This window comes from Rattus rattus, chromosome 6 (assembly GCF_011064425.1).
Source record: "Rattus rattus isolate New Zealand chromosome 6, Rrattus_CSIRO_v1, whole genome shotgun sequence".
Lineage (NCBI taxonomy): Eukaryota > Metazoa > Chordata > Mammalia > Rodentia > Muridae > Rattus > Rattus rattus.
The window spans coordinates 73417606-73666060 of NC_046159.1; the positions used below are offsets into that span (position 1 = coordinate 73417606).

Here is a 248455-nt window from a genome sequence, read left to right on the forward strand (position 1 = left end):
AGGCTCAGTGGGCGAAGTGATTGTGGAGGGTCTTAGTTGGGTTTTCTAATGCTGTGGTAAAGCTTTATAGAGCACCATGGGGGAGGAAAGGGTTTGTTTTATTTTATAGCATGTGGTCCATCACAGGAACATCAGGGCAAAAACCTGGTAGGAACTGATACAGGGGCCATGGAGGTTTGTTCCTCCTGATTTGTTCATCCTGCTTTTCTATACAACCCAGGACCACCAGCCCAGGGACGGTACCACCCACAGTGAACTGGGCCCTTGCACGTCAATCATCAATCAAGACAGAAATCTAAAGACTTACCTCAGTTCAATTTATTGGGGGCATTTTCTCAACCGAAGTTCCTTCTTTCTGAATGATTCTAGCTTGTGTCAAGTTGACAAAAAACAACAAAAGATAACGAGCTTGCACATGGTGTAGGCTTGAGGACTTGCGTTCAGATCTCTAGAATCCACATAAAAAAGTTAGGTGTGGTGGTGGGCACCGGTAACCTCCATGAAGGGAGGGGATGGCAGGGTCCGGAGAGCTTGCTGACTGGTCAGTCTTGCTAAATTGTCAAGCTTCGGGATCAATAGGAGAACTTGTCCAAGCAAGCAAGCAAGCAAACAAACAAACGAATGGATGAATGGATGAGCCAGACAGCAGTGGGCTAAGGACTAGCTGCCAATCTTGGTGACCCAAGTTTGTTCCCTAGGACTCATATAGTGGAAGGGGAGAACTGATTTCTAAAAGTTGTCTTCTGACCTCCACAATTACACAGTGTGTGTGTGTGTGTGTGTGTGTGTGTGTGTGTGTGTGTGTGTGTGTGTGTGTGTGTGGAGTGGGGTAGGAAGAGGAAAGAGAGAGAGATGAAGGGAGAAGGACAGACAGAGAGACAGACAGACAGAGAGAGAAAGGAGAGGAGGTAGAGACAGAGGGAGAGATACACACACACACACACACACACACACACAGAGAGAGAGAGAGAGAGAGAGAGAGAGAGAGAGAGAGAGAGAGAGAGAGAGAGAGAGAGAGAGATTGGATCTGGATCTGACTCTGGCAAGTTTGATATCTCCTCCAGACATATAGAATTTACAAGCCTTAGTCACTTGTCACATGCGTCTATCCTGGGTGATTTAATATAAAGTGGTTGAGGGAGGATTACAGCCTAAACATGGGGTTCTCCAGATGTGGGACGCTGACTCAGGCTCCTTGAAGTTAGGGCCTATGTATGGCACACTGGATTTTCCAGACAGATTAAAAGTATGTTTATCCAGGACTCCCCTGCCTCCTGAAAGAAGAAGGAAGCAGAATGGGGTAGAAAGATGCCCAAGTGTGATGCCAACTCCTGTTTAATGACAGCCTCTGTTCCTCTGACACCCCATGGGGCTGTGGCACTGGAATCCTATCTAGATGGGCTGCAATGGCTCTGGGAAGGGCCAGGCAAGTTCTGTCTGGATCGTGACTCTGCCCACAGGGTCCGTCCCAGAGGACCCTGGAGACTGTCTGAGAGTGGAACTGGACTCTGGCCAGAGTTTTACCCAGCCTCCCCGGCCCATCTGCCCTTCAGCTTGTGTGTACAGGCACCTTCATGCCTGTGTTTCTCTATGTCAAGGCTGGAAGACAGCTTCCTGTCATCCCTCAGGTGCCATCTATTTCCTTTGAGACACCATCTCTCATCGGCCTGCCGCTCGCTGAACTGGCTACACTGACCAGCTAGGGAGCCACAGAGATCCTTCTGCCTCTGCCTCCCCAGTGCTGGGATTTTGGAATGGGCTACCGTGCCAGCTCTTTATGTGGGTTCTGGAGATCTACTTAAGTCCAGTACTTGTGCTGACAAGCACTTTACCAACTGAACTAGCTCTATAGACTCCTGCTCCTTCTTTCTCCTTCCCCCCTTTTAGATTTTAAATTTCCTGTGTAAGAGTATTTTACTTGCATGTAGATATGTGCACCACATGTGTGCCCAGTGCCTGAGGAGGTCAAAGGAGGGCATTGGTTCTTCTGGAACTGGAGTTAAAGATGGTTGTGAGCCACCACGTAAGTGCTGGGAATCGAACCCTGGATCCTCTTCAGGATCAACAAACGCTCGTAGCTGTCTCTCCAACCTACTACCCTCTCTCTCTGAGTCTGCTTTCTGTGTGAGTCCATTCTGCTCTACATTGGGCACAACCTGCATGGGCCTTGCCCTATGTCCTAATTTCACTTTTGATACTGTGATGAAATACCCTGATCAGAAGACAGAACAAAACAAGAATTTAGGGAGGAAAGGATTTACTTTAGCTCACGGTTTCCGGTTAAAGACCATCCAGGCAGGGAAGTCACAGAGGCAGGAACGTGAAACATCTGGGCACAGCAAGTGCACTGTTGGGAGCAGAGAGTGACAGGTTCGTGCGTGCTAATGGTCAGCTTTGTGTCTCCTCCTTGACAGTCTGGGTCCCCAACCAAGGAACGGTTTTGCCGACTTTCATGCTGGGTCTGCTGGCACCAGTTAATGTAATTAAGAAAACCTTTCCCCCGGGGAATGGACACAGGCTCCCACCTCTAACCCAGTTATGTGCAATAGATACCTGCTGCAGAGGTTGAAGATCAGGTTTTTCTTAATCAGTGTAGTCTCACTGGGTGTATCAACCGTATTCCAGGGAAGCCCCCAAATGGCCAACGCAAAATGAACGCAATGGTGTTTTTCAGACTCTGTTTCATATGATGTTGTTTTGGCTTTTTTTTTTTTTTTTATTGGGTGAAAGGTGAATTATAGAAAAGGCTCCAGTAGACTGAGAGGCTGTGGATAGGAAGGTTAATTTAATGGAGGACACCTATGGCAGCTTCTGTGAGAAGACCCATGCACCAGGCTGGCTGGTGTCTCTTGCTCCTGACTGCAGGGGAGCTGACCGCAGATGGACTTGTCCATCCCCAAATCGCTCCCCTTTCCGCCCTCTAACACCTCAAGAACACTGTGCCTTGTGCAGAGTCTCACGTCACAGAGAGGCTGTGGTCCTTCAGTTCTGCTTCCCTCTGCTTCCATAGCGCCTCCAGCAACCTCTGTTTAACACCGGGCTTTTGCCTGATCATTTTGATTTTCATTTTTTGTAAGCTTTTGTTTCTTGGGTTCTCAACCTATTGGTTGTGACCCCTTTCACCAGGGTCTTTTAAGAGCATCAGAAAGCACAGATATTTAAAGTATAATTCATAACAGAAGCAAAATTACAGTTACGAAGTAGGAATGAAAATAATTTTATGGTGTGTGTGTGTGTGTGTGTGTGTGTGTGTGTGTGTGTTTGTGTGTGTGTGTGTGTGAGACCACAACATGAGGAACTGTATTAAAGGGCCACAGAGTTAAGAAGGCTGAGCTAGACAAAGCCCATTGAGACTCTCTCAAAGTAATTGTAGATTGAAATTAAAACAAACACCACACCATGTTTTGTGTTTATATCATTTGTTAATGATCTGAGTATGTGATTCTCAAACTATGGATCTGGTAAGCATGGCCTTCAAAAGGTGGGTGACACACCCAGCTTTTGGTGTGTCCTGTATCCCTTTAAAGATAATGCAAGTTGATAGTAAGAAGAGGGAAGTAGGGGGATCTAAGTTTGGGGCCAGCCTGGTCTACATAGTGAGTTCTAGAATAGCCAGGGCTATTGACAGAAACCCTGTCTCAAAAGAAAAGAAGGTGTGTGGGGAAGCAACTGAACAAAAGGTATCAGGAAGATAAGGTGTGTTTATGTATCCTCTGTGGGTCAACTTGAAAAAGCAGAGTGGTTTTCTTGACCTCTCATTTCTGGGAGGCAATAGGTGATTTGCTTTGTAGAGATGGTGCTTTTCCTGGAGTCCATCTTGGAGGGAGGCCTCCTCTTGGGCTGGAATTATGGGACACAAGAAGATTCCTCAGAGGCCATAGCAAGAAGGAAAGCATGTGAATGACAGAGCATCTTTTGACTCCCAGACCGACATAAGGGTTCTGGGCTGTGTCTGGGCTAAGGCTATGTATGGTCTATGGGATCAGGCCCCATCAGAGCATTATTCATGAAACAGACAAAAGGGATCCACTACTCAAGAAAGGACTTCAGACAAGGAAGGAGGAAAATGAGAAGCTGAGAAGGTCTCTTTCCCCCTACTGGCCCAGACATAACTGTATCAGCTGCAAGATGCCAGGGCGCTGTTCCAAAGGCTGGTGGGTCTCAGAGGCCAGGTGGTGGCCACAGGCATCCAGCCAGCGCAACGCACCGCATACTTCACGGGATTCCAGACTGGGGAGCAGCTGCAGCGCTGACAAACAGGCAATAGAACCGTAATCCTCAGGCTTTCCGCCAAGCCCAGTGACGTCACTTCCTCATTCCGGGAGGTGTTCTTTGTGACCCTCTAGGATGTAGGATGTGGGACCCACCTGCTGCTGCTCTCCTCTGTTGCAGTCACTGAGCCTAACTTGCAACTGTCTCCCCTCCCCTTTCTCCTTTCCTTTTTTCTTCTCTATTCTTCTCCCTCTCTCTTTTGTCTCCACTTTCTTTCCTTTCCCCTTTCCTATCTCTTTCTCCTCCCCACCCCACCCCAGCCCCCTCACCACATATCTGTACACAGGAGTCAATATTTCCTTAGGCCATGTTGCTATTGTGCAATTTGGAGGTCAAAAGGCACACACACTCTTTAAATAGTGCAAAGTGCCATACGAAAGATCTTGATGTTCCTATTGGTTGTTGACAAGCTTTTGTTTTCACTAGTTTGAGAGGTGAAATGCATCCAGTGGTTTTTAGTTTACTTTTAAGTGTTCATAGTTGGACATGGAGGTACATGGTGGTGGTCCTAGGTCTTGGGAATTTGAGGGAAGATTACGACTGTGAGGTTAGCCGGGCCCCACAATGAGTTATGGGCCAGTCTGTGCTACATAGTCAAACCCTGTCTGAAAATAATATTTACAGAGAGAGAGAAAGAAAGAAAGAGAGAGGGAGAGGTGGACGGGGAAGGGGGGCGGGGGAGGGAAAGGTGGAAGAGGAGGGAGAAGGAGAGAAAAACAAAATCTTCTGTAGTCTAGTCTAGTCATGTCCTAAAACTGGCCATGTAGCAGAGTGTGGGTTCTGATCCTCTTGACTACCTCCCATGTGCCTGGCTTTTTGTTTTGGAGATAATAATTCTCTATGTAGACCATGCTGGCCTTGAACTCACAGAGACTCACCTGCCTCTGCCTCCTGAGTGTTGGGATTAAGGGCACGTACCACCAGGCCTGGCTTTAATTTTAATTTTTTTTTTCAGTTAGGGTTTCATGTAGTCCTAACTGGCTTTTATTAACTTATTATTTAAAAATGTATTTATGCTGTGTATATGTGCGTGTGTGTGTGTGGGGCAAGTTCATACCATCATATGTGTGTGTGTCTGTGTGTCTCTGTGTGTGTCTGTGTGTCTCTGTGTGTGTGTCAGAGTGGGATCAGACTCAGGTTATCATCTTTGGTGGCAAGTGCTGTGATTTTACCAAGGAGCCATCTCACTGGCCCTAGCTTTTATCTTTCAATTGCGTAAATATCTATAACAAAAACTGGAGTGTTTTGGTCACTGTTATGTATACTGTCCAATTTGGGCACGTTAAGCACACCTGCATTTGAAATCACACATGAAATCACACACACACACACACACACACACAGACAGACACACACACACACACACACACACACACACACACACACACACACACACCACACCTTTTGTTTGGGTCAGCCTCACTCCTGCAGCCCAGGCTGGCCCGGATTGCTATCCTGCTCGCTCAGCCTCCTGAGTGCTGTGCGTGGGCAGGTGTGCACCACCACAGTCTGCTATCTCTGAGCTTTATGACATCCTGACATCCCCATTCCTGCACTGGGGGCGAATGCTCTGCTGCTCATTTTGCAGATGACCAAGGCAAAGTTCAGAGCGTTACGTGACTTGCCTGAGGCTGCAGGGCTAAAGAGACGAGAGGGGACCAGTTCTGACCCTTCTTAGACTAGAGTTCTTTTTTGTCACGCACAGGCTAAAGGGGAAACTGCCTGAGATAGGACACTCTGCAGGGCAGGGCTGGAAAAGCCCAAAGATCAAAAAGTTTCCGGAATCAGGGAAAAGTTTGTAGGGAGAAGATCTGGAAGTTAGTGCTTTTGTTTGTTTTTGATTTACTTATTTAGAGACAGGATCTCTGTATGTAGCTCTGGCTGCCCTGGAACTCACGATGTAGACCTGACTGGCCTCCGACTCACAGATCTGCCTACCTTAGCCTCCCAAGGGCTTGGATTAAAGCGTTCACCTTCACAGCCAGGCTATTTTGTTTTTAAATTATCATTTTATTCCATTGACAGTTTCCCACATTGTGTTGCATCCCCGAAAGCCTTGTTTTCCTGCTCTCATTCTTTATTTTTATTGGCTATTTTATTTATTTGCCTTTCTTTTTTTTTTTTTTTAAAGATTTATTTATTCATTTATTTATATAAGTTGTAGCTTTCAGACACACCAGAAGAGGGCATCAGATCTCTTTACAGATGGTTGTGAGCCACCATGTGGTTGCTGGGAATCCCCTCTGAAGAGCAGTCGGTTTAACCCTGAGCCATCTCTCCAGCAAAAATGCCCCCTGACCGGTCCCCACCAAACCCCCTATCCCATTCCCCCCTCCTCCTGCTTATATGAGGATGCTTCCCTACCCACCCACCCATTCCCTCCTGCCTCCCCACCCTGGCATTCCCTTACACTGGGGCATTGAGCCTCCACCGGACCAAGGACCTCTGCTCCCATTGATACCGTCCTCTGCTACATAAGCGGCTGGAGCCATGGGTCCCCTCCATGTGTACTCTTTGGCTGGTGGTTTAGTCCCTGGGAGCTCTGGGAGGGGGGTCTGGTTGGTTGATGTTGTTGTTCTTCCTATGGGGTTGCAAACCCCTTCAGCTCCTTCAGTCCTTTCTCTAACTCCTCATTGGGTCCCTGCGCTCAGTCTGATGGTTGACTGTGAGCATCTGCCTCTGTATTGGTCGGACTCTGGCACCTGTTCTCTTCCTCTTCCCAGCCACTGCCCCCTTTCCTCTTTCAGTCTTTGGGCAGGTCTTGTGCTAGTGACCATGTCTATTGCGTGTCTGTGATTGACACAGCCGTGCCATTGCTAGGGAACAGCTTTTCAGAACACTGCCCTCCATTCTTCAGCTCTATGATCTTCCCACCCCATCTCTCTCCACATGCCCCGGGTGTTAGAGGTGGGCACAGAGATGTGCTGGTCAGGGCGTGTGCTCTGCAGTCATTTATTCTCAGCACTTTGACAGGAGTCTGCATTAGCAGTAGCCCTCTGCACAAAGAGCTTCTCCAAGCCAGGCTGGGCACAGCACTAAGCTATGGGAGAAATGTAAATGCTTTGGAGGGCAGTCATTGCTCGGAGCATGGGGAAACGGAAGGACCTTTGAGATGCTTGTGCAACTGGAGACTTACGTGTTTTCACATCTTAATCACTGTGACTGCAGCGTGGTGGCCAGAGGGTGTGATCGGCAGATCTGTCTGTCTGGGAGCTAGTTCCCGGAAGTTTCTACTTCGTTCTCTCCCCCAGTGTTCAGTCAACCATGGAATAGGATGGGTGTGGCTTCTGCAATGTGTCATCGTTTCTCCTCTACCTCTGCCAGAGCCTCACCAGGTCCCCCAAGTCTCGCTTAATTCATGTCACCACTTCCACTTTCGACTTTTCCTCCCTCTGACTTCCTCTCTGGCCTGCAGTCCAGTGAGCTGAGCAAAGCATGCATTGGCTGTACAAACCTCTCCTGGGCTCTGCAGGACCTTTGTTTGCTTCCTTACTGCTGCAGCTCTGGAGCCCTCCCCTCTGGCTTCAATGTCTCTCTGTCTCTCTGTTTCTCTGTCTCTCTGTCTGCCTCTCTGTCTGTCTGTGTTTCTGTTTCTTCGTCTCTGTCTCTCTGTCTCTCTGTCTTTCTCTCTGTCTGTCTCTGTCTCTGTCTCTCTGTCTCTCATCCTTATGGCCTTGATTCAGTTCTGTGACCACACTCCTTCTCTCAGACCTCCAGGTCTTTGCTAAGCTGCTCTTAAGTAAACTCTTCTGAAGTTTAGTTTTGTTTGGACAGTTCCAGCGGAGTTGGACTAGAAGGATGGACTTGGCACACTCATTATTTATCTGTTAGCCTCTGGATCCCAATTGCTTGGTTGAGCTCTAAAATGACCAGGAAAGGTTTAATTTAATATAGTTTATTATTAATTCATTAAGTGTGTATGTATGTATGTGTGTGTTCTAATGTCAGAGTAGAGGCACACATGTGTCATAGAACACATGTGGAGGTTGGAGGACAACTTTAGGTGCTGGTCCTTACCTTCCATGCGTTTGAAGTATGGTCTTGTGTTTTCTGCCATGGACACGGGGCTAGCTAATCCAAGAGCTTCCTGGCATTCTTCTGTCTCTACCTCACATCTTGTTGTAGGAGAATTGGGATTATAGATACACGCTACTGTGTCCAGCTTTATGTGGGTCCTGGGGACTTGAACTCAGATCCTTACCCTTATACAGCAAGCATTTTACCCACGGTGCTAACGCCTCAACCCTAATGTGGATTTCAGATTGTTAGGGTTTGGTCACATTTTCCAGAGATTCTGAGTTAACTAACCAGGGAAAGGGGGTTTTGAGAGCTCCCCCCCTAGGTATGTTCAGAAATAGTGAGATGACCAGGAAGCTCTCTGGAGCCAAGAGATATACCTGATACAGAAGCACCCAGGTATTTAGCAAGAGTGACAAAGAAATGAGTGGAGAAGCTTCTAGTACCCAAAGGACAAAACAACAACAACAACAACACCAACAACAACACCAACAAACAACAAAACCAAAAAAAAAAAAAAAAAAAACCAACAAAACCTAGTATATATTAAGCATGCATGGAATACTAAGATAAACACTCTCTTTTTTTAAATTGGATATTTTTTATTTACATTTCAAATGTTATTCCCTTTCCCAATTTCCTGATCATAAGTCCCCTATCCTATTCCCCTCCCCCTTCTTCCATAAGGCTGGTCCCCCTGCCAAACCACCCTAAGGTAAGCATTCTTAGATGGGCAATAAGATAGTCACGGATAGTAAAACTCATCCATTAGTGTTGAAGAGATGACTTAATGGTAAGAGTGAACTTCTATTCCAGAGGACCTGGGTTCAGTTCCAGCCCCCACCCTGGTCGGCTCACACCTACCTACAACTCCAGCTCCGAAGGAACCTTCTCTGGTACTTTCTCACTCAAGTACTTCTCCTTCATCTTGCGTCCACCTTTCCCCTGGAACAGTGGTTCTCAGCCTTCCTAATGCTGTGACCCTTTAACAAAGTTCCTCATGTCATGGTGACCCCAGCCAGAAAATTATTTTCATTGGTACTTCATAACTGTAACTTTACCACCACCACCATGGATTGTATTGTATGTGCTTTCTGATGGTCTTGGGTCACCCCGTGAGTATCACTACTCTGGGGACAAATAACAAGGGGTTGGCACTCTTGTCCTGCTAACCCAAGGACATTACGAGTCTTTTTTAAAGCATTGATTGTGTGTGGGATGGGGTAGGGTGACGGGCGAGAGGTGTACTTGCCACTTTGAACCTGCGGAGGTCAGAGAACAGCTTGTTGGAGTTGGGTCTCTCTGCTGTGTGGATTCCTGGGATTAAACTCAGGTCGTCAGGTTTGGTAATAAGGCCCTTGGCCCACTGCTGAGAAGGCTCTCTCAACAGGTCTGAGAACGGTCTTTGTTTATCGGCTTTGGTGTTTGAGACAGTGTCTTACTGTGTAGTCTAGGCTGGCCTGGATCTAACTCCCCATACAGTCCAGGGTAATCTCCAAGTCACTGTCCTCTTCCCTCAGTCTCTAGAGTGCACAGCCGTGCTTAGCTTATGAAAATAATTTTGACTTTACTGCTTTCCCGGAACAGGTTTGGGGAATCCTGGCAGGTCCCAGGGCCGTACACTGAGAATGACTATGATGTTCTGTGTGTCTACCTCCTCTTAGTTCCTGAAGAGGGCAGAGGGTGAGTCTGAAAACTGGGCTACATGCTTTACTTGCACGTTGGAGAGGAAGATCGTGAGTAGGTTATGGGGAAGGGGAGAGCGTGTTGAGACCCAGAATGAAAGTTCTGGACTCTGGTCTCCGGTTCGGTGCAGTGATAAGGATCCAATTCTGCAGGCCCACATGCCTGTGAGCTTGTTTGGGTCAGTCGTTAGAGAGCCCCGTCCTGCTTCAGGCATTACAGGATCCCCCTGAGCATTTGGTCGGTTGTATCTACCTTTTCATTATCAATATTCAAACAGGGGCTGGGGATGTAGCTCAGTTGATAGAGCGCTTGCTTAGCATGCATGAAGCCTTGGGTTCTCCCCAGCAAGTCATAAAATGGAAGTGGTGGCACAGGCTTGTAATCTAAGCACTTTAGGGATACAGAAGGGAGAGTCAGGTTTCGGGTCACCCTCAGCTGAATGTTTGAGGCTATTCTAGGATTACAGAGATGAAGTCATAAACAGCAAACGACCCCAACACCCCTACAAGGACAGACCCCTTGACTACTCTTTGCTTTTCCAGCCTGCTAGCTTTTCTTTTAATCTTTCTTCTTTCTGGAAAGTTCTTCCCCATTTATCCACATGCATGGTCCCTTACTTCCATCCAGTCTTGACTCAGATGTCTCTTGATGTGCCCATTGCTGATCAAATTCATCCTTCTTGTCTATTTTTCTTGTTTTCTCTGCAGCACTTAATCTGATCTGCTCAAAACTATTTTTTTTTTTTTTTGGTTCTTTTTTTCGGAGCTGGGGACCGAACCCAGTGCCTTGCGCTTCCTAGGCAAGCGCTCTACCACTGTGCTAAATCCCCAACCCCTCAAAACTATTCTTGCTGCCTTCCCATCCCATTCATGTGATCTCGAATGGGTTCCTGTCCATTGCATTTGCAGCTGTATTCTCAGTGTCTGGCAGTGATGGGTGCTCAATGAACATTGATGGAATGAAAAGGGCAACCCGAGGCAAGTTTGCTCGGTATAACTGTGGCTGGACTGCTGAAGTGTCATTTCGGAAAAGCATGGATGCCATAGTTTCTGGGATGCAAGGAGCCAAGGGCTACATATGCCCCAGTGGAACTTAGTTTTTGTTTTGTGCACTATACAGGTATCTTACAAATCTAAGATTCGAGGGTATGGTTTCCTGTGTCTCAGTCAGCCATAGGCTGGTCTTTCTCCTTTGAGGCTGTTGCAACAAGGTTTAGAAGGGAAATGTTTTCAGTTTTGTTCTCTTTTAACTCATAATACTGAGGTTCACAGCTTTTGTTCATAACACGTGGGGACTGGAGTTACGTGAAGTGGGCTAGTGGAGTGTTTTCCTGGAGCCAGACTGTACTGCAGCTGAGGATCCCGGTCTGACGGCAGCAGAGGCAGACACACCTGTTCAGTCAGTGTTCTGGTCTGGGCTGGGGCTTGGCACCAGGCAGAGGCCAGATAAGAACTGCAGATTGGAGGCCCAGAGGCTCCTGGCTGCGTGGCTGAGGCTGTGCCTGGTAGAGCAGTATCTCTAGCCCTCGGGGATGGCGGCTGTGCTCAGGGAGTGAGGCAGGTGTTCTGCATGTCAGAACAGAGCTGCGGGTGTTGAAGGAGCCTGTTCCGTAATGCTCTTTCCTTTATTCTTCTCCTCCTCTTCGTCCTTGACGCCCCCTTCCCCAGTCTCAGGGATCACAGGTTGGCTTCAAACTCACTGACTATCAGAGAATGACTAAGAATGTTTGGTCCTCTGGTCACAGCCTCCCCTGCACGGGCATTACAGCAGTGTGCCACCCCACCCTGTTTTCTGCATTGGAGGGTGTGGGGTATAAAATCAGGGCTTTGTGCACACCAGGCACTCTACCAGCCCCTTCCAATGTTTTTGAGACAGTGTCTCTTGTAGCCTAGACTGGCTACAAACTTGCTATGTACCTGAGGTTGGCTAATCTTGAGATTGTCACTATGCTTGGCAATAAAGTTTATTTACTAAAATGTAACTTCTGAACTTTTATGCACATAGCAACTTTTTATTTCCTCCCCTAGACAGGGTCTTTCTGTGTAACAGCCCTGGCTGTCCTGGAAATGCACTATGTAGACCAGGCTAGTCTCAAAGTCACAGAGATCTGCCATCTTGGCATAGATAATTTTAACATATGAATACAGAAATGAGTAAGATATAACTTTAGGTGGCTTGGAGACACGGGTCAGCAGTTACAAGTCACTGCCTGTAACTCCAAGTCCACGGGTTCTGATACCCTCCTTCTTCTGACCTCTGTGGGCACTGAAATCACTCACTCACACATACATTTATATATATATGTATATATTTTACATAATTACATGCATATATAACACACACACATATATTCTAGGTGCAACAATCAGAAAAGCTTGTGTCCTTTGTAAACCTAGGCTGGGGACAGCTGGTACCCCAAGGCTTCACTGATGTCAGTGTGGTGTTCCTTGGGAGATCTCCTGGGTCAGGAAGGGTTGCTGAGTCTTGTTAGATCCAGGCTCAGCTACAGCTCTTGCTTCATTACCCAGGAAGGCCCTGAATTTCTGGGCTTGAGTGATCCACCTGCCTCTGCTTCCTGACTAGCTGAGACTACAGATGTGTGTCACGTGGCTTGACTTAATAGGACATTAATTGCAAGGAGACAATGAATTTTGAGCGTAGACTCATGCATGGTAAGGCCTTATGGTGGTTCTTTAAAACCTGTGGTGAGGTAGTTCAATGGGCAGAGGTTCCCGATGCCAAACCTGACAGCCTCACTTCCATCTCGGGGATCCACAGGGAGGAATGAGAGATTTGACCCTGGAAAGTTGTTTTCTGACCTCCATACATGTTCCTTGCCCCCAGCATCATAACAAACAAACAAACAGGCAAATAAGTAAGTAAAATGTAATAGACCCAGGTCTTGGGCCACTTAATGGCAACTTTAGAGAGAGGCCTGTGGGTCTTTGAAAGCCTCAGTTTGTCCCCTGCACACAGCCATTGTTGCTGAGTCCCTTGTCCTCTCTGCTGCTCCTTGAGTGGGAGGAGGACAGCTTTTATTCCAGGATGTTGTCCAGTTGGTCTCGTCTGGACTTGACTGTGTCTCCTTCCTCCGCTCTGACTTCCAGCCACACTTAGACCACTTGTTTATTCCCTCAGAAGGCCCTTTCTCCAGCTGGCTTCTACACATCTGATTTCCCAACAACCCCCTGCCACCATTTCTCCTTATCCCCGTCTGATGGTTCTTCTTCGGTCTTCTGGTATGTCAGTCAGATGACCTTGGGACCAAGGCTAGATCTCTTCCCTCCCATTTGGCATTGATTCAGTCCTGGGGACAGCTCAGCCTTATGACTTTAAATAACATCTAAATAGTAGCAATCCTGCTTTTAATCTCCGGCCCTGGCCTCTCCCAAACTCCGGGCTTTTTTTTTTTTTTTAAATTGATACAGTGTTTCTCTGTGTAGCCCTGACTGTCCTGGAACTTGCTCTTTAGTCCAGGCTAACCTCAAACTGAGAGATCTGCCTACTTCTGCCTCCCTAGTGTTGGGATCAACGGTGTGCATCCTCACCTCCCAGCTCAGGCTCTGGTTTTAAAAAGATTTATTTTTATTAACTCTGTCTCTGTCTGTCTGTCTGTCTGTCTGTCTGTCTGTCTGTCTCTCTCTCTGTGTGTGTGTGTGTGTGTGTGTGTGTGTGTGTGTGTGTGTGTTATCTGTAGAGGCAGTGGCGGGTATGAGACCCCTGGGTTGTAGCTGCTGTGAGATGCTCCACACATGTCCTAGGACCTGCACTAGGGGCTTCTGGAAGAGCAGCGCGCTCTCCTAATGCTAAACTCTGGCTTCGCAAACCACAGGCTCTTCTTGTAGCTCCTATGGCTGGACCTCGCCACTGGGCCATCTTCTTTACGTCTGGGCTTCTCAGGCAACCACAGACTTCTGACCCTCCCCTCTGCTCATGTTTATCCGCTTCTCTGTTGAAAGTAAGCTCATCTGTTTGACATCGGAGCTTGCTTTCCTCTACCAGAATTCATTCAGTGTCTGACCGCTCCTCAGTCATGTGATTTTTGCCTCTGTTCTGTTAATCAGATTATCCTGGTAATGTCCTAACAGGCCTTCTTGTCTTTGCCCTCCTTCCTCAGGAATCTGCTCTGCGTATTTCCAGATGATCCTTTCTGCTTATTTATTTTTTTTAAATCATTTTTTATTACTTATTTTGTGTTTTTGTGTGTACCATGGCATAAGAGTGGAAATCAGAGACCAGTTGTTTGCAATGGTTCTGGGGAGAGAATGCAGATCATTCGTCTCAACAGTACTTTGACTCTCTAGGCCATCTTACTAGCCAGGGTGTCCTCAAAACACTGAAAGACAGCTTACATCACTCCTTCCTAACCTAGCTCTACCACCTTAAAAGCCTGAGCCTCGCTCTCACTCTACCACCTTAAGAGCTCTACTGTATACTTTGGCTTTTTGAAGGCCCCCACCCCCCGACCCCCAACACCTTCTCCCCCACCAAGTAAATGGGCAGAAACGTTCCTTTCCTCTCTCTGACAAGCTGGCCTCCTTGCCATCCAGCCAACACATCAAGGGCTATACTGCTTCAGGGATTTACCCTGCTGTTCTCACCTCCTGACTACCTCCAGGATGAGGAATGCCCTTCTCTCAGGGAGAGCCACTGGGCCCTCACCATTCACGGATATTCTACACTTGATCTTAGCCAAAAGGCCGAGAAGTGATATTCACGGATATTCTAAACATGTGCTGTTTTCCTGGTCCTTCTGTTTAAAATCCAAGCTCAGCTTCCAGCATCCATAGGGGGGTGGGGTGGGGCTCACAATTACCTGGAACTCCAGCTCCAAGGGATCTGATGCCATCTTTGAGCACCTGAACACACACACACACACACACACACACACACGATTAAAAGCAAAAATTAAGTCTTTCAAAAAGTAATAGGTTTTAAACATTGTTTAAAAAGTATATTTGTTTTCTCGTCTCTTAAATTCCTGAGCAGCGACCCGCTCGGTTTGCTCAGGGTCGTGGTTTAGTGTGGGCTAGTCCAATCTTTACAGATGGATGAGGGCTACTGGGGTGCCTTGATGAAGTGCTTGAAGATGGAGACTAGCTGGAGGCAGAATGTAGACTAAGTGTGCCCTGTTGTATCCTTAGAAAGTCCCTGTGTAGGTGGAAGTGTAGCTTAAATGATTTAGACTCTCAAGGATGTAGGCTGAAGCCCTGTGGGCCGTGTGTTTCCTTTGAAATGTGTGAAGCTTAAGAAGTTGAGTCTGTGCATAAATGGGAAAATTTCCTGTGAAGTCAGGTGTCAGTGAAGCACTTGTTCTGGAGCTCCAGGTTCCTGTTTCCTTGTGACTGACCGGAGCTTGGGTTGCTGAACCAATGTCTCTCACAGAGTGGGAGGCTCCTTTGCCACTGACCGTTTGTCCCTCATAGTTGTCTCCATCACACTGTTCTCTGTGAGCATGGGTGACCTGTCTGCCTTCCTCAGCACTGGTCTTCTTACCGCATTGCTACATCCCCTGGGGGTTTCCATGGGCGCTGAAGATCTGAACTCAGGCCTTTAGGTTTGTATAGCAAGCACCTTATGGGCCGAGCCCTCTCTCCACCCCATGTCTGGAGACCCTGTCCAGCATGGACATGGGATGGCTGTCACTGAGCACATCTTAATACAAAGGCCGTGTATCGCTACTTCAGGATTTTGTATTTTTAGGTCTATGCGTTGGCTAAAGTTTATTGGTAACCTGCAAGTCTGTATTCCTGGTGTTCTGGTTGCCATCTGCAGATGTATGCAAAATGGAAAATTTCAAATTGCCAGTGTGCGTTTTCCTCACTGAGGCCAAGGTTTGACTCTGCCTTTTCCGCCTGCACACATCTGTCCACAAGTGTCCCTCCCATGGTGTGTTTATTGTGTTGCGTTTTTTGTTTTGTTTTGTTTGTTTTGTTCTCATGTCAACTTGATACAAGCTGGGGTCTTCTGGGAATAAGGAAGTTCAGCTGAGAAAATGCCTGCATCACATTGGCTGGTAGATACATCTGCGGGGACATTTTCTTGATTAATAGTTGATGTGGGATGACTCAGTTCACTGTGGGTGGTGCTATCTATCCCTGGTCACAGTGTCCTGAGTTGTATAACAACAAAACGAAACAGCAAAAAGCAAAACAAAAAATGAAACCTAAGCCGAAGAAGCCCTGGGGGGGGTGGGGGGGGGGTGGGGGTGGGGGGTGGGGGGGGGGAGGGGGGGGGGGGGTGTGTGGGGGGGTGGGGTGGTGGGGGGTGGTGAGGGCAATCTAGTAAGCAGCACTCCTCCATAGGTCTCTGTTTCAGTTCCTGTCTCCAAATTCCTGCCTTGAGTTCCTGTTCTGAGTTCCCTTCATGATGGACTTTAAGCTGTAAGCTGAAATAACCCTTTTCCTCTTCAGTTCGGTTGATGTATTATTACAGCAACAGAAAAAGTTGTGTGTATGCATGCATGCATGCTTGTATGTATGTATGTATGTATACATGCATGCATGTATGAGACAGAGTCTCCTGTAGTCCAAGCTGGTCTCACACTTGCTGTGTAGCCAAAGATGACCTTGAACTCCCCCTGCCTTCTAGACTCTGGGATCACAGGTGCACCCCACTAAGCATGTATTTCCCCCATAGAGCAATGGTTCAAAATTCAGCATTTGCACCAACTTTATGCAACACGCCATACACAATGAGATCTTCTTGTACGTGGACACGCACAACCCAGGTAAGCACTTTAAAGAGAAGGTTCCAGAAGTCAGTGCCTTCTGTAAGGGGCACATATTTTTGTTCCTTCCTTTAATCCTGAAATCTTGCATTTCTAAATGGTGTGGTCTGTGGTTCACCCCTCTTGTACGTCTGACCTTTACACTTGAGCTCTGAGAGCAGTCCTGAGTACCTCTTTAAGTAGGGCCTGTACCGGCTGGCTTTACGTGTCAACTTGGTACAAGCTAGAGTCATCAGCGAGGAAGGAGCTCAGTTGAGGAAATGCTTCCGTGAGATCCATCCTCTATGAGAAAATGAGAGGCATTTTCTCGATGACTGATCAATGGGGGGAGGGCCCAGCCAATGGTGGGTCATGCCCCCTCTGAGCTGGTAGCCCTTCATTCTATAAGAAAGCAGGCTGAGCAAGCCGTAGGAAACAAGGTACCCAGGCATGGCCTCTGCATCAGCTCCCACTTCAGGTTCCTGTCCTGTTTTCCTTTGGCGAGAACAGCAATGTGGAAGTGTAAGCTGAATAAACCCTTTCTCCTCAACCTGCTTTTTGGTCACAGTGTTTCATTGCAGCAATAGAAACCCTAACTAGGCAGCACTTTTTCATAATTGGACACTTAATGTCTGCTGAGAGATCTCCAAGGCAAAGAGTAAAATGGCCTGGCCTTCCATGCACGCACACACTGTTCAGCTTCTGAGCCTGCTGGGGGAATCCAGTTTGCTGCCGTTGAATCAGGAGGCTTTGTACAAAAGAAGTGCAGCTGACAGTCGATGTCCTACAGAGACAGGAACAAGCTGTGAGGTCGGGGCTCACTGGGATCATGGTTTCAACCACAGGGGTACTGGAAGCTTTAATGTTCTAGCTCTGTCCCAGATATCCTGATTGGTGTGTGGCAGGACTCAGGTGCTGTGCTTCAAAGCTTCGCAAGTGACTCCAACGCAGAGGCAGAGCTGAGAGCCTCTGCGACTGGGAACTCTGAAGGCACAGGCCAAGTCTACCTGGGAACTAGTTCTTCAGCTTCCGGTACCCAGTGTGCTCTTGGCCTCCTCTGGACTCCCCTTCTATTTCTGGTCAGTTCATCACTAGGACATGCATGGGGCAAGCTCAGAGCTGGTGACTGATACTGCTTTGTTGTTGTTGTTGTTGTTGTTGTTGTTGTTTTATGAATTGATGTTTGAATAGAAAAGAATGCTGACATGGCTGGAAAACTGGATTCTGTTTTGGGAAGGCAGCTCTCCCTGGATGCAGAAGTCTAAATCTTACTTTGAGCATTTTTAGCCTATGATGCAGTTTGTGTCTTCCAGTTCCGTTTTCTTCTCAGGCTCCTGACCCACCCTACTCTCCTGTACTATTTTATTTCGAGCAAAGCGAGCTGAAATTTTTCTGGTGGGTCATCAGGCAAGACCTACTACCACTCTTTGGCATCATCTATGTGCCATACACGAGGATTTGGGGTGCCATCTTTGGTAGTTCTAGGGAAGCACTCCAGAGCAACACCACGCACCTCCACATCACCTAGGCCCTCACCAACGGTCAGATGTTGCCCCAGGGAGGGCAGCTTCAACGTGTGCTTTCTAAGACCATCTCCTGCTACCTCAGAAGCTTTGGAGTGCATCAAGTATGATGTCCCCTTGAAGATACCCAAACAGGTGTGGCAAGCAAGGGGCTCTGTGAAGACCACCTGCTTGTTTTTAAAAATTTGTGGTTTTCTTTCAGCTTATGTAAAGGACACATAACAGTTGGTTTCATTATGACGTCGCCATACAGGTACGTAATGTGCTTTGATCACCGTTACCCCTCTTTGCCCTCCACTCACCCCTGCTTGTTCCCTTTCTCTTCCCATCCAGTCTTTTCTTTCATGTCTTTTTTTAAAAGGATTTAAAAAAAAATATTTATTTATTATGTATACAGTGTTGTGCCTGCATGTCTGCCTGCAGGCCAGAAGAGGGCACCAGATCCCATTACAGATGGTTGTGAGCCACCATGTGGTTGCTGGGATTTGAACTCAGGACCTCTGGAAGAGCAGTCAGTGCTCTTAACCCCTGAGCCATCTCTCCAGCACTCATGTCTTTTTTTAATGTGTGTGTGTGTGCATACGCATGTGCATACGTGTGTGTGTGTGTGTGTGAGAGAGAGAGAGAGAGAGAGAGAGAGAAAGAGAGTCAAATGAGTTGCCCTAGTAAGACAGCCTACTAAGAGCCACCACATCCTTGAAGGGCCATCTCCCTCCCCCAGGAGCCACCCACTGTCTGCATCTCCTGAGCTGCTAGTGGGATCTCATGGGCCCCTTCCCCACTCACGCTAACGCGTTTGCTTTCAGGGTCCGGTGAAGCTCTTGTGCAGGCATCTGCAGCTCCTGTCAATTCTCGAGTGCTTCGGATCCCTCTTGCCTGGAAGACTCTGTTTCTCAGCGTTGGTCTCTGTGGGTGTTTCTTAGTCCAATCAGAATTGGCCATCGCACTTTTCAGGGACACGCCCCCCATGACCTAATTCCTCTCACTAGGCCCCACCTCCTCAAGTCTCTCTTACTGTTAGTAGCACATGGGCTTGGGGAACAAAGATTTGACTCATGGGCTTTTGGGGGCATTCAAGATCCAAACCATCGCAGCTTCCCAGGGACAAAGATGCCTCCCAAAGAGGCTGAAAGAGCAGAGCTGGAAACAGGAGGCCCAGCAGGAGTTGCCCAGGGAGGCTGAGGGCTGGACCTGCTCCCAGTTGTTTCAGGTGGGTGGTTTAGGATATATAGAGTTTCAGTTGGCGATGATTAAGAACTAAGAAATAATATGGGGTATGGGTGGGGAGGGGTGGGGGGGTGGGGGGGTGGGGAGGGGTGGGTGGGCTAAATTTGTTGCTCCACCAGAGGACTTGGGGTCCTGGATTAGCAATCACACACCGGGCAGCAGCTGGCTGAACTGAGTACTGACTTTTCCACAGTTAATTTCGAGGTTGAGGATGAAGCCCAGGGCCTCGTGCATGCCAGGTAAACTCTCTGCTATTGAACTACAGCCCTAGCTTGACTGTCCCTTTGGATGGTGACAGTACTACCTCTCCGTTTGTCCACAGTCTCCACCACTCCCTGTTGCCTCACAGCTACCCCTTAACTCCTTTAAACTCTGTCTGGCTCTTGTGGGTTTCATGCCTTTGGTTTTTGGAATGCAGGTCTCTTTCTCCTCGTCTTTCTCTCTTTTTAAAAGTTGTTAAGTAAAAACCTGACTTATCCCAGATTGGCCCCAAACTTTCTATATAGGATGACCCTAAATTTCTGATCCTCCTGCCTTTACCTCCTGAGAGCTGAAATTACAGGAAGCTACCACCTACCACCACTTACATTCCTGTGTGACCACAGTGCCCCTCCCTACAGGTGTCATGGTGGGTTGTGGTAGCATTTGGGACAGCCCTGGTCTCTTCAGCATTGGTCTTTCATCTTGAGACCCAGACATGTCTACATCTGGGCTTGGAATCCCGGATATTTAAGCCAATATGAGTGCAGTCAACAGTCCTAGGGCTGCCCTCTGTGTTCCATTGGGCAAGGCCTGCAACTTGACACCCAATGGCTTTTAAAGATCTTTTACACACCCATATTACCCTTTCAAGGATGTCTAAGTGGTCCTGTTTGAAATGATGTAGTGTGAAGAACAATTTCTTTGTAGCTGTTTCCTCTTGACACTAGATGGTGCTAACTATTGCACATTCCTTCCAGATGTGGCCCCCCTCCAGTACTGCCCCACTTCCTCCAGTACTGCCCCACTCCCTCCAGTACTGCCCCACCCTCTCCAGTGCTGCCCCCCTCTCCCAGTACCTTACCCACCTCTCCAGTACTCCCCACCCCCTCCAGTACTGCCCCACCCCTCCAGTACTCCCCACCCTCTCCAGTACTCCCCACCCCCTCCAATGCTGTCCCACCCTCCAGTACTGCCCCACCCCTCCAGTACTGTCCCACCCCTCCAGTACTGCCCCCCCCTCCAGTACTGCCCCACCCCCAGTACTCCCCATCCCTGCAGTACTCTCCACCCTCTCCAGTACTCCCCCACTCCCCAATGCCCCACCCCCTCCAATACTGCCCCACTTCCTCCAGTGCCCCACTCCCTCCAGTACTGCCCCACCCCCAGTACTGCCCCACCCTCCAGTACTCCCCACCCCTCCAGTACTGCCCCACCCCTCCAGTACTCCCCACCCCCTCCAGTACTCCCCCCCCCCTCCAGTACTCCCCACCCTCCAGTACTCCCCCCCTCCAGTACTGCCCCACCCCCTCCAGTACTGCCCCACCCCCTCCAGTACTGTCCCACCCCCTCCAGTACTGCCCCACCCCCTCCAGTACTGCCCCACCCCTCCAGTACTCCCCACCCCCTGCAGTACTCCCCACCCTCTCCAGTACTCCCCACTCCCTCAACTGCCCCACCCCTCCAATACTGCCCCACCCCCTCCAGTACTGTCCCACCCCCTCCAGTGCTGCCCCACCTCCTCCAGTACTGCCCCACCCCTCCAGTACTGCCCCACCCTCCAGTACTCCCCATCCCCTGCAGTACTCCCTACCCTCTCAGTACTCCCACCCCCTCCAATACTGTCTCACCCCTCCAGTACTGCCCCAACCCTCTCTCTGGTTCAGGTCTCTGTGGTTCTTGCCAAGTTTATCTCTAGAACCCTAAAAGTTCATTCTCTTGGTGGAAAAGTACACTTACTTTTTTTAACCTTTAAAATCTGATTTTATAATATTTATCATTTTCATCAGCTAAGGATGACCTTGAACTCCTGATTTTCTGGTCTCCACCTGGTAAGTGCTGGTGTCCCGTGTCACCATGCAGGCTTTATGCAGTACTGGGGATGGAGCCTGAGACTTGGTGAACTCCCAGCACCACCCTGACCACTGAATGCACCACACACAGCTCCTAGCCCACCATTTATTTATTTATTTATTTATTTATTTATTTATTTATTTATTTATTTATTTATTTATTTATTATATGTGAGTACACTGTAGCTGTAATCACACACACCAGAAAAGGGCATCAGATCCCATTACAGATGGTTGTGAGCCATCATGTGGTTACCAGGAATTGAACTTAGGACCTCTGGAAGAGCAGTCAGCATTCTTAACCCCTGAGCCATCTCTCCAGCCCTTTGCCCACTTCTTATCTCCATAAAATGAAACCTTAAGCAGTGGTTTAGATCCAGGAAACACACCTTCCCAGGTCCCATGCAACGGTGTACTCCTTAGCCTGCAGGCTGGGGCTACCATGAATGGATGTTTACTAGAATTCTCTAGAAAGTTCCAGGACAGGACAGCATGGTGGGGACAGCTCTTGTCCCAGGAGTCTGTGGTCTGGCTGGAGAGGCAGGGCGAATGCTGAGGAAGAAGCCAGCTCTTGACGTCCGTCGCAGGTGTCTAGTTAGTGAGGCTTAGAGCAGGTAACGGGGAGTGGAACCGGAGCTGTTGGGTCTGGGCCTGCGCAGTCTTCGGAGGTGGGAGGGAAGGCATTCAGGCTCTGGGAGGATTTGGTCAGTCCAGAAGAGGGCCTCCTGTGGATTCCTGTGGAGCCTCCTGCTGCTTTTTGCTGGTCTCCATCTTTTCTCATCAGTGTGTGGTGGGGCAGAAGCATGGAGTTCAGTGAGCAGAGAGGCCTCACTTGAGTCACACTGAGTTAGCACCAGGTAGTCCTGGCTTCCCAGGCCTCTTGTTTTAAAGCTAACTCTGCTTCTGGGAGCTGCTACTTGCCAGATATAGAAGTGCGACTTATTAGACGCTCCTGTGGCCTCATCATAAATTCCAGTCTGAAGCAGGTTGTCTCAAGTCTGAAACTGACCAGGATTGAAGGGCGTGGTGTTCCCGCCTTTTTCTATGATGGGTTTGGAAGGTCCTTGAACGGGAGATCCTGATCGCTGCAGGTTTGATTTGTAACAAAGGGTAAGGAAAAGATTCATCACCTCCCTCCACAGGGCACTGACCCCACAACACACACACACACACACACACACCTTGTTCATCCACTGTCAGTGATTCTCACCATTCTCACCGGTGACTGAGAGGCTAGTGAGCTGTGTGTAGACATATGGTGTTCTCTCAGCTCGTGACCTTGTCCTGTGATATCCTAGGGCTGGGGTGGATTCGGTTTACACATGACTTCCTTTAAGATAACCTTCCAAGATGAGAGTTAACCCTCTGTGGTCCTGTGGTCCTCCCATCTGTCATCCCTGTGGAGCATTTACTTAGAGCCATGATTACTGGTCTGGGGCAAGTGCTCACAAGTGACTGTTGACTAGTGAGTCACTGCTGGGAACTGGACCCCGGTCCTCTGTAAGAGCAAGCGCCTTAACCACTGAGCCATCTCTCCAGCCCGCACTTCTTTTCTTCCTCTTCCTTTTGTTCCTCCTTTTCCTCATCTTAAGAGGTTTTATTTTATGAGATGTTTATTATTTAGGTGTGTCTGTCTGTCTGTCTGTCTGTCTGTCTGTCTTCCTTTCCCTTTCTCTCTTGCTCATGAAGAGTTAGGCAATTCTGACCCTCTTGCCTGGTCAACAGTGAGCCCTTGAGCCAGAGAGGAAAGAGCCAAGTAACTAAGCTTTTTTTTTTTTTTTTCCTTTTCTTAATCTCCTGCCGCTGTCAGCAGGAGTTAAAATGCCAGAAGTCAGCAGCTTTTGGCAAAGAGTTAAAGAGTTAAATTGCTAAAAGTAAGCAGCTTTGGCCCTGCAATTACTTACTTTATTCCCCCTTTGCTGCCTTCCTTGGGGAACTGGATGATGTCCGGATAGCCCCTGGCAGGCCCTGTCCCTAATCTCTTGGATACAGGTGCCTGACAGGAATGAGAACTAGGATTAAAACCGGGGAGATGAGGGGTGCTATGGTCTCAACATTCAGCTCCAGAATTCAGGTGCTGGAGTGTGGGCCTTTTAAGGGGGGGATCCAGACATGATGTCTCCTTTCTTAGGTGTGGAACTGAGGCCCTCAGGAAAGGCTCACTCACTTGCTTAGCATATGTGAAGCCCTGGACTCCATCCTTGGCGCTGCACCAATGGTTGATGGTACAGGCCTAAGATCCCAGCACTCAAGACGCAAAGGCTGAGGGAAAACTCAGGGCTGTCTTCATCCGAATAGCAAGTTCGAGGCCAGCCTGAGCTGGGTGAGATTATCTCAAAACAAAACAAAACAAAACAAAACAAAACAAAAAGCCCAAAAAAACCCCCCAAAAAACACAAAACAACAACAACAACAACAACCCAAAAAAAACCCTAAAAAACCCCAAAAAACCAAAAAAAACCCCCAAAACAAAACAAACAAAACAAAACAAAAAAACCAACCAACAAAACAACAACAACAACAACAACAACAGCAACAAAAAAAAAAAAAAAAAACAAGGCAGGAGATGGGGCACACACAGCACTGGTTCAGTAGCTCTTCTGCTTTTGGTCACATGAAAGACCCCAAAGACTTATCTGATTTTAAACTGTATTTCAATTCTCTTTGGATAACCAATCTATGTAAATTTCCGTGAATGCACACTAACCTAGAACCACTTACCTGTAGGTGGGAAGACTGACACACTGTTGGCAAACCTCCTCTGCTCTCGGGTGGAGGCTAGGGGTGGGGGGGATATGGCCTAGGAGCTGACGAGAGTCTTTCACTGATTTGAGACTGTAAATTCACAGTCTCTACAGAGTTGAAAATGTCTTGCTGAAGACTTCAGCCAGTGTCTCCATAGTCCAATTGTACTTTTCAGCAAAGGAGAGAAGAGTCCAGTACCTGAAGCTTCCTGTGCCCAGGCATCTGAGGAGCAGATGGGAGGTAGCTGTGAGAGTATATATCGCTGTACACCTGGGAGTGGGGCAGGGGGAATGCCGGAGGACCTTCAGTGCCAGGGGCTTGGTAGAGTCTGGTCAGCCCCAATTCCAGCTGATGTCAGGATTTCCTGTTCCCTTCCAGGTCTCCAAAACTTGTAGCTGAGCAAAATTCCTTGAATCTGGCTGAATCCACCGATTTCCAGTGAGCCTTGATCTCGTGATGTGGTCTCAGTGAGTTTGAAGAACTTGGTACACGTTCTTCACCTCAAGGAGAATCGTGTCACGTCGTGTATCAGAGTTGACGTTCTGGGATTGGCAAAGGGTCTGCTGTGCAAGTCTGAGGAGTTGAGTTCGGATCCCCAGTACTCACTTCAAAAGCCGGGTGTAGTGGCACACTGACATCAGCTCTGGACGCTGGCAGAGCCTCGCTGTGATGGTGGCCTCTGACTCAGTGTGAGGGCCTGCCTCAAGAAATAAGATAGAGTCTGACAGTTAACCTCTGCCCCATGCAAACACCTATCTGCACACATGCATGTGCACACACACTTAAAAAAAAGAAGAAATACTTCTAATTAACGAAATCAACAGAGGCTGGAGAGATGGCTCAGTGCTTATTGAATGGTTGCCACGCTTGCAGAGGACCCAAGTTTGGTTCCCAGTACCCACAGTAGATGGCTCATAACTGCCTGTAACTACTGCTCCATGGGGATCGGGCTCTATCAGGATCGCTCCCAGGTGAGAGGCCCGCGCCTTCTGTAGAGCTGGAGAACAACTATCTGTGGATACTGGGGTGTCCCGGCTGCAAAGGCTTGAAACCACATGGAGCACTGAATATTAAAAGGGCAGGTTTAGATATCACCAAATAATCGGTCACAGCTATCGCAGCTAATGAGGCATCGTCACGAACCTTTCAAAAACAGACAGGCATCAGTGAAGGTAACTCCAGGAGGCCACCTACAGGCAGCAGAGAGATGGGAACCACAGGAGTGATTAATGAACGGTGTCTTGGTGCATCTTAGAGCTGGGAAAATGTGTGACCATCAGAGGAGAGGAAGGAGTGGCGGGGCTGAGGAGTATGCTGCAGGCTGAACTCTGTATCACCCAGGCAGGCGGAATGCCACCGACAGCAGAGAGGTTCAAATGACAGAGAGGCTTTCTGAAAGTCGAACCCGGGGCTTCTTAAATCTTTCTCCACGAGTGGCTCCTTTTGCCCAATAAGTTTTTATGTGACCGCGGGTTTGTGAGTACATAAAATAGGGATACTAATGAGACATTCACTGGCAGTAAATCACAAAGAAATTTGAACAATTCCTTCATGACCGTAGAGATAGTTCAGAGGTTAAGAGACTTTCTGCTCCTTCAGAGGACTCTAGTTTGGTCCCTGCACCCATGCTGGGTGGTTCATAAGAGCCTGTAACTCTAGTTCCAGGGCTCCAACACCTTCTTCTGTAGTCCCAGTGGGCAACCGAAAATAGCGCGCGCGCGCACACACACACACACACACACACACACACACACACACACACACACTAAATTCTAAGTTCTTTTGTATCTGTATTATTTTACAATTCACTAAAGACGAAAGCAAGCTCAGCACTAATGAGATAGATATGTTTATTTTTACATAAAGGATTGACTTGGCTGAATTTTTAAAAATGTGCATATTCATGTGTGTGTGTGTCTCAGATTCAGAGTGTGGCCATTTCTCTTTATTTGCCCTGTAAGGAATTTCCTGAAAAAAAAAATTTTTCTTTGAGGGGGCGGCTGGTTGAGTTTTTTTTTCCTTTTTGGCTTTTTTTTTCTTCTGTCTTTCCCCCTTCCTTCCACAGAGCTGTTAGTTCCTGCCCTGCCAAATTCTGCTACCTTGTAGCTCGAAGCTGAGGTCGGCCTCTGGCTACAGATGGTTCAAAAGTTCAGACTTTTCAAGCGCTGGTTTGTGAGGGAGAGCCGCACTCCAGGCAGATGGGCTCCACAGCTGCTCTGGGAGACTGCCCTCTAGTGGTTGGAATTCTCCTAGCGGCCTGGCATTCTCCTTGGCTAAGTTCTCTCGCCAGAGGAAACTCCATCCTTTTAAATTTTATCTTAGACAATGGTGGTCAGAGGTCCTTCTAATGGCTCATGTTTTCACTGCAAGAAGTGTTTAGGGGCCTGCAGGATGTCTCATCGTGTAAAGGCACTTGCTGACAACCTGGCTTATCTGAGTTCAATCCTGAGACCCAGAACCAACTGTATCGTTTTCCTCTGACCTTCACACGTGCAGCATGACATGCCTTCCCTCCCTATAAATAAAAGCAATAAAAACTTTAAAAAGGATGTCTGTGGACTGGAGTCATCTTTAGAGGAAAGCCTGAAGCAAGGTTGAGTTTCCTATCAGCTGTGAAAGTATCTGTTCCCTTTGGGAGAGGCTGTTCAGGTGTGAGTGCAGGCCGGGATGAGGGGGCTGGTGGCCATCTCCTGAGCACTTCACCTGGTGATAGGCTGTCTATCAACCACCAGAGAACAATTTTATGAATAAAACCTTAAAGAAGATACAGGCTTGGAGGCTGGAGAGAAGGCTCGGTAGTTAAGAGCACATGCTACTCTTGAAGAAGACCAGAGTTCAGTTCCTAGCTACTATATGGCTGTCTTGGTTAGGGTTTTACTGCTATATGAACAGACACCATGACTAAGGCCACTCTTATAAGGGCATTTAATTGGGGCTGGCTTATAGGTCCTGAGGTTCAGCCCATCATCATCAAGACAGGAACATAATGGCATCCAGGCAGGCACAGTGCAGGAGGAGCTGAGAGTTCTACATCTTCATCTGAAGGCTGCTAGCAGAATACTGGCTTCCAGGCAGCTAGGGTGAGGGTCTTAAGCCCATGTCCACCATAACGCATGTACTCCATCAAAGCCACACCTCCTAATAGTGTCACTCCCTGAGCCAAGCATATACAAACCATCATAACGGGGTACCTCACAAACATCTATAACTACAACTCCAGAGGTCTGCTACCCTCTTATGGACACACACACACACATACACACACACACACACACACACTAACATAGTCTTTAAAAGACAGGACAAACAGGGTTTGGGGACCACTTCTTTTTTTAATAAAAGGCAAATGGCATCTGAACACTTTCCATTCCTCTTTAACTGGATCTGCCCTTTATGATCTACCTTTCTAGACACACTGTGGATCTGCGTGTTATTGGGGAAGTGCCATATAAAAATCTCACCTTAGGGCTGGGAGACTAGGAGAGTCGACTAGGAGGATATATGGGGAAAGCCAAAGGTATCAGTGCAATGGATTCATGGGTGGCTTTGGGAACGAGGTAACAACTGCTGTCCTTAGTGGACTTGAACTTTAGGCTGCCTGCTCCTTGTGCTGTCCTGAGCCACAAGTGTCAGGGAGGGAACATGCCATAGGGATGACTCTTGGCTTTCAGAGAAAGGAGTGACAGCTTCTCTCCCATTGGCTACCTTTGCTCTTGTAGTACTGGTTCCTGAAGCCTTGGTGTGTGGTGTCTGTGTGTGTGTGTGTGTGTGTGTGTGTGTGTGTATGTGTGTGTGTGTGTGTGTGGTATGTGTGTGTGTGTGTGTGTGTGTGTGTATGTATGTGTGTGTGTGTGTGTGTGTGTATGTGTATGGTGGTGTGTGTGTGTGTGTATGTGTGTATGGTATGTGTGTGTGTGTGTGTGTGTGTGTATGTGTGGTGTGTGTGTGTTATGTGTGTGTGTGTGTGTGTGTGTGTGTGTGTGTGTATGTGTATGGTGTGTGTGTGTTTGTGTGTGTGTGTGTGTGTGTGTGTGTGTATGTGTGTGTGTGTTGTGTGTATGGTGTGTTGTGTGTGTCTAATGTGTATGTGTGTGTGTGTGTGTGTGTGTGTGTGTGTGTGTGTGTGTGTCTAATGTGTGTGTGTGTGTGTGTGTGTGTGTGTGTGTGTATGTGTGTGTGTGTGTGTGTGTGTGTGTGTGTGTGTGTGTGGTATGTGTGTGTGTGTTTTTGTGTGTATGTTTTATGTGTGTGTGTGTGTGTGTGTGTGTGTGTATGTATGGTGTGTGTGTGTGTGTGTGTGTGTTCTATTACTGTCACCCCAGCTGTTCCTGTCTAGAGATTCAGGCCTTCCAGGAAAGGAGGAACATAAGTTCCAATAGATGATGTTCCTAGTTCCCTGGATCCACTCCATTCTGTGAGTTGAGAGTGTATCTGGAGAGGAGGTGAGGGTGGTGAGCAGAGCACATCTGCATCCATGTTTCCCTGGGAATAGTGTGTCACATAGACACAGGAATGTCCTTCACACTGGGATAGGTGGGAGGCCTCTCATGGGAGGTAACCTTCCCCACCAGCCTGTTCCCTCATTTAAGGTAGTTGCTTCAAGCGTGGGCTTAAACTACGTGTGTATATGGATGTGTGGATGGGCCCATTACAACCTGAATGTAGTGAGAACAAGGTCATGAAGAACTCAGTTTTCACGCCCGTTTCCATCGAAGTTCTGGGACCGTATTGTTACTATTCAGAGCTGGCAGCTTAGAGCATCCTTGCTAGAGCTAGTGATAAAAGAAAGCACATTCTTAGAGCGGCGAGACTGGGGGTCAACAGTGGTTAGAAGAGTCTAAATCAGGAAGCCTCCGGAAGAACTACACCAGAGATGCTGGAATCCAGGGTCCCTTAAACTAAGGCCAGGCTGAGTTCCTCTGGCGTGTTTGTAGGTGTGTGCATGCTATGTATGTTGCGTGAGCTGGAAAGACATTGATCTTCATTGTACTTCATGAAGTCCACAGTCTGGTGACGAAGCCAGAGCCTGAATCAGTAAGTTTTAAAGGAAAGCACAGGTATCATGGTGTGTGTGTGTGTGTGTGTGTGTGTGTGTGTGTGTGTGTGTGTGTGTGTGTGTGTATGTGTGTTTGCGTGTGTGTAAGTTTGTGTGTATGTTTGTGTGTATGCGTGTTGGAGGGTACTAGTTATGGTCTGGGTTTAGGAGGAGCCTCTTCAAGGAAATTTTCTTCTGGCTGATATCAAATGAAAACCAGACAGAATGGCTTCTGATAAGCTGAGATCCTGTCACAAACGTCAGGGTGGAGGATCTGGGGCATAGGGAACTGAGTGAAGGTCTGTTCTGGAGGGAGGGATCCTATTAGTGATAGCAAGATGAAGGCATTCTATCTGGAGCCATAGAAGAAAAAAATTAGTGGCAGGGAGATGGTCCAGAGGTGAAAACAAGGGGAAGAGAGAGAGAGAGAGAGAGAGAGAGAGAGAGAGAGAGAGAGAGAGAGAGAGAGAGAGAGAGAGAGAGAGAGAGAGATGGCATTCCATGCCTCAACAGGGAGTTTCTGAAAGGACCGAGGGGCCTCTGGTGTCTTGTGTATGCACCCGGTTCTGTGTATACTGCATACGTACCATGTGAGTTCAGGCACTCGTGGAGGCGAGGAGACAGCCTTGGCTCCTCTGGAACTGGATTTTATAAAAGGTTGTGAGCTGCCAACATAGGCACTGGGGATTGAACCTAGGTCCTCTATAACAACAAGTGCTTTTGCACTGAGCTCAGCCCCAAATTTCATCTTTAAATGCATAAGAGCTGGCAGCCTGGAGACAGCTAGGTAGAAGGCTTAGCAACTGCTGGCAGCCACGAAGGCTCTTTAATCCTCTTCACTGATGAAATATTACACTGCCCTGTGTGGTATTTGCAGCTTGGGCCACCTCTCAAGGTGTCCATGGATTTAGGTGTTTTTTTCCTCAGCTGAGCTAAAAGGCAGGTGAACTTGAGGTCATGGGCACCTCACCTGTCCTGTTTTGGCTTGGCATGCCAAGGAATGTATTCACACAGGCCCAGACTAGGGTGGTGAGAGGGGCTAAGACCCAGGGAGGAATCCTCAAGACCTGGCTGTGCTCAGTGGGGGTCAGAGAGTTAGATCTGTGCCCAAGATTGCCAGAGGCTAATGATGGGTGGACTCTGAGTTGGGCTTTCCCTTATCAAGCAAGGCCTTTTGCATTCACTGAACTGTTGGAGTTCGCTATTCTCCTAATGTTCTGCCATTTGGTTTCTGGTGGAAATGGCCCCAAACAACAAATTAGTGTACTAATACACATGTCTCTCTTTGCAGAGGGGAGATAAAAAGCCACTGGGTGGACATTGATGTGTGGGTGACTTGGAAATCTCAGCGGTTTCTACTGTCTCCCAGTCTGCCTTTCTCTTTGCCTCTCAGTGTCTTCAACTCCAGGTCCCTGTCATGGACATGCCCATCCCCCTGTCCCCAACTGCAGCTTCTTAACATGTGAATTCTCACGACAGCCAGATGGTGGCCACTGGGGCTTGTCTGTCCCTCTGGACTCCTGTGGTCTGGGTGCTAGTGCTGACTTTCAAAACAGAGGCACTGCTCATTCAGGAACTATGGGATCCAGGCCAAGACTTTGTTTGATTTCTTGGAATTTAAATATGGTCATCTTTATAATTCACAGTCTGTCCTGATCTTGATAGACCCAATTGAGAAGAATTTTGGTTTTCTCTGAGACAGGATTTCATTATGTAGCCCAGGCTGCTCTTGAACTTGCAAAACCCCTGCCTTAGCCTCCTGAGTGTTAGAATTATGATTTCTGGCAGGGTGAGGTGCTGACAAAGGAAAAACACACATTGGAAATGTTTCTCTCTTCAAGGACTGATGTACAGCTATGCGGCAGGGTTGGGGGAGGGTAAAGTCGAGTGACACGATAGGATGTGTCTTAGTTAGAGTTTTACTGCTGTGAACAGACAACATGACCAAGGCAACTCTTATAAGGACAGCATTTAATTGGGGCCGCCTAACAGGTTCAGAGGTTCAGTCCAGTATCATCAAGGTGGGAGCATGGCAGCATCCAGGCATCCGGTGCAGGAGGAGCTGAGTTCTATATCTTCATTTGGCATGGTGCAGGAAGCTGGATGAGTTCTTAAAACCCATCCCATTCATCTAAAAGCTGCTAATAGTGCTGGCTCCCATCACAGTGGTTAGGAGGAGGTTTAAAGTCCCTAAAATGACCCAGCAGTGTTTTCATGACATGCTATGTAAGTCAATAGGCCACAACCTCCAAATAGTGGGCCCCACTCCTGTGGCCAAGGATATTCAAACTACCATGCTGTCCTTTTACATGTCTGTCCTCTTGGGCCTGGCATGTTTTTACAATCTACTACCTGTGTTCACACGCTTTGTGGGTCTCATAGGAGGATCTGAGTAAAATGGTAAGTGTGGAGCTAACTGCCTTGGTTGTGCCTGGAACAGGAACGTTGAGTCCTGTCCAGCTGTCATCCCCTGGCCAACTCAGCATCTCTCACGTGATGGTCCCTGTCATAGTTAATTGCTTATCCTGCTGTGAAAACAATATGATTCAAAGATTCAGCAGAGGGGATGGTTCATCTAAAGGCTGGGACTGGCTCCCCATGTGGTTAGGAGGAGGGTCTTAAAGCCCATGCCCACAGTGTCACACTTCCTCCAATAAGGCCACACCTCCAAATAGTGCCACTCCCTGAGCCAAGGATATTCAAACTACCACTGTCCTTTTTTGTCCTCTTGGGCCTGGCATGTTCAATCTGTGGCCTGCGTACTGCATGTGGCTGAGGACAGCTCAGTTTTTCCAACCAAAATCATAAACTTAAAAAGCCAGACATACCTCCAGAACCCATATTAAAAGGACATAGTGGTGCTACTCTATCTAGGACATGGAAAGCAAGATAGGAGAATTGGCAGAAGCTCATGGGTCAGCTATGTTGGCATATGCAGCAGTGAACAAGAGAGAGACCCTTTTCAAAGTGGAGGGTGAAGATTGCTCTACATGTGCACCGGGATAGCATGCATATGTCCACATTCACACACATATACATGAACACAAACACACCATGCACACTTGCATACTAATAAGTTTTTTCCCCACGTTTTTGTGATGTTTCAATTGCACAGTTCTCAAGGATGAACTTTGTGACAATGTCATGTTATGATATCAAAAGGCTGGGCACACATGGTGGTTGTTGCTGTTGCCCCGGTGTTAGATTTTTGAGATCCTTAATTAGGTCTAGAAACAGAAGTATCGGGGCCATGTGGCTAACGTGGACCGTGGGCCGTGAGCCTCTCCTACGAGCGTGACGAGGAAGGGAGGCTCGTAGGATGGGCTAACTCTGACTCTTCCCAGGCCTTCAGTGACACACTGAAGAGAAGCAGCCTAGCCCGGCTTTCCCATGGAGTTGGGAGTGGGTTTAATAGGGATGTGTGAATCGGTCGCCTCCACACCACAGCTGGGATTCCCAACAGAAATAACTCAAAATGGCTTTATTTTAGGCTATGGGAGAAATACCAGTCATAGCTGCTATCTTTAAGCGGGGTCAGAGGTCACGTCCTCCTCATCAGGGAAGGTCTCTGGGTCATCGAGGCCCCTAGTCACTCACTCAGCTGGCAGAGCAATGCTGACCCCTTGGCGATCCAGTAATCACTGGGCCTCTTGGAGGGTAAGAGGACAGTCACCACGAAGTTGGTTGAATGACCTAATAAACGATACAAGGGGGGTGGGAGTGGGGAAGAAGAACTGTTATTTCAATAGTAACCTCTGGATTCACAGAGACGAGATACTGAGAGCCAAGAGGCTTTAGCTCCGACCTGGCTGAACCTGAAGACGCCGGGCTCAGTCCTCTGAAAGTTCCAGTTTCACGCCATTCAAAAGGAGATTTCAGAATACGTGGTGCTTTGAGGCCTGTCTGTCTCAGATCTTACATCTTGGTGAGTATGTTTCAGGTTTTCTGCAGTCTGAATCCTGGAGCACTGGGCTGGGAGTCGGGCCTGACACTTCAATAGGACTCAGGGGTTTCTAACGGTAGGTAGGGCTTCTATACGTGTAGTCGTCTGTCTATCTGTCCGTCCTTCCTTCTTTCCATCCTACACTGGAAGACTCTTGGGCTCCTGGAATGAGCAGGCACAGTGACAGGCGTTGTCTTCAGTGCTTAGCCATTCTACACACGCTCGTAAGAGCGAGTCCCTCTTACGGAGTTCTTTCCCTTCCGTGGCTGTCTAAGGAGGGAGACAGTGACCTCAGATGGCGACCGCTCCTTCTGGTGCTGCTTTTCTCAGATTCCGTGGGTGTGAATGGACATCAGGGAAAGTGGCCTGAGACCCAGCAGGGGGAGCCTTTACCTTTTCACCTTTCTGGTCCCCTGGATACCAGGTTTTCCAGTGCAACAGCCCAAGTTCAATGGCAAGCCCATCTAGACTCCTCTCCTGTGCATTTACTGGTTTTACGCAGTCCAGAAATTTGCCCCCACGCTTTTTTGGGTGCCAGCCCGATGTATACTTCTCTGCAGGCCATGGGTGCCTGGAGCACGTGAGGCCTTCTCTAGGTCTGGAGGAAGACTTAGGGCACAGCTAAACCCCTGCAGCTGCTGACTCAGTTTAAGCAGAATCCATTCTCTGTTGGCCAGAAACGAGTGTAGCTGCCTTCCAAAATGCCCCCTCTTTCTCACTCTCACGGCGTCTCCTAAGGGCTTCGCTGTCTACTCTGATGACTCACAGTTGGACAGAAAGTACCTCTGAGGGGTAGATGATTGGGATAGCCGTGTGTGTGGCTCCTGTCACATATCCACTTATGCTGAAATCCTGAAGGGCTGATGTCAGAGGCCTTGTGCTTCTGACAAACAGGATGGCTACAACACGGATGCTGTATAGCGGACTGTGGTTAAAGTTAAGGTCGGCTGCGTACCGCAGAGGGACGCAGGGTGACTAGAGCATTAAGAACAGCTGAGTGTGTGTAAGAAAAGGGTGGAGGAGGGCCGGAGAGATGGCTAAATGGCTACGAGTGTCTATTTCAGTTTAGTTCCCACATCAGTGTTGGGCAGCTTACAGCACCAGTAACTCTGGCTCCAGGGGATCTGGTGCCCTCTTCTGGCCCCTGTGGGTATGTGCATTCAGGTGTACATGCCATTCTTTACCCTGCTCCCCCCATACATAAATAAAAATAAATCACAGGCTGGGTGTGGTAGTTCACCCTGTTCCCGGCACTGGGCAGGCATAGACAAGTGGATCTCTGTGAGCTGGAGGCCCAGCTCGCACTACATAGCAAGTTCTAAACTGCCAGGGCTACAGAGTGAGACCTGCTCAAAAGGAATGGATGGATGACTGAGGAAGAAAAGGATGTGGAAATAAAGGCTGTCTTCCCGGCGTGTCAGGGTGCTTGAACAGAAGGGATTAAATGGGCTTTAGAACTACAGAGCCTGCTCGCAAAAGCTGCTGTCTGCAGGGGCTGAGCTGAACTTACTCTGAGGTGGGTGGGGACCCCTTAGTGAAGAAACACGTTTTGTGTCTGAGAATAACTCAGGTCTTCATCACAACGGGGACCTGCCTGCTTTCGTCCTTCCTCATGCTCCCACAGCTAACAAGCGACTCGGACAGCCATTCCTTCAGCTTCGTTTAAAGATGGGGGATTGAACTCGGGGCCACAAACATGTTGAACGAGTGTTCTCTGTCAAGAATTCTGCTGACTGTTACATAGTGGTGGTTCTCTGCTGTCTATCTTTTGTAGCAGACCCTTTTTCCTGTAGATTACTTTGGGTTTTTCCCTGCAATCAGTTATTTAGCCAAATTACATTTTTGTTTCTTATTTTCAAACCCAAGTTCTCAATTCACGTTCCTGTTGAGTCAGCTGAGGCTTTCTGTGTGGCGCGGAGCTGCAGCGAGCAGCCAGGTGTCGACCGTTCCTTCATTCATTAAGTTAATGACTAGGGCTGCGCCTCAATCATCGCTGCAGCCATTGACTCCAGCTGGGGGGTGAGCTAGCAGGCAGAGACCACTGACACTTTTGTTATGAGGTCAGCTTGGCGTTCTACGCTGAGAGGCTTCTAACAGCCTCCCCGAGCCCACACTGAGGTGCACAGTGACTGCTTAAAGTTTATTTCATATCTGAGGCTAACACTGTAGTATGTCTGGACTCTTTTATTATGATGCTTTACATTACTGTCTGGAGAAGATTTCAGTAAGTGGCTCCTTGGTCCTGGTTAGTCTTCATCTTGAATTTGACACGGCCTGCAGATGGCTGAGAGGACAGTCTCCATTGGGGAATTGTCTAAGTAGGATTTGCCTGCTGGCATAGCAGGGAGAATCGCCTTGATTATTAAACGAAGTAAGAGGGTCCACCCTCTTACTGCCACCCTGGGCAGTGCTGGCCCTAGACTCTCGATCCTCAGCCGCAGAAGGAAGCTAAGTAAACACGACCCTGTGTCAACCTAGCAAGCAGCATTCCTCCACGACTCCTGCCTCCGGGTCTCCCCGTCATTCCCACCCTGACTTCCCTCCATGATGGAAGTATAAGGCCACAGCCTTTCCTCTAAGTTGCTTTTGGTTAGAGTGTTTGATCTAAGCAACACAAAGGAACCCAGCTCATCATTCAAAAGCAGAGCAGTTCACAATTCTTGACTCCAAACTTGTCCTCCATAATTCATATTCCTATCCCGGGGGGAAGCAGTGCCATTTTTCAGGCGCCCTAACAGGTTTCTAGCAACCGTCATTAGGATACAGGATCCCCAGACCTGTCCAGTAATCTCAGAGTTCTCATCACCAAATGCTGCTGAACGGTTTGCTCAGACAGTATCCGCTGTGCGCCGGGCACTCCCCTGGGCACCCCGCAAGTATCCATGTAACCCTTCCCGGGTACCATTTTAAAAAGCATCCCTCCCTCCCAGCGACGAGATTTCTGAGTCTGAGGACACAGCATTTCTTTAGTGTTAGAGAACCACCAGCTTTTATTCTTTGTAAATATTGCCTCTTCCCCATTCTTACTTTCTCTTACATTGCCTAACGAATTAACTAATTAATTAACAGGGGACTACAGCTTTTTCTACCATGTTAGACTTTCCAACTACTATTGCAAGTGGCTTTCTCCACCTACTCTTTAGCAGTCTCTTTTTGGAAAATCCATTGCTCTTATAAAGAAATTGCATTTACTTATTATGCACGTGTGTGCTCCTGCACGTGACATGGCACATATGTGGGAGTTAGAGGACAACTTGTGGGACTTAGCTCTCTCTTAACATCATCTGGGTCTCGGGGATCAGACTCAGGTTGCTAGGCTTGGTGACAGAGCCTTTAGTGCTGAGCCCTCTCCCTGGGTCACATCTTTTTTTTTAAACATTTCTTATGTACATTTGGGTTATTCCTTTCCCGGTTCCCTGGGAAACATCCCCTCCCCCTCCCTTCCTTAGGGTGTTCCCCTCCCCACCCTCCCCCATTGCCACCCTCCCCCAACAGTCTGTTCACTGGGGTTCAGTCTTAGGGATCAGGGCTTCCCTTCCACTGGTGCTCTTTAGGATATTCATTGCTGAGGTCAGAGTCCCTCAGTCCATGTATAGTCTTTAGGTAGTGGCTTAGTCCTGGGTCACATCTTATGTGATCTCTTTTCCTTCTCTCTGCTTCCAGTTTGTAGGACTGCATCTCAGGTCCACTGGGAGTTTTGGAACCCAGTTATCCACTTAGTTCATTTTAAAACCTCTTTTCTATGATAGACCAGGCGACTGGCCTTGAATTTATGGAGATCTGCCTGCCTCTGCTGGGGTTAAAGGTTTGTGCCACCTTGACCAGCAGCATTTGAGTTTTGACTGAAGTTTTTATTTAGTTATTACGTGTACAATGAAAAAATATGCATTTATTTTCATATATGTGGGTGCTTTGTCTGCTTGTCTGCCTGTGCATTGGATCCTCTGGAACTGGAGTTACAGATGGTTGTGAGCCACAGTGTGGGTGCTGAGAATCAAACCTGGGTCCTGTGTAAGAGCCTTAAACAGTGCTCTTAACTGTTGGGCTGTCTCTCCAGCCCCGTGGACAGATCTTAAGAACACGCTCACCTGTGGTTGAAAGCGTTCCTGCCCGGGCTCCTGTTTTGTAGAGCGGGGAGTGGTAGAGTGTTTGGATTGGCTCATAATTTTGTTGCGGTTCAAAGTGGACTACAGGCAGCATGGGGTTCATCTGTCCTGGCAATGCGTCTTCTATGATCATGTCCTTGTCATCCCACCGAGAAGCATCCATGAACATCCCGTGAACGAGAACCCCATCCTCTGGAGTGGGCAACTGAAAGAAACTCAGAAGTTTAGGAGTGAGTAGAGGAGAAGGGATTAACACAGTCATTGCCTGTGTCCCACCTTTTCAACAAGTACCTCTAAAACCAGTGCCTTATACTACTGCAGTTTAGAGAAGGGTACCCTAAAGATGTGAGGGATGGGCCACCCCGGTTCTCAGTTTGGTACTAAATTTGAGACTGTTCACATCCCACCAGGACAGAGTTGGAGAGGCCCCTGGGAACCCCAATCATGGCTACTTTAGACCATCTAACCTCATGAGTAATGGCTTTTCTCTTCCTCCCGGGAAGCAGAGTGAAGCAAGGGCTGGGATTACCACCTGTTTTTCTCAGAATCTGGGCACCCTTCTAGAAGACAGATTATATCTGCCATACTATTTGAAGAGTGCAAAGCCATCGCGACGGCCTCTATAGCACACACTTATCAGTTATTCTGTGGTTACAGGAGGAAGAGGTGTGCAGCCAGCGTTTCAGTTCTGCCAGAGGGGGCTGTGTGACTGCTGTAGGCAAGTTTGGTCTATACTACTGCAGTGGGTTATTGTGAGTGGACTCCAGGTTGGCTCTATGGCATGTGCCACTCCCTTCTTAGACTCCTGTCATTTGCCCACTTTATAGATGAGAACATCCAAGTTCAGCTTAGTGAGCAATTGTTTCGGCACACGTGGCTGGTGAAGGGGAGGACCAGGATTCAGACTCAAGGTTATTTTATACGGAAACTCTTGTCCTCAGTGTCTTGTTCTATGTCTGTAAGATGGAGATCATTGCTGTCTGAGCCTAAATCATGTGGCTCTATGCAGAAAAATATCTGTGAATTGGACTGTGTTTGAGGAGTTCCTGTCCAGTTGTTGCAGAGGAGATGGCCTTGGGGAGTGAGTGCCACTCTCTCCTCCTACTCTTGCAATGACAGTGGCAGGGCAGGGGAGACGGGCTGAACGCTGCACTGACAGTGGGATGTAGTCAGGTAGACAATACCTCCTTGTCCATGGGCAGTTCTGTTCCAAACTGAATGTCCTTGGCTGCTTCTATCACCAAGGCTTGGTCTCGGTAGACTGGGATCATGTTATATTTGAAACTCAGCTCGTCTATAGGCAAATTATATTTTCGAGCATGGTTCTGGAGAGTTCCTGAAAGTACGAAAAGGTGGGTCCTTCAAGGCACATTGCTGTTCCACATGTACTGTGTCCCTCCTGTCAACCCAGGCTGTGCTAGCATTGGAGATCCTCCTCTCCACAGAAACCAGTCAGGGCAGGGGAAGGCACGCTCTGCCAAGCCTGACCACCTCCATTTGATCCCTGGAACCTACATCGTGGAAGGAGGGAGCAAGTTGTCTTCTGACCTCCACAGCTGCTGTGTATGCCTTCCCTCCAGACAGACAGACAGACGATCAGTAAGTAAGTAAATAAATGTAAGGAAAAAATTACAAAGAAACCCAAGCTATTAGCATTCTGCATGGAATAGAGCATAGAAGCCTGAATCATGTTGGGGGCAGCAGTGGCTAGGGATCCAGGGATGAATGAGTTCGTGTCATGGTTAAGGAGCGAGGAAAGGAGGCTGCAGAGATGGCTCAGTGGTCAAGAGCACTTGTTACTCTTGTACAGATCCAAGTTCAGCTTCCAGAATCCACACCAAGCAGCTCATAACCACTTGTAAATCCAGCACTAGGGGAATTCAGCACCCTCTTCTGGCCTCCACAGGCGTCTGCACACACACACAAACACACACACACACACACACACACACACAAATACTTGCTCAAGTGTACAAATGCATGTGTGCACATACCCAAACCCGCGCCCACACCTACACCCACACATCTATTAAACAAACAAGCTGGGCGTGGTGGCACACACTTTTCAACCCAGCACTTGGGAGATAGAGGCAGGCAGATCTCTGTAAGTTCAAGGCCAGCCTGAACTACATAGTGAGTTTCAGGCTAGCCAGGGCTACATATTGAGCGCCTGTTTTAAAAAAAAACAAGACAAATTTGGGAGAAAAAAAAATCCATTTTTGAAGTAACAACACACCCCAGACAATATAAGTAGGTATCACTTGCAAAGCTTCCCTTTGACCATTTGAGGTTTTTTAAAAATTGGATATTTTTTTATTTACATTTCAAATGTTATTTCCTTTCCCTGTTTCCCGTCCATAAACCCACTATTCCGTCACCCCTCCCCCTTCTTCTATGAGGGTGTTCCCCCTCCCCAAACACCCACCCCTTCCCACCCTGAGATTCCCTTACACTGGGGGGCCATCACAATATATCAATAGTATAAATCAAGTTATTTAAATAATTCATAATGTTAAAATGACCTTGTCATTTAAGAAGTTATAGAGATCTGGGGAACCTCTGTTTAAGAAGCAATATTTAAAGCCTTTTGAAATAGATAGCCGTTTCCTTTTTCTCTAAAATAAACATACTATTCTGCATTTCACTAAAGTTAAAACTTGGGATCTAATATGTAATGTAAATAAATTTAACAAATGCTAAAAACAAAAACAAAACAAAACAAACAAAACAAAAAACAAATTAAAAAAATCTGCCGACCAACTAACCAGCAAACGAACCAGCCATCCAAACCCCAAACCAGAACCAAAAACTCAAACTAAAGCACCCACAAATCCCAAACTGAAACAAACAAACAAACAAACAACAAAGGACGGGAGAGGCTAAGTTTGCATCTTGTTGCCATGCCATGAGAGAGACAAACTAGTGGGAGTTTTAGGGAAAGTCTCCCTGACTTCAGGAGTTTGTCCAGCTTGCTTTTATGGGCTGTTTGCTAGGGATTAGGAATGAGGCAAACTGAGGATTGGGTACCCAGACGTCCCAAGGTCTGGATCCCTCTGGGACTCTCCAGCCAAATCCCCTAGGACTGATGAAGGGACATCGAGAGTTTTTAGGTTGGGACTGTTGCTTGCCTAGAATGCATAGAGCTCTGGGTTCAATTCCCAGCACTGGCTGAAACTGGGGCATGATGGTTTACGCATGCAATCCCAGAACTGGGGAGGTCAAGGTGGTCTGGCCTACAAGAGACTCTGCCTCAAAATAGGAAATATTCTTTAGAGAGAGGAGGCTGTTAGAGCTGAAGCCTGTGTAGGGGAGTGGGGATGCGGTGGGAGGGGAGCACGAAGACAGGAGGGTTGTGCTGCATGGAGAATTGTATCAATAGCTATCCATTCATGGATTTAGCCTAAATCAAACTCGTGCATAGTAATCTAGGAAGGGCAAGGATCAGGCTATCAGGGAGCGTCTGTTTCTGCCCTCCCCCTCATCTCTCCCCAGTGATGGAGGAACAGCAATCCTAGATTGTCCTAGATCAGCAGGGCCAGTCAGGTCCTCGGCAGCCACACTACTTCCCCAGCTCCTACAAACCACAACTTCTCCTGTGAGACTTTCCGAGGGGAAGGCACCCATACCTGTGAGAAATCCTTGAGGAAAGAAGAACCCGGAGATCAGAAGGATTTGGGCTGTCCTCTTTTGAGCCACAGCTGGGGGAGAGACATGATTTCATGAGGCACTTTCTTTCTGAGGTGGAGTCTGCCATCTAAGTCAGAGCTGTGTTGGGAGGGGAGTGGTGTCTAATGGAATCCTGAATTACTCTCTGTCTTCTTACTGCTTACTTCTCATCTCCCAACCTGGAATGTAAGCCTGGAGCCATGAGGGACAAGAAGCTTGGGCAGCTAAGGCACATCTGGCTGTGTGGAGACATGTGGTTTGCCCTTTACAGTGGGGCCACACACTTCAGCTAAAACCTCACGAATGGCCTGGAGTTGAAAACCAATATATAGATAAGAGCCCAGGGAAAATGGCATTATAATATGCTTAAGACTTTCGAAGTGAAGCCATTCTGGAAGGTTCTGTTTCTTTGGAATCAGATGATTCCCAATTATTGCTACTCAGAGCTCCCTTGGGAGTTTAGGGACAGCCACATTGTCAAATCCATCAAACCCCAAGCAAATGAAGTTTCCCGTACGTCCACGAATGCAGTCCTCAGAATAAGGTCTTTGACCCATGATCCCAGTGGCTTCAGGGATGGGTAGGCTGTGTTAGACCAAAGAGAGGGAACCTGGTTGTTGAGGAAACTCTGATACACTTTTTCCATTTCTTCAGACATCACCACGAGTCCTGCAATGGCTTTGTTGAGTGTTTCTAGAGAAATCTGAGAGGACGAAAGAGATCAGAGCACATTTCAGGAGTAGTTATCAGGTGGAGAGGACTTTCACAGTCCACATGTATGTGCTTGAGCATGCGTGTGTGCACACCTGTGGCGAAGACAACCTTGGACACCATTCCTCAGGCATTGTCTTCACCTTTAAAAAACCTAAATTTATCTATTTTAGTATTTTCTTTGGTTAAGTGTTTTGCATGTGTATATATCTGTGTACCACATGTGTGCCTGGTGCCCATGGAGGCCAGAAGAGGGCATCTGATTCTGTGTGACTGGATTTACAGATGGTTCTGAGCTGCCATGTTGGTGCTGAGAATTGAACCAGGTCCTCTGGAAGAGCAAAAAAAAAAAAAAAAAAATGCTCTAAATTGCTGAGCTGTCTCTTAGGCTAAGCTGGCTGGCCAATGATTTCCCAAGGATCCACCTTTCTCTCTGTTTCCCAGAGCTGGGATTACAAATGCATGCTACCGCCTGAGTCTTTTTTTTCCCTCCCACATGAGTTCTGGGGCTCACATTTTGGCCATTGTGCTTACAAGGTAGACATTTTACTGACTGAACTATTTCCTCAGCCCCAACTCACTCTTAACTGAGTGCTGAGGTCCCTGAAAATTTCAAGTGAGTTGACAGAACTTTAAAAATATAAAGTAGGCCGCTGAGGGGCTTGGGGGTTTGTAATGTCACACATTCATGCAGTCACTATTAGAACAAGAGAATACAGACTCAACCACATACAGCCCAGGTCTGAGGAATAGTTAGGACAGCCAAATGGATGACGGGATGTTGACTTCTAAGCCCACTCATGTTCTTACAGCGTTTTCTACAAGGCTCAGCGACCCAGTAACAGTGACGGAGGTAAACTTTCATACGTGTATTAACTTCAGAAGATTGTTGAACCGGTCCACTTCTTGGCCAAGGACGGTGGTCAGAGAGTTCAGGCGTCCTTGCGGGTCCTTGACAAAAAGGGTTTCGGAAGCGCCCTCCATTTGCAGGGATTCTGTAACACACACAGTTGGCTTGTCAGATCATAGGACATGTGAGTGCAGGTGTGTGCATGCCATGCTATGCCTGTGGGGGTCAAAGGACAGCTTTGAGGAGTCCGTTCTCACCTTCCACCTTCACGTGGGTTCTGTGGATTGAACACGAGTGCATTACAGGTGAGCCAGACTTGTCAGATGAGCTCTATCCACCGAGCCATCTCACTGGGCCTAGATTATTTTTCTTTTACATTCGCCCCTCGGGGGACCCTGCCGCCCAAGCTAATTTCTTTCATCATTAAAGCAGAGCTTAAAAGTGACATTTTTTATTATTTATGTCTTTGCTGATCCACATGTGTTTACATAGAAGCAGTCACAAGGCTTCAATTAATGGCAATCAGGGAAAGTGTGTGTGTGTGTGTGTGTGTGTGTGTGTGTGTGTGTGTGTGAGAGAGAGAGAGAGAGAGAGAGAGAGAGAGAGAGAGAGAGAGAGAGAGAGAGAGAGAGAGAGAGAGAGAGATTGGGATTAAATCAGTATTCTGCTTGTTATTGTCATGGTTCTTTTCATCCTCTGTGCCTGTTTGAACTTTGGCTTGGATGCGGGTAGGTAGATTGAAGGAGACACTGGCTGGGATGCTATGGAAGAAAAGCATGCATGTACCAGACAAAGTAAAGAACAGCCTGCTCCCCATCTGTCTGGTTAATCATGGGAGGAGCTGAGAGGAAGTGGGTAAGGCAGAAGTCAGAGTGACTGGAATGAGGTCTGGGTGAGGGGCTCCCGTGAGTCCGGTGGGTGTGGAGGTGTGATGGTAGGGGCCTTGAGAAAACACTCTTGGAGCTGGGGGGATGGATCAGTGGGTAATGGTGCCTGCTGATGAGCCTCCTGACCTGAGTTCAATCCCTGAGACTCACATGACAAGGGGGAGACCCGACTCCCACAAGTCATCCTCTGACTCCACACAAGATGCACTGTCTTTGGTAGAATGAGAGGCAGAGCTCTGAATACCTCGGTAGCAAACATTACTCAGAAAGAGCAGTCATTGAGTGACGTTCCAGGGACCAGAAGGTGGGTACCCAGTTACTCCACCCCAGCCCTACAGGAATATGAGTGCGTAAGTCTTGGTCTTCCCTGTAGACCTGCACTGCTTCCTGGAGAGGAGAGGGTTGGAGTGGGAGAGGAGGCTGAGAGAGGCATAAGAGTTTATCCCAAGTTACTGAACATCACTCATAGACAACGGGAGGGAGAACTGATGTCCTTCCTATCCCAGTCCTACAGAACGGAGGCCCAGACGAGCCACATGGGCTAGAACGAGGGAAGGAATTGCGTTTTCCTCACACGTGTGTGGAAGGTGAGAGAGCAAAAGAGGCTCTAAGATGCACTTTACGCAGGCTGGATTCCTTCCTCAGCATTCACAGTTTGGCTGCTGGAGGGACTTCACTCAGCAGGGCGTCCTCAGCCTGATTTCTCTGGGTCACAGAGCTGTGGTTACAGGAACCCTATCCTTTCCCTCGGGGGACATTTCAAATCCAAGTCCTCCTGTAGAGCCGACCAGACCCTGTCCCCTCAGACTCGGCAGATGGCCTTCTCATTTCACAGGAAAAGCTCCGTGAAGAGTGGAGAAGCCTGCTTCCTATTTCGCACTTCGAGTGTGAGCTTTGTGAAGCACAGGGAGAAAATCTCAGCATCGACAGGGCTCTGGAGAAGCCCACGGCCTCCACTGCCCCTCATCTCGGCTCCATTTCTATTCCCCCGTACTTATTGAGAAGAAACTGCTCCCTAAGTTAAGTGGCAGTCTTCTTCAACATTAACAGAACTCCCTGCCCGGTGGACATTCTGTTTTGGGGGCCTGGCCCTTGTGTTTTGGGGGATGATGGGATTATTCTTGGGTCACATGGCTTCTTTTGGTCTGGCAGCCTTTGGAGAATCGGCTGGACTCTGTCATGGTCCTTTTCTCTACCCCATTCTACTTTCTCTTGTCATGGCTTCACTGCCAACCATGAACAAATGCCCTGGGGACTTAAGCAGATTGTCATCCTCAGGGAAGTGAGAGAGTTGCTCTTTTGTGATTACTCGGAAAAAATCTCTAAGGTAAAGTAACTCAGTCATTTGTCCTGAATGAAGAAAAATACTGAGGTGGAGTCTAGAATGGGATTCTGATAAAACCTTAAACAATGTCAGGAATGCACTGTCCAAGACTCAAGCACTTAAAATGCTCAGAGAGCTCAGTGTGGGATTCATTTACACATGGCCAGCAGCTACTGTCTTGGATGACACAGGCCCAGGGACTTTAGTTCAGAGCAAAGCCTGGCTAGAGTGGTGTGGGCTGTAAGCCGGGTGGCTTCTCCTGGTCCCTGCTGGTGGGATGTCAGGGTGCAGTCAATCTCTAGACATAAATGGAGAACCCCATGTGAGGCGAGCTCTCTAGGGAAAGAAAAACTTATGAAAAAAATTAAGCCTCAACACCTGCTTACGATTTAGTTCTCTGAGTTTATTCCTCAAGCTCCCATTCCGGGCAGATGCCAGCAAGTATTTATTACCTGGAACTCTGGTCCGGATTGAAGCAACAAGCTCCTGGACAATTTCATCATTGCTTTTGCCCTCTCCGCCAGAGGAGGATCTTGGCTGAACCTCAAGGATGGTGGTGATTAGAGTGTTGGTCTCTTTGTACTGCAAAGGTGGTAGGAGAGCAGACAGGGAAGAGGGAGTCAAGATGATGTTTGCCAAGCATATCGTATGCATACAGGAGTAAGGGAAGTTTCCAAAAACAGAGGCGTTATTCCAACTGTGATGTGAATACAATGTGAGAGCACTCTAACCAAACTAAAAACAGATTACACTAAAAGGTGGTGTGTGTGTGTGTGTGTGTGTGTGTGTGTGTGTGTGTGTGTGTGTACAGGTGTACATGTATGCAGTGACGTGTGAGTGGAGGTCAGAAGGACCACTTGCAGGGGTCAGTTCTCTCCTTCCACCTTGTGGGTCTTAGGGATTGGACTCATGTCATCAGGCTTGGTGGCAGCAACCTTTATCTATCTACTAAGTCATCTCTCCAGCTCTCTCTCAATCAAAATTTAAGTGTACGGTACTGTTGACTGCATACACAATGCTGTTCAGCAGATCTCCAGACCTATTCATCTTTCCTGACCCAAGGTTTATGCCCATTGATTAGAAAGGAAGGCCAAAGCTGCTTCACCACCAATAATCATCTAATTGACTTTGCCCAGCATATAGTCCGTTAGTGGGCTTGGCCTGCATCTCTAGCATGGGATCACTAAGCTTAGCAGAGTATTTCAGCTCTGTCTTTCCCAGCCTCTGTGCCAGAATGACACACGGTCTCCCACGGAGCTCTGGATGCAACATGGACGTGGGCATCCCTGACCTTGAACCGGAAGTCCAACAAGTTTCCTCTTCAATTGGCTTGGCTCAACTGTGTCTTTTAGGGCGTCTTCCTCCTTTCTTTCTTCCTCTACAGTAGGGTGAACACAGGGCTGCTGCTTCTACTTCCAGTCCACGTGGTTGCTCGGGAGAGCATCTCTCAGCAGTGAATGGCTCTAAGGAGTGCTTGTCAGGCATGAGAAGGGACCTCATCGGGCTGACCAAGTGGCTCACCAGAGCACTCACTGTCTGAGCAGAATTTGATTCCTGGTTGGTTGTCATCTGGTTGTTCTTCACAGAAACATTAAAGTCTGTTCTCAGAACAGCTCACTTCTTCCTCATATCCATCTCAGTTTTAGAAACTGACATTTTGGCAATGCACTGGGGTGACAGAAACAGGCTCAGAGAGCAGAGGAGGCTGATGTCACATGCCTGCAGATTTGTCCCCTTCCTGTCCCAATCAGTCCTTTACTGGTTTTTACTAAGCATTTATTTAAATATAACTAAGTGTAGGAAGAAATCTTTTGTGTTAAGACCACAGTGGTGGTTTAAATATGCTTGACCCAGGGAGTGGCACTATTAGAAAGTGTGACCCTGTTGAAGTAGGTGTGGCCTTGTTGGAGTAGCTGTGTCACTATGGGCATGGTATTTAAGACTTTCCTTGCTACCTAGAAGCCAGTATTCTGCTAGCAGCCTTCAGGTGAAGATGTAGAACTCTCAGCTCCTCCTGCACCATGCCTGCCTGGATGCTGCCATGCTCCTGCCTTGATGATAATGGACCGAACCTCTGAACCTGTTAGGCAGCCCCAATTAAATGCTGTCCTTGTAAGAGCTGCCTTGGTCATGGTGTCTGTTCACAGCAGTAAAACCACATTGATTAAAAGGGGCAGTTACTCAACCTGAGCAGATCATGCTACTTCCTAATGATCCGCTTTGATATAAACATTTTTCTCTCGCTAAAGGCAACTTGCAAACAAATGGAAGACCGATTGCAAACTTCTTTCCTGAAAACAGGAGTTAAAAAACTCACATGAAAGAAAACCTTCTGTTATCAGGAGAAACGAACCATTGTTCCAGGGGGATCTGGTAGAAAGAGACCTTGTTAAAATACAATAGTCTTGCCGGGCATGGTGGTGCATGCCTCTCATCCCAGCACTTGGGAGGCAGAGGCAGTCGGATCTCTGTGAGTTCAAGGCCAGCCAGGTCTACACAGTGAGTTCCAGGACAGCCAGGGATACGAAGAGAGACACTGTCTCAGGAAGAAAAAAAAATCCAAGTCTTCCCAGGGAAGAACACACATCTACCAAATGCTCAGCCCTGAAAACATATTACCAGTAACATAATACGGACTGAGCTGGGCAGATTGCGTTTATGTATTTAGGAACATACATACATGCACACGCACACAACTCCACCACCACAACCACCACCACCACCACCACCACCACCACCACCACCACCACCACCACCACCACCACCACCACCACCACCACCAATTAAAGAAAAGAGGCCATGGATTTGGAAGAGAGTAAGGGGATGGTACAGGAGAGGGCTTGAGAGATAACGTTATTCTCTCATAATCTACGATAATAACAACAACAGACACAGCGCCACATTCTGCTCTGGCCTGTCACATCCTGTAGTCGCTTCTCTTCCTGCTGACTCCCTGTGTGTAACCGGGCGACTAAGTGTGTGCACTTTCTTTGGGCTTCATTTGTCACTGGTGTCACACAAAGCTTATATTAAATCTGTAAATTTTCCCCTGTGACTCTGTACCAAGAATGCCAGCCCAGTTCTGTGGCTCAGCTGGGACCCTGAGAGGGTGAACACAGCGCTGTGCTTTCCCTGTGCAGGCACACGTGGTGCGTGGAAGGGATCTTGTCTCTCCTGCGTATGCGCAGCTGTTTCTCTCTCCTTGCTCTTAGTGCGTCCGTGGCAGATGAGCTATATGGTGGTTTGGGAGGGGTTGGGAGTCTCAGGGGGAAAGAAAGATAACTGCAGATATGACATCCCTGATGCCAGTGATTCCAGAGGACCCTCCCCGAAACTCAGGGTTTGCATATAATGTGCTGTGCCCCTTGCAGAGGAAGGAGGAGCAGCCTTTGGTTAAACTCGGGTCACATGCCCACCTCTGAGCATTATATTATGGGCATCAGTGGTTTGCTTGCACGTTTGTGCACTGTGTGCATGCGTGTCTGTGGAGGCCAGCAGAGGGCATTGAATCCCCTGGAACTGGAGTTACAGATGGTTACGAGCTGCCATGCTGGTGCTGGGAATTGAACCCAAGTCCTCTGGAAGAACAGTCAGTGCTTTTAACTGCTGAGATATCGTTTCAATTTCCATCTTATCAGACTTCTATGGAAGAAAATGGGACAATTGCTCAAAGGGAAGTGGCTTCATTGCTAATCCAGAACTGTTGAAGGAGAAGAGGTGTAGAGAAGACCAGGCCCTGGACTTATCACACATCTGCTCTCCTAGCCATTCTGAGACCAACGGGAAAATGCAAACGTCTCCATGTCTGGTTTACAATGCTGCACGAGGGGTGGGAGGGCAGCTTTATCCCTCCTGAAGCTGTCCTCAAGAGAGGCTGCAGCCCTCCTGTGCTCTTTCCCGTGTCCTCTCCCCCTCTCCTGCCTTCTCCCTCCACCTTTCAGACAAGCGGTCGGAGGTCAGAGAGGAGTAACCAGAAGGTTTAGTCGCACATGTATTCTCCTGAGAGCAGAATGGGAGGATCAGGACACGTCATGCCCCACTGAAGGAGCTGTATCACTGTTGGCAAACATGAAATGAGCTTTCCAGAGATTCCAGTGTTGTTAGATTCCTTGATACTGAGGTAGACTTCACTGAAAAGAAAGACAATCTCCCTGCCCAGATATATTCAGGGAGAATCTAATCCTTGACCATTAGAGGTGCCTGGAACCCTCAGAGCCATAGCTCTGCTCTCTAAAGATGCCTGAGATGGCAATGACGAAAGTGAGCCAGGTGAGCTGTGTCCAGGGTCGGAGGGGCTCTCAAATGCTCGAGTTCAGATTACTCTCAGGTAAGACTCGTCGTCAGGAGATCTAGACAGAGGAGTAAAATAATCCACTGTGCTTTAGAGCACTGGTTCTCAACCTGCCTAATGCTGTGACCCTTTAACACACTTCCTCGTGTTGTGATGACCCCCCAACCATAAAAGTATTTTCATTGTTACTTCATATACATGATTTTACTACTGCTATAAATCCATATATAAATATCTGTGTTTCCTGATGCTCTTATGTGACCCCTGTGAAAGTGTCATTTGACCTCAAAAGGGTCAACCCACTGCTGCTTTGAAGCCAGTGCTGTGGTCTGCTATGTCAACTACTTTGAGAGAGCAAGGTTAGTTATCCTCCTTGGATATGTTCACACAGCATCTGAATCCAAGGGCTGAGAAGACACACTTCGAGCATTTATAACGGTACTGCTCTGATCTAAGCATGCATATCCATAACTGTTGTGTAACATGAGCCAAATGTGTCCAGTGTGGGGGAGAAGAGAATGTACACACGCACACACATACACACACAGACACGCACACGCACACTCACACACACTCACACACACACGCGTGCACACACACACACACTCACACATACACACACACACGCACACACATACACACACACACAGACACGCACACGCACACACACACATCCTTAGGCTTCTGTGAAGGCTGTGTCTAGCTTTATTAATTTTTCTTGAGCATCAGCAGGTACCATCTTCATCTTGCAGAGTATGGCGTCCAGAATGATTCTGGACACTGCTGGAAGATGAGTCTCATTAATGACTTTAAAGGCACCAGGCTGAATTGACACCATTGCTGAAAAAAATGGTTAGCCAGTCTTTTACTTGTTTCCAAAAGGCATTATAGCTCACAGAGCTGTGCGAGCAGAAAGACTGTTTTGAGTTTATATACATCATATAAATATGTATTTTAAGCAGAAAGAACACTTACCTGAAACACTAGGTTAGCATTTTCATGCATTCCAAAGATTTCTGGATCATCTATCAAAGGTAGATCTTCAATGTAGTCCTTAAACTCTTGGAGGCTGTCAGCCAAGGGGGCAAAATAGATGCCTGTCATTAAAAAAATTACAAAAGACAAATGTGTATGAAATGGACCAGCACTGCCTGACTTGATTTTTATTTTAATTTAAAAATTGTCTGTATATGTGTTCGTCTTCTGAGTTCATGTGCCTTCGGAGCCAGAAAGAACATTGGGTTTCTTAGAGTTACAGGTGTTTGCTGCCACCCAACATGGGCGCTGGGAACAGAACACATGCCCTCTCCAAGGACAGTGTGTGCTCTTACCCGCTCAGCCATTGTTCCAGCCCCATAGTTTCACTGAGTTCTCTTGAGGCTGTGAGCATCAGAGATTAGTATTGCGCCCAAAGGATCATGGGCACTGTTGGAAGTGAGTCTCACTAAAGGGTCCAGATCTCTGCTCGTGTTAGAAACTGTCTTTGCGTTGCTTTCATAAATAGATTCTAATTTCTTAAATCAAAGGCCACATTTGCAAAGTGTTGAAATATAGGGCCACTGCCCTTTTCCTAATGATGACAAGACACACAGTTGACTTGAAGCAGTGTCTAGCAACTCGACAATAGGAGCGTTTGTGAGCTGTCGTAATAGGAGTCCTTCCTCTAAGGGACTGACACCCACGGCCATCGATCTACCTACTGTCTGACTCAGAATGAGTCACCTTCAATTCATACATCTTCAGTACTCAATATTCGGTAATGGAAGTGTTCTCTAATTATATTAAAAGTACATTAGGCCAGAGCTCTGAGGGTGCGGTTAGATGGAATACAATCAAGCTTAATACAGAGCTAATTTACAGTGTTGTGTTCTTTCCATCAAATCAGCTTTGAAAGTCAAACACGGGGATGGGGTGAAGCTGTGAAGATGGACCTAGAGCCTTGGAAAAACTGAAAGATGCTGTCTGAGGCTTCTGGGGAAGGGATTTCCCCCGTGAAAGCCATTTACCTGATTCAGAGTACGTATACTCATCTTCCAATGTTTCGGGAGAGAAAAATCTTTTCAGGACAGTTCGAAGGCATCTCTGATCCCACGTGTCTGTCACTCTCCCGCCATAGGTGATCTCACCTGAAACGGAGCTTGCATTTTAAAACATATTACTACTTATCTTTTACACTAATAGATGCACCCAAATCTTCATAGGTTTACATTTATATTCACAATTAGTTGGTGTCACAAGTAGTTGCTATGTCCCTTTAAGATCATAAATCAAGTTTTAAAAAAATGAAATATCTAATATGTGTGCTACCCTAATCATTTTATTTTATTTTATTTTTCTGGAGTGATTTTACCTTTATGTCGTTCACTTTAAGGCAATCATTACATTTCACAGTGATTTCTGGGGCCATTCAGAGTGATGGAGGCCATGGCCTGGTTGGCCTCACTGGGGAAGCTGCCCTGTTGGCTGGTGGGTGATGTTCCAAGAGCAGGAGAGCTGGTAAGCAATGTCCTCAGCAGCTTTCCAGCTCAATCAGGCTGTCACCTGCTGTGGCCAGCGCACAGCAGTCCACTCAGCTGCCTTGGCTGCCATCTTGTGCTGCTCAGCCTTTCCCACCACAAATCTGGCTCTCTCTGCTTCCTGTTTGGCTTCTACCGCCTCTGTGAGAGACTTGAGGATCTCTGTGGTGATAGACGGCAGCACCCGCTCGTCAGAGTGCTCGCCAATGCTGGTATAGATATGAGGAAGCTGGCTGGCCACCGGTCGGAAGAGGATGCGTAGTGTGATGTTGACATTCTGCAAGACTTTGCTGCCAGTGATGACCGGCACATTCCGAGGTCGAGAGTGGCAGTCAAAGATGATTGGTTCCTGTACCCAAGGGAGGAGAAAGTGAGTCCCTTCCTCTACCACAATGCCCTGCACGCCATGGAATTGGCCAAAGATGGCAGCTCTGTGTTCAGCATCCACGTTGTATAAAGCAGAGTTCACCACGCCTCCTGCAACTGCTAATGCTAGGCCCAATTTTCCGATGGACTCAAACGCTTTGGCAGCCATGACTCCTGTTGCTTCCACTCACGCCTGCTTTCACTCTGCATGCAGGATCCCACAGGAGCCAGAAAAGGCCGTCAGATCACTCGGAAGTGAAGCAGTCCTGAGTGCCTATGTCAGTGCTGGGACTTGAACCTGGATCCTTTGTAGGAGCAGTTCTTAGCTGCTGAGCCACCTCTTCAGTCCTAGAATTCTACTTTATTTTTTTCAATAACAAAAACTAAAGCCATTGGGCTTTACTTCCCCCTTCCTTTGTTTCAGAATGTTCCTGATGTTGACCTCCCCCAGTGACTGTCATTTTAAAATGTTCTCACTTTCCGTGAGATGTTGCTTCTGTGTGGGTTCACTGAGTAAAACAGAACCTTGCATTTGTAGGAAGACAAATCTGTACACACCTCATAAATGATTGCTACCAAGCCAGGAAATTGAAAAGATGGATCCCAAGTGAAAGAGAGAGCTTGCCTGTCAGAGATCATGTCAGAGGGAATTCAAAGTTATGGCTGCACTGTCTCTCTCTCCAGAGATGCTTCAGTGTTGTTCCAAAATACATGAGTGGGGAGGGAGCATGGCAAATAACTTTTGATGTTGGTAGAGTGCCTTGGGAAGAGTCTAGACGCATTGACACACTTTTCTATTTATCACCGTAGTGTTCCCAGTAGGATTCCATGTATGGAAATTGTCAAGGTTGATGTAAGGCTTTAACATATTTAATCATGTTAAATATTTAAGGTATGCCAGGGGCTGAGGTGTCAGTAAAGTGCCTGCTGTACCTGGACGAGAGGCTGAGTTTGGATCCCCAGCATCTACATAAAAGCCAGACCGATGGCTTGTGTCTATACTCCCAGAACTTGGGGGAGGACAGAGACAGCTGGGTCCCTGGGGCGCACTGGTCAGTCAGCTTGGCCAAATAGGCCAGCTCCACGTTCAGTGAGAGACCCTGCCTCAAAAAGGTGAAAACCTGCCAGTGGCCACACACATCCCAAGGAAAAATGGCTCCCTGCTTTGCATAGGGGGAGTAGGAGGGAGAAGAAGAAGGTATATGTGACTGAGATGCACTTGATATGTATAGGAAATTTTCAAATAATAATAAAAAATGAGGTGAGGAGTGATTGAGCAATGAATGCTCTTTATGCTTCTAGGCTTCACATGTACATACATGTTCAATCACACACTTGGGTATGTACACATACCACACACACACACACACACACACACACACACATTATGTCTGGAATTATTGTTTTTGGTGATAAATGTCTCCCCGATTTTCTATGTGCAGATATTTACATGATGTGCTTATCATTATTGTATGTTCCTAGTGGGGACATCAGTTGTCACTGGAAACATTAAACGCTGGGGGTGAACACAGTCTTGACAGGGTCCAGGGAGGTGTAAGCCAACAGCTCTGCTCCATGGCCTGATGCCCTGGCCACAGGCACATACTGACCAGTGATGTAAATTAGCGCGTCCCAGGGGATCTTCCCTTCGTGACAGTAGAGGTTGAGGTTCAGTAAGGCGCATTCTCTGTCACTGTCATTAAACTCATAGCAGATATTCCAGCCCAGGGGGCCAAACTTCTTCCTCTCCTAGAAAGGATGAAAATATCCTGAGATAAAATTGATGAACTTGATTTTGTTTAATGACAAAGAAGTTAATTTTCAGTATTGAAAGATACAAGTTTTCATTAATGGTGGGCATCTCCATACAGCAACCAGTTAAAAACATTTGGTTAGGTTTCAGCCAGGCCTTTACCAAGGAGGCCAAACACATCTTCATTTAGTGGTCCCCGTGTTTCTAGAAGAGAATCTGTTTTTCTTTGAGATTTGGCAGACTTACCAAAGGAAAAGATCTGTTCTACAGGGTAAAATCAAACATTTCAAATTAGGGGAAAAATTCCACCCAGAGTTTGGCATAAAAATATACTTTAATTATAAAACAGAAAGGGAAAATGGGGTGGGGACGGAGAATCCTTGTCCTAGTTTTATTTCTATCACCCTGATAAAGTGTTCTGACAGAAAGCAACTTAAGGGAGAAAGGATTTATTTGTATTTTCAACTCCAGGTGACAGCCCATTCCGATGGGGAGACCGTGGCAGCAGGAACTTGAAGTGACTGGTCTCATCGCACGTGTGGGGCATGCGGCAGATGTGTAATACATGGAACAGATGGGAGGAAACTGGTGCTGGTTTGAAAGTTATTGTCACAGGGTTTAGGGCTCTGGTCATAGGTAAGGAGGAGTCTCTTAAAGGAGGTAGAACTCATCCAAAGGAGCAGGTAGGAGGAGACGACCACAAGGAAAGTAAATCAACCAAACTGTATGGCGACATGCGCCTACCATCCCAGCAGCGGGGAGGCTAGGACAGGAAGGCTGCAAATTCGAGCAAAGTCCAGGCTGTGTGGTAAGTGTGAGTGTGGAGATTGTGTCGAGACGACAACCAACCAACCAACCAAAAACCCCCAAACAAACAAAAAACAAAACAAAACAAAAACCCAAAACAAAAAAACAGGTGAACTTGAAGATTGGAAAAATATATGTGGGTGAAAAAAAGAATAAAAATGTTCTTGGAGTTTTCATCGTAGGTTATTGAGTGAAAGGGACCACCAATTTTGGGACTAGATTCTGGACAGGAAGCAGGTTAGGGTGTGTGGAGCACAGTTCAGCTGTTGAACTGGACCTCGTGTGTTCACCTGGGCGATGGTATTCCCCAGGTAGTTCAGGAAAGAGGCAAGAGCTGCGAGCCGCTGAGGCACGGAAGCACAGACTGGTGGCTGAACTAAATGAACTTTGGCTCCAACACAGAAAGGGCCCTTAGGGTTTTAAGACACCATTTTAAAATTTTCACCTGCGTCTTAACTACTTATGCACGTCTGTCATGCACCATATCCTTACTGCTGCCGAGGGGCAGAATCGAAGTCTGGAGACACGCCCAGAGGCTTAAGACCCATGTCAGGTAGCCCTCAACTGTCGCTAACTCCAGCACCGGAGGATCCAGCTCCCTCTTCTGGTAGTCCCTGAGCGCCCATGCACATGTGATTACACACAGCAGACACATACACATAAGTAAGTGAAAATAAGCGAACCTAAAGAAGGCAGAGGAGAGGGTGTACCTGAATAATTGCGTGGAAGAAACAAATGCCGAATATTAGTTTTCTCCATTTCATTCCAAGTATATTTTCTTCAAAAAACGAAGGTGTCATTTCAGTAAAGGCTCGCCTGATATTTGCACGCAGGCCTTTTGGAGGCTCATTGGTTACCTGGATATAGAAACAGCATACATGGCAGAGAGGGTGATTTTTGTGGAGTTGCTTTCTCTCTCTCTCTCTCTCTCCCTCCCTCCCTCCCTCCCTCCCTCTCTCTCTCTCTCTCTCTTCCTTTATTTTGCATTATTTCTAGATAGCACACATAGACTGAAGTCATTGAGATATGGGTAACTGGGTGGATGTTCAGAGATGAACTCTCTCATATTCTAGTTATGGTCATATATTACCTTGACAGAATTCTGAAGGACTGTCACAGGAAATGTGGAACAAGGCATGGAGCTTAGAAAGAGCCGGAAAGTGTCCTTGATTGACTGATCTGTTTAAAACAGAACCAAAACAGCAGGGAGGAAAGTTATAGCTTGCAGGAATATTGTGGGTTTTTTTTTTTAAACAAGTAGTAGTTATTCTAGGGAAGGAAAACAATGCTGTTACAGCCACTGAAAGACTCAGTTTATAAATTTCAAGTATATACTAAAGTGCTTGAGGACAATGGTGTGAGTAGTCCCTCTTGAAACTTCCTGTCAGCTGGGCTGTGTATTCTGGAAGCGGCACATTTCAATAAAGAACCTAGACATATCAACGAAAACATTTCCCTTTGTTTATTATATATATATATATATATATATATATATGTGTGTGTGTGTGTGTGTGTGTGTGTGTGTGTGTGTGTGCGCGCACGCGCACACGTGTGTTGTGTGTTCTTCGATAATTTTATGTGCATTTCAGCCCCTCCCCTAACTCCTCTCGGAACCCTTTGAATCTGTTGTTTGTTTGTTTGTTTGTTGTTGTTGTTGTTTTGAGACAGGGTTTCTCCGAGTAGCTCTGACTGTCCTGGAAATCACTCTGTAGACCAGGCTGGTCTTGAACTCACAGAGGTCCTCCTGCCTCTGCCTCCCTAGTACTGGGGTCAAAGATGTGTGTTCTGCTGATCTAAGCTCTATGTACTGAGCAGTGAGTACTGCACTTTCATTTTATAGGGAAGACGTAACATCTTTTCTTGATGCAAGACTGTTTTCTGTTCCTTTTTATCACAGCTCTAAGACGCACTTCAAGGTCAAATGTCTTCCCACAGGATGCTATGTGAAGCAAATGATTCAGTGGGCCATTCCCTTACTGGGAGTCCAAAGGCCTGTTTCTGAATCCTAACCATGGGGCTCCCCACAACCTCCCCATTGTCCAAGTTTTCCTTTTCATGAGGAGAGAGCACGAGGTCTAGAATGGAGATTTGCCATTAGACTGTCTGGACAAGAAAGGCTATGTGAGGATGGTGCCATGCTGTGGAAAGTATGTGCACAGCTTACTTGGGTCTGTGAAGGTTTTGATCAGCTCTTCCATTGCCAGCATCCAAGAAACGGCAAGATGGCAGTTCTGCAGAAATACCCAGTTTCCGGATTTTGTGGCATCCTTGATCATCTTCTCAGCAATGGGGCCCTGCCCTTGTCCCAGTGAAATTGACTGCACTCTGGATGGAACAACAGTGGAAGACTTTCTTGCAATATGGATATTTTAGTTAATTTAAATTTACATGTATTTACACACTCTGTAGGTATGTGGTACACATACATGTGACACATGCATGGGCACATGTGCTTAGGTTTCATGGCGTACATATGGAAGTCAGGGGACAATCACAGAAGCTGACTCTCTCTTTCTACCATTTGGGACTCAGGGACTGAATTTAGGTCATCAAGTTTGGTTGAATTGGGTTGGCCATGAATTTGAAATTCTCTTTCTTCACCACATTAGTGGTAGGATTACAGAATGAGACCTAGCTTGTCAAATCTTTTAAATGATCTCTCCTTTTCACTTAAGAGACATTTCCATATCAGATGATGATACCTAGATTAATCCTCTATTTTATGACTTTGCCTACTATGGAACATAAAAAAGTTGATTTTAAAGACCCATAGAATAGGATCCTGACTCAAGCTGACCCTGGGGAGGGGGCTGGGTGAGGATAAAGGACAGGCAACAGGTGCAGGTGGACAGGAAGATTATGATATCAGGCTGACAATATTTCATTGTATATTAAAAAATGCTTGTAGAAAGGATTTTGATGGAGTTGTTAGTCACACAGATTTGATCATAACACACAGTGGACAAGTATGATGACTATGTACAGTTGTGAGTCATTTAGAATGTATTTAAAAGTTTTACTGAGTTAAGTTCAATGGCTTGCATTCTTCAAGGTAAGTTGCTAATCAATTATTTCCCTTGTGAATGAACCATACTCTCCCACCATTCTTGTTTCTTTGGATGTGTTGTAATTTATTTGAAATGTAGACATTTTGAATATATAATGTGGCATCTGTGGAAACCAGGTTGTCCCCTCTCTTTGATGCTTACTACTGCTGCTTGTGTGGTTGCTATTTTTATTTAATGACTTTTATAATACCTGCATTCTTTTTTCTTCCTTTTTCTGAGACAGAGTTTCTCTGTCTGTGTACACATGGCGGTCCTGGAACTCTTTTTGTAGACCAGGCTGGCCTCAAACTCAGAGAACTCCCTGCCTCTGCCTCCTGAGTGCTGGCATTAAAGGTGTGGGCCACCACTGCTCAGCTAATGCCTGTGTTCTTTGCAGTGTGTATGCTGATCTCTCTGGTTGGTTGGCTTAGCGGTCATATGGTAGTGAAGCTGAACTTTCACTCAGTGTCTGCACCGACAACAAATTGCTCGACTTGCCCACAGGCTCTGTAGGTCTGCCTGCTTCTCAGGGGTAAAGAAAACTCAGCCTGCCTGCCTGTCAAACTGGGCATGGAGCAGACCAAAGCAATGGTTCCTCTTAGGTCTTGTCTGTTGACCTGGCTGGAGCTCATACTATCCCCTGTCTCCGATTTCTGCCTCTCAGACTTAGACTGGAGCTGTACACCATCTGCCCTTCAGAGCACCCAGGGTGCTGACTGCAGAATTTGGGACCTCTCAGACTTTGTAATTGCACGATCTAATTCCTTATAATAAATTTCTATACATAAACCACACACACACACACACACACACACACACACACACACCCATGTGCCACCCACATCAGTAGTCTATGATACTTTGCAGAAGCTCAGTGTATATAAATCATGAAACCTAAATAAAGAGAGAGATCCATCACCTCTCTGTAACTCTCAGACCAGGGAGTAAGCCATACTAACAACGTGGATCCCATTGAGTTGGAGGTCATCTTGAGAAAGATGAAATTATAAGAACATAAAGAGTCCTGTTCTTAAATGTGTTTGAACATAAGGAGCAAGGTTCACTCTTTGTATGATTATGTGATTATTAATTATGTATTAAATGCTATGCAGGTTCTAGTAGATTTCCACTAGGTTGTATTTTAATTCTGGGCAATCTCTCTTTGGCTCAGATGGAATTCACACCAGCACTTACCCTTCTTTAGGAATATGCATGGCCGAGGACTAACGCAGTTTAGTTTATTTATTGAGTAAAGATTACTTGAATGGAAAGCTCTGTTCCACAGGGAGGAGCACTTTACTATAAGTGCTCTATAAAGACCATAGCCATATCGTATATACACATACATATTACATAAATGTATGCACACATATATAAAAATCATAAATAGGTATAACCTTGTGGTATGATCTTACCGTTCTGCATACCCGCTCTCCCTGGCAAACCTCTGAAAGGCACCCATGGGATCAGAGCCTGTGCTCAAGATAAACACCAGTGGGGTGCTGCTTGACATGTCCTGATACAGAGTGGCCAGGTCCACTGGAGGTGTCTCAATAAATTGTTTGCCAAGATTCTCTATCACAAAGTCAGTGAGAGCAAAAACCACCTGAAAGTTGGAAGGAGGGAAAAGGTTAAAGTAGTAATCTACGTTGAGGACGCTGTGTGTTCCTATCTCAGTTTTCTCTCTCTTAAGAGGAGGGTGCTCTGCACTTTGGTATTTTAAGAAATAACTTGTTTACAAATGTATGTTTTAATTATGTGTATGTCTGCATGCGGCATGGGCCTGCGAGAGGACAGCAGGGGGCATTAGATCCCCTGGTGCTGCGTATGCCATGTGCATGCAAGGGACCAGTGTTAGCTGTCTGAGCTGGGTGCTGAAACTCAGGACCTCCGAGTGTGTGAGTGAGTGTGTTTGTGGGCACGCATAGCGTGCATGTGAAGACATACGTGGATGCACATCAGAAGACAACTTTAGAAGCTGCGGTCTCTCTCTTCCCATCCTGGGATCAGGGCACTGAACTTAGGTCTTTGGGTTTGCACAGCAAGTGCTTTTACCACGGCTCACTAAGGATTTTTAAAGAAAGGAATTTCATCTTTGAGTCTAAGCACGCTGCTTCTGAAGGAGGCTGAATTTGTGTCCCAAAGGACAGCACCAGTGTTGGAATGTCCTGAAGCAGCATTTGACTCCAAGCAGGTATGGAGGTCATAGAGATCCACTTGCCTCTACCTCCAAAGTGCTGTGACTACAGCCATGTGTCACCATGTCTGCCCCGAATCCCATTTACTTAGCAAGTCATTCTCTGGAGCCAAGACAGGGGCAATGCTCCTGAACGGTTCGATGCGGGTGTCCAGGTGGCAGGGAGGTGCCTGGCACATTGTCATTTTCGAGCCTCCTTTTCAGTGTGGTCTTGTCCGTGGTTTTGGCTGATTTGGGTTTTTTAAGTCCTTGACTTATTCTCATTTTTAAAACACAACCTGATTCTAGACCCTTCATGTTAACTTGGGAAGCAAGTTTTATTTGGTAGCATGAGCTTTATAAGGCATTTGGCGGAATGTGTGGGTGAGAATTTTCATAAGTCCTCTGTGTATTGGCAGAGGTGCCTACCGTTTGTAGCTTTTATCATATTTTAAAGACAATTTATTTTCATTTTGAATTATGCATATATGTGTGTGGGTATGTGCTTGTGAGTTCAGTGCCCATAGCCTTCAGACGAGGGAACCAGAGCCCCTGAGGCTGGAATTACAGGCAGTTGTGAGCTGCTTGACGTGGGTGTCGGGAACTGAATTCATTTCCTCTGTGAGAGCAGTGTGTTCCCTGACCTGCTCGCTGTCTCTCCAGCTCCACGTCATCACATTTAGAGAACCTGGTCATCTGGAAGGGTAAGACTAGGATCACAGCGAAGGCCTTTTTGTTTAGGCATAAAAGCGAAAGATTCAAAGGCTTATTCCACTCCACTCCGGTGTTAATTAAGACAAGACCGGATCTTGCTCTGTGAGGCCTCCACCCACTCCCTCAGTCCCTGGGGTTATTTCAAGGCCTCATGAATCACATCATTTTAAGTAATTTGTACGTTTCCGTATGACAGAGTTCCTAATTCTAACTTGTTAACTTCTAACATATAGCTGGTGTTCACCTTTCTCCAACTGAGTTATAAGTGTGTGTGGATACGTGGTTAAATGGCAAGAGTTTTAACTTAACATCTAAATGAAACATAAAGATTTAAAGATTAGTGATTTCTTTCATATGTCTATCCCTATTAAAAACTCTTTCTCTTGGGGGGTGGGGGTGGGGGACTTCCAGGGATTAGAAGCACTGCTGTTCTTGCAGATGACCTGGACCGGTTCTGAGCACCTGCAGGGTGGCTGGCCACTCTAGAGTCGAGGATGCAGTGACCTCTTCTGACCTTGCCAGGCACCAGGCATGAAAAAGGTACACACAGTACCTGTGGGCAAAACACTAATACATAAAAGAACTCTACTTTTAAAACCAAACCAAACCAAACTAAACTAAACCAAGCCTCCTTTCCCCTTGAAAAACAAACATGTGGTTGTATAAGGCGGAGACTAATATCTTGCAACATTTCTCACGATCGAGAATGTTCCAGCCACAGTGGCACAATCACAAAGCTTGTCATTCTTTGCGACTCTTACTCTCTAATCACCCCTCACATTTGTCAGCATCCTACTGTCCCAGTTTCCTTGAAGACTCGCTGTGTTTCAGAGCCTTCCTTCCAAAGTGTCTTCGATTTATCAGCCATGCCCCGGACACCACCTCTGCCCTGTCCAAGGTGACAAGCTCAGTGCGTGTGCACATTCCGTGCTGGAGTTCCTTGTCCTGTAACTCTAGGGCATCTCATCGCATCTCAGAGAGCTGTGGAGATGGCCGACCTGAGACAACGACCATTGTCTGTTTACAGTGAAGTCCCCCTTTGTGTCTATGAACCCCTTCTCACACTTCATCCACTTCCTAGGAAACTCTTGGCCACACTTTAAGTGACATTGTGGCTGTTCTGCTCTTACTGCAGCCATCGACCCCATGCCAATCCCAAACCCATTTTCCTAAAAAGACAGGGCAATACCACATTAGTAGGAATGCTCTGACCTTTTCTGGCTAATTCCTGTTAGTTCTCCCCACTGTGTCCTTCTCCTACCTCCAACTATTCTCCAAAGAACAGCTTCTGTTTCTCTTTAGTGCCTCCTGAAACTCACTGTGTGGGTTCTTAGCAGGTGACGTTAGTCCTTTATTATTAGTAAAACTAGATCACATCTGCACATGTGCAAACGAACCATCTGCATCGGTTGTTACCACAGCGACCACTTGCATCCATAGTTACACTGCCACAGTGACCACTCACATCCATTGTTACCCTGTGATAGTGAAAATGCCAGCCTTGCCGTTTTCTAGAACGCTTCTCCCACATGCTTTGTTTGGTTTGTGTCTGTGTTTTTGTTTTTCTGGGTCAGGGTTTCTGTGTGTAGTCCTGGCTGTCCTGAAACTCATGCTGTAGATCAGGATGACCTTGAACCCAGAGATCTGCCTGCCTCTACTTCCCAGCGCTGGGATTAAAGGCTTGCACCACCACTGCCCAGCTCTCCCAGTCTTCTTCCTGCCTCTGTGACTATTCGTTTTCCTCTCCGAAAAGGGGAACTCATCGGAGGACCACCATCCTTTGCCCAGTGACCTCTCATGGTACTCAATATTATTCTCCCAGGGTTGCAATAGATTCTGTGGCTTCACTTTCCAGCTGAAGTGATGATTCCTTCATCTGTATTCTAACACACACTTCTCTCTGGAGATGGCCGTCCACCCTGACAGCCGGTGGGCGCTGACAGCTCACAGACATCTTCCTCTCTGACACATGCATCCTTTCACGCTGGCTTGGTTTTGGGTGCAGCTATCCCCACTGCACCCAAGCAGAACCTGGGAGTTGCAGCGGTTCCAGGTCACATCCCTGTTCTCTTGACAATCTGCTACTTCTGTCTTAACTCGGGCGTCCATGATGACTCTCACAGACTACTTTAGTAGTTTGCAAACAGGTCTGGAGACTATTTTTCCCCCACTAAATGTCTCCTCTCATTTTTAATTCCCTGACAAAATCTTCCAGCACACCCTGGTCCAGGTGAGAAATGGCAACCATTTTCTGATGGTGTGCAGCCGACAGGAGGTGACCAGGTTCCCGCTGGCCATTTTCTTATCCTGGAGGGAGAACACATGGTGCTAAAACCATCGCCTTTATTTTTAAAGCTGCTTCCTAAACTGGACTGCTGTTAGCCATAGGCAGACCCACCACTCACAAGCAGCTGATAATCTTTGGCGGCAATGTCATGACATTGACCTTTGACTGAAAAGGACTACCCACCTTTTCTTCTTTACAGCATTTAACAAGAATTAACTTATGGAAAGAGCTGAAGTTCGAGCCCCAAACGTGTTCCCTTTCCTCTTCGTGTCTCTGCTTAGGGTATCCTTCCCAGCTCTGTGGGTTAATGTAGGTCTCAAAAGATCCTGGAAAGACAATTTGAAAAGATGCTTTAATCCAAGCTGTCTTGACTCTGAAGTTAAATGAACACACATTGCTAGCTAAAAGAAGACAGCTTCTTTAACCTTACTGTCAGGTTTTTAAGACACAAGTGTGAAAGCATTAACCTTTCCCATACTCAAACTAGTTAGAAAGGAGATCACAAAACAGCATCCAACAGCAAAGCCCTTACAAACAAACAAACAGAGATGTTAAAAATAAAGGAATGTATAGCAATATTACATTAAGCAAAAGGGAAATCGGAAGTGATTAGAGTAACCCTGGGTAAGACAGAACTCAGAATAATCATGATTAAATGAGGCAATAGGTCAAGTTCTACTAATTAAAATATAAATTACATAATAAAAGTACAATAAAATAAACACATATATTAGACAATAACATGAAGTCTATCAAGCATCTCCTGTTGAAGGCAGAAGGAAAAGCAGAAAAGAACACAATAATGTTAAGAAATAGCGCACAGAGATCCTGGAGAGGTGGCTCAGAGGTTAAGAGCTCCAACTGATCTTTCAGAGGACACAAGTTCAATTCTCAGCCCCAGCAGGGCAGCCCACAATCATCCATAAGTCCTCTTCCAGGGAAGCCAGTGCCCTCTTCTGACCTCTCTAGGCACCACACATGCATGTGGTGTGCAGACATAAAGCACTCGATAAACTAGATAAATAGATGTAAAAATAGATAAATCTAAAAAGAAAATTAAAGAAACAGCATACAACTACAGCCTTCCACAGAAGTATTGGACCTGGCATATGCAATTTGATTGAGATAAATAATAGATGAATAAATTAACATATAGACAACCCTATGTCTGATATGCACAGTGCATCATTCCTCCCATGTCACCTGCAGCAACTCAATGTTCCCAAGAAATGAGGTGGCATCCCACTTGAGGGTTAAAATGCTAGTTAGTTCTTTAAAAAGGATTCATTTTTATTATCTACGTACCTATCTTACTCCTATCTGTCTGTCTGTCTGTCTGTCTATCTATCTATCTATCTATCTATCTATCTATCTATGGGGGGAGGCTATCTGCATACTTATGTACAGGTATCCACAGAGGTCAGAGAGGGCGTTGGATCCCCTGGAGCTGGATGGCTGAGCATATCTTCTGAGGGCCTAATAGTAGCAAAGAGCCAATGACACTTAAGAATTGAGTGACACTGTTTAGGGTTAGGGTTAGGGTTAGGGTTAGGGTTTAGGGTTAGGGTTAGGGTTAGGGTTAGTGGTCAGTGTCACCTCTGCAGAACTGCTGACTCTTATAGGGGGTGGAGTCTATCACAGGGTATGAGCACAGGGTGTTAGCACAGGGTGTGAATCAGAGTGGTTCTCATCAGCTGAAGTTGGCTGTATCCCTATGAGCAGCACAGGGGAGGTAACCTGTTACTTTGGAGCCAATCCAATCAATCAATCAATCAATCCAATCCAATCAAACCCAACCCAACCCAACCCAATCCAATCAATCCAATCCAATCCAATCCAATCCAATCCAATCCAATCCAATCCAATCCTTTTTCTTTCTTTCTTTCTTTTCTTTCTTTTTCTTTCTTTCTTTCTTTCTTTCTTTTCTTTCTTTCTTTCTTTCCTCCTCTCTCTCTCTCTCTCTCTCTTTCTTTTTTCTTTTTCTGGAGCTGAGGACTGAACCCAGGGCCTAGCGCCTCTACCACTGAGCTAAATCCCCAACCCCTCCAATCCGTTTTCTAGTGCTGTGCTATGCTTAGATGTTGTACATTTAGTTGGAAGTAGAGGCAGAGCCAGGCAGATCTTTATGAATTTTAGGGCAGACTGTTTTACAAATTGAGTTCCAGGACAGCCAGAGCTACAGAGAGAAAATCTGTCTTAAACACACAGACACACACACACACACATGCACACACGCACACACACATATGTGTGCACACTCATATTTTAATATGATATGTTTATTAGTTGGTAAATTTATATATGCATACAGTATATTTTGAACATGACTGACTCCCCACCATAATTCTTCCCGGATCCATCCCCACTCGTCCATTCATTTTTAACTTTTATTTATGTGTAGTGGATTTCTGTGTGAGTGAGTGCCATATGTGTGGGGGTGCCTAGGGGAGTCAGTAGAGGGCCTCTGGTCTCTGGAGCTGCAGTTATGCATGGCTCTGAGCTGCCTGCCGTGGGTACTGGGAAATGAACCCCTGGCCCTTTGGAAGATCAGGAAGCACTCCAGCATGGAGCCATCTCTCCAGCCCCTGCATATTCTAAATAATTACTCTCAACTAATAGAATCTGAGCTTCTTGAAAACCATAGCGGACAATAGGTTAAGACAACCCAGAGGGTAATGTTACAGTTTAGAGTTTTGTTGCCTGTGGCCAAAGGGGAGAGTATCATGAAGAGGTGGGAGGGATTCTGAGACGTTGGTACTGTCCCATTTCTCAAGGAGTGGTGTTTTATAAATGTGTAAGTGTATGAGGTCAAGTTGCACTTCTGACTTTTTAGTGTATGTTAAATTCTTTAAAAAAAGCTTAAAGGCTCATGGAATGAAGCTACAGTTGGCTTAAAAATGGATGAGATGGGCTCGGGAGACGGCTCAGTGGTCAAAGTGCCTTCTGTGCTGGCATGAAGACCAGGGGTCAGATCCATGGTGCCCAGGCATTCTTGTTCTTGCCTGTAACTCCAGTGGTGGATGGTAGAGCGAGGTGGACCTCAAGGGCTCTCTGACCAACCAGTCTAAAGGCAATGTTAACTCTAGGTTCAGTGAGAGACCCTGTCTCAAAAAATAAGGCTGAGTAGCGATGGAAGAAAGACATCTGACGCCAGTTTCTGAATAAGAAAGTGCACCTTCCCATATAATATATAAACACACGCATAACACACACACACACACACACACACACACACACACACACACACACACACACACACACACAATGTAAAGTAGCCATGAAATATTCAAAATTCATGGGCCAAGCATTCAAGATACTGTAAAAGCAGTTCACCTATGATTTCTTAAAAAGAAAGGGATTTAAAAAAAAAAACCGTGAAAAGTACAGACGTTGGCGAAAGGATGAGTTCATGAATTGAAGTCAGAGCTCAGGAGCCTGTTTGCCCCTCCCCCTCAGCAGTGCTCTTTGTCTTCTTACCTAAGGATATAGAGATGGGATGCAACAGTATGTGTCTTGTAAGTCCTTCGAAAATTGGAAACCATTCTTCTAGGTCACAGCAGGCGAACCACATCTGAATGGGCAGCCAGGGAGCTTCTGGCTTAGGAGGGCGCTCCTACAGGGGGCAGAGAGAACACAGGCAGCCATTTACTGAGACAACCCCAGTAGAGTGCTCTTCCACCTTGCCTTGGGGGTAGGGGGAGAAACTGTAAAACGCGTTAGAAACGCCATTCTCGGGCCTGGGAGATGCTTTGTGGGTAGGAGCACCAGCTGTGAGGGAGTGAGGACCTGTGTTCCCCAGCATCCATGGAACGACTGGAGCGAGGCTGTGTGCATCTTTCAGCATTAGGAGGAGGGTTGGAGCTTGCTGGCCAGAAGCCTAACTGGAACCGGTGAGCTCTAGGCCAGTGAGAGAGCCAATCTCAAGGGAAGAAAAGGAATAGAAGAGGGTACCCAGCATTCTATGCTGGCCTCCGTTCATGTGTTCACCCCGACATACAACCATTTTCTTAACACAAATAGTAAGATATGGTAAAATAGACATGAGTGGGAAAAATGAGTGTGGTACTGTGGTAGTAGCATTGGAGGTTGAGACAGGAGCATCATGAGTTCAAAGCCAGCCTAGGCTACCTTGTCTTAAAAGCACGGAAATGCGCAAGCTAGCAAAAGGCAGAATGCTGTGCCAACCCCAGTTCTCAGGGGATGGTTCTGAGCATGAGGACAAGCTGAGACTTTCAAGTTGACACTGCAGATCGCAGAGTTGACCTGGTGAAGGAGTAGAGTCATGCTTATACTGGGCTCTCCCGAAACACCCTGCACCCACCTTCTCAACTTCAAAATACTTTTATGGTTAATGACATTTTTTTTATCACTCAAACTATAGTCCAAAGAGTCCGAGATGGTCTCAACCTGCAAGGGTGAGGAAAGCTGAACAGAGGAGTAATATCAGTGCCAAGACAAGTAAAAATTTAAGTCTACAGGGATGGAAAGAAGCTAAGAACATTTTCTTGTCTTGCAGAGAACCTGAGTTCAGATTCCAGCGGCCATGTTAGGAGGCTCACAGCCATCTGTGACTTCAGTTCCAGAGGATCTGACACCCTCTTCTGGACTTGGCAGGCACTCACGTGCACTCCCTTAACATACATATAATTAAAAAAAAACCAAAAACCTGTTAAGAGCACACAAGCACGCACACACATGCACAACTCAAAAACAATTTAGCTGTGATAAATGCATACGAAGTTATTTCAGATATTCCTAGAAATCTCCGTTGTGATGCCTGGCAATATTCCTTGAAGCACTTACATAAGGCTGAAGAGTTTGTTAAAAATGAGAGATAACTATGACGAGAGGCTAAAACTAGCTCTCTGACATTCCCCTAAACAGATGCCCGGGATTTCAGACTGTGTTTTCAAACACCCTGCTGTATCCAAACCATTTATCACCCAATCCAAGCATCTAAGGCATACAGCTCAATGATGTTTGACTGTTAACAGGTAAGTTCGACCATTCCCCAGCTACTGGGGACCATTAATTAAAAAATTAATCCCTTCAATGTCAGACTATACAGAAACACGCCAGGAGACATCTCAGGCTCAATTCCAGGTCGCCACAACAAGATGGCTAATGCAATGAAATGTCATTCAAGCACAGGGAATTGCTTTATACTGTACTGTAGTCGGTTACATAAGCAGCAGGTAGCATTATGCCTAAAGACGCGCATCCCTTAGTTCCAAGCATCGTTGCTAAAAGTTGCTAGCGGTCATCTGAGTCTGTTGAGTTGTGAGGTCTTCACCGGCGCAGGGTCCTGGTGTTGGTGGCTGCTGACTCAGGGTGAAGGCCGTAGAAACACAGTTCAATACAAATCTTGGCTCTTTCTTTTACAACAGATTTCTCTGCAGCTTGAGGTCCTGCTTGCAGCATCTCACCCACAGCAGAACATCTTTAAAACTGGAGTCAGTTTTCGCAAATCTTTCTCATTCAAGTAAGTTCGTGTGATAGTTTATTTTATTTAAAAAGATTTATTTTATTTGCTTCTGTCTCTGTCTCTGTGTCTCTGTGTCTGTCTGTGTCTGTCTGTGTCTCTCTGTCTCTGTCTCTCTCTCTGTCTCTCTCTGTCTCTGTCTCTCTCTGTCTCTGTCTCTGTCTCTGTCTCTCTCTCTCTCTCTCTCTCTCTCTCTCTCTCTCTCGTGTGTGACATGTGTACAGGGCCCCTTCAGAGGTTTTATAAGAGCAGCAAATGCTCTTATCCATTGAGACAGCTCTCCAGTTACTTGGTTAAGATTTTAATCCCCTTCCACCATCTTCAAAGTATCTTCACCAGAAGTAGTTTCCATCTCAAAAACTCACACCCTTTGGGCTATAAGAAGCATTTCGGGTTTTATCATGAGACTGTAGTAAATCAGTTACTCTCTCCCACTCCCCAGGCAGTTCTAACTCTAGTTCTCTAACTCCATCTCTTTTCCTTCCTGTACAGATGTCTAAATCTTCTCAAAGTCATCTACGAGGGTCGAAATCAACTTTTTCTACCTTCCTGTTAACCCCCTCTTTTAAATCACCCATACTCATGGGATGTTGAGCCCTTTACAGAGGTTTTCGGTGTTCGTTGCCCAGATGTCTAGAGGAGTCACATTCTATGGCAGCTGTATGTGCTCCCTAAGTGGTGAGATGGGAATCAGTCACCCTTTGCTCCACGGACTGTAGAGGAGATAGTGTTCCTGAAAGCATGGAGACACCATTCACCTCATACATCTCGGCAAGAGCTCTTGCATGTCCACGAGCACTGTCCACCAGAGTGAAATCCTTCTCCCTCCTGAGCTGCAGCTCCTTACTGTGGGCTTGAGATGTTTAGTGACCGCGCTGTATACAGATATGCTCTCTAAAGAGTTTTGGTTTTATTTTTATTTATGCGTGCATTTGTGTGTATGTGTTCTTGCATGTGGGTGCACACAGATGTCATTAGAGGGTGTTGGATCCTCTGGAGCCAGAGTTATAGGCCATTGTGAGCCACTAATGTGTGTGCTGAGAACCAGACTCAGGTCCTCTGCATGTCCCCATTTTTAACTGGCCAGCCTTTTTCCAACCCCTACATGTACTTCTTGGTGGGCTGTACAGCTACATTTAGCACTCTTAGTGGAAGAGTTTTATTATCATTCACATTTTTCAATTAAAAAAATTTTTTTGAATAATTTGTTTATTTTGTATCACGTGCATGAATACTTTGACTGCATATATGTATGTGCACCACATGCATGCAGTGCTCAGATAGGCCAGAAGAGGGCATCATCTCCCCTGGAACTGGAGTTTGACAGTTGTGAGCAGGTATGTGGATGCTGGGAACTGAACCTAAGTGTTTTGCAAGAGGCACTTAAGGTCTGGTCCAGCTTTCTATCCTTCAGTATCATTCTTAATGCTCTGGGATACAGGAGCCAGCCTGCCTTCCAAAGCTTGAGCTAGCCATTGGCTTCCCCTTTCTAGCCATGGAGATTCTAGATGGCCTCTTCTTCCAAAGGAGGTTGTTCCATCTGGGCTGGGAATCTGTTGCCCAGCTGGGCTACCTTCCTCAGTGTCCTCAGCTCCACAGACTAGATGGCTTGTTGCGGCTTCTGCAACAGCTCCTGCTGCTTCACCATGCTCTTACAGTGACAGAGAAAGTTTCTTTCCTTTAGTCTTTTCTGGTCTCAAACTTTACTTCTGTATGTTCTCTACCTTCCTCTGCCTTCACAGACTTGGAGAGCTGACGCCTTGTGTTTGAGGGGATGTGGGGCCGGTCGACCTTCTTTTCTTCTCTTCTTATCATGTCCATGCTCTGTACTGCTGCCTTTAATTTTCTTCGGGAGGCCAGGTGTAGCAACTCATGAGGCAAAGGCAGGAGGATGTTTGTGAGTTTGAGGTCAGCCTGCTCTAGGTAGTGAGTTCCTGGAGAGCCAGAGCTACATAACAGAAAGACCCTGCCTCAAAACAAAACAAAACAAAACAAAACAAAACAAAACCCCATCAAAATCCAAAATCCAATTAAACAACAAAACAAAACAAAACAAAACAAAACAAAACACACACACACAAAAACCAAACCCATACCCTCCAATAACAAGGAAAACAATTTTCTTCAGGAGCTCTCCCTGTGTTCTTAGAGCTCTGAGTTATGCAGGAAGCCTGACTTCATCAACCTTAATGCTTTGGCTTTACATCCCAAATGAGAACTTCACGAGGCTTCCTCTCATTCGAACATCTAGAGGTCAATCCAGGGTCATTAGTTGGCTTAATTTCTTTCTTTTAAAAAATACTGGGGTTGGGGATTTGGCTCAGTGGTAGAGCGCTTGCCTAGCAAGCTCAAGGCCCTGGGTTCGGTCCCCAGCTCTGAAAAAAAAAATAGAAAAAAAAATAAATAAAATAGGGTTGGGGATTTAGCTCAGTGGTAGAGCGCTTGCCTAGGAAGCGCAAGGCCCTGGGATCGGTCCCCAGCTCCGAAAAAAAGAAAAAAAAAAAAAAAAAAAAAAATAAAAAAAAAAAAAAAAAAAAAAAAAAAAAAAAAAAATTTTTGGGTTGGGGATTTAGCTCAGTGGTAGAGCACTTGCCTAGCAAGCGCAAGGCCCTGGGTTCGGTCCCCAGTTCCGAAAAAAAAGAAAAGAAAAAAAATACTAACTAAGGGGCACAGAGAGTGTATCCAAATTAACAAAATCAGAAATGAAAAGGGAGACATAACAACAGAAACTGAGGAAATTCAAAAAATCATCAGATCTTACTACAAAAACCTATACTCAACAAAACTGGAAAATCTAGATGAAATGGATGGTTTTCTAGACAGATACCACATACCAAATTAAATCAAGAGCAGGTGAACTTTGTAAACAGGCTCATATCCCATAAGGAAATAGAAGAAGTCATTAAAAACCTCCCAACCAAAAAAAGCCCAGGGCCAGATGGATTTAGTTCAGAATTCTACCAGACCTTCAAGAAGACCTGATACCAATATTCCTCAAACTATTCCATAAAATATAGAGAAACACTACCTAATTCATTCTATGAAGCCACAATTACTCTAATACCCAACCACACAAGGACCCTACCAAAAGTGAGAATGTCAGACCAATCTCGCTTATGAGTATCGATGCAAAAATACTCAAAATTTTTTTCGCAAACTGAATCCAAGAACACATCAAAACCATCATTTATCATAATCAAGTAGGCTTCATCCCAAGGATGCGAGGTTGGTTCACTACACAAAAGTTCATTAATGCAATCCACCATATAAACAAAACCAAAGGAGAAAAATCACATGACCATTTCCTTAGATGCAGAAAAAGCATTTGACAAATCCACGGGAATGGAATTATAGATGGTTGTGAACTGCTGTGTGGGTGCTGGGAACAGAACCTGGGTCCTCAGCACGAGCAGCCAGTGCCCTTAACAATGGGGTTGTCTGTCCAGTTGCTAATTTTTTTAAATTTGCAATTACAATTTAAGGTCATTGCTTCATTGGGTGTGATCTGTGGCACCCCAAAATGTCATAGTAGCAGCATTGCTTATCTCTGAGCACAGATAATGACACTGAGAGACCGACTAATCTGTAACCCAGGTCATAAGTGAGCCCCTGCTGCTGGAGAATGGCCTAGAGATGATTTGGATGCAAAGTTGTCATTAATTTTGACTTTGTAAAAAGTGTGGCCGCGGAGCCCAGTAGTGCTCCCAGTGCTGGGAGATAAGGCATGTGTAGACCCTCCTCTCCTGCCCTAGGAAACACCAAACCGCCCTTGATCGGTGCACATATTTCCACGATAATGTTTTATACACGGCAATTAATTTTTTTAATATCATTCCAGAAAAACCTAATGTACCTGGTAAGGTAGTCCATGTGAAACAAGATAAAAATGGAAATGACTGGAATTCAAATACACAGCCAAATAGGTAACAGGGTAAAATATATCTCCAACCATTTAAAAAATTAAATTGCATTTATTTATTTATTTATTTATTTATTTATTTATTGGGTGTACACCTGTGGGTACACACATGCCGTGATGCACATGTGGAGGTCAGAGGGAAGTTTGTGTGGCTTAGTTTTTTTTCCTTCTGTCATGTGGGTCTTGAGGACTGAACTCAGGGCATCAGACTTGACAGCGAGTGCCTTAAACCTATGAGCCATTTTGTTGTTCCAAACATTAAAAACAAACAAACAAACAAACAAAACCAACCCCCCCCCGCTTACCTTTCATTTTAAATTTTTTTTTATGAGAGAAGGAAAACCTTAATTTTAAAAACTTCTGAGAAATTTCTAAATAGGGTTTCTGTGTGGTTTTTGCTTGTTCATTTTTGAGGGGGTCATATGATGCAGCTCTGGCTATCCTGGAACTTGCTATGTAGACCAAGTTGGCCTTTAACTTACAGAGATCTACATACCTCTGCACATATGCCCCACATTTTGGGATTAAAAGTGTGTGCCCCCAAGCCTGGCCTTTGATTGATTATTATTTCTTTTATTTCTGGTTATTTTTAGAGTTTTCAATTTCGTGGATTTTAAACTTCTTTTAAATACGCTACTCATGAGGAAGGCAGTAAGCAATGGAATAGATATGGTCTATGGAGGCTTTGAATAGGTCTCTCCCATGCGTTTATGTGTTCTGGAAAGTTCTTTAGTTTCTCTGAACCTCCATCTGAGAAAACTCTTCACGTTTGTAAGACAGTTAAGTTTTTAAAAGGAAGATCGCCTTTCTTTTTGCTTTTGAAATTGTGTGTTTGTGTGTGTACGTGCATCCTGTGCAGGCACCCATGGAGGCCAGAAGAGGGTGTTGGGTCCTTTGGAGTTGGAATGACAAGGTCGTGACAGCTATCAAATGTGAGTACTGGGAACTCAATCTGGTCCTCTGAAGTAATAGCAAACACTTTGAACACCAAGCCAACTCTTCCTTTCATAGATAATTAATTTTCTGGTTCGCTGGCTATTCCTGATTCAACCCACACAGATGTTATCACCTGTAGCCACGCGTTGCTTTTAACCTTTAAGCCCGCCCACTTCTAGTTTTAGCTCTGCTTCCTGACTATGGCCACAGCGTGATCACGTTACCACGTGACCACGTGCTTCCTTCTCTGCTACCAGGCCACTCCCTCCTGAACTCCCCCTCCCTCGAGACAGACTGTGTGCCCTCTGATGACTTCTAGTGAATACTTCCTCAAGTCGCTTCCTGTCAAGTATCTGGTCACTCTCTGGTCACAACAGTAAGAGAAGTAACACACGGGTGTGTCACAGGTACCTTCTCCATCCCTGCAGAACCTCGGAGGAAGAAATTCCACTCGGCCTCAGTTAGCTGCTCTTGCTGGCGCATGATGTCGACGCAGAGCATGAAGCTGTAGATGAGCTTGTGCTGCTCGAAGAGTCCCCGGGAAACATTGGTGTACGCAGTGAGGAGGGTCTGCTGCAGGAGGATTGCCAGGCGCTCCTGCAGGCTGTCACTCTTCTCAGACGTTTCGATTGTTGTGTTGAACAACTGAGGAAGGAAGAAGGATTTGACTAATTTACTGTGAGGCGAGAACTCCCGGTTCCTCCCCTCTTTCCCATTTTGACATTCACTGGGCAATGTGGCAGGCAAACACTGTGGAAAAAAAAGTCTAAATTTCAACTTAGTAGGTGTGGTTCATCCTTTGTACCAACCCTACCTTGCTTTTCAGAAATGGACCAACGACAGACTCTTAATGATGTTCAGAGCAGGTAATTGGGTGAGCGACAGGATGAACCGTAGAAGGCAGCCTGGCAGCCATCGCTCCCTTCACATCAATTCACACTGTAAACTATCCGCTCAGTCAGCCTGCTGGTCCGAGAAGCTGACTTTAAAGGAGACTTCCAGCCTATTTCCTGTCTGGAGATGTTGAAAGTAGACCCCACACTCAAAGATGTCCCATTTTACTGGGAAGGCAGTAGAGACGATGGCACTGCCACTGCAGGATCAGGGAAGGGAGGTTGGAGATGGCCCTATGCATTTCCAGCAACATCTGAGCCAGGTCCATGATCTCCGATGAGCAGAGCTTAGGGGAAGAACATAATTATTGTAGACAACTGTGATAGGCCCTTGTGATTTGCTTGGTGAATTACTAGCATGGTTAATTTGATGCCCTCACGAGGAAAGAGGACGCCATTTTGAGTTAGTGTTCTTTCAGTGCTGGGGATAGAACCTTGGCATGTGGGCAAGAGCTTCTAAGCTCTCTTCAGTCCCAGACTTCCTGAGACAGGCTCTCACTAACACAGTCCAGGCTGGCCTTGAACTTACGAGGTAGTACGAGCTGCTCTTAAGCTCCGAATTCTTTTGTCTCAGCCTCTCCCAAGTGCTATGATTATAGTGTGCTCCACCATGCCAGCAGTAATGGGAGATGGGGCTTTTATTGTTGGTGTGGGGGGGTACTGAACCCCAGGTCTCACACATGGCTAGGTAAGTACTCTTTCCACTGAGCCTTGTGCCCCAGACTGAGTGTTCTTTAAAAGCCTGGGAAGGTGTTGAGATGGGTGAGAGCTCAGAGGAATGCAGTATCTTTGGTGCCAAAAATAAAACATTAAATTGTAGAGCGCCCTAAAGAATTTTATTGTGAAATGAATTTATGGCTGGTTAACGGGAAGGATTAGGAGGCATGGAGGTTTCAAAATCCCTTTCCTAGATGATTCTTTCTCTGCCTTGTCCTTGTGGATGAGATGTAAGCTCTCAGCCACTTCTCCAGTGCCGTGTCTGACTGCCTGCTGCCGCGACGGTCATGAACTCTTGCTCTGACACTGTAAGTCACCATTAAATCCTTTCTTTTATAAGATGCCTTGGTCATAGTGTTTTGCCACAGGGATAGAAAAGTAACTAAGACAGGGGACAGTGTCCTCTCTTGGGCTGTTATCTGGTCTCTCTCTCTCTCTCTCTCTCTCTCTCTCTCTCTCTCTCTCTCTCTCAGCTGAGGTATTTTCAGAGCACCCTCACATCCCTTTCTTTCTTTATGTGTATCTTATGCTCTAAGTGGGTGGGTGCCCACAGAGGTCGGAAGGTGTCAGATGCTACGAAGCTAGAGAAACAGGTGTGGGTTCTGGGTGCTGAACTTGGGTCCTCTAGAAGAGCAGGTGTTCTTAACCACCGAGCCCTCTCTCCAGCTCCACATCTGCACCTATGTATATATGTATGCATTTTTAATTTATGTATGCCTGCATGTTCTATGTGCACCACAAACACGCCTGGTGCCTGTGGAGGCCAAGGGCGGGCCCTGTGTCCATGGAGCTGGAGTTATGGACAGCTGTGAGCTGCGTGGTGGATGCCAGCACAGCTGGCTGCTGACTCCTGACCGATGAAGCGTCTCTTTCCAGCCGTCACACACTTATTCCTGGAAGGAGATTTTAAGCCTTTGAAAAGCGCGAATTTCCCAAAGAGAAGAAGGTATTGTCTGAGTCATTTGGGTGGTGTTAAAGGTGTTCCATCTGGAATCAGGGTGGCACCCTCTTCCCTCAAGTCTGGACTTTGTCAAGCAACTTGGTTGACCTCAGAGTGAGTACTGTGCGTGCCACTCGGGGCTGGCCCACCTGGGTTCTCTGTACCTTTGCTTTGGGGGAGATACCCTCTTGGTACCCACCCTATTTTCTTGTAGCTAGATGACCACCGTCTGCTAGAGCAGTAAGAGACTTCCCACATCTCACCGTGTGTCCCTGATGAATGCCGTAAGCCAGAAAAGCTAGACAATGATGACTTGAAGAAAATAAAAATGTATTGCAAAAAGGGAAGGGGACAAACAAAATATACTGCTTTTTTCTACTAAAGAATTAAATAAAACTCCATTAAAAACCAAACTAAAACAAAACAACGAAAAGTCCTTGTAAAGAAGCTTCCCGGAAGAAATTTAAATTCCTCCAGAGTCAGCCCTTATTGAAATCGAAATATGTGCTCAAGGCTGCACTTTCTGTTCCAAACTGCATTCTGCTTTTCACTGGTGACATTTTAAGTTAGCCAGTGGACTGAGAACATGACAACTTGGAGTGAGGCACAGGACCCCTTTGAGTTAGAAAATAAATCCCAGCAGGAATCCTGCTTGCCTGCTTGGCTGGGCCCAGCACTCTTCGATGTAAACCTTTGCCCAGCTCAGACCTTTTGGATTGTGTGCTTGCTTCCTTGAGACACTAGACCCAACCGTGTGAGTAGTCATCACAATCACAGCCTGCAGAGGTGTGAGGCAGACCTTCCTGGAGGGGGTGTCGTTGAGGGCTCTAGATACTGGAGAGAGTGCTCTCAGCACAAAGGAATCAGTGAGTCTAGGCGACCGGAGTGGACCAGTTTTGCTAGCGTGTCCTGAGGAACCAGGCATATTTGTAGTTCTCTGCTGTGAGCCACAGAGGAGGCCGAGGAGGCCTTTGTTGTTATGTCACGGGTAGGAACATGGTGGATTAGAAAAGTGGCATGAAGCTAAATTGTTCTGCATAGAAAGGGGACAGCACACTCTGAGAATTGGTGAAGGATGGGGGCGGGGAGAAACGGAGAGAGGTGGATTGGAGAGCACAGAGTAGGAGACAGGTAGGATGACCAAGTCCGTCTAAGACAATCCCTGAAGACTGTAAATAACAAAATTGTACGCTTCTGTTGGATTCCTGCTTAATTAAATGAACAGTGTTTAACTGCTTTGGCTGTAAAATCAAAACACAGGTAACTGTGAGACTACAGAGATGCTAAGTTGCTTCTCTATAGTAATCTCTTTACTATCTATATGAATCCCTTACCTTGTTATAGACCTTAAATATGCATAATGATATTCATTTTAAAAAATTTATGTATTCACGGTACATCCTGATTGCTGCCTCCTCCTGCTGGTCCCCCTCACACAGTCCCTCTCCTATCCCCCACTTCTCTTCTGCTCTGAGAGGATGGCACCCTCACCCCCAGTATCACCCGAACATGACACATCAAGTCTCTGCAGGGTGGGCACGTCCTCTCCTCGAGGCCAGACAAGGCAGCCTGGTTAGGGAACGTATCCCACAGACAGGCAACAGCTTTAGGGACGGCCCCTGCTCCAGTTGTTGGGGAACCCACATGAGGATCGAGCTGCACATCTGCTACATGTGAAGGGGACCTAGGTGCATAATAAAATTTCTTTTTTTGATGTTCTTTGCCTTTCCTCTTCAAGCTTTTGTACATCTATGGATTATAGATTGCAACATTTCACCTAATACTTTAAAAAATTTAGCTGAAATAAAAATTTTCCACCCTTTTAACCATTTAGTTTTTAGACACAGCATAGACATGACAGGAGCAGGGAGGAAGAATTTTGGGCTAGTGAGGCACCCGTAGGGTGAGCATTCTGTCCCCCTGAAGTCTTCAGTGAATCCCAACACAGCTTGCTGAAGCTTCGTGACTCAGAATAGCTACTCTGAGCTCTTGGTGGATACTGAACATGGCTGTAAAGATGGTGAGACATCGAGTCTTCTTCAGGAGAACACGAGGCAAGAGAGACTGAGATAAAACTGGATGTCTCACAGTTAGACAGTGAAACAAAAAAGGAGAGACAGAAGAGAGGCCTCGGAGCCACAGGGAAGATGGTGTGGACTTGTGCAGGAGACGTTCTGGGGCAGACATAGGAACCAGCTCTGCAGAGTAGAAACAGCCAGCACAAAGTAAGAGAGTGCTCTCTCTCTCTCTCCCTCCCTCTCTCTCTATATATATGATGTCTATGCATAACGGTATTTATGCATGCTTTGCATATGTGTAAACATGTGCACATATGTGAACACGGATGTGGAGACCTGAGGTTGGTGTTGGGAATCGTTTTCACTCTTCTGCCTTACTTCTTAAGAAGGGTCTCTCCATCAGACCGAGTGCTCACCGATGTGTCTAATGCTGCTAGCCAGATTGCTCTGGGGGAGCCCCTAGTTCTGCCCACCTGGCATTTGCTCTAGTCTTCACTCTTGAGCAGAAAACACTTTAACTGTTGCCCCATCTCCCTAACCCCTAAAGGGGCGGGCTTCAACCTTCCCAATGCTGTGACCCTTTAATACAGTTCCTCATGTTGTGGTCACCTGCCAATCATCAAATTATTTTCGTTGCTACTTTGCAAAAGTTGTAGTTCTGCTATTGTTATGAAATATAATGCAAAGATCTGATATTCAGAAAGTCTGATGTGTGAAATCTATGAAAAAGCTAGCTAGTCCCTGGAGGGGTCGAGACCCATAGGTTGAGAACCACTGCCTCAAATAACAAAAGGCAGGTAGGCCAGAGGGAAAGCCAGAAAGCTAGTTAGATGAGGAAGCAGAGAGAAAATGAGCCTTGCCAAGCTCAGCCCTGCTCTTCATCTATAGACTTTGCACACACTGAACACTGGACTCCTTAGGTGATCTGGTAGGTAGGACCACATCCAAAGTTCCGGAGGGTTTCTACCCCCAAACTCAGTTCATGGTTTGTCAAAGGCACGAAATAACTCAGCAGGGATCAGAGGGAAGTCACAAAAAGGCAGTTACCTGTTTAAAGTACTTCAGTGAATACTGATACATGGGATCAATTTCCGAGAGGCTGGCGATCACAAAGTACATCACGGAGCCCTGTGTGGCCACCGGGCGGTACTTCTCTCGAGCTATGTTGATCATCAACTCGGTGGACTCTGCTTCCTTCAGCCTGGTTTTAATGGCACCCGAAGTGATCTGAATAAACACACAAGTTCTTAGGGATCTGCCTCTGAAAACCAGTGGAGATTTGGGACGCATCTAATCCAGTCTAGGAAAGAAATATGGGTGGAGTGAGTTTGTGATTGTGGTGAGGGGCATCGAGGTAAAGGAGCGGTGACAGAGGCTCTGGACCCGGTGACCTTCTTCTGACTGAGCCGATCCTGGCTCCTCGAAGTTAGGAAACCGGAAGGACGGTGGACAGTGTCAGAAGTGGAGAGGGCGGCCTGGGATGGAGCTCAGAGGTGGAGTGTTCGGAGGGCAGAGACTCAGTTCTCAGATCCTTCCAGGCGAGTGCTCACCATAGGGCTACATCCTCAGGCCAGTATGCAATTTTTAATATCAACCAAGTAGAAAGGCCATGACATGGACTCTTAGCTAGTCGAAGGCTCAAAGGTCATTTTTTTTTTTTGTTTTGTTTTGTTTTGTTTTTCTTTTTCCCTTCTGGAAAAGCACTCTGCCTGTCTTGAATCAACGAGAATCACGTTATGGGCTGTGCTTTAAATTTATGAGATAAATCACTCCAGGATCACACGCTTACTGTGACACCTCATGGTGCCAGCCACAGGTTTCTGTTGACACCACTGGTGTGTGACCACCCTAATGCTTAGAGAGGGAAGAGAAGGATGAGCTACTCACAGATCCCCAGTGCACTGAATGCACCTACCTAATGAAGGGTAAGACGTGAGCCCTCCGGCTCGGACCTGAGGTGAGCAGTAACAGGGGCTGTGAGAGAGGCTTGGGAGAAAAAGGAGGAGGAGGAGGAGGAGATTAATTCCAGTTGGAACCTCCAGGAAGACTTCCTGGAGGAGGTGGCAGTAGCTTTCCACTTGTATCTTGTCCTGATTCTTCACAGTCTTTGTTTTTAAATGTTTAATAGACAAGGGGTCAGTGGTGCACAGCTTCTGGGCTCGTCTTTTGTTGGTGAGGAGGCCTGATAGTCTACGTGTGTCCCTGGTAACTTACAGGTGGTCTGCTTTTGCTCTGAAGCCCAGATAGAACCCTCAGTTCCTGAAGCTACGACTTATTAAATTTCTTACTTTACTTTTATTTTATGTATATGTATTTTATGTAATTTTGCCTGCGTGTATGTCTGTGCACGACCTATGTGCATTCTGGCGATGCTAGAAGAGGGTGCTGGATCTCCTGGAACAGTGGTTACACAGGGTTATTAGTCACAATGTGGGTCCTTCGGAAGCGCAGCCAGCGCTTTTAACCACAGAGCCATCGGGGGTGGGGCAGCCAGCCCTAAAACTATGACTTTTGAAGCAGCACACGTTTGTTGTTTTGAGGCTGAGTTTCTTTACATAACCTATGCTCCTTTGTAACTCACTACAGTCTGGGTTAGCATGCATTATGCATTTTTTTTAATCCTCCTGCCTCAGCTTCTTGAGTTCTGGGACAGGCCTATACTGTCATGGATTGATTAACACGCCCTCTGTCAAGACTGTGACTATGCCACTTGCCTTTGAGTCCTGGAGTGTATCAATAAGTTCTTCGTTATCCAGAATATTCCCTTCAGATGTAAAGAGCAGTTTCAGGATTTTGTCTTCAATGGACTTCAGCTGGTTTTTATCACTATTGATCCTCACGATGAGCTGAACTCTCTGTCCCTCCAACTCAGGTTTTTCAAGTCGCACTACGTCGCTAGAACCCAAGTGGAAAGACCTGGATTACAACTTCTCAGTTCCCCTAAGTCGCTGTTCTTTCCTGCCCTGTGTGTGACTGCTTCCCCGTCTTGCCTCCCCCCTCCCCGAGTATTCTGTCAGCCGCCATTGTGGGTGAATCTGTGCAGCTGAATCTGAAGGCACAGTCGCTCTGGTACGGCTGTCCAGAGGACAGCATCATCGTTTATTTACTTTTATATGTACTTACTTATTTGGACTGTGTGTGTGCCGTGTCTGTGAGTGTGTGTCTGTGTGTGTGTCCGTGTCTGTGAGTGTGTGTCTGTGTGTGCCCATGTCTGCGAGTGTGTGTCTGTGAGTGTGTGTCTGTGTGTGTGCCTGTGTCTGCTAGTGTGTGTCTGTGTGTGTGTGTCTGTGAGTGTGTGTCTGTGTGTGTGTGTCTGTGAGTGTGTGTGTGTGTCTGTGTGTCCGTGTCTGTGTGTGTGTCCATGTCTGTGTCTGTGAGTGTGTGTGTCTGTGAGTGTGTGTCTGTGTGTGTGTCCGTGTCTGTGAGTGTGTGTCTGTGTGTGTGTGTGTGTGTGTGTGTGTGTGTGTGTGTGTGTGTGTGTGTGTGTGTGTGTGTATCTGTGTGTGTGTCCGTGTCTGTGTGTGTCTGTGAGCGTGTGTCTGTGTGTGTCCGTGTCTGTGAGTGTGTGTCTGTGTGTGTGTAGTGTGTGTGTAGTGAGTGTGTGTGTGTCTGTGTGTGTGTGTCTGTCTGTGTGTGTCTGTGTCTGTGGTGTGTGTCTGGTGTGTGTCTGTGCATGTGTGTCTGTGTGTGTGTCCATGTCTGTGTGTGTGTGTGTCTGTGTGTGTCCGTGTCTGTGTGTGTGTGTCTGTGTCTGGGAGTGTGTGTCTGTGTGTGTGTGTCGTGTGTGTGTCTGTGTGTGTCTGTGTGTGTGTGTGTGTGTGTCTGTGTGTGTGTGTGTGTGTGTGTGTCTGTGTGTGTGTCTGTCTGTGTGTGTGTGTGTGTGTGTGTGTGTGTGTGTGTGTGTATATATGTGTGTGTGTGTGTGTGTGTGTGTGTTTGTGTGTGTGTCTGTATGTGTGTGTCTGTGGTGTCTGTATGTGTGCCCATGTCCTGTGTGTGTCTGTGGTGTGTGTCTGTGTGTGTGTGTGTGTGTGTGTCTGTGGTGTGTGTCTGTATGTGTCCCATGTCTGTGAGTGTGTGTCTCATGGTGTGTGTGTGTGTGTGTGCAGAAAGTGTGGACTTGTGAGTGGTGTGAGTGTGTGTGCAGATGGAGGTCAGGTGGTGACTTCTGGTGGCATTCCTCAGCAACGCTACCCAACTTATTTTGAGGCTGGCTTCGTTGGTCTGGAGCTCAGCTGCTAGGCTGGGCTGGCTGACTGGAGACCTCCGGGCCTACCTCTACCTTCCCAGCACACATGGCTTTTTATGTGAGTTCTGTGAATTGAACTCAGGTCTCAGGGACCTCAGAGATGGCTCGGCAGGTAAAACTACTTGGCACCAGAGCTGATGACTTGAGTTCAGCTCCTAGATTCCATACAGGGAAAAGAGATTACTAACTCTGACAGGTGGTGCTCAGACTTCTACACACGCTCCATGGCCCGCAGATAAGACACTCCCCACTATATAATAAATAAATATAAAAGCTGAGCTCAGGTCCCTCTGCTTGCCCTAGGGCTTTAAGGACTGTGTCTCCCCAGCTGGTAAAGCAGCTCTGATTCCCAATCTTGTGTGTCCAAGGTCTGGTCTCTATCATTGTTTTCATGGCACCGACTTGTTTGGAGGGAGCCATTTTACCAGTCTAATCACTCAATGCCATTCGATAATGCTTCCCTATGCTGGGCTGGAAATAGGAACATTCCACACAGGATCAAAAAAAAAAAAACATGGGAGATTATGAAAACTTAACACCTCAAAGAAATAATTCTTCTCTATAAATGATCTGTGAATGTATTCTTATAACACAGCAAAAGAGGAAAATATATAAACTCTTTTGTTCACTTCATCTGCACATCTAGTGCCCTCCTTAGAGGCAGGCATGCTCTGAGAAGCTCCTTCTGAGGTTCTCCCTGTGCATGGGCCGTTGCGATGGCTCAGTGGTCAGTGCTTGCTGCCGAACCTGGAGACTTGAGTTCAGTCCCCGAGACCCAGGAGGTGGAGGGAAAGCACCAACTCCTGTGCTTGTCCTCCGAGTGCTGAAGTTCAGGTGCTCACAACACACGGGTACACGCAGTGAATAGAATGGAATAAAATAGCAAGGCATGGCATATGATAATGTGAATGTATGACCTGATACACGTAAAGGTTAATGATAACATCTTCAGAGGCATGTTTATGTGTGCATAGACATGGAATGTGTTCAATGATACGTTGTTAAAATAACACTATGGGTAGTGTTTAGAGTTCGATACCACATTTAAAAAAAGACCTGCTTAGCTGTGAATTGATAAGATCTGATATGTTTTTTGAGATTTCTTTTATTATTTGTTTTTCTTTGTCCACATTTCTAAACAATGGCTAGAACGATCATTCACAGGCTAAGAGTGCATGCTACTCTTGCAGAAGCCCCAAGTTTCTTTCCCAGAGCCCTCGGTGGGTGGCTTATAACCTCCTGTAACTCCAGCTCCAAGGGATCTGAAGGTACTTGCACTCTGATACACAGAGACAAACATGTCCGCACAGGGTTAAATACAAAAAATAAATATAAAAAACCCCTTCTAAATAAGATATTAGGAAACCCATAGCCATCACCCAGCTTCCCATCCATACTCTCTAGTCCCGTTACCTTAGCAACTGGTCCTCCAGACCCGACTTAGTTACAGTGAAGTTGATGATGGTGACTTTAATGCACACCTGGAAGAGGAGCATGAAGCACATGATTGCCTAAGTGTCAGCTGGCATAAAACAATGTTTTGTTTTTGTTTTTGTCTTTTAGATGTAAACAGGATTCCCTATTATCTGGGAATGCATCCCTAGTCTGGTTTGCATTCATAGGCCTATGCCCTATGCACACATGCCAAGCGTAGCACGGCTTTCGAAATTCAAACATGATTTTACCAGTAGGAGTGGTCATCTCCTCCCACTCTTCCTCCACCCAGGTTCCTACATGATAGTTGAAGGACTGAAGAGTCAGAGAAAGCTTGGCAGCAGCACTTCCGTATCCAGAACTCAGGTTTGAATTCCAGCAGTGCCCTTCAGGGCTTTCATGTTGGGCAAGCCTTTTCATCTCTGTCAAGCTTTAGTTTCTGATAGTTATTAAAGAATTAATAGGGTATCTGTGGGGGCCAATCAAGGTAATAAAATTTCTCGGTTATCTATAGTGACTTGCACATAATGGCTTTGTTAAAAAGCTTTATTTGTAATAAAATGAGCTTTACCTCTTTCATTTCGTCGTATTAGTATACTCTCAGAATAGTCAGACTTCTCTTGTAGATCAATGACAAAGAGAAGAAAGATAGTACCTTCTGCCATGTCTAACAACACTTACAGGGGCTTTAGCCAACAGTCCTGTAAGTTCACTCAGTCACTAAGTCCTTCCAAAGGGCGACACTTTTATTTGGGAGTACAGGACAGGGACATTTTTGAACAAGGCTGTGAGATAGGTCACGCTCTGGGATCTGTCTGGGTGGGGCACTTGTGTCCTATGACAGGAAGGGAGGGTGGCAGAGGGAGAAAGGGAGTGTAGGAGAGGTCCTTAGCCGATCCCTGCAGGTGGGAGTCCACCAAGCCTTAGAGACTTATCCCACATAATTCAGCTGGGCGGAAAGTTCCAGACTAGCAGCTCATATGCACCTCAGGCAGGTAGTGGGGATTCGGCATTTTGGTGGTCATGTAGAACCTGAAACTCTTGTCGTAATCGATGTCTGAATCTCCGAGGCGGATGAGCAGTCTTCCGCCACTTATGAAAGTCTGCTTTAGAAGGATGGGCTCCAGGGCTGGATCCAAGACTTCCCTGAGCTGTAAAAGAAAAATGGAAAGGTGCGAAGAAGCAAGGAGTTGAAAGTGAATGTCACCAACTTGTCACTTAAGGGCCTCAGAATTTACTTTGAATAAGTACTTTCCCCCGTGATCATGTGTTTCCTAACACAAAGGCAGGGTGTTAATTTAGAATAATCTCACATGCTGCCTACGAGAACTAAGGCAGTCGAGCAAAGGTCGGTGATGGGATCTGACTGCTGGGTGACCCACTCCTCAGCTGTCTGTGTGGCAACTCATTTTTCTGAAAGTCCTTCTTGATCTCAAAAAACTAAACTTGCCCTTGTGGCCACGTTAATACTCTGCCTTGAGATCACTTAAGACTGTATGCTTCATTGGTGAGCTCCTGGCTCAGTGAGAGACCCTGTTTCCAAAAACAAGGTGGAAATTGAAAGAAGATGAAACCTGAAGTCAACTTCTGACCTCCACATGCATATACGACCCCATGAACCACCTCCTCCCTGGCCTCCACATCAAGAGCTGAGATAACAAGATCAGTTTCACAGTCATTAATGGGTAGGCAAAGGGTCCGACAGAACCATTGTAGCAGATGCAGAGGGAATCTAAGAATGGGTACCATGGTAATGACCCAATGCCCTGGAGAGCAGGAAAGTTGCAGTATCCTCTCCTGGCTGGGGGCCCGACTCCCAAGTGTGTTTTGCTCTTGCACAGGGGCACAACGCTAAGGAAGGAACTTTGTCCTCTGCTGTGAATGAGGTAAGTCCCCGGGACCTCTTGAGATTCAAGGTAAACACAAGTTGAGAACACAGTTGAAGCTAACGTAACGGTGCTAACGTCTTCTGGAGATGTCCTTCTGCAACATGACACAAGGCAGGGTATGGGATTCATTCTAGCACCTTCTCTGTGCTGGCCACAGCTTGGCTGCAATGAGGTCCTGGTGCTCAGTGTGGCTTGAATGGGGAGTATTGTTAATCATTTTGGATTTTCTAAGCAGTCAAGACTGCACAGATAGTTCAACTTCTTAATGCCTCAGTTTCTCCACTGGAGGAATGGAATAATAATGGTAGCTATCTGTTAATAATCAATCCATCTAATTGTAAGGTTGAAGTGAGGATTAATGAGTTAGGATATTGAGAACCAAAGCGTGACAAACCAAACCACAAACCACAAACCAAATGGGATGACATCATATTAATTATTGGTCCTTGTTATCATGAAAGGGCTGCAGCTAAGTTACCACAGGTCAGCGCCCTTTCTGTTCATTCTTTGTGCTGAATCAGAGATACTTCAACATAGGATTTCCGTAGTCACAGCTCATGCTTTTATTTATCCCTTACTCCCTTATAAACATTCATGGTGCCTGAGTCCTGTGGCCCAAGAGACCTTCTTCCTGGATCGAGCTGAGACAGAAATCACAGCTTAAATCCCACCCTCTCCAAAAAGATCTGTGCTGGTTAGTTTTTATTGTTAACTTGAGAAAACCTAGATTCATTTGAGACGTTGGAGCCTCAGCAGAGGGCTTGCCTAGATCCAACTGGCCTATGCGCATATTTGAGGGCCCAGCCACCCCTGGGTGGGTGATTATGGGCTGTATTAACAAAACTAAGTAGGAGTCAGTGAAGGAGCCAGCAAGCAACATGGCCTTCCTCAGTGATGGACTGTGACTTGGAAATGTAAGTCAAACATTTAATCTTTCATCCCCAAGATGCTTTTTGTGAGAGCGTATTACCCTAGCAATAGGACGAAACTAGACTGGAACGGTGTCCCTGTTCTTACTGCCATCTCTGTACCCTGCTTGCTCTTTAAAGCTTTTGCTTGAAAGATCTCTTCCTCCCCATCACTTCCGTCTTTACTATCTTTGTTCCCAATGAGTCTGTGGGCTTTTGAGGGCAGGGGACCCTGTCTGTATTCCTTGCAACTTGTTCTGAAATGTTTTTGGGATGAGTGAATGATGTAAGGACATTAGTCTTGGAGTGATAAATCTCACAGTAGAACATCTTAACTCAGTGAGCCACTCCTCTGGGGGTGTGAATGCACTCGGTTGGTAGAGTGTTTGCCCAGCGCCCAAAGACCCAACTCCTAGCACAGCACTGCAAACCCCAGCTTTGGTGACACATATCTGTAATCCCAGCATTTAGGAGGTAGAAGGATGTGGATTAAGAGTTCAAATTAATTTTTGGCTACATAGTAAGTTTGAGACCAGCCTATATACATGAGACCTGTCTAAAAAACAAGGGTTCATCTTTATTATTGATCCCTTTAATCTGACCATATGCCCAAGTAGAAATAATGATTACATTTACCAGAACAGTGCGTGTTTCATCATTAGTGTATGACATGTATGTAGACAAGGGTTCCTGCTGTCTTTACCGCTTTGAATTTTTGGTCCTTTAAGAACTACAGCAAGGTTTGGGAATGAGCAGCACGGTAAGAAGGGATTCTTAGACACAAAATAGTGGGGTGGAAAATTCTTTCAGCCCACAGATCTCAGCTCATCTGAGAATTTACTACTCAAGTAGCAACCGGTTTGACGCATTTGATAATGGACTTGACTGGTGTCCTTCGCATGTGCAGATGCGATCTCTTGACCTGAACAGCATTGCAGACATCTGACAGTTAGGAATTAACATGAGAGGGCAAAGTAATAATCGAACCTCTTCCAGTAAGACAGGTAAACCCAGTCGGATGGAATTTTCCAGTATTCGTAAGAAATTGGTGTCTGTAAGCTTAATGACCTTTAACCCACTCTTGCTTTCTTTGTTTCTTATCCAGCGATTGGCCTGGTGTGAGAAAGCACAGAGAAGATCAAATGCCAGTCTAGAATTAAATTGGAGATACGAAAAACAATCCCCATCCCAAACAAAAGGAACAAAAAATTCCTCTCCCCAATAAAACCCTATTAAATCCAATGTTTGAGTTTCCTCTTTGTGTTCAAATTTAAAACAAAGGAAGAAAAGAGCCACCCAGGAAAGCCCAGGCTCTTGGTGGTGTGGTAATTTAAATATGCTTGGCCCTTGGGAAGCATCACCATTAGGAGGTGTGGCCTTGTTGGAGGAAATAAGTCACCAAAAGGGTGGGCTTTGAGGTCCTGTGCTCAAGCTCCACCCAGGGTTCCTGCAAAAGACTGTCTTCTGGTTGCCTTAGGAACAGGACGTGGAACTCTTAGCTCCTCCAGCACCATGTCTGCTTTCAAGCTGCCATGCTTCCTACCATGATGACAATGGACCAAACCTCTGAAACTGTAAGCCAGCTCCAAGTAAATGTCGTCCTTTCTAAGGGTTGCCTTGGTTGTGGTGTCTCTTGACAGCAATGAAACCGTCGCTTACACAGGCAATCGGCATCCTTTCTGTGAGTTTCTCAGGGGCTTCCTGTTCTACTCCTCACTATGCATTTAGGAAGCCAGATAGCAGGCGGCTGTAAATTGAAGGCAGGTTTGCCTGCAACTCCATTTATTCTGACTTCGCCCCGATTCCTCAGACTTTTAGGATGCATCATCATGCATTTCTGCCGATTTGTATGCTCCCCAGTTGAAAATGGAAAGCCAGTAGCCAACTTTTTAATCAAAGTCAGTCAAAAGGAAGAGTGGAGGGCTCTCCTGCAGGTCCCTTCTGATTTTTCACAAAACTGAATACTTCTGTAAGACGAGGGACTCCGAGGAGAAGCCTTCTCAACTCCCTAGATCTAAGTCTCCTGTGGTCTTTCAACCGTGTTAAAAATCCTCTCTTACATGTTATACCCAGCAGAGGGCCACTCGCTAATAAGCGTTTGTTACTCACTTGATCTTGGGGATCAATCATCAAAGGCCACCTTCTCCCCTGAGTTACCAAAATGCCATTTTCAGTGGATATCAAGTCTCTGGGCAGCCCATCTGCGTTCCACTGCCGGATTTCGTAGGGATCGCCAAGAGTGTTAATGAGGCTGAAGGAGGGGTCAATGGGGATATCCAGGGCCAGGCAGGAGTCAATCCAGCACTCTATAAGCTGTAAGGAGAAACATTTACTATGTGATGGAGAGCAGTAGGAAGCTGCAGCCGGGATGGCCACACCATGTCATTGCTATAACTTCAGGCATGCTCTTTTCCTGTGTGGACTTCAGATGTCTCTTGGGAGAGTCTGGAACCATGTGGAGAAGAATGGAGTTCTCACAATAGCTGTGAGTACTACTGCCTGATACAGAATCATCTTTCCCCTCCTCCCAACCGGGGACCAACACCGAACCAGAGGATCCCTGAGTGCTTTCCGAGTCTGGGTGACTCTAAGACTATGTTCCACTGCTCATGAAGGTGAACATTTTTAGGAAGTTATTTAATGAAAAATGACTATGTAATTCTTCCTGTTAATTTGGTACTTTGGAAATTGCATATAGACAGAATATGAATGTGATGTATATGATGTATATGTATATACTCTCAAATACTTATTGATCTTGCAAAGGACTTGCGTGAGGTTCCTAACACCCATGTTAGATGTTTCACAACTGTCTGTAACTCTGAACACACACACACACACACGCACACACACACGCACACACACTATATCTATATCTATATCTGTATCTATATGACAAAAATTCCAGAAAACACAGATTCATCCAGTGTTCTGCTTCTTCCTGTTTCCTGTCTCCTTCCTCAAGTGCTCTGTGCCTGTCTTACCTCTTCACACACACTGAGTTTAGATGCCATTTCTGACATGATGGTAGGGACCTCACTGTATCCCTCCTGTCCCCAAGGTTACCGTGTTGAATGATGGATAGCTTTACAATGTAGAAGCCGGAAAGGGAGAAATATGTTATTGGAAACTCAGGTGTAGATGGTCACCAGAGCCAATGGGAGAGGTGAAGGTCCGTGTGTGTGCGTGTGTGTGCGTGTGTGTATGTGTGTGTGTGTGTGTGCACCCTGTGTGTGTATATAAATATATACTTCTGCCCTGGTGAAGTGTCATAGTGGAGAACTTCCATTTAAACCTAGGAAAATGACCTTCCATACTCCACCCGGTTCCCCTTGCTTCTGCCACTCTCCACATGGCAGTCTTACTCACCAACTGCCTATACTGGGCTGTGAAGGCCCCGTAATAAGCCACGCACGCGGCTGCTATAAACACGTTTCCAACGATGTTTGCGATCTCCTCCTGGAATTTCTCAATGCTTTCTTCCCACCGGACCTGCTCATCTCCCAATGCAGCCGTCAGCTTTCCAGCCCGTACCAGGCGCGCTTTGGTCAGGGCCATGGTTTTTGCTGCGAGATTTTGAAAACACCTGGTCAGGTTAGCCAATATTTTCCAAATTACTAAGAGCTGATTGGCTTGCTTTGGTTTCCAAATGAGCTATTGTTATGTAGGTAATGTTGTCAATTCATCTGTACAGAAGCTCACACCAACTCCCTATGTGTGTACGTTTCAGAGCCAAGTCTGGCCTCTTTTGTGTTAAGAACTTCCTGTGCATGCCTTACTTTTGCTAGAGGTAGTGTTCTCCGTAGCCCTGCTGTATTTATTGTCTAGACCAAAGCCATGTGTTCTTTTGAGTTATAATGTGAATGTTCCAACAAGCCATTTTGTGTGTAAGATGGTGAATTAATACAGTATCTTCATTCTTCCCATCTGGAACTAGAAGGCTCATGAAAGAATGGCAGTGAAAGTACATCCTGCAAGTCAGATTAAAGCTGAGATCTGGGAGCCGGAGGGATGGCTCAGCAGGTGCGAGCGCTTACTACTTCTGAAAAGGACTTGAGTGTGGTTCCCAGCGCACATTAGATGGTTCACAACTGACTGTAACTCTGGCTTTGGGGGATCTGATGCCCTCTACCGGCTCCTACAGGCACTGCACTTGTGTGCTTTCCCCACACACGGTTAGACATAATTAAACATAAAATAAGGTCTTTTAAAATGCTATGATCTGACTCTGAAAACTCTTCCTCTTTTTGGAAATCAGACCTTTCCTGCCTGGAATGAGCTATGAGCCTCTTACCCAGACTTTCTTTCTCATTCACGCCTTTGTCGTACTCCTCTTGCAAAGCCCTTATTTGCTCTTCCACTTGCTTCAGCAATTTCTGCTTTTCTTTCAGAGTAGTTATTGTAGCATCAAGTTCAGCCTGACAAAAGCAAGGGAGCAAATCAGTCCCACAGAGATTGATTTGCCTATGCATTAAGTTTGTTAAGAATATGGTTTATGTTCATTTTAACTTGTTCCCAAAGACTTTCGTCTTGCACAGATCGGGCTAGGATGTAGCTTGGTTGGTAGGATACTTGTTAGCGTGTATGGAGCCCTAGGTTTGATCCCTAGTGCTTCATAGAACCAGGCACAGTGGCGTACACCCACAGCTGTAATCCCAACAACTGTAGTTAGAAGCAAGAGCTATCACTGATTGCATAGCACGTTTAAGGTTAGCCTGGGCTACATGAACCCCCCCCTCCATAAAGAAAAATATAAGATCAGAAACAAGCAAACAAAGTAACAACAAGACAATGCTGTGGTGATTTGAATGTGCTTGGCCTAGGGAATGATACTATTAGGAGGTGTGGCCTTGTTAGAGTAAGTGTGTTACTGTAGGGGTGGGCTTTGAGACCTTCCTCCTAGCTTCCTGGAAGACAGAATCTCCTGTAGAACTCTCAGCTCCTTCAGCACCATGGCTGCCTGGACACTGCCATGCTTCCAATCATAATGATAACAGACTGAACCTCTGAACATGTAAGCCATCCCCAATTAAATATTGTCCTTTATAAGAATAGCCTTGGGCATGGTGTCTCTTCATAGCAGTAAAACCCTAAGTAAGAAAAAAGTTGGTACCAGGAATGGGGTATGCTGTTATAAGCCTGAGCATGCTTTTGTTTGGAGAAATGTGGATCTTGGGATATTGGAAAGCAGTGGAATGCTTTAAGTGGGTCTTAATGGATCATCCTAGTAGGAATATGGAAGACATTAATGGATCATCCTAGTAGGAATATGGAAGACATTGGTGCTGAGGGTGAGTTGAACTATGCAGCCCTGGCCTAAGAAGTTTCAGTGGAGAAGGATTTCAGTGGGTAGCCTAGAGACTCTTCTTGAGATATTTTGGTGAAGAATGTGGCCACTTTTTGCCATTTTCTGAAGAGTCTACCTGAGGCTAAGGTAAAGAGATTTATATTAATTGCATTGACAAAAAACAAAACAAAACAAAAGTCCAGCAGAGACTGTTTTCTGATTTAGTCTCATGAAGAGGGTTTTGATCAAGGATAGCCAAGTTTAGAAAGGAAAAATATAAAATGTATGGTTCAAGTAATAAAGGACACTAGAAAGTGTAATGGAGCTGAACCCTGTGTTCAAGGAGATAAACAGATTAAGGAAGTGGGGATATCAGAGCAAGCTCCCAGCCAGCTAAACTTATCGTTTGTGTTTGCATTTGAACAAGGAATGGTTATGTTAGGTGTTATCACCTGGTTATTGTTTTCATTTGGACTTTTAATCTGGAATGAGTTACAATCCATAAATGGAGGGCACACTTGTGATCCAGATCCTGAGGCTAGAAGACACAGGCTTTTGATCCTGATTTTGAGGAATAGTGGCCATGGAAAAGCTTTGGCTCAGGCATGTTGGTACACACTTTTAATCATAGGAGACGAAAGCAAACAGATCTCTGAGTTCAAGGCTAGCCTGGGACAGAACAAGTTCTAGATGAAGAAAAGCTTAAGTCCAGGCACAATGATACATGCCTTTAATCCCAGCATTCAGGAGACAGAATCATGCATATCTTTGAATTCAAGGTCAATCTACATAGCAAGTTCCAGGACAGCAAAGCTTAGTGAAGGAGTTAGAAAATAGAAAGCTGGTGATGATGTAATAGGACAAGGGGGCCATATTCCAGCCCCAGCAAGGAGCAGAACTTGGCAATTTCAGCCACGTGGCTCTGACTTTAGAGTCAAAAAGAGAGGGGATACTGGCACAATTGATGCTGGTAAGGTGGAGTTAAGAAATTAGCAGTGATTAGCAGGGAAGAACCAGCATCCCCGAGGTGAAATCTTCTGGGAAGTGTTTTCTGAGAGTACAAAAAAAAAGCTGTGTTCCAAAGATAACCAAGGTTCCACCTTGTGTTGCGGCTGGACTTGGTAATGTGTAAGAATCACCCAGGTGGTATTAGTTTTGAAGGCATGAAGGGGTTGTGGAGAGCGGCTGAGAGGCTTGGCACTGTGAGAAGCCAGGAGAGGCCATTGATGAAGGTGCAGCCTCAGTTGCAGTTGCTGGTCCAGGACTGAAGTGGTCGAGCAAAGACGTTGAGGCTTGACACCATATAGGGAGCCTATAGCAGGCTTTTGGTGAAGCCCAGTTGGAGTGGAAGACCCCAGCATACTGGAGATGCCAGTACCATGAAATGAGCAGCAAGAATAGCAGCAGCAGTAAAGCAGGGTCAACCAGACTGCTACAGAGGGCAAAGCTGGAGAAGTGACCCAAAGCCTTTGGAGAAGCTCAGAAGACCATGTGTGGATTCCAGACACTGGAACAAGAAGCTGTGAAGTTGAAGTTGCCTTGGAGACCCCAAGATGTTAGAGAGTCAGAGCCATGGGTACCTGCCAAGGAAAGCTGCTGACAGGGAGTGGGACCAGCCCGGGAGAATGTCAGATCTGCCAACAGAAGTCAAGGAGGATGAAAGGAGTCGGAGATCTGAAGAGCACTTTGATGTCAGACATGGAGACTCAGAGTTTGGAGTCTGCCTAGGTGGTTTTCTGTCTTGTTTTGGTTCAGTATTTTCTCGCCATGGTATTTTGGAATGGTAATGCATATCATGCATAATGATGGAGGTATGCGATCTGCTTTTTAATTTTGATTTCTTAAGGGATTACAGTTATGGGATTGATGAATCTCAGAAGAGTCTTGGAACTTTGGATTTTTTACATTGGTGAGACTATTATAGACTATGGGACTTTTTAAGTTAGACTAAATATATTTTGCATTATGCTATGCCTAGGTATGGTCCCCATAACCTCATGTGTTTGAACAAGCCTATGGGGGCCAGGGAGTGGAATGTGGTGGCTTGAATATGCTTGGCTCGGGGAGTGGCACATTTAGGAAGTGTAGCCTTGTTGGAGGAAGTCTGTCACTGTAGAGTTGGTCTTTGAGACTCTCCTCCTAGATGCTTGAAAGGCAGTCTCTCTTGTTTGCTTTCAGAGCAAGATCTAGAACTCTCAGCTCCTGTAGCCATGCCTGTGTGGATACTGCATGCTTCCTGCCATGGTAACGGACTTAACCTCTGACCCTGAAAGCCAGCTCCAATGAAATGTTCTCCTTTATAAGAGGTGCCTTGGTTATGGTATCTCTTCACAGAAATAGAAAACCCAAACAAGACAATGGCCAACAAAACAAATCATGAAATGAATAGAGAAACAGATATAGTAGTTACCACAATGGATTTTGATTTTAAATAATAAAACAAATTGAATATTCATGTATAATGGGTTTCATTATGATATTTCCATTCATGTATGTAATATATATTTATCACATTCACTTTCCATTACTCTCTTGTGCTCTTCCTATTCTCTCCAATTCTCCTCCATTTCTAGCTAGCCTCCCTTCCACTTTTATGCCTTTTGTTTTATGAGTTTCATTAGGGTTTCTTACAGGAACATGGGCACCATGCTAGAGGGAAAGTGTTTTTTCCTCCCCCGTGATGGTGAACTACTGCTTGTTTCTTTCAGGCTGTGAACCAGACCAGGACTACTTCTTTCTCCTCTGCCTCCACCCGCTGCGTCTTGGTTCTCTTTCTTCACTATGCTGAGCACTTAACTGGCTGGCTCTGTAGGGTAACCACAGAGCTAGAGCAATATTTACTCTCTGGGTGTGAGTAGAAAAGTTTCGCTCATCCCTGCTCACTACCCTTGGCTTTGGTAACCTGCTCCACTTAGAGTTCATTTTTTGTTCTTCTTGAGAAGACTGAGGACCTCATGTCTGATCCGGGGTTCATTGGTTCTGATACCTGAGATGACACCAACAGGTGTGGGAACGCAGACCCGCAAGAGACTATGAGAAACTTCACAAGCACCGCAGTCATATGTCCCTTTCTCCCCTGATACAAAGGACATGAATCTACTCAAGGGTCACTTTCTTCTTATGCTACAAAAGACTGACTCTAGAGAACATTTCTGTGGGAAAATCATCTCTGCCTGCCATTTCTAAAACTGAGAGACTATTCAGGATTGCAATTACTCTCCACAGTGGCCTCCTACAGAGAGCGTGAGTGACTGTTATTTATGACCTTCCATTCTACAAAATGTCATGATATAAATAAGGTACCTGGGCAGCACGGAGTTTCTGTCTCTTTGGTTCGACTTCCTTGACCACCCGAGAGTACAGATCCATGGCTCTCACCCACATGCACATGGATTTACAGGCCTTGGACACCTTTTCCACCTTTTCAGGCACGAAGTCAGGGTTGTTGATGTACCTTTGAAGCTTTGCCAGAATCTGAGGTTTTATGTTTTCCTTATCATATTCTAAAAGCCTTCTTAGAAAGTTAGAGTCACCAAGAAGTTGCTTTGCTGTTGGCCAGTCCGGCCTGAAAGACAGACCACAGTGAGTTAACAGCATTGCCATCAACAATGGGATAAACACCAAGATGAACTCCTGTAAGAGCATTATAATATTACGTAGTAGGTGGGGAATCTTAACCTTGGCACTGTAATTTTGATAATGGCCAAACTAATTCATGGGGAGAGAGGGAATTGGATGATTAATATCTACAGCTTAGATTTTCTAGAGAATAAAATATAAAATAAGAGAGTTTTAGAAATGTAAGACATTACGGAAACAGTAATTTTAATTTTATCTATCTATCTATCTATCTATCTATCTATCTATCTATCTATCTATCTATCTATCTATCTATCTATCTACCTACCTACCTACCTATCTATACCATCATCTTTCCAAGATAGGGTTTCTCTGTGTAAGACTGACTGTCCAGGAATTCACTCTGTGGACCAGGCTGGCTTTTAAGTTACAGAGATCAACTTGCCCTGCCCCCTGAGTGCTCGGATTGAAGGCGTGCACCACCATGACCTGGCTAGAAACCGTAGGTTCGATGAAGCATCATCTTATTGTTAATGATGTGCTGGGTCTGTGTGTGGGAATGTACATGTGGGAGTGAAGTTGCTGTGAAGATCAAAAGAGACATGGGATCCCCTGGACCGGGTTACAAAAGGGTGTGAACCAGCTGATGTGTGTGCTGGGAACTGGTCTGAGGTCCCCCGCAAGAGCAGAGCAGCAGGTCCTCTTAACTGTTGAACCATCTCTCTAGCCTTCAGAGATTTTAAAAAAATAATACGGCAATTCCTACATTTTATCCTTGGCTTCAACTTTGACCTTTTAATTCTCTTGCTAGGATGTCTTTAAAAATGCCTTCTAGATGTGCCTAGTCTTATTGCAACTTGATAGGCCAAGGCTGGTGGAAGCCTCCCCTTTTCTGAAGAGATGATGTGGATGAGGGAGGAGAGGGGGAAGGACTTGGAGGAAAGGAGGAAGAGGAAAACTGTTGATCAAACAATAGAACATATATGTTAAACATATAATTATATATTATATACATGAACATACATCTATATGAAATATATATGTATATGGAATTTAAAAAAGGGTTGTATTGTTGAAGAAAATCTGAAAACTAAGTGTTATCAAGAGGAAATCTGCTTGGCATAATATACACTCGATGATCTATTATGACGAAGTCACTGCCTGTCTGCCTGGCCCCCTCTCATTCCATGAAAATTGTGGTTCTCCAAACTTTTTCCAAGGTTCAGATTTCTAACTGAGCATCTTCTCTGTCTCCCCCCACCCCAATTGCCTGCATTCTATAGACAGTAGTTTTATATTTTCCACTATCTGTCATAAAATAGACACTGGATAAGACACTTGTTGGGTAATTTTTTTGAGTGACCTATCAAACCAAAGAGAGTGGTTGGAGAACAGAATGAATATACATATAGGAAAAACATGAGAAAGGGGAACATTGATGAAAGGGAACTCTCACCAGACATCCAGTGACTTACTTGGCATTTAAGAGGATGGAGATGGCTTCCATCACAGTCATGACCAAGTCAGGGGGCTTTGTGAAGACTCGGATTTCAGAGATATCTGCTTTGTCTAAGGAATCCAGTGCTTTATTGGCAGCCTCAAGGGCAGGGAGTGCCTCTTCCAGGTCTCTCTGGGCATCATCAGCAATCGCTTGAGTCTCTTCAGCTTTCACCTTTGCTATTGCTTCATCTTCTTGCACAACATTACGGACCTAGCCACAGAATCAAGGTTGCTGAAGAGGTCTCATTAAGGCTGAGCCTCCTTGTCTACCATCTAAGTACTAACCAGGCCCAACCCTGCCTTGCTTCTGAGATCAGATAAGATTGGGCACATTCAGCATGGTGTGGTTGAAGACCTGAGCATCCTTAGTTAGGAAAATCTGAATCTGAAATATTTAGAGCCCCAAACACTTCCATAAACAGAGAATTTCACATGTGACCTCATGTGACCACCACAGTCAAATGCAGGCAGCTAAAACCGATTGTACCAAGTTACTATAAGATGTTTATAAAGGTTATATGAATGGACTTGTGCTTAGTCTGGTATTGTATATCTCCTATGTGTGCAAACATTCAAAAATCTACAAAAATTCAAAACACTCCAAAAATTCAAGACATCTGACTTGCGTTTGAAAAGTCAGGATAATGAAGTGTATTTGTCCTTTGTGTTAGATCAATGGTGAGCAGGAATTCCATTCCTGTTGCTTTTTGTCTATCTTATGTCTTGTGATAAACTCAACAGTTTCTTCTTAGGTGGAGGAACAATTTTATAATTTCAGATATTGCTTTTCTCATGACCCTCAGTACTGGTCACTGAGTGGTACCAATTCTGTGATGGAGAACCATCCCAATTTGGTTAAGTGATATTGTTTACAACTTCAAACATTACTGAATTTCTAGGAAAAATAGCATTACTGATTCTGGTATCTATTTTAATGACACACATAACAAAATGATCTGATCACTTACTGTGGATTAATCTCGATTGTCAACTTGACAGAATTTACAATTGACACGGAATCACAACTCTTGGGTGTGTTTATAAAGTTGTTTCCAAAGAGGTTTGACTGAGCAGGGAAAGACCGACCCTGAATGTGGGTTGCACCATCCTATGGGCTGTGGGGGTCTTAAGGTCTTAAGACTGAAGAAAATGGAGAAAGCACACAGAACGTTGGTGTTCATCTATCTCTGCTTCTTGATTGTGAATACACTGTGACCAACTGCCTCACATTCCTGAAGCCACGGTGAACTGTACCCCTTCAGCCTGTTAGTGCAAACAAACCCTTCCTCCCTTAAGTTGCTTCCTGTCAGGTATTTGGTCATAGCAATGAGAAAATCGATAAACTTACTCTGTGCAATCCTTGAGGTTCCAACTGAAGCCTTCTTGCCCATATGACCATCCCATCCCACTAGATACCTGATCAGCACTTTCTTGGTCCACCACTAGTTTTTCCATCAGGGCTTCGACGTCTTGTGATTTCTGGAATAGCACAGGTTCTAAAGCCGAAAGGTCTAATTTCATTTTATCTACTAATATATTTGTTTCTAATAGCTTGGTGAGACCATTCTTTACACGATCTCGTGCCTAAATGACAACAAAAAATTCACAAGTGTTATAAGCTGTAGATTGCCACTCATTATTTATACATTAAATTTTATACCTACAGAATCATCATAGCAATCTGTAACACTTCGAGTTGTGAACCTACTACAAATAGGGAAACCTTTGTAGGTAGCACAGTGCTAGGAACTGGCCTCCTTATTTACTGGGTGTTTGCAGCTGAGCCCTCTGGCTATAACTGTGGGATGTCCCTGAACCATTGGGCACACTGAAGGAAGGGACCAAATATGTCCGAGGGGTGAAAACCCTAATCTAGGACTGCAGAGGTGGTACACAGTACAGGGACTCCTCTTGAGGGAAGAGGAGACACTGCTTTGAAGGTGTGTCAGAAAGATCATTTCAAATAGGCAGAAGTCAAAGGTGACTGTTGGGCTCCCAACAAGTCATGCATTTACAAAGCTAGGAAAGGTGTTTTAAATATCTAAGCAGCAAAGCCTTCTACTTGGGCTGGGTCTAAGATGTTGCAATTTTGGATCCTGTTAATTGGCTCTATTTCTGGGCCAAAGTTTAAATATGTCATGAGCACCGTGCCTTACGTATTTATTTTTCCCTTCACAGAATCTTATCTAAATTTTACAACAACCCAAGTAGGAACTGTAAGTATTTCTAAAGCTTATTTTCTAAATCGAAAAATTTATGAATTTTTGTTCTTATGAGATCTCATGTAGTATGGGTTAGCCTTTAAGTGCACTGTGTAGCTGAGGATGGCCTGAACTTCTGGTCTGCATCGTCCACAGTTCAAGTGCTGGAACTGAAGACATGTATCTCTCCCAGTTTAGGGTTATCTTCTTACAGATGAAAGCTTACAGACCTTCATCACAGGCTCAAGATTGTGACGTAAGAGGCAGAGCTCGGGTGGCATGGAGAGTGACAGTGAAGCCCTTGGTCATGGTGCTGGCCATCAGCACATGTTAGAGCATTCAGAACCCATCTCTGTGGCTCATCAGAGAGCTTTCGTCCATGTTAAACCGTACAGAGACAGTGAGGTCTCTGCTCAACGTCTGTGCTACTATGTTGGTTCTATTGGACCAACAACACATAAATAAAAGAAGGAAAATATAAACATTCAGGACCGGAGACATCCTAGCAGCACACAACAACCCCACCCCCAGCCCCCTTTTTGGTGTCATTATAGGTTGTGAGTTTGGTTCGGAGATGGCTCTTTAGAGAGAGATGAAGCTCCATGGTAGAGTGAAAGCTTAGCATTTGGGGCGAGATGGGTGTGTAGATCTTTTATTCACCCTCCAAAGTTTTGGCTTTAAGCACACACACACAAAAGGTGGGGTTCGACAAAACTAAACATACTGAAACTAGCTGCTTCCTCTTCTCAGTGAGCATGGTCAGGTAGAGATTGATGAGCTCCAGGTAGGAGGTGGGCGTGGTGTAGTAGCGCCTGCGCAGCTCGCTGTAGTAGCGATCTGCCATGTGGGAGACACTCAGGTGCACGTTCACACACATGAGGGAAAGTTTTTCTTTTAGTTCTTCGTTTCCAGTGTCGACAACTGAGAAAAATGACTTCGATACGGACAGAAGCGCTTCTCTGGGCCACTGTAAATGAAAAACATCCTGCCGGTCACCTTTACAACACACGGTTCAACAATTAAGAAACAGTGTTTGTCTGGGACTTCTTGGTCTAGCTCTTCCTTTCGCCTAGTTAACTCCTACTCCTGCTTTTGGGGTTTCGTGAACTGAACCTTATTCCAGGGGACCCAGGTCTGCATTTGCTCACCAATTTGCCCCCAGAACAGTGTCAAGCACGTAGAAGTTGCTGATAGACATCGGCTGATTAGAAGCAATGGGAGGTTATCTTTGGAATTCCATGCAGAGAATGGCAAAAGTCCCAAGGACCTTTAAATTTCCCTGTGCTACAGTAGCGAGGTCCGGTCTGTCAGTGGAATCGCTATCCCATAGTAAACCTTGACCTTCCCACTTCTCTTGTTTGAAGCTCCCCTGAGCCTTGGTCACATGTGACCCTTAGTTACTCTGTGCTCTTGCTGGGCAGCTGAGCACAGCTGGAGAGAAACCCTCTCCTCCCTCTCATCTTCCTGAGAGTTGCTTGTTTTCTGAGCCAGGGTCTTTCGCTCTGGGGCCCAGGTTGGTCTTGAATGAGGAGCAATCCTTCTGCTTTTAGCCTCCTGGGTGCTGATTATAAGCACCATGCTTGGCTCGCTCCCCCTTCCTTCATGAAGACAAGCCCCGAGAGCGTCTCTGACAAGCTCCTTTCTTAGCTCAGCAGTGTTGTGCTTTGTATGCGGGTCTCTCCACTTCTGTTTCCCCATTGAGTTACTTCCGGTGGGTGCTTTTGCTTGCTACATGAATGAAAAGATCAGAAGCAAAGGAGACGCCCCTGAGCTCTTCACCCAACCCCGGTATCTTCCCTTCTGCACTGGTACCTCTCAGACCTCCCCTCCTGTCACCCAGGGCCCTGCTCCTTCAGGGACGGCTGCACCCCACGCTTCCCTGCTAGTCAGTGTCATCGGTTCCACGAGGCTTAATGTTGTGTTGATTCTCCCCCTGGATCATTTTTATCAACACACCCAGAGTTTAAAATTGCTGTTCAAAAGTAGTTCTTTCTGGACTGGCCAGGTGGCTCGGCAGGTTAAAGGCTTTGCTGCAGAGCCTGACAACCTGAGTTTGACTGCCGGACTCACGTGGTGGAAGGAGAGAACTGACGCCAACAAGGTGACATCTGACCTGCGTGTAAGTGTTGTGGTGTGCCCCCTCCCCCTAATAAATGATGTAATTAAAGATTAAAGATAGGGCTTTCTTGACTCCACTTTCTTTCTCCAGCCCTTTCTCCTGTCTTTCTGTTTGCCCAAGAAAACGTCGTGAGATCGTTGCTTACACTCGCTGGCTCTGATACCCTCCTTTGGTGGGGTTTATTTATTTCTATTTTATGTGTATTGGTATTATGCATACACATATGTCTGTGCACCACACGTGTGCGATGCCCTTGGGGGCCAGAAGAGGTAGTTAGATCTTCTGGAACTGGTATTCCTGACAACCTGTAGCAACCACGTAGGTGCTGGGAGTCAGACCCGGCCATCTGGAAGGACAGTCTTAACTCTCAACTGCCGGGCCGTCTCTGGCTCTGCCTCCTCCCAGTTCTCTCCCTGGCCACGCACTGTGACAGCTCTTGTTGGGATCACAATGTGCCAGTGGCCTCCCCTCCCTTTACCAATCGTGTTTTCTCTTCGTTCCGTGACCATCACTATCATCCTGTGTCTTGAGTAATTTCCCAGAAGCCTTTACAACTAACATAAGGATCATGAGATGTGCTCAGTGTGGCAATCCCCTAAAACAAGCAAATCTGTCTTCTCACAGAGGATATCCTGGGCTGTCACCCACCTGGACAAACCAGTCAATGGTGCAGCAGTTCACCAGGGATGGAAACATCCGGCATCGGGACCTGAAGGCCTCGCCAACCGGGCTCATGCACAGAACTATGTGCAGCTTCTGTCGTACTCTGCTGATGAAATATTGAAACACCTGGCAACGAAGATCAGTTTTCAGTTGAAAATAAGGGGGAGAGAACAAGGGACACAGTGAGGATGTTACCTGAGCATAGCTAGGTGAACTGTAAACACCTACACTCAGTGTGGTTGACAAAATCTAGACTCACATTGGTCTTGGTCACGTGACTTGACGTGGGAAGACCTGTCTTAACTCCGGGTGGGACTGCGTCCTAGGCAGGTAAGTCTGGACTTTATAAAGTGGAGAAAGGAGCTGGGCTTCGACATGCACACATTCATTTCCCTGCTTTCTAACTGTGCATGTGTTGCATGCAATTGCTTCAAGCTCTTGTTACCTGTTACCATGTACCCATAATGAACTATGATCTGGAATAAACCCTTTCATCTTTGAGCTGCTTGTGTTAGGTAATTTTTATTATAGCAACAGGAAAACAATGAAGACACTCATGCACTCTGAAAGTACTAAAAAGGACAGCTAGAGACAAAGTGGGTGGTGGTACAGTTCTCTAATTCTAGTTACTCAGGAGGCGGAGGCAGGGGGATTGAAGGTTCAAGGCCATCCTGAACTGCAGCGTAAGTTCAAGGTCATGCTGGGGGATTTAGTGAGACCTTGTCTCAAACAATTAAAATGGAGTACTGGAGTTCAATGGTGGATGGCTTATTTCCCATGTGTGAGACCCTGGAGTCAATGGTGGATGGCTTATTTCCCATGTGTGAGACCCTGGAGTCAGTCCCAAAGAAAGACAGGGACATTGTGCAGCTTCCACTGCAATCTGAGCACTGCGTATGACCTCTTGACTGAAGTGGAGAGACACCTCATGGGTTTTGTTTTAGGACAGACAGCAGTCAGGAGGAAGGGGCAGGGTCCTGGCATTTATCTTTGTAGCTGGAAAGCCTGAAAGAAGTGGTGTGGCCCTGGAGGGATTATTTTCAGACATCACACCTCCCGTCAGCTGTTCCTGCCCAGGGGGAGGATACATTGCTTTGTGGCTGGTGGCTGTTAGCAGGGGCACAGTGATTGGTCATCCGCTCACTGCTAGAGCAGGGATGGTACTGTAGAGGCTTGGGCTTCCTTGGCTGTTTATTCCCACAATGTATGTGATGGTTGGTTTTAGTCACCTACTTGACATAACCTGGGAGAACCTGGAAAAGAGCCTCGGTGAGGGAATAGCCACATCAGGCGTGCTGTGGGCGTGACTGTGGGCGTGACTATGGGCGTGGCTGTGGGCGTGGCTGTGGGGGATTGGCTTGATTATTCATTGGTGAAGGAAAACACAGCCCGTGGTGAGAGGCACCATTATACTATAGATTGGACACTAAACTCTATGTGAGAGAAGAGCAGATGCTTGCAGGCAGCCGGGTTGTTTTTGGTTTTCGTCTGCTCTTGGCTGCGATGTGAGATGGCCTTCTCTAATTCCTGGTCTGACTGCCCGGCTATCAGGGACTGTAAACTGGAATTGTCGACCAAATAAATCCTATCCTTTCTAAAATTACTTCTGGTCAGATTGTTTTCACACAACAGGAATGGAATGAGGTCACTGGCATTGCACATTCACTCTGAGAGGTCGGCTGTTTCTCTTTCTTTGGCCTCTTGAGGTTCCACACCTCCCTAATGAGTCCCTTCTGGCATAAGGTAGCCAAAGTAGACTTGCTGACTATACTTATCATTATCTCTGGCCCAGGGCAGTTCTCACAGGGGACACATTAACTATCCAGTGACAATAGCCTCAAAGTGGAAGGAGGTGCAGAGAGAAGGAAAGGGGCTGGTGTGCCTGACATCATGGTGCCGGAGAAATGGAGGTGGGTATCAGCTATGTGTGTGTGTGTGTGTGTGTGTGTGTGTGTGTGTGTGTGTGTGTGTGTGTGAGAGAGAGAGAGAGAGAGAGAGAGAGAGAGAGAGAGAGAGAGAACATTTCTGTTTTCATTGTGCAGGACCTTGCTGCCAGACAAGAGGATGGCAAACATTAGGCTGGCGCCTGCAGCCTTCCTCAGGAGAGACACTGCAGGCGTATCTAACAAGTACAGGCTCAAAGAAGAAGGGGCTCTCTGACTGTAATCTCTGTGTGGGCAATGGGACTTCTGATTTCTGCATCTGTGAACATTTCTGAAAGTATAGTGAGCAAACACTTTAAACACAGAAAACAAATAGAATTACAAAGAAAATCACATAAAAATAATCTGCCCATGTACTCTTCAGGAGTACTGTGTCTACCGAACAAAAGGGCCAAGGCCATCTTTGCTTGGAGAGCTGCATAATAATTCTGGAATGTGCTACCTCATCTCTGTTCCCCTCAGAGATTCCAACTTCCTTGGCTTTCGGTCGGGTGGCTGCTAAAACCTGCTCCAGCTCATCCTTCTCAAATAAATTGGGCACTTCACCCGAATTGAGGATGTTGTTTATGTCTTCAAGGAACTCTTCAACGACGATCTACAGGAAAAGCAAAGTGCTACAGTTGTTACATGAAGTTATCGAGCATTCATTCCAAAACTGACAGGTACCATTGCCACCTTTAAAAGGTACTTAAACCCTATATAGATAGCATCCTAAGTCCTAGCAGTGATTTTATTGAGTTTCCATCTTCCTCTCTTGTTTTGTCTCTTGAAGGGCATTTGTGTCTGTTCTCCCCTTTCACGGCTCATGGTGTGATTAAAACACCCTGGACCAAAGATGACATTGGAACAAAAGGGCTTATTTGAAGTACAATTCCAGGTTGCAGTCAAGGCAGGAGCTCAAAGCAGCTAGTTACATAATATCTGCAGTCAGAAGCAGAGAGAAGTAAACTTATCTTTGCTGCTTGTTTGCTCATGCTCAGATGGCTTCCTCAATCTCACCTACTGTTTGAGACCCTCTGCCTAGGGAATGGTGCTGCCCACAGTGGGCTGGGTTCTTTCACATTAATTAACAATCAAGATAGTCCCTCACAGACATGCTCACAGGACAATCTGTTCTAGAGAATTGCTTGACTGAAACTCTTTTTCCAGGTTATTCTTGATTGTGTCAATTTGACAGTTAAAACTTAATAGCACAACATCTTACCCACCAAACTCATATGTACAAGTATTCTGCTCCATTCAGCTATGGTTTTATTGTAAATATTAAACCACACTTCTGTATTCATCTCATGGGAAAACAACATACCATGGAGACAAAGTGCCTTGCATTTCCATGGGTGTAAATAGTTGGCAATATAGTTTATATTACCAATTCATCTTTGTGCCTAAAGCTTTGTTTCTCAGCTGGGAGCAAATTATTTTCATGGACGAAATCCCCAAGAGTGAGATTAGCATTTAAAGTACATGAATATCAACTACTTCTCATTTAGGTCAAGCATGACTTTAGTAATGTTTAACATTTCCTTTTGTTAGTTTTGGTTCTTTAAGTGCTTCCTATTGGAGAATTCAGTTGTCCTGTCTTTGCTTTTTTGAAGCAAGGGCAAATTTAATCACATTGACTTCTGTCTTAGGGTGGGAGGGGGCTACCATAAAACAGCGTCTTCCAGACATGATGTAGCCATGAACTCATGGCCCACGCAGCAGCTGTGGTTATCTGCACAAGTCCTATACTCGCTCAGGCCTGTCAGTGTTCCAGCATGGATGGGGAGGGGGACCACGAGGCCACTCTCTGGCTGTGAAGCTACTAATCTTTGATGGCCCATGAGATTGGGTGAGTCAGTTCTTTCTAAGGGGATAGCCCCTAGTAGATTGCCCTACACCCGTGCATACGTAGGTGATAAGAGAAAAAAGGGAGGGCATGAAGTTGGGAGGAACACATGTGACAGAGGTCCTGGGGGAGTTGGAGGACAGTGTAAATGTATGTAATTCTCAAAGGATACAGTAAATTATTTCTGGTAAAAGAGTCTGTTTAGACTTTGCAACCACCTATACCTTGAGATTTTCTTTTAAATTTGAATAGGTAATTGTACATTCTGAAATGGGCCTCTTCTCATAATTAGTGAGAAAGCATTAGAAACATGGATTGTCTTGGTTCTGTTAAGTCTTTTGCTATTCATAACGCTGTGGATTTTCCCTCAGAACAAATGCTGACTTTGTCTTTTGTTGTTTTCTACTTAATTCTCATTGCTTCTCTTCTCACTTACCCTTCTTCCTAAACTTTTAGCTAAACTAGTTTTGTTTTTTTCCTAAGGTTTTTAAATTCTAATTTGTATTTATACTTATCTTATTATTCCTAAACAGAGATTTAACATTTTATTAAATTTGAATTTATTCATTAGTGTGTGTGTGTGTGTGTGTGTGTGTGTGTGTATGGACAACTTTCAGGATGCCAGTCTCTCCTACCATATTAGGCCTGGGGATCAATCCCTGGTTCCTTTTACCTGTTGAGTAGCAGCCTGAGTTTCTCCACACTCTGCCAATGGCATATCATGATTTAAGAACGTTTTTAAATGATGTGTGTGTGTGTGTGTGTGTGTGTGTGTGTGTGTATGTGTTACATGCATGTGAACACACACATGCATGCATATGTATGTAATGTATGTATGAAAGCCTTCTGCTACAGAATTTAAAAACTCTCATATTGGCCACTGAATACTACTGAGTTCTAGAGTTAATTTGACCTGAAACTCAGTCTTGAGTGCAGTAGTTTTACATAGAGTTTCTATAAATACTTCCAAATAAAGAGTTTATTACTGTGGTGCTCAGCCTTAACTGTCAATTTGACACAACCTAGAATCACCTGCGAAGAGAGTCCAGGTGAGAGATTGCTCCCGTGGCTTGGCTTGTGAGCATGTTGGGAATTGTAATAAGTTAATTAATTGATGTGGGTGGCCCAGCCCAATGTAGGCAACACCATTCCCTAGCAGTGAGTCCTGAACCGTGTAAGAGTGGAGAAATGATCAGAGTTCCAGAAAGAAAGTGAGCATGCTCGGATTCACTTCTTTTTGTTGTTCACTGTGGGTGTGGTGTGTCCAGCTCTTTCAAGGTCCTGCCAGTGTGACTTCTGTGCTACGACTAACGGTAACCAGAAACTGGGAGCTAAAGTAAGCTGTCTCCCCTAAGCTGCATTTCCCCAGGCAGTTTGATTACAGCAACAGAACTGAAACTAGGACAATAACCTTCCACTGTCTATGACTTTCCCCAAAGAATAGCGCTTTTTAAATTCTGGCCACAAATACTTTGAATTTAAAGGGAAAAACCTTGTTTAAAAAAACTCAAAATAAACAAGACACTGGGCCATAAAGGTCTTTTATAAGGTGTAGGGAATCTGTTAGCAGAGACAGTGATCCTCTATAATCTACTCACCCTCAAAACACAGTGGATTTTAACCCCAAGTGCTCACAGTGGATTGTAACCCCATGTGCTCACTTTTTGAATATGTACCTGGGTGTCTGTGAAAAGGAAAACCATGTTTTTGTCTTCCACACCGGCCATCTTGTACAACTTCCTCAGGTCTTCGTGGAAACTGTCATAATTATACCCCCGGCTAAGTTCGATCTGCAAACACTTGTAACCACATATATGAGCGGCGAGTCTCGTGAGGGACTGCTTTCCCGTGCCTCCTACACCAACCAGCAGTGCATTGCCCCTTTCCTGGCGGATCATCCGTGCGATTCTGCAGGAAGCAAAGCGAGGAAGGTTGAGTTCATGTTCACAGGCATGGCTTCTGCTGAGAGGACCTGCTACAGTGGGGATGGCTGTGGCCAGCAGAGCGGAATACTGCAAGGGAGAATCAGTCTATCTCAGGCAAATCATGGCTGGGCGAATGCTATTGTTGGCTCCTTTCTCCTTCTCTCCTGTGCTTCGCCATGGGCTGGTGGCTCTCTGCCTCAGGTATGCAAGTGCCCGAAGCCATGGAGGCCGGCCTTTCTTGTTTCTCCTTCTGTAGTTGCTGTCATGTGCCCTCTAAAATTGTATTTACTCCCCATAGCTTATCCTCCCTTTGCTTCTGTGTTCTCTCTCTCTCTCTCTCTCTCTCTCTCTCTCTTTTTCAGCATTCATGTCTTCTACCTCACCTGCTTCAATTCCCATGATACCCTATATCACACACACACACACACACGCACACACACGCACACACACACACACATGCACACACGCACACACACACAAGGGTTGGAATCACATCTACTTCTACTCCTGAGATCAACATTTTTGACACAACTTAAACATTTTTCGAGCATCTAAAACAGGAATAAGAGATTTCCCTTATAGAAATGAGTCAACATGAGATGGCCACACAACAGGCCTCAAGGTGTGGTTTTACAAGACAACGGTGAGAGACTGAGGGAGGGGAAAATGTCATTGTGGGTCAGAGACAATCTCTACACCTATCCTAAGTGAGTAAGAGGATATACAGAAGAAGAAAGAGGAAAATTTAAATTAGAAAACAATCCGAGAAGGCGGGAGGAGTGTGAGAGGGAGTAATACCCTTGCAGTTCACATCTCAATATCGATGACGCTAGACCTCCCCAGGGAGTGATGGTGTCAACAAACTCTTAAAAACAAAATAGAAAATGTAAAAATAACTTCTTTAAAAACTACCATCAGTGTTTTAAATGAGGTTTCTCTATGGGAATGAAAGTTGTTCAGATATAGCATGTGGGTATGTTGGTAAGAAAACAGATGGGAACCAAGTAGTATCTTGACAACCCAGTGTCAGACAAATAGTCATAATGCAAGCTGTGACAAACATGACTTTTTGAATTTAAGAGTAGAGATGTAGGACACATGGGAGACTTTATTTATGTGAAAAAAATCCTTGAGGTTGTCAGTTTGAACAAGGACCAGCACTAAAATGTGGCCAACATGAATATGAACCCTCAAAGCTGCTAAATTTTTGCTATAATTGTAGATCAAGGGACATCCCACTCACACTAATATTTCAAACTGATTGTCACTGTATATGGGTGCCGCTTTTAAAGTGCAATATTAGAAATGTATGAAGCTAAGCATAGGGAAGGCTGGAAATTCCCTTTTAATAAGGAACACCATAGATCCAGGATAAATTTTTAGAGAAGGATTTGAGACAAGTCTTGGTATAATGGCCCAGGCTAGTCTCAAACTTGTAGCAATCCTGCCTCACTCTTCCAAGTGCTGGGGTTACAACCTTTGTACTGTTGGCATGATCCAGGATAGCTATGCCTGGTAAGGATGAAGCTAGGAGTAGCACGAGAATAATTCTAAAGTACTTCTGGAGCTTTTAGGAAAAATTGGGCCTGTTCTGGTTTGGGAGACCTGCAGTGGAGTTAGAGACAAAGGTTTGAATAGGATTCCTAAGCCTGCCATTATGAGCAAGACTTGGGAGAATGTGCCTAAGTTTTCCATGGCATCATCTGTAAGTCGGCTGCAATATTATTTCTGGTCCAATTTGTTCTGTGATCCCATCAAGGGCTAGAGCACTGTTCTCTTTGTATGAGCCTGGGTGTGCCCGTGGGGCTGCTTTGACAGAAAGAGTAGATATGATGGAATAGCTAGGTTATAAGGCCATTTGACTTCTGTTCTTGTTGTTGGTGCCAGGGCCATCATTTGGTGAAGCCCAAACACCCTTAGTGCTGTCACAGAGAGGCATGTGGAGAGAGATTCTGACGACAGAGATGTGCCAGGCACTCCAGGTACTGTCTGACGAAACCACAAGGAGCGCCCAAGAGAGCAGCCTACAACCAGGAGAGACAATGATTAAATGAAGCCAATCGGTGTGTGTCTAAAAGGCCCGTTGGAACATTCTCTGAGCCATATTCACCAAGAGACTGGGACACAGAGCTGAGAGTGGACCGTGACGATTACATGACGCCACGTATCATGGCTTTACATGCTCGCTGAGTACCATTATTGTTCCTGATTCATAGGAGGGACCTGACACCAGAAGTCACAGGAAACAAATGCTGGCTCACTTGGAAAGGTCACTTAAACCCTTGCAAAGGTCTAAAAGGACATCAACTACTCTATAAAGTGGTGTGGATCTCGAGTACTGAAGAGATTCAGGCTCAGTGCCCACATGAGAGGAATGTCCCTCTAAGAGAGCTGAAAGTGGGAGGAGTCACACTTCTGAGCAGATCGATCTGTCATCCGGGTTCAACGATGTTCATTTTAACCTTGAGCTCTCTTTGTAGGCACATGTGTAATTAGCCCAATATATCTTTTAAGCCACTTTAGATACTATTTGTAACAAGACAAGAATAAAAACAAAGAAATAAAATTGATTCATGCTCTGCAATCACAGGATCTAGAGAAACAGCTTAGTGGTTAAGAACATTTGTTGCTCTCGCAGAGAACTCGGGGTCTGCTCCCAGAACCCTCGTGGTGGTTTATAACCACCTGTACATCCAATTCGGGGCCTCCAACACCCTCTTTTCACCACCCGTGGTGTCAGACACGCATACAGTGCACATAGATACATGTAGACAACACCCCATACACATCAATAAGTCTAATTTTTAGCAATAAGGACCTATGGGATTCCATAGGAAATTCGTTCTGTATTTATTTTGGGCATATAGAAATATATTTTGGGGCTAGAGATGGCTCAGTAATTATGAGTGTACCACTCTCCCAGAGGACCTGGGACCCACATCAGGCAGTTCAGAACTGCTTGTATCTCTGGCTCCAAGGAATTCAACATCCTTTTCTGGCTACCTCAGGCAACACACACACACACACACACACACACACACACACACACACACACACACACACACAAGTAAATGAATAAAATTTTTTAAAAGCCTTATGAAATATCTTTTAGTCCAGCATCGTGTATTTCTATGGGCCTTTAACTCATCTCCTAATGCATCTAAAGTTATATCTTTTATGATAAACAGATTTGATCAAGTATGCCGGGAGCCTGCGGCACTCTACCTTGACACGTGCTCTATGGCATCCTGGAAGAACACCAGCTTCACTTCCTTGGGGTTTGTGAGGTTATAGTCGTCGAGATAGTCCTGAAGAACATTCTCGATTTTCTCTATGTCAGGTAAATCATCGTAGATGCGGTCAGCCTTATCTGCTCCAAACTGTAAGGTGATTTGTGGGAACACACCAAGTTAGGTCAATTACTGTATTTAGACATATGACACACACAGATAATCTGGAAAATTATTTCACTCCACCTTTTCAGTGGTAGGCTGTAATGTCAATGATCTCTGCAATAAAATACATGCAGAAAGGAGCTCGAAATCATTTAATTTGTGTGTGTGTGTGTGTGTGTGTGTGTGTGTGTGTGTGTGTGTGTGTTTGAAGTTGCAGATATTCTATTGTGGATGATGTCTGTCCTTGGAAGCCTTCTAGTGTCTGTCTTACTGGCCAAACTTTGCAAAGTAGGCCAGTATAGCTGGTGTATAGTTTCCAGGGATCCCCCAGTCTCTGTCTCTCATATTGCTACTGCTAGGTATGTGCTAGCTATGTGTACACTATTGGACACATGCTACATATATTGTACGCATACACATACTGCTTTTTACATGGAGATCTGGGGACTTGGACTTCTGTTGTTGTGGTAGTTTGAATATGCTTGGCCCAGGGAATGGCACTATTTGGAGGTATGGCCTTGTTGGAGTAAATGTGTTACTGTGGGCATGGGCTTTAAGTCCCTCATCCTAACCACGTGGGAGTCAGTCGTCTCCTAGTGGCCTATAGATGAAGATGTAGACCTCTCAGCTCCTCCTGCATTATGCCTGCCTAGATGCTGCCATACTCCCACCTTGATGATACTGGACCAAACCTTTGAACCTGTAAGCCAGCCCCAATTAAATATTGTCCTTATAAGAGTTGCCTTGGTCATGTTGTGTGTTCGTAGCAGTAAAACTAAGACCTATGTCTTCATACTTGTTGGGCAAGCATTTTACTGACTAAGCCATATCTCCAGGCTTTCTTTATTCTTTTATTTGATTATACTATCACTAAAATTACATATCAAATGTAATTTGTGAAAACAAACCCTCAGGCTTTATTATTTATTTTTTACTTACTTTGTTGTGTTTGACCTAGTCTTTCCTTTTAAAAATTGTTGATAATTTATATATTTAGATTATATCCATCTTCCCCTCAACTCCTCTAAGACCTCCCTCTGTACCCCCTTCTAATTCATGTTGTCTGATTTTTTTAAAAGAATTAATTAGTTGATTCAATTTTACAACCACGGAGTCCAATCAGTACTGCCTGTATGACTGTGAGCATAGGGGCAATCAACCTTCAGGGCCACATCCTTGAATAAAACTGACTCTCCCTCCCCCATTGGCCACCAGTTGCCAGTCGCTCCTCAGGCAGGCGTGTAGCTCCTGAGCTCCTCTCCCACCTGTTGGGGGGGAGGGGATACTGACAGCTTTAACCTGTACAGGACTTACATAGGCACCTGTGGCTGCTGGGCCTTCATTTTTGATGATACTTTAAATAGTCATATTTCACATAAATAAACTATCCTTTCCCCCATGTCAGGTGGTAATACTCATCTGGAGTGAGGCCCTGCATGTAGCTTATAGAACAACCAGTTAATTTATTATCGGATCATTAGCTTTGGTAGGCAGGCAGCTATGCACCTTGATCTGTGTGTGAAGTTGGGACCTTGGTGAACAAATGGGTGTGGCTTTTGGCCTGTGACACCTAGAACATATTCCCCAAGTGAGGGTCAGTTTGGTGGAGGCAGATGGCAATTTGCTGTATAGGTGGGGTTGGGTGGGGGCGGGGAGGGGTGGAAGATTTGTTCCAGGAAGGTTCAGAGGGAATGGCTAAAACTAGGCCCACGTGTTGATGAGGAACTTTTGTTGGATGAATGGAAGATTCTGAAATCTTACACTGATATAAAAATAGGATCCAGCTATCCCTCCTTTGTTAAATATAAGAATGTTTTGTTAATCTGATTAATTTTGCCCTTGAAATGAAGAGAAAATGGCATATCCTTTGACGCTATTAAAAACAACTTTGTAGGCCAAAATAACTGGGAGAATTTGAAAGACATCAGGACTTGATAAGGGTAGGCCTGAATATAGATGCATGAAACTCAAGAACTTGGTCCCAAAAGTAAAAGAGAGAGGCAAAGATTAAAACAGAGACTCTTGGAACTCCATTCAGAGCCTGCCCCACATGTGGCCCATACATACAGCCACCCACTTAGACTGATGATGCAGAAGTGATGATTCTGGTTTGCAGCAAACCACTGAACTCCCCCAAAAATAAGAGCTGTAATGTACAACAATGCCAAGCCACCAGAGCTTCCAGGACTAAGCCACTACCTAAAGACTATACATGGACTGACCCTCGGACTGAAAAACCAGAAGAGCAAATGGGTCCCTAAGACTTTGGTGGGAGGGGCGGCAGAGTGCCCAGTCTCTGCCTCTGTATATAAGAAATATTCAAGTTACTATAACAAACCACTCTGCTATCATTGGGCACAAAAAGAATTTGATCAGCTGTGCTGGGTCCCATAAACCATGATTTTTGCACGATAAAAATATGAACCAGAGGCAGATATTTGTGTTGCAGAGTGCCCAGTCTCTGCCTCTGCTACTGTACTCTGCTATCATTGGGCACAAAAGAGTGAGCTGTGCTGGGATAAACCATATTTATAAGAACGAGGCAGCCGGCAGATTTGGCCCATGGGACTGGAGCTTGTCCACGCTTGGCTTAGATGTTTAATCTTCACAAATGCAAAAATCCTTGCGTAGATGAATCTGATTTGGAAAACAGCAAATACCTTTAAGTGCAGTCAGGCAACGGACCACTCACCTTAATGAAATCACCAAATATGATGGGCTTGCTTAGGAAGTATTCCAGGTCAATCGCAATCCCAAAGTGCTTGTCTGTTTGTAAAGTAAAGTAAAGCAACTTTACTGTGGGGATCAGCTTGAGTGCAGCCTTCTAATGAGATCTATACATTCTCATCTGTTGATATGAAAACTGAGGGCGAGCCATGTCCACAACATACCATCTTAGTTGGGTGGGTGATTTCCCAGATTTCATTGCTTAGTAAGTATTAAACATTTTGGTTAAATAGTAAATATTGAATCATTACTAAATAAAAAGAAACATTTTAGAATTATCATTATTTCTTTTTATCTTTTTTAAAAAAATAAATGCATATTTTTTTGAGACGTAGTCTCATGCTGTAGCCAAGTTGACCTCAAATTTAATGCAATCGTCTTGCTGGAGCCTTCCGGGTACTGGGATTACAGAAATGAAATACTACACCCAGATAAAAATATGTTTTTTTTAGTTAGCACATAAAATAATGGGTTTCTTTATGCCATTTTGATACATGCAGAGCATTATTTTTGTTTGTATTTTAATCCTTTGTCTCTCTTCTCCCTTTCCTTCTAATCCTCTGCTCCCTAACTAAACCTAGCTGTGTTCATGTCATATATATGCAACATATGTGTACAACCATGGGTCTGTATATATACCTAGATTCCCCATGACGCCACACATGTGTGACATGCACATGCACACATAAACACACCACACGGGTCTGTATATAACTATAAGTACATATATTTACCCCTAGATTCTCCATTATGTCATATACATGTGACATATGTATTACATGGGTGTGCTTATAACCACACACACACACACACACACACACACCCACACACACACACACCCACACACACAGATCCCTTATGAAGGAAGGCATGTGATATTTGTTTTTCTGTTCACCCATAAACTTCTCTTGCTCCCTTCTGTATCATTTCAGACTGCCTCCTTTCTATACTTCTCTCTGCTGTCATATTCATCAATACTCTGTCTCTATTCCTTGTAAAAGAGGAAAATGTTATCCTCACTTCTTATTAGACAAAATTTTATTTGTCCACTTTCTTGTTTCTACTTCTAATTTATACTTGATTAAGACTATCAAACCTTTACTTTAGCAATTCATCATATATATGTATATATATGTACATATGTATATATGTATATATATATTGCTTTTCTGATTTCTAAAAATTAAAAAAAACACAACTAAAAAAAGTTATTTACTGGCCATTTCTGTCAAAATGACATGGAAGTAGTGCTTGTCTTCGTTATTGATCAGGCGGTCATGGAACACTCTCTGACATTCGTGGCAAAATAGTCTAAATATCTGCATTTCTTCTCTTATTGTTCCCGGGTCACATTGGAGAATACCTGTGTATTTTTTAAAAAAGGGGGGGGAAGAAAAAATTGCATTTATGGAATTCTTATAACAGTTTAATAAAGTAGAAAACACCAAAGTCCAGCTTGGGATGGAAAGAAGTGGTTAGATGAGATGTATTTTGAAGGGGAAGTTGTTCATGGAGTGGGTGGGGGTCATCAAGGCTCACGACCAGAGGAGTTAATGATGGTCCCTTCTAAGGCGAGGATACCTACCTGTGGCCAGTGGTAGAGGGATGAAGCAAGAATCTTTTTTTTTTCTTTTGAGACAGGGTCTCACTATGTAGCTCTGGCTATCCTAGAACACTATGAAGACCACTGTGGCCTAGAACTCACAGAGACCTGCTTGCCTCTGCCTCCTGGGTGCTGGACTTAAAGGCGTGCATCCTTGCAGCTGGCTAAAAACCTACGTTCAGTCTGCAAGTTTAAGAAGTCCAGTTGAACACCTGAGTGAGGACATGGAGAACGTAGAATGTGGGAAGCATGCTCAGAGGAGAGGGTGCTATCTGGAACAGATGACTGACTGAGGTTGAACAAAAAGTTGTCTGAGTACAGAGCCCAGGTCTAAGGCAGGGAGGAGAAACAGTTGTCAATGACAGTGGAGTGACAACAGCCAGGGAAACAGTAGGGAACAGGAGAGCTTGCAGTCTGGGCTGCTGGGATGGGGCAATGGGCAGGGCCAAGCACTGAACTCTGGCCTATGGGAAACAGGGTTGGGTCCAGTGTTAGGTATAAGCTTTGATTGACACATAGAAAAGTTAGAACTGGAGAGGCTGGTTTTTTTTTTTTTTTTTAGAAGTCTTTCTAGAAAAAAAGAGGAATTAATTTTTAAAAGTGGGATGTATTACTGGATTTGCAAAAATGATGCTGGGGATGATCTAATAGAAGAGAATAGTATAAAAGCAATGTGGGGATTGTAAGAACCAAATCTCAGATGAACTTTGAAAGTGGGCAGTTCAGGTCAGGATAGGAAAAGGCAGGGCGTCTGGGAGCTTTGGGGGATGCAGCATCTCTGGTCTGTTTGCTTCTGTTTTTCAGCTTTCTACTCCTCACCCTTAGCTGGAAGGGACAAGTGGGATGGAGTTGGAGATTTGACAAGGTTTTGGAGTTCAGCGTGAGGTAGGGGTGTAAGGAGACTTGAATAAATTATATTCTGTGAACCAGTTACTTTTCTGTTACTGTGATAAAACACCCTGACAAAAGCAACTTAGGAAGAAGGAGGGCTTTTCTCCAAGATTTTTACTCACAGTTCCAGTCCATCTCTCCAGGGAAGTCATATGAGCAGAAGCATGGGTGAGGTGGCTGTGCATAGTATATCCACAGCCAGGCAACAGGGACAGCAAAGTAGAGAAACAGAATATGCTCAGATCACTTCCTCCTTCTTACATAGTCTGGATCTCAAGCATAGGGAATAGTGACGCCCACAGTGTGCAGGTCTTCCCATCTCAATTAATCATGCCAAGAAGGTCCTCTCCTGGGTGATTCTAGATCTCATCATGTGAACAACTGAGATTAACCATCATGCTAGGAGTTGTCCAATTGAGTCATAGACACCTTGGTGCCCAAGATTTTGAGAGATTTGGTGGAGGGCAATGACAATGCAGTAGCAAAAATGAGAACACTACCTTGCACACACTTGGATAAGTCTCTCAGGTTAAAGACGTAATGGGACTTGGCTGGGGTTGGCAGGAGATCGACACTCATCCTGTTATAAATCTCAACTGCGGCCTCTACAATGTTTGATGAAGTTTGCTTTACTGCTTCTGTAAAATCAGCCAGGAAGCCATTCAAGATGGCCTAGAATCAGAAACATAAATGGAGAGAGATTTTTTTTTTAACCCGATGTACTTCAGTTTTGATACTGTTTTCCATGGCAACTCTAGGCTAAATTCTAAGGTAAAGGCACCTGTGCATTGAACACTTGTTCATCTCAGAATGTGCTCTCAAGCTCTTCCTTGTGATGTGTGGTTGTTTGGGTTGGAATTCATAGCTGGTCTGTGACTTCCCATGAACTTCCCATTTTCTGTCTCCATGACTGTGTTCACTCAAGAACTCTCTTGTTCCTGGGTTCTCTTCCCTCTCTGTCAATTTATAGCCTCCTCCAAGACCCTCACCTTGGGTGACTGGAGATGGCATGACCCACTGACCCGTGTCCTGCCATCATTCTTTTCAGAGTAACGTTTCCCATCACAGGATGCTCTGATGAGTGCTTCCAGGTTAAGGCAACAATGTGTTTCCTGTTTAGAAGATGAGGAATTGGTTCCTCAGGGAGGTTAGTTCAGGTAGGAGAAAGACGGCTCATTGTTCACAGTGATGGTGGGAGAGTCAACGAAGTCTGTCTGCAGAGTGTTGAACTGGAGCTGCCTGGAGTGTTGTGTGGTTTAAGCAGGGGATCCAGACCTGGGGGTCATGTCTGAAATCTGTGCAGAGGTAAGGGCTGGACGGTGGAAGAGATTTGCCTGCTTTAGGAGTAAATGCCATATAAAATCTGTCTGCATGCCTAAATGGTCTGCCTGTGAGACCACAGGTACAGACGTCAATAATGCATGCACCACCCAGCTGCTGTCTGGGTGTCCAGGTCACATGCTTCCTGCTTAGAAAAGAGATGAAAGGGGTCCTTAGAAATCCAGTGGACTATTTTGATATTTTGACCATGAGATCCCTAGTCCATGTTTTCTTTGCCCCGTCTTATTTAAATTAGAATCTGCACTCACCTGAAAAATCTGCTTCAGACTGTGCTCCGAGGGCATGGGGAGGCACAGCATGCTGAAGTGTCGGATGAAGCGGGGTGTCACAGGATTGCGACCCCCTCCTGGAGGTGCGCATGCTGATACAATTGTTACATCCTGTGTGGAGAGAAAGCAACTTGGGTCACCCTGCAGAGGAAAAGATAAGGTCTGCCCTCCCTAATATCAGGACTCAGAAACACTCTTTTGAGGACCTATTATGAGTCAGCATTGCAATCCCAGGACTCTGAGGTCACTATTCACACCCTTATTTCAGTTGGCAATATCAGGGCTGTATCTTTAAGAATACCACTTTGGGGGCTGGCAAGATGGCTCAGTGTTTAAGAACATATCTGCTCTTGCAGGAGACTGTTTCCTTCTCAGCACCTCCATCAGGTAACAACTTCCTGTAGCTCCAGGGGACCAGACACCTTCTTCTGGACTCCGTGAGGACATGTGATCCCCCAGAATAGGCACACGATTAAAAATAAGTGTTTAAAAACAAGCAATAGAGATTAAAAGGCCACTCATGCTGTATGCAGGTCAGGGAACAGGCCCAGTGTGTCTGGAGATCAGTTAAATGTGTTAGTTTAATCTGACTGATAACCATGTAAGGTATAGAATCTTGGCTTCCGGAGTCTGAGAGAGAGAGAGAGAGAGAGAGAGAGAGAGAGAGAGAGAGAGAGAGAGAGAGAGAGAGAGAGCAAGCAAGCCTGGCTTCAAATAATGGCTGTGGAAATTAAAAGAAATAAGTAAGCAGAAAAGTATTTAGAATGGGTGGCCCATACAGTCAAAAGGAATTCTAGCATTTGGTCTGTGTCTATTTGTCTTGAGCCAATAACACTGTTTGCTTTGCAGGGATGCTGGGAGAGTTAAATGATGTAACAGTGCTTGGTGCAATTTGACTCTATGGGCGAGATGACTAACTGCAGACACACCCCCTTTGAGAACAGAATCAGAGCAGGTGGTCGATGCAGGGTCCCCATCTTGAGTCCTGCTGATGGCTTGTAGGTTGTACATGTCACCACAATGAGGTTCTGACTCTTATCTTTTCTCCTCTTCAGGGCCGCAGAGTTTCTGTTCCTGCCTCCTCTCTAGTCCATTCCTTTCCTACAGCCAAGTAGATCTTTCTAGAACTCTTGCTTCGGAGATTCCCCATCACTGAGAGGATAAACCCACAGCCCTCTGAGATGTGAGTTCTGTTCCTCTTGCTGTTCCAGAGTCACATTTTACAGGACTAGGGTGTTTCGGACTCCTTGTTTATGAGGCATAAAGTGTTCACTCCCTCTGCTCTGTCTTTATAGTCTAGTCTCCCAAACACTGGCTTTTCTCAGACTTAACCCCATCTCAATCTTGACTTATCTCTGTTTTTCCTACTCTTTCACTACAAACATATATCTACTATCTATCTATCTATCTATCTATCTATCTATCTATCTATCTATCTATCTATCTATCTATCATCTATCTGTTTATCTATCTGTCTCTCTGTCTGTCTATTATCTATCTATCTATCTATCTATCTATCTATCTATCTATCTATCTATCTATCTATCTATCTACCTCCTCTCCAGAGCTCCCTGGGAGGCAAGGACTATCTCGTTGGCCACCTGTCTCCTGAAACAGCTTATCAAGAACTCAATGCAGATGGAATGAACTGAATTACAGGAAAGAAACACTGACATGCTTTATAGATTGAATTTATCCAGAAATAGTGTGTCAAAGTCCTAATTTGTGATAAAAACTGGTTGCTTTTGGGAGACAGGGAATTTTGAGAGGTGATTTATGTAAAACGATATCCTTAGGGTGACTCCTAATATAATACAAATGGTACCTCAATAAGAAGAAAACCAATTTTTGTGGTTTGAGTATGGTTTGTCTCCTCTATAACTTATGTTGGGCTTAAACCCTGCTATGGGACATGTAGAGGGGAGAAGCTTAATCCAACCATGTTGTTTTGAGATAGTAACTTTAGGAAGTGATTAAGACTAGCTCGGGTCGTCAGAGTGGTACTCCTCATATTTCTCCAGCCTTACTGTTGGGTAGCATTTCTCTCTGCTTCTTAAAAAGTTGTAAAAGGAAGCTTGCTCATATCAGGATATAAACAACTCACAAGTTCCAGGAAGTCTCAGGAATTTACTAGATTCACAAAGTTCCTGCTCCCCAAGATTATATAGGTAGTAAGGACTGCCGAGGAGAGGAGAATCTCTGAACGTGATTTGTCTGCAAGTTGTACAACAAACTCCTGGTCCAGTTTTTGTGAGTTGTTACCTTTGCCGAGTTTGGGGGTGGGGCTTTTGGGCTTTTGGGAGACATATGCTCCTTTTTTTCCCCTTCTAAGACAGGGTTTCACTCTGTGACCCTGGCTGCTCTAGAACTCATGATATAGACCAGGCTGGCCTGGCACAGATATCTACTTGTTTCTGCCTCCCAAGTGTTGTGATTAAAAGTATGTACCACCAATATCCAGTGTTGCAGCTGCCATGTTCCTGTAAGTAACCTTTTATTCACACCTATAAGTGTGACTAAGTCCAATAAACTCATTGGTTTTCTAGGTTGGATTTTGATGGATTTGATTTTGGCCTACCGTTGGTTCCCTATCTGGGTTGAAGAGACGTTTGTTTACATCTTTCCATTGTCACCTATCACTTGATTGTCCCAATGATGAAGCAGGCAAATCTGGCACCACATGTGGTCTCTTGCCCTTGGATCAAAACCACAATCCACAATAAATCTCTTTATGACTTACCCATCCTTGTGTAACTGTTACTAACAATAGAAAACAGAGTGAGAAACCCGTGTGGGGACATGAGGAGAAGAAGGCCATCTACAAATCAAGGAGGGAAGTCCTAGAGGAGTGGATGCTGCTCACCCCTTGACCTTGAACTTCTAGCCTCTAGAATTATGAGAAAAGAGGTGAAGCTACCCAGTCTGTAGTATTTGTAGTTTTTCCAATGATGGGAATAATCTCCCATCTTTGAACACAACGATTAATGTGAAATCTAAAATTAACCTGTATTTCTTTCCAAAAGAGTTTGTTTCTATCATAGAATCCACCAAAGTCTTGATACTGCCGAAGCAGTTCAATCGGTGGTTGGGAGCCATAGCGGTCCAGCCGGGGCATATTCAGATCATCAACAAAAATCACCACTTGTTTATTTCCTGGTGCTCCTAGAGGGAGAGAAGGAATTTTAAAAGAATCACACTTTGTCCTTAGAAAACATTAGACCCTTTGTTGTTGTGGCTTAAAAATGATTTGTCCTCACAAAAGTTCACATTGAAGCTTAGTCCTTGGTATAATGGTACTGGGGGTGGGGTCATGAGGGATCTGCCCATCCACACTCTGCCGGGAGATAAACAGACCTGACCGAGGCTTTCACATTGTCGTCTCATCTGGTCCCTCACCCTTACGCTCAGAAACACTTGATGATGCTAGTTCTCCAGTGGGGTCTGGGCCTTGCTGGGTCTCAGCCTCACCCTCCACCCTGCTCAGATGGGTGGCCTGAGTACCTGAGGAGGAGGAGGGTTACCTTTCCACAGAAGTGGAAGGATATCAAAGGTTTCAATTAATGAACCTCATTCCCTCCACAAGGGAAACAGGCTTTGAGATTTGAAACCATTCCAGTCCCATCAATGGAAAATCCCAGACCCTAGGAAGAAAGCACAGGAGGTGGCTGCCCCACTTTGGCTTCCAGAAAACTGTCATAGCCCTGCGGTTCAGATGGATGTTAGGTGGGGATTCCAAGGCAACCAAAGCTAATTCAGAACTCCACTGCATCTTCTGCCCCAGAGACGCCATACAACAAGATCCTGGCTCATGCCCAAAAAAAACAAAACAAAACAAAACAAAACAAAACAACCAGGCTGGCATCTGCTGCCCTGTGTTTGACTGAGCAAGGGAAGCCAAGGGAGACAGTGAGGCAGTGGGTAATCCCTCTCTGTTAGCACAGGGAGGTCAGCACATGGTGGACAATGTGGAAAACAGCTGAGCTCTGTCAGGCACCCACCTGGAGGACTTCAGGCTCTGCTAAGTGAAGCCCAGTGCATAGGCAGAACTTAAACTGCTGGAGGGTGGGAAGAAGTGAATTCTGGGACCTAGAGATTAACATCAGGCAGCCGAAACCTGACCAGTGAGCTACCTTTTAGGGATGCTCACAAGAGCTTGCTCATGCAAGCCTGCCTCCCAGAGAACATAGATAGTAATGCAGTGCCAGAGGAACAGGGGCCGTGCACAGAGACAATCTAAATGCCAGCGAGGGACGAAACATTAATCTATTCTATCTTCTCCTGCCCCTATACATCAGGACCTCTACAGGACAGAAGGGCTAGTAAAAATCAGCCCATGCTACCCTCCGTGTCAGTACTGGAGCTGACAATCTGACTTACAAGAGACAGGGACTGACTTTTAATTAGGCTTGGGGTTGATGTTTTTACATTGGCCTATATTTAAAATATCTAAAGGTGACAGGAAAATTACACTTATGGCAAAAACAATGATACCAATGAAACAACTAGCTAATAAGGGAAAGAGAAGGAGATGCTAAAACTTGTTTGGAAACACCAACTAAAGACAAACCTAACCTCATGTTACTTTCAACTGAACCCAGAAACTCCATGTGCCAGATATGAAGACATTTGTCAGTGTAAACAAATGGAAATCAATTGAGGTTTGAGAGTCGTGGGTGGAGAGGAGCCGTGAAGTCTCGGAGACTGCAAATGATCTGGGCTGAAGGTGGATGTCATGGTTAGTCTTCACCTTGACTCCGCTTGGAGTCCACGTGTGTCTGTGAGAATGTTTCCAGAGAAACAGTGGGGAAGGGAAGATTAACCCTGAATGAGACTGGCACGATCCCATGGGATCCCAGAATGAATAAAAAAGAAAAATTAAATAAAAAGGAGAAAGCAAGGTGAGTATCAGCATTCATCCGAGTCCTGACAGCAGATGTGCAGACCTGCTTGTTCCTGCCGCCATGCTTTCCCCGCTATGATCAGCCTTCCCCCTTAAGCCATGAGCCAAGACAAATTCCTCCTTTATATTGCCTTTCTCAGGTATTGTCACAGCAATGAGAAGAGCAGTTGACATTGTGGTGGGAGAGATAAAAGGCTTGTAAGTGCACAGTGAGATATCTAGATGAGAAAAATGACCGCTAGTAAGTAAAATCCCCTTGACTCTGCACAAACTTGTGCTGAGGCATGGCCCTCGGCGTGATGCTTAGGACCCATAGGGGAGATCAGTGCTTCCCTCAGAGGACCAGGCTGCTTGCCACAAGAACAGGCTGCTGCAAGGCAAGGTGGTTTCCTCAGCTTGCTCTCTCTGCGTGCGACTTACTGGCTTAATGAGTGTACGGAACGAAACCGTGACGAGGGCACTCACCTAAAATATTTTTTCTCTTTCGTTCCAGTTTTGACTCAATGATCTCTTGTGTCCTTGCGGATGAGGTTTGGGCAGAGAAATTTAGATAAACAGGGACATAGCCAGCCGATTCTTGAATCCTATTCAGCAATCCTTTTGCAATAACAGACTTTGAACAAAAGAAGAATGTTAATTGATTTCATACTCAGTGTGATAGCTTTTCTGTTGCCTTGGTCACCACCCAGCACCGTGAACAGAAGAAGCACACAGTATAGAAGAAGCAATGATTGATCTATTAGAAACTGTTATTGTTTCACTGGGGACATTGATTTCTAGGTACATTCATCAGAATTAAAGAAATATTCGAATGAGATCTAACTCAGCAAAAAGTCTTAGTGTCACACCAGATTTATCTGTTAGCATCCAGTCTGATTAAAGGTAAACCCACATTTTTTTCTCCTTGAAAATTTAAAAATTTCTCTCTCTCTCTCTCTCTCTCTCTCTCTCTCTCTCTCTCTCTCTCTCTCTGTGTGTGTGTGTGTGTGTGTGTGTGTGTGTGTGTGTGTGTGTGTGTGTGTATGGGTGCCTGTGTGTCATGATGCACATGTGTGGAGGTCAGAAGACACTTACAGAAACTGGTTCTCTCCTTCCACCTTATGAGCCCTGAGGACTGAACTCATGGAGCCCAGCTTGGCTGCAAGCCTCTTTACTTGCTGAGCCATCTCGGTGGCCCATATTTCTTAGAGATGATATAGAAGGGAAACAGTGAATCCTGGTTCGTGAGGATTCCTCTAAATATTTTCTTCTCCACTTCCCCCCAAAATGACTCTAAAGTTGTGGCTGTTCCTGGGCAGTTTCTGTCCAGACGACATGCGGCAACTGAAGAAGTACACAAACACCCCTAAACTCAAAGCTTGGTCTATAAGACCAACCTGAGGATACCTTTAGAAACTGATAAACTTTGGGGAAATCCCAGTATGGATTCTGCAGAGTTAAATTCTTCTGAAAAAAGTGATACAGTCTGAAAAAACAAAAAACAGAAACTTCCCCCAGTCTGGCAAATAATGTGCTATTTCTGACGCTGAGGACCCTAACTCCACAGCGCCCCCATTTGGCAGCACTTCTGATGCACCTACCTTGCCAACTCCAGTTGTTCCAGTAAACAACACTGAGTGCCTGACCGCCAGCAGCTTTTCCATTAGATAGCCGAACCGCACCGTGTCTGCTGTTGGGACAAGCATCTCAAAGAACGGGACCTCCCTGCTGTACTTGAAGGTGGGTATGATTCGTTCCCAGGGGTCCAGGCGTTTGGTGTCAAAGTCTACATGAATGCTCCACAGATCTCCAGAGCTGGGAAGCTGAAGTACAAAATCCAATGTCAGTGGGTAGCATTGACTCACAGGAATTGATATATTCTTAAAAACAAATGCAGAGTACATGAACAGAGTTCAGTTTCATGATTTTTCTTTTTAAGAAGAATTCGTTCAAATATCAGAGGCTAATTGTTTAAAAACAAACGCAGAGTACATGAACACAGTTCAGTTTCATGATTTTTCTTTTTAAGAAGAATTCGTTCAAATATCAGAGGCTAATTGTTTACTTTTTTATTTAACTGCAGTGGGATGCATCTCTCTCTCTCTCTCTCTCTCTCTCTCTCTCTCTCTCTCTGTGTGTGTGTGTGTGTGTGTGTGTGTGTGTACCTACACGATACAAGTATTGCCTTTTACCATATTTTAGTGTCAGGTCTGTTGTTAAATCATTAGTCCTGTCCAAGGCACCAGTCCAAGCCTCCTGGAATCTGGGACATTTAAATCTGACATGTGCAGAAAGAAGATGGTACCCAGCAGGGTGGGTACTAGGCCTAAAGTGTAGCCACACTGCAGGCTGAGAAACTCCAAGAAGAGATGACCCCTGTCACCCCTGCTCAACAGGGAAGGGAGACTGGTCAGTCTAACTGACTTGAATCCTGCAGAGACACTCCTTGATCTGTTTTTACTTAAGACACAAGCACATCTTCATGAGACAATCCAGGGGATGGGAGCTTCTGGTTAGGAAGAAATAGTGACAGGAGGTTTTAAAACTTTAACTTCACTTGTCTTCATTTTCTCAATTTTCATTTTCTTTCCTTCCTTTTTGCTTTTCTCTTTCCTCCCCTCCCTCCTCCCCTCCCTCCCTTTTCCTCCCTTTCCCCCTCCCTCCCTCCCCCTCCCCCTCCCTCCCTCCTTCCTTCCTTCCTTCCTTACTTCTTGCTTTTTCTCTCTCTTCTAGGTAAGTGCTCTACCTCTGAGCTTTTTCCCTAGCCCTGTAACAGACTTCTTAATTACTTTCTTTTAATTTTTATTTTGCTTAATTGGATTTTGTGGTTTTTGTCTTTCTCCATTTTCTTATGATTTCCCCCGTTACTTATTCGTTATAACTTTCTTTAGCTTCAATAACCCTCACACCCCATCTATCACAATATCCTAACACCTGTTTGTCCTGTGCCTCATGAGGGGGTGAGATTGAAAGACAGTATTGCTTTTTACCGTATTTTAGTGTCAGACTTGTTGTTAAATCATTAGCCCTGTTACTGTTACCTAACTCTCCTCTTTAAATAGTAGCAGGGTTCCCGAGTCCAAGTGAAGACTGGACACTAAAGAGAGCCATGTAAAATAAAACAGACCAGGGCTGGAGAGACAGCTCAGAAGTTAAGCACTGGCTGCTCTTGTAGAGAATCCAGATTCAGTTTCCAGCACCCACATAGTGGCTCACAAAGAACTGTAACTCCAGTTCCCAGGTATCCATCTCCTTCCTTCAGCCTCTGTGGGCACTGCACATATGTGGTGGGCATACATATATTCAGACAGAACACTCATGCACATAAATAAAAAAATCTTTAAAATAAAATAAAAGATGATAAAAGAAAAAAAGGTTTTTTTTGCAACCCAAAGACATGCAAATTACAGCTCAAAATACAAAATGACCAACACAAATCTTGTAGAAGGCGAAGATTATGGAGTTACAGAAATGATATGAAAAGAATTCTCTATTGGCCGGAGGTGGCACATACCTTTAAACCCATCTCCTGGAGGCGGAAGCAGGTGGATCCCTGTGAGTTTTAGGCCAGCCTGGTCTATACGGTGAATTCAAGGCCAGGGCTACATAGTGAGACCCTACCTTGAAAAAAAAAAGAATTCCACAACCTACATTTAAAACAATTATTGAATTTCAAGGAGGATTTGAACAGGGGAAGTAAATCAAGGAAATTATTTCAGTTCCTAGATTAAAATCACCACTATGAGTGAGAAAATTAGCAAAATGGATGAGAATTTTGACAACATGGGTGAAAAAATTTACCAAGGCGACTCAGAGTCTGGAAAAGAACCAAAGACAAAGATCAGAAATGAAAGTCAATCAATGAAGTAAGCCCTCGAAATAGCAGTTCACAAACGTGTTTGTGCTGGATGTGCTGCATTATATTGGGTACTACAAGTACTTAGTGTTGGTTAGAGTGTGCGGGAGGACGTGTGTGGGAAATTAGAGTATGCAGGAGGACATGTGTAAGGTGTTTGCCAACAATGTCCCATTTGATAGAAGGAACTTGAGCATCCACAGACTTTGGAGTTTTGTGGGGAGCACTGGCACCGGTTTCTCTGAGGACAATTTTATGGATATCAATTTTCATACAATTGTATCCATATACATTAATATTTTGAAAACCCACAGGTACCGGTATTTCCAGTCTCAGTCTAATAACACCAGGTAGATTTAAATCTTTTTTTTTCTATATTTACAAGTCTTTCTGTGATGGTGTGGAATCTAGTTGCTATAACACATTTGCTCAAGGTTGGGATGCATAAAACGTAGTTCCCAAGTCAATTCTGTTCAACTGTGGAAATATGCCTGCTAATTAGGACTCAGTAGTCATTGAGGTGCAGACTATTTACCTGATTAACATTAAATATCTCGGAAAGCACACCGAAAGATTGCTTGTTTGATTTTTATTTTTAATGGGGTAGATGTTATCAGTGACTGAAAGAGGAGAGTAACTTTTAAAAATCCTCAAAATGAATAAGATCGTAAACTTGTTGCTTTTCCCGTTCATGTATTTCCTTTTATTCTATTCATTCAAATCTTTGAGCTTATAACTACGTTTTTCTGGAGTGTTTGTTTAATGGCATGAGCAATACTCCTCTGTTTACAAAACATAAAGACCTTAAAGTTGTACTTGGACATTTTAAGGACTTAAAGTGGTGATGTCACCTCCATTCGTTCCTTACCCTGGCATCAGGATTATCATCAAATTGTGTTCTAATAAACGTATCAAAAGAATCCCAGTGATTTTCAGTTAAGTTTCCACCCAAAGACCACAAATAACAGAACACGAAGGTCTGGCACAACACAGTGTTCAGCTTCGTCTGTTCCTGAAAGCGGAAAGAGAAACGGTGTGAACATCTTACTTCCTGGTGGAAGGCGACCCCAAACCCCTAAACTGTGAAGTCTGGGACTTATGAGTTTAACTGGGCACTGAGAGTGTTTTATTTGGTGATTCGCAAAGCGGTGCTTCCTTATTTGATGGAAAATGATGAAAAACGAGGGACTGGCATGAGTAGGAAACACAGCCCGAGGCTGACCTTCGGCAGTGCAGCCTGGCTCACCTTATACCTGCACAAGTGACTGAGAACAGATGGAGCAGACCCCATCCTAGAATATGCTGTAGACCACAGGGCTAGTAGAGGTTCAGTCGAAGGATAAGCCACAGGTTCTCTGGTGTTCCTTCTAGCTTTGAGTCTAATTGAAGTCATTAGTCTTGCAAATTAAATTAAAATCAAATTAAATTAAAAATCAAATGGTCAAATTTCAGAAAATTTATTTTTATTGGCAAAGAATCTCATAGAACAATGGTGTTTTTGTAGCTTTAGACTAATAAGAAGCCTTTGTGCAGGGCTGATGTGAGGGTTCAATGGGTGAGAGAACTTAGGCTTAGCAAACTGATCTTGATCTCTGAACTCTTGGTAGGAAGAGAACTAATTCCCAAAAGTTGTCCTCTGATCTTCACATGTGCACTATAGCATTTACACAGCAACACACACACACACACACACACACACACACACACACACACACAATTTAAAAGCAAAATGAAACTTCATACCAGTGACAAGATATTTCCATCTTTGCTGAGCAGCAAAGACTCCAGTAGGCAGCAGAGTGTGGTCACTTTGCTGATGTCCACCTGTGGGATAGCTTGGGTGCACTTTTTGTTTACAAAACGTAACCCATCTTCGACATAACGATTGAAAAGATTCAATAAATATTCTCGGACTTCTTCACTCAGCTGAAAACGAAACAAATGAATAATGTTCTAGTAAATTCTTACTGAAGGTAGAACATACAATTAAATTTAGAGTTTTTAAAATCCATGTATCCAGTGTATTCAGTAGCTTTTAGAGCAAAGGATTTCAGCACCACACAGCCTAAAAACGAAGTCCCTGAAAACCCACCGCTCGGCAGGGATGCGCAGGGGCATGCCAGGCAGTGGAGAAGGCCCTGTACTTCTTGGTTTGCCAATGAGTTCAGAGATTTCATTTTATAACTAATTCTTAAAAAGTACCAGTGCATCCACTCCAGTTTGCTCATAATCTTCAGCAGCTAAGAACGATGAAAGAGAGCAAGCAGAGAAGGCAACATTTCATCATCTCAGCAAGGCAGAAGGGATAAAAAAGTGAGTTCAACCCTTATTGTTCAGTATAGTGTTGGAGTTCAAGCTACTGTGATAGGACAATAAAACCAAAGATTTCCAGGTCAGAATGGGGGATGGGCCAGGGGTTAGAAGCACATGTCTCTTTTGAGGAGGACAAGAGTTTGGTTCTAGCATGTTGGGAGACTTATAACTGCCTATAACTCTAGCTCCAGGGCATCTGATGTCTCCCTCTGGCTGCACATGTGCATGTGTGTGCGTGTGTGCACACACACACACATATTCGCACACATAAATACATACCTACTTACATACATATATACAGAAAATACCAAACCACTCCAAAACCCCTAAACTTAAACAAACACTTTTTAAAGGAAAGGAAAAAGTAAAAAAATAAAACTATATTCAAAGATGTTAAGATTATCTATGTATAATGTCTCTCTAAACTGACAAAATAAGACTAGAACTAAGAAGCAATTACATAGAAAAGTTTAAGGTCACTGTAGGTCACACACTAATAAATAATGTAAGGAAGACAATTACTTCTTTATATATTGTCATGAATAATCAGAATCTGCACAACACAATTCTATTATATTAACAAGAATCAATAACCATAAGTCAACCAAAACATGTGCTATATCTTTAGGAGAAATGTGATAATGTTCTGACAAAGAAAACAAAAACCCTAAATAGTGAGGTATACCATGTTCATAAATATAAGGCGTAAATAAAATCAAGAGGTCAACTCCACTAAATTTCATCTATAAATTAGCTCTACACAGTCTCAATCAAAGTTCCAGAAAGTTTCTTTGTAGATAACATCAAACTGATTTTAAGTTTGTATGAAGAGACAAAAAGTCCACGAATAGGCAAAGGGACAGTGAAGATAGCAAATCTGGAGAACTGATTCCATTTGTGGTGGTTTGAATGAGAACGTCGCCAACAGACTCCTGGGTTTCCATAGGTGGTTCCTAGTTGGAGGAAGCGATAGAGACATGACCTTGTGGGAGGAGGTGTGTCACTGGGGATGGGCTTGGAGGTTTCAGCAGCCCACATACGTTCCTTGTCTTTCTCCCTCTCTGCCTCATGCCTATAGTCTGGGATATAAGCTCCATCACCAGGCCTGCCTGCCCACTGCCATGCTTTCCGCCATGATGGTCATGGGCTCGCCCTCTGAAATGGTAAGGAACTCCCCTGTAAACTGTTTCTTCAAGTTGCCTTGGTCATGTCTCTTCACAGTAATAGGAAAGTGATAAAGATACTACCCTACTTCAAGATTTAGGAAAAAGTAAAGGTAATTTGAAAATATATACTACCTTTGGAGTTATAACAATTGTTTTTAGAGTCTAATTTTCAGCAATATGTACTGGCACAACTGAATATCTACAACATGAAAAAATAAAACAAAATTAAAAATAACATAAAACCAAATGAATAGAGACACTGACCTTAGACCCTTTACGCAGATGAACTCGAAATGAGTCATTGACTTCGATATAAAACACTAAACAAAATGTATAGAAATAATATAAGAGAAACCGAGACAACTTTGGGTTTGAACATGGGGTTCTAGATACAACATTAATACCATATGTGAAAAATTTGATGTTAGTCCTCATTGAAATCAAAAGCTTCTGGAAGTTGGAGAGCAGGCTCAGGAGTGAAGGGCACTATTTGCTCTTGAAGAAGACCTAGGCTCCATTCTCAGAACCTACATGGTGGTTCACAGCCACCCGTAATTCCAGTTCTGGGGAACCTGACAACCTCTTCTGACCTCTGTGGACACCAGACCTGCATGTGCTACCCAGACATATGTGCAGGCAAAACACTCACACATATAAAATAAGTAAATCTTTAAAAAAAAAAAGAAGCCACTTGCTCTGTAAAAACCACCGTTAGGGGGATGAAAACTGAAAGACAATATTGTCTAAAGAGAACCAGAGTACTGTTTAGATAAGAAGAAGCCATGACCTAGGAGAAAACAGTTCCAAAAGATATAATTTCATCAAGGACTTGTAAAGGAGTTGTACCAAAATGTACCAAACTCTCTCCCTCTAACCCCCCACCTCATAGGCCCATGTATAGTCTAGTCTAGGCTGGCCTCAAACTAACTTGATATGCAGCTGCTCTACTCTTGATATCAGCAATAAAACAAACAAACAAACAAACAAAAAACCCAACCAATGCCAGCTAAGTAATGGGTAACACTATGCCCTATTACATAGCTTAGCAAAGGTGGCACGGATACAAATCAGCCATGAAAGCAAGCTTGAGAATCTGCAGATTGAAACAAGAACCCGCGGTGCCTGTGCACCAAGCTGAACAAAGCCCGAAGCACAGAGATTCCAAATGGTGGTCAGTATTTAAGCATCAGGGGCTCTCATCCACTACTGGCGTGAATATGAGATGGCGCAGCCACTGTGGAAGACAGTCTGGCGATTTCTCACAAAGCCGAGTGTACGCATTTGATCTAGAAACGGTATTTCTATATATTTATCCAAACAAATCAAAATTTCAAGGAAAAACCTGCACACCAGTGCCTGTAGTGGTTTTATTGATAATTCCTCAAACTCCAGGCAACCAAAATGTCTTTTAGGAGGTAAATGGGTACGTGAACTGCGGTATGCCCATATGATGAAATATTATTACTCAATATTAAAAAGGAAATAAGATGTCAATGCATGAAAGACATGAGGTTCCTTAAATGCACTTTGCTAAGTTTTTGTTGTTGTTGTTGTTTTTAAAAAGGTGCTAGCTCCAGAAAGTTATGTCCTATAGTCTCAACTATGGCCTCTGGGGAAGGTGGACCTGTATGGGCTGCAGAGAACGTTGATTTCTAGGTAAAGGTAAAGGCATGGAAACATGAAGCAGCAGAGCACCGAGGAGCTTTCTGACAGGGAAGTGAAACGCAGTAATGGTGGACACACGACTTTATGTGTTTAAAAAAGACCCATGCACTGTACAACCCAGAGTGAACCCTGCTGTAGGCCTCATATTCCAACTAATAACAAGGCCTTGCTATCGGTACAGTGACTGTAACAGGCCTATCACATCACTGTAAGATGTTAGATACCATCTTGTGAGGTGACAATGTGTCCTGCACCCATGATCAGGACAGGAGGTAAACAGGCTCTCCCTCTGGCTCCCAGAGGTGTTAGAGGCTCCTAAACCCTAGAGTCCAAACAGGGTCTGAATTTAAGTATTCTTTCTTTACTGTGATGTCCTCTGGTCACCTATCAGGCTGCCTTCAAAGTCTCATTCTTAACCTGTGAACCAGGTTCACTGTATCAACCTGTTCTCTCTCTTTTTTTTTTTTTGGCGGGGGGAGGCAGTGAGGCTAGAGGGAGCACTTCATGTTGGTCCTTAGGAGGAGCTAGTTTGCAGAGAGGCTGGGTAGAGAAGTCAGGAGGCAGAGGGACAGCACTGGCAGGTGAGGTAGTATAGAACAGACTCATGGGTGTGTTACTGGACAATTCAGGGTTTTGCAGACAAGCCAAAAGAATGGAAATCCTCCAATCATGTGCACACTAGAGTGAGTCACATTTGTGCACCGCAGGGCAGTGGGAGCCCCAACAGATGCAGGGAGATGTGGGAGGACATTCGCTGCACTTGCCTTTTTAGAGAGGGTGCTCATCCATGTTTTAACGTAAGGCATCCACTTGAGTTCTTCAGGATCCACAAACACCATTCCACATCGGCTGACTGTGGCCGGAGAGGCCACCTTCAGATCTTGTACCTAAAGTTGAATTAGCTAATAGGTTATTTTCATATCCTTTCAGTTTAGCACTGATGAATCACACTCTTAAAGTGTAAGCTAATGTGGGAAGGGAATGTGTAGCAAAGAGTGGAAGAGCAGTATGCAATTTGAAAGGGAACGGGGGCAAGTTAGGGGAAGGTTTAAAGCAGAGTACATTCTTTGCCTCTGTCTGTCTCTGTCTGTCTCTGTCTCTCTGTCTCTCTGTCTGTCTGTCTGTCTGTCTCTCTCTCTCTCTCTCTCTCTCTCTCTCTCTCTCTCTCTCTCTCTCTCTCTCTGTGTGTGTGTGTGTGTGTTTCAATCTCTTTCAACGGGGTCTACCTACACAGCCCTGATTGGTTTAGTCTGAAATTCGTGAGACCAACTTGCCTCTCTGCTTTCTGATCGTTGGAATTACAGGTGTGCCCCACCACGCCAGCATATTATCTAATTCTTTTCATTTTAATTTTTATTGCTCTTTTTTATTCCTAAGAGTACATGATAGGCATCACCTTTCCTCCTTGCGTTTGTCACTCCTGCATCCTAACATCTAGCCACAGACATGGTGCATAGCAGATACTCTACGGATTGGCTGGGCAGCGAGATTGCTGTTGGTATTTTCTGGGGATTTTTGAAGCTGTGACTCTCACTCTTCCTACAGAGAGAAGGTAGTGTCCAGTCCTGGCATGGTGGGATAATGTGCTCACAGAACGGCTAATAATATTTTTACCTAGAAATTAAAATTATGCAGGCCACATATCTCCCAAACAAAGCAAGTGGAGCTAGAAACAATTTTACTTCTATTTTAAAGAGAAATGGGAACACAGGACAGGTCTTGTCAACTTATTACAAAGGATAATTTAATAAGTACTCAGCAAGTAAATAAAATACCTCCACAGATAAATGATAAAAACAATGTATCACTGTGACGTGCTGGGCTTTCAACCTTGATGTGTCAACTCAATGATTATTTCACTTCTAGCAAGGCATGCATTTACCTCAAAAAGCATGTGGATCTGCGGGGTGAGCTTGATCCTTTCACTGTTGGCCAGGCACAGCATCTTGTTGTCATCCAACACGGTATTCAAATTTTCAATCCAGAGAGCATCCACTGGCCCATCACTGATTATCCACTTATGATCTTCTGAAGTGTCATTCACAGCCGCTCGGACACTTAGTGCCATCAAACCGTCCTTCCATTCCAAGGTCACGTTATTGACTTCCCCATATAATTCTCCCATGGTGATTGATTTGGGATTAAGAACAAAGGTTTTTACCGGCTGATAAAAAGGATTGCCTGTGTTGAGTTTTTCCAGATTCCCCAAGGTTTCTGCTAATACTTGATAAACTGTGGTCTTGCCACCTCCCGTTGGTCCTACTAACATAACGCCGTGTCTTACCAGCATGGTTTCGTACAACTGTATCACCTTTTTGACCATACATATCTCAGGCTGAAGGTTCTGGCTAATCATGACATCCACAATCGTCGAATGCAAAATACCATAGTCGTGTTCTGGGATTTGGACTCCAGGAAAAAGATCAGAGATGATACCGCTGACAAAACAGAAATGACGTGTTAGTAGCCACAAGCCATCCCTGTTTCCCCGTGCTTGTCATAAGTAACCAAACGGTCTTGTTTGTCCACAGCACAAGCCTGTCCTGGGCGGTGACAGGATCCACCCTTTTTTCTGAACTCTTGTGTGTTCTCATTTTCTGTGTCTCAAACCAGTGCTTTTTTCTGCACAGCAGGACTTCCTTCAGGATGAATAATAGAACTTATTTCTTCTATCTGGCCCACACTACATGATAGTATAGTACCCAACTAATAAATTTATCAATAGACTAACACTTTCATTTCAGTGTTTCCTTGAAGCAGTAAGTGTACTCATAACTATATGTAGATATTGGGAAAATTAAGATGGAAGCTAAAATAAAAAATTAATAGGAGCTTTGGCAGACAGTTATAGGGTAATTCCATTCAAACTCTTTTTATACATGGGTGTGTATATAGTTTAGGAAGCTTCTAGAGTAGTAGGTTTAATAAGGCTTTTCCAAAAGGTCTTTAGTGTTATCTATCCCTCCAGACCTCCTCCTCTACCCCGCTCTCACTCCTACCTCATTAACCCTTCCTGAACCACTGTTCTACTTACCTTTCTACCACTGTGTCCTCCCTCTCCTCGCTTGAAAGCCCCCACACTATGGCTGTTTATTAACTTTGCCATGGACCACACTCCAGTGGAGGGCCAACACCCAAGAGTATATATTGGCAGCACAAATGAGACTAGAGGCTTTTAAGGAAAGATATAAAATCTAGTTGGGCAGCATGAGGGAGGGAATCTGGGAAGAGTTGGGGAGGAGAGTGAATGTGATCAAAACCCAATGGTGAAAACTTCAAAAGACAAAATCTTGCAAAGAAAATAGAAAATTAGTAGTAGCTTAAAAGGAAGGAAGGAAGGAAGGAAGGAGGAGGAGGAGGAAAGAGCTGTGGAAATTCTGAAAAATAGTTGAAAAGAGCTATTCATGTGAGAAGAAAGAGGCAGAGTCACCATTGCACAACAGAGACACAGATGTATTGGAGATACACACATATGTATGGATGACATAAAAACCTAAGTAATCTGTTGGGAGTGATTCTCAACCTGTGGGTTACAACTTTTTTTAAGGGGGGTTACATAATATCAGATATTCTGCATATCAGATATTTACATTCTGATTCACAGTGGCAGCAAAATTACAGTCATAAATTAATAAGTGGCAACAAAAATAATTGTATGGTTGGGGGGTCACCACAACGTGAGGAACTGTCTTAAAGGGTCACGGCATAAAGAAAGTTGAGAATGGCTTGTTGAGAGTAATGAAGGAGACTACAAGAGGGAGAAGGGAGATCAATAGGGCAGAATTCTATGGGAGACTTGCACAGTGCATAATATAGACTAGGATGAAAATGTCCCTGTGTAACGCAGTACCATGGACAATGTGGACTTCGAAGAAGAAATGTTTAAAGTTACAATAAAAGATGTATTTCTATTTCCCCAAATGAAGACACAAAATGGCAAAAGCACCAGAGGGAAGTAAAAGGGATAAGCTTTGCACATTGTGGTAAGGGGGTCTTTCTCAGGAAGACAGAGAGTTTACAACTATAAAAAGTTGACAAGGTAAACAGTAAATCTAAACAGACAAAAAGCAAACTTCAGTGGGACAGAAGGCTTCATCCATACTGTATTGAACAAATGACAGCCCATTCCTATAATCCTAGAGCTCAGGAAGCTGTGGCAGGAGACTCATAAGTTTAAGGCCAGCCTGAGCTACATAGTGAGATCCTGTCTCAACATCCTCCTCTTCAAAAAAGAATGGATGGGAGACTTAAAAAGATCGCTCTATTGCTTATATCAGGTCAAGGGTTTGAGTTCCTGTAAACATAAGGAAAGGAGCATCATGGGAAAATGATCTAAGAATAACAAAATGCTAACAGACATGGGAAATGGCACTTGAAGATGCACAATTGAGTACTTGCATATGCAAGCCTTCTTCTCTCTTTGGCCACTCTTTACATTTGAGGAGAAATCAGTATTTTCCTAAAACCATTGGGGGTAACTATAAAAGGCTAAAGCTTCTTTGGAGTCAACATGATGGAGTCCATTTAAATTAAATATTTTCAGGACCGGGGAAATGGTTCAGTTAGTAATGTCCCTGTTTGGATATCTGGGACCAATGTCAAAGACCTATGTATCAATGCACACCTGTAACCAGTACAAGGAAAGAGTAAGTGGGTGGAGACAGACAGAGTCCCGACGTTCATTGGCTATTGAACCTAGCCAAATCAATGAGCTTCAGGTTCAATGAGAGATTGTGCCTCAAAAAACATAGGTGGAAAACAATTGAGGAACACAGCACACACACAGATATACACACAGAGACACACACGGATGTACACAGATCCAGGTACGCACATGCACACTCGCGTGTGCACGCGCGCGCACACACACACACACACACACACACACACACAGAGTCATACACAGTCTATGACACTGAGAACCTGCTTCAAGAGTTCTCTCTAACAGAAACATAGTAACTTCGTAAAGATATATGCAAGGAAAATAATATTCAAATATCAAAACCAAGACAATGAAATTAACAACAAAACATTAATTCATTCAGTTACACTACAGACTGGATATCTTGGCTCAAGTGTAATGTTATATAACCGTACAGAGGGGATGAGTGGAGAGGAGAGGATGGGCTGTATGTTCCCATCACCATAGTTATGTAATATCACAAGCCCACAAACCGGGAAATGGCACAAGCATGATGTCAAGTTGGAGGGGATAGCAAAATAAACAGAAGAACTGAAAAGGATGGCCTTTGGTGAAAGGCAAGGAAGTGTTGAATTCTAGGAGGCTAATTTATATATTATTTTATTTTTAAATTATATATATATAAACTTGGAGAAACTTAATATTAAATGAATTTTTAAAAGAACTATTAAGAAAAAAGGGCTGGGTCTCCATCTGCACCCTGGAGCTAAGGCTGTCTGACAGTCCTCCATACCCAAGTCCTGCCTGCCAGGAGAGAGCTGGTCTCCCAGGAATGCTGTCACTCTTGAGATCACAGATGAAACCACCACTTTTGCTCTAATACCTGGCCAAAGAGGCACCCACCAGGAGTGCACAGGGTACAGGAACTGTGAAACAGCCAGGGACAGTATCCCTCTGGTTTCCATCAGCACCCCAGAGCTAACCCTGTGCACAGCTCTCCACACCCAAATCCTGCCCAGAGAGAACTTGTCTCCCAGGAGTGCTAACACACCTAAGATCACAGCTCTCTGAACCCCATAACCACCCACGGAGAGTTGATCTCCCAGGAGTGCTCTCACTCCTAAGATCATAGACTCATAGGCCCACAGGAGGGACAAACTCCAGTCAAAGACAGCAAGACCAACTAACACCAGAGATAACCAGATGGTGAGAGGCAAGCACAAGAAGCGAGGCAACAGAAATCAAGGACACTTGACATCATCAGAACCCAGATCTCCCACCACAGCAAGCCCTGGGTACCCAAACACAAGGGAAAAGCAAGATTTGGATTTAAAAATCACATCTCATGATGTTGATAGAGGACTTTAAGGAGGAAGAAATAACTTCTTTAAGGAAACACAAAATCCCTTAAAGAATTACAGGAAAACACAAATAAACACATGAAGGAATTGAACAAAACCATCTAGGATCTAAAAATGGAAATAGAAACAATAAAGAAATCACAAAGGGAGACAACCCCAGAAATAGAAACCTAGGAAAGAGATCAGGAGTCATAGACACAAGCTTCTAACAGAATACAAGAGATAGAAGAGAGAATCTCAGGGGCAGAAGATACCATAGAAAACATTGACACAACTGTCAAAGAAAATGCAAAATGCAAAAAACTCCTAACCCAAAATACCCAGGAAATCCAGGGCACAATAAGAAGACCAAACCTAAGGATAATAGGTATAGATCCCCAACTTAAAGGGCCAGTAAATATCTTTAATAAAATTATAGAAGAAAAATTCCCTAACCTAAAGAAAGAGATGCCCATGAACATACAAGAAGCTTACAGAACTCTAAATAGATAAGACCAGAAAAGAAACTCCTCCCATCACATAATAATCAAAACACCAAATGCACAAAACAAAGAATATTAAAAGCAGTAAGGGAAAAAAGTCAAGTAGGATATAAAGAGACCTATCAGAATTATATCAGATTTTTCAACACAGACTATGAAAACCAGAAGATCCTGGGCAGATGTCATACAGACCTAAGAGAACACAAATGCCAGCCCAGGCTACTATACCTAGCAAAACTCTCAATTAACATAGATGAAAAAACCAGGATATTCCATGACAAAAGCAAATTTACACAATATCTTTCCACAAATCCAGCCCTGCAATGGATAATGGATGGAACACTCCAACAGAAGGAGGGAAACTACACCCTAGAAAAAGCAAGAAAGTAATCTTCCTGCAACAAATCCAAAAGAAGAAAGTCACACAAATATAATTATACCTATAACAACAAAAATAACAGGAAGCAACAATCACTATTCCTTAATATCTCTTAACATCAATGGGCTCAATTCTCCAGTGAAAAGTCATAGACTAACAGACTGGATACATAAACAAGATCCAGCATTTTGCTGCATACAGGAAACATACTCCAGTGACAAGACAGACACATTCTTAAGAGTAAAAGGCTGGAAAAAATTTTCCAAGCAAATGGTCCCAAGAAATAAGCTGGAGTAGCATTCTAATATCAAATAAAATTGACTTTCAACCAAAAGTTATCAAAAAAGACAAAGAAGGACACTTCATATTCATCAAAGGAAAAATCTACCAAGATGAACTCTCAATCCTAAATATCTATGCTCCAAATACAAGGGTACCTACATTCATAAAAGAAACTTTAGTAAAGCTCAAAGCACACATTGTACCCTACACAATAATAATGGGAGAATTCAACAACCCACTCTCATCAATGGACAGATCATGGAAACAGAAACTAAACAGAAATATAGTGAAATTAACAGAGGTTATGAACAGAATGGATACAACAGCTATCTATAGAACATTTCATCGTAAAACAAAAGAATATACCTTCTTCTCACAACCTCAGGGAACCTTCTCCAAAATTGGCCATATAATCAGTCCCAAAACAGGCCTCAACAGATATAAGAAGATCGAAATAATCCCATGCATCCTATCAGATCACCATGGACTAAGGCAGATCTTCAATAACAACAAAAACAACAGAAAGCCCACATCCACATGAAGGCTGAACAGTAGATAACTTGGCTAAGGAAAAAATAAAGACTTTAGAATTTAATGAAAATAAAGGCATAACGTACCGATACTTATGGGATACAATGAAAGCAGTGCTAAGAGGAAAACTCATAGCTCTGAATGTCTCTAAAAAGAAAACTGGAGAGAGCATACACTAACAGCTTAACAGCTTACCTGAAAGCTATAGAACAAAAAGAAGCAAATACACCCAAGAGGAGTAGACAGCAGAAAATAATCAAACTCAGGGCTGAAAACAACCAAGTAGAAACAAAAAGAACCAACAAAACCGGGAACTGGTTCTTTGAGAAAATCAACAAGATAGATAAATCCGTAGCCAGACCAGAGGGCACATCCCTCTGGAGACAGCATCCAAATTGACAAAATCAGAAATTAAAAGGGAGACATAACAACAGAAACTGAGGAAATTCAAAAAAATTATCAGATCCTGTTACAAAGGCCTATATTCAATAAAACTGGAAAATCTGGAGTAAATGGACAATTTTCTAGACAGATACCAGGTCTCAAAGTTAAATTGGGATCAGATGAATCATCTAAAGAGTCCTATAACCTCAAAAGAAATAGAAGCAATCATTAAAATTCCCCCAAACAAACAAAGCCCAGGACCCGATGGGTTTAGTGCACCATTCTATTAGACAGATGTTCATAACATATACCTAATAACAATACTCTTCAAACTATTCCACAAAATAGAAAGAGGGAACACTACCCAATTTGTTCTATGAAGCCACAATTATGCTTATACCTAAATCATACAGAGACCCAACAACTTAAGAGAACTTCAGATCAATTTTTCTTGTGAATATCGATGCAAAATACTCAATAAAATTCTTCCAAACTGAACTCAAGAACACATCAAAATGATTATCTATCATGATCAAGTAGGCTTCATCTCAGAGATGCAGGGATGGTTTGATATATGGAAATGTATCAACATAATCCACTATATAAACAACCTCAAAGGGGGGGAAAACCCACATGATCATCTCATTAGATGCTGAGAAAGCATTTGACAAAAGTCAACACTCCTTTATGCTAAAAGTCTTGAAAGTTCAGGAATTCAAGGCCTATACCTGAACATAGTAAAAGCAATATGCAGCAAGCCAACATCAAACTAAATTGAGAGAAACTTGAAGTAATCTCACTAAAACCAGGGACTAGAGAACTCTGCCTACTCTCTCCCTACCTATTCACTATAGTACTGGAAGTCCTAGCCAGAAGCAATTAGACAACAAAAGGAGGTCAAATAGATACAAATTGGAAAGGAAGAAGTCAAAATATCACTATTTGCAAATGATATGATAGTATACTCGTGACCCCAAAATTGCATCAGAGAACACCTACAGCTGATAAACAACTTCAGCAAAGTGGCTGGATATAAAATTAACTCAATCAGTAGCCTTCCTCTACTCAAAGAATAAACCGGCAGAGAAAGAAACTAGGAAAATAACACCCTTAACAATAGTCACAAATTATATAAAACACCTTGGTGTGACTCTAACCAAGCAAGTGAAAGATCTGCATGACAAGAACTTCAAGTCCCTGAAGAAAGACAATGAAGAAAGTCTCAGTAGATGGAAAGATCTCCCATGTTCATAGATTGGCAGGATCAATATAGTAAAATGGCCAACTTGACTAAAACAATCTACAGATTGAACGTAATCCCCATCAAAATTCCCACTCAATTCTTCACAGAGAGAGAGCAAAGTGAAAATTCATTCAGAATAATGAAAAACCCAGGATAGTGAGAACTATTCTCAACAATAAAAGAACCTCTGGGGGAATCACCATCCCTGACCTCAAGCTGTATTACAGAGCAGTAGTGATTAAAAACTGTATGGTACAGAGACCGGTAGGTAGATCAATGGAATAGAATTGAAGACTCAGAAATGAACCCACACACCTATGGTCACTTGATCTTTGACAAAGGAGCTAAAACCATCCAATGGAAAAAAGACAGCATTTTCAGCAAATGGTGCTGGTTCAACTGGAGGTCAGCCTGTAGAAGAATGCAGATCGATCCATGCTTATCATCCTGTACAAAGCTCAAGTCCAAGTGTATCAAGGACCTCCACATAAAATCAGATACATTGAAACTAATAGAAGAGAAAGTGGTGAAGATCCTCAAAGACATGGGCACTGGGGAAATTTTCTTGAACAGAACACCAGTGGCTTATGCTCTAAGATCAAGAATCGACAAATGGGATCTCATAAAGTTGCAAAGCTTCTGTAAGGCAAAGGACACTGTCATTAGGACAAAACGGCAACCAACAGATTGGGAAAATATCTTTACCAATCCTACGACCCATAGAGGGCTAATATCTAATACATACAAAGAACTCAAGATGTTAGACTCCAGAGAACCAAATAACCCTATTAAAAATGGGGTACAAGGGGTTGGGGATTTAGCTCAGTGGTAGAGCACTTGCCTAGCAAGTGCAAGGCTGGGTTCAGTCCCCAGCTCCTAAAAAAAGAAAAGAAAAAAAATGGGGTACAGAGCTAAACAAAACATTCTCAGCTGAGGATTATCGAAATGTTCAACATCCTTAGTCATCAGGAAAATGCAAGTCAAAACAACCCTGGGATTCCACCTCACTCCATTCAGAATGGCTAAGATCAAAAACTCAGGTGACAACATATGCTGGTGAGGATGTGGAGAAAGAGGAACACTCCTCCATTGTTGGTGGGATTGCAACCTGATACAACCACTCTGGAAAACAGTCTGGCAGTTCCTTAGAAAATCTGACTTAGTACTGTCTGAGGACCCAGCTATACCACTCCTGGGCATATACCAAAAGATGCTCCAACATATAACAATGACATATGCTCCACTATGTTCATAGCAGCCTTATTTATAATAGCCAGAAGCTGGAAACAACCCAGATGTCCTTCAACAGAGGAATGGATACAGAAAATGTGGTATATTTACACAATGGAATACTACTCAGCTATTAAAATCAATGACTTCATGAAATTCTTAGGCAAATGGATGGAGCTAGAAAATATCATTCTAAGTCATACCCCCAAAGCTCGGAATACCCAAGGTACAATTCACAGAGCTTATGAAGCTCAAGAAAAAGGAAGACCAAAGTGTGGGTGCTTCAGTCCTTCTTAGAAGGAAAACAAAATACTCAAGTGAGGTAGGGGTGGGAGGGACTTGGGAGGAAGAAAGAAGGGTGAGGGGGAAAGGGAGGGCAGGATCAGGTGTGGGAGGAGACAGGGATGATATACACAGGGTCAGGAATTTTAACAGAGGTGTGTAGCAGTGGGGGATGGGGAACTGGTAGTAGCAACCAAAAAGTCCCAGATGCCAGGAAAACAAGAGTCTCCCAGGACCAAACAGGGATGAGATTAGCTGCAATGCCCAACAAAGGGGAGAGAGAACCTGTAGAGACCATATCCAGAGGTTAGGCAAGGCCCCTGATTGGGGAATGGGGCCACCTACTCATCTCCAAATTTTTAACCCAGAATGGCTCCTGTCTAAAGGAAATAAGGGGACAAAATGTGGAGTAGAGACTAAAGGGAAGGTCATCCAGAGACTGCCCCACCTGGGGATCTATCCCATACCCAGACACCAAACCCAGACATGATTGCAGATACCAAGATGTGGTTGCTGACAGGAGCCTGTTACAGCTGTCTCCTGAGATGTCCTGCCAGAGCCTGACAAATACAGAGGCAGATGCTCACATCCAATCATTGGACTGAGCATGGGGGACCACAATGGAGAAGTTAGAGAAAGGACTGAAGGAGCTGAAGGGATTTGCAACCCTATCATAGGAAGAACAAAAATATCAACCAACCAGAGCCCCCAGAGCTCCCAGGGACTAAACCACCAACCAGAGTACACGTGGAGGGACCCATGCCTCCAACTGCATATGTAGCAGAGGATGGTATTGTCTGGCATCAATATGAGGAGAGATCCTTGGTCCTGTGAAGGCTGGATGTGCCAGTATAGGGGAATGTCAGGGTGTTGAGGTGGGAGTGGGTGGGTGGGTGAGGGAGCACCCTCAAAGAAGCAAGTAGATGGGGATGGGATAGGGAGTTTCAGGAGGGGAAATTGGGAAAGGGGCTAACATTTGAAATGTAAATACATAAAATATTCAATTAAAAAAAGAACTATTAAAGTAATCATGTTTGTGTTAAATTCCATGCCTGACATGTTTTTCAGACTAGAAATGTCTCTTGGATCAGGAATTTGTTACCCAATGCTGATCTGTCGAACAACACAATTTGGTGATGAATATTTTGAAAATAAAAAGGTGATGAGAATAGCATTGTGTTTAGTTCATACTTTTGCTTTTTTGAGTTAAGGTTTCATATTACCCAGTCTGGCTTTCAATCCCTGTGCTTCCAGCCCCATCCCAAGTATGTTCCCCTGCTGTTTCTTAAAGGGATGCACACATCTCCAGAGGGGCTGTGTTTGCTTCTTAGGGAAGTGTACCCCTTGGGCACAGGGCTAGACTAGAGGGAGGGAAGCTCAGCAGGGGACAGATGGGCACAGGCAGGATCTTGGCTAACTGTTGAGTACTAGAGCAAAGAACACACATCTGGGAACAGCTTTAGAGAACACGTTCAGTTTAATAGTGAGAAAGGGGGTATATATGCCCCTAGGGGAGGTGGCCATAGTCCCTGGATCAAGGCTTGTGTGGCAGTGTCAACTGGGCAGGACGTTCATCTACATACTCAGGGGCATAGGGTGTGTGTGTGTGGTGAGGACCTTATGAGGTCAAACAAGGAGTGAAGCCTGATAACTGTCAGGATAATAAATTCTTACTAAGGTTGATGGTGGAGGGGCTAACTTTATGGTGCCAGGTTGGGAGGGTGGAGAGAGCCAACTCCTACCATCCTCATGGGAAGTATATGGAGTTGAAGCTCTCCTCGACCGTTCCTCTGTAACCGTGGGCCTTCATAGTCCCACAAAATGCATTGGCTTTAATGAGATTAAAATCCCCTGAGCAGTATCCTTTCCCTCTCTATGGGTTCTAATGCTTGACACCGTGGGCTGTGGGAATTTACCTGAACAGGAGAGCATCGTCTGTTAAGAATTTGGGCAAGTTGGAGTCTCGCAACGCTCTTATCAGGACCACGTCTTCGCTGAGGTCTGGGTTCTCTCTTTTTAGAGATCTAAATCAAGAGAGTCGTTAAGTAGACACTGACAGGATGCAAGACAGGATGGAGTGTTATAGACTTGTAGTTTAGGGACCACACTGAGGTTTCTGCTAAGGATTGACCTGTGTGTTGATTGCCTCTATCACAGTGCAGGGACAAGCCCTTCATTTGATATAAATCCTAGAGAAGAGTGACAGGGACATTTTCTCAAATACCCTTCCCCATGGATCTAGACTCTGTTCTGTCTGAATTTAGAGCCTTGTGAGTGTATCACAATGGCTCATACTCCTGTCACTTTCTGTCCCTTTTGTCTAGAGTGTTCTGTATTTCTCTTTTACCTGCTCTTTTAAAAAATACTTTATTTTTATTTATGAGTGTATTTATGTACCAATTAAGGCCAAAAGGGGGTTGTGAAACCCATTGGAACTGGAGTTACAGACAGTAGTGAGCCACCCATTATGTATGGGTGGTGGGCCTAATGTGGGTGCTGAGAATCATATCTGGAAGAGCAGAAAGTGCTCTTTACTGCTGAGCCATCTCTCCAATCCCCTGTCTGCTCTTATGCTCTGTTCAAAAGAGTGACCCTCTTCTCTCGAAAGCTGCTATAGGCTAGTTTGTCTTTCTCTGCAGTAGCTTTCAGGCACAGCCCTGTGGTGGCCTCGGCACATCATGTAGATTGATGACTGTGCGTTTGTCAGTCTTACTGACAAATAGGGAAGCAGTTGTGTTCTCTGAATGCATATGGATCTGAGCATGTTGGATCTCTGCTTGTTACCCAGGATGCTGTACAGAAGAGATGCGCTGGATTTAGTGGTCTAAAGTAAAAGACAGAGAGTGGGGATGGCAGTGAGATTTGGGCTAAGCTTCAAGAGCCAGGGACCCTGGATATACTCATGAGCTGGGCTCAATGAGTTCTGGTCTGACAGGAAGAGCTTAAAAGAGAACAGATTCCATTTTAGGGTCCGGGCAAGTCAGGGACTGAGGATGTGCAACTTCAGGTAGTCATGAAGGGAAAAGCTGGAGCCCGAAATGAGAGGCCCCTTCGCTAGTGACTAGGTATCACCCTAGTTTTGAATTGAACTCTTGCTGTGAGGACAGGGAATCTGGTACAATCATGGACTGAGAAAAACAACCAAGTCCCTTTTAAGCTTTGAGGCTGTTTCAGGCAACATGGGGTTCACCTTCCAGCATGGAAGTAGCAAAATGTTAGCCTCTGAGTCAGCCTGACGGCAACCAAGGCTTTTTTGAAAATAGAGTTTTAGTTGTTGCACATGGAATATATGGGGGTATCTGTGAGTGAGTGCAGTGCCCATGGAAGTCAGAAGAGGGAATAAGATGAGTGTAAGCCTTCCCACAGAGCTGTTGGGCGCTAAACTCGGGTCCCTCAGGAGCAGCAAATGTTCTTAACGACTGAGTCATTTCTCCAGCTGTAGTAGTGGCATTCGTTCTCTGGAACCCAATGAACTCCGGGAGCTCTGGAGAAGTACAAGTTAGTTAGATAGAGCCCAGTTGGGCTCACAGTGAAGATTTATCCTTGGGTCACACAAGTGACAAAGGAGGGATTCTCGCAAGAGCATAGCCTGTGTTTATCACTCTCAATTTTCAACAGACATTGCTTTCAAAGCCTATGGGAGTCACTCATTTACATTTGATTACAATGGTTAGTGTTTCACTCCTCTCTCTCTCTCTCTCTCTCTCTCTCTCTCTCTCTCATCTCTCTGTCCATCTATCTTGCTTTGTCTGTGTCTGTCTGTGTCTGTGTCTGTCTGTCTGAGTCTGTGTGTCTATGTGTCTCTTTCTGGGTGACCACATGTACATGGTGACCAGAGGACAACCTCGGATGTCATTACTCAGGCACCACCCACCTTGTTTGTTAAGGTGAGGTCTCCCACTGGCCTGAAGATTACCAGTACAGGAGCAGTGGCTGGTCAGTGGGCCCCAGGGGTTTGCCTGTTTCTGCCTGCTCAGCACTGTGACTCCTTTGCAAGCATGCACAGCCATTCTTGACTTTCTTACATGGCCTCTGGTGATGGATCTCATATTCACATGGCCATGCCCTTCACTGACTAAGCTATTTCCCCTTGCGTTTCTTACCCAGCCATGACCAGTACAGACTTGACGGCCCTCATGCCAAAGTCGTAGTGATCCTGCTGGGACAGCTGCTCACTGCAGAGCTTGTACATTTGTGTCATCTTCCTCGCCAGTATTTTACTCGACTCAAATCCTTCAGAATACAGAATCACCTAGGAGAGAAAATCTGATGTTTTGCATTGTCTCGTCTGCGAAATATTAGTTGGATATGGATGTCCGTGACAGCTACCCAGGCATCACACCTGTACACTGCTTAGTGAGGGGACAAAGATTCGAGAGTGCGGTAGTGATGTGAGCAGCTACCTAACACTCCTGCATCCATGCTACCCTCAAACTGTGCACCAAAGTAAGCCCTTCTTACTTGAGTTGCTTTTGTCAGATGTGCTGTAATGGCAGTGGGAGAAAGTGAGAGATAAAATGAAGAGTGTTCTGTGTCCCAGGGAGAGCGACAAACATGGTTCAGGGATGCTTGAGTGCGATTCCGCTGCCTCTACAGACGGTGGTGGAGCCTCGGTGACACTTTGGCTTGAGGGGCAACTTTGTACATAAAAAAAAATGTGTAAAAATGGTGGTGTAAACTCTGAACACAAAAGCAAGAATCAGGCTTTTCCGGGCTGAGGAGAGCTACTTTGCCGGGATGGAACTACTGCTTTGGCCCTTTTACCAAGGCAACCTAAACAAAGGTTTTTTAGCCCCTCTCCATCCCAGAGAGCTATGGCCTTTATTTACATTTATTTTGTGTGTGTGCGTGAGAGAGAGAGAGAGGGGAGAGAGAGAGAGGGAGAGAGAGAGAGAAAGAGAGACAGAGACAGAGACAGAGACAGAGACAGAGAGAGAGACAGAGTGGGTATTGCATGCATATGGAAATCTGAAGGAATTGAATTCAGGTTTTCAGGGTGGCACGAGCCTTTACCTGCTGAGCCATCTTGCAGCCTGAATCTTAGTGTCTTCCACAGCAGAGGGAGGAGTGGGGTCTTCCATGATCTTATAATCATTGCACCCATAATGGGCGAGCTCCGGAGCAGGGTTTGAACTGTATAGCCCACTCACTGCTTTCTGCTTTCTCTGTGGCCCTTCCACTGCTGATTTCACAGCGCTCTACACACTGTAAGTGTCTCCAGACAGTTTCAGTCCAGACACAAGAGCCCTGCTAAAGTCTGCTAAGCTACATACCCCAAGCTCCAGGTTTAGAATGGAAAATTATTGACAGCTAATCTTGCCTAATGACTTGCAGATGTGACAGGCAACAAGGTCACACACCCCATACATGGGCTTAAAGGGTAGGATGAAGATACACTCCAACATGACTTTTGTTCACAGTGAGACAAATGTAAGCAGCGGAAGGAAGACACGGCCTAGACGGTGTGTGAGACCAATTTCTCCTGATTCCTCCTCCACAGAGGAAAAGGAGGGAGGGGCTGTGTTGGGTTTGAGCCAGTGTCCTGCCATGGTAGGCTGCTCCCCAGCTTTCCAAGGCTTGAAAGAAAAGCTGCCTTGCTTTCCCTACCCAGAGTCTCCAGTGCTCTTACTATGAAGTGAGGATATTTGTCACAATTAAAGGTGTTTGTTGAAGCCCTGACCATTCATCTGTGACAACCACAGGAAGCATGCTTTGAAAGTCCTCCGGTCAAGGGCTGAGCAACACGACAACAGGGAGACGTGGGAGTTGTGAGCACAGTGTTGAACAGGTCATAGAGGGAAAAGAGAGCAAAGGCGTGGAACTGTCTTCCATTCTAGTAGGTCCACAGGAGATACAGAATACTTTGGAACGAACTAATCAAGTGTTATGCTAATTCAAGTAGAAATTCCTCTAGAGTTGGTCTCATCTAGCCTTAATCAATTCCATTTACTTCAGGTAAAAGATTCTTTAATAATTCAAAGGAATGTATTAGCCGCAGGAGTAATGGATTCTTTCCGAGAAATTCCATTCTAAATGGGGAAGTGCCCATCACTATAAAACACAACACAGAGCTCAAGGGAGCTTTTGGAGTTCTGAAAAGAAGCCCGGGATTTTGATCTTGGCGCCAGACAGATGAATCTCTGTGCAAACATTTGCTCATGTCCTTACGAGCCGTGTGTACTTTCTTGTACATAAAGCATACCTCAATTAAAAGTGCTTTGAGAAACACATGTAAAGTTTGTACCCATGGATTCTTAGCTAGAAGGAAAGAACAAGAACATTGGAACAAAAGGATTCCTTGATAGACATGGAAACAATAAACCATAATTAATTTCTTAATGACAACTGGTTTTTCCTTAAACGGCTACAGACTATTATTAATATATAATAAAGCTTTGACCCAACACTACTTCTTCCTATTTTATTCCTTTTTTTTTTTTTTTTGAGATGATGTCTCACTCTGTTACCCAAGCTGATTTTGAACTCGCAGTAATCCTTCTGTCTCAGCCTTCTGAGTACTGGGATTATAAGCACGAGGCACCAGATTAGGCTCCAATACTTCTTGACTCTAATTAAATTCATATCCAAAGAGAAATGAGGATAACGCCGTCCTTTCAGAACTAATCCAGACATTTTTAACTCCTAGAGATGAACTGATTAAACCCCAGTAGATGGGTTAATTAGATTCATTGGTTCATTCCATTTTTAGGAATCGGTTCTATTCTATAAAGCACCTGAGGCATTCTGGATATTGGCAGTAAGACTGAAAACTAACTACGAATGCAGATTCAAACAGTCTCTGTTTACTCTGGGTGAGTAATGATTGCTTGGGTGCCTAGAAAGAAAGATGGTGACAATTGTCCACTTGTCACACTCTTAGGATCACCTGGGAAGACAATCTCAATGAGGGATTGTCTACATCAGGTTGGCCTGTGGTTATGTCTAAGGGGAATCGTGTTGATTGCTGAGGGGCAAGATCTGTCCACTGTGGGCAGTACCATTCCCTGCGTTTGGTTCCTGGACTGAATATGTGTGTGAGCTGAGTATACGTAAGCAAGCATTATATTCATTTCTCTCTGCTCTTGCCTGTGGATGTGACTCATGGGTTTAAGTTTCTGCCCCCTTATCAGGTTTGATGGACTGCAGTCTGGAATTACGAGCCAAAATAAATCCTTCCTCTCCTAAGCTGCTTTTGGTTGAGGCATTTCATCACAGTAACAAAAATGAAACTAAGAAGTAAAAGGAGTTTCTGTGTTGAGAGAATTAGAAGGCAAATAAAACAAACTGCATAAAACCTTGCTTCGTTAGAGTCGGAGGCTCACCTCTGCAATCAGTGCGTAATTGGGAACCATCATAGCCATTGGTCTGAACAGGGCCTTCAAGTTATCTGGAAGTTCCGTTCTGCCTGCATAGCCGGGATTCATGGTGATGAAAGCTGCACAGGTCATAACGAGCTTGATTTCCCGTCCCTCAAACATGAATCTGGAGAGCTATTAAAGGGAGGAGGAAGGTAAATAAACACCTCTGCTGTGGGGCTGAGGAAGCCTTCTTGTGATCCGCCTATGTCCAGTCTCCTCTGGGCTCAGTGTTCACTGCTCTCTGCCCCGGCCTTGCCTTGCCCAGGTTCTGTGTTCCTTCCTGGCCCTGCCCTGAACGCCTCCAGTCTCACCATCTGCTGGGACTCTTCAGTTTACCTTCTCCCCCCCTACTTTCTAGGATTCCTCAAAGAAGTTCCAGTCTAGTTGTCGTCTTTGAATGCGGAGGGCCTCTCGCTTTCATTTAACAGCGGATGATTATTGAACACCTGTTTGTTGCAGGTTGTTAAAGCCCTGGGTCACTCAGGGAGTTACAGAGTTGAAGGATGTTCATGCTTGCGCCCTGCTGTGTGCTGTCAGACCTGAACACTCTGGCCACTTCACGCAGCAGATGAAACCGTGTGTGTGTGTGTGTGTGTGTGTGTGTGTGTGTGTGTGTGTGTGTGTGTGTGTGTGTACAAACTCATTCAGGGAGACCTGAAGCATGAGGAGGGGCATTTTGAATTGTAATTGGACAGTTTTTCAGGCAAGAAGAGCAAGCACAATAAAGAACACTGTACCTTTGGGGAATAAGCAGAAACCCACTTTGCTAAAGGATAACAACAAAGTTCAGAGTCTGGCGCTGTGGAGTGAATGGGAAATGCCCCTCCCCCATATGCTCTTTGTTGGAACAATCCCTTCCTAACCGGTGGTGCTGTTTCAGAAAGCTGTAGAACTTGGAGGGGGCAGCTCCTCATTGGAAGAAATGACTCTGAGCTTCTGTAGTCTGTCCTATTTCCTGTCTGCTTTCTATTTCCGGACTGACCAGTTACCTCAAGCTCCTAACCACTGTGCCTTCATTACCTCATCTTAGCCTCCAAGCCTTTACTTCCATCCCTTCCCCATTATGCTGGACTGTATCATCCTTAACTGTACGTCACTAAAGCCCTTTTAAGTTGTTCCTGGTTAGGCATTTCTCATGGACATGGAGAAAATTATGAGTACACTGGGCTTTGAGCACCAGAGGTCTTGCACTGTAAGCTAAAGAATTTCCCTTGCCCCATTGCTTGTGGGAAGAAAGGACTTGAGAGTGATGGAGTAATGAGTAATTGAGGTGGCAATGGACAGTTTTGGTAAACTACAGACATGTGTGTGTGTTAAGACAAACTACAGATGTATGTGAGAGTTGTCATGGGGGAGACAGGAGCCAGAATCTGAGAATGAAGGACACCCGGCAGATTCAACTCATACCATCCAGTTTAGATTCTGGGCTGATGCTAAAGAGACAAGACAGAGATGGAGCTAAGGTTCTGAGTTGAGCTACTGGCTGAAGGTGCTGTGCTAGGTCTGAGACTACAGGGCACATGGGATCACACTACCAGATGGGCATACGAATTGGTGAAGCGGAGTATGCTCAAACCCAGGGAATCTCAGACATTTGAGACAGTAAGAGTCGAACTGCCCTCTCCCAGCCTCGAATGCCTGCTCTGGACGACTTAATCATGACACCACCTGAGAGGACCATGGGCACTCGGTCACATAGCATAGCACCTGGAGTTCTTCTCAATGAGGTATCTAGATAGCCTATCCTTCAGCCAATGACCTTCCCTTCTTGGATATTATCATGCCCTTCCCCGTAAAAGTATATAATCCCCAGTTCACCCCAAATAACATGTATGCATCCACATCCACTCCCAATATAGCAATAAGAACAAACAAGGATCCTCTCAGAGAGCCGCTTCATTAAAGATTGCCCTGTGACACTAAGACTCCCAAAGAAGGCCTTTCTCTTCTCTTGCTCCTTTAGCACTCAGCACTTGACCCCAACAGACCAGAACCTGCCTTACTAGGCATCCACTTTCCCCCTCCTGCCTGGTGTGCAGACTCCCCATGGGGAAACATGAACTGAAGACCCCCGTTCTTGATCTCCTCTCTGAGCTGGTGGATTGGTGGTGCCCAGACACTGCTGGTTAAGAGTGGCAGAACCAGTGACCCACAATGAACTTGCAATACCACATGAGACTATAGGGGAAGTCCCGGTAGAGTTGAGCCCTGTGCTGTTGCCTTGGAAGAAAATGATGGGTGTTCTGGCTGTTGGTTCTAGAGGTTGTAACCAACTTTGACTCCAGGGCTGCACTCCAGCTGGGAACGTATAGGCAGCAGCTATTCCCTCTGGTCCCTGCCTCCTTTGATCTCCAGATTTGCTCTCTGTGGGCTATTCAGCAAGATGGTAGTGATTTGTGAAATCTGTCTGGAAATCTTTGCATTTAATCCACATCTTCACAAAGTAGATGGAAAGCAGGACAGAATGCAGACGAGAGGAGTCACTTGGAATCAGGCATGTATCTGTGATGTCTGTAGAAAGAATTTTCTACTTCTTTGACTCATCTTCACCTGCATCCGTCTCCTTCAGGAAAGGTTAATGCAAATACGAATGCAGCACAGAGTTGCCTTTGCTCCCTCGGCCACGCACTGAATGTCCAGCCACAACTTCCTTTTCCTATAATTCGCTACGTTACAGGTCATAAAAAACAAAACAAAACAATAACAAAATCCTTAACTTTTTTCTATTTTTTTAATCAAAATATTTTGGATTGTTCCCTGCATGGCTGTCTCCTCAGTCCTCCTCCACAGGGCTCTGGGAGGTCACGGGATGCATAGGAGCAGAATTCAGCTTCATGGACAGGGAGTGGAAAGGGACCGAGTCCACACTCCCCTATGCCACCAGGACAGAGCCTAGGAGAGTGGCCTTCTGGAGTTTCCACATTGGACTTAATAACTTTACCAGGGACCCCCAGCTTTGCAATATGAACCTTATGGATGAAGCCTTAGGAAGTCGGGTGTCTTCTGGAAGGGGCTGAGGGAGAAATTAAGGGACTCGTGGCAGTTAGTTCTCTTGATGGGATGAGGAGGATCTGGTTTGTGTAGGCTAAATTGTGCTGTTGGTGACTAAGCCAAAATAGCATCCTTCATAGCCATCACCTCCCAAATGCAAACCCCCTTCTTCAGGAACCGGGGTGTGTTAAGTAGCAAGGTCACTCGGAATCTATATTTGACCCTCAGATTTTCCAGTAGCAAGCTCTGAGGAGCTGGCCTGAAGACATATGGGCTCCTTGGACTTCTCTGGTCCTCTCCTCTGTTTTCCCACCAACACTTTGTTGACCCTGGAAGCCACAAAGAAAGTGGTGTGGCCCAGCAAAGAGGGCATTAAAGAAACAGCAGGTATGTAAATTTCAAAAGCAGGAGAAGAAAAGTGAGGAGGAAAGTGTGTGTGTACATTGTGTGTATGTTTGTGCGTGTGTGTGTGTGTGTGTGTGTGTGTGTGTGTGTGTATTTTGAGGGTGGGAAGAAGGGTTTCCTGCACTCAGACACTAAGGTCTCATGGTCTCAGTATCCCCAGGGTCCAGCACAGCATGCACTTCTTCATTTTGCTTCATATACCCAAGGAAGTGCTGTTACTGTGGCATTCACCGATTACCCTGAAACTATATCCTTGCAAAGGTCCTGCTTGCTGAATTCATGACCAATCTGAGAAAGCTACATTGACAGACTTCTCACCTTTGCAGCTTTGGCATTCCTAATGGTGATGAGTTGCTGGGCAATGACCGACAGGACTTCTATATCGATCCGATTGAATTCGTCAAAGCAGCACCAGGCCCCCGACTGTGCCAAACCACTGAAGAAGCGGCCCATCATCTGTAAGGCAAGCAAAGCTGATCAACTTCAGGCTGCCTTGTTGGTCATCTCTAACATTCATAATCTGGAGTTAAGACGCTAGCGAAGGCTGCTGTCTGGAATGTTGTTGTCAATGGTTTTCTAGCTATGGTGAGCATTGCTCGCCAGCCTCAAGTACATTTCTACAAGAGGACATATCCTTTTGCTCCCCATTAAGTGGCTTAAATCTGATTTTTCTCAAATAAAATGATAACCTGAAACATGTCTTCTTGGGGAATCTTCATTCATAACCTCCACTTAACTCTGGAAAATATTTACAGGTTCTCAAAAAAAAAAAAAAAGTAACACATGGAAGAGACAAACTTGACTGTTTGAAAAGGCCTTGAAAAGGGGAATTTCACTAGCGGGAACTTCTGTTGCCTCTAAACCACTGTGGCAGGCATGCACGAGAATGCTGAGCACAAGGACTGCTGCCCTGAGAGTGGGTCTTGATTCATTCCTTTTCTTTTTTAAAAAGAAAATTTATTTTTATGTTATGTTTGAGAATTTTGTCTGCATTATGAGTGTGCACCATGGTGGGGTACAGTGTCCATTGAAGCCAGAAGAGGGAGCTGGATCCCCTGGAACTGAAGTTACAACTGTGAGTCACCACGTGAGTGCTGGGAACTGAACCTGAAACTTGCAAGAGCTTCTCTTAACTGTGGGGCTGAGCCACCTTTCCAGCCCCTGTTGATGTATTTTGTAGAGCCCTAATGGTGAATGAGAATGACTTACGCCATCTAACGTGTATAATGCCTTTGAAGACTGGAATTTTTAGTTGATACTCTTTTACAGGATACATGTACTCAGTAATAGTAAAATATGGTTCTATTCAGGAGTGAAAACAACAGAAATGTGAACACATAGAAGGAAAATCCTCTGCTGTCACTCAGTAAGGTCTGCTGCTTGCTCCATGTCCTGCCTTCTGTGGGGAAGACTCCTTTCTATGCATGCTATGACCTCAGAGAGCCAGCTCACGGGGAGACAAGCTACCCACAAAGACAGCTTAGTCCTCTCTCCATATGTATGAGCCAAGAAGTCAACCAAATGGTATTCATGTGAAGACCAACACATAGAAAAAGAAGGAATGAAATAAATGAGCAACCCTGGAGGAAATGAAAATCATTTAGGAAATGGGCAAACACTTGAAATAATTCCAGAGGAATCCTCAGAGAGATTTGGGAGAAACTTGCATTATTTTGTTACAATAAAAGGCTGGCAGAGATGAGTCTTTGAAAATTAATAATACTGCGGCCAACATTAGAAAAATTAAACATTTGCTGAACATCAGAATGGATGAAGTAGAGCTGGCATCATGGAGCCCTAAGGCACTTTCTCCTCAGGACACCTGTCTTCTGGGGTACATGAAGGTTTCCAAGCAAGACTCATGTGTGGGCAATTTAACAGGAGAAAGAAGGAAGGACCTGGTCTTGATGTTTGATGTAAGTTGTTTGCTAAAATATATCTCAAGGACATGCCTATACAAATGACCTCTCACTCTGACACTCTTGACTGAGGACTGTAGGAGTTTGAATCCAGCCTTCTTCACATGTGCCATCTGTAACAAATCCCAGTGGGTGTTAAGAGCATCCTGGCCTCATCCAAACCATATCTCAGTATGATACATTGGCCCAAGATGCAAACTTTAAGCCTGCTTAACAGAGGGATGGTCCTAATTAGTGATTTTAAGAATGATGTTCTAGTGACCAACTGATTAACAAATGCTGCTGCAAGTCAAGTGGTTTCCATTCCTTTCTTTTTTTCTTTAAGATCTGTTTTTAATTTATAGGTGTGTGTGTGTAAATATGCACCTGTGTGTACCTCTGACTGTGTGTATGCACGCGAGTGCGTGTGCGCGCATGCGTGTGTGTGTGCGCATGTGCACACGTGTGCAACGTGTACAACGTGTACAGGTGCCCAAAGAGGCCATAAGAGGGCATAGGATTTCCTGGCATTGGATTTACATGTTATTATGAGCTTCCCAACATGGATTCTTGGAATTAAACCTAGGTTCTCTGCAAGAGTAGCACACTTAACTACTAAGCCATTTTTCCAGCTTGTGAGGGCCAGAAAGGGGCTCTGGGCCCCTAGAGCTAGAGTAACAAATGGCTGTGTCCAAGATGAGTGCTGTGAGTTGAACTCAGGTTCTCTGCAAGAGCAGCAAGCACTCTTAACTGCTGAGCCATCTCTCTTGCCTCTGTTCTGTAGATGCACAAATTACCATAAACTGGCTGGCTTCAAACAACAAATATATATTATGTTACAGTTTTAGAAGCTAAAAATCAGAAATCAGTGTGTTGCTAAACCATGCTTACCCAGGCAAAATACCTTTCTTGCCTCCAGATTTTAGTATTTGCAGGCAATCCTTATCATTTCTTAGCTTGCACTGTATCACTCCAGTCTCTGCTTCTCGTGTGTTTTTTCACATGGCTTTTTCCTTCTATTTATGTGACTGTACTCACAGTTGTTTCTTAGAAGGGCACTGGTCACTGGATTAGGTGCATTCAGCGTTAGCATTGTCTCATACACTGGTTAAGATTCTATCCCTAGACCAGGTAGCCAGATGCCAGGACTTGCCTATCTTTTGGAGAATAAGCCCACAACGTGCAGAAGGAGGTGCTGGTAGACAGTAGTGGTAATTCTGTGATGCTAGGTGGCAGGTCAAAGGACAGCATTGCTGAAGATGCAGCAGTGGCTGGGTTAGCTGGGGGCAGGGAACTTTCAGTCATGCTGTGGTTTAGATGGAGTGCTATGTCTCTTCTCATAGACAATATGGTATACTTCCTTTACCTTACTCATCGTGGGCATCCAGTGACTCAGTCTGATGGTTATTTTTTGTAAAATTGCAGTCAACTGGAGAAGCAAATAGAATCGAATATCTCATCTAGTTTAATAGAACCCCGAGTGCTTCATAAACACAAAAGTTTGAAAGCACCGTTCTAGAGAAGGTAAAGAAAGAGACTATGATCCATAGAAATTCTTTCCTTTGGAGGGCAATGAGTATATTTTTCCATTAATTCTTGTCTAGGGGTCTAATACATCCTCAAATCCTGCAAAGAGCAATTTTAGCGTGAGTACTGTGTAAGACACTGACATTTTGTATTTAATTTCCATACAAAACAGAGATAAGCATTGAATAATGGGCAGATATCATAAACTGGGGACAGGAACTGGAAGGCAGAAAGTTGGAAGACAGCATCTAAAAGAGTCTACTCCATAAATCGAGTGGTCAAAGTTTCTAACAATGAAGAAATACACACACACACACACACACACACACACACACATTTGTGATATTAAGAGCAGCCATCAGAATCAGAAGAACTGAAGATCTGGCTGGGATCTTCGCAAGCCCCCAACTGTTCTTCAGGGTGTCCGCAGGGCCAGAGTGTCTTCATGATTGTACTAACCTGTCATCTGCTTTTTACACTCAACTACCTGAGAAAAACTATTAGAATATGAAGGCTGACGTGTAGCTCACTGCCCAAACACTTGCCTAGTGAATCTGATTTTCCACATCACCAAACATGCAAGCAGCCTTCAACAACTTGAAGCGCATGGAAGGAGGGCGAGTTAATAGTAAGCGTTTGGTACCTTTGTTCACGAGTCCCTTTATACTCTCTTCAGAGTACATGTCTATGAGAGACTAGCTCTCCAGGGAATCCAGCCAAAGCAACAAAGCTCAACGGATTACAGAGGAAAATAGAGAATGGACTTGTCATCATTTTGCCAGCCACCAAAGATGTAAAAAGACACGTAAGTCACCAGTAAGCTTTTTGCCTGTGAAGCTCTTTTTCATAAAATGGGTGTTTATGTTAATATCATTATGGCTGGTATTTTAAGTCAAATAAATGTATAAAATAAACAATCGTAATTTCTACCATGTGACATATTAATGGTTATCATCTGGGCTGATAAGTTTTAGAGTATAAAGGGACTCGTGAACAAAGGTACCAAAACTCTTACTATTAACTCTCCCTCCTTCCACGCGCTTCAAGTTCTTGAAGGCTGCTTGCATGTTTGGTGATGTGGAAAATCAGATTCACTAGGCAAGTATTTCGGCAGTGAGCTACACGTCAGCCTTCATACTTCACAGTAGATATCGGAGTCTCTCAACTGCCCATCTTCTCCTGTTAAGTTAGATTTTGTTTCTGAGTCCTCCCTGTGCAGTCTAGCCTATTTCGCCTTTTATTTCCCTTACTTATGCATAGATTTTAAGATATTATTTTATTATTTGTGTGTGTGCTTCTGTGTGTATGTGCATAGGCATGCAGTGTCCGTGGAGGCCAGAAGAGGGTGCCAGACACCCTGGAGCTAGAGTTATGGAAGGTTGGGCGTCAACTGATGTGGGAGCCGGGAAAGGGACTCAGGTTTTCTGGAGGACCAGCAAGCACTCTTAACTGCCTAGCCGGTTCACTCTTCGACAAATCTCCCCTGAGTTGGTTTTTACCCTGATGACCTGGTCCACTGCTCAGTTTGTTCATCCTATTAATACCACTCCCTATTCAACATCACCTCCGTTCCTCCTCATTTTAAGGCATGCTGCGAACAAAGAGAGCTGATGAGAGCATTTAAGGTTAAAAAGCATCTTCGGATTAAAAACTACAACTGCACCTTGTAGTCCAAACCGTCAGAGCAGTTGAAGACCACACACTGGATGGCGAGCGCTTTTGCTAGGTCTTTAGTGGTCTCTGTTTTCCCAGTGCCAGCAGGGCCAGCTGGTGCGCCTCCGAGGTCAAGCTGCAAAGCCCCCATGAGGCAAAGATAGCAGCGATCCTAAAGAAACCAATCAATTGTCATTATCGAAGAGAACTGGCTTTAAATACAAATTCGTAGGTCTAATTCATTTGATAGAAGTGTGTGTGTATGTGTGTGTGTGTGCGCGTTAGTGTGTGTTAGTGGTCAACACTAGGTGCCTTCCTCAATCACTTTCCCTTTTCTTTTTTTAAGCCAGGGTCTCTCACTGATTTGTTAGACTGACTGGCGGGTTCTTCCTGTTTCTCCTTCCCTAACACTGTGATTGCCGCCCAGGCCTGGTTGCCTATCTTCTTATATGGGGTGCTAGGGATCTGAACTCAACTCGTCATGCCTGCGCGGCAAGCGCTTTCCAGAACGAGACATCTCCCTGGCCCTGAAAAATTCTAGCTGAAATGAACTCGCAGACCCAGGTGCACAAATCAAACAATGCAAATCTTTGCTTTGTAAAGGTGTGGTGATGGTGAAGACGTTCATGGTTGCTCTGGGCCAGCGTGAAGCTCGGTGCTCAATTACGTACTGTGAGCGGAGTGATGACCAGTCTCGGGCAGGCTCCCAAGTACTCGTAGGCATAGGTGTACTGAGATAGCGCCATTCTAGCCACACAGTTATCCAGGTCTACGTCCCAGTAGTAGCGCAGCTGCCGCTGCCAGTCAAAGGACTCCGCTGAGTCTACCTACACCGGATAGAAACGATGGATGGTGAGACATACGGGCTTCGCATCTTGCTATGCCATTTTCCTTCAGTGAAACATTTACCTTGGTTTGAACCAATTCAGAAACTATATCTCTTGCATGCACATCAATGGTGATCAATGCAGTTATGATGTTTCTGTGTAATTTAGGAAGACTGCCTCGAACTATTGCGGCCAGGGCATTTAATCTCTACAAATGAAAGAATATCAGCAGTGAATTTGAACCTCATCTTGAAGTATTTTCATTATTAGATTTAAAGTAGATATATGGTTAAAAAACCCATCTAAGTGGAAAACTTTATAATTCTGTGACCACATAATACAATGTTTTAATTCCCATAAGACTTCTATGAAGCATAGATTATTTTTTTTCTTTTTTTTTTTTTTTTTTTTTTTTTTTTTTGTTTTTAAGATTTAGACACCATCTTTGTATTGAAGCGAACTGATAATCAGAGGGTAAATAACTGGATGGTTGTCACGTAGCTGTGAAATAGCAAAATTATACCTGAATGGACATTTGCTTCAGGAAAGTCTCTGGTACATAGTGAAGACTTTGGGGGTAGGCTCCTCTACCTAGAAATTTACCAGACATGGTGGCACATGCCTTTAATCCCATCACTCAAAGGCAAAGGCATGTGGATTTCTGTAAGTTTGGGGCTAGCCTGGTCCACACAGAGTTCCAGGCCAGCTTGGTGATACTTCTGATTCATAGGAGTCGTTTTCTACTATTGTTAATAAAAATTTGCAGAGCATTTAAGCAGGCCAATGACTAAATAAATATTCTAGCTCCCAATTCATCTTAAATTATCATTTCTTTATAAAGTAGAATGGTGCTTCTGGGGGTCTTGCACATCTGGGCTGGATTTTCACTGTCATGCCCAGATGGGGGCCACATCTGCAGAGGACTATAGGGCTTTTTCTGGGGACTCACTTCTCCATTCTGGGGCTCTGGAGGAAGAACCACATTAACAATCTCCCTGTGGTGTTTCTGTTTCTCTCTGGGCAGCTGATCCCTTTCCCTGTTCTATTTCAAGGGTGAATCTTTAGAAATGCAGTGGCGACTGAAGTGTAATTAAATTTGGAACTGAAGATGGGGCCTAGGACCTTGTTGGACATACCGCGGGCAGATAGTATTTCTTTGTTGTCTAGATTGTGTTTCTGCTCTGTTGATTGTTTCCTTTGCTGGAAAAAGCTTTTTAATTTGGTATAGACCCATTGCCTGTTTTTGGTTTTGCTGTCATGGCCAGGAAATCAATGTGAACAAAAATTTCATGGAACTTGACAACTTTAGGTCATGTGTTTAAATCCTTCCTGAAGCTACTTTGAATTGCTCTTTATATGTGGCATAAGATAACAGCAAGGAAATAGCAAATAACCCAATTAAAAGGCAGGGAAAAGGACTTTAATATCATTTTCCTAAAGAAGATATATCAATGTTCAATGTCTATATATCTACATTTATATCTGTAGTCATCAGGCATGGTGCTATCAAAACTGAAATGTAAAAAATTAAATACCAAAATTCTAAACAATGTTATCCTCATCCTTTATCTGAGTTTCTCTTTTCAGTGAACTGTGATGGCCAACGGTTGTGCAAGAGGCTCCCGGTGTCCACTGCTTGCTCACTTTGCTTCCTTGTACACCCTGGACGACTTGCCCAGGGACTGTACCACCTACAATGGACTGATCCCTCCAACATTAATCATCAGTCAAGGAAATTTTCTCATAGACATACTCACAGGGAAATCTTACAGAGGCAACTTCTCAACTGATGCTTCCTTTTCTGAGATGACTCTAGCTCTCTAGTGTATGTCAAGTTGACGACCGACCGACCAACCAACCAACCAACCAACCAACCAACCAACCAACAGCGAGTGATTGAATACTAAGCCTTAAATGGGACATTGATAGAGCCCTCTCTAAGGCACAAGGGACACAATAGAAGAGAGAGCAGAAGCCTGTAAGAGTCAGAAGATGGATAAGGGCTATGATTATCATCTTCAGGATGTAGTACAGCCATTACATGATGTCATAGCAGCAACTGTTGTCTGAGCTGGGAGTACACTAGGCTGGGCCTGTCAATAGGCATACCCCTCCTTCCTGAACTATTAGTTGGTTACTCATGGGACCTGAGAGGAAGGTCAGTTGTTGCCTTCACTGTGTAACCAGTAGTGAGTCCACCAGGTTCCACAGATAGTTCCAAACCTCTGGCTTCACAAGTGGTCCTAGTTAAAATCCATGGGTCATACAACAACACAGAAAGACGTGGATGTGCAAAAAGGACTTCTAAAGAGTGTGATGGGAATTAGAGGTGTAGGAGACACATAAGAGAAGGTAGAGGCAAGAATAAATTGATTGCACTATGTACATTATTAAATTGTCAAGGAACAAATAGTAAAACAAAACAAAACAAAACATCAACAAAACAAAACAAAACAAAAAGACAAAAAAAGAAACCCAACTCACAATGTGATGTCACCTCAAACTCATTATCAAAATTAAAAGATCAATTATCCCAATAGTCCCTTCTAATCTGGACTCTAAAGCCAGAGCCACGAGTTCAAAACTGCTGAGTTTTGCTGCTTGCTGGGGTGGAACATGGCCCCCCTTCTTGTATTATATTATCACCAGCTTTCTGTTTTCCAACTCCTTCACTGCCTAAGCTTGGCTGCCCTGGAACTTGCTCTGTATACTGACTTTGAACTCAGAGATCTGCATGGCTGGCTCCTAAGCGCTGGGATTAAAGGTGTGGTTTACCAAGCCTGGATTTAAGTTCACCTAGAACTTACTCTGTTCTAAACTGGCCTTGAACTCAAGAGATTTGCTTGTCTTTGCCTCCTGGGATTAAAGGCTTGTTCTACAATGCCTGGACCTAAATTTAGCTGGGCGAAATCTTGCCCCAAAGTCATCACTCCCTTAATCCAATTTAATATCCTTGAACACAGGATTCAGCTCTATTTCATTTCCTGGTGTCTCTTTAATACTCAGACTATATATTTTTTTAATTTTCCTTTCTTAGCTTGCTATGTTTGTTCAAAATGCTTTTCGTCAGACTTAACCAGAGAACCAAGTCTTTGTTGGGCTTTTCTGAGACTTCCTTTATCAATGCGATTATTATAAATCTCTTTACCTTAGTCTCAGATAGTCTCTTCAGACAATGATAAAAAGCAGCCACATTCTTCACCAAAACATCACAAAACAGTCTCTCGGCCAAATATTAAAATTCTTCTCCACTGAAACCTCTTGGGCTAGCAGTCCTACATAGTTCAGATGACCCTCAGCACCACTGGCTTCCATATTCCTATTAGGATGGCCCATTAAGCCTCACTTAAAGCATTCCATGGCTTTCCAAATCCAAAGTCCCCAAATCCATATTCTTCTGAACAAAAGCAAGCTCAGGCCTATCACAGCAATTCCCCATTCCTGGCACCAACTTCTGTCTTAGTTAGGGTTTTACTGCTGTGAACGGATGCCATGCCCAAGACAGCTCTTATAAGGACAACATTTAATTAGGGCTGGCTTACAGGTTCAGGGGTTCAGTCCATCATCATCAAGGCGGGAAATTGGCAGCATCCAGGCAGGCCTGGTGCAGGAGGAACTGAGAGTTCTACATCTTCATCTGAAGGCTGCTAGCCGAATACTGGCTGTCTTACAAGCCCATACCCACAGTGACACATCTTCCCCAACAAGGCCATAGCTACTCCAACAGGGCCACACCTAATTGTGCTACTCACTGAACTGAACATATACAAACCATCACAGTCTTGTACACACAATCGAATAGCATTCAGCCAGAAGTGGAAAAAGTCCTGTCACAGGTGACAACATGGATGAATTGGGTGGATATTCAGTTAAATAAAATAAGTCAGTCACAGGAGTGAGGTATCTACAGTCATCGAACTCATACAGACAATTGCTGGGGTTGCCAGGGCTGCAAGGATGGGGCAGGGCTGGTGGCTGTTCAGTAGACTTGAAGCTGTAGAGTAGGTAAGATGAATGGGCTCTACAGATCTGGTGGACAACACTATGCCTAGATATACTGTACTGTGCATTAACAATATTTTTTAAAAGTGTGTGTGTGTGTGTGTATGTACACGTGAATGAGTATGAAGTCTCACATGCATGCAGAAGTCAGAAGGGGACACAGAGTGTTTTCCTCCATTGCTTTTTGTTTTATTGCCTAGAGACTGTGTCTCACTGAAACTAAAGTTTGTTCTTTGTGGTAGTCTGGCTAGCTAATGAGTCAGTTCCTAGGATCCACCTGTCTCTGCCCCACAACGTTGTGTTTTGAGGCATGCATGACAATGCTGGCTTCACTTAACAATTTTTAATGAAAATATACATTTCTGTGAGAAGAATCCTAGTTGTAATAGTTACCTTTCAATTGCTGTGATAAAACACCATTATTGAGGCAACTTACAGAAGGAAGTATTCGTTTGGGCTTACAGTTTCAGAGGCTAGGAGTCCATGATGGCAGAGTGGAGATAGAGTCACTAACATGGGAAGCTGAGCGCTCTCATCTTCAACCCCAAGCATGAAATGGAGAGCTCACGCCTGGAATAGCATGAGGTTTTGAAACCTCAAAGCCCAGCCCCAGTGACATACTTCCTTTTAAAAGGCCACCCCTCCTAAGCCTTCCCAAATAGTGCCACCAACTGGGGACCGGCACTCAAATACTGAAACTATGGGGGAACATCTTGTCTGAACTACCACATTGATTCTAGTAAACACAGTTTTGTCTAAATATTTGCAAATCATTGTAAATAACCCTTAATTTTTCCTCTTAAGTTCCTTTCTCCACTAGTTTATAGTCATTCATACAAACATTACATAAGCATCCAGGGAGTATGCTAAGAAAAACAGAATACAATGGCTTCGGTGAGAACGCCATATCAGCACATTAGAACTTCTGGAATAAAGTGAATTTGCATTAATCACAATTAAAAACTCATGGGGATCATCTTGCATGACAACATGTCCGGCACCTCTCTGGTAAAGAACTTACCTCAAAATTCACTTGTTCAAATTTTTCTAGGGCTTCCAAATGATTATCTTCACATTCTAGACTCTCAGTCAAATCCCGGCACCACATGATCTGAGAAATGGTCAGGATCACCTGCAATAACACGCCCCCTCATACATGTGCAGGGTCACCTGCAATAGCATATCCCCCTCATACATGTGCAGGATCACCTGCAAGACACACCCCCTTCATACATGTGCAGGATCACTTGCAATGACACATCCCCCTCATACATGTGCATGATCACCTGCAATGACACACCCACCTCATACATGTGCAGGATCACCTGCAATGACACACCCCCCTCATACATGTGCATGATCACTTGCAATGACACACCCCCCTCATACATGTGCTACATGCACCCGACTAGGCTCCCAAAGAGAAATTTAAGAAGAGCATTACTTGAGAAGGGTGGCCAGCGGTCACCCACTCTGTCCTGAGTTTCCCCTGGTAATCAGCGATGGCAGCTTTGCACAGGCGGCGGAGAGATGAGAACATGGCTTCCTCCACCTTACCAAGCCATTCTTCCACATTGCCTCTCGCCTTGAGGCCTTTCCCCAGGCCAACCTACGAGGCAATTAGGATGATGAGGGAGTGTCCTGTGTGGGGCTTTTAAGCCATCTACCTGTTGTACTTCTACAACAAAATGCTGAGCTTTGTAAACGGGGAGGCCTTTGACATCACATCACATAACCCAGTCCTTCACGGCTTTCTAGTAAAGGCATGCTCTTAGGGCTAGCTCCTTGAAAGAGGTTTCCCCACAGATGTCATGGATTTCTCTAACCATTTCCCTTTCCTTCACAGTGCTGTAGACTGAAGTTGACCCAAGTTCTCACCAGTCACCCATGTCTCCACGACTGAAAGGTCCAGTGAACATCTTCACACTTCTCATGCCTCCTCCTCCAATTTCCAATAACGTGAGTATCTGCTCGTTTGGGGTTCCCTTAACCATTTTTACCTGTCTTTGAATTTTCATGTTTTCCCAATGTCCTATCCTTAATCCTCACATTTTCGCCCTTCTGCACCAGCAGTGATGCACACGTGAATGTGTTTATATGTATGTGTGTCTCTATGTATGTGTGTGCCTCTGTATGTCTGTGTGTATGTGTGTGTGTTCTTTGTGCAGTTACCCTGTTCTTCAGTCTGCTGATACTGTGATTGTCTCGGTGGGTGTTCTCCGTACGCTGGTGCTACACAGCGCTGGAGGAGCTAAAGTAGCAAACTCACACAGAGCTCATTGCGTGCAGCATTAAGTCATTTACATACAACTGAAGGTCCCTGTCACCTACTAGTGGTGCTATCTTGTGGAGACCATTAGAGGGTGATAAGTCTTGATATAGGTGTCCTGGCAAAGGCCCAGCACTCTTGGCCAGCCACTGTTCCTCTTTGCGGAGCTGGCTAATCCGTGATCGCTTGTGGCCACTTCATTCCCCAAACAGACCACTGCAATTATCGCGGTGAGTTCTAATTGCTGGGCGATTTCCCCATTAGATTTCCAGCTCCCTGAGGGTAAGAGTTTGATCTCAGCTTTTCTCAAAAGTGCTGGGCTAGCGGAGTCTCTGGCAAGCCTAGGGTGGGAAGAAGGGGCCTGCACCCCAGTCCCAGACATGCGATCCCGTTCATCCACAGGGAACTATTAATCTAAGGCACCTTACCCGTTCTCCCTCAGGTGAGAGCATTGCCAGAATGTCATTGGTGAAGACCTTTTCTGGTTCAGTGTCAATGCCTGGTATTTTCCCTTCTGTGGGAGGCATGAGAGCAAACTCGAGCTTTGAAATGGAGTCGAAGCATTTCCTTAGATGAGGCTGCACAGCCTGTGGATTTCGGGTCTGGGCCAAAATCTCCAGGAGCTCGTCATTTGACAAGAAGTAAAACCTGTCAAGATGAGGGCACTTAATGTGAGTGTGACTGGACAGATGCTCAGCCTTGGGTCGTTGTAAGAGACAAGATGCTGCTGGGCTGATGCCCGGGGCCTCTAATCACATTTGTTTTGGGCTCGGGGGTAGGCTGAGTGTCTCTAAAGAAGTTCTTGTAAAGGTAATGATGATATATCTCAAATACTCAGGCCCAATAGCTAGAATAGAAAGGATTTTTCTAAGAATCATTAATAACATGAGGTCCTGTTACAATGCTGACCTCTTTGCCTGTTGGCCTTCCTTGTCCTTGAGCCACATTAACTATTGAAGAGGCCATAGGCAGATGGGTGGTTGCCGGGCCCTTAAAAGTGACAGAGCATGATGCTGCCAACATTCAGTTTCCGACCTTACCATGGCCATACTTATGTAGAAATAAGACATCTTTTATGTGTTTCCATATCATTAGAAGCAAAATGGGTAAACAATAAGCTTGTCCATTCCTGACCAAACTTAGGGCCAAGTAACGCAAGTGTGCATGACAAATGCAACTGTTTCGGTCTTGGGTTTATCTGAAGCTCTAGACTTCCAGATCATGCTAACCCTGCAAAGTGAGCTGCCAGGCTTTGCAGGGACGCATGGTGAGAGGGGTGAAGACTCTAGGATCCCCACTAACTGCAGGGAACAGAAGCGTTAAGGCTGGAGGGGCTGCAGAGCTAAGGATGGGGCGATGGGGGGAGTGGTGTTCTGTGGGTTCCCTGTACTCTCCAGCAGAGAGTGAGCTTTGCCCTCCTCCACCACTGAGACAGCTCAGTGCTTGCCCAGCACCAAGTCTGAAGCACGAAGCACGTCTGCAGGTAGCGTGGGCATCGCCCTCTCCTCTCCAGGTCTCTGCTGTCGGAGGGTGTTATCGCCATCCTCAATGGGTCTACTCCCCAACAAGACATCCCAAGCTGTTTTTGTGAACTTACCTTGGGAAGATAACTCTCTTTGACTCTAAATATGCCTCCAGACATTTCTGAATTTGGTCAAGTAGTGCATTATTGTTTTGAAAAGTCTCCAGAAGCCCTATTAGAAAAAGTTGGCCAAATTGTATTAAAATTGAGAATATAATTTTAAATGAAAGCAAAAGATATTAACATTTTAAAAGTCTTTGTTTTGTTTAGTAGAATACTGAATAATAAAATGGGGGTATTGTTAAAGAAGCTTAGTTCTTTAAAAAATTCCCCTTTTCATGGATGCGATGTGTATGTGGTATGTAGACATGTTTGCAGGAACACACACACGTACACATGTGTCTGTGCATGCATGTGTGACCATGTGTGTCTGTGTGTAGGCAATCATGTACATGTCTGTGTATTCAAGACTTGACATTGATTTTAAGACTTCCTTGATGGTTCCTTTACCTTCTTCTCAGGGTCTCTCAGCCAAACCCAGAGTTTTAAGAGAGTCCTGTTCAGCTCATTCTGAGTATTCCCTATCTCTGCCTTTGGGTTTTACAGTACTTTCCAAGGTTGGATGACATGTGAGCTACAACTATCATCCTGTATCTGTGCAGGTTCTGAGGATCTGAACTCGTTTTCTTCCTTGTGTGGCCATTGCTTTAAATGCTAAACCATCTCCCAGCCCAAGAACTATTACTCTTGGGGTTGGGGATTTAGCTCAGTGGTAGAGCGCTTGCCTAGCAAGCACAAGGCCCTGGGTTCGGTCCCCAGCTCCGAAAAAAAGAAAAGAAAAGAAAAAAAAAAGAATTATTACTCTTCAAGTTAACTGTAATATTGACCTCACTAGAACAGTACTTTTAATTTAATAATTTATAAGGTATCCTCTGCTTTTAGGGGGCTGTAAGCCAGTGTCTAGAACCTTCTTGTTCTTTTTCAGTTTCCTTTTATAAAATGTTAATTTATTTTTTCATTTCTGTGCATTAGTGCTTTGCCTGTGCGTGTGTCTGTGTGAGGGCATCAGATCTTGAAGTTACAGACAGTTGTGAGCTGTCATGCGGGTGCTGGGATTTGAACCTCATTCTTCTGGAAGAACAGTTAGTGCTTTTGACACTAACCTGTTTCTCCAGTCCTCCTTGTCGGTTTCTTACATGCGTCTTTTCTGTCATGGTTAAATGCTAGGTGTGGTGATGGGCATTACTCTTCATTATTGAGCTGTAACTCCCTAGGTAGCAGCCTCTATGCCTTTTCATCTTTGTATCTTTGATACTGGTCACATTTCCCTTTCCTACTGCCCAAGAATCAAATCCCAGAGCTGTACCACGTTTTCCGAGACTCTATGTAGTCAACAGCTCCATCTAGTGGCCAGTCACCCACTTACGCCCACTGGTCTTGGCCTCCTGTCTCAAGCAAGACTCAATCTCCAAGCACTCCATTCCAGCCCAGATGGGACTCCATCTGGCAACATTTTCAGCACCGTCTTACTTACCTCAGGAGCCTCGCATCATTCTTCCTTCTTCCCTCTGCTGTCAACAGTTCTCCTTCTGGGCCACATACACTTTACTCACTCTTTCCTGAAAGTTTCTGCTCAAAAGCTATTTCATTGAAAAGTCCAATAGCACATACAGACACACATATACACATACTCAAACACACACACATGCAAATACACATTCAAACACACATAATGCACATACATATACACATAAATATACACATTCATACACATGTACACACATACATACACAATACATATTCATACATATGCACAAACATATAAACACACGTGTGTATACATACATACACACATACCCACATGTACACACATGCACACATACATATACACATACACACATAAATACACATATACACATATATACACATGTACACAGATACACATACACACATACATACACATGTGTTTACTCACATGCACAGATATACATATACACACATTTACACAACATGCGCATACACACATACATACATATACATATATATACACATGGACACATACATTCATATTCGTATGTATGCAAACACACACACACACACATACAAACATACACTAACCCATAGCCACTCCCTTATCTACTTTAAAATTTCTCATGGCTTTATCATCACCTTGAATCAGATTTATTACAGGCATATACTTCTTTATTTGAAGTTTTTAAGGCTTCAAATCAAAGAATATGACTTAGGAATTATATTCTTTATTATTTCAAAAGACCTGTTTTCCATTCATCAGTTGATAGATGATACCTTCAGATATGGGCAGCACTAAATAGGAGATTGAAGAAGGAGGAGGAGGAGGAGGAGGAGGAGGAGGAGAAGGGAGGAGGAGGAGGAGGGGAAGGAGGAGGGGGGGAAGGGGAAGGGGGGAAGGAGGAAGGGGGGAAGGAGGAAGGGGGGAAGGAGGAGGAGGGGAAGGGGAAGGAAGAGGAAAGGAAGGGAGGAGGAGGGGGGAGGAGGAGAGGAAGGAAGAGGAGGGGGAGGAGGAAGAGGAGGAAGAGGAGAGGAAGGGGGAGGAAGAGGAGGAGGGGAGGAGGAAGAGGAGGAAGAGGAGAGGAAGGGGGAGGAAGAGGGGAAGAAGGAGGAGGAGGGGGAGGAGGAGGAGGAAATGACGACGAAGAAGAAGGAAGTAGTGGAGAAGGTACGACTAGAAAGTGGGAAAGAAGAAAGGAAAGGGAAGGATATGAAGTTGGGGAATTGGTGGGTTTGGGATGGAGTTGAAGAGAATGGGGAGAAGATACAATCTAAATACATTATATTCATATATGAAATTATCAAAATAATTTTATAACAAGTCTTCTGGGGACTGGGACGTCACTCTGTAATCAAATGCCACTCTGTTTGTGCATGTAAAAAGGTTTGAATATGACAATGGAGGGGCCGTGGCAGGCAGCATAATGGTCCCAGAGATGCTGATGTCCTAATTCCCCACACTTATGGATCTGTCGGGTTTGTATGGAAATAAGAACATGGGTGTGATTAAATTAAGGATCATAGTAAGGGAGGTTACTCTAGATCATAGCATGGGTCTATAGCATTATAAGAACGCTTACATGAGAGGAAACAAACAGGTACAATGAGGAAAAAAGGAACAACGGGGCAGAGGCTAAGGAAGTGTTTTCGCCAGCTGGAAGGTAGCTGTGGCCCACAAGGGTGAGCACATTCTATAAGACCTAAGGCCTTTGTGGGTGTTTGGTTTTAATCATTCAGTAGTTTTCCTTTCCACTCTTTTATGTAAGAATCTGCAGCAAGGAGCATAGCCTGCAAAGTTGCCTTGCTAGGCAGGGACGGTGTCTGAGACTGTGGCCCATCATCGTCACACGCTGCCATTAAGTTATAGGACAAGCAGGCTGTCTGAGGTATAGAGTGTAAACTTCAGTGAGTTTATATCTGCTCCAGAAACTGACTGTGGACAGAAACAGAGCTTTTTAAAACATTTCAACCCTGATGCTGGGGGAGGATGGTGTGGCCAAGGTGGCCATGATCCTGTAAATAACACTGAACTCACTGGTTCACACGCACAAAAAGACACAGGAGTGGGGGGGGGCTAGAGGGAGATCAACAGGAGTGGGATGAGGACAAGAGACTGTAATGGGGCTGAATATGATTAAAATACATGACACACATGCATAAAATGTCATACTGTAACTCATTATTATGCATAATTAGTATGTGCTAGGAAAAACCTTCAATTTCAATCTGTTACTTGAATTGCAACAAGTGTGTGTGTGTGTGTGTGTGTGTGTGTGTATTGCTGGATGTACCGCAGGCCAGTTAGAATTTTAGAGGTGATCACGTGTCAGATGAGCAGGGAACCCCCTTGTTCTGCTTGTTTGTTTTGGAGTTTCTACCTGGCTGAGTTGCAGCCCGGAGCGCATTAGGCAGCCGGTTGACCTTCCTCATGATTTCCTTCCATGACTTATCCACCTGAAGGAACATCTTGGCTTCTGCAGGCAGCTGCCTCTGGATATCTGGGGCATTAAAGATACTTTCTAGGTAGAGCCAGTTTCTCTGACAGTTCAGCCACTCTTCCTGGAGAAAAACATGGGACTATCAACATGGAGTTTCCAACCGGATATCCACTGGTTACACTGGAGATTGTGGCTTCGGGAACTACTACATCTTTCCCTTAGGAGCCGCTCACATCTCCCTATAGGTCCTTTGAAATAAAATTTCCTAAAGGAGCCCACTATTCTGTCCAGCCTGATTCCACCCTCTCTTTCCACTGAAGACTATTCTGAGTTGGCTGTATGGAAAGCCAGAGGGGTCACATGAAACATGCTTAAAGCGTGTAGAGGAAACATTCTGTTGGGAGGCAAGATGTTTCCCGGCAGAAGTCTGAAGGGTGGTCAGGCAACAAGTTCATGATGACTCCCAAACATATACAAGCACAGCCTAGAACCACCCAGGGAAAGCATCGTAATGAGGAGTTACCTAGATTGTCCTATCTTTGGAATATCACAGCTATGGGATTCCCTGAGCAGAGGGATCCAGTAGAAGCCAGGATCACTTCCTGACCAACACAGCTATGAGACTCCAGATGTATTGTACTTAACTGATAATTACGCTGCTAACAAATGTATAACTCCAGTTCCGTGGTATTTAATTTAACTCTGTAAACGTGACAGTAGGCTGCATAATGATAAAAACGGGCCAAGTGCCTGTGTGCTTTCTTCTCATTCTGAACACAACAAAATGTCAACAATTGAATCCTACACTTCTGAATTATATAATGGTAAAACAACAGTGTGTGTGTGTGTGTGTGTGTGTGTGTGTGTGTGTGTGTGTGTGTGTGTGTGACAAACCCAGGGCTTTGTACAGTTGGTCAATCCTTCTACCACTGAGCTGCGTTCTAGCCCCACAGAATCACTATTTCCAAAGGCTTTGTAGCCCTCCAGATCAAAGTCCAGGAGCTGAAATTTCCCCGACTTACCAGTGTTTGATTAAACAAGGAAAGTTGTTTCTGCCATTCATCCACTCGAGTCTTCAGGGGACCCACATATCGTGATGAGGCGATGGTTGCAACGTTGATGGTGCTATCGTCAAGAAGGACCTTCGGGGAGCAGAGGCCAGAACACGGGCAGAAGCATGAGTCTGTGAGCTCAAGGTATTTCAAATTCCAAGGGTCCATTTAAGGATAACTCATTTGAACAAATAATGTAGCCCCACCTACAGCTTCCTACACAGACACTGCCAAGCTTGTTCCTTTTCCTTGTGCTTACAACCCTGTATGTTCTCTCAAAGGTCACTGGGGGACACTTAACTAAGAGACCTGTGGAGGGTGTGTGTGTGTGTGTGTGTGTGTGTGTGTGTGTGTGTGTGTGTGTGCATGTGAACACACTCCTGTGCATAGGGGTGTGCATGCTCATGAATGCACATGCATGTGGAGCCCAGAGGTCAACCTAGGGTGATGTTCCTCAGGAACTTTGATTTTGAGACAGGATCCCTCAGTGGAATCCAGGACTCCCTGCTTAGACTTGACTGGATGGTCTGTGGGACTCAGAGATCCACATGCCTCTGACTCTTTAGTGCTAGGATAGTAAGCACACATCACCTCCTTGCTCCCTTGCTCCATTCCAGCTTTTTTTTTCTTTGAGTGAGTGAGTCAGATCTTAATGCTGGTATAGCAAATGTTACTGACCGAACCATTTCTGAGCCTCGCATCCTGCAGTCATTAATGGCACAAGTGTTTGCTTAGTTTAATGTTCTTCTCTTGCCCTCAACATTAGGCAACTGGCATCCCCTTTACAGTTTAGTTACTCTGGTAGGCTTTCATCTCTCAAAATGCCCTGTGCTTGCAACGATTGCAATCAATGAATAATTATTTTCCCTTATGTCATCTGCAGGAAGATGAAGCTGAATCCTCTAGAGGAAGTATTCACATCGCCCCCCTCCCTACTGCTCCCCACAAACAACAGCATCCCTCATAAAACATGTGGATTAAAAAAAAATGTGTTGGGGTTGGGGATTTAGCTCAGTGGTAGAGCGCTTGCCTAGGAAGCGCAAGGCCCTGGGTTTGGTCCCCAGCTCCGAAAAAAAGAACAACAAAAAAAAAAGTGTTGATCTGAAAAATTGAGTTGTTTAACTGGCACTGCTTGGCTCCTGGCTCCTGCACATAACTTGGCTTGCCCACCTGCACGCATAGCGTGATGTCTGATTTTGCCCTCTACTAACAATTTCATTTCTACCTCTGCCTTTTGTCCATTCTTACGACATGGCTATACCTTTAAGTTGGGCTGTAGGACTCCTTCCCTTTGCCTTTAGATTTTAAATGACTTAATGCTCTGAGCACATGGCTTAGATTTTATCTACCTAAATAGATAAAAGTGAGTTTAACTTCCCATCCAGCTGTGCACGTAAAATGCTCATGCATGTTATTTTGCAGTGCACGTGAAATGCTCATGCATGTTATTTTGCAGTGCACGTGAAATGCTCGTGCATGCTATTTTGCAGTGCACGTGAAATGCTCGTGCATGCTATTTTGCAGTGCACGTGAAATGCTCGTGCATGCTATTTTGCAGTGCTTTAAGTTCCACCTACTCCCTTCTCCATCTTCCATCTTTAATGTCGGTTGTCCTGGCAGCAAGAGTCTAGGAAGGACTCTTCTATCACTTCACACATAACTGACCACTTAATTCCTCAACTATAGGCCTGGAACTCCTGTGTGCTCATGTGCGCGCGTGCGCGCGCGCGCACACACACACACACACACACACACACACACACACCCCATTTTATTACTTTGGTCAATATTTGTGACTAAGTATTTGTGTCAGTTATTTACATCTTGTTTTCCAAATTAGCTTTTCCTTAGTGGCTCGTAGTTCATTTCCTCACCTTAATCTGTCACAGAAGCTGCAGGAGGCATGGTCAGGACTTCTATCACAAAACTGCTCTCCTCTGTCCTTCCTCCTCCCTCTCCTCCTCCTTCTTTCCTTCTTTATTTTGAGGCAGTCTTATTGTCTATCCCTGGCTCATTTAGAATTTGTTATGTAGCTCAGGCTGGCCTTGAACCTATAGTAATCCTCCTGCCGTTGATTCTCAGACACGGAGATTACAGGCAGGAGCCACCATGCCTGACTTACCACAAATATCCCGTAACCCAATTACGTACCTGTATGTCATCTGTGCCACCCAGGATAAATACGTCCTTCGAGTCACGGTGAGGAAGAATGACAAATTCTGTCGTTTTCCAAGAGTCTTCCACCTTGGAGATAGTTTAAGCATTGGGATATCTAATTCATGAGTGTCCAGATGCACAATAAAGGCTCGCGGAATGAAATAAGAGGGAACTGTAACTACCCTACTCCCCTCCTTATGACCCTTGACATTCTCAAGACCCTTTTCTTAGTCAGAAGCCACTAATGTTCTTGGTTTCCTCTGACTGTTCTTAATACAGATGAGATGCCGCTGATAATGTGTGCCTTACGCTTGTAAGCGGAGGGAAATGTTCATTTTACTTAGACACCCGGCAGGTAGGCATGCATGGTTAGGATAAGGATTTAGCATTATAAGTAGGAAAGTCTTCTCAATCTATTTTAAGGCAATTAGCCCAGCCTAACCTTCTCTGGGAGTTCAGAAAATAATATATTTTTTGTTAAAAAAATCTCTAACATGCAGTTCTTCATAAAAGCCAGCAGTAGCCAACCTTGTTGCTGTGAGTTCTGGCTGGGCTGTAGACTGAATATATCATACCAAATGGCGCATGCAAGAGGACAGCAAAGGCTGTTGCTTGTGATGCTGAAAATCCCACCCAGATAACACAGATCTTAGGAATCTTCATGTTTTAACCAGAAACCTTTACATTTCACATTTTGTGTGTGGATACTACATGTGTGTTTATGTGGGTATGTGTATGTGGGCACATATACACACATGTGCATGCAGAGGCCATTTCTTATTTATTTGTTTGTTTATTGCCATGGCCTCTGATTGGGCTGGAACTTTCTAAGTCGGCTAGGTTGACTGTCCCATGAGCCCCAGGGACCCATCATCCTGGCTCCATTTCCCTGGTGTTAAAATGGGACATGAAAAAGCCACACCACTGTGCCTGGCTTTTCCTTGACTTACCTTCTTAAGAATTATCTCTAAGGCAGCTTCCCCAGAAGCCTGTCCAGATATGTCCTGGATTTCTTGAGCAAAATCAAAGACGTGTAGTTCGGACAGCCTCTCTAAGGTCAGCGGAATTTCAATGTCCACTAGGAGGGCATCAACGGTTTGTTCAATGGCTGACCAATGCCGAGGTTTCAGTGTTGGGTTCCTCAAATCATTGATCACAGGAAGCTGGAAGACAGACATTTTCAGAGGCGCTGCCTCTGTAAAGAGTACAGCATGTGCAGGACTGACCTATGGTCATGCCTGCAAACACTCCAGCATGGATGGGGGAGGGGCTCAGGGTACCCCAGCTCTACCAGAGGAGCCGTTGGTAGCTGCTGGCTTCTGAGAGTGGGGATGTGGTCCTGCACAGGTCACCCATGATACACCGAGTGGTCCTTGACCCATGAACATACGGGTGGCATTTATCAGACTCAATGTCTGAAAAAGAGTGCGTAAGGTTGGGGAGGCAATGCGGTGGGAATCTGAGAGACGTTGGAGGGGAGGAATGATGGGTGGAATTGGTCAAAACGCATTTCAACCTATAGCATTTCAACCTATAGAGAGTTGAAAACAGCACCCTCATTTCTATAGAAAAGGAAATTCAGGAGAAGGATGCAAATGAAGGGATTTTAGTAAGACTGTGAGAACATTGAGTTTCAGGGCACTTAACTAATTCAAAAACTTGGAGAAAGTGGTAGTCACATGTTTCTCTGAAGACTAGAGCAGAGGCCAGAACAGAGCACCTCACTGGGTGGAGCCAATCTTGAGGACAGAGCCTCTCCCACAGGCTATCATTTGCCACATGTGGAGTGGAAAGCTGCAGGAAACGATTCTCAGTTGGGCACAAGAAAATAGGAAGGCGTAGGTCCAGGAGAAAGAAGCTGAAGGCAGCCTCTGGGACCCAGCTCACTCGAGAAACAGTAGGTATCGCTAGAAAATACAGGCCCAAGGTGCAGTGAGGCAGACTAGAGCACAGTCAAATCTCAAGCCAGCTGAACTCCTAACTGGGACTGATACAACCCAGCACACAAAGAGGTAAACAGAGGAAAATGCTCATCTCCAAGATTGCAGACCACAAGCCTCGGCGATCACTTGCTGCTGCAGAAGATGTCTGCATTTCAACAACAACCAAATAAAACAAACAAAAAACAAAAAGGCACACAGCAGAGCAAAATGACCAGAAGGAAATACGCCCGAGAGTCAACAGTGATCGGAATCAAACTCAGAAGTGGTGCACATGTTGGGAATAGCGCTTTTAAATTAACTACAGTGAATTTGTTAGAGGTCTCAGTGGAAGAGGGGGATGGCTGGCAAGGTCAGTATGGGGAGGTCAACTGGCTGCAAGCGCCTCGGACCAGCTGAGCGGGCTCACCCAATCCCTTTCTCCCCTTTAAGGACTGGCTTGGTTGCAACGCCAAGTTTCCAAACCATCCCTTTACGTGCACTGCCTGGCTTCCAGGACTTTTTCCACATGGAATGCATCTGGATGATGCCTCGCTGTGAGGAACAATAGTGCAAATGGACCAGGCTGTGTGCACCAGGCGTATTTGCTGCCTATGTGCTGAGGGGATCCTGACTTTGCCTGTCATGTACCAGACCCCGAGTGTCTCTTGTAATCATTATACTCCATTGCACAATTTACCACACTGGACTGTTATTTCTTTTTCCTGCAAACAAATCCCCAGGGCGTCTGAGTTTGGTTCTGAAATGATTCCCCTCGCCCTGCCTTACCTTTTCTTTCATTCTTTCCACCTTCTGTTTGAGCTGGGGCACCACACTGTTAGGTGGCAAGCCCTTTTCCAGCTGGGTCACAAATTTAGCGTATTTAGTGACTTGACCGTTTAGGACCTCTGGGTCCAAGCAGTCAAATTTGGACTGTGGGATTAAAAAAAAAAAAAACAAAACAAAACAGATAAAGCACACAATAAATGTCAAGCTTAAGTAGTATAAAAGTTTACTTTCATTTGAATTTTCCTGGCACTCCAAATTTTAAACCAAAGCAAATCTGTAGGTTTAGAAACAGCCATTCATAATGCCAACTGCTAATTCCTTTCCTAGCATTGTCTTCTTTGCTGTCAATACTGTGATCCTCAAATTACCAATAAAGACCAGAGCTGTCCCCATAGTCCCCAAGGCTGCCTAGACCATGTGGATGTCCAGGGGCTGTGCAGAACTAGCCCCACCCCTCAACAGCTGTGCCACTCAGGAGAGTGAGGTCCTGTACCTCCCCAGGCAGCACAGTGAGGCTGGGTATGAGGGAAAGAGCTGGGGAGAGCTGGTGGATTGTGAGGTTGAGTGGGCATAGGGATGGTGCCCTCCCTAGCTTGCCCCTTCCACCTGCAATAGTCAGGAGAGCTGTCCCAGAGGTCATGGGAGTGGGAGAGCTATCCCTGCCCCTCCTGTCTATAGCACTTGGGAGAGTGGGCCCTGAGCGTTGTGTTGCCTGGCAACACTGTGGAGATGGCCCTGCTGATGAGGCACGGATGAGACAGCCCTGAGGGTGTGAGTGTAGGAGAGCTCTCCCAGGCCCTTGCCACTTGCAGCACTTGGGAGAGTGAGCCCTGAGCCTCAACCTGGCAGCATGGTGTAGCTGGGTCTGGAGGCATAGATGGGGGTGAGCCAGTCCTGAGAACATAGCAGCAAGAGAGCTGTCTCTGCCTCTTGCCTATGGTGGCACTGAGTGGCCAGACGGAGCAGTGCTGGAGAGCTCCCCCTGGTGGTATGGCTAAGGAGAGCCAGTGGGCTGACCACTCAGCTGTCACCTAGGCCCAGATCCAGGGCTTTGAGTTGGTCCACGCCTAAATCTACATCATCTGTGAACTAACTGTTGGGGCAGGATCTCCATGACACAGGGTGACAACAGGATGACTGGGAGGAGACCCAGTGAGGATCCAATATAGATGGTGTCACAGAAGGAAGAGACCTCAAACCAGTTCATTGCAATGAACATTTGCAAATGACGATGTGTGGACAGAGGGGTACACTGTGGGACACACTGTGATACACTACAGCTTTCATGATGAGATGTTTTCTATGTTTTGTTTTGCTTATTGTTTGTTTGTGTGGTTTTTTGTGGGGGAGGGTGGGGAGGTTGCAAGGACAGAGGTGGATATGAGAGTATGGGGAGAGGAGTAGGACTGGGGTACATGATGTGAAACTCACAGAGAATCAATAAAATGTTTTTTTTTGTTAAATGCCCCTCTGGCTCTTCCATCATCTGGAATACATTTCCTGTGTCATTTGGTTTTTGATTTAGACATATGGCCTCTGGTTATAAGCATTACCTAGGTAGGAAGATTGAGGAGTGCAAAGTGTTTGTGAAACAGAAGGTATTTTCCACACATCCCTGCCATATTTGAGAGAGTGATACTTGAAAGCTGATCACACTGGAAGGTGCTCACATCTTCTGCTTCCTTTTCAAGTTTTGAATACAGGCAGATCCTTGAAACAGAGTCATAGTGGCTGTCATACTAGACTCCACGGATGAGTTCACTACCGAGAGTACTCCTCTCATTCTATCCTAGCAGTATGAACAAAATGGCGTCCTTCCATCAAGGACACTAAGAACAGAAGCCTAAGCTAACAGATCTCTAAAGTGAGTACATCACAAGTAAAATCCTCCAGAACCCTGGGATGTTTCATGGTAACACTGTGTTTAGAAGTGACATTGCAGTTAGATATCGTATCCCATGGCCCTTGGACACTTGCACCACGAAGCCCTCTTAAACAAAGGTGTCAGGAACTCTGCTTTGTAAGAAGAGTTTTTGCCTCGTATCATTTAACAACAAAGGGCCTCTTATATTTAATCAGAAGACTGATTGGTTTCCATAAAATCATACTTTGCATTATGCATAGCAATGCAATTGACACATTAAGTGACACTGTAATGGAAATAGTTTATAGTCTTAAACAGAAGAGAAAATGGAAAATTTCAGGTTCCAAAACCTCTTCCCCACTTTCTCTAAGTGGGTCAACATGACAGAGGCATCCAGTGACTAGTCGTGCCTCGATCCTACTGACAATGGCCAATGAAACTGAAGCGAAAGCCCAGGTTTCGTGACCACTGCTCCAAAGGAATCGCGTATGTTGAGTTCCTCTGGAATGTAAAAATGGACACATGAAATACGAACACGGATATAAAGCTATTTTTTCTTATTTGCTAGTTTCAACACCATCATAGCTATATTTTTCCCATGTCAGGTATGTAAATTCAACTTTCTGAATATTGAAGTACATATTTCATTGATTATCAGAAGACACTAGATAATTGAAATATATTTCATATTTTTAATATTTAGGAATTAATAAAAAAATACAACTACCGAGAGCTGTTTCCCCCTACCTTTAGCCACTCCTGCTGGAGTTTATCCCATTCAGACAAGGAATCCCAGAGCAGTTGTTTGAGCCTCAGTTCAGCACAGACTTCTTCCAATGCATCAAACTTGGACACTTCCACCTTTAAAATACAAGAACCAAGATGCGGGACTTAGATTTCAGACAGAACAACTTGTCCTCCAGGCAACTTTTGATGCTGTGATTTCCTGGAGGAATGTGGTTCCTAAATGAGGAAAGAAAAGGTAAGGGTGTGGCCACCAAAAGCTAAAAGCCCTATGAAATACTGCATACAGTATAGCTTTTCATTAGAGAAAGTATCACATGGCATTTTCTTACACCTTACATATCCTGAACAGGACCACTGTTGGAGAGCATTGGAGTATTCCGTTTTGGATGCTTGGTCTTTGGTGGGGATGGTGGTGGGGAAACAGATGAATCTTCATATTGGCTGCTTCGCCTCTGGGCTCCTAAGCTCTGGTGATGGAAGAGGAACCTATGTATGTGGTGGCTGCTGGAGGGAAGGTGGGAGGTTTAAGATCACAGAACAACCTCTCGGTTTCTAAGCACATGGAGTGTGGAGCCACCTTGTGGGAAGGAAGAATGAAGACATCCTGAAGGCCTTTTAGTTTTTATTACCTTGTTTGTTGATTTGTGTATATGGGTGGGGAGGTGTGGGTGATCTTGAAGACCAGAAAAGGTCATCTGATTCCCTGGAGTTATAGGTCATCCATTGTGCGTGCTGAGAATTGAAGACCTATCCTCTGGAAGAGCAGTGGGTGCTTTTAACCGTGGAGCCATCTCTCCAACTCCTGAAGGTGTTTTCATGAAAAATCATGTAAACACTGCTTTGGATTGGATGTGAGGAAGCTTCCATTGAACTGACTGAACAGAGACGGTTGGATTCTGTGATTAAACTAGAGCATTGGTATTGGGGATGTGGTGGTTTCAATGAAAATGGCCCCCATAGGGAGTGATACTATTAGGAGGTGTGGCCTTGTTGGATGAAATGTGTCACTGGGTGTGGGCTTAGAGGTTTCAGATGCTCAAGCCAGGCTCATCTCATATTCTCTCTCTCTCTCTCTCTCTCTCTCTCTCTCTCTCTCTCTCTCTCTCTCTCCTGATGCCTGCTGATCCAGATGTAGAACTCTCAGCTCTGTAGGTATGAGGGGGACATGAGCACGTGATTGCTTTTGAGTGCGTGTGTCATAAACTGGTGGCGTGTGTGGAGATTAAAGGACAGAGTGTGGTGTTGATCCTACCTTCCGCCTTGTTTGAAAAGGGATCTGTTGTTCTGTTGTTTGCCACTGCATACACCAGGCTACTTGCCCCGGGAGCCTCCGGGGATTATCCTGTCTTGGCTTCCTATCTTGTTGGAGGGGCCTTGGGATTGCGTTGGCTTCCCATGGATTTGTGGAATCTGAACTCAGTCCTCATACTTGTCCCCACTGAGCAATTGCTCATTCCATTGTTTTTCTTTAGATACCCCCCCCAATATTATGGTAAAAACATGTAACATGAGATCTACTTTTTGAGGAGATCTTTATGCATATAGTACTGTTAACTATGCTGTGTTAAAAACATTAGTAGCAGACTTCCAGTGCTTTTAGACTCCATGTTTATGAAAAATTATACTTTCTGAGCAAGCAACTTTCCGTTCCCCAGCCTATAGTGATCACGGTGGTAATTTCCACGTTGGTAAGAGTGCTTTACATATTTCACACACTACTTGATCTTCTGTGATTGACTCCTGTCACTAAGGGAAATATTGTGCAGGCTAGTCTATGTTGCTTATGACATAATTTGATTTTTCTTTCCTTTTCAGTGTGCCTGTGTGCATGTGTGTATTCATGTTTGTGCATATGCATGAGTGTATGCATGTGTGTTGAAGTGAGAGGGCTTCTTTTCAGGTTATAACTAACTAACTAACTAACTAACTAACTAACCAGCTGATTAATTGCTTCTGTACAAAGTCTCTCACTGGCCTGGAATTTACCAAGTAGCTCACATTGGCTGACCAGAGTGTCCAGGGATCTAGGTGTTTTTGCCCCCCTAGCTCTAGGATGTGTTATACTTGTAGATTCTTTAAGTCATGAGATCTAAGGATAAAACTCATGTTATTGTGCTTGCACGCAACAAACAAACAAACCCTCTTTCCTGGCTGAGCCATTCCTTAACCCTTTCCCCCTCCCTTTCTCTTGTTTTTAAAATTCTGTTTCATTTTTTAATTATGTGTGTCTCCATGTGGATTTGTGCACATGAGTGCAGGTACCCAAACAGGTCAGATTTCCCAGGTAGTTGTGAGTCACCCAGTCTGGGTACTAGGAACGGAACTCAGAGCCTCTGCAAGAGCAGTGTGAGCTCTCAACCTCGAATCATCTCCCAGGCCCTGTTTTGTTTTGTTTTGTTTTGTTTTTTGCTTATTTCCTTAACTGGCTTATGTTCATTGTAATTTCTTTCAAGCCCCGTGAGCATTTCTACTCCCGTGTACTGCCTTATATTCTTTCTCTTTCCTTCCTGATAATCTCCTTTTCCCCATCTCCCTTCTGGTCAGATACCTGCATTTTTTAAATGCTATCTATATAGAAGTTAGAATTCACGAACTAGGGGAAACCCATGGTATTTGTGGTTTTGACTTATTTCAATTACTATGATGGTTTCCATCCATTTTTCCTGGATATGACATAATTTCATTTTTCCTTAAGGCTGAGTAGAACTCCATGGTGTATACATATCACGTTTCCTTCATCCATTTATCTGTTGATGAGAATCTGGGCTGATCCTACAGCTTCACTACTGTGAGTAGTGCAGTATTAAATATGGGTGTGTAGGTATCTCTGTAGTATGTTAGAGTCCTTCAGATATATGCCCAGGGGTGGCACAGCTGTATTATATTTTTAGTGCCTGAGAAGCCCCATGCTAATTTTTATAGCTGTTAACGTAATTTGCATTTCTATCCATAGCATATCAGAGCTCTCTTCCCCCATATCCTCAGCGTTGCATGTTGGTGTCTGGTTAATAGTAATCACTCAGAGTAGGGCGAGATGATTGCAATGCACTTTTAATAGTCACTTCCTTGATGAATAAGGACGCTGAGTATTTTTCGTATGAGTATTGGTCATTTGTATTTCTTCATTTAAGAACTCTCATTTCACCCCGTTATCTCATTTATTAGGTTGTTTATTTTTGTGTATGTAGTACTTTGAGTTCATGATAAGTTCTAGACATGAATTTGTCAGATGTAGTTGCAAAGCTTCTCTCCTATTCCTCGGGTTGCCCTTCACTTCGCTTCCTTTGCTCTGCCGAAGCGCGTCAATTTCATGCAGCCTCACCTGTCAAGGCTTGGTTTTATTTCCTTAGCAGAGTCCTCTCCAGAAAGCCCTCGCCTGTGCTGACATCCTGAAGTGTTTTCCATGACAGCTTTAGGCCTTACGCTGAGGTCTTTTACCCATTTTTTTAAAGTGATTTTTGTACAGGGTAAAGGATGAGGATCTTGTTTTATTTCTAATATGCGGGTACCCAGTGCTTATAGTACCATTTTTTTTGAAGAGGCCTTCCCCCCCTCCAATGTATGTTTTTGGTGTTTCTGCCAAAAGCAGGGTGGCTGTGGTTGTGTGGGTTTATCTGACTCCTCTGTTTTTCCCCGCTGACCTACATGTCGGCTTCTGGGCCAGGAGAATCCTGGTTTAGTGTCCGTGGCTCTGCAGCGCTGCGGTGCTCCAGCATCATTCTGTCTGCTCACGATTGCTTCAGTTTTCTATGGTCTTCTGTGCTTCCATATGGGCTTTATCCCTCACTCAGGTCCTACATCTGTCTCATGGCCTGGCACTAAGCAGGTTGCTCTTCACGTGGTTTTACTAAGCTCTGGCCTCGGGAGTAGACTCTGCCTAAGGACTCTGGAGTGAGCAGGTGTGTCGCCAAGGGGCAGGCGCCCTCCTGCACGTTCACTTTTCTTTCATTTACCTTGTTGCTCTCTGTTTAAGGCGTGAGCATCTCTTTGGTCTCCTCTTTCTCTCTTTTCACCCTTAGCCTTCCGAACCTACATTTTGGGACCCATCTTATCTTCTTCTTTCATGGAATACCAGGACAAGTCAGGCAAAGCTTGTGGATCAAAATGCATCCAAATGCCCAAGAAGCTTGAATTTTACTTAAGAAAAGCTAGGGGGCTTTAATTAACCACATTTTGAAATGCATGCACATTTTAACATAGAAACTGCAGGGAGGGGGGTTGGTTGAGAATTTCCCATAACAAGAGGATATTTTGTCTCTCGTGTATACTAATATTTTTGTGTACATATGTGTTTTCAGTACACATGCATATGTGTGTTTGTGTGCACATGTGCATGTAGAGGCCCACTGTTGATGCCAGACATTCCTGGATTGCTATCTGCCTCCTATTTTGAAGCACTGAACCCAGAACTTGCCAGTTCTTCTAGTCCAGCTAGCAAACTTGCCCCAGGGATACCCTGTCTCCACCTCCCGATTACTGGGATAACAGGCAGGCTGCTACATCCTTCTGGCTTTCACTTGGGTGCTAGTGTGGGAGATCCAAACTCATGTCTTCACATTTATGTACGGAGCACTTTGCCTGCCATGTCTCCAGCCCTCTCGTGTGCTTGTGTCCCCTGAGTCATTCTGGTCACATTGTTGAGAGGACGTATGCATAAATGCGTGTGTGCATGCACTGCAGAAGCAGAGGTGAACAGCTGCAGTTACCTTGAAATTCTTCTGGTAGGATTTGTACTGAAAGGCGCGTTTCTGAAGGTCATCCAGAACGGACTGCAGGTCACTCAGCATCGTCTTTATTTTCTCCGGGTCAGCACTAATATCCAAGATCTGTGGATCCTGTAAAGTCAACATGGTTTCTGGTTAGGCAGCTTATTTGTTCATGACGATTAGGTGGATCAAGAGATGTGTTTCCAAAAATGCATTTGCCTTAATTCTCTTTCTCTCTGCCTCTTAGAAATGTGTTTTAAAAAATGGTTGTTTTTTTTTAATGTTATGTATCAGCATAGGAAAAGTAGAGAATTGTAGAAAGACATGGAACAGGGACCTAACACTGTTTTTAAAACAGAATGTAGAGGCTGGCAAGATTGCTCAGTGGGTAAAGGCACTCACTTCCAGCCCTAATGACTTGAGTTCGATCCCTGGGATTCGAATCATAATACAGGTACAAGGGTACAAGATGCCTTCTGACCTTCATGTACCTGTGCCCTGGCTCATGTGTGCCCACTCTACACCCCCCAGGGTTCCCCCACATACAAACACTATCATAAGATAGAACCTAGTACAGTCTCCTTCATTTCCTACTTGAAAAAAAAAATGCTGTGGTGATCTGAATATGTCAGGGGAGAAAAAAGACAGTTGTGACATAAAGAAAGTTGCCTTTTCAAAATAAAACAACAGAAAATGCTTTGAATTAGGAGAGAGGGTAAGGAAAATCAGATTCTCTCAGTATTTTCTCACAGTGTGCTTCTGGTACCAAATGTGTGTGAGTTCCCAGCAGACCAAGCAGCTATGCAGCAGCACCCTGGGGTGGGGAGGTTATGAGCTACTGTCAGAAAATGTCCTGATGGTCATCTCTAAGACTGAAATGGTGGAAAGCATTAGAGTACGTTTTTTAGTTGATGTGCCATGGTTGGCCAAGAGAAACAGTGGTTTCTATGGCCTTCCTGGGAGAGAAAAGGGGATGGAGAGAGGCACCAGGCTACCTGCTGTACCCAGGCACTGTAACAAGACACCATTTCCCTTTACCACTCCAAAGTTATCACAAGGCTTCTTTAAGAACCATGGGTAAGGGCAAGGACACCCATCCTCCTGTTTGGATCCTGGAAGCTTTAGATAAGGGCAGCCCTAGAGGCTCATAAATTTGCACGCTTAGTCTCTGATTGGTGAACTGTTTGAGAAAAATTAGAAGGGCTAGGATGTGTGGGAGGGGGTATGTAAATGAGGGGTGGGGTTTCAGGTTTCAAAGCACATAACAGGTTCGCTATTTCTGCCTCTCTTTGCCTTCCTGCTTGTGGCTCAGGATGTAAGCACCAATCCCATGCCTGCCTATCTGCCGCCATGCTTCCTACCATAATGACAATGGACTAATACTCTGAAACTGTAACTGAGGCCCCAACTAAATGCTTTCTTTTAGAAGAGTTGCCTTGGTCATGGTGTCTTTTCATAGCAATCGAGCAATAAGACTGGTTATTTATTAAATAATTTAGGAAATATCAAACTATGGGAATTATTAAACAGGAACTGTGAGAGTATATACACAGTACCTAAAACATGTAAAACATAAATATATAATACTGTACAATATGCATATGTGTAATCACAGAAATGAAGAGAGAAAATGAAGAATATATAAGTTAAACCATATGCCTTAAGGCAAATATTTGGATGACATTTAGGAGTTAAATATCCAGAAAATGGGCATAGAATGGTTCAGGAACAATGGAAATACTAAGTTCATCAGCTTCTGAGAAAATGGCAAAAATCTAAGAACTATTATAGCCATCACTTGGGGACCAGATAATCTATCTCTTGCCTAGTGTGGCCTCTCATTAAAATAGCAATGTGTCCTATATTAGAAAATACCAATAGGACTGTCACGGCAGAAGCTGCTTATGTGGGCACTGGTGCCCTTGTCAAGGCTGAGCTGAACCTGGTTTTCCTGGAAAGTTTTAGCTAATGATCCTAGCTGTTTCCTTAAGCACCATGCTAGTACCCATTGCTAAAAGCCATCAGTTCTGCCAGAGCTCAGTCCCAGTAATCCATGACTTTCTCTACCTGGCCTTCAAACATCTGGCTCCCCAGTTCTCCCAATAATCATTGGTTATCACCTTTAGGTTTTCTCTCCAACCTCCACCAGTGGGAGTGTATGTGTTGTTTAGGGGAGGGTCTTGATAGCAAATGGTGTTATTTGTAGAATAGAATAAATTATAGATTATAGTTCTTTGCCCAAGAATGAAAGGGAATCTATTTAAACCCTCTATAGGTGATGGACTAATTAGTGATCCCCAGGCTGCAGTGAGTGGTGTGTGTGTGTGTGTGTGTGTGTGTGTGTGTGTGTGTGTGTGTGTGTGTGATTTAAAATGTACCATTACACATGAGGCATGTGCTGGTATTTTGTTCTTGATAGAGGAACACAAATGTGTTCCTTTACTGATAATTCTCCAAAGAGTACAGTTAGTATAGTCATATACATCTGCTCTATTCAGAAAATTTTATAAAGCTTCAATATAAAAGCAACAACAATATCAAGTTTTTAGAACCAGGCTTGCCCAACAGGACACATTTGGCGTTAGCTGGTTTCAATGTCTCCATGTTAATACCAATGTATGTTGTAACTGTTAATACATTATGCTCCTTTGAGGATATCTACATGAATGTACTTTATCAGTCTTTTATTGACGAGCATTTTTCTATTTTCAAATTCCTATTATGGTTTTATAATTCAGTACTAAGATTTAGCCAATGATAATAAAATAATGAATCATTTAAAAAAATCTTGCTTCCAGATATATGTTAGTTAAAAATCACCTAGATGTGTGGTCTAATTTCTGAAAGTTTTCTCTAAAAAAATGATGCAAGTTAAACAATCTCTACCAATTTATATTATGGCTAATATTTAGGGGAAATTTGCCAATATCCTCAACAAATTTTACACTGTAACATCAGCTATAAAATGAGTTAGCAAACAGTACACACACTTGTTTCAAAATACTAAATACCAAACAGATAATTGAGGAAGATAATTGAACGTTAAGCACAGACTCAGCTTACGGTAGCCTGGAACTCATTCAGTACATTGTAAGAGAGATTCTGAAATGACAAAGTCTTAAATAGCAGCTTAGGGAGTTGTTTAGAATAAAACAGGAAAAGAACCTGCTGTAATGGAATATAGTCTCTAAATGACCGGAAGAATAAGCTTTAAAGTTCTCATCACAAAACAATAAGAATGGGATGTGATGGGCAGATTAATCAGCTTAATAAATTCTATCGTGTACGTAATGACGCACGTTGTGAATGCGTATGACTTTTCTTTGTTGGTTCTGCCTGAGTTCTAGAATCCCGTAATGGTCAGACGGGAGCAGTCCCTGGAGAGATCGCTCTGCTCACCTGTGCCAGCAGCTTCACCTCATTCACTTCATTGTTGAGATCTTCCAGATCCCGACCCAAGTGCAGACAAAACTGTTTGATGCTGGATTCTCGATCACCCACAGATTTGTCAATGGCGTTCCGCACCGCAGTTATGGATGGCTTCATAGTGGCGAAAACGGCAAAGTCTTCAGGGGGTGTGTGCACCTGATATTGTTCGATGAGCTTGTACATCTGAACCACTGTATTCCCTTCCTCCTCCAGGGTTTCAATCTACATAGAAACATCAGTCAGGAAACAGTGGAGTATTAGTGTTTTCTAATAGGAAACACGCCTGTGAAATATGAACATCCAAGTGTTAATTGTAAATTCCTGGGTGCATTTGGCAAGGCCATCCAATTGGCTGAAGCTGGTCACATGATAAATACAAGCATTGCTACAGTATAAGTAATTGGATAATTTGGCCAGGAGGTAAATGGTCAGAGTTGAGTACAATTGAATAGTTTTATGAAGTAAAATCAGCATCTCTCTCCCTCTCCCTCCCTCCCTCTCTCTCCCTCTCTCTCCCTCTCTTTCCATTTCCTGTTCCTTGCTGCATTAAACAGTGTCACCCAGTTTCTAAGACCATATATGCTGTGATTGTTTACATATGAGTGTCAGGGACATGTACTGAGCAGCGGTCACTCTGGAGCGGCCCCGGAAGTTTGCACAGGCCATGGTCCTGGTTCACAGGTTCAGAACCCAGATCTACGGTGAGCCTCACTGTGATTCACTAAACTATTTTACCGCAGTCCAAATGATGACTTAGCAACCTTGCTGGCCTACTTTCAGTGGACGGTGTATTTCCTGTGTTCTCTAGTTTTCTACAAGTGATTCTGCAGCTTAGAGGAAATCCCTCACCTCTAACTCACAGGGTTCTATAAGCTGCTGTGTACACACAGTTGGACCTGGAGAACACAGTTCCAACTGACCTTGGTCATACAGCCATAGTTAGCCGTGGGTATGACCGAGGCTAGCTGTTTTTGTGTAGAAGCTGACTACACTTCTGTAACATGAAACCTTAACTGCAGGGAAGTTTGTGGAGCACAGTTCTGAGCCTGAAGCTTGTACGGAAATGGCGTCAGGAAGCACATTCACCTAGGCTGATGTGCCCCTCCTAGAGTTTCTGACTTACGAGGCCTAAGCAAGGTGTCTAAGGTTGTGACTTTTCAACAAACACCCGGGCTCTGCTCTGCTGGTGGTCTGCCTCCGTGGGAAGCTGTTTTCCAGAGATGAGGGGAGATCAGAGATGAAGGAAAGACCCGTTTGTTTTCCCTGTGCTCCTCTTGTCCCCTCTTCTCATCCCTTTTATCTTCCCATAGCTTCCAGAAAATCTCAGACAAACTTAGAATGCATTTTCCACTTTCTTTTATTAACAGTTTATTATTTGGTACGTGTGTGTGTGTGTGTGTGTGTGTGTGTGTGTGTGTGTTTGTGTGTGTGTGTGTGTGTGTGTGTCTTTGAGGAGGCCAGAAGCAGGTGTCTAGATCCTCTGGAGCTAGAGTTACAGGCAGTTGTGAGCTGTTTGATATAAGAATTCAGGTCCTCTAGAAGAGCAGAGCACCGATCCCTTTTTACTTCTGAGCCATGTATCTCTCCAGCCCCATTTTCTAAGTAATTCACGTGGGTTTGGGTAGCTTTCGGCAAAGTATCTAGCACCTGAAGCTAGTTATAAATAGTCATAATTAATCCTCTCTACAAAAGAAAATCAGTCATACTTCTTTTGAGGGTTGGCTAGACTTATACCTGCCCTGGGGTGGGGCTGGGGTTGGGGGTGGGGGCTCCTGGTAGCCATGTTTGCTACTAGTTGATGAAGGAGCAGCCACATATCTGTTGGAGAAAGAAGTGAAATGACCCGCAAAGAGAAGCAGAGAGGACAGACGGAGAGGGAGGACTATAGCCACCCTGCCCTGTCCATGTGCAGATTCTGAACCTAGTTACACTCAGGATAGAAGAGGGGAGCTTCCATGAGACAGCCCTGAATCCTTAAATGGGGACTCCATTTGGGTTGGTTCTTTGTCCAAACACAAAAATGCACACGTAATGATACATTTGTTGACTTTGGTCATCAGGGATGCAGCAAGTCTGACTAAAAACCACGATTACCTGCCTCTTTGGTGAGGGACTGTTCCAGAAATAAACAGGCTGCTCCTTTGCAGGCAAGCGAAGGGGGCTTTACTGTTAGCTCTGTCACTAACCCATAGCCGATTTTTTACTCTGTGACACTTCTTCAAATTCTGATACTTCAGAAAGTGATTTATATCTACTTCAAAGCCAAACCGAGAGTAATGAGTTTAGGGAAAATTAATCATTGGAGCCAAATGCTATAATGCTGTCACAGGAACGAGCCCAAGGCGGGAAAATCAGGTTTCTAGGGGGGAGAGCAAGCAAGAGAGGCACACACAGGAATGCAGATGTCTCTACCTAAGCTGGTTTGAATTGCTTTTTTCCCCCACTTTAAACAGAAAATCTTGAGCTTATGTGTAGTTGTAGGGCTAAAGGATTTCAACCTTCATGAGGACCCACATCCCTGTTACCACTTACTGCAGAGTAGAACTGCACTGTGCTTGAGAATATTGGCTTTGTGGTCAAAGACGCTCAGATTCCAACTCCAGCTTTACTCCATACAAGTCCCGTGACCTTGGATTACAGCCTATTTTCATTTGTTTCCTCAGCTACAGTATTAGTGAGGATTGAAATTAAGGCCAAATTTGATGCAATGCCTGCAGAGTGGTTAGAACTTGGTAAAGGTTAGCTGCTGTTAACCACACAGGGCATCGTTTCCCAGGCCTGAAGTGTCTCTCTTATTTAGGCAACTGTTTCCTGACACTCAATCTCTTATTTTTCTTGAGACAATAAATTCCCAGGGAACAATCAACTTACCCGCTCCTGAATTTCGTCAAGGAACACTAAGCTGTTAACGTACTCGATGGTGGTGCTTGGCACGAACTCGAGTTTATACTCTGCATCTTGTGCCTCTGAGATGATAGCATCCACCTTTTTCTTGCTCAAACGGGGAAGCATGAGATTTAGCACCTAACGAATAAAAAGGAAGAAAAAAAATTACTGGCGAATTGGGTATTTCTGCTTTATTACATAGTTTAAGAAGTCTTGACAGGCGTTGAATCAGGGGGTATGTGAATCAGGAGTGTGTGAAGACAATGGTCATTAAATAACTACTTACCAAATGCATCAAACACGAAGCCAGATTTGGACAGTCACTCGAAGCACAAAGCTTATGGGACAGTGTGCTCAGTGCCCTGACACCTTCTGAAATGTCTTCTGCCCCTCTGTGTTACACAGTGGACACTAGGCTGACACCCTCACCTTCAGGCCCAGGTCCACTCTTTTCCTACTGGGGAGCAACCATGGTGTTTGGAAGAAACTGATCTCCTCTCCAGGAACAAAGATAAAGTTTGATTGATTCCAGGGTGACTATGGGCAAAGTTTCTTTTGAACAAAGTGACTAGATTAGGTGGACCTCTGACTGTGATTTTTTTTTTAGGGCTGAGGGAAATGTGTAATGTGTGCTTAAAACCTCATCTCTTCTTTCTCTTTTTATATAGCTAAGGAAATACCTGGCCTGTGGAACCTTTCAACCACCATTTCACAAACACAAGGCCATGCTCACTTTACCATGATGGCACATCTGGAGCTTAGAAAGGACAAAAGAAACCGAGTGTCCAGATGCTTCCCAGGGACACTGGGTGGTCACTCAATTTCTGGACATTTACAAATGCAGTTTTCCAATCACCTAAGTTTGAGTTTTGTTTTCTTTGACTTGGTATGTTGGTTATGCTAAAAAATTGTTGACATTAATTTGTATTTGTCCCAATTATATCTTTTTATAAAAGAGATTGCGTATTGGTGTTTTGCCTGCATGTATATATGCACAGGATGTGTGGGGCTGGCGCCCTTGGGGGCCAGAAGAAAACATCCAGTACACTGTAAATGTTATAGTCAAAGAAACATTTATGGTGCCTACTCTTCTTATCGTTTTAATTATGGTGTCTGCAAATATTTCATACATTAAAAAGAAAAATATTGATCTTTGTGTATTGTAAATGTTGAAGCTATCATAAGGATATTGGTGATCCTTTATTTGCATGTGTGTGCACATGCACACACACACACACACACTCACACACACACACACTCACACACACACACAATCTTTTCTAGCTCACACTTACCTCCAAGCACCGCAGTGGTGATGGGATTAGCTTCTCCTTCAGCTGCTTGGTATCAATAAGCAGCAGGCCTACATTTCGGGTGGGTTTCAAGGCTACTGAGTCCTTGTGCTGTTTGTGATATTTTTCCAGCTGGGAACTGAAGAATTCGACATCTACGGAAAATAAGATGCATAAGTTATATTATCTTTCACACTAGATTTTAAAGCAGCAGCCTACGGTAGATTAAAAACCACCGCAGCCCGAAGGGCAGTCAATTAGCAACAGCCACAGACGTGAAGCAGGCAAGGGTATGAGTGAGTGGGATCCTTATTCTCCGCTGACTGCAGACTAACTCAGCCAGAGGGTGGTTAGAGCCATATACATCTACCACATGTAATTTATGCTACATTATATAAACCATCCTTAAGTTTGAGATTATAAATAGAGCTCTCTCTCTCCTGGGGATAAAGCTGTGCAGACTATAAACTCGAGTTCGTGCCAACTACTACCATCGAATACGTTAACAGCTTAGTGTTCCTTGACGAAATTCAGGAGCGGGTAAGTTGGTTGTTCTCTGGGAATTTATTGTCTTGAGAAAAATAAGGGTCCGAGTGTCAGGAAACAGTTGCCGAAATAAGAGAAACACTTCAGGCATGGGAAACGATGCCCTGTGTGGTTAACAACAGCTAACTTTTAGAGTGTGTGCCAAGGCTGTGTTTTGATAATCTTCCTGTTTCCATTTCCCCTTTTCTAACCAACTGGGATCAGTGGAAATGTAAGTACCCTGAAATTATTACTATTTTTATTAGTATTTGCTTCAAATGTATTCTTTGTGATCTGAAACTGAGAATACCAGCAATTTGAAGATATGGAGAATTTTGAGTCATGAAGGATATATTTATCAAATAAGTTGTAATTTTAATCAGCATTTGATTCTCTTTTGCATAATAGAGCTCTTGCAGATATTTAAAAGTAAGGATTACAGATTGCTCTCATTCTAGCATTTTCGGGGATGACAGAAAAGCTGATGTTCATTCTCTATGCTGGTATTTATTCTGATAGATAATATTTTATTTATTTATTTATTTATTTATTTTTATTGGATTTTTAAATTTTACATTCCAAATTTTATTTCCTTTCCCAGTTTCCCATCCATAAATCCCCTAGCCCATCTCCTCTCCATCTCCATCTCCCCCACCCAGCCACCCCTGCTTTCCACCTCCTTGCCCTGACATTACCCTACACTGGGGGAGTGGGGGGGGGGTTCCAGCCTTAGCAAGACCAAGGGCTTCTCCTACAACTGGTGCCCAAAAAGGTCATCCTTGCTAAATACGCAGCTGGAGCCATGGGTCAGTCCATGTATAGTCTTTGGGTAGTGGTTTACTCCCTCTGGTTGGTTGGTATAGTCTTATGGGGTTGCAAGCCCCTTCAGTTCCTTCAATCCTTTCTCTAATTCCTCCAATGGGGACCCCGTTCTCAGTTCAGTGGTTGGCTGCTAGCATTCGCCTCTGTGTTTGTCACGATCTGGCAGAGCCTCTCAGGAGACAGCTATATCAGGCTCCTGTCAGCATGCACTTGTTGGCATCAGCAATATTGTCTGGGTTTGGTGGCTGTATGCATATGGGCTGGATCCCCAGGTGGGGCATGCTCTGAATGGCCATTCCTTCAGTCTCTGTTCCAGACTTTGTCTCCATATTTCCTATGAATATTTCCCCCTTTTAAGAAGGACTGAAGCATCTGCACTTTGGTTGTCCTTCTTGAGCTTCGTGTGATCTGTGGATTGTGTCTTTGGTAATCCATGCTTTTGGGCTAATATCTAATTGTCAATGAGTGCATACATTTGTGGTTTTTTGTGACTGGGTTACCTCACACAGGATAATATTTTCTAGTTCCATCCATTTGCCTATGAATTTCATGAAGTCATTGTTTTTAATAGCTAAGTAGTACTCCATGGTGTAGATGTACCATATTTTCTGTATCTATTCCTCTGTTGAAGGACATCTGGATTCTTTCCAGGTTTCTGGCTATTAAAAATAAGACTGCTATGAACATAGTGGAGGATGTGTCCTTGTTATATGTTGGAGCATTTTTTGGGAATATGCCCAGGAGTGGTAGCTGGGTCCTCAGGTAGTACTATGTCCAATTTTCTGAGGAACCTCCAGACTGATTTCTAGAGTGGTTGTACCAGCTTGCAATCCCACCAACAACGGAGGAGTGTTCCTCTTTCTCCACATCCTCACCAGCATCTGTTATCACCTGAGTTTTTGATCTTAGCCATTCTGACTGGTGTGAGGTGGAATCTCAGCATTGTTTTGATTTGCATTTCCCTGATGACTAAGGATGTTGAACATTTCTTTAGGTGCTTCTCAGTTATCCATATTCTTCAGCTGAGTATTCTTTGTTTAGCTCTGTACCCCATTTTTCATGGGTTTATTTGATTCTCTGGAGTTTAACTTGTTGAGTTCTTTGTATATATTGGATATTAGCCCTCTATCAGACATAGGATTGGTGAACAACTTTTCCCAATATGTTAGTTGCTGTTTTTGTCCTAATGACAGTGTCCTTTGCCTTGCAGAAGCTTTGCAATTTTATGAGGTCCCTTTTGTCGATTTTTGATCTTAGAGCATAAGCCACTGGTGTTTTGTTCAGGAAAATTTCCCCAGTGCCCATGTGTTCGAGGCTCTTCCCCACTTTTTCTTCTATTAGTTTGAGTGTATCTGGTTTGATGTGGAGGTCCTTGATACACTTGGACTTAAGCTTTGTACAGGGTGATAAGCATGGATCGATCTGCATTCTTCTACATGCTGACCTCCAATTGAACCAGCACCATTTGTGGAAAATGCTGTCTTTTTTCCATTGGAGGGTTTTAGCTCCTTTGTCAAAGATCAAGTGACCATAGGTGTGGAGGTTCTATTCCATCGATCTATCTGCCTGTCTTGGTACCAATACCATACTGTTTTTATCACTATAGCTCTGTAATACACCTTGAGGTCAGGGATGGTGATTTCCCCAGAAGTTCTTTTATTGTTGAGGATAGTTTTCACTATCCTGGGTTTTTTTGTTATTCCAAAAGAATTTGCAAATTGCTCTTTCTATCTCTATGAAGAATTGAGTTGGAATTTTGATGAGGATTGCATTGAATCTGCAAATTGCTTCTGACAAGCTGGCCATTTTATTATATCAATTCTGCCAATCCATGAGCATGGGAGATCTTTCCATCTTTTGAGATCTTCAATTTCTTTCTTCAGAAACTTGAAGTTCTTGTCATACAGATCTTTTACTTGCTTGATTAGAGTCACACCGAGGTATTTTATGTTATTTATGACTATTGTGAAGGATGTCATTTCCATAATTTCTTTCTTCGTGTGTTTATCTTTTGAGTAGAGGAAGGGTACTGATTTGTTTGAGTTAATTTTATATCCAGTCACTTTGCTGAACTTGTTTATCAAGATTAGTAGATCATTGGTAGAACTATCATATCATCTGCAAATAGTGATATTTTGACTTTCCCTTTCCAATTTATATCCCTTTGGCCTCCTTTTGTTGTCTGATTGCTGTGGCTAGGACTTCGAGTACTATATTGAATAAGTAGGGAGAGAGTGGGCAGCCTTGTCTAGTCCCTGATTTTAGTGGGATTGCTTCAAGTTTTTCTCCATTTAGTTTAATGTTAGCTACTGGTTTGCTGTATATTGCTTTTACTATGTTTAGGTATGGGCCTTAAATTCCTGATTTTTCCAAGACTTTTATCATGAAGGGGTGTTGAATTTTATCAAATGCTTTCTCAGCATCTAATGAGATGATCGTGTTGGTTTTTTCTTTCAGTTTGTTTATATATTGGATTATGTTGATGGATTTTTGTATATTGAACCATCCCTGGATCCCTTGGATGAAGCCTACTTGATCATGATGGATTATCGTTTTGATGTGTTCTTGGATTTGGTTTGCAAGAATTTTATGGAGTATTTTGTGTCAATATTCATAAGGGAAATTGGTCTGAAGTTCTCTTTCTTTGTTGGGTCTCTGTGTGGTTTAGGTATAAGAGTAATTGTGGCAAGTGCAGGCTGACAGGAACCGGATGTAGATCTCTCCTGAGAGACACAGCCAGAATACGGCAAATACATAGGCGAATGCCAGCAGCAAACCACTGAACTGAGATGGGACCCCCGTTGAAGGAATCAGAGAAAGGACTGAAAGAGCTGAAGGGGCTTGAGACACCATATGAACAACAATGCCAACCAACCAGAACTTCCAGGGACTAAGCTACTACCCAAAGACTATACATGGACTGACCCTGGGCTCCAACTGCATAGGTAGAAATGAATATCCTAGTAAGAGCACCAGTGGAAGGGGAAGCCCTTGGTCCTGCCAAGGCTGGGCCACCAGTAAATGGGATTCTTGGGGGGAGGGCAGTAAGGGGGGGAGGATGGGGAGGGGAACACACATATAGAAGGGGAGGGGGAGGGGTTAGGGGGATGTTGGCCTGGAAATCAGGAAAGGGAATAACATTTGAAATGTAAATAAGAAATACCTAATTTAATAAAGATGGGAAAAAAAGAGTAATTGTGGCTTCATGGAAGGCATTTGGTAGTGCTCTGTCTGTTTCTATTTTGTGGAATAGTTTGGATAGTATTGGTATGAGGTCTTCTATGAAGGTCCAATAGAATTCTGCACTAAACTCATCTGGTCCTGGGCTCTTTTTGGTTGGGAGACTTTTAATAACTGATTCAATTTCTTTAGGAGTTATGATATTATTTAGATGGTTTATCTGATCCTGACTTAACTTTGGTACCTTGTATCTTTCTAGAAAATTGTCCATTTCCTCTAGATTTTCCAGTGTTGTTGACTATAGGCTTTTGTAGTAGGATCTGATGATTTTTTGAATTTCCTCAGATTTTGTTATGTCTCCCTTTTCGTTTCTGATTTTGTTAATTTGGATACTCTCTGTGTGCTAGTCTGGCTAAGGGTTTATCTATCTTGTTGATTTTCACAAAGAACCAGTTCCTGGTTTCTTTGTATAGTCCTTTTTGTTTCTACTTGGTTGATTTCAGCCCTGAGTTTGATTATTTCCTGCCTTCTAGTCCTCTTGGGTGTGTTTGTTTCTTTTTGTTCTAGAGCTTTTAGGTGTGCTGTCAAGTTGATAGTGTATGCTCTCTCCAGTTTCTTTTTGGAGGCATTCAGAGCTATGAGTTTCCTCTTAGTACTGCTTTCATTGTGTCCCATAAGTTAGGGGATGTCGTGCCTTCCTTGTCAATTAGCAAGAATCGTGCCTTAGATAAACCTCATTGGCTACGATACTGCCACTGCACAAAGCTATGCCTTCCTTTTCATTAAATTCTAAAAAGTCCTTAATTTCTTTCTTTATCTCTTCCTTGTCCTAGTTATTATTGAATAGAGCTTTGTTCAACTTCCATGTATATATGTGTTTTCTCTCATTTTTATTGTTATTGAACACCAGCCTTAGTCCATGGTGATCTGATAGGATGCATGGGATTATTTCAGTCTTCTTGTATCTGTTGAGGCCTATTTTTTGACTGATTATATGGTCAGTTTTGGAGAAGGTACCATGAGGTACTGAGAAGAAGGTATATTATTTTGTATATTCTATAGATATCTGTTAAATCCATTTGGTTCATAACTTTTGTTAGTTTTTCTATGTCTTTGTTTAATTTCTGTTTCCATGATCTGTCCGTTGATGAGAGTAAGGTGTTTTAGTCTTCCACTACTATTTTGTGAGGCACAATGTGTGCTCTGAGCTTTAGTAAGGTTTCTTTTTTGAATGTAGGTGCCCTTGCATTTGGAGCATAGATATTCAGGATTGAGAGTTCATCTTGGTGGATTTTTCCTTTGATGAATAAGAAGTGTCTTTTCTTATCTTTTTAAATAACTTTTGGTTGAAAGTCAATTTTATTTGATATTAGAATGGCTACCTGGCTTATTTCTTGGGACCATTTGCTCAGAAAATTGTTTTCCAACCTTTTACTCTGAGCTAGTTTCTATCTTTGTCACTGAGGTGTGTTTCCCATATGCAGCAAAATGCTAGGTCCTCTTTTAGTATCCAGTTTGTTAGTCTATCTCTTTTTTTGGGGGGAATTGAGTCCATTGATATTAAGAGATATTAAGGAATACTGATTATTGTTTCTTTTTATTTTTGTTGTTAGAGGTGGAATTATGTTTGTGTGGCTCTCTTCTTTTGGGTTTGTTGCAAGAACATTATTTTATTGCTTTTTCTAGGGTGTAGTTTCCCTCGTTGTGTTGGAGTTTTCCATCCATCCTTTGTAGGGCTGGATTTGTAGAAAGATATTGTGTAAATTTGGCTTTGTCATGGAATATCTTGGTTTCTCCATCTATGGCAATTGAGAGTTTTACTGGATATAGTAGCCTGGACTGGCATTTGTGTTCTCTGAGGGTCTGTATGACATCTGCCCAGGATCTTCTGGCTTTCATAGTCTCTAATGAGAAGTCTAGTATAATTCTTATATGTCTGCCTTTATTTGTTACTTGACCTTTTTCCCTTACTGCTTTTAATATTCTTTCTTTGTTTTGTGAGTTTTGTGTTTTGACTATTATGTGATGGAAGGAACTTCTTTTCTGGTCCAATCTATTTGGAGTTATGTAGGCTTCTTTTATGTTTATGGGCATCTCTTTCTTTAGCTTAGGGAAGTTTTTTCTTTAATTTTGAAGTTATTAATTGGCCTCTTAATTTGGGAATCTTTACTCTCTTCTACACCTATTATCCTTAGGTTTGATCTTCTCATTGTGTCCTGGATTTCCTGTATGTTTTAGGTTAGGAGCTTTTTGTGTTTTATATTTTTCTTTGATGGTTTTGTCAGTGTTTTCTATGGTATCTTCTGCTCCTGAGATTCTCTCTTCTATCTCTTGTATTCTGTTGGTGATGCTTGTGTCTATGACTCCTGATCTCTTTCCTAGGTTTCCTATCTCTAGGGTTGTCTCCCTTTGTGCTTTCTTTATTGTTTCTATTTCCATTTGTAGATGGAAAACCTGGATGGTTTTGTTCAATTCCTTCACCTGTTTGTGCTTTCCTGTAATTCTTTAAGTGGTTTTTGTGTTTCCTCTTCAAGGGCTTCTACTTGTTTACCTGTGTTGTCCTGTATTTCTTTAAGAGAGTTATTTGTGTCCTTCTTAAAGTCCTCTATCATCATTATACGATTTTAAATCCAAATCTTGCTTTTCTGGTGTGTTTGGATATCCATTATTTGCTTTGGTGGGAAAACTGGGCTCTGATGATGCCACATAGTCTCAATTTCTGTTGCTTAGGTTCCTGAGCTTGCCTCTCAACATCATGTTTTCTCTGGTTGTAGCTGGTCTTGCTGTCTGACAATGGCTTGACCCTCCTGTAAGCCTGTATGTCGGCACTCTTGGAGACCAGCTTTCTCCTAGAGGGACCTAGGTACAGAGAGCTGTGGAACCGGGTCAGCTCTGGGCACAGGCAGAAACTGGAAGGGTCCTTTCCCAGACTGCTCCTGCGTTGGTGAGTCCTGAGGGCTCCAGGTGGGTCCCTTGGAGCAGAAGTGGTGGTCTTACCTCTGCTCTCAGGTGTGTCAGTGCTCCTGGCGATTGGCTTTCATCTCTGAGTGCAGGCAGAGACCAGAAGGATGCTCTCCCTGACTGCTCCTAGGTTCTTGTGTCCAGAGGGCTCTGGGCGGGTTCCTCTTGGGCCAGGAATGTGAGCAGAAGTGGTGGTCTCCCCTGGGTTCTTAGGATTGTCTGCACTTCTAAGAATCTAGCTCTCTCCCCGATGGGATTTAGGTACAGAGAGCTGTGGGATTGGGTCAGCTCCAGGCACAGACAGAAACCAGAAGTCAAATTATCATTATTATTGTTATTATTATTATTAGATTATTATATTTATTATCATAAGCTGCTGTTTTGGTTTTTGAGGTACTGTCTCACTTTAGCCAAGGCTGGCCTACAACTCATCAACATCTGGTCTCAGCCTCCTAAATGTTAGATTTTAGGCATGTCTGGCTTCGATATGTTTTTTATCATGCTATTGATAAAAAATAAACATTCTTTAAATATATATGTAATTCTACATTATAGGCTTATTTTTGTTTTGTTTTGTTTCTTTGTATTATACCTTCTAGTGTCTCTGGAATTTTAGCTACCTTATAAGATCTTATGGGGGTGAGGGGTATGGGATAGCGGGGTTTATGGAGGGGAAGCCAGGAATGGGTATAACATTTAAAATGTAAATAAAAATCCAATAAAAGAAAAAAAAGATCTTATTGATTAAACTGCTTATTTGAATTAGACCTACTTTGTGTTCAAGTGCCAGGCTCTATGATGTTATTGTCACCATGATGCTGTGCCAAGCAGTCCAAGGCACTATTTACTTCCTTGAGATCCTGTGAGCTCATCCAAGTACAAAAACCAAAAACCAAACCAAACCAAACCAAAAACAACAACAACAACAACAACAACAACAGCAACAATAAAAACCCAACCAACCAACCAACCAACCAACCAGAGAATCAATAAAAAGTTTTTGTTTTAAATGGCCAAACAAAACCCACATCATGTGACAGTGTAGCCAAGGGGCAGAGTAAATGGGTTTGATCAATTTTTTTAATAATTGTATTTTTCTTAAATATTTTATGTATTTACATTTCAAATGTTATCCCCTTTCCCCCTCCCCCTGCTCCTATGAGGATGCTCCCGCTCATACTCACCCATTCCAACCTCAACACCCTGGCATGCCCTACATTGTGGAAATGAGCCTTCACAGGACCCAGGGCTTTTCCTCCTATTGATGCTGGACAATGACATCCTTTGTTACATATACAGCTGAAGCCATGGGTCCCTCCATTACTCATTGGTTGGTGGTTTAGTCCATGGAAGCTCTGGGGGTTCTGGTTGGTTGATATTGTTGTCTTCCTTCAGCTCCTTCAGTCTTTTCTCTAACTCCTCCACTGGGGTCTCCTTGTTCAGTCCAACAGTTAGCTGCAACCATGCTCATCTGTATCAGTAGGGCTCTGGAAGAGCCTCTCACGAGACACCCAGATCTGGGTCCTGTCAGCAAGCACTTATTGGCATCAGTAGTACTGACTGGGTTTGGTGGCAGCATATGCGTGTTTTGTTTTCTAAAGTGGGTCCCCACTTGGCATCTTAAGCAATCTAGCATTGGTTGAAAAAAGGAGTCTTGTTCAGAGTATTGAAAGTTAAGGCATGTAAGAAGCAGGTCATCTACCTCTGTCCTGGGACAATGGGGTGTGGCCTTGCCTTCCCCTCGCCTGGCCTGGAAGTAGTTCCATCTCGAAGTGTTCAACACGCCCTACGTCATCCTTTGCTCCTCCTCACCACAGCCTCACCAGGGGTCCTGGACCCATCAGTAAACACAGCTACAGTTAGGGGTGGGGAGGAGGAGGAGGAAGATGAGGACGAGGAGGAAGAGGAGGAGGAGGACGAGGACGAGGACGAGGAGGAGAATCAATGCCTGTTCTTGCAGAAGATCCCAGATACATCATAAAACCATAAGAATACCATAGGCTGTCAGTGTAGCTCAGTGCGTACTCAAGAACCTAAATTTAACCTCTGTGAGTTGGATGATATAAACTATTAAGCTCTTTATTTGTAATAGATCTACTCTGTGTTCAAAAACCATATTTTATAAAATGAAATTCAGATGATTGATTTCTGAAAATAAAATGTTATAATGTCAGATCATAAGATAAAAAGTCCATGTGCTTCCTGCTTTAGAAAAGGCATCCTGTGAAACACATTGAACTCCTGTACCATCAAGCGTCTCTGAAATGTCATTGAGTAGTATAGATTGCTTTTCTAACTTAAATGTTTGGGTTTTTGGCCACATGTCTGTAAGTGTACTCCGTGACAGAAGAGCAGCCCATGCTCCGACCTCTGAGCCATCTCTGTGGTCTCCTTTAAAAATAAGAATTCCAATGGAATGGTTTTCCCTTGGGTCTTAATTCAACATCAAGAGTTGTTGCTCATCCTTACCAGGTATCAGAATTAAAATGCAACTTGAATTTCTGAGACAGAGAGCTTCCCCTAAGCCTTGCCCAGCAGGAATGACAGAATTCCCCATCCCTTTCAACTCTTTGTAAGGCACACAGGTCTTAGAGCCCTGGTGCTCACAGCAACCACAACAGACAGGCCACAGATGGATGAGGAACCGCTCTGCACTGCACTGGGGACAGTGGACCGAGAGAAGAGGAGACGAGGGATTCCACTGGAAGTACCAGACGTGCATAAAGTCCTGCCTTTCACCTGGCCGACTGTTTCAGGTTGCTACCCGTGTTACTGAACACCACCGAACAGAAACTCAGAAGAAGATAAATCTTGTTATCTCTGTCGAATGTGCTTAGCAAGGGCAGACTCACCAGGCTCCTCCTCCTTCAGCGCCTCCAGATCAAGACTCTCATTTTCCTTGAAGAATATCTGGAACTTTTCGAATGTCGCTGCGTACAGGCGTGCAGAGTCAAACGCTGAGTGAATCGTTTCCTAAGTGGGACACAGATGAACAAGACTCATTTTTCCCTATTATTTTTAGTTAGGTGTGTGTGTGTGTGTGTGTGTGTGTGTGTGTGTGTGTCAATGTGTATGGGAGTTTGTGCACATGAGTGTAGGTGCCCATGGTGCCCAGAGGCGTCTGATCCTTCCAGCAGGATTTAGAGATGTGAGCTTCCTGGTGTGTGTGTGTGTGTGTGTGTGTGTGTGTGTGTGTGTGTGTGTGTGTGTGTGTGTGCTGCGTGGAAATCAAACTTGGATCTGCAGAATCAGTGGGTGCTTTTTACTTCAGAGCCATCTTTCCAGCTCCTAAGGCAATTTTTCTTAAGTAGAATTTAATCTAACACACACACACACACACACACACACACCGCATACCACATTGCATCTCTATTTTTCTTCCAGCCAATAAAAACCATGAGTTCATGACTTCAATTTCAATGCAAAATCATTCAGTTCCTTCTGGCCTTTCTCTCTTTTCTGTTTATTGTTCTCTTTATGCAGGTGAGGGCTGGCACAGGATGGGGCAGGGCCTATGATTGGACAGCGAAAAGGGGGAGGGGACAGAGTTTTGGTAAAGGGATAGAGAGGAGAATAAAAGGAACCAATATGGAGGCAGAAAAGGATGACCCAGATCTGTGTGGCCTTAAATGGCCACAGGTAGGTGGTTATGAATATTTCTTAAGGGATGGATTTCTACAGATCAGTTTATCTTATCTAGGTGGGCAGTTTATGTCATTATCAATTGGCTCTGAGTTTATTGTGTGGACGTTTTGCAGATTGTAAATTTACTGAGGTAAATTACTTAGCTAAATCTGATTGTTAAGTGATAAGCTTCTAGAGTTTTGATTCGGTCGGACTGGTGTGGGTTGTGACAGTGACTGCAGGGGGCGTTTGCAGGGAATGTGAGTGGAGTCCACAGTAAGAGAGCTGCAAGATAGGAGGACTCTGTATGAAACTGGCCTGGCAGCGACCTGCTTTGGGAACTAGATGGATGGAGAGGTTGCTGCTGGGCTCAGACAGTAGCCAGTGGCAGCGTGCGATAGAGATTGAGAGCTTAGCAGGTGAGATGCTTTGGTGACTGAGATGAAATTATCCCGCTAATGCCACATGGCTCAGCTCGCCGATTTCGGCTAGCGAGGGCTTGAAGGTGTTTTAAATGTTTACTGCAATGCTTTCCCAACTTGTTAACTCTTTAAAGATGAAAAATCTCTTCATTCCTGTGTTGTTGTTTTTTCCTTTATGAATTTGCTGTGGGCTAGAATGATCTGAGAAGAGGGATTCCCCATGAGATCGCCTATATGCAAGTCTATAGGGCATTTTCTTGATTAATGATTGATGTGCTCCCGGGTGACTGATGCGCCACCCCTGGTTTGTACAACAGAGCAAGCCACAAGGAGCAAGCCAGTCATGGTCTCTATGTTAGTTCTTGCTTCTTCCTGCCCTGACTTCCCTCAATGATGAGCTGCAACTGTAAGCTGAAATAAACCTTTTCCTCCCCAGGTTGCCTTTTGTCTTGGTATTTCATTACAGCAGTAGAAACCTAACTAGTAACAACTGCCCACGATATGTTTTTTACTTATTTGCTCAACTGAGGAACACACAGAAAGTGGTCTGGGATTGCCGATACCCTAATTCCACTGACAAAATCAAGTTTAGCAGTTGGTTTTGTGCATAAGGTTGTGTGGCCAAGTCCCAACAACACTCAAAGTTTATGTGGAGGCCCTGAGTTTCAATCCTTCGATGATGATGATGATGATGATGATGATGATGCTGCTGCTGCTGCTGCTGCTGCTGATGATGATGATGATGATAATAATAATAATAATAATAATAATAATAAAAACAACTTGCTTTAATCCCCATCTTTGCATTCTTCAGTGTGGTTATGTTGCTCAACTAATTTGGATTCATTTGTTTTTGTTTGTGTTTTATGCACCCTCCAGGCTTGTTTAGAACTATATTAAGACCTACACTCAGAAGAGTTCCTCTGAGTTATAGGTATTTGCCCCAACTCCTTTTCTGGCATAAAAAGGACAGATGACATAAACTGTCTCTTGGCTTGCTCACTCAACAGTGGCCTGGGAAAGTCGCTCCATACAGTTAACCGCTGTCTTCCTGACTCTTGGGTTGGCTGTCGATCTTTCTTCTGTAGGGACACATAAAGCCTACTCATTCTCCTGTGGCTGGGTATTTTGGTAGTTTCCAAAGTTTTGCAATCAGAAGCAAGATGCTAAGCCTCATGTATGTTCTTTTCTACCAGAGATCCTGTGTTTTCAGGTGTGTCATTGTTAAACCAAAAAGCAAATGTACATTCAGTTGGGATTTTTGGTTTTTTGGTTTTTTTCTCTCTCATATAACGCAAGTTCTCCTTATTCTCTGCATGGCCACAGTGTGGTGGAGGATAATTGATTCCCCACAGGTTAGGCCACGGAATGTTTTAGCACATCTTTTAATTTCACTAACATATTAGTTGAAAAGATGCTAATTCAGTTTTCTATGACTTCACAGAAAGCTGTTTGGTTAATAATTTTTGGTAAAATTTCTGCCTTACACTTTGACCATTTTTCCTCCTACCTGTAATCCTGTTACCCAGTGCAAAGTTTCTTCATGCCTTAACAAGTCAGGACGGATGATATAAATACATTCTCCCAATTTGCAAATGTACTTTTATTTGGGGAGAATTCTGACCTTGCAATTAAAATGTATGTGGTCAAGTTTATCAGTTTGCTCCATCAGGAAATCTAGGTTTTTAAATATTTATTTTTAATTGTGTGCCGGTGAGTGTATCTGTGAGTCTTGTTAGAGGCCGGAAGGGGTTGTAGGTTCCTCTGGAGCTGTAATTTTGAGGTGAGTCACCATAGATAGATGCTTGGAATGGAACTCCAACTGTCAGTGCTCTTTTTTTTTTAACTTGAGTATTTCTTATTTACATTTCAAGTGTTATTCCCTTTCCTGGTTTCCAGGCAAACATCCCCCTAATCCCTCCTTTATGGGTGTTCCCCTCCCCATCCTCCCCCCATTGCCGCCCTACCCCCAACAATCACGTTCACTGGGGGTTCAGTCGTAGCAGGACCAAGGGCATCCCCTTCCACTGGTGCTCTTACTAGGATATTCATTGCTACCTATGAGGTTGGAGCCCAGGGTCAGTCCATGTATAGTCTTTAGGTAGTGGCTTAGTCCCTGGAAACTCTAGTTGCTTGGCATTATTGTTCATATGGGGTCTCGAGCCCCTTCAAGCTCTTCCAGTCCTTTCTCTGATCCTTCAACGGGGGTCCTATTCTCAGTTCAGTGGTTTGCTGCTGGCATTCGCCTCTGTATTTGCTGTATTCTGGCTGTGTCTCTCAGGAGCGATCTACATCCGGCTCCTGTCGGCCTACACTTCTTTTGCTTCATCCATCTTGTCTGAATTGGGTGGCTGTATATGTATGGGCCACATGTGGGGCAGGCTCTGAATGGGTGTTCCTTCTGTCTCTGTTTAATCTTTTGCCTCTCTCTTCCCTGCCAAGGGTATTCTTGTTCCCCTTTTAAAGAAGGAGTGAAGCCTTCACATTTTGATCATCCGTCTTGAGTTTCATGTGTTCTAGGCATCTAGGGTAATTCAAGCATTTGGGCTAATAGCCACTTATCAATGAGTGCATACCATGTGTGTTTTTCTGTGATTGGGTTACCTCACTCAGGATGATATTTTCCAGTTCCAACCATTTGTCTATGAATTTCATAAAGGCATTGTTTTTGATAGCTGAGTAATATTCCATTGTATAGATGTACCACATTTTCTGTATCCATTCCTCTGTTGAAGGGCATCTGGGTTCTTTCCAGCTTCTGGCTATTATAAATAAGGCTGCTATGAACATAGTGGAGCACGTGTCTTTTTTATATGTTGGGGCATCTTGTGGGTATATGCCCAAGAGAGGTATAGCTGGATCCTTATGTAGTTCAATGTCCAATTTTCTGAGGAACCTCAGACTGATTTCCAGAATGGTTGTACCAGTCTGCAATCCCACCAACAATGGAGGAGTTCCTCTTTCTCCACATCCTCGCCAGCATTTGCTGTCACCTGAGTTTTTGATCTTAGCCATTCTCACTGGTGGAGGTGAAATCTCAGGGTTGTTTTGATTTGCATTTCCTTATGACTAAAGATGTTGAACATTTTCTTTGGGTGTTTCTCAGCCATTCGGCATCACAGAAAGGATTCTTTTCAGTATTATCTTTGGATTTGCAGCATATTTTTAAATCTTTTCTTATACTTTATTTATTTATCCTGTATGTTGGCAGGTACCTCCATTCACGGGTGGAGGTCACAGCAGAACTTGCTTGCAGGAGTCAGTTTCCTCTCCTTCCATCGTGTGGATTCTGGGATTAAACTGAGGTCGTCAGGGTTGGCAGCCAGCGCCTACCTGCTGAGCCATCTCACTGGCCCCGGCAGGACAATTTTTAAAGTTTACACATTTTTCCCCAGATTTTTACTATTTAGAGATTAGGTACCTGTCGGTTCCCAGAAATAGAACATTCAAAGATAAGACCAGAAGAACGTGCATGCCTCGATTTCCTACAGGTTGGAAATATAATAAACAGTTTTTAGTAAAAGTGAATCTACCTTTATTTGCTGGATGATGGTGAGAAAGTTCCGATCATCCTCAAACACGGCTGAGAGGCTCGGCCCCGGGCCACAGGTCTTCTCCTCAACCTTCTTGTTAATAAAAGGACTGGTGAAAGCGTTAAAGTAAGAGTCCGGCACCAGATTAGGAACTGACAACACCGTGTTTTCAAAGTGATTAATTATCCCAGAAATGCCATCCTGTCAGAGAGAAAACAAATAGAAGGGAAGCACAGGTGACTGTATTTACAAAGTTTCTGAATTTCCTGATAATTAAGAATGACTCATTCCAGAGCTAGAGATGCCTCAGAGATTCTGAGAGCTGGAGATGAGGCCCCAGCACCCACTCTGGGCAGCTCACAACTGCCTGCACTCCAGATCCAGGGAGATGTTGCACCTTCTCCTGGTCTCCATGTTCTCCTGCATGGACAGTGTGTGCACTTGCAAGTGGACATGTGCATATGCATGCTAGCACATAACAACACATGTGTGCACAAGCGTGTATGCATGCACACACACACACACACACACGCACACACACAAATACAAACAAATGTAGGAACAAAGGAGTAAATAAATAAAATCTTTTTAAAAACGGGACTCATACAACCAACCACAGCAGGTGTGTTGATTCTGCAATTCTGAGAATAGGCCAAATCAGAAGACACAGTTCTGTTTTCAGACGAAATACTTTCTAATTGAAAAAGAGACAAATTGCTGCAGGTGGCAATGCATGCCTTTAATCCCAGCACTGAGGAGGCAGAGGTATAAGGATCTCTGTGCGTTTGGTGTCAGCCTGGTCTACAGAGCTAGTTCCAAGACAGTCAGGGCTACATAGAGAAATCTTGTTTCAGGGAAGGAAAACAAGGCAGCACATTGTGATGATTGGAAATGTGAGTAAAACCCTAGAGGGCTGTGAGAGAAGGCAAGCCAATGAAATGCCAGGGAATTTTAAATGATGATTACAAGTGTATTAGTATTTGGGAAATGGTTTCTATTCTAGAAGTATAAGCTGAGATTAAAAATTAGACATAGACACAAAGATTTATGTACAAAGACAATAACTTGAAAATAATTAGAGAAAACAAGAATATTCAAAAATGGTGGCTTAGACATACGAATTATGGTGTGTGTGTGTGTGTGTGTGTGCGTGTGTGTGTGTGTGTGTGTGTGTGTATGTGTGTGTGTGTGTGTAAAATGCTATACTCTTTCCAAAAGATGTTTCCAAAGTAACTAATGACATGCCTGTACTATAATGTTAAGGAGAAAGAAAGAAAAAGAGAGAAAGAGAGAGAGAGAGAGAGAGAGAGAGAGAGAGAGAGAGAAGAGAGAAGAGAGAGAGAGAGAGAGATAGGGGTCAAGGTTCAAATCCCAGCACTGACACAGCAGCTCACAATTGTCTGCTACTCAACATCCAGGGGATCTGACACCCTCACAGACACACGTGCAAGCAAAACACCAGTGCACATAAAATTAAAAGTAAATTATAGAGGAAAGAGAAGTTTGAAAAAAAGAGAAATTGACAGAGAACACAATAGAACCTCAAATTGTAAAATATGTCCAAGTGCATATAAGCTCATGGTACATTAGGTGTGCAGGCACACGTGTACACATAAAACAAGATAGGGAGGAAACATGGTTAGTGCTCTAGATTGGTAAATTTGTGGAATATTGTTAAAGAGACACATAGTCAAAAGACAGAATTTCGTAAGATAAAACATGATTTTGAAAAGACTTCAGAAGTGATGTTTAGAGCAGCACAGTGTCTTTGATGCCCCTCAAGGGCTGCTTTGGTCAGTGCAAGGTTTGTACCATACTGAGGCATCTTCATGAGAGAGTGCCTTGCCAAGCTTTCGATCTGACCCCAGGGCAAGGGATCAGTGCTAACTTCAGTCTTGACAATAAGCTGACCCCAAAGAAGTTCCTTCATTATTTTAAAAGTTGCTTATCTGCAGGTATTAGATAATGAAATACACACCAGAAAGTCTTCTAAAGAAGGCTCGAAGAGTAATGATTGCACCGTCAGAATCAGTTCTGTGAGGAACATGGGGATGAGAGACTCATCTTCCTCCTGCTTTTCGATCACTGGGGCCCCCTGGAAGGACCACATGTACATTGTTACAAAGACCCTTAAGCATCTAGAGGGATGCTATGAAGGAAAGCGGACATACAAAGATGAGTGGACTTGAGTTCACACAATGAGCTGAATTTAGGTCTTTGGCATGTGGAAGTCTTTCTGGGAATAACACCATAGGAAGATCAAAGGTGAAAATATTGGAAGATGACACAGCAATGTAAAAGTATCGTCTTTGCAAAACCGGAAGTGTGGGATGCGACCTTAAATAGAAATGTGGTTTGTATACTTGATAGGCTCCACACATTCAACAATCCGATCCTGAGACAGATATGGCCCTGTTCATTTCTCTTGCTGTCATGAAATACCCTGGCAGAAAGCAACACAGGGAGGAGAGGGTTGACTGGGCTCCCAATTCCAAGCTACAGTCTGTCAGTGAGGGGTGGTGAAGAAAGGAACTCAAGCCACTGTCTACGTCACACCCAAACTCCAGGACCAAGGCCAATCACATCCTTGCTTGCTTTTGCTCCCTCTATGTGTACAGCCCAGAGCTCAGCCAGGAAATGACGGTTTCCACATTCAGGGCAGGTCTTCCTCATCAATTAAGAACAGGGTAGGTAATTCCCTTTAGACATGCCCAAAGGTGGGTCTTACTTACATAATTCTTCATTATGACTCCTTTCCTGGATGATTTTAGGTTGGGTCAAGGTGGTGATTATCACTGACTAATATAATATTTGAACAGAAACTTCTCTGTTTTTCCAAAATATGGAAAATACTGGCAAAAACACCTGACATAGAGATGTTTGTCAGTAAACACCGGAGACTCGGTTCTGGGCAAATGTACCTTTTTCTCGATGACTTCGGGCTTATCTTCAGTAATCCACTTCTGGATGACATCTGCTGAGGGAGTTCGCTTTAGTTTATCCGAGAGGTAATTCAGAAGGGAGCTGGCAGTATTTACCGTTAAGACGTGCAAGGTGTTCTGAATTAGGTAATCATTCAGACGGATGAAGCTTGAGAAAAAAAAAAAGGCAAACACTAAACACTCTTAGCTTTCTGCGATTGCTATGCTATGCATTCTTCACAGCCACTCTAAGGCAATGATTTAAAAAGTAAAACATGGGTGTCTCCTGGAATTTTGGTTGAATTTTATTAAAACATGAGATAGCTCAGAGTTGTTCTTAGACCTTCTTCCCCAGAAAGCAAAATATATTCAATTATAGGACAGTGATTTAACTAGTGGTTTGAACTTTCCCATGGGCTATGTGATGAACAAGGTGGTTATTAAGAATAATGCGCCCAGATCCTCCAGTCAGTAGACTGCAGGAGTTCTTCAAAATGCTTTAAAGAAAAGCTCAGGGGCTGGAGAGATGGTTCAGTGGTTAAGAGCACTGACTGCTCTTCCAGAGGTCCTGAGTTCAATTCCCAGCAACCCCATGGTGGCTCACAGCCATCTGTGAAGGGATCTGATGCCCTCTTCTGGTGCATCTGAGGACAGCTACAGTGTACTCATATACATAAAATAAATAATTCTTTTTAAAAAGAAGAAAAGCTCAATGCACACAGTGCGTGTAACTTAACTTGGGTCTGTAGGTAAAGTATAAAATCTTTGCATGTATGTGCTAAATTGCGTGTACTTTGGGAGATTAACCCCTGTAACAAGGGCATTCATGATGCCTGTTCTTTGGAAGGATCACAGATGTAACCCAGCACTCAGGGCGTAGATCCGTGTTCTTTGACAGCAGCTCTTAGCCCAGAGGCCACAGTTTGTGTCCTTACAGGAGGGTTGGCATTGCAAGCTGTATCTACGTTTTTCATGGGTTCTAGAAATCCAACTCAGGTCGTCAGGCTTGGGGTGTGTCCACTGAGCCATGTCCCCAGCACGGGGCTGACTTTTCCATATCTTAAGGATAGATTCCCTACTTTATCCTGAGAGAATGAAGATGCTCTCACCACGTGAGCCTCATGCAGTGATGTCTTTTGCTGGCCTGTTCTGTGTAGGTCATTTTTTCAGATTCTCCGTAAGTGGGTAAATCAGACGGAGCGTCGATAAAACTTGCAATGTTGATCTTAAAGTAATCTAAGGACAATGTAAGGCACAAATCTTCTGTAAAGCATTTATCTTTCAATATCCATTCAAAGAAAAACCTAACAAACCACGAAAGCTACACAGTCCTTTGATTTGTGACAAGTTAGAGGCCCAGAAAACAAATGTATAGAATCTATGCATAGAAGCAGGACTTGGGAACAAGTGAGGAAAGTTATTTAACGCTAAAGAAAACAAGGAGACAGGAGAGAGTGTTTTAGAAGGCTACTCCCCGTCCTGTTCTCAGTTCTTCATACCCTCGTGGGTTTCCACTTCACAGTCGTCAGGAATAAATCCCGCAGCACGTAAGGCGAAGCGGCACGACTTCCTGACCACGTCTTTTGCCTCGAATCGGAAATATTCCAGGCGCTCTGTCACCTACACATTCATGGGTATGTATAATTAGTCACGGCAGAATTTCCTGAGAAGAAAGGAGTCTGAAACTTGATGAACAACATCCATTACCTCCTGTACTCGCACGACTTGTGCAGCCTTGAATTCCTGCAGGGTGTAGGTGTGAAATTTTTCAATGTAACAAAGTCCCATAAAGCTCAGTTGATAGCACATGTCATTAATTTTAAGAAGAGCTGGTCGGAGATACTGGGTGAAAAGAAGAATTAATCAGTCCTACATTGTAAAAATACACGTAAAACAAAAACTGGTTATAAAAGGGGGTATTAGGGTGTGTGTGTGTGTGTGTGTGTGTGTGTGTGTGTGTGTGTGTGAGAACTTGGCTAAAGTGTTCAAAATCACACATCAAGTGGGAATTCTTCAGAAACTTGTTTTGTAAAAAAATTACGGGGTTGGGGAATTAGCTCAGGGGTAGAGCCCCTGCCCAGGAAGCGCAAGGCCCTGGGTTCGGTCCCCCGCTCCAAAAAAAAAAAAAAACCAAAAAAAAAAAAAAAGAATTACTCAGGTTTTCCTATTTAGTTTGCCCTTTCACCTTTAAAAGCATGCATGTCTTTTAGCTATTAAAGGAATGAGATCAATGACAAGTAGCAGAAAACTGTGCATCTTAAATTCCATTAGCTTCGGCATATGGCTACTAAAAGACTTCACAATGTCCAGTCACAACAATCACAGAAAGGAGCACTTATTCATCTAAGAGGCTATGACATAGAAAAAAAAAAAACCCTCAACTTCACTCTAGATTCACCATGGCCAACAAGACGTGTTGGAAAAGGATAAACAGAGTCACCAAGGACTCAGTATTTCTATCCCAATAATGTGCCCAGGGAAAAAAACATATACATGAGTACTTATAGTACATTTAAAAAATATTTAGAGAATTTATATTATGCTAGGGAAAATACATATAGATGTTTATTTGTAATTGCACTTACGTATAAAAGCATTATTTGTAGTTGCCAAAAAGCAGGAATAACCCCACAAACAACTGTAGTTAGCCAGTGAAAGTAAATGGTATCCTGCAGCACCAGTGCAGTTTGAAGAGAGTACGCTGTGAAAAATGTCCTATTGTACGATTCCTTAGGCCCACAGAGTAGGAAAGTTATGGAGGCAGGGAGAAGGTGTTGGGGGAGGAACAAGGGAGCTGGGGAACTTTTTTTTTAGGGTGATGGACATGTGCCGAAATTGACTGTGGAGATGGCTATGGTGAGTGCACTGAACTAAGTTGTATACTGTAGGTGCACGTATGTAGCAAGCATACAAATTAGGTATCAACAAAGTTGTTGAGGAAAATCTAGGCACAGGTGTTAACTAGTTTGGCTATTTTCGTAAAAGAATCGTAAAATAAAAATAGCAGGGCCAGCAAATGGCTCAGTGAGTAAAGATATTTGCCACCAAGCCTGAGGTCCTTAGCTCAATCCTAGAGACACTCCAGGCAGAAGGAGAGAACCAGCTCCCATAAGTTCTCATGTATACCATGGTAAGCAGGTACGTGCGTGCACACACACACACACACACACACACACACACACACACACACACACACACACACACACACACACACACACACACACACACACACACACACACACACACATTGAAGAAGTAAAATGCAATAAGAATGTTAAAATAGGACCTGGAGAGATTGCTCCCTGGTTCTATTCCCTGCATCCATACAACTCCATCCCAGGGGATCCAACACTCTCCTGGTTTCCACAAGCTCTTTACACGTACAGCATACAGACAAATTTTCAGGCAACACGCAAAATAAAAGTTACTTTTTTAATTTAAAAAACGATTCTTAAATTTAAAAAAATTCAAGCATCTATTTTTTTAGTCTAGTCTAGAAGAATCAACAGTCAATGTCCCTCAATTGTGTGGATCGTGCTTGTGGTGTGTTGGTTAGTATTTGAGAGATATCAGAGACATTATAGACAGTGAGTAGATTCTTAGGTAAATATTAACTTGGAAAGATGAGAACTTTCTAACATGCTAGGAAGAAATTTAAGAGGGGATACTGTCATGCCCAGTGTATTGCTGGCAAAGGGACAATCCTCCTTATATAAGAGAAGACATGAGGGCCGGGAGAGGTCACTTAAAAGACAAATCCAGGAAGACTGTTGCATAGTGGCAAACAATATATCTATTCTGTGTCCAAACCAGGGTGAAGAAGTTCAAGTAGCTAAGAAGCCCATAATAAAGTTAGAAAGGCAGAGTCTGAGGTTAACCCTGTGAAGGGATGGGCTATCCTTGCACAGTTTAGCATGCTCAGTGGAATGGATGGCCCCAGATGACCGTCCTACACACTTCCTTGGCATGATTAATTTTAATTACTCTCCATTAATCTTAGTCCTCTCAATCTCCTCTGTTGTACAACTGACATGCCTATAAAAAGCTATCAGATTCTTCTCAAAGAGAAGCAAACGGTGGCTACTGACCCTAGAAGGTGACTAGCGTCAAAGAAACAGACCGCTGAGGTGGTTAGCTGTACTACACCTGAACATAATTCTTCATGGATGGGTCAGGGGTACACAGAGACCCATCGCTCAATTTAAGATTTCTAGGCTGCCTCTAGTTGAAGGAGACCCGTGTCTCTCTTCTTACTTCTGCCTTTTGCTTCCCTAGTGAAGAGGTTGCAGCCCCACGCATTACTGGATTGCTAGATGTTGTGACAGACATATTTATCTTGGTATTTATCCGTACCAAGATATGTGTCAGATGTTTCTGCACCAACGCCTGTGACCACATCACACTTTCTTTCCCTGCAATGCTTTTAAAACCCGATTAAGAAATACATACAGGATTAACAATGAACAGGTTTTTTCGAAGCGCTTTTCGACAGCCAGCGATTTTCTTGGAGCGCACGTTTTTCCGCCACACGCTGAAAGCCTTCCACTTCCGGAAGAGTGAGAATATGGGGATCTTCGTGAGCTCTCTGTGGTACAGGTACTCCTGTTCCCACCGCTCAGTCTCGATGTACTCGATGTCATCGTTGAAAACGTGGGTAACTGCTTCTTTGCTAATTGTGTAGTAGTCATTTTTATTGATGTTCTCATAACTTACGACCCTGTGGGCGAATACCAGTTGGGACAAATGGATGAAGTACTTGGAACAAGAGTAAGCAACAGATGGGCTTTTTTTATGTAAAGAGAGAAGCGCGTTAAAGGCGAATACCGTTTAAAATTTAACCAAATTCTAACAAACTTTCAGATCAAAGTCTTAAGAGAGAAAGGCAAGGTTTAAACAGCAGATGACACTTTAAGATTTCACAGGGTCAGTGATGTGTTCAGTCACTGCAGTTGAGAGAACTTTCGACAAATATGCAAACCCACTATAGACATTTACACATTTATGAAGTAGCAACAAAAAATAATTTTATGGTTGGGGGTCACTACGACGTGAGAGACTATATTAATGGGTTGTAAGCATTCAGAAGACTGAGAACCTTCCAAACCACTGCTCCAGAGGTTATATTCAATATCAACAGCACAGAGGACCCTTAAACTATCCAGCATTGATGGGGTTATGAGAAAGGTTGAAGAAAACATGAATTATGAATTATGAATCAAGATCCAAATTAAGCTCAAATATCTGCTGTGTCTAACTTCCTTTTAAGTATTCTTGGCTCTTGGCTATTTCTTCTCCATCTTCCAGTTTGTTGATAGGTTTTTTTCCTGACCCTGCTGCTCATCTAACCTCAAGCTTCACATCTTTCCTCTGTTCCTTCAGAGTGGTCTGTGCCAGCAGCCATGTTCAACCTTCCTTCAGTATCCCAGCCAGTCCTCCCGCTAGTCCTCCCCTACTTCCTAGATCAAATGTTTTTTTTTTATTTTTGAGGATTTTAAAAACATACAGTGAAATATGATCATGTGTGCACATGCATATGTGTGTATACACATGTGGAGGCCAGAGGTCAAGCTTAACTATCATTCACAGGAGTCATTTGTCTTGTCTTTTGAGTCGGGGTCTTTTAATAGGATCTGGGTCTTGATGGCTAAGTTGGCTACGCAGTGAGCTCCAGGGATTCCTGTCTCCACTTCCTCAGCACTGAAAGGGCACGTGATGGCACCATGCCCTGTTTTTTATCTGGGTGCTGGGGATTGAAGGCAAATTCTCATGCCTGAAAAGAGGGCATCCCACTGACTCAGCTGTCCCCCTCGCCCTGTTTCTGCTATTGTATGGAGAAACTCCTCACAACGATCCAACACAATCCAGCTAGTAGACAGAAAAGGGAGGCAAGGTCAGGAAAAGCCCATAAAGGTTTAGATGCCGTGTGTAATGTTCTGTAATCTTATTTCCTTAGTCTTTTCTTGTCCATTGCTGAAAGGTTCTTTCCCATTCAGGTTTCGAGATTCTGTGCTATGAGAACCCCAAAGCAATCATTCTCCACTGTAATTCATTTTTAGCTTCTCCCCATGCAGAAATGGTTTACCAACCAGGGTCATTTTTTGATCATAATCAATGTTACCTGGAAATGATCAACTTGATTATTAACAGTTTACCAGGAGAATGGGGTTGTAATTTTAAACAAAGGTCATGTTCTCATGCAGCATAAAAATGTTCTATAGTCCTAAAACACCCCCCGAATTTGATATAAAATACCCACATAGTGACAGAACTTTAGTGACCGCAAGGGCTTATGAAGACACTAATGATAATTTCTTTATACTATACGATAAAAAAATGCAAGGCACGCAGTCAATCTCGAGTTTGATAAAAGCTCCATGTAAAATGTAGTTCGTAGGTACCCATGGCGATGCCCCTCACCCTTTCTGAAGTAGCTCCCTGAGTCTCGAAGCAAGAGTTGGTGGAGGACTTGTTGAAGTCTTGGCAGCCGCCTCTGCTGACAGAACTGTGGAAGCAGGGGCATTGTGTGGTGGTGGATCTATTACTGCCTGTACCAGATGGCTAGGAATCCCAGTATTTGGATGACTCGTTCTCCTGCAATTAGCTATCAAAGGTATCATAGATTTTTTAAAACTCTAATGATGTCTCTTCTTATGACAGATGCAGTGTTAAAATTTCCTGTGGTAATATAACTGAGCTAAAATTTGGCCAAACACTCCCATGCTGAGTGTTTTAGAAACATTGGTGAAGCCGTCTCTCAAACACAGCTCTAATTAATTCCGATCCACATCTCAAATAAAAATAACCCCAGAAGTGTGTTAAATCACCCTTTCCTAGAGCTGAAATTTTAAAAACCTTCTTCTCGCCAGTATCTGTTAATGAATTTTCTGGCAACTCTTGAGATGTGTTTCGGTTTATTCAGGTGCAAAAATGTCAGTTACATCCACAGCTATGTGACCAAGCACTGTTCTGTACCATCCCTAACTAAATCAGCACAGTTTCACCGTTTGTAAATATTTTTCTGTTTACTGATAAAATTCTTCTTTTGAATCCAACACGTTGCGAGTGAAGCTAGACTTGTCTTGAAATAACTTGTTTTCTCCATCTATGCCAACCAATAACTGGCCTAACTTGAGACCCATCCCATGGACAAGCACCAATCCCTGACAGTATTAATGGTACTCTTATGCCTGCAGACAGGAGTCCAGCATAGCTACCATGGTGGGTTACTATGCAATTATTCAAAGGTGTTACAACTATTGTATTACATTATTTTAAAAAGAACTTTGCTATAATGTGTCTTCCTGTTGTTCATCAGTATTCCCTATTTTATATTATTCTAAAGCATTTATTTAAAAAAAAGAACAAAAAAAAAAACCAATGGTTGGGTGTGGCCATGCACACCTTCAATCCCAGCACTCGGGAGGCAGAGGCAGGCAGATCTCTGTGAGTTCGAGGCCAACCTGGTCTATTATGGAGTAAGTTCTAGGACAGCCAGGCCTGTTACACAGAAAAACTGTCTTGAAAAACAGGCTTGGGGGGGATAGGCTCCTCTCCTGCTGAGCCCTCTCAGCAGCCTTGGTACTTTCTACCCTTTGACTTCTAATTTAGCTTTCTGACTATGCAGCATCCATGTGATCGCCTTCGACCACAGGACTTACAACGTTCAAGTTGGGGAAGGGGCAGGAATTTAACTCTAAATGTCACTCATATCGGTCCCATAATATGTAAAATAGTCAACTCAATCCCCCTGGTGTAGGTACCCAATAGTCTAGAAGTACAGCAAATCTCCAGAGTTGGGCAAAGCCTGCTTTTCAGTTTCCCCGCACAGTGCCTCATCTGCTGTTGACATCAATGAGAAGGAAGCCATGTTGCATTTCATTGACTTGATTCTCTGCCTTATGGGGGAATACAGACCCGCTGTAGCACTCTGTGCTATCTGGGTTGTTGGAGTATTTTTCCTCAGAAGTTAAAATTATGGAAATACTTTCATATGTAAATCAAGAAATATGTCTATAAAATCAGCAAATACACTGTTTTCACTAGTCTTTCTTTAAAAATCCTTAACTTCCTCTTCAAAACAGATAGTTATTTTTTAAATCGAATAAAGTAGTGATGAGAATGGTAACACTTTTGCATTATTAAATATCAAAAATAGTTTATACGTCACAGAGCTTTAAATTCTATTATATTTAACCCTAATACCTTAAAAAGAAGTTAGAAATTTATCTTAAAAAGCACTCTTATTTCTACTCTAATTCTCCTCAGTCTATCAACCTATTTGTTTTTATAATAAAATGAAGATTAAAAAGGCATGTACTAAGAACAAGAATAGTGTTACCAAGTGCCAGTAAAGGTGGGTAGCACTCCATTTTTCCCTCAATTAGGATCCCAAAACTCATATGCCTAAGCCCAAATGCTTGTGTTTCTCTGCCTAGTCTGTACATGTGGTCTTCTGTGTCTCAGATAACAGCAATTCTAATCTTCACCCTCAGACAAGCCACTGTTGGTATCATCCTGGACTAGTGGTGTTCCCTACTTGGGGTCTTCAGAAGCTTCTCGTTGACTTTCTCCTCAGACTTCCAGAATAAAGGCATTAATTGTTCTTCCTTGTTCACACTGGCTCCCCAACAGTTGATGCTCTTTTTGGGAGGCACAAGGACCCTTTCTGAAATGCAAGTCAGATCATGACCCTTCTCTACTCAGAGTTGGCCAGTTCTTTTCCATGCTCTCAGAGTAGACTCTAACTCCTTTCAGTGACCAACAAGGCCAAATGATCCATCTCTATTCCCTTCAGTGTCCCGCTGGCTACCAGCCTCCTCTTTGCCCCTCCAACACTGCAGGTATCTTCCCACTTCAGGGAATCAGGATGCAAACTCTTGTTGTCTGGAATGTTCTTTGTACCACTACTTAATCCCATCCCTTTTCTTCAACTTCTTCACCACACTGGCCATCCTGGTTAGCTTGCCACTTCTCTCCCAGCATTCCCAGTATCTTTAACCATATGTATTCAGTCTCTGGGTAGCTAGTTCATGCATTGTGCTTGTCCTCATTTTTTTCGGGAGATAGACTATCCTTCTTACAAATTATTTCTCTTATTAATGCTTCTGGGGTTCACCACAAATCTATCATTTTACATTTTCATTAAAATAGTTTTTCTTTCCCCCAGAACAGCTGTCTTTGGTGTGATTTGGCTGCATTTAAGTACATTCTTGAATAAGGAAGACAAGAGAGCTGACAGTAAGGATGGTAGCTTGAGGAACTGGGGCCAAACTATTGTCAGCTCCAAGGGAACAGTACCTGTCAACCTGACTGAGTATTGGAGAAAGACAGTGACGTCTTTTGAACTAGGTGGAGCAGCTACCTGTGCTGACTTTTAGTGCAGTGTGAAGGCTCACGGCTGCATGATCCTTCAAAGTATGGCAACAGCATGTATGCTGTGTCAATGGAGAGAATGTGACTGTGTGTCGCTTAAATAATGTCCCTTGTTTCTACTCTGTAAAGAGAAAAAATAACCATGTGAGGTTGGAGAGACGACTTATCAGTAAAAGCACTTGCAGAGGACCTCGGTTCGGTTCCCAGGACCCCCACAGCAGCTCAAAACTGTATCTAACTCCAGTCCCAGGGTATCTGATGCCCGCTTCTGGCCTCCAAGGGCGCTGCATTCCTGTGGTACAAGTATGTACATGTGTATTCATATGTATAGACAGATACTCAACTACACATAAAACAAAACAAACGCTATTTATGCAAAGCCAAAGTAATAGGTAAAACACGCATCATCTACTGTTTGTAGCTTGATATTCTCTTTTCTCAAGAATAAACATCAAAAATGTGTGTTATACTGATGAAAGTACATGCCATAGCATTATGTTAAGTAAAACCACATAAATATATGAGAAACACAGCAGTGGCTGTGTACTGCCCTGTAAAATTATTGATTTTTATAGCTAGAAAAAAGGAAAGATAAATGGAGCTATAAATAAAATTACTGTATGAAGATTCACTTATAACTGGGAGATAATCAGACTTACTTTGGATCATTTTTATCATTAGTACCAAGTCAGTTACAGATCAAACTTACAGTCTTATTTGAGATCTGTTACCCTAAATGCATTGCTTCATAAAAGAGAACTCACTTTAGATTATATGGGTCATATTCAATGGAAGACTTGGGCACTGCAGGAATCATGTACAGGAATCCGAGGTGTTCGTTCTCATGCACTATTTTGATGATTTGCAAGGGATCTCTAATGCTGGCTTTGACGACTTCTTCTCGGTCATTGAAGGTGTACGTAGGGTAAGTTGAAGACCTCATTCCAAAGAGCCCTCTCCTTCCAATACTCGTGCGTGGCAGTTTAGATGGAGAAAGAGAGAACACATCTGCAGAGGGTCGAAGGACCTAAGTGAGGGCAAATTATTAAACAGTTTCTGTGAAAAGGACAAAGGAAAAGGACAGAGACCCGAAATCTCCTCAAAGGGGAACATTCTGAAGCTGAACGCTTTCACTGTCATTAAGGACCGGCACCTCAGTCCTCACCATTCCTTAGCCACACAGCAGTCCTGCTGCCCTCTCCCCTTTAACACCAGGCTCACTACACTCACATGCTCTCTGGAATAGCTCTCTGTAAGCCGCCTTGCTCAGTTGTGCCATAGCTGTCTCCTCTCAGCCTTAGCACTTTTTTGGACGACTTTGATGCTTTTTGGAGAATGCGGTCTTAGACGGCCGCCATCATAACTTGTGGTAAACTTCTGGGTGACTACAGTGAATACTGGAAACCATTGCTGTTACTGCCTTTGGGAAGCATTTATTTTATGAATGGGACCAGCACTTCTCAGATGTAGTTGTGGATGGGGGGGGCAGGTTGGGGGCTTCTTTAAATGCGGGCTCTGATTCAGCACTGCTGGGATGGGCCCGAGGATTCTGCCTCTCTAATCTGCTCTCAGGAGGAGTGGAGCTGCCTGGTGGCTGGACCACACTTCTGAGCAGTTGTGCTCACACTCCCACGCTTTGACCAGTTCTCTGGACAATCCATATTCTTTTTAAAAATGTTCTCTTCCCCCTGGGCATTTCTTCTCATCCACATTTCTCTTTAATCCTTTTTAGCAAACTCCTTCAGTTACAACCAGGGACTCAAAAGCTACTGTTCCTGTTCAACCGTCCCTTCCACAGAAGACGCTCACACAGTTTTTTTCTTAACTCTCAAGACTAAGAGGCCCATTTTATGCCAAGTAAATCAGTTTGTGAGACACCAACTTTTTCCTGGCTCTATTTATATTGCCCCTTTAGGAGGAAGAACAGCTTCTCCCATCTATTTCCTTCTTAGTTGATCAACAATCACTTAAAGCAGTGGTTCTCAACCTGTGGGTAGCCACCCCTTTGTGGCTGGAGCAACCCTTTCACAGAGGCTGCCTAAGGCCATTGAAAAACACAGATACTTCCATTATGGTTCACAGCAGTAGAAGCCTTACAGTTAGGAAGCAGCGACAACATAATTTTATGGTTGGGGGTCACCACAACATGAGGAACTGTATTACTATGCAGACCAAACTGGCTTCAAACCCACAGAGATCTGTCTGCCTCTGCCTCCTAAGTAACGGGATTAAAGGTGTGCACCACTCTGCCTGGCTTGGTCTCTGTTTTATTGCCTCTCTTCAGAGTTTTCCAAGTTCCCCATTTCTGGGGGAAAAAAAACCATCACAAATTTCAAACAATTACTTATGCGTGTGTGTGTGTGTGTGTGTGTGTGTGGTCACCATTAACACGCAAGGAAATATCAGAAGACAAAAAAGATGCTCGATGTTCCCTCCAGGACCCTCCTTTCCCAGACTAATTGTCCTTAGAAACATTCTATTTTGCAAATGCAGGCAACTGTATCCGTATTCTTAGGAATTAAGAGCATGTGAACAACATCACACACACGACAGTTTAAAGACTGCTAACGTGTTTGTATGTAAATATCATACCTGTTTCCTTTTCAGAGCTTCTTGAGCCTCGAAACTACCAATTGAAGATCTTTCAATCATGCTTGGTGATGGCTTTAGAATTCCAGAGCTCATAAGTTGCTGCCGATTCTGTTCATATATGTACTCGGGCTGCTTATGATCTTGGTAGAGTTTTAGCACTGGCTTTGGGAAGGAAGAGATGGGATTATCTTGTTAATGTCATTGTACACTTTGTTCTTTACTACTGAGAGGACTGAGTTAGCCAGAGCCAGGCTGACTCTGGAACAGGCTACACACCGACAGTTTGGGAGACTAGGCCTGCGTTTCTGTTTCCCAGAAATGAGAACCTGGATCTAGGGACCTGTGGTCAGCCAACCACAGCCACGGGCAGCCAATCCGATGACACCTTGTCATCAGGCCTGAAGTAAGATTAGGTAGCTAGAATGAGTAAGCAGCCCCCTGGGAGGTCTCTAGAGTCTAACCAATTGAGACCCATAGAGATAGAGTTAACTTATCAAGGTAAAATGACACACACCCCTCCCTGGAATTCCCCTCACTGACAATAAAAACTGGGCCTGTAAGTCCACCATGGGTCTCCATTTCCTGTCACTGGTCTGAGGTTCAAATAAGACTTTTCTGCTTGGTGTCAGCACTTCTAGAACTGAGATTAAGGAACGCTCACTTACCCCTAACTAACTGTGACAAATTTACTACCACTAGACTGTTGGATGAAACGAGCAACACATAAGTCTGTGTGCTGACAGAAAACAGAACCAGAGCTCTGGGATATAAAAGAACCTTTAGAATGGGACACCTGAAAATTTCCAGCAGACGCTCAGTGGAAATGAAACCCTTTGTTCTGCTGGTCGCTTTTAGACATAGCATTTGTCACAGCAACCAAAAGCAAAAGAAAGTTTCTCAAAGATTTCTGTCTGGGGAAAGAATTATGAAATCGTTATACTGTCGTACCTTCTTCTAACACACAGGGGAAAGGCGAGAAGATGCTATTTGCTGGCAGACGCTTCCTTCCTGACTATTCTCTAGTGTACACGTTTTTCTGAATTCAATTCCCAAAGCCGTACATAATCTGTCTTAGTCACTATTCTATTGCTGTGAACAGACACCATGACCACGGTAACTCTTATAAAATAAAGCATTTAAATGGGGCTTGCTGAGAGTTTCAGAGGCTTAATCTATTACCATCTGGCAGGGAGCATGGTGGCAGGAGTAGTGGGCATAGTGTGGGAGAAGTAGCTTAGAGCTACATTCTGATCTGCAGGCAGATAGAAAGAAAGAAAGCCTGAGTCTAGGATGGGATTTTGAAACCCCGAAGCCCACCTCCAGTCACACATTTCTCTCAACAAGGCTTCCTCTACTCCCTCAATGCCTCATCTCCTAATCCTTCTAATCCTTTCAAATAGTCACTCCCTGGTGATTAAATATATGAGCCAATGAGGGTCATTCTTATTCAAACCACTACACAACCTCACCAAGTATAAACTTACCGTAAGACATGAGATTTATCATAAAAACCAAGTATGAACCACCCAACATTCAATCTGTAGGTTTTAGAGGCAGACCGAAGATTTCATAGTAGTGTGGCTCTACTGAGCTTTCCAAGATCTAGTCAAAGACAAAATTCCAAGTGTCCCCCCCACTTAGGGAACTTTAGAGATCAGGGTGTCAATTGAAAGAGACAGACACAATGGGGGCAAAGAAAATATTAGTCCAGATAAATTCAAGGAAAGAGAGAAGACAGCAGATAAATGCAGGAAAAGGGAGCAGAATGCAGTAAGCACACTTTTTTTTGTTGATTTGTTTTGTTTTGTTTTGTATTGTGTGTTCAAGTACATGTGTGCTCCTATGTGTATGTGGGGTGGAGGGAAACTTTGGCTGTCATTCCTCGGGGACTCTCCACTTCAGTTTTTTGAGACAGGTTTCCTCTCATTGTCTTAGGACTCACCAAGCAGAATAGGCCGGGTAGCTCGCCAGCCCCAGGGAATCTGCCTGTTGCCCTCCTCAAATTGGGATGGCAAGCACCTGCCACCCTACCTGGTGCCATACCTGGGCTTGCTTTGTAACACAAATTCTGGAGGATGAACTCAGGTCCCTGTGCTTGCCAGGTGTCCTAGTTTGTTTACTGCTGCTCTGATAGATTCTGTGACCAAGTGCAAGGCCTCACGGGGAAGAAAGTGTGCACTTCTCTTGCAGCTTACAGCCCCTCAAGGGAAACCAAGACAGGACCTCAAGGCAGGCACCTTGGGGCAGATAAATGTTGGGAGAAAGTGAAGGGCACGGAAATCTAAGGAGCAGAGACCATGGAAGGATGCTGCCTACCCTCCCGCATCAACCATTAACCAAGATAATGCCCCACTTACCAATTCCCCCCACAGGCCAATCTGATGGAGGCATTTTGTCAGTTGAGGTTAGGCCTAAATTATGTCAATTCACACACACACACACACACACACACACACACACACAGAGAGAGAGAGAGAGAGAGAGAGAGAGAGAGAGAGAGAGAGAGAGACTCCTCAAACATGGTATGTATGTTCCTGCATATACTGTAAGTGTGGAAGTCAGAGGACAACTTTCAGGAGTCAATTCTCTCCTTCTCCCTGGGGATTGAACTCAGGTCATCAGACTTGGCAGCAAGCAGGTACCTTTACTTCCTGACCCATCTCACCAGCTCTAATAACAAATTCTTTAAGACCTACAAACCAGGAGTGGAGAGATGGTTCAGCAGTTAAGACCACTTGCTGCTCTAGCAGAGGATCTAGATTTGCTTCCCAGCACCCGTGTGGCAGCTCACAACCTTCCTCAACTCCAGTTTGAGGAGATACACACACACACACACACATACACACACACACACACACACATATACATATACATATATATATATGTATATATATATATATATATATATGCTATAAATCCACACTGACATCTTAAAGAAGATTCAGGTATTCTCTAAAAATGGTAGCATAAGGATATGGGACCATTTTAATATCAAAGAGCAGTCTCTTGTTGATTTTAAATACCATGAGTTTTAAAAGCCATGGAGCATGGAGATGACTCACAAGTAGAGGCGTTTGCTTCCAAGCCTGATAGCCTGAGCTCATTCCTGGGGCCTACCTTTTGGAGAGAACGGACACCCACACACAAATTGCCTTTTGACCTGCATATGCCTCTCCCATATGGCACATGTCCCCCCAAAAGTATAATTTAAAAGTTTAAGTAATTGAAAGTATTCTAAGAACATTTTACAGCCTGCGGGGAGCTGTTCTTGTTTGTGGGCCAAGGCGTCCGAGAGTGAAGTGTTAGGATGCTCGCAACGCACTCTAAACGATAAAGCGACAAACACACAGGGGTGTGCAGACAGGCGCACAGTGAATGGGACGACACGTGAACAGTCCTTGAGTCTGGGTGGGAGGTGTGTAAGTGTATGCACTGTTCCCGCAGCATTTCCATATATTCGAAACTTCGGATAAGAGAGAATTGGAAGAAATGGGGATTTTAAAGCAAAGTAGTAAAACGACAAAAACAGACTCACACTGGTTACAGTACTGCTCATCTCTGTGCAAGGAGGGTGAGACTGCAGTGAGGTGCGTGACACTGGGACACTGGAAGAGTGCGGCTCCCAGCACTTGGAGCTTGTGCCTGGATTTCAGCACGCCAGTTCCTGCTTCTCTTTCTGAGGGCCGTGCCCAGCACCTATAACCCTGATTCTTCTGAAAAAATACTTTATTCTGGGCCAGCGAGAGAGCTCAGTGTTTGCAGCCAAGGCTTAAGACCTGCATTTACTCCTCTGAACCCTTAGGTTAGAAGGATAGAACTTATTTCCGTAAGTTATTCTCTGATGTCTACACACATTTTTATGCATGTGCATAAACATACAAAGTATAAATAAGAATATTGAAAAATTAGGCAAAATCAACACTGTTAATGCTGCTTATTATATTTCTCTTTGAGATGTTTATCTACAACTTTTCATAATAAAATAGAGACAAAATAAAATTAACGTGTTGTCCACTACTTCACAAAGATCAATAGCAAACACCAATTACCCTAAGTACAAAAATCCTAAAGCCATTATTAAAATCAAGAATAAGATCATTAATATCACTATCCCCTTTAGTATTTGTTCTGGTCACTGTTCTATTGCTGTAAAGAGACACCATGACCAAGGCAACTTACAGAAGAAAGCATTTAGTTGGAGTCTTGCTTATGGTTTCAGAGGGAGAGTCCATGACCTGATGGTGGTGAACAAGGCAGGCAGCTGATAAGCATGGCCCCAGAGAGGTAGCTGAAAGTTATCAGCTGATTCATGAGCAGGAGGCAGAGAGAGAGAGAGGGGGGGGGAGAGAAGGGGGGCGGCTTTTGAAAACTATGAGCCTCTCAAATTGTTCCTCAAGCAGGAAACGGGACATTCAAGTATTTGACCCTATGGGGATCACTCTCATTCAAACCACCATGGTACCCAATTCTTAGTTTTTGTCAGGGAACTTGGAATAATTGCCTTAAAGTCTGGATCTGGAATGTTCTTTAAATGCTTATGTGGTGAAGGCAGTGACACTACTAAGAAATGGTAGAAACTAGAAGCCGGGGCCCGTTTGAATGAGGCAGGTTGTCTGGGACATACATTAAAGGGTGTGTATGGTGCTCGGCTCCATCCTTTTCCTTTCTTTCTGCTTCCTGGATGCCACAGCCTCTTCCATCACATGCTCCATGGACACCCTACTCTGCCTTGTTGCAGTCCAGAGCGATAGTGTTGGCTGCCCATGGACTGAAGCCTATGAGGCTTACAGTTGATTTCCTCGTGCATTTTGTCTCAGTGACAGAAATATATAGAATGCAGATTCAGAAAACAAGATTTCTACCACAGGCCAGATAAATGTTTTAAGCGTTATGGGCTGGAGGGTTTCTATTACAACCATATGCCTCTGCCCTAATAGCAGAAAAGAAGTCTGGCATTGTGCAAATAAATGGATGTGGCAACAATCGATCCAGAGGGTTGAAGAGTTCAACTTGACCTGTGGGTCATAAAAACTAAATAAACTAATTGGTTCCATTATAAAGGCAGGAGTGTAAGAATTAGTTATATCTGTTGTATATATGTATATCTGTGATATATATCTTGAAAACAAAAGCTGAACGTTAAATATGAGAATTTAAAAGGACACGACTGACAATAAACAGACTTCCTTAATTTTATTCTTGTGTACGTGTTTAAGTATGCATGCATTACATGTGTATGGGTGCCCATAGCAACCAGAAGTGGCTTTTGTATCCCGATATCTGTAGTTACAGGTGGTTGGGATAGGAATTGAACTCAGATCTTTCAGAAGAACAGCAAATGCTCTTATCAGCTGTGTTAGCTCTCCAGACCTCTGACAGGGTCTTCTTTCAAAATAAGGATCAAAATTAAAATAGTCAACAGTCGATTTTACAAGAAAAGGATAGGACATTATTATAGAGAAACTACTCAAGCACTAAAAACTTAATCAAGAATTAAAAGAACCAAATGTGAATTATGGGAAATATGATATGAAAACCTTCATCGACATAGAAAAATGTATTAAAATGTGATACTTAGTTTAATAAAAAGTATTAATCAATTGTAATATGATTTACACCAACAATATGAGTCACTGTAAATCTGTGTGTCTAAAGTAAAGACCTGCTAGCATCTAGTCCATAAAATGTGTGGGTGTGCACATCCTCGCCTCCATTAGAAGCAGGAAGAATAGTTCTATCTTTCTGGAGGACAACTTTTTTTTTTCCAAAGCACTTTTCAAAGTTATACTGGAGGTAGAGGCAGGCAGATTAATGTAATCTCAAGGCCAGCCTGTTTTGCATAGCAAGATCCAAATCAGCCAGGAACACATAGTGAGAACCTATCTGAAAAACTGTGTGTTTGTGTGTGTGTGTGTGTGTGTGTGTGTGTGTGTCTGTGTGCTTGTGTATGTGTGTTTGTGTGTGTATGTGTTTGTGTGAGTATGTGTATATGTGTTTGTTTGTATGTGTATGTGTATATGTGTGCATGTATATATGTGTTTGTGTGTATGTATGCTTGCATGTATGTTTTTGTGTGTGTGTGCATGTATATGAATGTATTGTATGTTTGTGTGTATATGTGTGAGCTGCTTGCTTGGGGTTTCCTTTTTAGCTTACCAGAGGCTCCAGTTTCACAGGCTGCTGTCGCTTCCTGGTCTTCTCCTGAGCTTTCGTGGTGTGCCTAAATACCAGGGTTTGGGGTTCAGGTTCATTTTCTTTGAGAGATGCATAATTCAGAACCCCTTTTGCTTTTATTTTGTTTAGTCTGGTAAGCACAGGATTTTCTTCTTCCTGGTTTTCCATACTTTTCAGGTCGATTTCATTCTCTGTGCCTTGGAAAGCCATCCTTATTCCTACACAAATGGGATAAAGAAACGAAAAAAAAAAAAAGATGTCAGGTTGGATAAAGTAACTGGGGAGAGACATAGGGAGCGGAGAAAGCAGTAAGGACTAGGGAGAACTGAATTCCCATGCTTCCCCTCAAAGAAAACCAGTCAAAGCTCTTGCTCAACAGAATGCTTGAACTGTAGGGATAGCAATTGAGACATTTACCTGGCTTGAAGAAGCCCTGGTCTGGGGCCTGCAGTGGCTTGGATTTGGAAAGATGAAGAGAAGGGTGTTGGACACTACCTTTCTCAGATCCGAGTATGCATAACATATCCCAAGGAATTTGTCTTTTTTTTTTTTTAATGCAGGTAAGGGGTCTGGGAAGATGACTCCATCTGTAAACTGCTTGCTACACAAGTGTCTTAGTGTTTCTATTGCTATGATAAAACACTGACTAAATGCAACGTGGCGGGGGAAAGGGTTTGTTTCATCTTACAGATTGTAGTCTATCTTGAAGGGAAGTCAGAGCAGGGACTGAAGGCAGGAATTGAAGCAAAGGCCATTAAGGAACATTGCCTACGTTTTAATCTAGCTAAGTGTCAATAGGAATCAAAAGCCTTTTATGCAATTTTAACTTCTCAAGTAAGCCTATTAGAAACAAGAGGTCTTGATTTTAATAATGTGCTTTACCTAACTATCGTTTCAATACATAATGGTGCTGTGTAAGGCAGGGTTAGATCTTATTTTATACCTGGCGTTTATTGAACAGGACAGGTCTAGATTTGAATAGTCAGTATGAGGTCTTGGGCAAGCCTAGCATCTCTAGTTCTCGCCTTCCTGTCCCTCATGATAGTAAGCTATCACTCACTAAATCCATCCTTTCTGAGGCTTTCCATGCCTGGGGAAGCGATGCTGAGTGTCTGGCTCTCCCCAAGGCTCAGTTCCACTGGACTCACCAAGCGGTTCAACAGCAGCGTTCCTGAAGGGTCTCCAGAGCCCCAGCAATACCTGGTCTGGGAAAAGAAAGCCTAGTCCCAAGAGAAAATGTTTTCCGTTGCTTAGCAACCACTGGGCCACCAAGGACGCTTACTGCGCCCGAGGAGGAGCCGGCCGGTCACTGCTAGCCAGTCTCGCGGAGCTGCCCTCGCTCTCTCCCCAGCCTGGAGCGCGCCAAGTAATTGAGCCAATCGGTGTTACCAGAGCGTTTGACGTCATTAGTTGTCAAGGAGCAGGCGCGACCCGGAGGATTCCTCCTCTGGAATGGAAATCTCAGGCAGCTAGGACAGAAGGCTTAGGAGGTGCGGTCGTTTTATGTTTTCCTTTGTTTCTGGACGGTCCATGATCTGCAACCCAACCTTCTGCAGGAATCTTTTGTCTTTCAAGATGCTTGAGTCTGGCTTGACGTTCGCCCACATCTTAAAATCTGGAGGTGAAAGATTCAAGAGCCTCAGAAGGTTGGGTGGACTGTGGAAGCCCTGTCAGGTACCTTGGGGAACTGCTTCAAGGATTGGCAGAAGCTGTTTTTCAACCTCCAAAATGTTTTTACCTACAAAATGTCGTGATCACCGCTGAAACTACTTTCTTTTTCTCCTCCCTCTTTTACCATGCTCATACCTTAGATGTCCACCCCCTCACAGAAGCCGAGAAAACAGCATTTAGTATGCTCCTTTGACCCTTCTCTCTTCAAGTAGATTATATGGAGCTGGAGTATAGATTACAGATCACTCAGTCTACCTCTCCTCACACACCACCTGAGTATCGAGCTGACATTCTGTCTCTTGCTATATGGAATTTCCAGGGAGCATATTACAATGTTTTCATAAAACATTTTATTTTGTGCACGCATGTGTGCATGGTATGTGTGTGTGTGTGTGTGTGTGTGTTTCAGTTCCCTCCTTCCATTATGTGGATGCCGGGGCTGAAAGTCAGGTCACCAGGCTTGGCAGCTGCCTTTAACTGCTGAGTGATCTGACTGGCCCTAGGGACTGTTTTAAAAAAACAAATATATATATGCATGCAATTTGGCTTTTTAGAATCTCGTAAATTTAACATGACACATTTTATGAGTACACACTAATTTAGCAGCAAAGGTCTTATTAAATGACGAAGGTCAGATGTTAGGAGAAAGATAAACAGGAAAGACCCATTATGCATTCTAAGGCGTCCAAGCAACACGGAGGATAGAATTAGAAAGGCAGCCCTGGACCCAGAGCTGATCCTTGGGAAGTCATAAAGCCTCGGACTCTCAGCCCGTCTCTCCCCATTTTTTGGCATTCTGCACATGTCCTTATGTGGGGTGCTGTCCCTTCCCAGACCTTCAGTTCCCACCGTGAACTTTAGGCTGCATGCAGTGTGCTGGAGATGGCTTCAGGCAGGTAGGATTTTGTACTTAAACTTCCCAAGACCCTTGGGACCCGCCAAGACGGAGGGGGGGGAGGGGAGGGGGGTGCTGAGGTGTCACATTCCACTCTCACCACTCACAGGAATTTCAACTTTGCCCCATTTGGCAGCACATCTGGACATCATCTGGCCTCGAGGCTTTTGACCTGGATTTTTCGGGACTCCCGGCCCGCTGTTTATTCACAGTTTGTTCAAAACAGCTCACCACTGTGTGTAACTTGCTGGTATTTTTTTTAAAGAGGGCAGGGATAGCTTGATTTGTTGTTGTGTTTCTATTTCTAGAATTTTAAAATTTAAAATGCTGGTCTTCCTTCACTTTAAATGATATTTACTTCCAAACATATGGTCTTGTCTTTGCAGATAATATGCTAAGGCAGAAGTTAGAGGTAGTGATTTTAAAAGTTCAAGGTCATTGTTGATATAGAGACTTCCATTAGCCTAGGGTACTTGTGTCCCTGTCTCAAATTAAATTGATCAGATGAAATATACAATAGAGTTCGAGACTTGTCCCTGATGGTGGTGGTACTTGCCTTTAAACCCAGAACTTGGGAGGCAGAGGCTGGTGAATCTGTGAGCTTGAGACCATCTTGGTCTACAGAACAAGTTTTAGGACAACCAAGGCTACACAAAGAAGTCCTATTTCAACAAAACAAAAGAAAACAAAATAATAGCAAAAAACAAAACAACAGAAAACAAACAAACAAAAAGACTTAGAACAAATATAAGAAATAATGTGAAATATGTCACTAATTTTTATATTCATTATACAAAGTGACAATATTTTAGGTAAATTGGGTTAAATAAAAATATATAACTAAAATAAGAAAACATAATGTGTTAATACCAGTGGATTTTCTTTCTTTTAAAAACATTACACGAACATTTTATTTATTTATTTATTTATTTATTTATTTATTTATTTATTTATTTATCTGTTTGTTTATTTATTTATCTATCTGTTTATTTATTTATTTATTTATCTGTTTATTTATTTACTTCGTGGGACTGCGCCAGCTGCCAGGGCACACATGGGAAGTCAGTGGACAACCCTGGAGAGTTGGTTCTCTCCTTTCACTACCTGGGTCCTGGGGATCAACCTTCAGGTTTTCAGGCTTGGTAGGAAATATCTTTACTCTCTGAGATGGGTCGCTGGCCCCTCTGATGGTTCCAAAAATTGTGTTTTCCATTCATGTTATTTGAATTCAGTGAAAAGCAGAATATATTGACATTATTTTGGAGAAAATGAAGTATCTCTTTAATTTTTTATTTTCTTTTATGTGTATTCATATTTTGCTCTCATGAATGTCTGTGTACCTCCTGCCTGCCTGGCGCCCTAGAAGGTCAGAAGAGGCTGTCAGATCCTCTGGAACTGGAGTTACAGGCGGTGATGAGCTGCCTTGTGAATGCTGGGAATTGAACTTGGATCCCCTAGAAAAGCAACCAATCCTCTTACTGCAGAGCCAGCTCTCCAACACCTGTATTCATAATTTTATAATGTGACAAAATTAATTTTTGGTAGTGTATTATTGCCTTATTTAGGGTTCCATTGCTGGGAAGAGACACCATGATCAAGACAGCTCTTATAAAGGACAACATTTAATTGGGGCTGGCTTACAGTTTCAGAGCTTAGGCCATTATCATTGTAGCAGGAGCATGGTAGCATGCAGGCAGACCTGGTGCAGGAGAAGGAGCTAAGAGTTATGCATCTTGATTCTAAAGCTGTCTTCCAGGCGGCTAGAAGGATCTCAAAGCCCACCCCCACAGTGACACAGTTCCTGCAACTAGGCCACACCTACTCCCAAGGGCCACACCTCCTAAGAGTGCCACTCCCTGGGCCGAGCATATTCAAACCACCACATGTATCAAGCCTAAAAAGAACCATAAAGGGCAGTAGTTTCTCAGGTTTTCAAAAGAAAATAGTATGTGAAACGGTATCTGGCCCAAGAGATGGTCTAGTGGTTAAGCAGACTCGCTGCCACAGCTAACAACATAAGTTCGATTCTCCAAACCCCACACAACAGAAGGGGAAAGCTGATTTCTGCAAGTCTCTCTGACCTCCCCGACCACATGCACAAAGTAAATAAGTATTTAAAACTCTTTAAAAAGAAATTATGTCTGTCCTATGACAGTGAAAGGAAGACGGAGGGCGAAGTGAGCAAATCTGAAGATTTATGGCCACAGTCCATTTTCTTTTTTTTTTTTTTCTTTCTTTTTTTTTTTTTTTTTTTTTTTTTTTTTTTTTTTTCGGAGCTGGGGACCAACCCAGGGCCTTGTGCTTGCTAGGCAAGCGCTCTACCACTGAGCTAAATCCCCAACCCCACAGTCCATTTTCTTTTTATGAGGCAAGAGGTATGCGGAAGGAAGGAAGAGGCGTCATAGAATGGTAAGGAGGATTTAAATTTCAGGTCCTGTAAACTTCCGGAAATTGAGTTCACGGTTGTGTATACATTGTTTTCTATAGATCTGATCAATTCTTAAAGGAGTCTGTGATCTATTTTCCTCAGAACTGGGAAGGTGGCCTCTAAAGTGGGCTTTCTCTGAGCTTTGTTGGGAAGGAGGGGGAGCCATGCTTGGTTTTGTAAGGATTCCTGATGCATAGTTTGTTCCTTTGGTGACATCTTGTGGTCACATGAATGTACTACAGAATAACTTTGGAATTGTGGCTCTGGAAGTTTGTAAAAGAAAACAAAACTGGTAGATTCGTAAAAAAAAAAAAAAAAAAAAAAAAAACTTGAGAGATTAGTTTCTCAGAAGATTATTATTGTATTTTCTTTTCTTACAATGTTGAGGCGATATATATATATATATAGTGGATGTTCTGTCTTGGGTAGTTGTATTCTGGGAATTTAAAGCTTTAGCAAGGGAAGCACTCCCTCTTCCTCAGATGACTGCAATGTGCCTGCAAGTCCCAGCACCTCTTCCTTAAGTCCTTGCTCTTCATAGTGTGATTTTTGGGCCAGTAGCATTGGCGTCATCTGGAACTTGTGAGATACACAGGCTCCTACATCCTGCCTCCAACTCCTAAATCAGCCAGCATCAGATTTCGAAAGCAGCTCCTCCTGGACGTTAAATTTTAAGGGCCCTGATGGAAAAGGGTCTTTAGAGTACTCAGGTTAGGAATGGTGCCCAGCAAGTAGGCGTTTCCTTTGCTCCTCCCTCCCTCCCCTCCCTCCCTCCCCTCCCTCTCCCTCCTTCCTTTCTTTCTTTTCTTTTTCTTTCTTTCTTTCTTCCTGTTTTGGTTTTATGACACAGTGTTTGTCTATGTAGCCAGTTGGCTATCCTGGAACTCTGTAGACCAGGCTGGCCTTGAACTCAAGAGATCCACTTGCTTCTGCCTTCTGAGTGCTGGGTTGAAAGGCTGTGCCACCATGCCTGGCTGGGTTTCTCCTACAGAACATGTGTTACTTTATGACCCTGTGGGAAGACTTTTATTGTAAGAAATCCCATCTGTGACAGAGCCATCATCTCTCTCCTGCAGTGTCCCCACGATCTCCTTCAATGCATTCGAGGACAATAGTATTATTTTTACTTTTCTTCTTTGAGTCCTCACCCTCCTATACATCCTGTTTCTTAGGTTTACGAACAATGCTTTTGCAGAACTTTTCCTGGTAATTCCACAATAAAAATGGCTGTGAGCTGAGGGTGACCCAGTCTTCTGATTGCCAGAAAGCGACGAGGAGCTACAAGAAACTCTAAGAAGAAGCACGGTTCTTCCCTGTTTGTCATGTCACGATGTATCCTGCCCTGCCACTGTCCTGCTCCTACCCTGTCACCGAGGCTCGCTCTCTTCTGACTGACCACCCATGCCTCTGGGCATCCTCGCATGGCAACATCGTTCCTTAAAACGAAGACGCTGCCCAGGTGAGTCCTCTGAAATGCCAGTCTCAGCATTTCACTCCATCACCCATCTGTGGGCCTAGGGCTGTTGTGCATGTCAATGGCACTCCATTCTGGCTTCCTTCAGGTCATTTGACCTACGTGAGCAGCTACCCCACCTTTGGGTGGCCATTTCTTATAGATCAGAGTTTCTCAACCTGTATGTCATGACTCCCTTGGAGGTCGGTCACATATCATATATTTACATTATAGTTTCTTTTCTTTCTTTCTTTTGTCTTTCTTTCTTTCTTTCTTTCTTTCTTTCTGTTTTTTCTGGTTTTATGACACAGTGTTTGTCTATGTAGCCCCTTTGGCTGCCCTGGAACTCACAGCAAAATTACAGCTATGAAGTAGCAATGAAATAATTTTATGGTTGGGGGTCACCTCAACATGAATAACTGTATTCATGGGTCACAGCACTAGAAAGGTTGAGGGCCACTGGTGTAGGGTCTTTCAGAGATGTTCAATGCCAGCTCTTTTACAGTCCTTTTTACTTTGGAATTGAAATCACCTAAACTTGATCAAAACTTTTTGCCTACAGAATATACAGTGTTTCAGAGATAATGTTGCAATATTGGTTGATTTTGAAAGCTGTATCATGGAGTTTGAGAGAATTGCTAATCAGTGAAGAACATTTAGAAGATAGGGGTTTACATCCCAGCACCCACACAGCAGTTCAAAACCACCTGTAACTCCAGTTCTAGGAGATCTAACTCCTTTTCTGGCCTACAAGGGCAGCAGACGTTCATCTGCTTTTAAAACCATTTGATCAAAGGCACAAGGGTATTTATATAAGGAATTTGTTTCAAGCCTTTTACAGAGGGTGTGTTCAAATAAAATATAATATAGATTGATATAACCAATAAGGTAATGAGGTGACGCTATCTGTATTAAATGGATAGTGTGTTAAATACAATTAATGAAACAGAGTCACAGATATATTACCCCATTTTGTTCAAAAGAATGCTATACTGTCTATACAAACATATAAAACACAGTCTATCTAAGTATAGCATCTAGTCTATTCAAACAGTATAGTATAGAATCCATACATATACATGTCTTGTCCATATGTAGCACAGAGCACAGGTCAGCTAACTATATTCTAGGTTGAATTCAGATTGCTACCTGGTTTTATAAATAAAGTTTTATTGGGTCAGTATGCCACTTTGTTTCATGTCTGTTCACAACTGGTTTTGTCTTCATCAGCAAAGGGCCCTGATGCATATTTGTTGAATAGATTCTGATCATTAAGTTCCTTCAGAACCATTGAGACCAGCAAGATCTTCATAGATTTGTTTTCTTGTGTTCTGTCAGAGCATAGCCCCTGGGAAGCTCTAGCAAGCTAGACTTGACCATCCATCCTTGATAGGTCACTTAAATGAACAAGTAATGGTAAAAAGCAGAAAGGTGAATTTTACTCAATGTGACTGCACTGGATAGAGGAGAGAAAGAAGTCCAGGACTCCTCAAGTCCATATTCAAGGTTCCGACACGATGCTTGGCTTTCAATAGGAAGTAGGAGGTGTGTATAACTAAGCATTCCTGGCCAAGGTGTGATTCCGCCACTACTGTCTGGGCTCCCGGCTCTCCTGAGTGGCAGTCTAAGTCTGAACCAAATGAAAACTCTTTCTGGGAGACAGGCTCCCTCTCTGGCTAGCTCCAGCCTTTCCTTCTTCCAGCATCAGATTCCGTGGGAAATTCCAGTTTTCTGGGGGCCACTTGTCTAAATACTCTGGTAGGCAAGGAAGACTAAAAGCAAGCGTCTCTTCAGAATATTCTCACCCCTGCTGAGGTGGTTACACACAGAACAGTTTCCTTTTGGTACACACCTCTCCTGTCCACTCAGTGTTTTGTCAACTGCGTTTACAGTGAAAGAAAACCACTCCTTTCTTGCCGTGGGAAAGGCAAACAGCCACATAGACCTAGGAGGTTGCCAGGTTTTGTGGACAATAAAAGGGCAAGCTAGTTAGCTATTAACCAGAAGACAACATACTTTTGGTCCATTTTGACCTTGGTGCCTCTCTTTGCAGAAGGCTTTTTTCCCTGACATTTCTGCCCCTGGAGGTAAAGCAGATTTCCCCTTCCTTTCTCTAACAGGATCCAGGCAGCAGCAGTTGGAGTCCGGGCAGTTGGATCCCTGCAGCTTGAGTTAGAAGCCACAAGCCATGTGGCAGTCAGCCGATCTGGGATGGGAGGGGCTGGAGGGGAAAGATCAAGAACCTGATGATTAATCTTGGCACCATGCTATTTACTGGTGGCCTCATCAAGCACTGGCATCCTTATTATTTTATACGTAACGACACAGAATTGTGGAAATATTAAGATCTTTTCAGACAGCTTGAGGAACATAAGGGTTGTATGAAGACTAGTGGGGAAGAAAGAGGTAATTTGAGGTAAAGAGAGGGGGTAACTGCCAGTTATTACAGTGAAGAAATTCCCACTTTCTCCAAAGTTGGTTAAAAATCACCGTTTTAACTTAACAAACAAACCAAACAAAAATTAATTTGAAACAAGGTCTGACCATATATCCTAGGATGGCTTGGGATTTATCTCAGATTGGCTTTGAATCCTTGACCTTCTTGCCTCAGCATCCCAAGGGCTGGTTGTCTGGCCCCAAAAGAACTCAGGGCAAATGCCTAACCACGCTGCCAATTAGCATACCAAAGCCAGCGTCACTCAGTACGCGTGCTCCTCCTCCCCGCTCTTCTGACCCCGCCCCCTACCCTAAACCTACCCTCTCCAGCCCAGGGGCTTCACTTCTGCAGCTTCTCATTCCTTTATAACCCTTCCATTTCAGCTCTGCATCCTCTTGGTTCTCTGCTCTGACTCCTTCCTCTCTTGGTCCTCTCTCTCGGTTTCCTTTGCCCTCTCTCTCCTTCTCTCGCTCTCCCTTCTTATCTCTCCCTTCATAGCCAGTTCAGTCTATGTTTTTTCTCTGGACTATTCTTGATACCTCTGTCTGACTCTTCTCTCTGATCTCTCTGTCCTCTGTCTCTCTCTGTCTCTCTCTGTCTCTCTCTGTCTCTCTCTCTCTGTCTCTCTCTCTCTCTCTCTCTCTCTCTCTCTCTCTCTCTCTCTCTCTCTCTCATCATCTACATTCAAACCCGGAAAAGAAAAGACTCTACATTGCAAGAGAGGAAATGGGCAGAGAGAAAACGGGCAGAGTTCACTAGCCCAAATAGGGCTCCACCTAATGAAGAATTGGACTTTTATGTAACTATCTCCTGCTTTGGAGCTCATTTGCATAGTGTGGGCTTTTCTGAGCATGCACTGTCTGTTTTATGTAGTTCTGCATATAACGTCATTAATCACATCTCGTTAGCCACTTAAAGGTTCCACGTTTCACCAAGGTTTGTGTATTTTAGTATCACGGTGAGGCATAGGCCACCCTCAGCTGCTCTGCGACGCCTCTGCCAATGGTTTCGGCCAGTTTTAACCAAGTGTGTGTGTGTGTGTGTGTGTGTGTGTGTGTGTGTGTGTGTGTGTAAGAGACAAACAGATCAGGGGGAGGGGTTCTTCCTATATAACTCAGGCTGCCCTTAAACTCATAATCTTCCTGCCTCAGTTTCCCAAGTTCTGGAGTTACAGATATGCAGCACCACTCCTGATATGTGAGTGAAGATTTAAACAGGATGAACGGCATGGCAAACACTTTCAAGTTTTTGTTTCCATCTCTTGGAAATATAAATCTAGAGGTCAGAATCCAGGGAGAAAGTCAGGAATCCACTTTACACAACCTGAACTATTTGCAAGTCCCACCGATGTCACGAGGGGGTTGTGGAAGTGCGGAAGGTGTAGAAAGTCCTGCAGATGCTTATTTAGTGGGACAAACAGATGCTCTAAGACCAGCTCTGGGCATGAAGGGGAACAGCTGAGTTGAATACGGAGCTAGGCCACTTAGCAAGCACTACGCTTGGCATTATGGGAAAGCTTCACTATTGGGCAGAAACCGGAAGAAAGGGAAAGAAAGCTCATGGTGGGAAGGCGGGGAAAGGAGGCCTCCCTTCCACCCACGCACGCAGGCAGTGCTCTATGCTGCCTTGTGTACACAAGGCACCGTGCAGCTTATTGATGAGCAGTTCATTCTTGCTCAGTCTTGTTCTACCTTTTCTTGGTACTTACCCGACCTCCAGCCACGTGGTGCGAACCCCAGAGCCCAGAAGACCAAGCAAATTCCTTCTTCACTGTCCTCACCAAGTTCTCCTTCATTCCAACAGAGTCAGACCCAGGCCAATCGATTTTTGCCACCAGAGGAGTGCGCAAAAAGATGGGAGAGGGGCAGCTGAGACTTCACTATGACTGGAAATAATGAAATCTCCCTGCGAAGGTGTCAGTAATGCTAGCCTTCCCTCTCACTAGACAGTCACAAGGTGTCTTTTCCCCACGTCTATCCCCAGGCAGGGGTGCTGAGGTGTTAGAAGCAGCCAAATGTGAGCCCGTTGCTGGGACTTTCAGCAGCAGTCAGTGGTTGTATGAGGACGAATCCCACCTCCTGAGAATCCATGGCTTTTTCTGAAAATCTAAAATTTGTTTTGCATCCTGTAAACATATTGTTACTTCAAAATAAAGTCTTTTTTTTTCCCACTTCCAACCTTTGTTGTCTTTTTGTTCAACCTGTCATGATTGTGTGAGCTGATGGCATAAGGTGAGATGGGAGGGAGTGGAGAGGGGAAAGACAGAGACAGAGAACTTGAATCAGCCTGGACTCAGCCCATTCAGCCTTGGGGTTGTGCTGTGGCTTGTTCTGTCTCTCTGAGGCTGCTCTTGGGATGAAAAATGATCCCCAACCTTTCAGAGTCATCTCCTCTGTTCTTCCAGCGCTGATGGTCTGTCTGGGTTGAGGTGTTTGTAATTGGTGTCACTCAGTGTTCCTCTTCAAGACCTCAGACCAAGAGGTTTCTCCATGTTTGACATCTGGATTAGTAATAGTGACTGAGGGCTTAGGCTGGCTCCTCACCCCAGAGGCCACAGTTCCTCTTGGCTACAAACAGGTTTCCTTCCCAGTGTGCATGATGGAGCAGTTACTCTCTGTAGAAGGCCATTGTTTTAAAAGTTATTGTCATTTTATTTAATAATTTTTTCTGGAAAGTTCACAGAGTAGGTCAGAAAGTTCTTTCCATTCTACCTCCATGTGGCGATCTCAGACTTCCCAGGTGAGTACTCATGGAACTTCCCTGTTTCATAGGAGGAACATAGTCTGTGGTATGAATAGCTGTCCTTCCCCTTGTTCCTTCCCCTTGACTCTCCCATCACTAATATTCACTCTTCTGCTCTTCACCAGATCTTTCTGGGTGTGGATCTGTGAGCGCCCATGTTTATGTGTGCCCTGAGGTGAAAGGATAGAGATCTTGTATAAACTGACGCCATGACTACTCCGTGGTATGATTAAGGGGAAAGTTCTATTATGCATAAGAGAGAAATATGCAGAGGCATCTGGAAGGGTCCAGGGCAGACAGAAAGAAGCAGACTGGACATGGCCAGCAGATGGTACATGGCCAGGGCTATTGGTGAGAGAGGGGAGAGAATAGAGAGAAGCAGAAGCAGGAAGTTATAAGAAGGAAATAGAACTGGGTATAAGAAGAATAAATAGCTGGTGGGTGGGAAGCCCATAAGCTGGACGGAGTTTTAGCTCAAGGAGGCAGTAAGCAGGGCCAGGATGCTAGTGTGGACTTTTACATTATATTATTATTATTATTATTATTATTATTATTATTATTATTATTATTATTATTTTCATTTATTCATTTTACATCCTACTCACTGCCCCTTTCCCCACCTGGTCACTCCCTCCCACAATCTTTCCTCCATCTTGCCTCCCTTCTCCTCTGAGCAGGTGGATGCCCCCTGGGTACCCCTTTCCCTGGCACTGCAAGTCTCTGAGAGGCTAGGCGCTTCCTCTCCCACTGGGGCCAGACAAGGCTGCCCAGCTAGAAGAACATATCCCAGGTACAGGCAACAACTTTTGGTATAGCCCTATTCCAGTTATTCGTGACACACGTGAAGATCAAGGATCCTAGCATGGACTTTGAAATGCTGACAGGCACCACAGGTATATGTGAATTGGGGAGTCATTTATTTATCATAGGTATATGTTAATTAGAGGGCCATAGATCCCTTTTAGCCATTTTGGTAGAGGGGGATTGACTTCGAAAGTTCCTGGGGGAGTGCTGGCTTTTGTCTGACCTCTGAAAATCCTCCTGTAGTCCTGGTTGGACTGAACCTAGGCTCAATTTTGGACACTTAGTGGGCCTGCCCTGTAGTGGTTTGTATATGCTCAGCCCATAGAGTGGCACTTTTAGAGGATGTGGCCCTGTTGGAGCAGGTGTGACCTTGTTGGAATGGGTGTGTCACTGTGAGTGTGAGCTTTAAGACCCTCATCCTAGCTGCCTGGAAGTCAGTATTCTGCTAGTGTCCTCCAGATGAAGATGTAGAACTCTCAGTTCCTCCTGCACTGTACCTGTCCAGATGCTGCCATGCTCCCATCTTGATGGTAATGGACTAAACCTCTGCATCTGTAAGCCAACCCCAATTAAATGTTGTCCTTATAAGAGTTGTCTTGGTCATGGTATCTGTTCACAGCAGTAAAAACCCTAAGATATGCCCTTTTGAAGGGTACTCTTTGGGTCTGACAGATGGGAAATTCTGGCAGAATCAAGGCTTATAATAAAAATTAAGGTAATTGGTATATGTAAAAATCTGAAATGCCTTGATCAGTCAAAAAGCACACCAGACTTCTTGTCCTTTCCGAGTTCAAGTTCTAGTTTCCAATTTATCTGTCCTAATTACAACTTCATTTTTATACTTGACATAAAGCTCTTTCTCCCTTTCCACAGCATGACCTATAGAGGCACAACACTCAGGCTGGAAAGGGATCAAGCTCTCTTTCTTTCTCCTTCCTCTTCTACTCCTCCGCTCTCCTCACCCATTGCTCTCAGAGCCTCCAGGAGGATGGTAAGGTTAGGATAATATCCCTTGGTTTGTGGTCCTCTCCTCACAGTCTGTACTCACTAAAACAGACTTGGTGTGGACTTAATGGTGTTTTTATAAACTCAACTTTGATTCCTCTATATAAGGAACTTCATCTGCATATTGCCCTGGAATGAGTTTTGCGTTCTTTGGCTGGCCTCTGGTAAGCATCTGTTAGGTGTTATCCCTCATTTTTTGCAAGGTGTGCCTCATTGACCTGAGACCACCAACTTGCCCAATCATGATCAGCAAGTCCTAGCTTTCTTGTCTGCCTTTGCATCCCTAGTGCTAGGATTATAGTGTAGTACAATGTCTGGCTTTTAAAAGGTGGGTTCTGGGGAATTGCACCCATGTCCTTATGCTTGCAAGATAAACAGTTTCCAAACCAAACTATCACCCCAGCCCTTTATATGGTTTTTGTTGAGTTAAAAATTCTTGGAATTTCCCTTGGTAGACAGCTATTGTTGAACTAGCTGGACCATAAAAATCATTCATATATATGTGTATATATATGTATATGTGTATATATATGTATATGCAGATATGTATATATGCATGCCTCCTCTAAGACAAGGAAAGGACCAAATGTAGACCTACACTGTCTTCCTACCCAAAGAGTTCAGTACTTCTCCTTACCAGGCAAGATGTAGCCTTGTAGCGAGATGTATGATATTCCCTGTGGTAAAGTAGATACCAGGAGAGAGTGTTCAGATGACCATCTTCGGAGCAAGGATTTCTCCTCCTACTCTTTTTAAAAACTAGATTCTTTTCTTATCCAGTATAATCTGAATACAGTTTACCCCACCCCCACCCCCCCACACTCCTCCCAGTTCCTCCCTGCCTCCTCCTCTCCCATCTGGATCTGCTCTCTTTCCATCTCTTGTTAGAAAAGAACAAATTCCTAGGAGATAACAACAAAACATAACAAGTACTAAACTGAAATATGCAGCATCCATGCAGAGGGCCCGGTGCAGACCCATGTAGGGCCTGTGCTTGCTGCTTCAGTCTCTATGAGTTCATATGAGCTCTGCTCAACTGTTTTAGAGGTCCTTGTCTTCCTTGTGTCCTTTGTCCCCTCTGTATTCACCGCTCCTTCTTCCTCTTCTTCCACTGGGTTCTCTGAGCTCTGAGGGACAGAATTTGATGGAAACATATCGTTTAGTTAGACCTGTGTGTTCCAAGGTCTGTCTTTCTGCATAATGTCTGGTTCTGGGTCTCTGTATTTGTTCCTATCTGCTACAGAAGGAAGCTTCTCTGATGATGGCTGAAAACGGCACTCATCTATGAGAACAGCATAAAATCACCAGGAGTCATTTTATTATTTTTTTCTTCCTTTTCTTTTCTTAATCAATAGTATTTGGTTTTAACCTAGATCTCTGGGCTACCTAGACTCTGGTTCTTGATCACCCAAATAGGGTCAGATTTGGTTTCCATCTCATGGAGTGGGCAGTCAAATCAAACATTAGTTGGTTACTCCCACAGGGTCTGTGCCATGGTTGCTGTAGCATATTTTGCAGGTAGGACCCATTGTAGGTCAGAGGTTTTGTGTTTGGGTTGGTGTCTACTTTTCTCTTTTGGTAGGCTGCAGAGTACCTTTCTGTAGAAACTAGACCATGGGGTGAGGGTTCTATGTACGCACCAGCTCCACCTCTCCATGTTCATTGAGTTTGTGTGGGTGTTGACTTCAGCAATGGGGCCTTGTTGTCATTTTGTGGAGAGCAACCTATTCTCTTGGCAACAGCCTGGGTTGTTTGGGGATCCCCATGAACCTTTTGGCCAACAACTCAATTGGATGAAACCCAGTCCTGGCACTGGTGACAAGAGATGGGCAGTAGGGTTTCCGTTTCCCTCATTATTTGGAGACTTCATTAGGATCACTTTTATATATTATAGGAAGTCTCTGCTGCTCTAGGTTTCCATACTGTCTCTCAAATGCTCTTCAGCACTCCTTCCCCTCATTCCCTCAAACTGATCTCCTCTCCTGCTTCCCATCTGGTCCTCCTGTTCTCATCCCCCTCCCCCAGATCTGGTCCATTCCCCCTCCCAGGGTGATCCATGTGTCTCCTCTAGTCCCTTCCTCTGTGCTTAACCTCTCTGAGTCTAAGGACTATAGTTTGGTTATTATTTATTTAATGGCTAATATTCCAATGGAAATGAATACATATTTGTCTTTCTGGGTCTGGCTTACCTCATTCAAAATGATTTTTTTCTAGTTCCATCTATTTGCCTGCAAATTTAATGATGTCTTTTTTTTTTTTTTTTTTTTTTTTGGTAAGAGCTCAGTAGTACTCGATTGTGTAAATGTACATTTTCTGTATCTATTCTTCTGTTGGGAATCAACTAGGCTGTTTCCAATTTTGGCTATTATGAACTGAGCAGCAATGAGCATGGTTGAGCAAGTGTCCAGGTGGTAGTGTGAAGCATCCTTTGGGTATACGCCCATGAGTAGTATAGCTGGATCTTGATTGGCTCCCGTCTTTCTGAGGTACTGCCATTCTGACTTCTACAGTGGCTGTACCAGTTTGAATTCCCACCAGCAATAGAGGAGTGTGTGCTCCGCTTGTTCCACTTTCTCGTTCCCACCAGCACCAGCCCTTCTTGTATTATTGAACTTAGGCTTTGACAGGTTTAAGAGGAGAATCTCAAAGTGGTTTTCATTTGCATTTCCCTGATGGCTAAGGATGCCAAACATTTCTGAAAGAAATTTGATTTTCCTCTATAAAGAATACTCTGTTTAGATCTACACACCATTTTTAAATGAATTATTTGTTTTATTTCTTGAGTTCTTTTTATATTTAGGCTATTAGCTTTCTATCAAATTTATAGATGGTGAAAAATTTTTTCCCATTCTGTAAGCTGCATCTCTGTCCAAATGACAGTGTCTTTTCCTATCTGAAGCTTTTCAGTTTCATGAGGTCCCATTTATTATTTATTGATCTTAGTGCTTGTGTTAATGTTCTGTTCGGAAAGTTTTCTTCTGTGCCATTGAGTTCAAAGTTGCTCCCCACTTTCTATTTTATTAGGTTCAGTGTACCTGGTTTTATGTTGAGGTCCTTGATCCACTTGGACTTGAATTTTGTTCGGAGTGATAGGTACAGGTTTATATGCAGTCTTCTACATGCAGCCATCCAGTTAGACCAGCACCATTTGTTGAAGATGCCTTTTCCTAGTGTGTAGGTCCTTTACCAAAATAAAGTGTCCATAGGTGTGTAGGTTATGTCTGGGTCTCCAATTCTATTCCATCGATCAACCATTGATCAACATGTCTGTTTTTATGCTAATATCATGCTGTTTTTATAGCTTTGTAGTATAACCTGACATCAGGAATGGTAAAACCTCATGCAGTTCTTGTTCAAGATTGTTTAGCTCTTCTGAGCTTTTTCTTTTTCTATATGAAGCTGAAAATTGTCCTTTTAAGGTCTGTGAAGAATTGTATTGAATTTTGATGGGAATTGCATTGAATCTGTAGATTGCTTTGGTAGGAAGGCCATTTTTACTATGTTAATCCTACCAATCCAAAGATGGAGATCTTCCGTCTTCAATTTCTTTCTTCAAAGACTTGAAGATTTATCATACAAGTCTTTCACTTGCTTAGTTAGAGTTACCCCAAGATATTTTATATTTTATTGTGAAGGGTGTTGTTTCCCTGATTTCTACCTCAGTCCATTTGGTATTTATATAAAGGAAGGCTACTAATTGTTGTTGTTGTTAAATTTGGATGCAGCTCCTTTGATGAAAGTGTTTATCAGCTGTAGGAGTTCCCTGGTAGAATTTTGAGGTTCATTTATATACACTGTCATATGATCTGCAAATGAAGATACTCTGACTTCTTCTTTTCCAGTTTGTATCACCTTGTTCTCCTTCAGCAAGAATTTCTGTCTTACTAAGAAAGGGTGGGGAGATAGCTCAGTCAGTAAGATGGTTGTCTTGCAAGCGTGAACATTTGGGTGCAATTTTCCAGAATCCATATTTTAAAAAATAGGTGTTGTCTACATTTCATTCCCCCTTTGAGGGACATTTTTTTGGTATCTCAGAACTTAAATATGACAACCAATGTTTCCTTAATTGATATTGTCAAAAATGTCAGGGATGTCAAAACCTTGCTTGACATCCAGGGGTGAAGCCAAGGTAGGCAGTGAGGTGCGGCCTTGGTGGTTGGAGTAAGTGTTGAGAGCAGCTGACAGTAGTCAGCACCGAGAGGGGCTGACAAGGGTTGGTCCAGATAGCGACCAACATGGGCTGTTGCCTAGGGCAGCCAGAAATTAGAGAAATTACTCAGCAGACTTTTCTCTGAGGGAACAAAGTTTGATTCGCTGGGGCTGGCATTCCCTGTAGCCAGTGAAAAGCTCAGACTCGTTTAACTCTTAAGGACTTGCTAGAAAGAAAAGGAGAAAGAAAATTTTTACACATACACACAGAGTGGTTGCAGCAAAAGGCAGACTCCAATAACTTCATACATACAAATACATGCATACACACATACGTACATACATGCATACATACATATGGATGGACAATCATTCAGACATTGAACGGATGGAGCAAAGCTCTAGCAAGCAGGCTCAAAGCATTTTACATATACACATATACATATATACACAAATACATACACTTAGATACATAGGAACATACACACACACATACATACATACATACATACATACATACATACATACATACATACAGTTGGTGGATGGAGCAAGCTCCAACACTATTTTTTTCTTGTATAGCTTATATATTCCAGCAAAATCTTTCAAGTAGCGTAAAATTACAATGTGATTACATTCTATTTTCCTTCTAGTGAATGACTATGAAAAAGCAGTATGTTCACCAATGCCTTTACAAGAAAAAAAAACATTACATAGTACAGGTAAAGAAGGCAAATTATTCCCAAGAACCCATGAACATTTATGACTAAGCAACTTGTTACAGATTAACAAAGTGTGAGCGAGAGAGGTAGTTTTCTCAGCCAGTTCCTCTTAGTAGCAGGGAGCAATTTGGTGGTTACAAAGGGAAAGGAAGGAACTATTTTATTATTTATCTTGAAGGTAATCTTATAAGAACATAAATTTAAACTTTTCCGCAAAAATCAGTCATATCTACTTTAAAAGTTCTTCAGGATGTGTATCTACTTATCAGCACTTCTTAATAAATCATAGCAGGAAGCTGAGGGCAAACATGGGTCTAAAGAATCACTCATCAATCCAGCCATAGTGAGAGCCACGTCAATGCCAGTGAGGCCACCAACTCTGTTCCCTGAGCATAAAAGGTCCCCAACAACTATTAAGAGTGTGCTTTCCTAAAGTTCAAGATTCTGCCTAGGATTTTCTACATCAGAGTCAATGGCGAAAACATCTGCCCTAGTCTTGTTTACAATTTAAGTTTTCCAAAATGCTTTCTAAGGGTGGTTGGTCATTGGGCACTCTTCATTTCTAAGTTTCTTTCCCTAAGGTGGTGGTTAAATCATGGATCCGCTCCAGCAATTGCCTGAAAGAGATCAGGCATTATTATTGTGAATGACACAGTCAGAGAGGGCTGGGAAGCCCTCTTAGAGTCATTCATGTGATTCTTACATGAAGAGAGATGTAGAAGGGCAAAACAGAGCAAAAACTCCATAACAACCTGAAATCCTCAGGACACATGGTGCACAAGGTGGGCCATGCCTCTGGAAGTGCTCCACTGTGACTGTGCTGGCTGGTGGACCGCATTCCATGAGTTCTAAAAGTCATTGTCATCCCTCTGCACAGCACTCAGCATGATACCGCATTGCCACGATAAAGGAATTGAGGAAAAAAATACCTGAAACATCTGTACAAACTCATTTCTTAACAAAATACGTCAGAAACACTCATACCAGTTATAACCTTAGCTTCTGTAGTGAGTCATGTGGCTTTAGATGGTAATGACTGCCTTCCTCTACCACCAATCTGGCTTTTCATGACCCTCAATAGCCTCTGTGGGTCTTAGTTGTTTCCTGGAGGGTATTACCTTGATCCCCCATGGGTCTGTGCCCTTTGTCACCCTGCCTGGATTGGGCTGTGGTAGTTTCCTTTGACTTCAGGATATGGAAGCACCAAGAGATGCCCTACAGGATCTTTTGCGCTCCAGGCATACTTTTTCTTACCTCTGTTGTGGAGATGCGATCCAACTTTCTCTTGGTAATCTGGGTTAATCACCCCTCCTAGCACTGCGTATTCCTTTCTTAGTCTGTTGTCTTACAGGCTTGTTCTATCTCCTGGCAGGAGTGCTCCCCTCTCTGAATCCAAAACTTAGAGGTCGACAGAACTTACCTTCTCCAGAACAAACTACTCCAGAAGTAAAAAATTTTCCTACTGTGTCACTAGGGGTGATAGCAAGTGGAACCATTCCCTCTCTGCTCTTTGATTCCTGGGCCTGGGGATCCTAGCTATAGGAGAAACCTAGATTATATTGGACACTGATCCAAAGCATGTACTTACTGTCTTCTGGAGAACCCTGCCCCGTCTTCCAGGCTGCTGCTACCTAATTGGCATTGTAAATTTGTGTCTTCAAAAGGTGTCTTTATTTCATTTTCCTACCAGACCAGCTGCTTCAGGATGGCGGAAGCACAGTAAGATCAGCAGATTCCATAATCATGGGCCCACTGTCGCACTTCTCTGGCTGGAAAGTGAATTCTTTGGTTAGAAGCATACTGTGTAGAATACTATGATGGTAGATACAACATTCTGTAAGTCAATGGATGGTGGTTTTAGCAGAAGCATTACATGAAGGAAAGGAAAACCCAGAACAAGAATGAGTATCTATTCCAATAAGGACAAAGTGTTACCTTTTTCACAGAAGTGGTTAAATACAGTCGACCTGCCACCAGGTCCACAGACTGGTCACCCTGGGGAATGGTGCCATATCTGGGGCTTGGTATTGGTCTCTGGTATTGGAAGGTCTGGCACTAAATAGCAGTTGAAGCCAGGTCAGCCTTGGTGAGTGGAAGCCCGTGTTGTTGAGCCACTCCTAACTTTCATCTCTGCCACCATGGTCACTTTGTTCATGGGCCCATTGCACAATTACAGCAATGGCTGGGGAAAGCAGCTGACTGTCCACAGAATGGGTCATCCTGTCTTCTTGATTATTGGACTTCTCAGATGAAGTCACCTTTTGGCGAGCATTAACATGGAATACAAGTATCTTCAAATCCTTTTTATCAATGTACTTCTTACCCAGATGTCTTTCCACCAATTTTCCAATCATCTTCTTCCCAAGTCTCTAACCATCTAACCAAACCACTGGCTACAGCCCATGAATCAGTGAACAGTTGAAAAATCTAGCCATTTGTGATGGTTTGTATATGCTTGGCCCACAGAGTGACATTCTTAGGAAGTGTAGCCTTGTTGGAATAGGTGTGTCACTGTGGGCATGAGCTCTAATATCACAGTCCTAGGTGCCTGGAAGTGAATCTTCTCACAGCAGCCTTCAGATGAAGATATAGAACTCTCAGCCCCTCCTGTACCATGTCTGACTGGATGCTACCATGCTCCTGCCTTGATGACAATGGACTGAACCTCTGAACCTGTAAGTCAGCCCCAATTAAATGCTGTC

At 44.2% G+C, this 248455-nt stretch overlaps 1 protein-coding gene and 2 pseudogenes across 1 annotated transcript; all 3 read right to left on the reverse strand.

Annotated features, from left to right (window-relative positions):
• Positions 1–32713: 32713 nt before the first annotated feature.
• On the reverse strand, positions 32714–228786 carry Dnah6 (dynein axonemal heavy chain 6). The gene is given in 78 exon segments (XM_032906333.1): positions 32714–32958; positions 37297–37519; positions 38499–38650; positions 40941–40979; positions 40982–41012; positions 41498–41683; positions 42559–42686; positions 45205–45334; positions 50019–50140; positions 51050–51169; positions 53536–53674; positions 55196–55342; positions 55576–55664; positions 56650–56810; positions 58948–59138; positions 62893–63035; positions 66187–66322; positions 73458–73691; positions 78662–78841; positions 80329–80509; positions 83277–83344; positions 84284–84448; positions 87082–87207; positions 88204–88407; positions 89464–89660; positions 90389–90512; positions 94685–94946; positions 96436–96671; positions 97877–98044; positions 99386–99628; positions 101429–101569; positions 103829–103981; positions 106891–107122; positions 110365–110519; positions 113227–113300; positions 114478–114624; positions 116256–116427; positions 117345–117476; positions 120370–120527; positions 122731–122878; positions 123846–124067; positions 126969–127112; positions 127844–128026; positions 132009–132131; positions 133127–133682; positions 143977–144084; positions 146164–146312; positions 149383–149550; positions 153133–153270; positions 157903–158064; positions 158564–158719; positions 158802–158927; positions 163743–163853; positions 164166–164330; positions 165419–165638; positions 166588–166684; positions 170421–170601; positions 171503–171622; positions 173684–173776; positions 174640–174852; positions 176398–176541; positions 179009–179122; positions 183715–183843; positions 187114–187365; positions 190015–190167; positions 191325–191476; positions 201662–201782; positions 206389–206589; positions 208367–208483; positions 209310–209478; positions 210419–210545; positions 210809–210929; positions 211017–211151; positions 213759–214026; positions 219446–219708; positions 221274–221435; positions 227430–227665; positions 228596–228786. Coding segments are annotated over 77 exon segments (12432 nt in total). The 5' UTR covers positions 227658–227665; positions 228596–228786; the 3' UTR covers positions 32714–32854.
• On the reverse strand, positions 51483–52094 carry LOC116903602 (annotated as a pseudogene).
• On the reverse strand, positions 196458–196615 carry LOC116904803 (annotated as a pseudogene).
• Positions 228787–248455: the final 19669 nt, after the last annotated feature.